This window comes from Neolamprologus brichardi, chromosome 18, assembly GCF_056152115.1.
Source record: "Neolamprologus brichardi isolate AB-2024 chromosome 18, ASM5615211v1, whole genome shotgun sequence".
Lineage (NCBI taxonomy): Eukaryota > Metazoa > Chordata > Actinopteri > Cichliformes > Cichlidae > Neolamprologus > Neolamprologus brichardi.
In genome coordinates, this window is record NC_142121.1 from 29,338,707 (window position 1) to 29,627,064 (window position 288,358).

At 41.2% G+C, this 288,358-nt stretch overlaps 12 protein-coding genes and 1 pseudogene across 21 annotated transcripts in view; 6 read left to right on the top strand and 7 right to left on the bottom strand.

Annotated features, from left to right (window-relative positions):
* LOC102776852 (acyl-CoA-binding domain-containing protein 5-B-like) overlaps positions 1–2,609 on the bottom strand; it is a 9,534-nt gene extending 6,925 nt beyond the window's left edge. For both annotated transcript variants that reach the window (XM_087832337.1, XM_087832336.1), the window contains exons 1-5: positions 2,510–2,609; positions 2,129–2,250; positions 1,690–1,813; positions 1,381–1,453; positions 963–1,107 (exon numbers count right to left, since the gene is read on the bottom strand). In XM_087832337.1, coding sequence (XP_087688463.1) covers positions 963–1,107; positions 1,381–1,453; positions 1,690–1,813; positions 2,129–2,234 — 448 coding nt within the window. In that variant the 5' untranslated portion in view covers positions 2,235–2,250; positions 2,510–2,609. The remainder of the gene's footprint in view (positions 1–962; positions 1,108–1,380; positions 1,454–1,689; positions 1,814–2,128; positions 2,251–2,509) is intronic.
* An 867-nt stretch (positions 2,610–3,476) lies between these two features.
* On the top strand, positions 3,477–24,858 carry LOC102776563 (abl interactor 1-like). Of its 3 annotated transcripts, XM_087831270.1 has the most exons (11): positions 3,477–3,700; positions 8,127–8,294; positions 12,710–12,886; positions 15,995–16,009; positions 16,488–16,591; positions 16,829–16,969; positions 17,592–17,692; positions 18,098–18,313; positions 19,891–19,980; positions 22,054–22,239; positions 22,321–24,858. In XM_087831270.1, the coding sequence occupies exons 1-11, from the start codon at positions 3,584–3,586 to the stop codon at positions 22,494–22,496; spliced, it is 1,491 nt and encodes a 496-aa protein (XP_087687396.1). In that variant the 5' UTR covers positions 3,477–3,583; the 3' UTR covers positions 22,497–24,858. The 3 variants fall into 3 exon arrangements, with proteins under 3 accessions (XP_087687396.1, XP_087687398.1, XP_087687397.1); XM_087831272.1 differs by lacking the exon at positions 19,891–19,980; XM_087831271.1 differs by lacking the exon at positions 15,995–16,009.
* On the bottom strand, positions 24,737–36,873 carry LOC102777157 (amyloid beta A4 precursor protein-binding family B member 1-interacting protein-like). The gene is made up of 12 exons (XM_087831273.1): positions 36,814–36,873; positions 35,349–35,436; positions 34,612–34,823; positions 34,449–34,520; positions 34,203–34,362; positions 32,890–33,011; positions 32,718–32,792; positions 32,489–32,632; positions 30,154–30,264; positions 28,751–28,849; positions 28,410–28,494; positions 24,737–25,251 (listed from the first exon to the last, which is right to left on the bottom strand). The coding sequence occupies exons 1-12, from the start codon at positions 36,871–36,873 to the stop codon at positions 25,121–25,123; spliced, it is 1,359 nt and encodes a 452-aa protein (XP_087687399.1). The 3' UTR covers positions 24,737–25,120.
* A 5,834-nt stretch (positions 36,874–42,707) lies between these two features.
* Positions 42,708–48,408, top strand: LOC118453922 (uncharacterized). Its single transcript, XM_035906079.2, has 6 exons — positions 42,708–43,597; positions 43,703–43,908; positions 44,165–44,335; positions 44,763–44,915; positions 45,595–45,661; positions 45,837–48,408. The coding sequence occupies exons 1-6, from the start codon at positions 42,901–42,903 to the stop codon at positions 47,390–47,392; spliced, it is 2,850 nt and encodes a 949-aa protein (XP_035761972.2). The 5' UTR covers positions 42,708–42,900; the 3' UTR covers positions 47,393–48,408.
* A 4,105-nt stretch (positions 48,409–52,513) lies between these two features.
* LOC102777442 (annexin A13-like) lies at positions 52,514–61,030 on the bottom strand. The gene is made up of 11 exons (XM_087831992.1): positions 60,891–61,030; positions 60,160–60,235; positions 58,256–58,350; positions 58,001–58,171; positions 57,746–57,779; positions 57,457–57,536; positions 56,971–57,039; positions 55,262–55,363; positions 55,058–55,133; positions 54,865–54,977; positions 52,514–53,717 (listed from the first exon to the last, which is right to left on the bottom strand). Exons 1-11 carry the CDS (start codon positions 60,903–60,905, stop codon positions 53,598–53,600), a joined length of 951 nt encoding a protein of 316 aa, XP_087688118.1. The 5' UTR covers positions 60,906–61,030; the 3' UTR covers positions 52,514–53,597.
* A 1,680-nt stretch (positions 61,031–62,710) lies between these two features.
* gpr158b (G protein-coupled receptor 158b) lies at positions 62,711–137,977 on the bottom strand. Its single transcript, XM_006786954.2, has 13 exons — positions 136,703–137,977; positions 130,110–130,215; positions 106,849–106,951; positions 97,881–98,092; positions 95,361–95,429; positions 87,072–87,181; positions 83,856–84,094; positions 79,462–79,600; positions 74,726–74,831; positions 70,822–70,968; positions 69,592–69,835; positions 68,560–69,116; positions 62,711–65,463 (listed from the first exon to the last, which is right to left on the bottom strand). Exons 1-13 carry the CDS (start codon positions 137,557–137,559, stop codon positions 64,504–64,506), a joined length of 3,849 nt encoding a protein of 1,282 aa, XP_006787017.2. The 5' UTR covers positions 137,560–137,977; the 3' UTR covers positions 62,711–64,503.
* Positions 137,978–143,466: 5,489 nt separating this feature from the next.
* On the top strand, positions 143,467–154,977 carry dis3l2 (DIS3 like 3'-5' exoribonuclease 2). Of its 2 annotated transcripts, none has more exons than XM_006786956.2 (21): positions 143,467–143,561; positions 144,106–144,844; positions 144,933–145,063; positions 145,279–145,332; positions 145,437–145,538; positions 145,946–146,108; positions 146,845–146,909; positions 147,242–147,471; positions 147,554–147,727; positions 147,878–147,957; positions 148,920–149,032; positions 149,151–149,258; positions 149,348–149,581; positions 149,765–149,844; positions 150,028–150,211; positions 150,309–150,395; positions 150,507–150,654; positions 150,994–151,124; positions 152,535–152,639; positions 152,920–153,024; positions 153,223–154,977. In XM_006786956.2, exons 2-21 carry the CDS (start codon positions 144,112–144,114, stop codon positions 153,322–153,324), a joined length of 3,129 nt encoding a protein of 1,042 aa, XP_006787019.2. In that variant the 5' UTR covers positions 143,467–143,561; positions 144,106–144,111; the 3' UTR covers positions 153,325–154,977. The 2 variants fall into 2 exon arrangements, with proteins under 2 accessions (XP_006787019.2, XP_006787018.2); XM_006786955.2 differs by lacking the exon at positions 143,467–143,561 and adding an exon at positions 143,692–143,729.
* A 3,830-nt stretch (positions 154,978–158,807) lies between these two features.
* On the top strand, positions 158,808–179,080 carry LOC102778006 (unconventional myosin-VIIa-like; annotated as a pseudogene). Its single transcript, XR_015716750.1, has 49 exons — positions 158,808–158,819; positions 158,977–159,078; positions 159,189–159,341; positions 160,600–160,668; positions 160,751–160,866; positions 160,953–161,080; positions 161,175–161,317; positions 161,491–161,604; positions 162,074–162,227; positions 163,401–163,477; positions 163,569–163,688; positions 164,110–164,252; positions 165,047–165,257; positions 165,338–165,473; positions 165,571–165,737; positions 165,892–166,032; positions 167,216–167,374; positions 167,482–167,574; positions 168,144–168,238; positions 168,352–168,424; positions 168,520–168,621; positions 168,871–168,987; positions 169,085–169,228; positions 169,328–169,600; positions 169,699–169,854; positions 169,944–170,003; positions 170,118–170,242; positions 170,687–170,813; positions 170,944–171,063; positions 171,202–171,375; positions 171,511–171,738; positions 172,875–173,042; positions 173,137–173,254; positions 173,422–173,548; positions 173,676–173,833; positions 173,930–174,108; positions 174,368–174,483; positions 174,614–174,759; positions 174,987–175,140; positions 175,241–175,396; positions 175,769–175,874; positions 177,085–177,198; positions 177,368–177,455; positions 177,542–177,648; positions 177,749–177,934; positions 178,047–178,163; positions 178,244–178,327; positions 178,429–178,548; positions 178,688–179,080. The product of XR_015716750.1 is annotated as an unconventional myosin-VIIa-like (transcript).
* Positions 179,081–182,083: 3,003 nt separating this feature from the next.
* Positions 182,084–195,048, top strand: LOC102778293 (serine/threonine-protein kinase tousled-like 1-B). Of its 2 annotated transcripts, XM_006786958.3 has the most exons (22): positions 182,084–182,574; positions 184,374–184,495; positions 185,129–185,197; positions 185,363–185,401; positions 185,519–185,594; positions 185,686–185,729; positions 185,810–185,899; positions 186,147–186,227; positions 186,362–186,454; positions 186,857–186,967; positions 187,564–187,700; positions 187,888–188,079; positions 188,285–188,351; positions 188,481–188,578; positions 188,945–189,026; positions 189,127–189,218; positions 189,314–189,403; positions 190,200–190,369; positions 190,496–190,631; positions 191,796–191,907; positions 191,997–192,104; positions 193,343–195,048. In XM_006786958.3, exons 1-22 carry the CDS (start codon positions 182,448–182,450, stop codon positions 193,490–193,492), a joined length of 2,286 nt encoding a protein of 761 aa, XP_006787021.1. In that variant the 5' UTR covers positions 182,084–182,447; the 3' UTR covers positions 193,493–195,048. The 2 variants fall into 2 exon arrangements, with proteins under 2 accessions (XP_006787021.1, XP_006787023.1); XM_006786960.3 differs by lacking the exon at positions 185,363–185,401.
* Positions 195,049–199,113: 4,065 nt separating this feature from the next.
* Positions 199,114–204,085, bottom strand: LOC102778955 (Golgi reassembly-stacking protein 2-like). Its single transcript, XM_006786961.3, has 10 exons — positions 203,914–204,085; positions 203,115–203,195; positions 202,803–203,006; positions 202,640–202,726; positions 202,417–202,547; positions 201,977–202,109; positions 201,594–201,714; positions 201,375–201,482; positions 200,882–201,004; positions 199,114–200,485 (listed from the first exon to the last, which is right to left on the bottom strand). Exons 1-10 carry the CDS (start codon positions 203,974–203,976, stop codon positions 200,211–200,213), a joined length of 1,326 nt encoding a protein of 441 aa, XP_006787024.1. The 5' UTR covers positions 203,977–204,085; the 3' UTR covers positions 199,114–200,210.
* A 3,745-nt stretch (positions 204,086–207,830) lies between these two features.
* On the bottom strand, positions 207,831–225,825 carry LOC102778007 (glutamate decarboxylase 1-like). 4 transcript variants are annotated; one of them, XM_087832516.1, is made up of 18 exons: positions 225,752–225,825; positions 224,159–224,292; positions 222,282–222,400; positions 220,311–220,367; positions 218,683–218,820; positions 217,544–217,786; positions 216,421–216,511; positions 212,548–212,660; positions 212,287–212,402; positions 211,919–211,998; positions 211,774–211,828; positions 211,551–211,667; positions 211,405–211,469; positions 211,235–211,313; positions 210,433–210,582; positions 210,165–210,272; positions 209,915–210,004; positions 207,831–209,785 (listed from the first exon to the last, which is right to left on the bottom strand). In XM_087832516.1, exons 3-18 carry the CDS (start codon positions 222,355–222,357, stop codon positions 209,612–209,614), a joined length of 1,752 nt encoding a protein of 583 aa, XP_087688642.1. In that variant the 5' UTR covers positions 222,358–222,400; positions 224,159–224,292; positions 225,752–225,825; the 3' UTR covers positions 207,831–209,611. The 4 variants fall into 4 exon arrangements, with proteins under 4 accessions (XP_087688642.1, XP_087688643.1, XP_087688641.1 ...); XM_087832517.1 differs by lacking the exon at positions 224,159–224,292 and having other exon boundaries at positions 225,752–225,817; XM_087832515.1 differs by lacking the exons at positions 224,159–224,292; positions 225,752–225,825 and adding an exon at positions 223,422–223,767.
* erich2 (glutamate-rich 2) lies at positions 224,926–227,613 on the bottom strand. Its single transcript, XM_006786965.3, has 6 exons — positions 227,448–227,613; positions 226,530–226,608; positions 226,329–226,453; positions 226,151–226,208; positions 225,968–226,039; positions 224,926–225,886 (listed from the first exon to the last, which is right to left on the bottom strand). Exons 2-6 carry the CDS (start codon positions 226,573–226,575, stop codon positions 225,681–225,683), a joined length of 507 nt encoding a protein of 168 aa, XP_006787028.2. The 5' UTR covers positions 226,576–226,608; positions 227,448–227,613; the 3' UTR covers positions 224,926–225,680.
* Positions 227,614–267,126: 39,513 nt separating this feature from the next.
* LOC102780096 (kidney mitochondrial carrier protein 1) lies at positions 267,127–272,808 on the top strand. Its single transcript, XM_006786966.3, has 9 exons — positions 267,127–267,402; positions 267,499–267,646; positions 267,933–268,027; positions 268,313–268,398; positions 269,168–269,263; positions 269,353–269,477; positions 269,994–270,117; positions 271,027–271,107; positions 271,582–272,808. Exons 1-9 carry the CDS (start codon positions 267,339–267,341, stop codon positions 271,621–271,623), a joined length of 861 nt encoding a protein of 286 aa, XP_006787029.1. The 5' UTR covers positions 267,127–267,338; the 3' UTR covers positions 271,624–272,808.
* Positions 272,809–288,358: the final 15,550 nt, after the last annotated feature.

Consider the following 288,358-nt stretch of genomic DNA (forward strand, 5'->3'; position numbering starts at 1 on the left):
CAGGCTACTGTGTTTTCATTTCCTTTGACGTGCCTTCACATGTGGACCAAAAGCCACACGAAACCCCTCAAAACATTTACAGTCGCTTAGCAACAGGGTCATTACAATGTTTAGCAGATAGATGAGTGTTTCAAAATCGATACTGGGAAAATGAGAGAGAGCACCATCACAAACTTTCGATATGACATTAACAGAATCTTGTTCGTTATTTGGCTTTCAGTACATATCGCATTGAAGTTGGATGAAAATGTATTTAGATTTAATCTCTGTGAAAGCTCTTGTTTTAAAGAAAATCAAGTGTGTGTATGAGAAGCTGTAAACGAAATATATGCAAAACGGTGGTTTCTACAGGCCTCCAAATCTGCTGTCAAATGTCAATCATTTTAGGGACTGCAAGCATCCATCACTCTATATCATAGGTGTCAAACTCTGGCCCGCGGGCCAAATTTGGCCCGCAGCCTAATTACATTTGGCCCGCGAAGCCATACCAAATTACTATTAGAGCTGGCCTACTGGTATTATACAGCTAATATATATATTGTTTAGTATTAAGCTTTGCTTGTTCCATATTCAGTTTTTCAGCAAAACTTATTTGAGTCCATAAGAAAAGATTCATTCTTATATCTGGAGGAAGATTTTTTTTTCAATAAATATTAATGTTAGCCTGCGACTTTGTTCCAGTTTTGAATTTTGGCCCACTGTGTATTTGAGTTTGACACCCCTGCTCTATATGAACTTTAATTGATAGTCCACAGTCACAGAGCCGCCAAACCAGACATTTACCTTAAAGATGTGAAGGATCCAGCTCGACTAGTTTTCGAGATAATGGAATTTGACTGAATTTATTTATTTTGCAAAATTTGATGAATTGAGATGGAATGCCGTCATGTCATGACACTATACTGATCAGAAACACGACAACTTGAGAATACTCAATAGGCGTGTTTCCAGGCTTGCTTTACCCGCATGTTGTGCAAAGGGCCTGGTGAAGGGTCTCCTGTCCACCTCATTTTCTTCGGCCTCCTCTCCCTCTACCTCTGTGTAGAAATTTCCCAGCATCTGTATCAGGTCAGACACATCTTCTGAAATTGGCACAGTCTCCAGAATCTGAAAACACACATACAAATTTGATAAATCGACAGAAAGGCTCTTTTGATTCGGGAGCATTATGGTACAAATGCATGCAAGTTGAGGCAAACAACAGTGCCAATAAGATACTTTATAGATTTTGCAAGAGGAGAGTTGTTTAAGATATCCCTCGACTAAATGCCCGCGCTTTTCTGAGCACGCCAAGTCATTTATTCAAAGCATGATGCCACGAGTGTTTATTATTCTGCGTGCCGCTTCTATTCAGCCCCAGTTTTGCCTGAAAGGACTTACCAGCTGGATGTTCTCAATATAACTCTTCATGGCTTCCTCCTTTGTCATATTTCCTAAAGAGCTCCATGCATCCCTGAGAACACAAAGTCATAGTTCAAAATCAACTGAGGCTGGGAAGTTGAAGTCTTTTCTGTATTTGTGCAACAGTATATGAGGGAGAACTAAGTGCATTTGGCTCCATAGTAAAATAGCTATGCAGTGGTCATACGTGCCACAGGGGAGGGACCCCAATAGTAAAATTTCATGGCTCTTGTGCATTTTTTAAAAGCTAGTTGGGGTATTATGGGTCCATATTAGAAATGCATATACCATTTAGCTTTTCCATGGGTGTCCCAGAAGCCGGTTGGTCTGGAAATGTTGCACGGCCCCATAGTGGCCTGCTTATAGTAACTGTAGAACATCAGCATCATGTCATCGGATGGCTGAAAAGTACCTAAAAAATAAGGAAACAACAGAAAGGCAAGCTCAGGCTTTGTGTGCAGTAAACCAGTAACACACAATGTGGCAAAGATGCATGAAGCCTCTGATTCGGTTAATCAGCTCTCATCCCTGTAGCAGCTTTGGGGTCAGCCAAGTGTGAGTGACAGCTCTTAAGTGCAACACATGTAGGTCAGTCACACAGAGTGAACAAACAAGCCCAGTGAGGACAGATTTTACACTCCACAGCTGATCATTGAGCACTCGAGTTCAACCATTTTCTACTTATTTTCCCACACGGGCTCTAAAGCAGATTTTAATAAGTCATCACCTTCTTCGGGCAAACTCCGGACCACTTTAACTGCCGCAGCAAATTTCGCCTCCAGGCTGTGCTTGTCCTCCTCCTGCGCCATGCCGAGTCCACTGAAGGATGACATGAAGGAGTCCTCACATCTTGAGCAAGAAATTGAAGCAATTAATGAAAAAAAAAAAAATCAGAAAGAGCTGAAGGGAGGGGGTGACACAGTTTGTTCACCTTGCTGGCACCTGTCCTGTATTTGTAAAAGGCCAGCTGCTTTCTCTCTAATCTGGGATTTTGAGATGAAATTGTTCTATATAATTACCCTCGTCGTTTTTTTTTTTTTCGTTCAGCGATATCAGACTATATTCTCCGAGTGAAATGCATTTTTCTGTGGTTCATTTGCTCACTCACCATCAAGTTCACATTGGCCGGTAAGATAATTATTTCATTAGCCCGGTGTCTGTCTGCAATATGCAGCAAAAAAGCCAATCTGCTCCGGTCAAGGATGAGCCAAACACGCAACGTTTGAGCCTTAAACACGTCTGGGTGATGTAGTTTTATTCAGTAAAAAAACTGCAGATAGTAGTGTACATCTCAACGCTTAAGCATTCAAATCCCACAAACCTCTCTGAGCGGAGCTTTAAACCGAAGTGGTGAGTGGGAAATGTAGGAATCTGCGTCGAGGTCTCTTTTTTGTCCAGGCAGCAAAAGAAATATTTCTCTTTCTCTTTTCTTAAAATTAAACTAAACCTGTAAAGGATATTGTCAATGCTGATGATTCAATAAGACACGTTCTGTTATTTTGTAAACACATCAGATTAGAGTTTTATAGCGCTTATCCCCAGACTGTCTTGTAGAATTTAAGCTATATATTTTTATTTTTATGTGCTCCAGATAAAATATTTCTATATTTTTCATAGGCCTGTTTTTAAATTAGTGTTTGATGGATGTTAATGTTGCAAAATGGGTTGATAATGGTGATGTAAAAACAAAATATATTAATTTCAAGCTAACGCTGTTTCTTTTTGACTGTGTGTGTGTGTGAGGAAAGAAGAATTTAAAGATGTGACACGTGTCTACATGAGACCTTATAACCTTATTAATAATATATAATAATATGTTAATATATTTTAGTTAAATACAAGCTAAAATCAACTATTCGCAATCATTGTGTTATTAGCTATACCATGTAAAATACCGCTAAATAAAATAATGTATTATTTTATCAGCGTTTATAAGCGACATTACTAATGCCATCGCAGTAAAATGCCATTGGGCAACGGCTCCTCTCCCTCGGCCTCTCAGCCAATCAGCTCTCACCGCTTATAACGTAACTCTGATTAGTCACGGGCTGTTGTGAATCGCAGGCCAGCGGCCCCACAATGCCAGGCGGGGGAGCCCCTTTCTCAGCAACACAGCACAGCATCACCGCCTCGCCTCGCTGAGAAAAAGGACAGGCAGGAGAGAAATGCAAAGGGATGTAAGATGGCAGAGCTACAAATGCTATTAGAGGAGGAAATCCCTGCCGGTAAAAGAGCGCTTGTGGAAAGCTACCAGAACCTGTCCCGGGTAGCGGAATACTGTGAAAACAATTATGTTCAGGTAAGAAACGCCTAAAAACCGCCCTTGCATATGGTGAATTTACTGGTTTATCACCGTCGTGTCTGCGGTGTTGTAGTGGGAGTGAGTGAAACCACAGGGGCAGGAAATGCTGGTCGGAACGAAAGCGACTATCAAATCGCTAGCTACACCGAGTGGTCTTTTCTCCCGGTACGCTGGTTTAAGCGGCCGCTCGGTGCCATGTCGGGCATGGCTGTGTTTCGTTATCCCTCTGGTTTCTGTTTTTTAAAGGGTTTCCTCGGTGAGCTGAGAGCTGCTGGGGGCTTTTAGAGGGTGTGTCGTTGTTATGACTAAGTAGGTTGTCACTGACTGCATTCTGTGGTAGGTACCTGTGAAGGAGGCTAATCTCAAAACCGATTTTTTTTCTTCTTTTTTCCTCCCTATGTGACTAAAACCGCACGCTCACCGCACGTGAAAACGACATAACAGTATTATAAAACGAAAAAAAAAAGGCTCGAGCCTTCCCTTTAGTCGTTTAAAATACAAAAGCTAACAATTGTATGTATATTTTTGAAAATGTAATACTGTCACAGAGCGATTATTATAACACATTTATTCACTAGAAACTCACTAAAACTGTGGCTTATTCACGATTTAGCCCTTCCCTTTAGCTATTAAGCACTGGATTTAAAGGCATTTCTCATCTGTGAGCTTTCTTGCCAGTTTATACATCACAAAGTAAACCAAGTGCTAAAGACTTTACATGCAATTCGTCCAAGTCTATAAATGTGTAATGATCCTGATATAACCGTCTACTGCAAAACGTGGCTCCAGAGAATGTGTGTGTGGATCTTATAATGCCTGTGATTGCATGCATGGTGCAGGTTAATGAAAGGTGTGCCTGCTTGTTTTTTTGTGCTTATATTCACTAAATATTAAGTCAAAAAAATCAGTAAAGCATTGGGGCATCTGGCTAAATGAGGTATTAACAATAAACCTCAGTTGTTAGTCTCCCACAGAGTGCATTGAGTAAATGTGAGGAATACTGGGAGCTGACATCAAAGCCCATCAGTGGCTTCAATGGTCTGGTGTGAACAGAAGACCACTTTGAATCAGAAACTGCGCTCAGCTTGGCAATTTCTTCATCACTGTGCTGCCGAGAGAGCCCACAGTAAAAGCACATCAGATCACTTTACCCCGGTTGTCATCAAAAATGCAATGTAGGTTAGACTGCTTGAATGCACGTTTCCTACTGATGGGCTTACACGGTGTTGTGAGGCAACACTTTCAGAGCTAGATCATGCAGGAAGCTATTATTCTGCAGATCAGTTGGACGGTTTGAGAGGAAATGGCATGCACCTGGTGGCAAACTTAGCTGCTTTAAGAAGCAGGAGCTTAGAGGCTTTAGTTTACAGACCAGGTGTCATATGTTGTGAAACAGGAATTTGGAGCACTCAATAAATAATAATAGCAAAAAGACTGTCACGTCAGATTGATTCTTTTGATATTGATAAACTAAAGGAAATGAAAAACCAATTGTCATGGTGTCGCTGCAAATTTATTTAGGTCGTGGAATATAAAGGTACTTCACATATGAGCTCATCAAAAATACAAATCCCTGTTCATCCATCCATCTAAAAACAAATCAAAAAAGGAATCCCTTTTTATTTATTTTTGATTAATGAAACATATGTATTTTCTAGTGGACAGTTTTGTGGCACACCTGTTTTTAATGCAATGTCCGTTCTTAGCACTACTGAATGTTGCTCCTGTCAAAATCCCAGCACCACATGAAGCCAACAATAAACCATGTAATCACATTTTGTGAGTCATCTGCAGAAAACACAGGGATGTTTTTTTGGAGCCAGCTGGTGTCACCCAGATAAGATTTACTATCTCCATGAATCATTTATGTGTAGGTGAATGAGACAAAGGCACTAAGGAATAACTCTGTGCATCAAGAGATTCGAAGTGTCATATAAGTTCCACATTTTTATCAGGCCTTAATTTCAGAAAAATATCATAAGCATATATCTATATATATTTGAAAATGTTTGATTGTGTGCTAGTTTGATTCCCTTTCACTGCTGAGTTTGAAAGCCCTGGGCTGCTGCTTGGTTTATTTCCGACATCATGGCTGGAATATGAAAATGCACGCATGTGTGTGTGGCTTTTCCCGGATAATGATTTCTTCAGGGACGTTAAAAACATTAGCTCAGATTCTGCGTGCATGTAAACACACTTGACAAACACAACAGGGAATGAAGGGGATTGAGAGTATTATGTGGGCCAGCGTAGCTTATCCTTATATTGTTCTGGGTAAAAATCAAACACGGAAAATGCTAATGTCTTCTGCCTTTTGCTCCCAAGTTGTCAAACCACGTTATCAGCTTGGATACAGTAGCTCTGCGTAATCCCATGTGGACAGTTTTTAAAACTGCGTTCACAAACTCACACAGTCACCTGAAATGATGACGCTATGTAAAAAAAACAAACTGCATGCCATGATATGTAAATCTACCCCGGCAGGCTGCAGGAAAAAGACACAAGTTTTATTCTTAGATCAGAAGCTGTTTGAAAAAGTGTCACACACCAAACTGAAGACAAGAGAGCAGGACTCAGTTTTTTTTAGTAACTTTCTAAGGTCTTTGTGTATTAAAATAGCATCTCTCGCAGTGAAATTGTTCTGCTTTTTACAAACCCACTGGTGTGTAAATTGTTCTGAACATTTATGTTCTTAGTTTTGCTTCAGTGTATCGTTTGTGTATGCGTAACCACACATATTACTCATTTCACCCTTCTGTAATATAAGAATGTTAGCCCTGCCAACCCCCCCAAACTACAACTCACTCGATACCCCTCTGACTCATAGTGTTTTTTGTTCATAACTCCTGAGGATATTCTTGTCTCAGTATTGTATTTCACTGAATTTGCTTTATTTTACCGCATTGTTTAGATAGGAGTCTTCCACATACCAAAAAAGGAATTCCAATTAGAGCCTCTACAAAAAGCCTTTGTAAACTTAAAACGAAATCTCAAAGAGAGTGGACAATGTGTATAAGGGAGATGTGTGTGTTTCCGTGCGGTATTAGTTTTAAACCTCTTTGTGCTCGCTTTAAGCTCATGCAAGAATCACCACGTATCCAAGCACTGTCCTAGCATTGCTTCACATGTTGTGTGTTAATAGCTCTGCGAGGTCTTTCAGTAGTCATCCAGTGAGTTATGTAAGTCAGCCTTTCCCAACCTAAGGTATGAAAACCAGTTTCTGTGCTAAACTCGCAGTGGGTCACAGAGCAGGTGGTTTGGTGGTCATGTTCAAAAGTGCTGTCATGGTGTAGGTGTTTAACCTCTTGCTACCAAACACACGTCAACACGTGGTGGTTTGGAAACAGCTTGCATGTGATATAGATGTATATAGTAGCTGTACAGCATACAACACAGCAGTGAATTGGCCTGAATGCTTATGAACTCTTTATTTAAAAAACTATAAGGTGAGACTTCAACATTTGAAAAACATTTGCTTACCATGATGAGTTTAGCCAATCAGCAGTCCGGAAACAGGTGCAGGCACCCTGATCTAAAACACAGCTTTTGGTAAAACTGTAGCATGGTGGCAGGACATTAGGTCATCACAGTGGCATCAGTGAATGTGTGACTCTGTAGGCACAGTTTGTAAATAGGGGTTGGACAGAATATCAATGTCAGCAAATCAAAATATTGATTATCATGATCTAATAATTAATGATAATTGATTAAAACATTCGTTGGCATTCTTGTAGTCTGCTAGGACAGGTGGAGCTTAATCATGGAGCTCATGACCCGAGGCAATCTTAAGTGTCACATTCCTGTTTTTCGTACACATTACAGAAGCAGATTGTTAATAAGTCAGGTGTAGATTGTGTAGTAGTTGTAAGTTGCAGTCTTTCTGTGGTAGTTCGCTGTTGGAGTGCTTCAATGTGTGGCTGCATTCTCCCGTTTTGTTTCCAAACTATAAATATGTCCGTTCAGTCACATTGCTATTTAAAGGCATCCAGAAGCAGATGGTTTGCACAGCCGGGTGGAGATTTGGGAAATGTCCTGGCATTCCTGTTTTCTGGGCTCGAATCCCACTGTGCACCTGTCCCATGTTGCCCGTTGGAGCTGTTCGGACATTGTCCCAATTTCAAAGCCTTTGCTTCACAGAATCACAAACTTTTCTCCTTCACTTCCCTTCAGATCTTAACATGGCTTTGCAGTTTAAAAACAGCAAAGAGAGGATGTCAAATACTATTCCCTGTAGAAAACTGCCCTCTCACTCTGCAGCTCACACAACTGATAGGAGAGGAACAATTACAGTACAGCATTTTGTCTTGCTTTTATGGACCTTACACCTTACTTTCTTCTGCCAAATTCTCCATTTTTTCCACCCACACACATTTCCACCGACTCGTTTTTTACATCAGTTTGTTCTTCTCCCTCTCCCTGCCAGGCTCAAGACAAGAAGAAGGCCCTGGAGGAGACCAAAGCCTACACCACTCAGTCTCTGGCCAGCGTGGCCTACCAGATCAATGCCTTAGCAAACAATGTGCTGCAGCTGCTGGATATTCAAGCCTCGCAACTACGACGCATGGAATCGTCCATCAACCACATCTCCCAGGTACGCACCACAACAGATTCTGTATTTGTGCATGGGATTTGAATCGTCAGCCAAGAAGGTCAACTCTGATTTTATCAGTCTAATCGCTGCTTTATCCATCAAATGAACAAAGATAGGTTTTTCCTCTCTAGATAAAAGTTATTCAAGTACAGTAAAATGCCACAGTCTGCTTTTATTCAGTGTCATAATACCAAACTGCACAATGGCACATTCATGCATTATAAAGACTGACAGATATGGCGGGGGCATGGATCATGCTGGAGCTGCCAATCCTCCACAGTCCCTCATCAGTCCCGCTTGCTTCATCAGCAGTCCTCTCTCTCTCCGTCTCTGCTCCTCTGTGTGCGCTTCATGCGGCCACCCTGCCTGTCAGCCATTGAATGTCCCGTCCCCTCCCTGTGCGCTTCATTAAGCCTGTCAGAATGAAGTGAAACCCTGACGCCAGCACTCTAGCTTGCATTTTCAGCTCCCACTTTACTCTGCAAACTGCGGAGTGGTAGCAGTCAGGTGCAGTCTCACAGCGGACAACCAAACACTATTCTCAATCCTTTAAAGGTGCTCAGTAGAGCTTTACTTCCCCAACTTGATGTTTCTGCTTCACACCCAATGGCACCCTCGACGTGCAGCAGCACAGAAGAGAAATTGTTGAGTCAGTACGTTCACCTGATCGTAACTGAGAAGCGACTTCTATCAGCTTTAGTCTGGCCACAATGTTTCACTGCAGCCTTTTTTGTCTTTTCATAGCTGGAAAAACATTCGTTTCACCACTAGATTGATTCTAGTAGTCACATATTTTTTTTCTGTACTGCTGAAGCTGTAAAAGCAAAGTGAGGCCATGTTTTTTATTCTGTTACATGGCATTCTGTGAACATATCTGCCCTTTTTCACAACACCATCAAAGCAAGCTTGTGCTATACATTTCAGAGAATTAGGTTTTAATTTAAATTCTGTAATTTGATTTACAGGCAATCAAGACAGCTTCAAAAAGATTCTTAGACAGGAAACCACAACAGCATCTTATGAACAAGCTAACCGGTTATGTCTTTTTTTAGTTCATGCAAGCTGCCTCGCGTGCGTGAAAATGTAATAGCAGCCCATAATACTGCATGCCTTCTCCATGGCTGCATTTATTTGACACCGTGCATGAACTGAGTCAGTGGATCCAGAAGAACATCTGGATCTAGGTCAGTTTGGAATACTTTCACAACAGTGTTTCCCAATTTTTATTCCTTCGGTTTGACATATATTCATGAAGATATGGCACAATGTTTTTTTGCAACGATAAAGAATCCTTCCAAAAATGTCTTGATTCAGATCAGTGTATGAATCGGCTCCAAAGGTTAATTTCCTCCAGGGTGGGGCGTGCCACACCTCTGATAATCTTTTCATGCAAAATGGAAATGCATAATTTAACCACAAGTAAAGAAGCAAACAAAACCAGTCCCATAAACTCAATGATGGGATGAAAGATCATTAACTTTACATATACCCCATAATGGCTTTTCTCTCTACACAAAATGAATATTTAACTGTGCTTTGCTGTGCCAGTTTATCAATTTGTCATTCTAGAAAGAAAGGTAGGCAAACGCTGCTGCCAAACCCATGTCTGATTTAAAAGGCCTCAGCTGAAAAGTCTTTGGCAGAAACATACAGTACAGGCTAATCCCTAAAATGCAAAGCAGCAGCATGTCTAATCAAAGGAGAAATCTGAATTAGAACCTAAATTAAATGGTTATGGCTAAAAATGGACATGCTTCCATTTGATTTTGTTGGAGATCTGAAACTCTACACTTTGGTTTCTTTTCCATTTTCACTCTGTCTTTTCTTTCTGATTTATCTCTCAGTTCATTCCCCGAAATTGTCATCCATCAGCTCAATGACCCACTTGTGCCTTTTTCAGCTCCATTTCAGTTGGTCCAATCCTCTTAAGCGCAGGATCAACTTCGCATTACTCTATATTGCAGTATAAATTTAAAAGACACATTTATGGACACCTCCTTACCGTAAAATATAGCATCAACAGTATTAGTTGTTTGGATTTAGTTAATATCAAACTATACATGAAGTCATCGACATATAAATTCATCGTTTACATGTCTTAAAACCATACTTGGTACAGACATTTCAGCTCGCTCAGTTGCTCTGCAGAGAATGATCATCTGCTTAAGAACAGATTTAATAGAATGACACACTGTATAGCTCTGGCAGTGAGAGTTACCATCTGTACCATCTGTTGTCAAAAAACACACTCCACAGGGTTGAGCAGACAGGCAGATGTTTATTAAAGAGATTACAAAAGAAAATGAGATCGCAAAAGATCATGAAGGGCAGACATCGCTGTTATCACTCATTAGGTAACAACTACGTCTCGATGCATTTAGCAATGTACACACAGAGGAAATGCATACAGAGGAAAGTAGCTCTAAAGTGAAGTTTCCTTTTCTATTTCACCATTTTCTTCTCTTCTCAATCTCTTTTTAATTACTGTAAACCCCCCAGAATCAGCTTCTAGTGTCTAGTGCCTCTGTCTTGTGTGCCTCTCTGTCCTTCTGTTTTTTTCACTCTCTCTAATCTACACTGCACCTCAGCTCGCCTGTTACTGGCAGGAAATGGGCAGGTCTTTTTTGTAACTTCCCAGCTGAAGCTGGGCGTGTCACTTCAGTTTCCTCTCCTAAAGAAAGAGCCTACAATATCACACACACACACACACACACACACACACACACACACACACACACACACACACACACACACACACACACACACATTCAGATAAATAGATGATAGAGCTCAGAGACTTCATGTCAGGCACAGTGAGAGAGTAGCACAACATGACAGTTCTTCTCAGATTTTGAGTCTCTTGGTTGGAAAAATGATTAAAGATAATTAAATGAAGCTCTAAAACACATGTTATTCTTAAAGTATATTTCTTTGTGTCCATTTGCAATGTATACATATATATATATATATGTATATATAATATATAAATTCCCCTCTCACCCCGGTCTATCCTTCAAGCTCGGGTCCTTTACCAGAGGCCTGGGAGCTTGAGGGTCCTGCGCAGTATCTTAGCTGTTCCTAGGACTGCGCTCTTTTGGACAGAGATCTGTTGTTGTTCCCGAGATCTGCTGGAGCCACTTGCCTAGCTTGGGAGCCACTGCACCTAGTGCTCTCTCTCTCTTTATATATATAAATAACAATTGTTGCAACATTGTTGTTACTGAATTGCTGTAAACAGATGCTGACATTTTTTTGTACAACTACATGTCCACTTTGCAGCTTTTGGATGCTGGTTGAAACTGTTTTAAGCAACAGAAGCTGGTGATGGTATAACAGTTTTAAATATAGATTACTCTGTGCACAGTAGCCAAAAAATTGGTTGTGAACAGCGCACACAACAGAGCTAGAAGCTGTCAAATAACAGTAGTTCTCGCGTATTTCATTTACACATATTCTCTTTGAAAATCTGCTTCAAATTAAGTGTAACTGTCTTCAATTAAAATGTTGTCAACACATCTTGATGCATTCTCAATCATCCAGGAAAATAAATCTCCAAAAGTTGATTCTGTTCATCTGGACGTGGCGTTTTCTGGGAGAAACGTTTTGTCACTCATCCAAGTGACTTCTTCAGTCTCAGCTGACTGCAGGTTTCCCCAATCTTATAAACAGTACGTTTGCATAATGACTGAAACTGGCCCACTGAAGGAACAATGGGCTGGGAGGTCAGTTCCTTAATCATAATTATGCAAATTCTCATGACCTTTGATCAACAACCACTGACCAAAACCCACTGATCAAAGACCACTGATCAATGGCCATGAGTACCATTCACAGAGAGTTGGAATGGCTGCAATCATAGCATTGTACGATGGCGAAAGATGTACCCTTAGGCCCACATGCACACATCCTGGACAGGGAAGAACGCTGGTTTGAGCGTGGAGTCAAGGAGGCCATTTACGTGAAAAGGGAAAGACCATCTCTGAATCGAGGAGGGGGCCTAAGGGTACATCTTTTGCCATCTTACAATGCTGTGATTGCAGCCATTCCCCAATTCTCTGTGAATGGTACTCATGACGAGTGACGAAACGTTTCTCCCAGAAAACGCTACGTCCAGATGAACAGAATCAACTTTTGGAGATGTTGTCAACACAGTTTTCACTGCAGTGCACTATGATGGCTCAGAAGTTAAAACGAGCCTTCGCTTTGGGCGAAGGTTGGTGGTTCGATCGCCAGCTCATCCACTTGTTGATGTGTACTTGGGCACATCAACATAATTTCATCATAGTATAAATAAATATGAAAGAATAAAAGCACATGGTTTTAGCGTTCAGTTACATGCCGTATCACCTCCCTACATTAAAAGCAAATTTACATTAGAAAACAGTAAGTGACCATATTATGTTTTCCTCAAACAGACAGTGGACATCCATAAGGAGAAGGTGGCCCGCCGAGAAATCGGCATCCTGACCACAAACAAAAACACCTCTCGTACCCACAAGATCATAGCTCCGGGCAACATGGAGCGGCCGGTGCGCTACATTCGAAAGCCTATCGACTACACGCTGCTGGATGATGTAGGACACGGCGTCAAGGTAAGGAAAATATTCTTCATTGTGTTAAAATAAAAGCCTTATAACAAGGAGTAGGAGTAAAGTCGTCTCTGCACTATTCCACCATAATTACTACCAAACTGTTGCATCTGTCCATTACTTTGATAAATTGCCGTGTTTTCCCCCAGTAATCAATTATCCCAGAGAGGAATACACATACTTAGTCAAGTTTACACCTGGTACTTGCATGTGAGCATCCTCACTGTCTGCATTCATAATTCATTCACACACTCCCACCCAGGCTGCGAGCTGATCAATACGCTGGCCTTTTAGTTGATTAAGCACAGAAACACTTCAGCCCATCCAAGAATAGCTGCACAGGCAAGAGTTTTTCATGCCCGGTAACAATTACCCAAGCTGCTAGTTATTAATCGTCTGTGTGTGTTTTTGAGGGAACTATCATGGCCAAGTGTTACTCACACCATCACACTCTCTTCAAATTGTAAAAAAAAAATCTTTCAGTCTTTCTTCCGCCTCATTCTTCAGTTTTTTTATTCTCTCTCCCCATGATCCATCCTCTCCTCGCCCCTCTCTTCCTCTATTTCACAAGACTGTGTGTCTGTGCTTGTGTCAGCGTGCACACACACTTATACGCACTGATTGCCTGTGTCATAAATTTCCATAGTGCGTGTGTGTCAGTTGGCCTCTGTATCCCTTTCCCCTGGTCTGTCTCTGTTGAGATAGTGGCTGTCCGCTGATTTTCAAACATCCGCTGATTCAAATTCAAAAGCTAGTGTTTCCTCCTTTGAGAGCTGGCTCACACTGAGACGGATTTGGCATGGCCCACTATGCAAATTGAGCATCATTCAGGAATGATAGAAATGACAGATCTCTGCAGAAATCAGCACATTGTAGATGCAAGAAAATCTGCAATCTTTTCTTTTTTTGTCCATCTGGAAATCTGCAAAAGGAAACAGCAGTTCGTGCTTATAAGACGCGAGTCTACATTTGGATGAGCATTATGAATGTAATGAAGTTGACTTATTTTAACAAGGTTTAGATAATCAGTTTGGGCTTGTGAAATGCATTTTTGGATTCAAAGCTCTCTGGCTGCTGGCTCCTTTTTAATTCTCTTCCTGGCTACTTGTGTATGTATGTAAAGGCGCTTATGGATGTGCATTTGTGCAAACGAGAATGTATACAGTTTGTTTCTCATGCACACATATATAAATCTGTGAACTGCTCAAAAAGCTCAACCTAAGAGACAGCATCCCAGACATTTTTCAATATGTGTGGCCCGACTAAATATCTGCACACCTGAATGTGCCATAGGTGTGCCAGAGAAAGACTTTCACAGTATCCCCTGCACGTCATTTTGCTATACGTGTATTAAATTACAATCAGGTGTTTGTGAGATATAACAGTAAGCAAGTCAGTGTGCGAGAGTTAGATTAAATTTTTTTGTGGGATTTTATTTGGTGACTGCTGAAGTTTCAAAGTTAATTGACTTTTTCTTAACGTGTTAAGCAGGGAAACATTATCCAGGTTAGTTTTCTTCTTATATTTGACTTATGCTTAGTCACTGTGTCACTATTATTGTACTATAAGGATGAATGTCATTGGATATCAAGAAAGGATATCAAGATTTTAATGGTACCACTGCTCCTAGCAGTATGCTGTTGCTCATGGCACCTTGTCGCTATATTTAGATTTAGACTTTAAATTAAAGTAGTTATTCAGTGACAGTAGCTCATTAGAAAAGAAGGAAAATGGCCTTGATTTTGTTTGTATCTCCAACTCTAATCACTGATAAAAGACACAGCTCAGTAATTTTTTTTCTATGAAGTCAGAAAAATCATTATTGCAGATTTCTTTGAGATATTGTGATATCATTTCGACCCCTATTCACTACTGTTACAGCCGCCACATAGAAATAAACTATATTGAGAGGTTTATTAATGCAGGTGTGCGGGTATGTTTGTAATTTTGCTTCCCTGCATTTATGAGTCTGGGCTGTGTTCCTGCCGTGCTGGGAAATATTAGCAGCTTATTAGCGCTCTATCCTCACAGCCCATTTCCTCTTGGCTGAGGTGGATTCCCTCAAGCTTTTAAGGAGCACTCATCCACCCCCATCCCTTTTCTCCCCCACGTCCAGGGGAATTTATCCACAGATAGATGGGAAATCAGTCTCAAACTTGGAAAGACCCATTCATGCATGTGTGGACCACTGTGTTCAACCCCTCACCGTAATGGCTTTTTTTTTGGCATTTTCTGGCAGTTACCATGGTGATAGGTTTAGCCACATTGCAGCCACTCAGAGACTCTGCTGTTATTTATGACCTCACACCAGTTTACTACCCAATTTTTTATTTTCCTGGTACGACACTTAAAACATGTAGCTCAGCCGCTCCTCGTTATTCACAGTGACTAGACACTAAAGTGACTCTTATCCTGATTACAGTCTGCAACACAGATCCAGATACAGACATAGAGGGAACAAAACAAAACATAAACAGTGTTTCCATGTCCTTTTTTTTTTTTTCAAATGTTTGTGTACAAAGTGGAACAAAAGGAAGCGAGCTCTTCCTCTGTGTTGGTTAAAACCTAAATTGGGTTATTTGGTGTGACTTCTACTGCAGGCAGGTGTTCAAGTGAACATAGGAGTAACTGACATTAAAGGCTAGCATTAATAATATATAATAATCAGATAAACATTAAATGTATTAATGTTTAAAGTTGCCTTTCTTCAGTTTTATATTATTGTAAATTGAACCTCCTTTATGCTGCTAGAATTTGGCTTATAATGAAGTATAGTTTGAACAGTATTAAAATTGTAATTATAGATTCAGTGTGATGAGCAGTCTGTGACCTGGAAAATTAGCAGCACACACACGGTAGTGGTTCACAGTCTTTCCCACATAAAAATATTTGTGGATTGTGAAATGGTCTAAATACACTCAACTGTATTCATGTGAGAAAAAGGAGGCAAAGCCTTACTTTACACTTGCTCTGAACACACCAATACACTCCCTTCCTTTTTTCTTCTTGATTCTCTGTCAGCATCGTGTAGTGTGGGTACAAAGTTACTGTTACCAGTCTTTAACCAATGAGCTTGTTTTTTGTCTTCTCTTTCTGCCTGCTTGCACTCAGTGGCTTAAGGCCAAGGTAAGAGATGCTTGTGTTTCTCCTGTTATTGTCCATAAATTGATGTTCAGAGCCACATTATCAAGGTGCACATGAAGCCATTAAACATGTATTTCTACCTTTGAGATGCATAGAAGGATGTACACTTTTAATCAGTTACACATTGTTTTTACAGTAAGAAACTAATCGGATTTGGTGCAAAGGCAGTCCAATAAAGCAGGATTAGTGTATATAATAAGATATTTAATGTGTATGTTGTATAATTAGATTTACAATCTCTTCACCCATCTATTACTATTAATCATACACTCTTTATGTAAGATAATAGACACCTTCATACTGGTGCTTCGTGTTTTCTCCATTCATACAGTACAGGTGAACCTCATCCGAATTTGCTTGTTCATCATCGTTGAAATGACTCCTGAGAGTCAGGTTCATTGGTAGGAAAATCGCTACATTACAGAAAACCAGGCTTTTAACTTGCTTTTTTTTTGTCTAGCAACATGGGAACAATGCGGCGGGACGAGGGGGGACCCTTTCAAGGACCAACCCACCTTCACAGAAGCCTCCAAGCCCTCCCATGGCTGGTCGTGGTACCCTTGGGTAAGAACCTACAGTTTAACTTGCGTGGTGTAAGAGGTCGTGGTCCCATCTGGTCTCTGTTAAACTGGGGGCTTCCTGCCAAACCAGTGAAACACACAGTAGGTTATGAATGCAGAGATATATTTTAGCAAGCAGTTAAAATGTTTAAAGTTTCCCTATTCTTTATTTTATTCTCTTACTTTCATGAAACTGAAAACGAACTCTACTTTCCTCTTTCCTGTGTTCACCTGACTCCAGACGTAACACTCCCTACAAAACACTGGAGCCTGTGAAGCCCCCAGTGGTGCCAAATGACTACATGACGAGCCCGGCCCGACTCGGGAGCCAGCACAGCCCCGCGCGCACAGCGTCTCTCAATCAGAGACCCAGGACACACAGGTAGCACAGATCCATTTAAACTTTGTTTACAGGCAAATGGGGCACAAATGTTAAGTAGATGCATTTAAACCACTTGAGAGGAGTGAAATAAGCCGATGTAAGCAAATATGTAAAGAAATGACCTTGTAACTTTTTTGAGTGAGACTGACGAGGCCCTCTAACCTGGTGCAGATATGAAGACAACGTGAAACGGCTGATTAGTGTTTTCTTATTTAAAAATGCTGCTTTTTACATCAGATAACCTTCCTGACACTAGGGAAACACCAGTGTTTTTTCGAATTGAAATGTTTGGTTTAAAAAAAATGTAAAAAATTATTAGTAAAATTGGAATCAGCAGATAAGACTTTTAAAAAATGAGATATTTACATTTCTTTATTAATTCCTTCAGTCTGTGCTTTTGACCTTTGGATCTCTTCCTTTTTGTCTACATAAACGTCTCTTCTACGTGCGCCGCAGCTTCTTCGCAGAAATCGATATTGGTTGCCATAGTGATGGGCACATTGTTGCAGACAGAGTGACATATGAGAGACTAATGATAGGATGTCAAACTTTGTTATGTAATTACGTTTGTCTCACACATTTCTACTGATTGCCACGAACTCTCCCCTGGCTCTCCGTGCAGTGGCAGCAGTGGTGGCAGTGGTGGGAGGGAGAACAGTGGAGGCAGTGGAGTCGGTGTCCCTCTAGCAGTTCCCACACCCTCTCCTCCCAGTATGGGGCAAGGTGAGTTCCCAGCGCTGCTGTGTCTCCTCGTCTCCTGCATGTGACTCTAAACTGAGCAAAGTTTTGCTTTAAATCTGGAATAGAAGTTGGGATAGATTTTTTTTTCTTTTTTTAGAAAACTGACAGGATGTAGATTTACTCTTGTGTATTCTGTCACATTATAATAATGGAAAAAGTGCCGCAGGCATATAGCCTTACTGAAAATGTATATTTCATAACCATGTTTTTGACCTTTTGCTCCAACCAGTATTAAATATACAGTAAAGAAACTGCTTTGCAGGAAAATTCCGACCAAGGCAAGAAGGAAAACTGGGACACTGAGCACAGAGAGAGCAAGTGTAGTGGTGTGTTCAATAAAGTAAACTGAATATAAATGCTGCTCACATTGGCTCTCCTCTCTTGTAGTGGCCCCATCGTCGGCCTCTGTGCCCCAGGGCCCCGGCTTGGGTCCCATCCCCATGTCCCAGTTTGGCACCATCTCCCGCCAGATCTCCCGTCACAACTCTTCCACCACCTCCTCAGCCTCCATGGTGTCGGCCACTGGCACGTATCGCCGCGCACCCTCCGTCTCCTCCCAGCAGCCCCATCTTAACGGAGGCCCAACATACCCTCAGAACCCAGGTAATGTAGTTTTAACCCAGCTATTAGTCAAAGGACTCCTGAAGCACTTGGTGTTTAGAGATAATCTGCACAAATAGGTTTGGGAGCAAGAAGTTCACATCCTGTCCTAATATAATGAAATACGCATTTAGAATTTGGCCACTCATTCTTCTGCGTTTGGTCCTCTTCGTCTAACAGCTATGCGGGCTAGCCTTTTCAGGGGCTAATGAAAATGAATGATGAACTGTAATAACAGAAGTCGGGGTTGTTGAATCCTCCCCACCTCTGCCCTGCTACGCGGAGTGTTACATTAGCTTTTCTAATTGAGTTATGACATTATTATTTTAGTCAGCTGGAGGAAGGTTCTTGTTCAGGGAGACCGGTGAGCAGGCAGAAGGCATTTCAGGGTAGAAAATGCTCGCAGCTGCAAGACGAGGGAAAACCCGGGACATAATGCATATTTTCTGTCAAATGAGGAGAATTTATTTTGGCAGGCTTCACTCTGAGCCATTCTCCTCTAATGGCTCCTCTCAAAGGACAAACTGTCTTTCTTGGCACAGAATACAGAAGGAGGAGGCTGTCTGTCTTGTCGAGAAGCGAGAGAGAGACAATGACACTGAGCCTGGTTAGCCACAGGCTTTAACTGAGACATTGCATAATCTTGATGATGTCTGCTGTGTAGTTGTTAGAATTTTATGAAGCTAAAAGGTACGTTTGGACACGTGGTGGATGTTACAGAGGTTTAACAGCACAAAAAGCTGTTTCATTACGCGACGGAGCTCATTGATCTCATTGATCTCACAGGGTGTAGCTGTGGATAGATGTGAAAGCGCGATGCAATATTAGGACATTACTTCAGCGAGGTTACAGACGCCCTCCCGATACATGTGATTTATGAGTCAGACCTGGCATGCCTGTGTGTGACATCATGTCTTTGAGTGAGGACAGCTGTGTTTTTCTGTTTGTCTGTAGGGTTAATCTTACGATGAGACAGTGCAGCAAAAAGATGGATTTTTAAGGGAAATGTATGCAGGTTATATTGGCACAGGTTTTTTAAGTGAAGGGTGTGGGTGAGCCAAAAGGCTGAACTGCATCCAAAGATACTGCTCTAGTGAGCATTCCTGCAAATTCCTTGAGAAGCCGTATCTGTCTTCCTGAAGCCTTATCTTGCAGCTGTAGCTGTCATGTTTCTGGGTCTGCGTCGTGCTTTGCAGTTCTTTCACCACGTTGAAAGCCGATTGCTAGCTGCAGCTTTTGCGTTTGATTTTTAAAACAGATGCTGATGAGGTAGATTCTCAGGCTGAGATTAGATGAAGGCCTGTTCGGCCCAGCTTGAAAAACGCAGCACAAAAGAACACTGATTGGAAGTTTTCAAACGAGTTGCTCAGCAATGCTTTCTGTGCTATTTTTGCTTGCTCACAAGCTTTTTGTTGTCTCCCCTCCCCTCTTTCTTTTGCAACATGCTCAATTTGGATTTTCTCTTCTCTGTGATGCCCTTTTGCTCTTTTTTCTGTGTCTTCTGTCTTTCTTCCTGTCCAAACACCTCCGTTGCTCTCTGTCTCTCGGCCGCTCCTTCTGCCTGATTGTTGTGGCTCCAGTGTCTGTGGCTCCTCCGCCTCCTCCTCCTGTGGTCCAGCTGACCCCACAGATCCCCCTGACCGGCTTCGTGGCCAGAATGCAGGAGAGCAGTAAGTAGTAGAAAGCAGACAGAAACATACACTTATGTGGTATACCTGCATGTACCATTAAAGTTAGAAATGTAGACTGTACAAATACAGCCATGTGCAAAGTCACAGGTATGAACCTCAGCATGCACAAAATTTACACAACGTCACCAGTGCACTAGACAGGGCTCTGAGCACATTTCAGGACCCACACACCGCTACACTCACTCTACCTTATCGCGCTGGATGCATGGCTGAGGGTGGAGCACCACTCAGATGTCTGTCTGTTGCCATGGTGATAGATCACTGAAAGCTCTCAGTCCACTGAGGAGAGAAAATGTGACCCGCTGCTGCGTCCTGATTCACCAGCCTCTTGTCTGCAAAGACGCAGAGATCAAACTATCTGTGTCTCCTTAGTTCAATGAACCGAAGAACAGTTCTGCATGAGTCATGGAACGACATGAACAATGGAGTTAGTGTGTGTAGTTTGCACTTTTTAAACTGGCCTTAAATGAATAATTATTACTAAATCAGCTGGTGGCTTTTCTCTTGTTTTTCTGGTGCACAGGAAGTGGCACGTTTTATATTTCCACCACCAGCAACAGGGATTAATGTGCATGTGGAAGAAGAGCTGATTGGTTAGTCTGAACACTAATCACTTTGACTAAACAAAGAAAAGGTCTGCTGCTGCTAAAAAGAGGTCACCTCTCAGAAAATACTGATGTTTAACGAGTGAGTTAAGAGAAAATGCCACAAAGAGAAGCACTTTAATACTAGGGAAAAAAACAAAGTAACGGGGACCAGTACAAGTGCCTTTTAATGTTTTTTTAATGGGAATGGTCTTGCTCTGTCTTTGCCTGAAGTATATTGCGTTACTAAAAGCCTAATGTATGTGGTGTTTATACAAGGGGAAATAAAACCAAAGTCAGCTATTGTTTTATAGCGAAGCGTTTTCAGCTGTTAACAGCTCCAAAGTGAGTTGTTGGACCTGTTGTAAAAAAGGTTATGCAGGCAGATTGGAGAGTTGCATTAATTTCAGTCCCCTGTGCTAGTTCTTTAATTCAAGAGCAAGCTTATGAATTAGATCAGATGTGCAGTTTCTCTTTAATCACTGGGCTCGAGACTACAAAGCTGCAGGGAGACCTGCTCCAAGAGGACTCTCGTAGCACGAGAACTTATTTGGTTAAAAGACTGAAAAATGTCGGGGCTTTCAAAATCACACCAGTCCACCCATTTTATCACGCCGTATTCTTGTGAAGTATGCGCTTGAGAAGTGCCGCTGTTCACTTCTCACGGGACGAATTTAAAAATGCAAATCATACAGTGTTACAGTACGTGTGCATACGATTGCATAACATAGCTACTAAATGAATTCTGTCATTTAAAAAAAGAAGAAAACACATTCAGGTGTGATTAAGCGCCACCGTTACTTAGACAACTACAGGATAAACTGAAGAACATGGCTGGTAGTTGTAGTACTAGAAGCATTAATAAATAGAAAGACTGCAACGGCTACTGAGGACAACTGTTCATGTCTTTGGTAATGTGTCCAGGAAAGTTTAGCATCCTCTGAGAGATTTCACATTTACAGAAGTGATACAGAGTGACTGTTTTATAATGTTAACTGAATATTTCGGAAACTTAAAACAGCCACTTGTAGTGCAGTAGATGTATTGATGTTTCATTAATAGGAAGTTTATAATAATAATAAATGATTAGTAAGTACATGAGTGAATGAGGGACTTGGATCAGTGCTAGTATTAACTGATGCTGCAGGATCAGTGTCCAATTAAAAACTAAAGGGACCCACAGCTGCCCTCTAGTGAGCAGTTAAATCACTGAACATTTAATGTGTACACAGTTAGAAGACTTGGAATGATTTAGATCATAGTTGCTTGATAATTATATATGTTAAAATAAATATAAGACCAGGCCATAACAGTAACATGTTGAAAAGATATATAGGATTTTGAAAGGTGAACACTATCACGGTGCAAGAGAACATTTTGAAATATCCCCAGACTGAGAGATCTGAACACACTCCTTCCTCCTTATTTCTTTAATGCCTTATCACCTCTGCTTCCTGCCGTGCTTTAGTAACAGACAGCCCAGCCCCACCTCCTCCACCTCCCCCAGAGGACATTGGTGTCTTTGAAGAGCCAGCTCCCCCTCCTCCACCTCCACCTGTAGACTATGAGGAAGAGGAGGCCGCAGTGGTTCACTACAACGATCCCTACGCTGACGGAGACCCCCAGTGGGCTCCCAAGAATTACTTAGAGAAAGGTTAGTACCCCGAGTTAATCATTGTATTTAGACTTTCACCAGTGCAATGAGCCATTTTACTGTTTTTTTCATTTTCCACAGTTGTGGCCATTTACGACTACTCCAAGGACAAGGAGGACGAGCTGTCCTTCATGGAAGGGGCCATCATCTACATAATCAAGAAGAACGACGATGGCTGGTTCGAAGGCGTCTGCAACGGCGTCACTGGACTCTTCCCTGGAAACTATGTTGAGTCGATCATGCACTATGCCGACTAAAGAAAACAAACAAAAAAAACCCACACGTGATGGCGCTGCAGAGGTAATCCGTGAAGATGTACAGACGTATGCGGCGCAGCGATAGCAGTTCATACAGTTTTGAATGAAGTGCCATGGTGAATTAATAAGTAGTTTTCTTCTTTTGTGGGGAGAGGAAAGGGTTTGATCTGCCCTATTAAAAAAATAAATACGTAAATAAGATGCCGCACAAAGTAGGAGGGCGTTGAAGGTTTGCAAGACCTGTGTCTGGAAGTAAAGGCCTTTTTTTTCCACCACTGTCACATGGTAGGGCTCATCAAACAGCAACATTTTGCCTCACGACAAAATAACGTACATCAGTAACAACTTCAGTGGATACAGAGTAAATCTAGATGTAGTGTTGCTTTTTCCCGAGTATGCAGTAGATCCAGAAAGTGACGCACTGCTACAGTTTTACCGAGACAGTGTAACCGCTTTACGGTAAAGTGCTGCACACTTTTTCCTTCTCGTTTATTTGTACTGTAGACCATCAGACCAGCTCTTTCCTTCCTTTTGAAAAACAACGATCTTACATTATCAGAGACCTAAAAAGGACAAACGAACGTCATCAAGTGCATTAGGACACAGCTGAATGTGCCGTTGACGTCCAAATCACACAAGGTGTTTAAAAATATATATTAAGGAGGATAATGGCCAGATGGAGCTGTGTATTCAGTATGCTCTCTACTGTTACAAAAAGGGGGTGGGGGTTGAAGTGAGTGTACAGATTGATCGCAAAAAAAAGAAAAGAGTTTCTTCTTTCTGATGGAGTCTCTTTCTGTTCTCTAACTTGTATATAAACTGTAATGTGAGAAGCTGCCAGTACAGTACATTTGTCAGTGTGTTTCACCAGTGTTTCCATCAGCGTCAGTGGGTGGGGGGAAGGGTGTGGTGCCAAGAGTGGATGTTTTGAGAATTTTTTACTTTACTTTTTACTTTATTTTTACTTGAAAATTAATTTTATTCATCACCCACAGTGCCATTTTAACGTGATTCAGGCAAAGTGGTTGTGTACAGGCATTTATTTTTCTACGTTAGGTCACAACTATATCGTCTTGATCGCCATCACTGTATTTGTCGATGCTGTCCAGCTACTGTAGCAGAGCGCTCACGTGCTTGCTGCTTCGTGACGCGAAGCAGAGGAAGGACTAAAGTCGTGTGGCTTTTTTGTTTTTTTCATGTTGTTTCCATTGTGCACTGATTAGTTAGCGGTAACTGTGATGACTTTTATTTCCATCATGGCTTTTATCACAAACACAAGCGTTGCCATCTCCAAAGTATCAACTAACCTTTAGTTTGTTCTTTCAGTGGTTGCTGGTGCGGTGCTTTACATTGGTGCTTAATAACCATAATCACCAACCCAAACAACCTCAAGTCCAAGACTCCTCCCACACAGAAATGTAACAAAGGACTTTTAGTGTCGTTATCGATCGTTTTGATTGTAATCCTCGGCCACTTTTGTGTTTGTAGTGAATGTAGGTGACTCGGCGATGGTGATGTGCTTTAGCCGGAGTCGCTTTATATCTTTTTGTCCGTTCTGTGCTACACACGAATGACACCTGCCACCTGCAGTGAAGGAAGAAATCTCAATCGTTAGGTCTTAAAAGTTCCGATTTGTCCTACGAAATAAGATGCCTGTTCTGGCGGAGTGATTGTTGGTGCAAACTCGCTCTCAAATATCATTCAATATAATGCCTGTCTCAGAATATATGTTTGTAACAAGTCATATGAACATAATCACGTGTACTTTAGAATAATAGGGGCATTGAACTTTTATTTTGAAAGGGAACATTTTCAAGGTTTTTAGGCAGAATATGACTCATTCATATCGACAGTATTCATAAAGCATGGAAGTATCTAAACGTCATTACAGTGAATGATTCGCCACTACATCCCTTTCTTGATTGTAATTATTCCATCATGAGGTCATTTTGTTTTGTGAGGACTTTTTCTACCTGATGTATTTCTAGCTCTGCATTCAGCTTCTTTTTATGTGTGAGACTGCTGAGGAAGGATTCGCTAGCAGTTTTATGTAAATGATTTATTTATACTTACTTTTTTCATAGAGTAATCATGAGACAACCACCGATGTGCAAAACTTTGTAATGTTTACCACTTAACGTCTCTAGCATTTCAGGGCATCACAGGTCAAGGCGCCTTTCTTTGATGTGCGTTTTCTTATGATCATTTGTGGAAATGAAAAGAAAAACAAAAAAAACATCCGAAACTTCTGTTCATTGGAGCAGAATGCGATATTTGTCTTCTCCTCTCAGTTTGTACATAGGATGTGTTCATTGAAATTTATGTACAGCCTTTTTTGTAATAAACAGCTCGATGAAACAAATGACAGCACTGTGAGTTTTGTGCCAATGAGCTGTCTCAAAAGATGGAAACAATCTGCAGCATACTGTAAACATGCTGTCTACTGTATGTTTGTGCCCCCAAATAAAAACCACAAATAAATATAGATTTGTGAATAAATAACTTTCAAAACATGTGCTTATATCTTACCACTGCTATGTGTTTATGTGTAACCGCAGCCTTATTTTAGGAGAAACTGGCTAAATCGAGGCTATCTGAGATTCATTCGCGATGTACACAAAGTCTCAAAGGGATGTACGTTCTGGAGGGGGAGGAGGGATGAAGTCGGGTGGTGGCTCATATTCGTAGTCTTCAGTATGGTTTGCGGTTTTGGGTGCTGATAGACCCGACTCAGAGGTGTGACCACTGGATTTTTCTGTAAAGACACATAAGAATGAAATTAAGAAGTCTTGAGTTTCAGATTCAAATATTCAGGACTTTATGCCGAAAATAACATAATACAAAGATGATACAAAGAAACTGTTCAAAAAAATGAATAAAAAAGGTAACACACACATCGAGTCTTGAAGAATGAAATATTCAGGGTGAAAATATTTGCTGATTTAGATTGTTTAATTCATCGAGAACAAACTAAAGAAACACAAACACATTAAAAAACAAAGTTCAAAACTGAAATCACAGTCTGATCCAACTAGTGCCCCTGTGTAGCTGAATCTAATCCCAACAGCCTCTGGGCTTCTGGTCAGAAATCGGATCGTGTCCTGCTGGATCTCATCACAGACATGGATCAGGATATCACTGAGCTCCTGGACAAGTCGCTGTTTGGCAGTGTTGGATTCACCAATGTTGGATTCAAGTCTGGTGAAGGTGAGGGCCAGTCAATGGGCAATCGGCGCCTTCGACATCCAGGCACTGCTTACACACTTGGGCTGCATGAGGCTGGCTACTGCCCGGAAACAGGAGGAACCCAGTCCTCACAGCATGAACATAATGTCTAATGATAGGCTGGAAGAATTCATCCCAGTTCACAACAGTCAGGGTGGTATTCATCATTCAACATGACACTGCCAAACTGGCACACTGAACAATGTTGAAGGCAGCATAAAATCTGACTATTTGATGCCTGTGACATGAACCTGCTTTCATTTGTAAAGACAGCAGAGTGCCAGTGGTGGACCTGCCAGTTCTGGTGTTTTCTGGCAGTCAAGCTGCACAGTCCTGGGCTGTGAGTACAGGTCCTACTAAATGATGTGGGGTCCTCATGACACCATCACAAAGTGGGATTCTAACAATTTGGTCAGAAACACAAACAGTAGGCTGTTGGACGTCATTTTATGTTCCTCTATGCACAGAGGAGCAGATACTGATCGTGCTGGCCTTCTATGGCCCTGTCCAACTCTTTTTATGTAATAGGCTGTCTCCTAGTATCTCATCAACACTCTTGAGACTGTACTGACAGACATAACAAACCTTCTAGTGATGCCAAACATGGATGTGCCGTCCTGGAGGAGCTGTTCCACCAGTGCAACATGAATGGGCTGCAAACACCAACTCGCTGCATCAGTAGTGACAAGAATATTTCCAAAAAAGGAAACTTAGAGATAAATCAGTCGGGAGGGATACGAAGAGATTAATGATCTGTGGCCACATAAGAGTAAAGCAAAAGTAACTATGGGAATGGGTTCATAACTGTACATGGAGAAATAGTTTAAGCTAAACAATTTTAATTTAAAATTTCATCACTCAATGTAAAATAGCAAATATTTGGGGTTTTGGGCAGCACGGTGGTTAGCACTGTTGCCTCACAGCAAGAAGGTTCGTGTTACGTGTTAACCGTGTTAAGGTTCGGCTACGTGTTAGCCCTGCAAAAGACTGGCGACCAGGGTGTACCCTGCGACCAGGGTGTACCCTGCCTCTTCCCCTAAGACAGTTGGGATAGGCTCCAGCCCCCCCCCCCCCAACGACCCTGAAAAGATTCGGATAAGTGGAAGCGAATGGCCTTCAGGCAGCACTGGGGGCTTGAGCTTTAAAAGCAGATGTGATTGCATGTTGCAGTTCACAGGAACACCTCTGAAAACCATTCACTGTATGCTGGCCATGCATGCAGGCCACTGGTGTACCACTGACTAAACAATCAGGAACAGACTTCACGAGTGTGGCCTGAGGCCCCGATGTCGTCTCATGGACCCTGTGCTCACCGCCCAGCACCATGGAGCCTGATTCACATTTCCTATAGAATACAGAGGTGGTGGCTTACAACGGCACCTACAATGAAATCTTGAGATCCTTTCCCAGGTGCTTCAACCAACATTAACACATTGCCTCAGTTGACCTCAGTTGGTCACTGATAGGGTGGGGCAAAGTCTCACCGTGGTTTCAGTCTTAACCTGATGTGATAGTAATGACCCATTTTACACACCATGGCTCATGTGATGATGTACATGATGATTAGAAGGTTAGCGACCACCACCAAAGAGGACGACGCCCACTAGGGTTCAAACACCTATCCATGTTTTGTTTTTAAAATTGAAGAAGCCTCTTGGATGTGAGGATGAATGTCTTCACAAGCTTAAAGATTTCCAGTTGCCTTATTTTAGCACACAAAGAACCGTTTTCACTCACAGTACACAGATTGTTATAATACTTCTGGAAACTTGTCAATATCTGCATGCAATTCTAAGGGCAAGTAACATTAAGGAGAATCAGCATGTCCATTATTCTTGTCACGGTACTGGGTCATGTGACCCAGTGTTTGAGTTTTTACGTATTTTTTGTATTCATTTTTAATCTAGTTAAATTCTAGGTTGCTGTTCAGACCTTATTTCTTAGTTATTTCTGTCATCTCCGCCTGTACTCAGTCTCCCTGGTTCCTGCGTCTACGTTTCATGTCTATGTGGTTATGTTAAGTTCATGTCATGTTTTATCTCCATGTCTATGTCTATGTGTTTCCTGTTTTATTTTGTAAGAGTCTGGTGTTCTTTGTTCATTGTAGTTAGTGTTACTCTCCCCTGTATTGTCATTGTGTTTCATTTGAGTCAGCTGTGTTCTCATGTGTCTCCACTTCCCCTGATCACCTCATGTGTGTATTTAAGTCCTCAGTCTTCCTTTGTTCGTTGTCGCGTCGTCTGTGTACTTCCCCTCTAGTCAAGTTAAGTGGTTTTCAGGCTTCTGTGCAGTTCATGTTTGCCATTTGGTTTATGTTGTTTTTCATGCAGCCGCACGATGAGGTTCCGTGCAGGTCATGTTCATGTCTGTTTCGTCACGCCATTTGGTTCACAGTTTCCATGCATCTGCACAGCATTCTGTTCACAGCGGTCACAGTTATTCCTTTCAGTCAGGTTAGTGTTTTTCCAGTTTAGGTTTTTGGTTAGTTGCAGTCTCTGTCCCTGTTATGTTTTGTCTACTCCCTTCTGCATCAGCCCAAATAAAGGCTCGCTTTCAGTTTAAGTTCACTCCCGTCTCCTCGCCTGTGTTCGCGCCTGGGTCCACCACACACACTCTCCACACGGTCTGCCCCCGCTGGCCGTGACAATTCTAACATAGTTATATCTTAGTACAGACACTGAAACTTACCTTTATGTGCAGCAGACTGAAGGGTTTTCGTAGGAGAAGCTCTCTTCATCGCTGCCTGGTAGTTTTTATACAGGGCAGTTCCATACTGAACACACAGAGGACACAGTGACATATATATACATATATCTTCTATATGTATAAAAGAGGGCTGTGTTTGCACTGTCCATTCATTCACGCCGTGGCAGACGTCACATAATTACATGACACACCAAAAAGTAATTTCTAAAAGGTGTACACTCCATCCATCAACCTGAATGAGTGGACCGTTTGAACACGAGCCGGGTTTTTAATTTCACTGTTTATGGCAAAGCGAGCTGTGCTACAGTTGGATTGAATCTGACCTTGGCTATTCTGATGGAGTTGACCCAAAGCACCAGTGTTTTTTCATCATCACAGCAAAGTAATTTGATGTAGGGAGAGTCTTTCTGGATGCATGGGTGCTGGGAAAAGAGTGACAACAAAGAAAGCTTTTATGCCAAAGAGGACGGCCAGTCATTTAGTATCACAGTCCACTTCATTGATGGGGAGAAAAGAGAAAGAAATGGTCAACAGGTATGCTTTCTGGTATCAGAAGCCTCTAAAACGCTGCATCCTACGTTACCCATAAGTCTAATTCTTTTAGCAACCTGGGAAAAGCCAACATCTTTCCAAACCTGCACATTTAAGCTCACAGTTACAAATCCTGTGACATCACGCTGACATCATTTACTCAAGATGTCTTTCAGCGTTACACACAGAAAATGTCCCACTGTTTTCCACAGGTAGGGAAGTGGGTCTCATTTATATTAAATTAAATGCTAGATGTTGGTGCTTCTGTAAAAATATATATTTGTAATCCACAAAAGCATCCAGCAGAGGGCAGGCCATGCCAAACTGTAACTACAGAGTGGGCCGTGAATAAGCACTGAAGGGTTAAATCATTGCTCTGCCACTGTCATTGTGGAAGTCTTTCACGTGACTAACACTACATCTCCAGAGTGCACGTGATTGTCTGGTCAAATACTGAGAAACGACCCAAAAAAACAGGAAACTAGGTTGCACCCACTGGTCAGTATGGGCGAAACCAATTGAGGTTTTGTTTTTCTAGTACCACTTCCTCACTTAACTGCATCATCTGAAAAAAGCCATCTTGATCTGTTGTGCTGGAGTGCAGCTGTATGCTGAGTGCATCCGGTATCATTTAACTGTGGTCACTTTGGTTGGAGTGATATTTGAAACACATGTTAATGGAGAACAATATGAATCAGTATGAGTCTCAAGCGTACAGCTGAGTAGCCCTCAGATATAAACTTACATGACCTTTAAATAGTACTACGTCAGGTCTGCACTTTGCACCACTCCATGTTTAGGCCTGCACCCGAACTGAATTAAAATAAGTGATAAAAACCAAACCACAATCTTCTTGTTGTACTCTGCACTTCTGGTCACTGCTCTGTTTTATTTATGCATGTTCAGGAAGCCTTCAGAGTGCTTAAAACAGATCAGACTACTTGAACTAATGAGAATGGATGCATCTCAGACTTAAAAATGGTAACTCAGGTAATTTTTCTTATAAGTATGCAAGTGTCCTTACACTGTGACTTTACAAAGAAGGGTCCCAAGTAAACAGCTGATCTTGTTTGTTTTGTTGTCGTGTGATTGCAACATCAGCCTGTGATTAGAAAGAAGCGTGAAGAAATAGGAAAGTTGCATAAAGGGCTTCTTGATGCCATCGCCACTTTAAGATTCAAGCTGCTGAGCTGACCTTTAGCATGAAGCAGAAGTTGGTGGGAGCTCTGTACTTCTGTTTGTAGTTCTTGGTCATATAGATGTTGATCTTTTCAAAATGGACAAAGCAGGCGAGATCAGTGGACGACTGGAATATAGAAAATAACAGGATATTATGACACTATGGCAGATAGATACATAGAACAAAAGCTCAGACGTTGGCTTCCTTATAAAAGAACAAAATGTTTGTGATTTTGTCACATTGTTTAGCAGCGCTTGTGGTAGGTATTAAAATCAAGGCAGATGGCCTTTGATGCAAATCCACGAGTTCATACTCACGCTCAGTACCATGGAAATTATACTGTTAATTTCCCTTTTTTTAATTTCAGTGTTCAACACATCATGTTCACACATGTCAAAAGATGTTAATCTTCAGCTGAAACTTCAAAGTCTCACTTCTTGGCACTGTAGATGACCAACGGATGACGGCGCCGTACTTTACTTCTTCTTTTTGCTTTTATTCTCATGTAGACACATAAGACACACACGTCTGCTCCATCCATGTCTCCTTAAACGATTCCTTTTATGTCTGTGATTTGCACATCTGCCTCGCACAGTGTTGCGAATTCTTTCACTCGGATGATTTTTAGTTGTCAAGCCGGGACGGGCGGTGTTTGTCTGCTCCGTTTTAGTGACAAAGACGACATGTTTCCCTTTAGCGTCGGCGAGGCAGCAATTCAAATTGTCCATCTTCATTTCTCCAGCTCTTCCTCGTGTCTTTCGAGCTCTGTGATGCTTGACTGCTCAGATGGATGCCATTATGCACTTCACACGCAGGCGAAACATTCTTGGATTGTTGTTTATTGGCTGCTCTCATACTTGTTTTAACAATTCGATTTAGTTCAAGTTTAGTTATATAGCACAAAATCTCAACTACAGTTGCCTCAAGGTGCTTTCTATCGTAAGGTAAAGACCCCACAGTAATACAGGGAAAAATGAGCAAGCACTTGGTGACAGTGGGAAGGAAAAACTCAGTTTTGACCAACATGTTCAGCTTTACACATTTACGATCAGCAGTCCTTCTGTAAAGCTGAATAAATGGGAAGTGAACTGCCTGGCACTAAATCAGGTGAAAAACATTTTACTAAAGCTGTACATGAGCAAGATTCTGATGATGTTTGTTAGTCAACTCAACTGCTGTATGTGTGTAGAAGTAATCTAAATAAGACTTTGCTACATCGTACATGACATGCAGTAGCAGTGAACTGAAATATGCACCTGAACTGTTGCTAAAAAAAAAAAAGAAGGCAGGGCTGCGTCATCACTAAGATGGTTTTGTTTTTAGTAAATTCACATGAGATAAAATCAGACGATAGGTGTGCACTGCAGCAACTCTTATTTCCAGTTAGAAAGACACTCCTTTATCTGCCTGCTTTACCAGGTGTTTGGCTGCTTTTCTGTTCTTTACCTCACGACCGCTTTCCCACGCTGTTGATGTCAATACTGACATCATTACTCTAGTCCAATCATCTTCTTGCCCGCCTTCTTTGAGCCAATAAGCCCCCAAGTGATCTCTCCTCATTGAACTGGCTTTTACATTTAAGTAATAAACAGTAAAACGTCTCTGACTAAGGCTCTTGTGCTTACAACATGATGTGCCTAAAAAGCTGCATTCTATCTGAAGGCCACCAGATGGCGACAGACGTGTTTGCAAAAAGTCTGTGGAAACAGCTTTCTGAATTAACCTCTATAAACACTCCTGCTGAGTTCGTGGTTCATCATTTTGGGTCATGCTGAATAAAAAATTAAGTCTATTTTGTAAATCTTGATCATATTATATTTCATAATGAAGGACTTACTGGAATGAAACCACTTGCAAACTGGTTAACGACTTGTTGTTAGCAAGCAATGGAGGCGTGGTGGTTGCCTCATAGCAACAGTGCTGGGTTCAAATCCAGCATCTGTGTGGATGTGTGTCTTTGAGCTGTGGGGTTAGGTTAACTGGTGCCTGTCTCTCTGTGCTGGCCCTGTCACAGACTGGCCTATCCTATCGCAGGATACTGATGGTAGCTGGGGATAGGCTACAGCTCTGGTGACTGTGAATTGGAAGATATATACACAACATACATACAACAAAAAGTTATATGTTCTGGAATTCAGTGCAGCTATCACAGTATCTACATGTAGTTTAAATATTTACAGCAGTTTAGGTTTGAGATGAGACAGGCCTCATTGAGATCAGCTTCGCCTAAAGCCGAGCAGCAGAAAACAGCTAGCCTGGTGTAAGCTAGAGAAATGATTTTGCTCACTCAGGTTGCTAAACCTGTTTTCTTTTAAGCAGCAATACAAATAGAAACTTTGATTTGCTATACCTTTGTTTTTCCTTTGGGCACAAAGTAGATGCCCGAAGCCCTGAGCACAAAGTAGCGTGGTTTCCAAACCTTCTTCCCATCTTCTTTGAGGTAAAGTGTGCCCTCTAAGTCGGGAACGATCAAAGTCGAACCCCCGAAATTCTCCTGCAGCGTCAGAGGAATGGCATGAAATGCAAAACTGAAACGTGACACCATCAATGAGATGCAAAAATGTGGCACTGCGACTGACCTTGACAAGGAGATCTTTAGCCTGCTGGTTAATCGCACTCAATGCTGCCTTATCCTTTTTCCACATGTAAAATATCTTCACGAGATGAGAAAAGCACAGTTTACTGACTGAGCATTATAACATATAATCACACTTCACCAAGAAGCAGGTGCTCTGTTACCATATTGCTCACCTGAGGGTCTGTGAACATCACATACTTTTGTGGTCTTGGCAAAAAGTAGATTTTGTTTTCACTGTACCGAGTCCAAGCAGACAGTGGTTCCACCAAATGTTCATGATCCTCAAAGGTTCTTTCTGAAATAATGGACAAATAAAGCAATTTAGGGATGAACACTCCACAAAAAACCTTTGGAAAGTGTGAAATGTGTGCTCAATTCAAGTGAATTCAGTCTTATTTCTATCCGGTCGTTAAGTGATGACGTGACAAATCCTACTTACGGGCCTAAAGTAGTCTGCGTTTAATATGGCTTTTGTGTTGTTAACATGTTTAATGTTTTGTATTTTCTTCTATTTAATCTCAAAAAGCTCCTAAAACAGTCAGTGATCACTGTTGACCTCCCTCGGCTTTTATTACTGCTAATCATTTATTTAAGCTCAGTTTTTAAAACCTTAGGATGTAACTACAGCCCAGCCCATGCAGCAGTATATGAATGACTACTGTCTATTGTGGATGGATTATCTCAGTTGTTCTCCTGGCTGAAGTTTGGTCCTTTTACAGCATCCTGCCATGCGATTACATTTGTTCCTGACCACCGAGAACACTCACGTTAACTTTTATCGAGTGGAAAAAAAGTTAGCTTGTTTATATTATGCTAACATAGCTGTGTCGCTAGCGGTCACGTAGCACATCATTATATACCAGCTAGCCAAACTTCAGTAACCCTACAAACGTCACTGCTGTTTAGTTTTCTGTCTTCATTTATGTTGGAAGTGATAACAGAGCTGTACATTTGTTTCCAAAACCCCGCAGTCAGGACATGCTATATTGTATTTAGATAGAAGCTAGCCGAGCTAACTTCCTGCTAACTTCTAACTCTGTTAAATGTCATAAATTCTGTTTTCATGGATGCCTGCATGTTAAACTCAATTGTTACACCTGGTAGAGCAGAACGCTGATCATTTTATTAAAGATGAAAGACTTTAGACAGTTTTTCAACTCTCAGTAATGCCATAGTGATCGTTTGATATATGGACCTGCAGCGGAGTTTAGGCCCAGACACGGCTAGTGACGTCAGACTTAACGACCGGATAGCACCAAATTAGAGACTCTAGAATAATACAGACAAAACCTCAACAATTACACAATACCCCTGTGAGCAAGCACTTGGCAACAGTGGGAAGGAAAAACTCCCTTTTAACAGGAACAAACCTCCAGCAGAACCAGGCTTATCAGCCACCTGCTGCAACCAGTTGGGAGTGAGGGGAGGAAGACTCCTCTGTTATTTTTACTGCCTTTTATCATGTTTACGTGTGTCTTTATCTCACCAATCAGCAATTCGGGGTTGGTCTCACACAGACTCCAGACAGTGCTGCAGTCACAGTGCGTCTTCTCAAACAGTTTGTCCAAGACCTCTCGCACCGATTGCCTCTCGTCCACCATCAGCGTCTTGGAGCTGCCGTCACTCATGAGCACCTTCACAATCAACTGAGAGAGGCACAGTTACTTTAACTCAAGATTAAATGCAAGCTTTGATGAGACACACACACACAAAAAAAATCTGCTGATCTTACCTTCCTCATTTTTGCTTCTTTCAGCTTCTCTAGAGCTAGTTTTATTTTCTCTGCTTTTGTTTGGGGTTCTCTCTGGAAACATAGAAGAACGTTATCTCTTTTGCCACCCATGTCCAGGAAATTCTGACTTTATATTTTCTCTCAGTGCAAAACTTTGGTTTACCGTTTGCATGTCCCTGCAGGATACATCTGTGCCTGGCGGGGGAGGAAGGGCAGTGGCTGGCTCATGTTTCTGAGTCGTTGCGGGTGGTGCAGTTTGATCGTTTGTACCGCCGATGTTTGGTTCAGAAGTAAGGGGTTCCTGCGCGGCTGACTTTGATTCCAGGTCAGCCATTAGAGCATCCAGATCATTGTCTTCCAGTTCATTAAGAGACTCTGTAAGGAGATGTGTGGGTTTAACTATGACCTCAAGAGGGTAAGTTGGAGAATCATGGACGTAAAGCTGATTAATTCAAAACTTGAACTGGCAAGACACATCTATTGAGAAAAAATTAACGAGCAGCATATTCCAGTGGGAATACCAGGGAATCCTGGGAAACTAGGAGCGTACAGTGTCCTGTATCCCCCTCCCACTAAAACAAAGTTTGCTTTTGGTTGTTTCAAATTGCTGATATGCCTTTTTTGCACCTCAGCCATAAAAAGCACATCAGGTACGACAGATGAATCTATTAAAATTCTCCACAATGTCAAGTCTCAGTCACCTTGCCCTCAAGGTCAAAATGGGACCCCCCCCCCCCCCCCCCCCCCCCAATAGGTCAAGTTTTCTGAAAAGCTTGGTTAATGTGATAACTCAAGAAGGAAGTCACCTTGGATTTTCAAATTAATGCCATAGCATCTACTCGGAGGCTGAGGGGGAGCGCTTTTCTTCTGTTAAACAGTTTCATCTGCATGACTACTCACCATTCAGGTCGTTGAAGCCAATGGAAAAGGCTTTTTCTGTCTGGGCGGCAGAATCTGCTTCTGGTGAGTCACCTTCAGCCTTCAGACTCTGCAGGGACATCATCAGAGCCCCCCCGCCATCCCCACAGCCATGAATTACAGTTGCATGTCGTGAAAAACACATGTATGATCACAGAGGTCGTGTTCTTGGAGGGAAGCAACAGTTCATAGTTTGAGGTGGCGCTTTAAATCGAAACCCTGTGTCCTCAAAGTACTCTGAACTGCCGTCTCTTGGTAACTTGTTTCCCTGTACTTCATCACGCTCTGTCTCCGAGCTAAATCGGTAACACGAAACACATTGCGCTCAGTGTTTGCAGGGGACAATAAATCACAAGTGTGTTTGTTAAGAAAGAACGATTCATCACAACGTTACAGATAATCACTGATTTATAATTGGGCCTTCCGAACTAAGGAAATGGCTCTGATATTCCAGGGTCCCCACCATTAAAAAACTTGCTATCAAGAAACAGACTCAAACTGTATGATTTTAATTGTTAACATGCTCTGTCTCTGCAGGCTCACTCATAAACAACCTGGGCAGAAAACCTGCAAACAAAATGATGCCTCCGAGCGGGCTGTTCCACCCTGCTGACTTTGCCTAATAACACATTTGGTCATACTGGAGCTGCTCTGTAAATGACACCTCCAAGCCTCTTTAGACCAGACCTTTTTATACTTTCCTTTTAAAAAAAATTTCTACCTCCAAGGCAGTAAAGCATAGAGAACCAACCCAATCAAGGCAATAAATGGAATCATTTAAATCCTTTTGTTTCCAAGAGTCTCTGGGGGTCGACGCTTAACTCTAAATGCTTCTCTCGCGAATTCTCCTAATAGTCTTTGGAATGGTGTTTATCACTGATGGCTTTCCAAAGAGGATGCAAGTCAGTGACAAATGGAGCCTTTCTGGTAAGCATGATGTAATACTGAACATAGATTGATTCCATTCTCAGGGCCGTGCTCGTTTGCAGCTCACATGCAGGGGTTGGAAATTGACACTAACACGCCAAGTCTCAGACCCAGGCTTCAATCAGTTATGAGTGTATAATGTGTTTCTTGGCGAGCTGCAGTTTTATGATGAGCAGCTTATGTGTGCTTAAGGAAATCTGCAGCCATCGCCCACAGTCCAATCCACAGATGATGACTTCACATGTCAGCATTACGGTCGTCTTTAGGATGCCCGTTGCAAAAACAAAAAGGCTGTAATCAGACAATGCCCAGATTATGACTAAAACACTAAGTGGATTATTCACTTTCATTAACCTGTTCCTGCCTCAAAAGAATGGCATCTTGCACAATATCAACATGAAACATTATTCACACATTTTCCAATCTTTTACAGGGATTACCATGTACCTTAAATGTTCATCAGCTTACGGCATCACAATCAAATCAAATTGAAAACAAAAAAAAAGAAAAGAAAACTCACCTGAGAGAGATGATCCATCTCTCCGAGCAGGTGAGTGAACATGGCGTCTATGTCGTCCATCTGCAAACGGTAGAACGAGGAATTCAGATTTTTTTAGGAGCGGTTTAGGGGGACAGAATAATGCAAGATGCAGAAAATAAAGTAGATAATGGTGAACCACCCTGTAGGAGGCACTAGGAAGTGAAAACTTTGAGCGATTTCAGTTCGTTTTGCGATCAGTTTCGTGTTTGTTTTGTGTCAGTTCTGTTTGTGGAAAAACTGTGGGGGGGGGGCAGTCCGGCATAACAACTGACATTTTTGTGGCAGGGCCCACGCAACCAGTGAGCGTATGCGCACACATGCACAGTTCTGGATGTGACAATCCCCACGGCAACAGGGGATAAACAAAATGCAAAGTGCAGCATCTATTTAGACAGAGCAATCAAGATAGGATTGCTATTTCTAAATAAGGTCAGAAGCAATGATCCGTTTCTGTGCTGCTCTGGCTGCAAAGTCGCTTGGTCCTTGGACAGCATTTTCTAAGTGTTCTCTTTAGTATGAGTGCACAGCATAGATACATTTCTTAAATAAGCTAAATAGTTTTCCCCTCCTGTAGATGCCATCTGTGTAACTCTTTGTACAGTCTGTGATGGAAAAGCGATAGCTAAAACTCAAATGCTTTGTTTTCTTCGCACTAAATTGATCAGCCCTGCAAAAAGGCTTCATTGAGATCAAAGGTTTTCACCAGACCAAATTTTCTGTGGAATTCAGTGTCTGGGTTTTTCCATATGGGGGCGGCATCTTGCCAGCTTTAGGTCTTGTGTGTGGATTGGCTTGAAAAGCAAACTGAAGAATGAGCCCTCTGCTTCTTGCCAACTCTGCGAGACTGTTGCAATATGTGGCTGTCAATACCAGTAGATGCACTTATTTTGAAAAGTCCCAGCAGCTTACCTTGACTCTGAAAGCTGCACGTACAGCAAATATAGACGCGGGGATGGTGGTAAGATTTAATATAGTCGTTTTATTTGAAGCGACTTGCCTCTTTTGTATGTGCTTATTTATGAGCTCAGCAGGTCATAAGCACGATACCATTTCCTGATCTTCACACACATCATGTTTTTCTGCACTTTTCTATGACACATAAGCAAGTAACTCTGCAGTCATACAATGGCTCTGCAAGTTTGCATCTATTATTAGCTTTTCTTTTCTTTTTTGATCTAATTTCAAAATGTGTGAGGTGGAAACTGTTTCCATTCTTTTTTGTACGTCGTTAGGTTTTGCTCTTGCTTGTGCAACTGACTGTCTTTACCATTAGAAATGCAATCTGATCTACCCATCTTAACATGCTAACGTATAGTTTTGCACCCTGTCCTGTTCTGTGGATTTTATCTTTTGGGTCTTTTTTCTCTTTCATCTAAGAACCCTACACTGATGAACACCTGGGCTATTCAGAAACAACATATTTAAGTTAAGGGCTTATGGGCAAACTTTACTATTTAGATTATTAGTATTAATTTGTCATTTCTAGTAATTTGAGGATTTCAAGTTCTGTATTTTTTCTCATTTTTGCTGTGATTTGACTCAATGAGTCATTATTAATCCTATTAGCTGTATAAAGTTTTTTACATTTACATTAAAAAAAACCCACCTTATTTTTCCTGAGGTAATCTACCTGCTCTGGCTGAAAATATTTGCATGGACCAAAGAAGTGTTGTTACAGGCTGTAAAAATGAAAACTGTTTTCTAAAGGATGCTTAAGTGCCCCATAGATCTAAAGAGTGCTGTCATTTTAAGTGAAACATTTCTTCACGTTTGTAATTAAAAGCAAGACTTTGTCCCCACTTTTCCTAATACTGGCTCCAGGTTCTATGATTTGTATATTTTTTGAAGTATTAAGCTTGAAGAATGAAGTACCTTCAGGGCTATTTCAAATCTAAATCACTTCCATCCAGCCTAAAAGACCTATTTCAACAATGAGATGCAAATGTATTCCCTGTATTCGCAATTCAGTTCACTTCAGTTTTATTTATATAGCACCAGATTACAACAAGAGTCGCCTTAAGGCATTTTAGATTGTAAGTTAAAAACGTTACAAAAATACAGAGAAAACGGCAACAATCAGACCTCCTATGAGCAAGCGCTTGGCGAGAGTGGGAAGGAAAAACTCCCCTTTAACAGGAACAAACCTCCAGCAGAACCAGGCTCAGGGAGGGGCAGCCATCTGCCTCGACTGGTTGGGGGTGAGGGGAGGGAGACAGGACAAAAGACACACCAGTGGAAGACTGCCAGAGATTAATAATAAGTAATTATTACATGCACAGTGTTATATAAAGACACAAGGTGAGTGAATTGCATCATGGGAAGCCCCCAGCAGCGTAGGTCTGATGCAGGGTAACTAAGGGAGGACGTATTAAGCCTAATCGTGATTATGGACATTGAATAATAAAGTCGAGGTCAGTAATATAGATAAACGATGACCACAGCAGACATCGGTTGGGCTGTTTAGCTTGGTCCTAATATATTGCAAACATTAAAGCTGCAGCTTAAAGTATAGAACATGCAGATTCTGTCCTGTGTGCACTGAGTCATACATGTTGTTTGAAACATGTATAAACTGTCTGCTTGTATTTATTAGTCTCTGCATAACTTGCGCATTCTCATGCGACAGATGCGCGTCCGCTGTGCCATCTCTGTTGCTCAGTCTCATTCTGTGTTTACGCCGAGCAGTAAACAGACCATTAAAGTGAAACGGGGTAAAAGGGGAAGAGTGGAGCGAGATGTAGCTCACTAGGTATTGCTTCCACATGAAAGTGAAATTTTTGGATCGCTACAGAACTTTACCTCTGGACTTCTGCGTCACACATGTGAAACTCATTCCAATCCTCCGTCTCCTTTGTCTCGTGTAACCTTTTCGTTTAATTTTTTTCCCCCATTAATTTCAACAAATGTGCATTTGCAGACTGCGCTCATGAAAGCAAGCATCGCAAACACCACATTTGTTTATGAATTCCACGCTCTCATCAGGCATGTCAGAGTGTTGCCTCTGCCTCCCGATGTGGTCTCACACATCAACAAAAACGAGGCAACGCCAAGAGACACGCAGGCGGCCGTGCCAAAGCCTGAGCACAAAAGGCGATTTATTGAGATGTACGTGCATGAAAGGAATCACAGTGCATTGCCTGCTAACAGTAAGCCAACATGTTTTCTCTCTTCTTGCGGTCGAGAGCTTCTTGCTGTTTTCTAATTAATTGCACAACCGTCCACTGGCTGCTGTGAGAGGGCATGTGTTTGTCTTCAGCAAAGCTGATGTGGCCATTCAAGTATTTAACTCTTAAAAGAACCAACAGAAGGCAGAAATGTGTGCATGCACAGTAAGCCAAAAGCTTTACATACTTCAGATGATTAGATTCTTATCCATCGCTCACCATGAAAGTGTGATCACTCTTAACATCAGGCTGCAGTGTGACAACCAGCCCCAAAATACAGCGAGAGCCAGAGCAACAAGAGCATCACTGAGCTGATCTGGACTTACAGCTACATGAAACAACCAAAACTCACAAAAGCAAGACTGCAGCTCTTAAATGCTGATTTAATCGTGCTGATTTTATTTAAGGCTATCCTGCAGCACAGCACTGAACTGTTAACACAGTAGTTCTGAATTCAGTAGTAGCATATTTTTTATTGTATTGATTTACTATGAAGTTCCAACCAACTTAAATACAAACTCTATCTTTCATTAACACATTTTAGCATTCTTACCTTTTCTCTGTCTTTGACACATGGAAGCATCACAGAGTGAGTGTCATTGCTGCAACCCTGACAGGTCAGTCTATATGTGAGCACTTGCACATGTGACTTTGTCTGCACTGCCTGATATGCTACAGATATTCGCTCAGCTTCCTCTGAAATCAGGAAGTAGATCTAAGTTTTTCTGGTAAAGCAGATAGGGCTTAAGTAGTGTTCTGGGCTCTACTTCTGGCCTGGCAGGGCCACACAGTTGTTTTCACTACTTTCTTCTGGTAAGAGCTATCAATAGTTCCTTAACTGATAGATGTTTCTTTTATATTTGGTCTACATAATATTTACGAGGTTGATTACACCTCTATAGGCTTTACTTGTCATACATCATCATTAAAAACGAACATACATGAACACATTATTAAAATTATTAATATTTTATAATATGTCACTATAATGTGTTATTATAAAAAGATGCCGTGGTGGGAAATCATTTGCAAACGTTGTACAACAAAAGGTCTTTTAGAAAACGTACACAAAGGATTAGAACATTTTGAAATATGAATGAAAACAGATCCTATATTTATTATATTTAGTGCAATAGACTACACAGAACCCCTGCAGATTACAATAAAACAAAATGCTGTTTTGAGTTTAGGAGAGCGGTGCGCATGTTTCAGCTTTTCCCTGATGCGAAGTGGTTTTGATAAGATGAAACTGTTTCTTGTCATTAAATGTTAAATGTATTGACTCCCTGCCGCACGGCCATATGTTAATGTTTACTTAAGGGAACAACAGCACGATGTTGAAAAAAGTTCTACCAAAGATTGTTTATGGACAGTGGTGGAGTGGAGTGGAGTGGGGTGGAGTGGGGTGGTGCAAACAGCTTTAAGCCCTCAAACAAAATCGTATTTGACAACTTTGAAATGTGAGCGAGCAAAGCGCAGAGCAAAGCGAAAGAGCTGCTGGAATAGTGCATAGAATAAACATGATTCATCAGGATGACATCTCTTCTTTATCTGTCTGTTATTTTAAGATGTGGTGTACTTTTTTTTCTCTTTTGGTGCTTTGTTTTTGCATGATCACAAATAAAATGCACACGAACTTAGTGCAGAGGTGCGATTGTAGACAATACAGTGTAGTGTATTTAATATTTAAAGCACTGCTGTGCAGATAGAATGTGTAAAATCTAATAATGTAAAAACTGCAACAAATATTTTTGCACTGAGGCTTTTCAGATAATAGACGACCCTCCCCCCCCCAATCTGGCTTTTAATCACTGTGAACCTTTGTTCAGCGTTATTGAGACTTGTCGCCATATTCAGAGTCCTATGTGGTCTCACACTTGCTAATTTATGTGTTGCACCTCCAACATTAGCTGGCAACTGTGCATATGTGTGTGCACATTGCATTTTAAGCCCTCTATACAGCCTTTTGAGAATGTCTGCATTGCCAGCTCAGGACATCTATCGTGGCTGTTTGTAAGCTCTTCTTCTGGTTGATTTACAAGAAAGTAATGTGCAGCTACACACAGGCTTCCTTGGTGTGTGATGAGAGGGTGAATGCCATTTTGCTGTGAAAATAAGAAGAGAGGGGAGCATTTAAGTGCTTCTAATGTGGGTTAAAGCTTTAATCAAAGCCATGTGGGGTCAGAGAAGGGAAATGAGAGTGGCAATAAAATGTAATAGAGTTTACATTTTACAGGAGAGGCAGTTTTGACTCCAGCTTTGTAATACACCAGAGTTGTGTTTAGAAGTCAGCACTCTACCCAGAACCAAAGAGGAGATCAAAGCTTTGATGTCATTTAAAGTTTTTCATTCTGACGGGGCTTGTTAAAAAACCACAGGATTAATCCTGTCATCCAAATCAGTCGTAAAGGGCGAAGAAAGAAAGAGTTACATGTGAAAGATTCTGTAAACAAAGTCCTTGAAATTCCTTTTAGAGGCTCCACGTCACTGCTGTATGTGTGTAAAAGTGCTTATGACTGACCATCCAAAGTGTGAGAATAAAAATAACCTAAGGATAGTCCAAATATGCGGTGCTTGAGTAGGAATGGAGTGACTCGGCAGAGTGGTATGTCCGGGAAAGCTACGGGTTAATTTAAGACTAGGAGCAAAACCTGGTGCCAATTAGAAGCATTGAGCGCCACATGTGGACTAGACCGAACTATCCACAGAAGGGGCAAAGGGGTCTGAATTCGTGCGCAATGGAGGCTAGTTGCATGAGTGCGCAGTTGCTTACGGTTTTTACTGGCAATTGCTGATCCTGCAGTTACTGATATGATGGATATTTTCTTAAAGAGATGATCAAACAGTATCCACAAGTCTGAAGGACGCTCTGATGCTCTGAGAGGCCCCCATTAAAACGTGGATGTTTTACATTTTTACCTTTAAGGATTGCAACATGGCAGGAATCTCTCTCATATTTTCACTTTTTGTCACAACTCTGTTCTTCACGGGGAGTGTATCGGACATCTGCCGAGGACCGCGCTGCTTTTCTGGTCACGACTGGAGCAGACCGTGCGTGGGAGCGCAGTGCCAAGGGCGCACGGACACATCCGCGTCCCGACGGCAGTTTGACCACTCTGCACAATCCAGGCAAGGACAAACCTATCCGACTTACCAACACGACGCTCATTTCCGTCAGCACAAAGCACAGAGCGCGCCCTTAGCACCCTACACCGTCATCCAGCCTCAGCACGGAGGCTTTACGCAGGCGGCAGGTACGGATGGCACCAGGAGGACGAACCCGAGGACCATCACGGCGGAGGTGTTCCACCCTGGCTGCGCCGGGGGCACCTGTCCGACGACTGTCTCTCATCGCCCCACGAGTGATGACAGCGCAACGCGGGAGTGCAAAGGGATTGGATGTAAACTGCCCTCCCGGATGCGCCAGAGGAACGGTAAGCTTTGCGTTGGAGACGGCTGCAGCACGCAAGGAGACGACGGGAGAGGAAGCTCGTCACCTGTTCATGTGACGGACAGAGCGGCACAATTTCTGGACGAGTTCCCAGACCTTGGGTCGCAACGTGGAGCATGGATTCAGCTGACATGTGACATGAAACCAGGTGGGTATCAGTTTGCAAGCGATTGGTCAGAAAATTCAAAGAGAAATAAACTAAAAATGATAATCACTTCAGTTGCTATGTAACAGGTTTCTTTGTTTACTACAGGGAACAATGACGTTCCCTCAGAGGATGCTCTAGTCCTGCAGTTGCAGCTGTCTAAGAGTCAGGAAAGGTTCGTCGAGGCCCTCAAAGGCCAACAAAACGAGGTCAAGGAGCTACAGAGGCTGCTCAGTGAGCAGCAAGGAACGTTGGTCAACCAGCAGAGAGAAATACTTGACCAGCAGAGGAGGATGTATGAGCAGATGGAGCAAGTAAGGCTGCTGTGACTGATAATGAGGGAGATATCAGTAGTCCCATAGTAGTAGATAGCCCCATAGTCTTGGGGCAGTATTTAAGTGTTTTTTTAAGTGCATAGAAAGCACCTAATCCACTGAAATTATATTCTTTTTCTCAACTCCCTGAAACAGATCAGTTTCATTATGAATCAGATAAGGACAACATTTCCTAGCAAAGTGAAGAAATAAGACAATTCCAAAGTGTTATACAAGTAGTTCTCTCTTCCTCCAGGTAAAAGCTCAGTACAACATACTGATGGACAGCATCAAACAAACATCTTTCCAGAACCTCCAGGGGGAGCTGGACAGTCGCATGGAAACCTTGAGTGGGCAGGTTAGAGCTCACCAAGCACAGCAGGCTCTCTCTTTGCACAAAGTGGACATGGAGGCCACTGTGATGGAGGTGAGCCTTAAGCTAAATTATAAATATGTTTACAGTAGTGATGAGATGTAAGAGATCTAACTGTCATATAAAGCATAAATTGCACTATAGCAGAATCTTAAATAAGCAAATCTGAGTGTACTTCTATTCATACCTGACAATTTTGGGCTTGTTAAGCTGCTGTAGCCTGCATAAACTTGTGGCTGCCTTTGCAAGCCACTTTGCAACCCATATCAATCTCACCTTCCTGTTTTTATGCTTAAAATATCACTTGTTGTCACTGAATATAAAAAAATAAAATAAAATATTACAGTTTTTTTTGTCAATTTTTAACTTTAACATCAACATATTTCTTTAACTGGAGTGCATTATGTGAACATTATGTCAAGTATTCTAATATCAAAATATTATATTTGATTCTAAGTATCATTGTGTTCAATGCCATTAGGTGGGTCGGCCCCTTTTGACCTGTGGCAGTTGTGGGCCTGATGAGTACTGTGGCTACAGCAGTGGCCGTCCTCGCTGTGAGAAGTGCACCGTCTGTCCTGCTGGATTCTTCCTGGTCGCCCAGTGTTCAGTACACGCAGACAGGATCTGCCAGGTTAGCATGTGTTAGCGTGTCTTTTAACCACATACAGCAAAGCGGTGACAAATCAGCTTGACAAAAATGTAACATAAGATCAGATCAGTTAGGCCACCAAGCGAAGCTTAGTCTGGAATCCCTGTGCAACAGCTGCTGAAAGTTTATCTAAATCAGACAAAATCAACTGATGGCTATGCTGATGTTTTTTTTGTGCATCCACATTGGCAAATTTCATACAGAGTGGGCTAGTTAAGCTGCTTTAGCCTGGCTAAAGTTGCTGCTGCCACTAAAAGCCACTTTGCAAACCATATCAACCCCAGGTCCTTTTTATACTTAAAATGTCCTATCTTATCATGCCATATCTGTTGTCACTTGTATCTGAATATAAACGATGGCAGCTGGAAATGCAAGTCTTCTTTTGACTGAAGTTTAGTTTATTCATTTAGAACTTTATGCACTTGCGGAAACAAGTGTTATATTGTAGGGTTTATGAGCCTTAAAATAAAAGGTTTATCACAAGGTTTGTCAAAGCAAAGGAAAACATTTTTTACCAGTGGACCATATTAGAAGCAGTAGGCCTTTTGGTTCAGTACTTTTTCAGTGCTCGCCTGGAGTTGTTGCAGTATCTGCATGCTACTTTGCAACCCATCTCTTGATCCTACCTTCCAAACTGAAAGTTTCCATTTGTTTGTTACAGGACAGAGATGAATGTCTTGAAATAGCTGATCTGTGCGGAGGTCAACAGAAGTGTCTCAACACTCCAGGTGCTTTGAATTGTTTTAAACATTTGAATATTTTTGTTATGTCAGTGCTTCTTGATTTGCTGCACAACTTATGTATTATTTATTTTTCATAAATAGTGCGTTCAATAGTTTGGTCAAACATTATATCCATGTCTGAGAAGAATTGTTTGTTCTTTTCTTAATTTGTGCTTACCAGGTGGATTCAGATGCCAGGACATGAGAGAGGGAGAAGCACACACAGGAATGTGTGGCCGCGGCTACTTCTTCAACTCTGAGATGGATGAGTGTCAAGCCTGCAATGAGTGTGATGGAGACACGGTGGTCTCTCCTTGCACTTTTACCACAGACACTGTCTGCTCTGGCCATACTGCCGGCCACAGTGCCCTCTCTCAGTCCTGGTCTGGAGATGTGACTCTGCAGGGGGAAAAAGGACACATGCTGGCTCAAGCCTTCCTCGGTGTGCAGCTTCACATACAGGGAAGAGGCGATGATCTGGTGTCCACTGAGAGTGGGCAGCTGGGTCTGAGACAGCATGGTCTCATATGGCTGGATGAGAATCTCTCAGTGACCCATGGTTGCCGCAGCTTCATCCAAGTGTGTCTGCGCATGAACAACACAGCCGGCTCTGAAGGTCGTGACCTCAGTGGGGTTCGTGTGGAGCAGCAGGAGGGTAGATCGCTCCAAGGTGTTAGCATCAGTGGGGTAGCAGAGGTCGCCCCAGGTCACATCATATCTCTCTTCCTCCGGAGTGCCACCCACCACTGTAACCAAAGCGCTGAAGGTCTGCAGCTGTTCGAATCCTCCGTTGCCCCACTCAGCCTCCTCTGGCTCTCTCATGACACCGGTGCGGTTGCCATGACAGCACAGGCAATGGTCTCTGCACATTACCACACAAACTATCGCCCAGTCTTCCGTACCACCTCCACCTCTGACCCTTATGTAGTAGGACTTACTCACGATGGTCGCGGGATCCGGTTTGCAGAGAGTGGCACTGTGCGCTTTGTATTCCAGCAGGCATTGTACTCGATGGGCCAGGCATGCGTGAGTGAGGGCTTCCAAATTTTGGCATACCTCAACCATAATGGAACCGGCATGGAGCTGCTCCGTGCCTTTAAACCAGGTGTCCATTACCGAGACACATCAATAGCATTGTCTGGAGCAGCTCAAGTTGTCCCGGGAGACACACTGGGTTTTGAGATTCTCTCTCCTGCGCAGTGCAACGTTCGCTTCTTTGGTGACGAAACGGGTATCAGTATTCTCAGTTTGGTTTGGGTTCCCGCTGCCATTTCTTCATCTCTTTCTGCCTCTGTGGCTAACACCGGCCTTCTCTCTGGAGCAGTTCGTAACAAGCCATTGTTCTTCCACCAGACCAGTCCTCAAGTGACCCAAATGGAGCTGCTGGCGAAGGGATCCGCAGATCAGAGACGAGATTTTGTATTCAGAGAGAGTGGTACAGTTAGTGTTGCTCTGGATCTCAAACTCATTCACTCCTGCAGTTTGGTCAAGGTGACTCTGCTCAGACGAAGTGATTTAGAGGGTTCAGGAGAAGGATCGAGGCCTATCCCTGTTGCCCAGCAGGTATCTGGCCAGATGTCTGAGGGCAGCCAGTGGGCCAGTGTGAGTCTGCGAGCATCCTTCCAGGTTCACAACGGCACTGCGGTTTTCTTTTTACTAGACTGTGTCCGTGGACGAGTAAACCAGATCAGCCATCAAACAGGAAGTGGGGTATCTGCCCTCTGGGTGGCATCATAATGAAAGACAGATACTATGACGTTTCTTCTTATGGTCAAAAATCAAACCGTGAAAGAAACGATTTGACTTTTTGGAGACTTATTCACTTTCCAGAGAGTTACAAAGAAAGATTGACACCAGTTTCATCTGTTTTAACAGAGAAGCATTAACCAGTAGCTTGTTAGCTTAGCCTGACATTGTAAACTAGTGGAAATAGCTTCTAAGATTGTCCACAAGTAATCTGTGAGCACCTTTAAACCTAATACATTTGTTTAATGTAAAAAATAACCAATTAAAAAAATCAACACTTTGTGATTCTTATGCAGTGTTGTGTAGCTAGACTCCCAGTCTTTGTGCTAAGCTAAGCTAACTGACCTTTACTTAACTCGCAGATGTCAGAGCAGTGCCAGTCTTTTTGTTTATTATTATTTTAGGTCAGAGTTAACCGTGCTTTCCAAACCTGAATTTATCTCTTGATTTTTGTTTGAGTTTAAAAGAAAATGTCTTTTAAAAAGTACTAAATGTGGACTGTAGTGTATTTAAATGTAACATTATTCATTAGCTATATTTATATAATATAACTATTAATGTGTCATGATTTCTACATATGATAGCACAAAACAACTGTATTCACGTAATCATTTCTCATCCTCCAGTTAGTTCTTCTTTTTTTAGTTCCAGTTTTTCACATTTCACATTTGTCTGTTTTTTATTTATATAATTCAGTTTACTCTGTTGACGCCAAAGGAGTTTTAGATCCTGCCAGTGACTACAGCATTTTCTGCTGGCACTGATTCTCATTCAGGAGTTTTTCTCAAGAGCATGTGTTTCATGTTAGCTGCCATTTTCTAAATGGCTGAATATCTACTGCATGCTTTGTTTAATGACCACTTTGTGCATATTATGGACTTAAAGTCACTAAGCCTTGTTGAAACTAAATATTTTAAATAATGTAGTGGCTTTTAATCTTAACTGAACTGTAATGAAGTGTATATTTGATGTTTTCTTGTTAATCCAATAAAATCACCTTTGTTGTACTGGATTTTTCTTTATTGCAAACTTTGTTTGGCATGAAGTAAAGTCATTTAAAGTGAGATAAAGTTTGAAAGAAGAACGTTTGGTACCTTTAAAGTAAAACTTTTGATTCTTAATAACAAAGCTTTTTTTTTTAGCACACTTTGGGATTTACTTTTACAACATCACATGCTAATAGCAATAGCTAATGGTAGCTAATTTTAGCCAGCAAAAACTGACACAACACAAACACTGGGACATCGGATTGTTACCTAATTGTTATCTAATCAGCCACTCACATGGCACTAACTCATACATTTAGACCCCTAGACATCCTAGAGATCACAGGAGTGGACCACCACCTCACAACATGGATACTGGACTACCTCACCGACCAACCACAGTATGTGAGTACTCAGGGCTGTGTGTCGGACAGGGTCGTCTGCAGTACGGGGGCCCCACAGGGAACGGTTCTGGCTCCGTTCCTCTTCACCATCTACACTGCAGACTTCTCCCACAACTCCACCCAGTGCTTCTTGCAGAAGTTCTCTGATGACTCTACAATATTTGGCCTCATCACTGATGGGGACAACAGGGAGCACTGACTGGTGGAGCTGGAGCTGGTGGTAGACGTCCGCAGAAACAAACATCCTCCACTCCAACCACTAAACATCCAATGTATTTACATTGATAGCGGATAGCTACAGGTATCTGTAGCTGATTGTGTCTTATTTTAAGTGTGATGAGATATTTTGACTAGAAATTAGACAAATATACTTGGTAAAATTTTGAGTTTTTGCAGTGTATGACTCTGTGGTGGCCTCAGCCATCTTTTATGGTGTGGTCTGCTGGGGTGACAACATCTCTGCTGGGGACAGGAAGAGACTGAACAGGCTGATCCGGAGGGCCAGCTCTGTTCTAGGATCTCCTCCGGACCCAGTGGAGGTGGTGAGTGACAGGAGAAAGATGGCTAAGCTGTCATCCCTGTTGGACAACATCTCTCACCTCATGCAGGAGACTCTGACAGCACTGAGCAGCTCCTTCAGTGGCTGCCTGCGGCACCCACAGTGTGGGACGGAGAGATTTCGCAGGTCTTTCCTTCCAACTGCTGTCAGACTCCACGACATGCTCACTGCAGATGACCACACATGTGCAGACAGACACACACACATCCCATACACAATTGTAACTGTCTCCCTGATGTGCAATACTACCAAGTGCAATTTTTCCTACTATAACAAAGCATCTTATTCTATTTTGTATAGTGCTTTATTCTATTGTATATAGTATTTTATTCTTGTTGTATAGTATGTTATTCTATTTGATCTTATCCTGTTCTATTGTGTTTTTCTTAACGTTTACTGCTCTTAAAGTTTCTGCTGTGACCAAAAAATTTCCCACATGTGGGACTAATAAGGGTTTATCTTATCTTATCTTATCTTATCTTATCTTATCTTATCTTATCTTATCTTATCTTATCTTATCTTATCTTATCCTGAGGGTGTCCTGCATCAGAGTAAGAATGGTTGGTGGTAAGGGGTAACCCCTAACCCTAACCCTAATCCCCCCCCCTAACAAAACATGTCTAGGGTTTACAGAAATAGTTTCAATACAGAGAAAATATCAAGGAAGTTGTAAATCACTGGTGGATATATATTGAACCTTGAAGGAGGTGAGCTAAAGCAGCAAAGGGCCACGCTGGATGACAGTCCTATCAGGTCAAAACAGGAAACTGAGGCTACAGTTTTCCACAGGTCACCAACACTGGACAATGGAAAACTGGAAAACCATTGCCTGGTCTGATGAGTTTCAATTTCTGCTGAAGTATTCAGATGGCAGGGTCAGAATTTTGCGTACACAACATGATAGCAGGGATCCATCCTGCCTTGTATCTATGATGTCTGTGAGTCAGGCTGGTGGTGGTGGAATAGTGTGGGGGATACCACAGTGACCACAGTGTAACTATAGTCAGGTGTTTACAGCATGATAACACATCATGGCACAAAACTCAAAAAAAATCTCAAACTTGTTGTCAGTGACAGTGTATCAAAAACTCAATGCACGTGAGCACCTTTGGAATACGGTGGAATCATCAGTGTGCAGTTGACAGTGTGCAGCAACTGTGTGACGCTATCACGCGAATATGGACAAAACTTTTCAGGAATGTTTCCAGCAACTTGTGGAAATTATGCCACAAAGAAATTCGAGGCACTTCTGCAGGCAAGAAACGGTCCAACCTTTGAACAAAGTGTAACTAATAAACTGTCTTGTGAGTGCATATAGGGCTCTTTATATCCTTGCATGCACTAGTCTTATCAAGAGCTTTACATGCTTCAGTCTGAGATGTGGAGACTGAATGCAAAACATGTTTGCTCTGAGTGGAAGTTGCCAGGTGTTTCCTATTACACATCTAAGAACAGAGGATCTTTATCATGAATTTAGACAGCTGAAATTATATTAGCCGGGTAGTTAACCTCCTAATGGATTTCCTATTCACTTCCACCAATGACCCTCAGTCCCAGAGTGCTGCACTTCTTTGGCGCAACATCAAAAAAGTGCATAACGATCCTGGGCATATGCTCTATAAAATCCGATAGACCGCTTGATGTTATTATTTCGCTCTTTGAAGTCATGACCCTCAGGTTATGTGTGCTATAGATTATTCTTTAAATCAAGACTCACAGGGGATCGGTGTTTTCTTCACCAGAAACGAATAAACCTGAAAAATGAAAAGTTCCTGCACAGCTTCTCTCAAAATCCTAGCTGGGAGGCCAAAGAGAAGACGCAGGCAACCGTAGGCTAACATAACAGAAGGAGAGTATGTCTTGGGACAAATTGAAACCACCCGCAGGTCGATGGGTGACTGACTGGATGAGTTACGGTGGGCTGAAGAAGATAAAGGTCAGGGCACTGCAGTAGACACTGGAGCTGCGTCTAGCTTGGCTACGAACATTAGCACTGTGGATAATAGATTACAGATGGATGATAGAGCAAGCAGGAGTGTGGCAGCTAGGTATGGATGTGTCATTGGCCAGTACATGATTTTGCATGGAGACTTTATTATATAACCATAATTTGTTTTGATATTATCAATTTTCTGGGCTTTCAGAATATGAAAGGACAGGAAATAAATGCCATAACACTAACTAACAACACATTTATTTAGGGACTGCACAAATATGAGCAGAGACAGAAGAGAGTGAGAAAATAAAAACTATAAAGGTTTAATTTTATGGCTAAACTATCAGAAACTTTTAATGTTTTATTTCACTTATAAATGTGACTTTCAGTCTACATCCCACCCACCATCACACTTCCCCTACCACAACAACCAGCACCAGTAATTTCCCAACAGTCCCTCACTGAGAAATGTTGCAATAGGATCGCTTTCCCTTAAAAAAAATACAGTATTTCAAAATGTTTTGCACGTCAAGTTTGTGTCTATACATGCATGCATGGAAAACAAACCTTTGTGCTTTTCTGTGGCGAGTACACAAACCTCAGGCAGACAGATAAATGGCCTGCCAGACGCCGAGCGTAGCACGAGGTGGAAGGTAAAGTGGTCGACATATGGTGCGCAGACTGCAGACGAAGAGGTAGCAAAAATGTGCAGAAAAAGCAGGTGCACTCTAAACTTTACTCTGATACTGAAACAAACTTCACATCAAGAGAGGAAAAAGGAGAGCGATACAGAAAGAAAGAAAGTAAAGTTAGGGGAAGACAAGTGAATAATCGTCCCCTCGCTGTGTCCCTGCATCTGGAAGCACTTCTCACTTGTTTTGAACTTTTTATCCCCACAATCCACTCGCAGTTTCTGTGCTCGGAAGAAGGTCCCGCTGTTTAAAAGGTGTATGCTGTAAAATCCAACTTTTGTGTGATTTTTTACACACCACACACACATAAACTCTTAAATGACCTCCAAATCAGGATAAACGTTAAAGCGCAAATATGGAAAGTGGATCATTAAAGAACTATTTATTAGATTTGTTATAGAAAGCACATTATAATCGGGGGCTAAACATTACCATTAATTTCACTATGATTTCCTCTGATGCCAGTTTCCTGAAAGGAAGCGAATACAAGTGATGCAACACTGCTCTCTGCAGGAAATGAAGAAAATGTCAAACATTTTTGGTGTTACAGTTAAAATTTATTATCACTTCATATTCTGTGTATGCATACCACGTTTAAACTTACATTGCAATAAAGTAATGATTACTTACTCCATGTAATGAACTGTTTGCTAGTTAATTTGCTATATGACAACACAACAACAGTATATTCTGTCACTATTTAATCAGTCAGGTTAAATTATATACCTCAATACAGACACTGTGACAACTATCAAGGGGACTGCACTTCAGGGCTTACAAAACAACATCTCGTTCAATAATACCTGTCCTTCTGTGCGGTGAGTTTAGTTTACTGAATGAAAACAGAAAGAAGTCCAATGTGTGTAAATGTGAGACCAAGGCAACTTGTGACTTGTGACTGAAAAGAAAAACTGTGAAAAGTTAAAAGTCCCATTTAACATTTAGGGACGTGACTACAAAAAACTAGTACTGTATACTTTGAAACATTCAGGCCTTTGGCAATACTGTAACACATGATTAACAGTGCATTCAGATACAAGAGTTCAGATGTGAAGAATCGGCACTTAAGTGGAGGGTGTTGCAGCAGAAAGTAAATTGCATCGCTTTAATATTAAGAAAGGCATCTTTTAGTCAAATAAATAAAGTGACATATCACAGGAAGCTGTATGCTATACATAGCAGCAGCAGCAGCAGCAGCAGCTCCTTAAAGTTTGCAGCTTTCAAATATGCTTGAAATTAAGATGCTGCTTGATGATATTATGATATGGATAAAGACATGAGCTTCACTATGTTCCAGTGCACTTGCTGTATGTAAGTTCTATAATGCAGCTATAATTCAGTCAAATGAATATTCAATGCATCTTAACTATATTGGGCTATAATGGTAAGGAAATTCTACGGTTTTAATGATCTTTGCGACAAAGTGTGTATTTAGAGATTATAATATTGTAATGATTGAGTTGTTTTTGGTCCATGCTGTAAAGAGAACTGACAGAGTGAGAAAGAGAGAAAACGGGATGGATTTAGAGAGTGGATGAGAGACACTGGTAAAGAAGGGAAAGTGTGAGTGTGTTACATTTCACTGTGGTTAACTAAGGAAGGAGCGGGAGAAGAGTGTTTTAGTGCAGGATCTCAATGAGGAGGCGCTTGAAGTCTCCACCGCACTCAGTATCCAGTGCATCTTTCAGGGTTACGTCGTACTTCTCAAGGTACATGTCCTTCACCGTGTCCAGGTCAATCTGTGGGTTGGCGAAATAAAGAGGATGTCACACACTTTTAGGCTACGTTCACACTGCAGGTCTTAATGCTCAATTCCGATTTTTTGATCAAATCTGATTTTTTTGTCTGCTCGTTCACACTACAAATAAAATGCGACAGCAAACGCGCTCTAGTGTGAACGCTCAAAGCGGCCCGCATGCGCAAAAGAAGACTTCACACACAACGCGCTCTGTTTAGACCCAGAGCAAACAGTATTGTTTGACTGATGGCCCTTAATATAAAGACTTCGGACTTCACGTTTCCTAATTTTTGCTTTAAGTTATTTTGTTATTTACATAATAATGTAGATAACCTAATAATTATCCTTATTGCTGTTTTAGAGGAGCGGTGCTTCAAAGGATAGTAGCAGATTTCTGTCAGAATCTGCAGATTATACAGTACAAATAAAATGTTCACGTTTCTCCAACATTGTCTTCCCAACAGTTTCACCGGATGGCCAGGAAGCGTTCGCGATGTCTTATCGGGCGCTTCTCCGGGGCTGATAATTGGCGTCTGTCTAGTGTCAGTGACGTAAAAGACGGATTTAATGCGACTTGACCGTTCAAACAGCAGTCGCTTTCTAAAACATCGGATATGTATCAGATTCAGTACCACATATGAAAGTGACCCAGATCGGATTTGAAAATATCGGATTTGTGCCGTTCACACTGTCATAGCATGATCGGATATGGGTCGCATAGGGTCAAAAAAATCGGATTTGATGCGCTTTCGCCTGCAGTGTGAACGTAGCCTTAGACCATAGGTGTCAAACTCTGGCCCTAATTACATTTGGCCCGCGAAGCCATACCAAATTACTATTAGAGCCGGCCTACTGGTATTATACAGCTAATATATATATTGTTTAGTATTAAGCTTTGCTTGTTCCATATTCAGTTTTTCAGCAAAACTTGTTTGAGTCCATAAGAAGAGATTCATTCTTAAATGTGGAGGAAGATTTTTTTTTCAATAAATATTAATGTTAGCCCGCGACCTTGTTCCAGTTTTGAATTTTGGCCCACTGTGTATTTGAGTTTGACACCCCTGCCTTAGACTCTCAGACCTTATCGAGGCTATACTTACACTTGCACACTAGGCCATACACTCACACACACTGAGACACACACTTGCCTCAGAGCGGCCTACGATGATACGAATCAGTATGTCCTCATCGGTGCCCAGTCCCTTCATGGCAGCGTTAAGGCGCCGAGCAAAATACAGCTGTGGGTTCTTAGCGCACCTTACTAAAAATAACACACAAACACAGAGTTACTGAAAAGCAAAGATATTTCATTGACTTCTGAATGCTTGTGGTCTTGCGTACCGAGAGTAATGTAGCAGTCCTTAAGTGTCCCCGTGGCCTCCGAGTCAATGGTGTCCAAAATGTCTGTTCCTGAAAGCTGCAAGACAGCTGGTTAACATGAGACCTGATAACAACAGTAAGGAGTGACTGAAATGACAAAAGAAGGAATAAATGAGTTAGAACAGCAAAAAAAGAAAACGTGCAACGATTGAATATAGTACATACCGCCTCATAGGCTTTGAACATGGCCTGAAGCTGCAGGTAGTTCCTGTGTGTCAGGATGTAGGTGAAGGTGGACTCGTCTGTGCCAAACCTGCCTTCTCCTGCCTGATGAAAACAAAGAGAAGAAAAAATACAACATTTCTAAGAATATGGATCATCCCTCAAGGTTTTTTAACAACATAAATTGATCTATTTTCTTCCGCGTATCCAATTCTGGATGCAGGGTATCCCGGCTGTCACAGGGCGAGAGGCGTGGTGCACACTGGACAGGTCGCCAGTCTGTCGCAGGGCTAACACATAGAGACAGACAACCATTCGCACTCACATTCACACTTATGGGTAATTTAGAATCACCAGTTAGCCTAACCCCACTAACTGCATGTCTTTGGTTCATGTGAGGAAGCGCTGGATTCAAACACAGGGCTGTCTTGCTGTGAGGAAACAGTGCTAACCACCATGCTAGCATCAACATAAATCCTCGACACTTTCAGTCATCAGTTACGTAAAAGAAATTATGAGACCATGTGTTAATTCGCTCAGATGGGGGACAAGAGTAAGTTGACAGTGTGTATATTAGAATGACTATAAAAGCTATTTATATTATTAGACTCTGTAGAGCCATGTTAGTAGCTGTGTGTAACCCAGTATCACGGCAACGCTTGCATGTAATAAACACAGCGGTCCACCGTGCGTATGTAAGTTGCCGTACGAGCAGAAGGAGAAATTTTAATTCAAGCCAACAAGAAAACAATCGAGGAAAAGTGTTTAAAGAGACATTATTAACACATTTACATGTAAATATATATTAGCCATATAGCTTAATCATTTCTGGTATAGAAGGAGGCTGGAATGTCTTCATACTTTCCTTTTATTACGACTTTTTGGCTTTAAATATATTACCTGCTCGTACTGCAACTTAAGCGTGTAGCTTAACTTATGCTTGTCCATTTCGTGCTTTGGAGAGGCAAAGCAAGACATGCACTGTATTCCTATTGGGAAGATAATTTTAAATATCAATACTATCTAAACCAACGCAGGTATTGGTATTGGATCAATACTAGCGCGATAGGATTGATATTTGTTTCCATAGCCTATAAAACATATAATATTACTGTACACTACTATTCTTATTGTATATATTGTATATCGTATATCTTATTCATCTGTTCCTCTGTCTCTCCTGCTGCTTTGAGCATGTACGTGACAAAATAATTTCCCTTGGGATAAATAAAGCTGTTCTTATTCTCTTATTCTTATTCTTATAACCACATAAGCCTCAAACCATAAAGGGAGGGTGAAAAAGGTCAAGTCTTGATAATGTGACTAACCACTGGTTTTATACTGTCCATGGCTAAATCATGCAGCCTAATGCATTAGCATTGTAAAATTTATTAAGGACATTAGGTTTCCTATTTAATAAGTTATTTAGTCACATTTTTGAAGCATTCCTCTAGAATCTTTACTAAAAAAAGATGCTTCCGTCTGTGGTGGTGGACTGCTCAACCGACAGCTGTAGTCAGCGTCTATTCTTTAAAACACTGCATAAACTCTAACTGAATAATATGTGTGATTCTGTGATGTACATGTGATTCCAGGATTACATGCTTATGCATCTAAATCAGGCATCCGCTTACCGACGTCAAACTACATCAGTGTGATTAAAAGGGCAACCTGTGTTATAGGCTTTGATATGAAAAAAATTCAACACGCACTTCAAACAGAGATGCAGCATCTTGTGCAGCTAAATCCTCGTCCACCTCGTAGCCCTCGTCTCTGCTTGCCTGTAGACAAAGAGATTGGAGGATAGGACAAGAAATTAGGAGGGGTTTAAAATGAAAGATGAGGGACAAGAAATTAATGAGATAACAATGATGTGCTCCAGATTAAGTGGATAAATTGAAAGCCACCGAGCTCTTTGGATTGGCATTGCTGTAGAACTTGAGTCACTTCATGTTTGTCATTTTTTCTGGGGGAAAAGGAAAAGAGAGGGGAAGCAGGAGAGGGCGGGGGGCCTGAAAAAGTTGGAGAGGGAAGCATGCCTAACAATCTAGTGAATGTCTCAGTGGGTGAGTCACAGCATAGAGAACAATTCTTCGAGCTATAACCAAGGACAAAAGCTTCCATTTGTCTGTGAAGCTCAGAGATTCAAGAAACAGTGCAAAAGACAATGCATTTCCTGGTTGGAACCTTTTTTGTACCTGCAGCAGTGAAATTAGGAGGTTCCTCACATCTCCACTGGTATCATCCTCGATATCTGCCTCCAGGTCACGCTCGTTCACTGTAAGGGAAGTGTGCAATGTGAACTTCTATGTCAACAACAGATTTTGTAATGTGATCTAAATGTGGATAAAGTCAGACAGCAGAAAACGTGGAAAACACAAGTCACTACACCCAGATGAAATTATAACATTGGTATTCCGTGCGTTAGCCACACTTTCCAGTATGAAAGGAAAGGAACACCCTGAGATGACTCAGAGGAAACGTTACCCTGGGCATATGCCTCCTTGTAGCTCGAGATGTCCTGTTGGGTGAAAAAAGACAGCATTAAGATGATGTTTCTGTTTTTCTCCCATCTTACAGCATCTGTTTGATCTTCCTCGTGTCACATCTTCTTATGTATTCTGAAGACAGAACGCAGCACTGTTGCCTTTACTTTGTCACCATTGTGATTTAACTGTCAGCTCTAATAAAAACACACTGCGCCAGAACACCGTTTATCCACAGCACCGTCGATCCACGGACCTGATTCGTCGCCGTGCACAAGATCTCGACGAGCACGGCCTCATCCGTGCCCGCCCCCTTCATGGCCTTCCTCAGCTCCTTGGCGAAGTAAAGGTGAGGAGGGTCCAACATAGCCATGACGGCTTTCTCAAAACTTCCTGTTAGTTCCTTCTTCAGGACCTCCTCTAACTCCTGAGGAAACACATAGGTCACATGATTTGCAGTTATTCTGTGTGTGTGTGTGTGTGTAACATCCAGAAAGAGACAGGTACGTACATCATCATATTTTTCAAAGTAGGCCTGTTTGATCTCCACACGCTGAGCTGCAGAGCGATTGGCCAGAATCTGGATAATGGCCTCTTCATCTGTGCCTGGAGAAAATACAGCAGAACAGACCTGAAGGATTGACTTAGCAATTCAAATGACTTTATTATCACAGCAACGTTAGACTATTACTGGGCTGATAACGTCTCACTGACTGAAGTCACCAGGACAGACCTTTTGGTTTCTGTTAAAGGACTTTCAGATGAACATCCTTCTCTTAAACATTGGGATAAAGAGCAGACATAGAAGTGCAGATATACACACACAGCAAAGACGCTGTTCTAAGCACTTGCATCAACTCCTGGGGTGGCTGTAGCTCAGGAGGTCAAGCAGGTCATCTACTGATTAGTGGTTCGATCCCTGGCTCCTCCAGTCGGCGTGCCAAGTATCCTTGGACAAGATACTAACCCCAAGTTGCTCTCTGATGCATCCATTGGAGTAGGAATGTTAGTTAGGAAGCCATAAAAAGCTTAGAAGAAAGTGAATGTGACATGTTGTATAGAGTGCTTTGTGCACTCTGAGAGAGTAGAAAAGTGCTAAATAAGAATCAGACCATTTAACTCTCAACCAGGAAGTCTGGTTTGCTGCGAGACAACAGTGCTAAGCATCGCGTCACTGTGCTGGCTGCTAACACTTAGTACTGAACTCTCCAAGTAGATATTTTATTATCCCTAAATCCGCTTCTGCCACACTTATTAAAATCTGTATTTTCTAGAGAGGGTTTGCTTATTTCAGTTTTAATTAGTCTATCTAGTGTTTTACACATTTGCCTCACACGTAAAGGTTTCCCTGTTTAATCCCAGCAAGAGGCATCTGCTGTTAATATCCAACATGCAGAGCGACCTGCTGGGATGAGCACTTGTGAATAACGGAGCTGCTGAAAACAGCTTTCAGTTTCTTTATTTTCTGTCATATAAATCCTAGTGTTAATGTCATAACAAGTATGGCCAATGTTTCAAATAATGACATGAGAAAATGTGTAAGTAACCCCAGTGAGCCACAAGATCAGCTTTCAGACTGCTTCAAACAATCTTACTTTGGGTCACTGTGATGCCACTGAGAGCAGTTACCTGATGTGGTCATGTGAGGCACACAGCACTGGCTGTCAGCACAGAAGCCCCGCCCACCTGATGTTCAAACCTTCTGCTTTACAAGAGCAAGCCAATCACTAGAGTTGGATTATAAGGAGGGTGGTCATAAAGGATGAGGCTGCACCAATGCTCAATACGAATAGTAATCAATAAAAATTGAATTGTGAATCATCTGAAGCTACTCTACTAGAGTCCTAGAAAAAAGAATAAAAAAAATAGGGATCTGGAAATGACCAAAAGAGGTCGAGTTAAAAAAAGACAACAGTTTGAAGATGTACTCAATCAATGTACCTGAGATATAGTAACACAACCGACTGAAGCTTATGTCCACGCTGTGTGAGAGGCAGGCTTTGAAACCTACACCCACCTATCTTGTGAAAGTACCACTGCATAAAGATCTTTGCAGACTATGACATTTGCCTCTCTGTACCAACACCAGTTCTCAGAGGAGTACGCCTCATACTGTAGTTACATCAAACTTAGCAAGTGTTGAAATTAACTCTCTGCAACACATAAAATGTAATATTGATTTTTCTGAGTGTTTCTCTGTTATTAGTCTGAAAACTTTTAGGCATAAAAAAAACAAATCCCCACTTTTTACAAATGCTTTAATATCAGTTAAGTTAGAGGCTCTATTATGACCTTACTAAACTGCAATAATCATAATCATGATCACACACACAAAGAGAGTCTTCACATGACTACAGCATAACCTAATATACTTCCTGACACAGAAGTTAAAACAATAAACTCGTATGTACTTACCTAAACCTTTACAGGCTTTTCGAATAGCTTTTATATCTGCTGTAACATCAAAGTCCTCACATGGGACTATAGTGGGCTGGAGAACACACAATCGCAGAAAATATTGAATATTCTTAGTAATACATTCAAACAGTTCATTCAAAGCAGCCACAACAGGTAAAGCAAATCAATCAATCAATAAGACTGACTCATAATGTTACATTAGAAAAGTGCCGGCATTTAACTACAACTGTAACCTTGTCCACGTAGATGAAAGGGTGAGGTCGTTGAAAGGGTGAGGTCGTTGAAAGGAGTTAATATGGTGTTACATTCAGGCTCCTGCGGAGAAAAGGGTGCTGCCTGTGTGTGATCGCTGAGTCATGGGGCAGCAGCAGCAGCAGCCTCCTCTCCTCGCCCACCCTTGGTCTAATACAATGCGGCCTTATTGATCTGATCTTACAGAAATGCCTTTTTCCCTGGGCCTGGCATGGCACACTCCCTTGCTCAAGTTAACTGCGCCAGCTCTGTCTGTCTTTACACACCGCAGGCCACACAAACACAACAAAACTGAAGAAAATAATAAAAGTGACGCGGAGGCTGTCTGCGGTACTCAGTGATGCTGTAGCTCAGCGTCTCTGCTGTCAGAGTTTGGATCTTCAATATTCATCCTAACACCAAACTTTTAGGCACTCTTATAATACATTTAAATAACTCAGCTGAGCTTTAGTCATTAGTTATAGATGACCTCTTACCTGCACGTTGCCCATGTCCTCCACGCGCACGACTTCTGGCTATGATCGAGCTGAAGCTGGATGTGGAGCGTCCTGATGTTGTGCTGCTGTGGAGCTGATGCGTCGCGTGTCAAAGAGGACTTGCTGTTCCTGCAGGGACTCAGCCCTGTCCGGTGCTGCAGCGATGACGTCACCGCGGCTCATTGAATTAGCAGGATGAAACAGGGTGCTGCTGCTGGAGGTAACCTCCCGGTTAACCTTCAACTTACCGCAACGGTTCTTTTCCTTTAATTCTTATCATGTATTTAATCTGTAACCTGTAACTCTTTCAGAGTCTGCATTTAACAGTACATCAAGATATTTTAAAAACTTACTAGCTTATAAAGTGTGATACAATATTAAATACTGTCCCGGTACCATTAACATGCTCACACCTCAATGGAAATACAGCTCTTATGATACCAAGTGTATTTTTCTACTCAGGTAAATTTGTTAAATCTTTGATTTTTATGTTTTTTACTTTGATGCCACCTTGTGCGAGTTAATCCATAGAATATAACCCCAGTCCATTTAATAAGCGGACACTGGATTAAATTAAATTCTGTTTTATTTACATAGCACCAAATCACAACAATCGACTCATGGAGCTTTATTTTGTGAGACCCTACAGTTTTAACATTCCTTAAACTGTTTTTTAAGAAGAAGAAACTTCCTGCAGAACCAGGCTCAGGGAGGGGCAGGCACCTGCTGCGACTGGCTGAGAGTGATGGAAAGAAGAGAGGACATCGAAACTCTGTAGAAGAGAGTCAGAGATTAATAATAACTAATTATTAAATGTAGAGTGGCGTGTAAACTCATAGTGAGTAAAAAGAGGTGAGAGAAGGAGAAACACTCATGGGAAGCCACCAGTCAAGGAATATTGCTGCATAACTAAGGGAGGATTCAGGGTCCCCTGATCCGGCCCTGACTATAAGCTTTGTGAAAAAGCAAAGTTTTAAGCCTGATCTTAAAAGTAGAGTGAGTGTCTGTCTCCTGAATCCAAACTGGTGGCTGGTTCCACAGAAGAGGCGCCTGAAAGCTGAAGGCTCTGCCTCCCATTCTACTTTTAAATACTCTGGGAACAACAAGTAAACCTGCAGTTTAGAAACAAACTGCTCTATTGGTCTAAGAGGTGTTTAAGATAAGATAGGACCTGATTATTACAGACCTTTTATTTCAGGAGAAAGATTTAAAATTAGATTCTGGATTTAACAGCGAGCCATTGAAAAAAGCTAATATGTGAGAAACATGCTCTCTCTTTCTAGTCCCTGCCAGTACTCTCACTCCAGCATTTTGGATCAGCTGAAGGCTTTTCAGGGAGCTTTCACAGGGAGCAGGGATTGTCACAGCATAACAGAAAGTCACATAAATCAGAGAGAACAAGGAGAGCTCAGCGGTCTGTGGCCACTGCCTGCTAAGCCATTCTCTCTTTGTGTGTTAAACTTTGTGTCTTATTTGGCAGTTTTATACATGATTGCTACATGCATTCTTATTTTAACTCTCATCAACAACTGATGGGCAAAATAAATATTATATCTCTCCACAGGGTGGCAGTGTTGAATGGGATTAGGATAGGATTACAGGAGGCTAAATTTAGAACTAAAAAGTGGCAAACACAAGGTGTTTTGAAAAGAAAGGAATGCTGATTTTTTTTCAAATTTAAATTGAAAACACTACTTTTAATGAGTAAAGATTAGCAATTATGTGTGATTTTGTTTGGTTTTTGTTTACATTTTGAATAGTAAAAAATCTTCAAACATTCAAATCAGAGTAAAAACAAAGTAGTCAGGGAGAGCCTGGATTTCATAGAAACATTTAATTCAGAGCTGATAACAGAATATTTACTGTATGTACATGCAACACAATATGAAATGTACAATATAAATAATCCCAGGTGGATGCTACGACAGCTTGCAACTTCATGGAGCAACACTAGACAGTATAACGAGCATAAAATACACGTAGGTAACGTTCTGTTTCAAGCTGCCTCAAAACATCTGACAGAAATGTGAAAGTCGGAGTGGTGGGTCATGTTTGTTCATCAAGCTTCTTTTTTTTAAAATATTTTTATTTTATAGAGCCAGACCTCACACAGGCAATTCTTCCCTACGATGCTAGATAAATACAGATTTCAAACAAATCCCACATGCTTTCATAAGAAATGCAAAGGTGAATTCTGGTGCATCACGTTCCCTAAATTTTCACAGTCATGCACACACAACCCTCATGAAGCTGAACTGACTATTTTGTGTGACCGTACTGCTTCTAGGTGCCAGTGGTGGGTGGCTGATTACAGGACAGAAAGGCTGGCTGTTGTTGTTGTTATTGTCATCTCTGGACACGATGCTGTGATGGTAAATGACTCATATTCTGTCAGTGAGAAAGTGGCAAAGAAAAAAAACGTTCTGGTCATGCATCGTTGTAGCTTTAGAAATAGAAAATGTGCAAAGAATTAAGGGAAGGTGCATTCAAGCAGATGGTAAATGGGCAACTAAGTGATGGGGTGGTGAGTGGAATGCATTATTCACATCATCCACTCTGGTCTTGGTCCTGGTTCTCGTCACAGTTTCAGTGGATGTGTAGATACTACAGCCTCTGATCCAAGAGTCTTTTTTTTTATTGGTTTAAAAAAGGGGGGGGAGGGGCATCCTGGGAAAGAATACAACAGTAAACAAATATCAGCAGACAGGAGAGCCTGATGGATATTTTAGTACTCCTCAACTGTAACTGCGACCATTTGAAACACAGTGCACGTCACTTCGAAAGCATCATGTAAGGAGACGGATACCATAGGCACGACATCGAAGGTTCCACTGTCTTATTTGACCCATAAACAATTAGCTACTGGATGCTCGACAGTATGCCACATGCGACGGCTTTTTTAGAAAAAAAACATATACTGTATATGGAAAGCTTTTACTAAAACACACAGCTTGTCTCATTTGGCTGCGGTACAATCCTCTGTTATTCCCACGTTTCTCTAATCTAACAGATCATCCTGGCGACATGAATTATGCATTTGGCCTAAAGATAAGGCATCGCAGCTGTGTCTGGGGCTTTGGTCTTGCTTCTCAGATCTCATTTTCTGTTTATTTTTTCCTTAGGTCTTTTCTCCCTGCTGCTGATCTGATATAAGTAAGTCTCCACTGGCTCGGTGCGTAACGTAGAACATCGTCGGCATAACACGTGAGACCGACAGCGAGCCCAGGTTAAGAGTCGACGGTGCTTTGTGGTGAACGATTGTCTGCTCGTAAATATGGGTATTCTTTTTCTTTTTTTTTTCCCCAAAATGGACTCAGTGTGAAAAAACATACAGAATATGTAACTTTGACAAATGTGCAAGCAAAAGTGTAAAAAAACAAACCAACAAAATCATTTAAAGTGTTTTTAAGGTTGCATTACTGCATATAAGAACAAGATGGTTGCTGTGCAGCAATTAATTATGTCTGGATTGCATCAATAGGCAGCAGAGTAGATGTTCCTTTCCTCACAACATACTTCTCATTAAGGTGACCCACAGGAAACCCTTGTCATGAAATGCAATATCTGTCATCTGGATATGAAAAAAGTACGTTCATTCGTCCCCCGGCCGTCATCACGCCCTCTCCTCAGAGTCCTGAAAGTCCCAGGGGCAAACGTCAACCATTTTCGCCCCGGGTTTATAACTAGTGCTCAAAGAGCCGTCTTTCTTCTTCTCTGGTGATTTTCTAGTCTGAGCCAAGCTGCCGTGCGTGAGCTCGGTCTCCCGGGAGAAAACCTCCGCCCTCCTGACCTCCATCACCTCTGGGTCTCTTGTTGAGCTCCTCCGCCGCTCAGAAACCGGCCCGCCGCATTCCGAAGACTGGCTGACCCTTCTCCTCTCCGACGGAGGCTTGCTGGAGGAGCTGCGCCTTTCTCTACTCTTCTCCCTCCCTTTCTCCTTCTCAGCTTTGTGGTTGGATGAGCTGGAGCCTTTCCGTTTCTTCTTGTGTGAAGTGGGGCTGTTGCAGGTCTTCTCCTGCTTAGGTGACGGTGGGCTGGTGTAGTCCCATGGGCAGATTTCGACCATCAGAGACGGGGGCTGTAAAAGGCTGCCTGTGGACTTGGAGTGGTCTGAGTGAAGCCCTTTGGGTTTCCCATCAGTAGGCGTGACACTCTTCTTACGCCTGATTCTGTCTGGAGAAATGGAATCCGAATCTCCTTTCAGCATGGGTTGATCATCGAATTCCCAGGGACACACATCCGGCTTGAGAGGAAGAGGTGACCTGGGTGCCCGAGATTTCCGTGTTTCCCTTCCTTCCTCCTTTTCTCCTCCTTTATCTTTGGCGCGGCGTCTGTTGGAAGGAGACTGGCCCGTCTTCGGCCTCTGCTGGGACCGACCACCTTTGGTGACTCCAGAGCTGCTGCTGCTGCCTCTCCGGCCCGAGGTGGTTTCTCCAGGAGCGATGGAAACGTGCTTCTGGGTTTTTGCTTCTGAGGGAGTCTGTGGTTCTTCCAGTTCCCAGGAACAAACCTCGGACACATCGTAAAGGTTCCTCCCCGTCTCAGAACAAATTGATGGCTGGCTCCCACTCACCTGTTGGATAAAGGAATAAAAATCAAAATTAATGCCAAATCAGTTAATACTACAAGGGGCTCGAAGAAAACACTTTCTTAATGTAAGAATTTTGGGGTTAACTGGTTGATTGTCCCTACCAATGATCAGAGAAATCGCTTTATGTCTGTCTGGCTGTTCTGTACCAACATCATCTCATCTACTTTAAACCCTGTGGGTGTATTGCCTGGCCCTCCAGTGAGTGCAGGGCTGAGTTCAAGACTGTTTTGTTGAGTGGTTCTCATATTTTGGTCAAAAGCTGCTCTCTGTTACCAGTGTTTCCTCTTGAGCAACTTCTGCCTGCTCCACTCTGTGTGGGTGGAGGTGCACACATACACATACATGCATGTTTGTTTGAATATCTGTCAGGACATTCATTCAGATTAATGCATTTTCAAACCTCCCACTGCAAACCTAATTTGAACTTCAACCATAAAAACCAAGTTTTAAACGAAGACAGATGGACATTTATATTTGGTTCCTATATCACATGACTGCAATCCCTTATTTTTGTTGTTTGGGCATAAGTAAAAATGTAGACTGTATAAAAAGATGAATTTGTCAACATTACATCAGTCCTGCTGTGAAGCCTTTCAGTGTTTTCAGTGTTGCCCACTGGTGTTTTGCATTGGATCAGACAGGTTAGAGGTGTGTCTGCACCCACATATGCTTGTTACTTGTCAAACAAAGGCTGATTTAATAATTTGAAAGAGAACATCAAGCAGTAACTGTACCTTGACACTGAATTTAAAAATGTAATTGGGAGAGTGTTTACTAAAGTCACAGTGAAAGAGAGATGAAGGCCATTTTCCCTTAGACTTCCTGTCTGCTTGTTAACTCAGAAATCATTAGCTATTTCCAGGCCCAAAGAGCCTTCTGTTCCCAAATTTAAACAAACACTGAGACACAACTGAGAGTTAAAAACTGTCCAAATTCTTTTGTTTGTGTATGTCTAGGCATCCATGAAAAAGAAGATTTAGAAGATTTAGCAGCATTAGAAGTTAGCAGAAAGCTAGCTAGCTAGTTTCCATTATAAAGCTGATATATTAGCTATTTCTGAAAAACTAAAATGTTCAAATTTGCTAAAACTTTGGAAGCAAACCATGACAGAAAAAATAAATATCTGCAACATTTGAGCGTTGCCATAAAGATATGCTACCTGTTGGCCTGCTACAGAGCTATTGTTAGGCTAAAACAGGGGTAGGGAACGTTAGTCCTCGAGAGCCGGTGTCCTGCAGGTTTTAGATCTCACCCTGGGTCGCCACACCTGAATCAAATGATTAGTTCATTACCAGACCTCTGGAGAACTTCAAGACATGTTGAGGAGCTAATTTAGCCATTTAAATCAGCTTAACAAGCTTTTACAACAAGATGTCTTCTTGCAAACAGATGAGTTTTTGCCTCTTGGCCATTAGAAAGAATGCAGTTTATGGCATTTTTGCACTGGCTTCACTTTTCAGACCCAGCAGCTATATCCACCCTTTATATCCACTCTATGGCAGCAACCTGCAACGAGCCTGTTCTGCACAGCCAGGTTCTGAGCAGGTACAATCAATGACTGTTACCTCATAGCCATCCTCAGGGATACAATCTTCCAGAATGGAAACTGCACTGCTCTATTAAATGCAACAAAATGATAATAATAACGATAAATGCTCAAATGTCCAAGGTGCTTCATTTGCTTGTCCAGCCAAAAGCAATATAGGAAAAATGTAATGCAAGTTCTAATCACTTTATGGGGAGCATGGAAGCTGTTTCATAATGCTCATGTGCTCCCCACATGTTGTATTTGTAATATTATACACCACTCCAGCTTCCCTCTTGGGGGGCAGGGTGGGCGGGGGGGCTTCCTGTGTTCAGCGTGGACCACCAGACATCCTAATTTGTTAAATGGTTTGTGGTAAATGCTGGCTTCCTGTAACTTGGTGCTGATATAATCAATATTTTATAGGATCGAGTTCCTAACACTTACATAACAGACTCTGCAGATATACGTACCACCTGAGTCTGTAGTGTTTCTCAACCCGGTTGAAGTTCTTTAGGAGAAGTCTTTTGGTTTTGTGATGTGGGGTGGCAGCCCCAGGGACAGACACTTCCCTTCACGCACTTCTTACTGGCGTCCCTGACGTTTGAATTCGACACAATTTAAAAGATGTAAAAAGAAAAATACACTTTTGACACACACTATAAGAATGTCCTGAATTTTTTGACAGCTCTCTGCCCTGAATGTGGAAGTGTGCAAAACAACCAGCAGTCTCTGACCTACTTCTTTCCCTACCTTGCCATTCATCTATGTGTGCCATCTGTGCCGTCTGATTGACCCAAGAGGGTGCATGGTGTTTTTTTAAGGGGGGGACTGTACAAAAGGAAACCCCATGACCAGCAAACATTTTTATAAACTCTGACCCAGCACTACTGGACTTGATCTTGCAAGGAAAAACGTTTTTAGGTATTGTTTGAGATCATTTTAAGCCCTGGACTATTTTACAGGAATCCTCAAAACATGACTTCAAATGACTGCTAGTGTAGTCCGTGTCTGCTGCGTGCCATTCACTCCTCTCTGTCCTCCAGTCTTTGCTTATCTCTACTGCTACTGCACAATAAAAAAGGACATCTGACCAGGTGCGTAAAGAATCCAGCAGTGTCAATCAATTTACCAAAGTCCTGGTCTCCAGGCACAGTCCGATTCCAGTAATCCACTCTTTGCATCTCGTGCCCCGAGTAGCCTGCTTCATAAATGTCCCACCTCATTAACAATCATGAGGAAAACCACTGAGATATACTGTAGCTTTAGTCTTAGCAAAGGGTCCCCAAGGCAGACATGGTATTTTCATTTATGTATGCAACTGATAATAATGTTATTCTTATTGTTATTATTAAAAAACATAAAATCTTTATATTCAAGGACGCATAGAAATGTTAGGTACTTTTCTTGATAAATGACTTAAACAATTAATCTGTTAATAAAATTAAACCTGAATAAGTTTCTGTCAGTGGGCTAATCGACATTTAAGCACAAGCGCTACACATTAAAGCTGAATCAATTTCTATTAAGAATGTAATTATGTAGAAAAGCACCTGTTGCTTCATTATGCCCATCTTCAAAGGTGTCTTGGAGTACTCCACCGATTGGCTGACTGGCATCTTGGGGTAATGCTCAGGTGTCTCGTCCACCTCTGACAGCGTCCTCCCTTCCAGTCCCTTCACGCACTTCTTGCTGGCATCCTCGACGCTCTGAGTCTTGTTAGTGAGTCCCGGCACCTTCTCCTTGGCACTCGCAATCACGCTCAAGGATTTCTGCATAATGGAAGTGCGCAGGTGCACAGGCTTCTTCTCGTGTGTCAGGTTGTGAGCGCTGGCTGATTTCCAGAAGAGCGGCACGGATTCGGTGGACACGGCTGGTTCCAGCCTCGGTGGAGTCGAAGCTGGTTCCAGCTGCTTCTTGGCATGTTTACGGCCAATGAGAGAGCCCAGAAGAGATCCTTCCCCTACAGTCCCAACAGGAGTCGTTTTGTCTCCCGCAGCTGAGCCGCTCTGGCTTGCGCCTTCTTCGTCCTGGTCGCAGACGTGGTCATAGCTGAGTGACTTTTTCAAGCCCATGACTTTGTTCTTCAGGGAGTCGTCTCGAGGTTTTCCTGATGGGGGACATATCAATAGACCAGTGTTTTGTAATGTAACTTCTCATCTTTTGACCTGTAAACTCTGGTCACAGCAGAAGATGAGTTTTGATATTTTTTAATTAAGCCTTCAAAGAGAAAGATGATAAAAATAGACCATTTATATTTAAATAAAATATAGTCAAATCTGATCTTTTGCCAGTTTAAGAATTCATACTTAATTTACATTGAGGACGTGAATATGACTTTTTAATCCAGTGTTAGTAAACCTTTCTGAAACAATCTTTTATATCAACTATAAAGTGCCATTTAAGCCCCATTTATAGAGCTTCTTAAGCAGGACCCAACCAGACATTGTAATATTATATATAATACACGTTACAATAAGTTTAGGAAAGCATAGTTGGAAAAAAAAGCATGCAGGCTCTCACAATATTTTCCTTTGAAATGACTAATTGGCTCTCTTCGTTTTCATGCTACAGCCGGGGCTTACCGTGGTGGCTCGGCTCAAATGGATTTCTCCTCAAGGTGCTGCGGTTGCTGCCGTGTTCGCTACCATCATCACGACTGCACTGCCGGTGTAGGTGCATAGTCTCTGGGATCTCTGTTATCCGTTTCATCAGCGAGCGACCCAGACCCTTCTTGGAGTTGCGCTTCTTTTGAAGGTGAGGGTTGTTGGCAAGCATCTTCTTACATTTGTAGACTTCCAGCTGGGCATAGAGCTTCTTCAACTCGTCCTAAAATTAAAAAAAAAAGTCTTAAATCATATTTTATTACAACACTCACTTACTTCTCAGTTCAGGTAATAGTTGTGTGGTTGCCAAAAATGAACTTGTGGGCCTGAGCAGGTGTACAATGACAGAAAACTCCTTCTTTTTTAACAAAAATATTGAAACGTTACTGAAAGAGAAACCAGGGCCACCTGTTAATGGCTTCCAACCATATGTTGCCTGTTTCACTCTTCACTGGCAATATCTTAAGGGAATCACTTAAGGGAAAGTGTACATGTTTGGAAGAAACTGTGCTTATAAAAGATGGACAAAGTGTTCAGACCTAAACAAAATGAAGCTATTGCTGAAGTTCTGTAAACCCACATTATTTCAAACAGTCAAAACTGTGGTCCGACTGCTTTGATGTTGAGAAAAATTTTGTTAAGTTAATCAGTTGAACATCACTAAACATTTTATTGATACACTTACAGTCTCAGCAGCTCATTTTAAGTCTTCTTCAATACATCATAGTCTCATTTTGTAAGTTATGGACCCATTTAATGTCACCCTGATCCAATTAAAGTATGTATTTAGGCGGCCCCTACCCTTTAACTGACAGCTCTTTCCAGTATGTGTATACAGTTTCCTCAAATTTGTGTTTAGTCGTACTAAAAGGGGTACAAGTAGGCTGTTTAGGTTTTCTGTTAAGTACCCTTTAGTATGTTTTCTTCCAAGTTTCTCAGTTATTGTTGCAGAGAATGATGGTTGCAGTTGTTAACCAGTTTAATCAGGTTGAGCTTACGTTAGCTCAACTTGACCTTTTTGTCCAAATGTGGTCTCACCCAGTTTCACAGTCACGCGTGTCGTGCCACACAAATGCCCTGCACCAGGCTTAAGATTGGACATTTACAAACCAAAAGGTAATGTGAGAATGGTCTAACACATGTGCTGTGATTTCTGACTAAACCGTGGTACACCAGACATGAAGAGTAAGACAGAAGGTGCCGCTTTACCCGTATATCCTCTGGGTCCAAACTGTGCTCGCTCCAGGCCGAGGTGATGCTGTTGTTGAGGTAGGAGCCAGATCTTCCTATGTCTAGCTCCTCCTCGTAAGCTTCGGTGGCTATATCGTCTCTCGCCTGCGTCCCTTTGTACAGGAACTGAGACAGATCAAGAACAAGGTTATAAAACGAAATCAGTGAAACTACAGGAAGACTGACAAAAAGTTATCATGTGACATGCTGGCTATAGAGGCTGTCCACAATAGTGAGCATTATATTGCACTAATTTAGTGACGTAGTCAAGACACACTCTATTATCTGTTTAATATATTGCTGATTGCAGAAGTCAATATTTGCTAGAAAATGATCTTTTACTCTAATTTTAACTTTAATTTTGTTACTGAAGTCAGTTATTTTATAATTGAAATTTCTATTTGTCGACAGCAAAACTATCAAAAGTTTAGATGAAAAACCCCAATAAAGAAAACAACTATAAAAAAACGATAAATAGCTCCAAAAGTACTGCAGTATATTTTATCTTGCTATTGATTATTATTTTAATCTAATGCAACTGTGCAAATTGTGCCTAACCAGTTCAAATGTATACAGTTCAGTGTATGCAGGCAGTAATCTCCTCCTCATATGTGATTCTTTCCTGCAGAAAGCACGTTAGGGCTGCAATATTCCAATGATTCAGGAAATAAATGATAGATTGCACCTTGATTTTCATGCTCAAATTGTTTAACTTTGTTTGAATAACAAATTTAGGGATGGCAAAAGGCCAAATATTTAGCCCAGTTTGAAGAACAGATGCAGTTTGAGATTAACATCCTCCCATTGTGCTTAATTATCCCAGTGTACTCGACTCACTTGCACTTCTGAGGTGCCTAATTAAGAAAGAACAGAGAGTGTTGATGGTGTATTTCATTTCTCACACTGCAGGAGAATTAAATGTTTTCCATCAGACTTGAGAGATCGCACATAAAGACACCCGCGAGAGCGCTGAGCCAAATTACAATAACCGCTAACGCAGTTTGATTGAGTTTAAGGAAATGGTAGCAAACGTGCCTGTGTACATCTGTGTGTTTGCCCATTGCTAATAACAAAGGAACTTAAGATGATTAATGAAGTGTTTTTTGTACAAGCTACAATGCAGCAGTAGCCACAGTGGAAATCACTCTGTAACGCTGGAATGCTTTCCCAGTAAATAAGTCGCACTTACACCCAAGCTAAGAAACGACACATTCTGCACACAGCTAATGTTTCAGCTGTACACTGCACAAGTTCATTTGGGAGCATCAAAATCTATTCTGTGCTCACTGAATATATTAGAGTCTTTACGCTTACCCATTTAAGTGCACTAGCTCTCAGCATAATGAGAAAAATGTACAGACCACTGAAGAGATTTTTGTTTTCCCAATTGAAGCTACTCTTGTGTGTCCCACAATACATGCGGTATACAAAACAAAACTTGGACTTTACTGGATGAATGGTCTGGCTTTGTCCAAAAAATGTGCTGAAATGAGGATCGTTAAAAGTCTATTCATCTCCTGTATTTCTTGATCTCTTTGGTTTGCAGAACAACAAACAAGGAAGATAAATCTTGCTCGTGGATCCTCCAAAATGCCCTTTACACATTTACTGTTACAGCTGAGGAGCTCAGACCTAAAATCAGTCAAGCAGTCTGTAATTTTTAGTATTACCAGTGCTAGCATCATGTCATGTATGTGAACACTGCGTTAATTGGAAAATTTCATGTGCATGACAGTGAGCATGGACGGGAGAAAGAAAAGACATTTCTAAAGAGATAAGTGTTAGGTTTCGTAATGTTGATTGTCATTTATGCTTAGAAATATCTACTTATATATGCTTAGAGTTTTATAATTAGTTTTAGATTGGTAGAGGTGTATAATCGATTGTGTAGTGATAGGATGTGTGATCCTTAATAGTCTGCAAAGGCTTTGTGCGCATTCCAGAGTGTTCTGGCATCCACACCCACACTCTGGGAGCATGGGAAGAGGTCGTACCTTCTCTTATTGTTTTATGGTAGGATAAACGTAGCTGTTTTAGGCTAAGTTAATGTTATATGTTAATGACCCTATGCATATTCATGTTACCACAATAAAGTGCTATGGGGAACCTGGCTGAGAGTCTGACGGAGGTCAAGTGGTGGAACGACACTTGGCTCCAGGCAGGTCTCCCTCATGCATGAGTAACACGAAGAACTTGGCGTTGTGTGCTTGTGTTTTTAAATTGTCTCGTTCCAGCGGTGGGCCTGTGCTAGACAGACCCAACAATAAGGAAGGAATTTACTGCCAGGCGTTCATGACTGAGGTAAAGGTTACAGAACTATCTAAAAGCAGCCTGATATTGTTGTGACCCCAACTGCTAATATTATTAAGAAGTTTAAGTGTTGCTGGTGGAGGAAAAAAAGAGAGGAATAAAAAATGTCAAAGCATAAAGCAGCTGACCTCTGGGGTAGAGCCCCGCCAGAGCAGGCATGATAGAAGCTTGCTAAAAAATATGATGGGAAGTAAAACTGCTTCACATCACACAAAATCTAGTGTGGAAACGCCACAAAGAAACTAGGGGTCATCTGTTGCCATGTCGACAGGCTTATGGCTCGGCTCACAACCACCACAACCTGCCACTAAGTTGTACACTGTAATTAAATGGAATTTTTATTTGTCTTTTATTTGAAATTACAATGTAATAATTAGGGATGGGTATCGTTTAGGTTTTATCCGATGCCAGTACCAAACCGGTACTTTTGAAACGGTGCCGGTGCTTAAAGAATGGAGAACACACACTTTCTCCAAAAACCTCTCATGTTCAGCTGTTTTTTTGTAAAAAGATAACAATGTTAGCCTTTTCTGCAGCTATAGGGGATTTATGGTATCACTCTTGGCTGGAAGCAGTGCTTAAACAATGGAAAAAACACAAACTTTGTCCAAAAACCTCTCATTTTTAGCTGTTTTCCACTTTTTCTTTGGTCATTTTAGCCTTTTTGGCCAGGGCGAAGGGAGTATCTGCCATCAAACAAGTACCCATCCCTACACCCCCATCCCTAGTAATAATGTTCACCTACACATATGTAAAGGTAGACTTGCTAGAATAAGAAGGGTCCACTTAATTAGAGGGGAACTACTCCCTTAGTCAAGCTCCATATTACAAAAGTGTTAGTCTATCTTCAGACTCACCCTGTATTTCTATTTCAGGTACACCTTCATTAAGTTTCTTGACTGCATATTGCACATTTTGGACATTTGCAAACGGACATCTACCCGACTGCCTTAAATCACCTCTGTGGTAGGTTTTCCTGCAGTAGGGGTCTCCAAGACCATGTTTCACCATGACCAGGGTTTGTGGTTTATCAAGGGAAGCAATATGAGCTGTGCTGTCAAATCAAGCTTGGAGATAAAACAACATCAGCCCCACTTTAAAATATCGAGGAGGCTCATCTGTGTTATGGGGCTGTCTTGAATCTGTGCTGGGCCCAGTGAAATGACAAGATTATGAAAGCTCCTGAGGCCAAACATACTGTCCAGCGTCAGGCAGCTCTTTCTCTTTCTCTCTCACGCTGTCATAGAATCATTTGGATAATAGATTTAATTGAAAAGAGTAGTGGAAAATGTACCTCGAATTAATCCTGTGATCAGCACATAAGTTAAAAAAGTGCTAATTTTAATTTATGTGCTGACTCCTTCTTCTGTCAGTAAAAATCCCACTGCATATTTAATATGTGAAATACACTTTTTATATGTTTTTAATGAGGAGCTTGGTGCTAAAGCCCTAGATTATTTTTAATATTTTTTTAATTTGTATTTATTTGCTGAATGTTTTGTTGATCATTAACACAAAGCCCATGAAACTCATAACTGGCGAGATCTGCAAGTAACAACAATGAAGTATTCACCTTAGGTATCAGCAGCAGGGCCAGAGTCACAGACACAGTGAGGTGAGTGTGAGCAAAGAACAACATGAGCATCCAGTCTGGGTGCAGTCCCGGCACCAGAGAGAACCTGCAGAATAGAAAAAACATCAACGGGAGAAATTCTGCAGACTCACCAGCAGCCAGAGTGCTCGGCGCATCTGTAAAATACGCTCAGACACACGTAAAAAAGCAGCATTTAGTCACTCTCTGGACAGCGAGAACAGAATTAAATGTTCCACAACCCGAGGCATTCCCCGCACTGTAAACAGGGATAAAGCGTCTGTTTGCTGGAAAGAAGCTGGCTCTTTTTAAAAGGCGACTTGTGCAGATATGAAAGATCTCTTCAGCCAATACTGCTTTTGAAGGCTTTGGATGCTTCATGCTGTAGATCTACAGGCGACAGGCAATTATAGCCAGCGGGAAAAATTGTCAACTTTGTCTTGGTTGTTAATTAACATTAATGAGTTAACATAAACCAGTGTAACATAACGGCGACGCTTGTGTGCGTGCGTGTTTTTTAATCATTCATTACTGTTTCCAAGTTTTCCCACGCTGCTTTGAAAAGTTTCTCTAAAAGTTCACAGCACAGAGGAGAAACATTGTTTTCTGTCGCCGTCAACAGAACACCAAATCATTTCATTTTGCATGAAAGTGCCAAGTCCCATTTTTGTCACCAGTGACAGCACACAGAAACTATGTCAAAGCACACAGAAGCAATTCTGGTAGCTTGTGGTTCCTTTTAAAAGCTTCATGTCATCATTCCCGTTTATTAAGGCCGTTTTAAATCATAGTCGGCATTTTATTCACAAGAACCAGCATGGCTGATTGCTCCCATTATTGTTGGAGAACGTGAATAGTGCACAAAAGCCTAAAAAGAGGATCTAAGTAGCAGCATTTTGGCACCAATTTTCCGCAAGCAATCAAAGCTAGACATCATGACAGATAAATCAATGAAATTATTTAAGCGGTATCAAGCTGAGTCAAGTGCATTGTGAGTAAAAAAAAGTGTGAAAGGCATTAAATACTTGAACGTGTGTGTTTGACATTGTTTAGAAATCCACCAAGGTGGTTCAGAATTCATTGGCTCATTATCTTTTGTCATAATAATCCCAATCATGATTCACATTAGAATTAGTCCAAAAGAATAGCACACACACACACACACACACACACACACACACACACACACACACTATATCGAACAACTCCAGCCTTATCTCTGGACTGCAGCAGCATATAGACTCAAAAAAAAGGGAAAAGAAAAAGGGGGAAAAAACACTCACAAAAGCTCACAATGTTTTATTCTCCAGCAAATGAGAACAGCTTGATTCATAAGTTTCCCAGAGCTGATGAAGGTGTACCCAGTGGACTTTTCAGTTTCTCAACAGATTAAAAGGATGTGATCTTTTCCTCCTTGTACCACAGAGCACAATAGACTGCCGCCCAAATGAAAGAATATTCAATCAGAAACAGTTTTATCGGAGAATGTGTGACAAATGGAATGTTTTGCCCGAGGCTCCTGCGGGCTCTCTGTAAAAGCAGTTTTATTTCTGCTGCAGCAGGACTGACGAAAATGTTCTTCGCTTTGGAGCCTTGTGAGGTCAAAGCTCCAGCAGCGCCTACAGTGTACACAACAGCTTTATTCCTTGACCAACTTGGCCTTCGCCGGGTGTCAATGTGATGACCCTGATGGAGGCCACAAGCCAAAACTGGTTGTTAAAGCAACAAAGCGTTAGCTAAAAACTGACTAAATGCTCCAGAAGTAACACAGGAACATGTTCACCGGTGCTTGTTCTGCTGCTTTACAGTTCATCACTTATATTTGAGAAACCAATGAACACAGCCTGAACTCTCTTAGTCAAGTGTTCCTATCGTTCAGTAGACTTAGGTTTAGAGCTTTTTATCGTCATTGTGCAGTTTCTCGCACAGCGAAATTGGGTAGCTGGACTACAAAGGTGCAAAAGTAAAGAAGAGAAAACAATATTCAACGAGGTGAAAAAAACAAACAGTATATATGTGTACATATATGTGAGTGAACTATATACATGGTGTAGGCGTAAGAAACATTGAAACAGAAACCTTGTGGGGCTGTATACAAGGGCAGTTATATAATAAATAAATAAATAAGGCTGGAGGGGCTATGGTAATTCCACTGAGACCAAAATATCGCACAAGACCAAAAATATTGCACAGAACATGGAAAGAGTGAGATTTTGCACATAGTTGATCAATAGCATTGTCAGAGTGGATGTGTTGGAGAAGTCTGTTCACACTTTTATTTTGCATTAAGAGTTCTGACAGCCCACGGGAAGAAGCTGTTCTTTAGTCTGTTGGTTTTGCACCTGATGGATCTGAACCTTTTTCCAGAGGGCAGGATGTTGAAGAGGTGGTGGTTAGGATGGAGGTAGTCCTTTATGATTGCCCTGGCTCTGGGGAGACTTCTTGAGCTGGCAATTAAGTCCAGGGAGGAGAGTGGACAGCCAATCACCTTCTCTGCAGTTCTTTGGATGTTCGCTGCCTTTTGTTCTGTTCTCTATCGTCCCACACTGCTTCAGTAATGTTGAGCTCTGGGCTCTATTGAGGCCACTGCTGTTCCAGTCTGTCTTCCTCCATCCAGTTGTGCTTTTACTGCATTGCAGTGAAAAATGAAGCTCTTGCTATTTTTCTGTGTTCATAATTCTATCAATTTTGATTAAGTGGAGATATCATCTGAATGTCAGGAGCGGTACCACACCTCATTCATGCCCCTTCCGGTTTCAGTCTATATATGCCCCCTTCGCCAAAACCTGCTGTCCTCATTTTCATGCCCCTCTTTTCCTCCTTTCCATTCTTCTTCCTTTCATTCACGTCTCGTTAGTACATGGGGATCTGCCCGGCCCGGGAGCCGCTGCCAGTCCCCTTCAAGGCCTTCCCCAAACCGCAGCACCAGTACACGATCCCTCATCCATCATCGCTCATCATAACTGAGGATGTGGTCCCAGCTAGTGAAATTATTGACAAGAAGCCCAACACCACTGGCTGAAATGCAGTCAAAAACCATGACAGATGTTGGAATAGACGTCAGCGCGAACTTTCACATGTCCACATGACCTGCCCGAAACCGGAAGTGACGTCATTTTCGCGGAAATGGAGTTTTTTTTACCATCAGGGCCTCATGAGCCTGTACTAGTGTTTTTAAAAGTTATGTTTGACTTTATGACTTTCTGTGTCATTTCTGGGATGCTTAGGATTCATATTGCACTGCTGGAAATAGTTTATTTTGATGCATATGCTGCTTTTTTGCAAATTTGCACTATAATATTTATTTTCGTTTTTCCTGCAGTATATGAAAATTGGTGTATATCAAAAATAAAACTATGAAGACACTCAAAATAAATTTCCTGTGGTGGGAAACTATTTTGTGCAACTTTTTTGTATTTACAGTTTTGAGAGATAAGCCTCTTAAATTTCTCTAACTAGAAATATATGTTAAAAAAACAAAAACGATTTTAAATTTTTTTTGTAGTTTATTGCACTTTATTGCAGTTTATGTAATTACTATAAACTTAATGCATACATATTATTAAAATCTGGGTTATAATGGTTGTATTGATGTATAGCAACTTGAAATGCTCCCAAAAATGGCACTACAGCATGTAAAAATATAATATAAGCTCTGGCGGACTTGGTTCTATGGTAGGTCTTAAAGGGTTTTAAGCCCAGTTCTCGCCAAATTTGGCATATCTCCATCTTTACTCCCCGTTTCCCTTCCTTAGGAATGGCTTCTTGACAGCCACCCTTCCACTGAGACTATTTCTGATGAGGCTTCAGTGCCTCTCTCGGGTCCTGTGTCAGGGTTTGCTGTATTGTTTCTGAAGGCCATGACCTTAAGAAAGCTTTTTAGGCCTGCTGCTTCTTCTGACCTAGCTGCCTGGTAAATCTGTCATATGAAAGTGGTGAAAATGACACCAATGAATCTGGAACGCCAAAACAATAAATGCTATAAAACATGCTAAAGGCTCCATGGAGAGATGGAAAACTTCCACCAGGACAGCCTATTGCAGAATGCATTAAACCTTAGGCTGAGTAACTTCAAGGTATTTTTAAGAAATTATAAGACAACTGCTAAATGAAAAGGAACATCTAAAATATTCAGAAAATTGAGCCACATCCCCCCTCTGTAAGACACAGAAAGAGCGGCAGGCACAGTCAGCGGCGGGGCACAGAGTTTATTTTAGGCACTGGAACAGTACATGTATGCTGTGTCTCTGCTTGGGGAAGACATTTTTTATTCACCTCCTTTCAACTGGCTTACTCTGCCGTGACACTGTTCATTTCCCTGATGAAGGGGGCGGCTGAACTCTCATCTGACATGCTCTGCAGTTGTGAAAGGCGCTCGAACAGACAAATATCTCTGTGATTATGATTAAACAGGTTGTGATGTACAAAGGGGTAAATCCATTAAGCTCTGTGCCACTGTTTGTGCCATCTCCTTATTACTCTCAGTGAGATTTTCATCAAGTCAGGGTAAGATGCTCGATTGTTCCGCATTCTTAGCTCTGTTTCATGTGTCTCTTGTACCTTCTGTTCCCACATTTTCCTCTTCTCCTTTCTCTCTTTCATTCAGTATACAAGAGAGCATAATTGAGCCATTCACATCAGCATATCTCTTTCTCTCACCCCCCACCCCCTTGATCATGCCCACCCATGCTGGTTCCATCAAATTTTTCTCCACCCACCTGATAATGTGGAAGATGGCCGATATGAGGAGCTCATTGTAGATGGCTACAGCCATGTAACGTGGCTCGTGAAAAGCCGAGGGTACGGTGCGGACAGCGTAGCACAGGTACACGCCCCACAGCAGGAACAGGAACTCAGCTGAGCAACAAAAGACACAAAAATGTTTGCATTTTAGTTTCTATTTGCCACCTAAAACAGGACAGGTCATCTTTTGTATGAAAGTCATCTGCTGTAGCTGACAGTTGTCTTTTGACAGCACAATATACTAAACTTACCCTAAACCTTTAATTTAATCGTCCAATATTTTGGGAAATGATCTAATTTGCTTTGTTTCTATGAGCGAGGTTAGAGGGTCGATACCTTCCTCACGAAGCTGGAACCAGGAGGCAATTAGCCAACCCAAGCATAAAGACAAAAAGTAGGAAAAGAAAACAACTAAAGTGCCTTCCAGCGCACCCTAAGCTCACCAATCAAACATGAATATTTCAGTTGTGAAATTTATACAAAAAACCCCCCCAAAAAAACTGAAATTTGTGTTGTTTACGTGTGGGTGGGTTGTTTTTGTGATTTGCTCGGCTACACTGAAAAAGTAAGCCCTGATGTTAGACTGTGAGAAAAAGGCTGAACACCCACTGAAACCAAAATCAATTGTTATTTTTGGTTTAAGCAAAATAAGAAACAACACATTAAACAAACACCGAGCTGTAAAGGTTGGTTGGACACCACCAGGCTAACCTTTCTACACTTACAGAATTGTACAAGAAAGATTCAACTTCCAAAACCTTAATCTTTTTGTCACAGACTCTAAAATATTAGTGAAAAAAAAGAGAGAGAGAGAGAATTTAAAGCTCCTTTCAAACTCCTTTCCATTAATCTGACACCATCTGAATGTGTCAGCTTAATGTCTGAATGAGAACCCTGTGGAGGCTTTGGGCTGACATGCAGAGACTGTAATAAAAGATAAGAGGGCCGTATGAGAGAATGTGAAAATGCCACGCAGAAGGGAAAGGTGCACAGAAATGCATGGGAGCTTTTTAAGAGTTTCGACCCAGACGTCTCTTTTTACTTCACCACCTCCAACAGCAGCATCTCCCACCATGGGTGACAGCAACACAGAGAGCAGCTTATAGCGGGGCTTGTTTTCTGAAATTTTTCAAAAAACTTTTTCTTTTTTTTCTTTTTTTACTAAAACTGGCTTTAAAAAAGAAAAATCCAGGAATGAGCTCAAAAGAGTAAGTCAGCCCTGAAAAGCTTGCATATATGAGTTTTCACTTTGTTTATTTTTATTTTTTTTGGTCTCACCTCTTCCTCAAAAAGAGAATGAACCACATCATGAGGTACTCCTTGCTAGTAGCAGTGTTGGATCCCATCTTGCCTAAATTTGTTCTGGTATAGATTCAGAAATGCATTGGAAACGTTACTGTTACTCAGAAATTTTAATGGTAAAATTTTTTTTAATGCATGATAGCATCACACAGTAGCTGCAGAATTCTCAGCTGCAATTCCATCACATCCCAAAGATGTTTGGATGCTCTGCTGGAGTGGATCTGTTGACTTAGCAACATGTTCCAGTCTTCCACTGTCCTATTTCACTCTTACCTGAGATGAGGGCCTGAGATGTGCCTGGTGTGGTCTTCTGCTGCTGTACTGTGAGATGCTCTTCTGCATACCTTGGTTGTAATAAGTGCTTATTTGAATTACTGTTATCTGATTTACCTTTGCTGTCTAATCAGCATAAAGCAGTCTGGCCATTCTCGTCTCACCCCCTTCATCAGAAAGGCATTTTCACCCAGAGAACTCTGTTTTTTATCATTCTCTGTAAAACCTGCAGATGGTTGAGTGGGAAAATCCCAGCAGATCAGCAGCCATACCAAATTCAAAGTCATTTAAATCACCTTTCTTCCCCATTGAACTTTAGCAAGTCATCTTAGTCATGTTCTCATGCCTAAATGCACTGTTGCTATGTGATTGGCTGATTGAGTATTCGTATTAGTGAAAAGCTGAACAGGTGTTCCTGATAAAGTTTGAACTATTCTTCTGGGTGTTGATTTAGTTACTATTTTACAGCATGTGTATTGCAAAAACGAAATCATTTTTCTAGAAAGGTAAATTAGGAGAAGATGATTCTGAACCGTGGTTGGCTCTTGTGTTACTATGGCAGTAATGACATTTAAAATGTACAAGTTTCAAATTTTGCATGACTTCCTCATGTTTGCGCTGATTTCCCCCCTCTGTAAAGCAGCTGCTCCTCCGACATCACGGTGACACATTCCTGCTATCACTGAATCTCATCTCATCTCTGATCTCGGGTCGACAGCAGTTTATGGGAAAGATGTATTTAAAACGCCAGCTGTCTCCACCGTCACAGTATCAACACTTTACAGAATATACAGTGCAGTACCTGTGCACGGCTACAGTAGCTCGTTATCATCAAAAGTGTCAGTGTAATTATGTTTTAAAGAACATCAGTTACAAAAATCAATAGTAATTATTTTGAAATGTGAAGGATGGGGATTTCTACAGGGTTGCTGCATTACGGAGGTATGAAATTATGACTGGGAGCAATCTAATATATCTCTGTCTGCAGTAGAACAAAACATTATGCATCTTTTACTGCCAGTAAAAAACAAACAAACAAAAAAAAAAACAAGCCAATTTTTCCAAATAAAAAACACTTTTAGTTTTTTATGAGAACTCTAACTGAAAGTCTGTCACAGACAAACAAACACTGTTTGTTTGAAAGAGCACCGACACCCATGCCAAGGATCACACTGGGATATGACTCCCTAAAGTCTTTACAGTGATAACAGACCATTAATATTTATGAATAGGTCGGTCTATAAACTGCGTAGTGCTTAGCCTCTGAATCAGGATGCATGGAGATCTGCTTCCAAGACAGAAACGATAACAACTCCAACTATAATACAGATTAATTGAGGATTTACAATAAGCGCGTCTCGGTGACATAATCGATAATGTTTCGCATCAGCTCTGCTTTGCTTCACAATTTAGCGCAAAATATTATGTTATGTTAATTTTTGCACTGACATGCATTCTCATGTCGAAATTATGACAGGACGAGGGGGAAAAAACACAGAAAAGCAATTAGGCTCATTTTCACGAGCGTGAACCGCACTGTTGTTAAAATCCTCCAAAGCAGCTTTGCAGGATGCGTCCTGTCCTTCAGTGGAGCCTCGGCACACCGCAGCATGTTTATGCCTGCTGTCAGAGCAGACAGCGGGGCTCCCTCATTTCCCTTCTCATCAAGAACGCTCCCCCTAAATACACACCGACACACGCGTGGATGCAAATCATTCCCGCAGTCGGTGCTTGTTCAGAGCGGGGTGTTTGTTAGAGGCTGTCACCGCTAACATACAAACACAGCAGTTCCACCGTCCTGTCTCTGGAGTATCCTTAACTGTCCTTCCTTCACAGGCTCCCTCCTGTTTCCGTCTCTCAAATTCTCCCCTCCTGTGATGGTGCAAAACTCTCTGTGCATCGATGCCCACATCCCTACAAGTTTCATACTTCACAGGCTCCTTTCTTCTTCTCTCCTGCCACTTCCACTCTCCCTGCCTGCCTGTCTATCAGTCTTCACACACAGGCCGAGCATCTCTCAGGGATCCATCCATTCCCTTCTTTCCAAACAAGATTAGTCTCCCCTGCTGTCAGGCCGGCTTCAGTGAGGTGCACATCACTGCCTCCTGCTTTAAGAATCTGTCTTTAAGAGATTTACTGTAACATACATTCAAGGGCATTTGGGCCTTCACTAACCCTGGCTTCCTTCCAATTCATCTACTCAAATATTTTTTATTATCACAAAGGTATACAATCTGGTCATTAACAGACATTAACAGACAAGAGGACTGTCTAAATTCAACTAATGAAGATGTGGAAATGCACTGTTGCATATTTAAAAAATAAACTCATCATTCAAATGTATATTTCTTCATGAATTTAGGTTGTGTACAAGGTTACAGTGAATAATTAGGATGAACTTTATGTTGCATTGAATACCAAAAAACAGATTTCAGAAACATTCTTGAGTTGAAAATGTTTGAGATCTTTTGCTTTAAGTTACTCTTTAATGTCTAAAAGTCAAACTTAAATTTAGCAAAACATCAGTTCTCCTCTGGACTACTGTTGCCGGGCAAGTTTTATCATCAACATACATGCTGCTTTTTTTTTTTCTTTCTAAAAATAAAGTTTCTAAACTGAACTTAATCTTAAGGCTTATCCAAGCAGCCTGAACTTAAACTGTGAGCTCTAAAGCCCCTTCCAGTTAAGTGGTAAGTAGCACTTTCTTTCTATCTGGAAAACGATGCTGTTTCTTATTTGGATTTACTTAAAGTCATTGTGTGTAATTACAGGAAAGCCGTACAAACGTACTCACCGACTGCCATCATGTAGTCCCATCGGTCCAGCAGACACATGCTGAACTGCAGCCCCTCGGGAGTGAGACCCGCAGCGATGAGAGCCTGACTCAGCTCCGGATTCTGGCACACGGAGGACGTCCAGGCCACCAGGAACCACAGCACCAGCAGCAGAATGACTAGCAGCAGCCGCAGGACCCGCCAGCTGGTCATGTAAGGTGTCCTCTGGGCCGTGCGGGACAGGAACACCTTTAACACCCTGTGTGGAGCAGGGAGAGAGCGTGAGGCACAAGCCTGAATATCAGAGACGACTGAGAGAAATTGTATGTAAGCGCTGCTCACGCCCCTGGCTGCTGATCACGTTAGCATGCTCATTTGAAATAAAACGAGCAGGGAGAAACTGCTAAATCAGTTCAATTCATTCATGCTTGGTAAATATGTTTGGTTTTGATTCATGCTGTAATTTCCTTTGAGTTTCCAGGAGAAGAGCAGACAGCACAGGAAGTGGGGAGGAAGGATCTGTTAAAGGAGGCCCCTGTCATTTTTGAGTTGTGCTTACATGTCCAACAGAAATCATGCATACATAGTTTATTGTGAATTACTTCCTGATGTTACTGCATCTGTAAAAGGAGCTAAAAATGCAGCATATTAGGCTCATCAGTTGCAGCAGTGTAGGGAACAATATACAACAGCAAGTTCTTATATCACCATATATCACCATCTGGACATAGAAAAAAAGTCTGTTTCAATTTTTTACCCTGCTCATTTGCTATCTTTGGACCAGACTGTGACAAATCTATCTCATCTCTAATATATTCTGTGGGACTGGACTGGAAGATCTTGCCCCCGGGGCACACTTCCCACTCAGCGAGCTCGGAAAAAAATCAAATTGGTAATTTTGCCAAGGGAACACTCTGGCCGGCCTTTGACCTCCTTCTCCCATCTCGGTAACACAGCCCGGAGCCGAAGAGCAGGAAGCTAAAGCACACGTGTGCCAAGATGGCACACGTGTGTGCATACTAAGGGATGGCTGAATTATTGAAATTAAGACTAACTCATGGGCAAGTTAATAGAAGGAGAGTAGACAGGATGTAAGGGAGAGGAGGGGGCCAGGAGAGGCTCGAAGAAGAGAAGGGACGGGAGAAGAAAACGTATGAGGCGAGTTAACAACACAGGCAGAGGCTTTTTAACTTTTATTTTTGGCTTTCAGTTTAGTGTTTTAAAGTAAAATCATACTATAATGATCCAAGAGTATTTGTATGTTCCCTATCTCCTCCTACATAAGAACCAATCATAATAAAACTCTGCATAAACATTGCATAGAGCACTGTGAGTTCCAGCATCTATAAGGCACGTGCAAATATTTTATACAAATCCCACAATTTTATATATTTGCTTCTTTGACAGTTCAACTGAGCACTGAATTGAATTTGAGATTAGAATTGTGTGTCATAATATAATGTATCATAGTGTGATTGTAGCAAAAGTGTATTTGTATGTTCCATATCGCCCATGTGTGGCGCAGGGGTTTGCTATTTAATCATAATCCTTCATAGAACAGTCACAAAGCAAACAGGAAATGTCATCTCAAAATTTAATTAAAATTTAAAGGACACAGTTAAGTGTAAAGCAACTGTTGTTGTGATTTGGCACTGCATAAATAAAACTGAATTGAATTGAACAATGCTGTTATTAAATGTGTGATGTTTATAAAATGACATGGAAAATGTCAGGGACATATGGACACAGTTCCCATTTGATGTAAATAAAAATAAGATGTTTCGTAAATCATTTCGTGATAACATGACAAACGTTTATGTTATAACCTCATGATGCTTGGAAATTCAGAGCCTTTATCAGGATGTCACGGTCCTGAGTCTGTTGACTCAGTGGTTTTTATTCTTATTACTATTATTTTATGTTTCAGGTTGATTCTTAAGATTTTCTTGTTATTAGGGTTTGGTTTCTGTTCTGTGTCTCTGTTTCGCCCTGGTCCCTAGTCTATGTTTCCTCCTTGTTGCCATGTCTGATGTCTGTGTTAAGCTTACGTGTCTTGAGTTTAGTCTGTGTTGCTTCCTGTGTGTCGTTAGCTCTGATTTGTTCCTGTTGTGTTATCATGTGTTCCCCATCCTTTCGTTGTCAGTTTGTGTATTTAAGCCTTGTGGTTCTCTCTGTCTGTGTCGCGTCGTCAACGTCATCCACACCCTCACGCTTTGTGTGTTTCCCTCCGTGCTCCTCGTCCCTAGTCTCTTGTCTCCAGGTTTCCTAGTATTTTGTATTAGTTTCTAGTTTTGGTTTATTGTTTATTGTTAAGTTTATTGTTTGTGGAGTTTTTTCTGCAGCCTCTTTGAGTGTTCTGCATTTGGGTCCTGCGTCCTGCCTGCCACAGACTTATCATGACAAGGACATTTAATGACCACTTTCTGAGACGCTAACAGTTAGCCACATCACAGGAACCTGTTTCCAACATAACATTCAGACGGGATAACATTGTTAAGAACACATTAACACTAACACTCTCCAACAGTTTACACTACAGATAACTGAATCAAGCTTAGCTTTGGTCTATGACAATTATTATGATATTTAGTCAACTAAAACTAAAATAATTTAGATAGCTATATTATGGCCAAAGCTAAAAAAAAAAACTAAAGCAAAATTTGCTGTCAAAATTAACACTGATTGTGGGACAATCACTAATTGTGGTTAAGCACTAGCGGGGTGGACAGCCTATCCATCCGGTGAGGCTTAGGCATAGGGAGATCGTGGTTCAGGGGGTTGGGAAGCTCATCTTGTAACCAGAAGGTTGCCTGTTCGATCCCCAGCTCTGTCTGTCTTGGTCGTTGTGTCAGCCTCGCTTCTGTCAGTCTGCCCCAGGGCAGCTGTGGCTACAACTGTAGCTGCTTCCACCAGTGTGTGAACGTGAGAGTGAATGAATAGTGGCATTGTAATGTAAAGCGCTTTGAGGGTCTCGAAAAGTGCTATAAATGCAATCCAATATTATTATGTACAACTGAGTGTCATCGGCATAGAAATGATAAGAAATTCCAGAAAGGGTTGACTAATACTTGTGTTGTTCGTGCTTTTTGGACTGATAAGTGGTGTCTGTGGTTGTGCTTTACATGTGCACCTTATTGAAAAAGCAGCTTCAAATTGTGGCGTCTAGAAACTAATGGGCTGCTATGTCCACTGTTTTGTTTTTGTTTTGTTTTTTTATGGCCTGTTATTTACGGTACCTGTAGAGCTTCAGGATGACGGTCCCGTACATGATGGCAAAGCCCAGCAGGCGAACCCACCTCAGGAGGATACATCGAAACACACTGGGATTGAAGTACAGGATCATCACCTACAAAAATGCACAGCAGAGTTAACATTCACACATCTCATAAACACATCTTAAGACTCTGATTATTTTTCGTTTTTACAGGAAGGAAGTCAGAGACACAAATGTGGTAAGCACACGAGAAGCAGAGTTGGAGGTGGATTTGACCTCACGAATATCTAACGCCTCCACAGTTCCCTCATCTGTTAGCTTTATGCGGCTCATATGTCAACTTCCAGAGCACGTTTGATGTGAGGAATTTGAGAGTTTATTCCTTTATAGGTCTAGGAGCGCGTTTAGTGATGTTTATCTGCACATGGATTTGCATGTATAGACAGACTTGTGTTTCTAAATGTGCACGGTCCAACCTGTCACGATTTGTCTCTCTGAGCGGTTTCGACAAAGCAATAAAGAATTTGCAGATGGCTGATAAAATGTCAGCCTATCATTTTCTGCATGATGTGAAGTTAATTCACACCTATTACCGCTGCAGAAGAGGTTGTAACAGCAGAAGCTGCAGAGACAAGGCTCATGCTGTAAGGATCCAAGCTTCCATTTGCACTTCTCTTTCTACAGTTGCATTTCATTTCATTAGTGTGCAACACAGCGGGAAGCCACATGTTACATTTTCGGTGACCTGAATCCCAGCTTCTGCTCTGAAGATTCAGTGCTGTGACTCTGGCAACGTTCCCACTGAAGCAAAGAAAATACTATCGAAGCGTGACACCTTTCCAACTTGGGGTAATCTCTCCATTCAGTGTGGTCTGAATGAATACACAAACTTTTTTTGTAACAGAAGGAAGTTTGTGTGATCTTTTGTGAGATCGTGCTACGATTGCCAAACTGTTTTGTGACTTTGTGTTGAGGTAAACGCCGACCTTAACCCCGCCTATCCGCTAAAACGATATAGATACATGAACAGTAATTAATCAGTAACTACCACTTCTCACAGAGCATCTTTTTGATTACAGGTCTAGAACGGGTTTCTTTTCAGTCTAGCATACGGACTAAAAATGTTAAATGTGGTTTGAAAAGCAAACGCAAGTGAGAGTGAAAGACCTGCATCACACTTAGTATCTGTTTCAACAAAATTTCAATGTCTTTTTTTATGTTTTGCATCTGTTGCATATGTTTACATTGCACATGTAAAGTACTTCTAATGTTATATGTTATAGCTTAAAACTGGGTAATATGTAGATTTATATACATATTGTGCTGTATATAGTAACCATTTATACATAGTATAGTATTTGGAAATATAGTAATATAATATAGCATATTATATTGTAATATAGTAATAAGTGAATTTCACCATTGAGGGATTAAATAAATAGTACGTCTGTGTCTTTATCATAGCCATGCCATGTTTCTATCTCCCCAGCTGTGTCACACTGAGTAATCTATCCTCTGTTTATATCCAATCCTAGTTCTTCCCCTTTATTCCTTTGTCAGATCCTCCTGTTGAACTCACCCCCTCGTTCTGTTTTCTTTCCCTTTTCTGAATTTGGTATTTGCTGAACTTTTGCTTTAGCTAACAAACGCTCATCCTACTTTTATTTTCAACCTGCATGCGTGTCTTGCAGTTGGTTTCTCTCCACTACACACCTTGACAATAACTGCTCGAGCAGAAAGAAGACTATATTTACAATTACTCCTTTTTATAAGATGATGCTTTTTTTTAAAACATATATGTGAGCCCTATGCTAGACTGCTGGTCCAGGTCTTTAGGTACTTTGTATGCTGTGGCTGGATTGAACTCAGTGTAACCAGAACAGGATAGGGAGCTGAAGTGACAGTTTTTCAGTCTGTGATATAGCGCAGCAGAGTAAACAGTGTACAGGTCGGGGAGCTTGTTTGGGGATAACAATGTTATAGCACAAAAATACTTTCTGAATTATATGTTTGGGTTTTTTTATATATGTAAGTTGTTTTACAATAACCAAAAACAGAAGGTTATAGCTTTCCAGCTTTTTGTAATCACCACATAATCTCAGACTTATTGTGGTACAACATAAAAAGCAGCATAAATGCATCTCTGAGGCATAAGGCGAGTGATTTATTCCAGCTCTTACAATGCTTTGGCATTCAAAAGACAACAGCCATTTGCTTTAATTAAGCTTAAGTAACAACAACACCTGTAACCTCTTTTCCTTTTTAGAAAAGAAGCAGAACATCTGCAAACCCAGCTGAGCAACCAGCCAACCCCGAGGCTGTAGCCGCCTGGCTGTGAGATGCGTTAACAGAGAAGAGAAGCTAAAGTGTAGTGGGGAATATGAATCACAGTGTACATTATTTTACCCATGGAAATGAAGAACAAAGACTATGGTGCAAAGACAGAAAGATGAAAGGACAGAAATATTCAATCTCACAGCATCTTATGCAGGTATTCAGGAATTTGAAAGCAGAGCCAAGTCTCAACGTGACTCATAACAAATGTCACAGGAAGTAATCTGCAGCTTATTACCTCCTCATCACTGATAATGTTGCTGTGATTGTTTCATAATCAAATACAGTCTTAAAAGTGGCAAGATGAATTTCAGAAATGTGGTTCAGCGAGCGGTTAAACTGTCATAACATCCCTATTTTCAGCCTTCGCTCTGTTCACACTCACTTCGGCTCCGGTATATAGACATTTCTCTCACCTCTTGATTAAAAATGTGACACACTGAGTCAAAGCATGGAGCACGGCACTCACAGGCGTTTCCTTCAATCCGCAATCATCATCACAACCTCGCGGAGTCTGTTATTGGTATGCTGGTCATGAGACACTGGGGAGCAGAGTCCATCTCAGACCCAAGAAAAGGAATTATTGCTTTTCCTCTTTAATACTGCAGCTGATAAATTAATTGATATTGGAAGGCAGGCGTGTGTCAGAATTGGGCCAATTTAAGAGAACAGCCTGAACATGACTCACTTATCGATAAGAGGCTTAAAGGAAATTTGTTATTTAATAGCTAAAAGTTGCTAACTGCATGTGCTAAAGTAAATTTGAATTTTAATTGAAATTAATAACAGGTAACATTACAGCATAGACACAACACATGTATAAATAATCTATATATTAAATAAATACATAAATATACTTGAATGGTACTATTCCTGAAAATAAACATTAATTAATCCCCAGAGAGGAATCCAAAAGCAAGCCAGCAGTACATGTGATGTTGATGTTAATGTATTATTAAATAGAAAAATTAAAACATTTTCTGACAATGTATCAAGTGAATAATGATTGCTTTTTATCAGCATACTGTTAAAATGGGAATCTGACGTCTATCAGTTGCCAGATTTATATATTTGTATTAATACAGACTTGGTGTCCATGGTTACATTTGCAGAAATGGTCCTGCATGGGTTTGCATTAACCTCACCGTGGAAGCATTTAGCTGGCGAACCACAAGTTCCCAGTGAGCTTAGCACAAACCAGCCACAGCTCATTAAAATGTTCCTGCAAAAGAAGACATTGGTCATTTTTTCTTCTTTTTTTTTGAGTTTGAAATATTGTATGGAGCAATTTATCTTGAAGACACAGTGAGCTGTTATGAAGAACAGCAGCTTCCCCAGCTTCTCAGCAAGGTAACCAACTCCTTTTGCTCCTTTAACTGCACCCTACTGTTAGCAGACTAATGCCACATGGAGCATAAACTCAAATCACTCACAGCTGCTCAATGATGGAAAAAGGCCAGTTGCCTGACTTCCTATAGCAGTGTGTTTTTGCCATCCCAAGATTTCTGACACATAAAGTATGAAACTGCAGTTACGGTTACCAGCGTTAACTAAACTTAACCAAATTAACCAGGACTGAAATCTTCAGTTCCACTTTAAGTATACTGTATGCAGTCCTGTAAAAACTAAGTATGCCCATAAGAATGGACGTAGCAGCCAGAATCTGCTAATCAAAGGCACTCGCTTAACTGAACACCTAAAAGCAGAAATCTTGGCAGTTTTCTGATCTGACACGTTCAGATGTGTGTTAGCAAAATGACACGATCTTCCCAGCAAATTCTTGGGAGACGAAAGTGCAGATGTGTGACGATGAAGTGCACGTCGCATTTGGAGAGAACCAAACAGCATATCACCACAAACACCTCATTCCAACAGTTAAGCACGGCGGTGGAGGGATTATGATCTGGATCATCTTGCAGTGATATCCTCTGTACACCAAAGTATTATTCACTCAAATGCGAGGCCATCTTTGTGACAACAAAAGCTTGGCTAAAACTGATGTACGAAAGCAAATCTGCAACCGAATGGCTGAAAAAGAAAAGAATCATTGTGTCAAAGTTCAGACCTCAGTCTAATTGAAATTCTGTGGTGGGATCTTGGAAGAGCTGTGGATAAACAAATGCCTGCAAACCTCAATGAACTGAAACAACGTTGTAAAGAAGAAGAGATGAGAAGAAGATGATTACTTTAAGTTATTACTGCTAAAGGTGGTTCGAAAGGCTACACAATAATGGGGTGCACTTAGTTTTTCATGAGTGTACCGTGAAAATGTTCCTTTTCATGCTTCACAGTATTTTGATGGTGATATTAACAATTTGAAAGCATGACTTCTAAATGTAGCATAACATATCAAATCTGAGCACGTTCTCCAGCGCTGACGTTAGTAAAATAGTTTTGAGTGCTTGAGAATCAAAGTTTAAGAGTATAAGAATGCTGGAGCCAGTAACACAGCAGAAAAATACACAAAGAAAAACTAGTTTTTGGAAGGGATTGAAACAGACAGAAGTAAAGACGGAGCAAACGTGAACAACATCTTAACTACTCAACAGGTTGTTATTTTTCCCTCCTGTTTCAGTGTCTCTCCTCCTTATGTTCATCTGTCTCTCCTGCCTCGGTCTCAGTATAGTCTGTTTTCAGGATGTGCATCCTACTTGGCATCTTCACCTCATCACTTCTTCCAGCTTTCTGCTTCACATGACAGCAAAACAATAAATCTGAACGGCACATAAGAGCTAAAAGTAGCTCTTATGTGCTGCTCCTTCCACCTACATACCGTGCAAAACAAAAACACGCAAATGGCAAATCCATGCACATGACCACAGGAAAATATGAAGCTTTGAAGCTACCTAAACACACTCATGATTAGGGATGGGTATCGGTATCCGGTGCCATGATGGCACCGGTTCTGACATAAACGGTAGTAACCAGACCGAAATGCAGCGCACATTTCGGTGCTTTATTTCGGTGCTTTTTTTTTCCCTGAGCTGTGATACACTTTAGATTCTAGCCAATCATTTTACGTTTCCGAGGATAGTAGGCGGGGCCAGGTACATACGTTCTTTTAGAGCAGAGCTACAGATTCAAAATTCCCAAGGCGAAGCGGTCAAAAGTCTGGCTGTACTTCACAGCAAAATATGCAAACTAAGCAGCCTGCAACAAGTGCTTTAAGCTGATACTGTGATACTGTCAAAGGAGGTAACACCTCAAATCCGATGAAACACCTGGCAACGCATAGCGTTTTTTTTTTAAAAGCCGAGAAATGCGCCGTATTTGGTAGCTTGCTGCGAGACCTCACACCATGCACATCTACTGCGGGTGTAGCCGTAGCCCTGCCAGTGTAGCAGAAATGATGAGGATGATGATGCAGCAGCAGCCGTTCTTCTCTGCGTGAATAGCTTAATGTTGTTCGTGTGTAATTTACGTTGAGTAGGCTAACCACGTTATTAAATTAATGCATGTAAGGTGAACTAGCAAACATCATCATAGCTACATGCGGCTGTCTTCTTGTTTGATGGCAGATACTCCCTTCACCCTGGCCAAAAAGGCTAAAATGTGGAAAACAGCTAAACATGAGAGGTTTTTGGACAAAGTTTGTGTTTTTTCCATTGTTTAAGCACTGCTTCCAGCCAAGAGTGATACCATATATGCCCCATAGCTGCAGAAAAGGCTAACATTGTTATCTTTTTACAAAAAAACAGCTGAATATGAGAGGTTTTTGGACCAATTTTGTGTTCTCCATTCTTTAAGCACCGGTTTGAGCACCGTTTAAGCACCGGCACCGTTTCAAAAGTACCGGTTTGGCACCGGTATCGGATAAAACCTAAACGATACCCATCCCTACTCATGATCCATCCATCACTCTGCCTACACACACACACACACACACACACACACAATACAGTCAGACAGACAGCGTCACAACCTTCTGCAGTACCACTCATGTGGACTACAAAATCACTGGGGACTGCGATAAAAAGCCATATTTTTATATTGCCTAGAAGAGAAGGTGGCCCTCCTGGTTTGCGTCCAACCTCCCAAGCGTCCTCCATCAATTAATCAGTAGAAGTATTTTTAAAACAACTTGTGCTAGAACTTGATGGACTGTTTAAAAATGCATTGAGCACCAGAGCAGAGCAGCTGCAGCTGAAGAGGTTTGCGGTGGCAGCAAAAAAAAAAAAAAATAGGCAACAGCAACAAACGTTAAGGCTGGGAGAGGGAGGCAGACACAGAGGTGAGAGAGAGAGAGAACATGCAGAGGAGGTAATCAAAGGAAAACATGAAGGGAGGAGGGGGTGGGGGACAAGGAGGTAAGGTGGGGGAAAAGAGACCTTCATGTGTGCGAGGATGACAGAGCGGCAGAGTGTTTTGTGGGTGGGGGCTATTTTTGGAACTGGATTATCCTCGGGGTAAACTGGAGTGGATGGATGAATGCAAAAGCAAGAAAGGTGTGGTCACATAAGGATGCAATACCTGCAGCTCTTTGTCTGCTGCAACAAAAAACAGCTTCAGGTTTTTGTTTTTTTCATCCTGGGGAAAATGTCGTGCATACGGTTACACTCCAGTAACTTTAGAATAAGAACAAAATCTTTATCCCCGGACTTAGCCGAGCGATTGGAACTTCTTTCTTTCTGGCTGATTTTTTTCGGCCATCAGGCTTTGTGTCTGAGAAGAGCAGCGGCTCGACTGTTGGCAGTCTGTGCGAGGATTTGAAAGGAGTGAATTCCCTGGCTACATCAGATCTCTGTGTTACACGGCGCGCAGGTTTCTTCCATCTGCCTCCCTTCTAAAGATGGGCTCCTGACGCAGCACTCCAGGTGCAATGTGGGCTGAGTCCAAAAGTGTAAATACACACATATATAACGCACGCTGTCACCCGAGCACACGGACTGGCTGGCACATACAGCCGACGCAGACAGGCAAAGGCACACGTGGAAGAGAACGCACTTATTCTATAAGTACGCACCAACTGTGATGTCCAGCTCTCTGTTGTTGTAATGATCCTAACTATAGTACTACAACATCTAGCTACAACTGAGGAAATGGGCTTTTTTTTAATGGGATATTTTCACATTACTCCAGTATTCCAGTCCTGGGTTGTTGACCCACCGCCTTGTTTATGAACTTTCCAGTTTTGTTCTGTTTTTGATATTTTCTGGTGATTCTTAGTTTCCCTTGCTATTTGCCTCGTCACATCTTCCCTGTACCTTTTTGCACTTACCTTCTTTTGAATTATTTCCATGGCCTATCAATAAAACTGAGCTTTGAGTGCCTAAGCCTGCGTGTGGGATCCACATCCACACACTACATGACAAATATTGGACGCTGAAAAATGATTTTCTTTCTTGAAAAGGTTTTTTTTTTTCTCAGCCAAAGCAGACCTTGACCACTCCTTCCCTCTTTTTAAACCTGTAACGCTTAGGATTTGACCATCACACCTCTCTTTTGATATTTACTTTATGGCCAATAACTGCATTAGAAGAGCTTCATAGATGGTGAAATCACATCTCAAACCTATTTCCATCTGTTTGGATATATGTGCGGTTTGTGTTTGTTCTCTAGTTTTCTTTTATAGCACTATGAATGTCGTCCAGGAGAGACTTTTACCGATGCCCATCACTATTTCTTCTCCATCTCAGTGACAAGGGGGTGTTCATGGTGCTCTAAAGAGTGCCCTTTAAGCTCAAGTGCAAAATTGTGCCTGCAATGTGCGGACAAAAGCATGCATGCCTCATGGTAATTCATGCAAACCCTGTTCCATCAGTTATTTATCAAATAAAACCTTCAAACTAGTCATCATAACAAGCACATGCTTTTGTTTGCAAGTTTGTTTGGGAGCACTCTGTCTCTCTCCTGACAAAGCATACCCAGACGTACCCAGCTGCTTGTTTCTCTGAGACTTCTGAGAACTTTTATATTAAAAAAAAATGAAGTAGCAGTAAACTGGTGGGTGGCATGCAAGATCAATATGGACACTTACTGGGAAGTAGAGAAGTAGCGCACCAAACAAGATGGCTTCCAGCAGAATGAGACCAGATGTACGAATGCTCTGTTAACAAGGAGAGAGAGAGACAAAAACTCGTGAATCAATGACAGGGAGAGCTTGGTTATTTATGGATTGCTGAAGGATACTGAAAAAGAATGATTGGCCTGATGGTATCAGACGCTGAGGCTGCTGACGGGCATGCAAAAGTATCTATAATGTTGCTGCTGCTTGTATTGATATTTGTTCTGGATTTGCAGTGAACCTTTCTTCACATTCATTTTCTCTCTTGTATCTGCTTTGTCCTTTGGGGCCACCATAGTTTACCTTTCAGATTCTGCTGCTGCAAGTCAGACATAACAGCCACGACTTGCATGCTACCGCACGAAAATGCAAATGATACATCGCACAAATATATAAAATATATGTCTCTGAGTGATGACAGAACTTTTCTGGGTTGTATTTAATTACCACATTATTTTTTTTATGTCTTTTATGTTCATCCAAAGGCCTCCAGGGACATCTCTTGTGAAGTGAAGAAATATGGGAGGTTCTGAGGCAACAACACGATTGTCTATAAATAGATCACCAGGAAAGATTTAAATGCCAGAGGAGTGATTGTAAATCGTAATTATTATCCTACACTGCAAGAATGTCACACTGAAATGAAGGAGGGCTGGGTAAGGTTGACGGTAATGATGTCAGTGTAATAAGACAATAAAAATTACATTAGATTAAAATAAAATAAGATAAAATCAACTGGTCTGTCTTTATTTGGCTTTATACTTGATGGTATACGATGGAGATTTGTGTGAATTTGCAGTGCTTTAAGAAGCAGCTGTATGTCGTAAATATAGCAATATTTTTTTGTTGCATACTGAAATTATTTGAGGACAAAATCTCAAATGTCCTCTTTTAATCTGGGCATGTAATTCGCTGAACTGCATGCTGCCAGTGAGGCCAGGGAGGATCTTTCGCTACTCTGATGGCTTAGTACTGTGAAGGCATGATCAGCTGTAACGCAGCGGTTCCTATTTTCAAAACATTCGTGAGTTTGTCATAATCACTCAGTTTGAATTTAATCCCTGAAACCTTCGTCTTTATTTAATTTAAAATAATTTTCCATGACATTTCACTGACATTTCCAGTTAATCTTCACTATGAAGGAGGTTTCAAATCAGGCCATTTGGCTTTGCAAAGCCACAAAAATACCAAAATTGAAGAGTAGGGGAGACTGTCAGTGTGCAGTTTGGGATAAGCTCTAAAGCTGTTATGCCGTACAATTTCAGCATCCATCCACTTATTACCATATGCAGCATAGCGTCATTGTGGACCAAATATCCAGGTACACTCCGGACAGGTCGCCATTCCATGACGGGGACAGTTTAATGACACAGTTCAGTATCTTCCTTGTGCGAGTGTGGTCGCTTTAGTCTTTAGGTGAAAAAAAAGTATAATGTAATCTTGCAATCTTCAGGTATTCTTTGCCAAGGAGGTTATGCTTTTAGTAGTGTTTGCGTATGTGCGTGCCATTTTTAATGTTTGTACTACAGCTTGAAAGTTTTTGAATGAATTCTGATGAAACTTATACGGGTGTAGAGTCAGGTCATGAAAATGTGCCTTATTTTCAAAAGCTGACAAAAATTGTATAGCTTCCACATTATGATTCTTATAAGTGTGGTGTGTCTTGTTAACATAAAGAAAGTACCTTATAGAGTAACATAGCATGTCACATGTGACCTCTGACCTCTCCTTCAAGGTCAATAGACTGATCTATAGGTCAAAGTGATTTATGGAGCTATTTTTAAAAAAAGTAAAAACTATGTGTATTACTGCCGTTGTTTTTATTGACAACACATAGGATTATAGGGAATATATATGTGGATTCTGTTACTTTAACCTCTTTTTTAAGATCAAATAAGCTCAAACCTTCATAAAATGTATCTTATCTTTAAATTGTTGCTTGAAATTTTGCTGCCTTTCTTTGTAATTTCAGCATTTAGGAAATGATTCTGGTATATGGGGATTCTAAATATCACTTTTTTTAGTTTGCATCCAAATAGCATGTCTTATTTGACCTCTGACCTCACTTTTACACTTAAAATCTGCCAATTATGTCAAGTATATATTAAAATGGGTTTCAACAAAGCCTTTGCACTTGTTTTTACTGCACTACAAACGTCTTAAAGTACATTTAAAAAGAACAAAGAAAGCAAAATGAATGTATACAAAACACAAAATGATTCCCTCAAATGTAAATCCTGCCCACAGAGCTGCCTTGGTGGAGGTTTCCTCTCTCAGAGTGCTTCTAGGTTTTTGACTATTTCAAATTCTCTCTAAACTTTGCACTGAAAAAAATTGAGATTCTGAGTGCAGGCCGGCGTAAGCTCTACTGACATCACCACACATGACTCCCTAACTCCCTCCAAAGTCTAAACTAAGTAGTAGAATAAGCTGTTAAGCATGTCCCTATCCACATTAGAAAAGCATGCAACCGATAATTTGCATTCTCCTTACCTTGTTTCTCCTAAAGTGGTAGACCACCACCATACTGGCCAAGTCCAGCATCATGCAGAGACCCTGGAAGGAGGCCACAGAGAGCCTCAGAGCACCGTCCTCCTGCACCAGGCAGGGCGTGTCATCCCGGCAGTAGGGACAGCCCTCGCGGCACGGCAGGCACTTGCTGGACACGTCGGAGGATTCGTCTCTGTGAGAGCCCTGCTCCTTACCTGAAGATGTGAACACACTTTAGATTTGTTTCATTATCACTTATCTTATGTTGTTCAAGTTCAAAGAAAGAAAGCCTTTGCAAATTAAAATCTAATCACATCTCGGGACACAGGTCTGATTAGCACTGCAATTAATTTGCATTTAGCTGTCACAGGCTGACTCCTTATTAAATGCTCAGTTAATCAATTTCAAGGCAAAGAAAGCATCAAGCCAATGAATCAAAAAGCCTTGGGGAGATAATTACAAGAATGCAGCCTGTAATTAAGCAAATGATGGATAATGAAGGCAAGGAAGATACAATATTGTGTCACTGCTCTCTTCCTCAGTCTTGTTTGCCTAATTGTAGTAATATCAGCATGTGACACACATGGATTTGGAAGGGGTTTATCAATTCTATCCATGATTTCTTTTATGTTTTTCCCTTTGAGAACGTTCATTTTTAGCATGAACTGGTTCCTTTGAAACCTGAATTTAATCAATTACGTGTAAAGACACGACAGATGATGCAAGAAATATAATTCTTAATTCCAGGATATGTCAGCTGCAGTGGGATTTGCAGTCAATCTGTAGCTGAAATCCACAGACATGCAGCTCCTCGAGCAAATGATGTTTGATAAGCATGTAATTCCTCCGTAGGTCCCAGAGCTCATACGGTATGCGAATGCCGCGCAGTTGCACAATGCTTCAGCAGAGCGTGATTGTTAGAGAATGTGCTGAAATTTCTTTGATAGTGGTTAAAAAAAATTTTAAGCAAGAAGTGAATTTAAGTAGCCACTGAAGTGGTTTCATTCGGCTGAGAAAAGAATGCATGGTGGTGACTGTGATCTGAGACTCTGTATTTTTGCTGTGAATCACAGAGAAGCTGAATTTCAGCTAATATATGTTTAGATACGCATAATAAGTGTTCACAAAGACAGGATGTTATTTTCTGTGTTTGCGTCCTTATGCAAATTCATAATGAATGTGAGCGTGATTCATGCTGCAACTGGCACAGACTGTCTCATCAATGTCTGCCCTTTAAACTCCTCATACATAGATACGCTCTATTATGTACATTTGTTCAACTGGCCATTAATGCAGATACCTAATCAGCCACTCACATGGCAAAAACTCAACAACAATTTATGCCTGCAGATGTGGTCAAAATGAGCTACATCAAACTGAAGCAGAATGGGGAAGAAAGATGATTTAAATGACTTTGAATGTGGTTGTAGGGCTGGACTGAGGATCACAGAAGCTGCTGATTTACTGGGATTTTCCCATATAACAATCTCTAGAGTTTACAGAGCCACCAAGATATGCAGAAGAGCATCACTGCACAACACTTGGAACCTTGAAGCAGATGGGCTAAAGCAGCAGAAGACCACACGTGCTGTCAGCTGAGAACAGGAAACTGAGGTTCACCAAAGCTGGACAATTAAAGACTGGAAAAACATTGCCTGGTCTGAGAAATCCCCAATTCTGCTGCAGCATTCAGATGGAAGGATCAGAGTAAAGAACGGATCCATTCTGCCCTTTCTCAGTATTTCAGGCTGGCGTTGGTGTAGTAATGGTGCGGGGGATTTATTTCTTTGCATACTTTGTGTTATTTGAATACCAGCACCTACCTGACAATTGTTACTGACCATGTCCAGCCCTTTATGAACACGGTATACCCATGTTCTGATGGCTGCTTCCAGCAGAATAGCGCACCATGGCTCAATGACCTCAAACTGGTTTCTTGAACATGACAATCAGTTCATTGTACTCAAATGGCCTCCACAGTCACCAGATCTCAGTTCAATAGAGTGTGACTGTTAATAAAGGTCTGGGTGGAAATCAATAGTGTTAAAAAAACAAGCAAGAAATGTCTAAAAGTGTTTAAATCGAGTATTGTGTTTACAAAGAGACTAAGTCCAGATAGGAAAAATGTTTTAATATTTTAAAAAAGATGAGAAGATGTCTAAAAAACACTCCGGAGGCCCATGCTGCGTGTACTTTTGACAGTCCCTAACCTCAGCTTGTCAATTTCCATCTACTTTCAAATGCCAGATGTCAATAAATAAGCACCAACTGTGGCGCATGAGTCAAGCTGAGTCAAACAGGACCTTGTTTTAGCCCACAGCACATTTGTTGAGTTGTTGTTGTCAAACTACTGAGCTTACTCCATTACTGAAGAAAAATGTCCTCGACCGACTTGCTGTAAAGACTGAATTTCTCCGAGTGTTATAAGGTGTGTGTGGCAGGTTTACATTTGACAACCAGAGCACGTTGAGGATTTTTGGCGGTGTTGGTTTAAACAAATAGCAAATAACTTCTGGCCCAGCTGTGGCTCACACCGTACACATTATTCTGGTCTACATACTGAACCAAATGGCACAACTGTGACATCTCAACCTGAGGATCACATGCACAACCAATTTAGTCTAAAGTATTCACATTACTTTATTACTGCTTTGTTAGAAAGATGAGAATATAAACAGCTCAAAGATAAAGTATGTAGTTAGATGCTTCAACAAAGCCCTAATAACCAAAATCAGATGAATGCTGAAATTAATACAATACAGCCACCAGCCTCTCTCCTCTGTATCCCAGGGGCTATACAGAGAAACAGCATATTACCTTGTGCTGGCACAAGTGCAGTCTTTGTTCCATTTCTGTAATACCCATTCTGCCTCAATTGTAATAATGGACAAAATGTTAAGTACAAATTAGTTTTGAAAAATCCAATTAAAAATAATACATAAGTAGAACAAATGCAAAGGTTTTAAAGTGGGTACTTAATGCAAGCTATTACTCAGATTATGGTGAACTATTTTTTCTTCTTTCAGATGCTCAAGTTAGAGGTTAGCCAAATAGATCATGTGTTTCCATCTCCTTCCGTCCCATGCATCCTTCTCTGCCACACCACATTTTGTGTGCATGTCCTCCTTCACCACATCCTATTTCCTCTCTCCCAGCAGCATCATTTTCCCGACACACCGGGCATCTTTCCTCCGCACAGCTCAGTCTCAGTCTTTTCCCTTGAACCCTCCAATCTAAGCTGTTCTTACATTCATTCCTGAGTAACAACGGGAATTAGCATCATCTACATCTGTGTTTGCGTGTGTGTTACGGCTGCCATGATTAGACGACTAGTCACGATCACAGCGACTATCAAAATCATCAACGACTAATTTAATAGTCAAACGCGTTGTTTGAAGCTGTGTAAGATCCTGAAAGACGCAGGAATAAGTAGCAGAATTTAAGAGTGTAATAATGGACTGAAACAGAAGATGGCAGCAATGCATCTACAAGGATGCCAGCTGCCGTTAAATGCTGAAGAAGAAGAAGCAATCTCTGGTATAGTAGCTGTGTCCAAATTCGGAGGCAGCATTTGTAGGCTGATTACGTTACAGCGACGCGACGAAGGCTGTCCAAATTTGAAGGCTCCTCCAAATGCGGCCGACAAATGTGTCCTCCTTTTCCCCAGATTTAAAGGATGGGTCGGGTGTATCCTTCGTGGCCCAATCTATCCCAGAATTCAGAGCGCGGCTCAGCCAATTCCAGTTTCCAACAATTGCGGCAGCTACTTAGTTTTAATATTACTCTTTCTGGGTCACAAAATAAACTTTTAAGATATTTTAAGGCGAGAATAGAGCTGTGTAAACTTCAAATAGCTGCTCGGTTTATCAAGACATCACATATTTACAAAAGTGCTCTGATGTTTTCAGAGACGTCTGTTACCCCGCCAGCTCGATAGCTGACCAAGAGGTCAAGGCTCACTGGAGCTGGCGAGAACAGCGAACTCCCGGCACATCGTTTTCAAACCTCCCGCGATCTTTCGCTACTCAGGTTAAACATGATATACAAGTCACTTGTATAACTTATATAGTTAGAGTTTTTACGCAGCTGAATAAACGTCAAACAGAAAACTGATTAAACACAAGTGTGATGGTAGAGAATTTACTCCAGTGTCCTGTTATATTTTAGGAGCAAAGAGCAGACGGCTAATTTTATTAAACTCCACCGAGACAATCTGCAATCAGTTAGCACATATCTTAAACACTTCAAGCTGTAAGCTAATGATAGTTATATAAGAGCAGATGCATGCTGGTGCAATATGCTGTAGGTTTTACGTCCAATGGGTGCATGATCTGATTAGTCGACTAATTGCAAAAATAATCGGTGTAGTCGACTATCAAAATAATCGTTTGTGGCAGCACTAGTGTGTGTGTGTTATCTAAAATTTTTGTATCATAAATTTGTGTTTGCATTGTCTTTTGTTTGATTTGAAGATCGAATCATTCTCACAGTGGCTTGAAGGCAGACAGAAGAAAGCTTGGTTCATTTTTCACACATCTGTCACAGGGGCCAGATGTTCACAGTGATACCACGGCTCTCAGTTTGAGCACAGGCGGTCCTTCCAAACCACTTAAACTACTGCAAGTAAAAAGTGCTTTTCAGTTTGTACATTCTTCACAACTGTTGGTTTTTCTCCCTAATGTTGTTTGTTTTTTGTAATTTTATTTATTTATTTATTAATTTTGCAAAACTGTACTTGCACAGCTTCTTCAGTTCATTGAGGCTGCTGCAAAGCTCACTGCACGCTTTAGGCATTTGCATTTGTAGTGCATAAATTGTATGCTCAAATATCTTGCTTTGGGTCTCTTTGTGTGTAGCTGCACGAAGACTAAGACTGATGTTCCACGAGTGGAAATCAGGGTTGCAACTGCAATGCAATCTGAGCCACAGCGATTTTTAAAGAGGTGATCTGCATGGGGTTTGGAAGATGAGTTTCTTCACAGACTGAGCGTTTTGACTACATCCTTCATCACACTGCATTATAATAAAGCTCCAGCTTAGCATATCAACCCCCCTGGGGTGCTGCATTGTTGGAGTCGGGGATGAGAACCACCGCAGTTGAATGATTATATTGCTCATCGGGGCCAGGCTTTCTGTCCGAGGACACTGCAGCGCTTTCAGTCAAGAAAACCGACATTCAAACCCAAAGCACGATCGGGGGGGGGGGCTAAAGTTAACGATATAGTTGAAAAGTGCAAGTTTGAAAAGCAGAACATCAGCAGAGAAATGATCCAAGGCCAAGAGGTTGTGCAAATTTAGTTTTTCTTTTCTTGTTTCTCGCACCTGAATGAAAAATAAGGAATATTGGGAAAATAAGATCGATTGCCAGAGCTGTAGGACAGGCAATAACAGCTTACTGTTCTCTAAACTGCTCTCCTGAACATCAGTTGTCCATATGCAGCGTAGCAAACGCCCCATAAAGCTTAAGATTTCCTCATATATCTCAGAAATGTGCATAGTGTTCTGTTAGGAGATATACTTTAGTGTGCAAGGAGTGCAGAAGGTTGTGTCCTGTGTCCTGATTAGTTGGAAAACCAGACACTAGACTTAAAAGGAATGAAGTAAATGAAACAGTGTGTTTATGTGCTCTGCGGCTGGAAAGTTACCTGGCTAATTAGTGCTTCTTGCTGTCTTTCGCTGTGTAATGCTTCCATTACGAGTTGATCTTTATGATGACATTTTTGGTGCTCCTTATTTTTGTTCTTATTGCATCCACATTGTTACAGTCCTAATATGTATGTGTGTTAATCTTTGTGATTGCATTAGAATAAAATAAAATAATTCATCTATCAAATCTTCCCCTTTCTTTCCCCCTTTTTCTGTGTTTTTATTCACTTGCTTCGTCTTTTACTTTGAGAAACTCGTCTCTCTTGTTTTTCAGTCTTCCTGCCTTTGTGTGTTTTACCTACAATATGTTGTTCCCTGAACTGTGTTACCTGGACCTTGTTTTCACCTTTTAGTATTTGCTCCGTATCTTACTTTTCCTCTATGCCAGTTTTCCTTTGTAGATTGTTGCAGGGGATTTATTCTCTGCCTTTTGCTCATTCTCTCTGTAAAACCTAAAATTTGCTGGTTTTCTAGGTTGACCCTTGCTTGGCTGCTCCTAACATACTCTGACGTCTGATTGCTCGGACTGGGAATTTGTGCAGTGAAACTTGTAAAGACTGATTTTTGCTCATAAGTTGTGCTTTTGAGTCCTCATTTGCCTTCATCAGGTGTTACATAATTTTTTTAATTTTTCTCAGATTTTGGGGCTTATTGAATTATCGCAGCTCTCTCCTCCTGTTTATTGAACCTAGCACATTACAAATTCCACCCAAAGCAGAGCTGGACAGTGTTACATTAACAAAACTCCTTTCTCATTCTATCTCAACTCTTATTTGCAAACATCCTTTTAAATGCATCTTTTGTTTGTTAAATGTTGAATGTTTTCAACAAGAAGCAATCAAACCACACAGGGTGCATAGGAATTGAAAAATTAAATTATATTATTGTTATATATTATATTATAATTATTGTAATTGTTTGCCTGGAACAAATGAAGGACAGAGCACACGAAAAAAGAAGAAATATTGGCATCGCTATCAGGTAACTGTTAGCTATGTGCTTTCAGCTACATAAAACAGTCGTGCTTTTCCTTATTTTCTGTCATTCTGTAACAATGATGGATGCACGTATTAAACATGACCAAAATGCCAAATAATGTGATCGGAGCCAGAAGCTCAGACTTCAGACTGTTCTAAGCGCTCTAATCTTGGCTCTGTATCATGTCAGTGAGATTGGATATCTTTAAAGTGATCATCTCAGGCACACAACACAGTAGCCCACCCCTCCTGCTGTTCAAACCTTTTGTTTTAAAAAGGGCAGCTGATTCAAAGAAAGCGTGATTGAAGCGAGCTGAAACAAATAGTTTCAGACACAGGATAAACTAAGGCTCAGTATATGATTATTTTGAGCTCAGAATCAATAGAAACCAAAATAAATATGTTCCCTGTAATATGCTTATACAGCTTTCTTATTTCATTTATGGCCATCTGAGGTCAAAGATGCTGTTTCAGAGGAGCTAAACTGTCAAACTGGCCCCAGGGTTTGCTCTGAATTTGAGTTTCTGTCTCAAGCTTGGGTTTCTGTTTAGCTGTTAGAGTCTAAAGTTTGATTTGTGTTTTCGTTGGATTTCCCTTCTCTGTTTCTGCCTTGTCTTGTTTCTGTGTTGATGCCTTCTGTTTGTTCCCTAGTTTGACGTCTCATTAAGAGTTAGTATTTACATCTGTATTAGTTCTCTTATTTGCTGTTTTACTATGAAGGTTTTTTTCTCCTGTCTAGGTTAGATGTTTCCTGTCTGTCTGATTGCCTTGATTACTTTCACCTGTGGTGATTATGCACACCTGTGGCTTTCCCATTTTATGTCTATTGCCTAATCAGACCTCTGTGTATACCCACTTGTCACTTTATTAGGTCAAACCTGCTAGCACCTGATTGGATCCCTTTTGACTTCAGAACTTTCCTAATTCTTTGTGGCACAGATTCAACAAGGAGCTGAAAACATCACTCAAAGATCTGGGTCCATATTGACATGATAGCGTCACACAGTTGCTGCAGATTTACGTCAGATTGACACCACATCCCAGAGGTGCTCTACTAGATTAAGATCTGTCATTTGAGTGCAGTGAACTCACTGCCCTGTTCAAAAAGTCTGTTTAAGATCATCTGAGCTTTGCGATTGGTGCAGATGGGGACACTGTGTTCATAAAGGGATCTATGTGGTCAGCAACAATGCTCAGGTGGTGTTTAAATAATGCTCAGTTGCTATTAAGGGGCCAAAAGCGTGCTGAGAAACATCCCTGCACACAATTACACCACCAGCAGCAGCTTGAACCATGGATAGATACAGGGCAAAATGGATCACTGGTTTCACGTCGTTTACTCAAAATTCCAACCAAGTTGCACCAGTAACTGAGAATCATGAAACCAGACAATAATTTTGGCGATCCTGTTTGAATTCCTGTTTGTGGCATCTGGTGTGGTCTTCTTCTGCATGTGCTTCAAGGTTTGAATGTGCTGTGCATTTAGAGATGCTCTTCTGCATACGCTGGTTGTAAGAGGTGGTTATTTAAGGTACTGTTCCTAGAGACAACTACGCAGGAAAATTCCAGTAGATCAGCAGTTTGTGAAATACTACTTTAACCAGCTCGTCTTGATTGTGTCTACATGCCTAAATGCATTGAGTTGCTCTGGTCGGTTGATTAAATATTTGTGAAGGAGCAGTTGAACTTAATAAAGTTTTGTTCTTTGTGAAGACATCTGTTAGGTTTCCTCCTATTTTTGCACCTTGGTTTCTGGTTTTGGTTGCGTGTTCATGTTTCATATGGCTCTTTTCATCGGCCACAAAGGCTTGCCTCAGTGTGCAGAGTCTTGCATTAGGTCCTCTCTACTCCACACTGTGACACTGCCACCGTACGCCCTTTGAGAACAAAAAACCTGACAGGCATAGCAACAGTAACCGTGGAGGGGTACGCAGTCTGGCAAATGGTCAAATAAAATGTAACTAAACAATTATTCTAATTTATTCCACCTTGTGTTCTACGTCTACGTAGCCATCAAACAATCCAACAGGTCTGTGATTCAAATGCCACCTGTGGCTCCCACTGGAGCTCAGAATAGAAACGTAGTAGACATTTCAACATAAGAACAGTCAAACTCCCTTGACTGGAGCTTGAGGTTTCATAACCTCACAAAGCCCAGGATACCCCTTCAAAGCTGTAACAAGAATTTCAAACAAAATGTGTGACTGTCAGCTCAAAGAAGGTGGTTGTTTTCCTCTTTTTTCCATAATTCCCAGAAGCTTGCTTTTGCAAGACTCAAAGTTTTGATCTGACAGCTCACTGCAATATGCATTTTTTTTATTATTATTACAGAGAGCTTTGTAACCTACTTTTAAAGCCATTGAGCGCCACTCGGCTCGGATGGTAAAATCCTCTCCTGCACTGGCACTTGTACTTGTCCAACACAAATCCATGGCCAACAATGGGAGTGCACTGGAGGAAAAAGAACAGACAGAGACAGGTGGAGATTAGTTCAGAACAAAAAAGAAAAATCACTTTCCTCTGGTTGTAATCAACAGGATTATCACAGGAAGGAGTTGCATGACTAAGAGCGAGGAGCTGGTGGAGGAAATTACGTGAACGTGAAACAATAGGATGGAGGAGGATGAAGATGATCGCTCAGCCGACTCAGCTCTGTTTGCTTCTTGAATCCAAAAGCAAGTGGGCGTAAAATCATAAATTCTCTCTGGTATTTTCGATGTCAGAACCAGAACAAAACACACACACTGCAATAATAAAAACAGATGCAAATATGAATCTATTTTTTCCCTGAAGCTGAAATGATTAGTTAGAGAATAGATTATCTGATCAGCAAACATCAGCAACGCTTTTAAGCAATAAAAGATCCAAATTCACTAGTTCCAGCTAAAGTTATACAATAAGATTGTTTATTAACTTCTAGGAAAATAATCTGCAAAGTTATCAAGTCAGTGGTGAAGCAAGGAGGTCCTGGGTTCAAATGTGCCAGCTGGGGCCTTTCTGTGTGGAGCTGGCACGTTCTTCCTGTGCCTGCATCCGGCCTTTAAGTCTGATGTCCCTAAGTCACACGATCACTGCGGCATCACTGAGAGTTAAAAACTGTCTAAATTCTTTCATCTGTAATAAAATGATTGGCGTTGCTGTTTTACCAGGTGTAACAATTAAGTTTAACATCCAGGCATCCATGAAAACTAAATTTATGAAATTTAACAGTGTTAGAAGTTAGCAGGGAGTTAGCTCGCTAGCTTCATCTATATATAATATTGTAAGTTGTATGTTCTGTATGTATGTTCTGACTGTGGGATTTCCAAAACAAATTAAGACGTACAGCTCTGCTATCACTTCTGACATAAATGAAGACAGGAAAATAAACAGCAGTGTCGTTTGTAGGGTAACTGAAGTTTGGCTAGCTGGTATATAACGATGTGCTACGTGATCACTAGCGACACAGCTATGTTAGCATAACATAAACACAGTGAAACTGGAGGATGAACGCTAACTTTTTTCCACTCGATAAAAGTTAATGTGAGGGTTCCCGATGGTTAGGGACAAATGCAATCGCGTGGCAGGATGCTGTAAACCATAGGTGTCAAACTCTGGCCCGCGGGCCAAATTTGGCCCGCAGCCTAATTACATTTGGCCAGTGAAGCCATACCAAATTATTATTAGAGCTGGCCTACTGGTATTATACAGCTAATATATATATTGTTTAGTATTAAGCTTTGCTTGTTCCATATTCAGTTTTTCAGCAAAACTTGTTTGAGTCCATAAGAAAAGATTCATTCTTAAATCTGGAGGAAGATTTTTTTTTCAATATATATTAATGTTAGCCCGCGACCTTGTTCCAGTTTTGAATTTTGGCCCACTGTGTATTTGAGTTTGACACCCCTGCTGTAAACGGACCGATCTTCAGTCAGGAGAACAACTGAGATAATCCATCCACAATACGAGGTTAGTCATTAATAAAGTGCTGCATGGGCTGAGCAGTACTTACATCTTAAGGTTTTAAAAACTGAGCTTTAAAATGAATAGAGGTAATAAAACCTGAGAGAGGCCGACAGTGATCACTGACTGTTTTTAGGGGCTTGTTGGATTAAATAGAACAAGATACAATGCATTAAAACATGTTAAATACACAACAGCCTTATTAAATGCTGAGTACTTTTCATCACGTCATCACTTAAAGACTGGATTGGTTCTCTCCTGGTACTTGAGCTTCCTCCCACAATCCAAAGACATGCACATTAAATTAACTAGTGATTCTAAATTGGCCGTAGGTGGTTGTCCTGTCCATCACAGGCTTGGATTGGTGTATCCACCTTTTACGCTAAAACAGGTGGGATAGGCTCCACTTGCCCTGCCAACCTGAACTGGACCAGCGGAAGAAGTGAATGGGGGATAGTTAGTAATTACATGCCATCTCTTTCTGATAATAAAGCACTTAACTTTGATAACTAATCGAAAATCATGTATCTGTTGCCGTCTACATGGGCAGAAAATTTAATTATTACATTTATACTTGGGAACCTTACTGTTGTATAGGAATATAACCAGAATACAACTGGCAGCCAGCTGTGTTCAGTGACAAAGACTCATTCAGACTGAAGGAAAAATGTTGGCAGTCATCTGCATTTATAAGTTAGACAGCAATTATTTGCAAGCTGTCAACAAGCAAGTCAAATTGTAACTATTTTGGTTGCCTCTCATTAGGCGACCTGTGCAATCGCCTTGTGATCAAAAGTGGTTGTGAGCATGCAACATCCTCGAGCTCTGGGCAACCACTAAATCACCACAAGTTGCAATCAGAATGTGAAATAAATTCAGTGCAATCACCAACCAGTTAAGCCGATGTTATCTAAAAAGGGCGATGCATGAAATCGGCCCTCTTCTTCATGTATTCCCAGACTGTTTTAGTTTATTTAATAAAAAGTTATTTGGTGTCCCTGTATCAACACGACATCGTACAACATTGTCACAAAAAATATATGTGACCCATCCCCATTATTTACATAGTCAGTCTTTTGATTTATTAAACACAAGAATTTACACTAAGTAACAAACACCCCCAGGGGACAATTATAACATATTAGAATAAAAACATGCTTTAAAGTAAACATGTAATCATGTGTTTTCTCTTAATGTATATACTGTAGTTTAGATGTCTGGCATCAAGTTGTGGGCTTTTTTAAATTTTGTTTTTATAGAAGCTTTTGAGTTCAGATGAGTCTTATGCAATCACCTACAGGTATTAGACTTTCTATCAAAGTTGTTTCAACTCAAAGAGATTTTATACTATAAAGTATTCGGTGATCAGCTGCTTTATTTTAATGGATGCATTTGAGATAACACAGCCTTCTTTCTAAAATGTTAGTAGAGTACAAGGTGCTTACATTGTGCCCATGTGGCTCAGGGGTAATTGCAGCCCTGTGTTACCACAGCAGATCTACCATCCCAGATCAAATCTTGTATGCTACCTAGCAACAGACTATATTTGGATAAGTTGCTCAAGTTAATTTTTCACCAAGAACCTAAAGATTAACTTGCTGCAGTCACCTTTAACTTTCGACAGCAGAAGAAAAATACTGTGTATTCAAAAATTAGATTTTATACCTCAGTGTAGTTTGTTTGTCTTTCTTTCTTTTTTGTTCAAAACTTCTGCCATAGTAAAATGAGCCTGCGGCAGAGGCACACAGACAGAGAATCCTGCTGAGCATGTGCAGGTTCAATTTCATTTTATTTCTGCTTGGAGAGGGAATTGCTCCAGGTCTTTCCTAATATGAAATCAAAATTAGAGGCACTTTTATTGTGTTGAAAGTATTCTTCAAACATTAACGCTTTTAGCAATTCTGGCTTCAAAATAAGCATTAGCTTCCCATTGTAGTAAAGCTATATAGAGCTTCCGAAATATTTGCACTTATAGCAAAATATATTTAAGATCTGGCTCAGTTCTAGCATGAGAAAAGGGTGCACAATTTATAATGCTGAAGACTGCACATGGGTTTCAGCGCTTCACTGAGTTTTCATCCATCACTGAAACGAAAAATCAAAGAATCTGAATCATATAATGGGTCCCAGGAGTCAACACAGATGGCACTATCCTCCACTATCACTCTAATAAAGTAGTTTACTGTTCCTACTGTATGTGTTTCTTCTCATGGCCGCTGCGTTTGGTCTCAGTTAATAAAGTTGTTTCATTGGTGTTATTGAGTCTCCTACATGTTTCTCTGTGGCACGAAGCAGCAGACGTCCCAGTTACAAACATGCCCGGTGTCAGGGGAAATCACAGGCCCTTTCCAAGTAACAGGGAAACTAATTAATATCTAAATTAAGAATTAAGGGTTGTTTGCAGAATTTAAGTGCGCCTGAATAATTCCAGCTTGCATTTATGACTGTGGGAGCAACATGGGCTTAGAGACCTTCTGGAGCTTAAACACACTTAACAACACACATACACACAGGTACCAGTGTGGACACTGTACACTCATGTGAACGCACATACTTATACAAAATAAAGCTGCAATAAATTTCACATGAACATTCATAAATAGTGTATTATGTTGCATGCCTGGTAAAAAACAGCATCCCCCCGTGGGACTGCTGCTGTGGAGAACAGTCAGATTGTATTCACAGCCCATGAATCAGCCACTGACAAATTCATTTTATATTCATATTATTCAAAACTCAACTCCTGCTTTAAGTGTGTTTTTGAGAACAATACTTATTTGTCTTTTGGTTGTGAGTTCCTGTTTTCACTTTATTTAGTGGAACCAGGAGAAGAAAAAACTAGCATAGCTATCTAAAGTTCACTTTTTTAACATCACTGGTTAACTGTGCAAGTTATAGGTAAAATAAAACACAATGTGTCTTTGATATTATCTGTTTTAAATGATGATTGTAGGTATATCTTTTAAAAACAAGGACACAGTAGCTCTTTTTAGCCCTCTTTTACTATTTATGCTAAGCTACGCTAAGCTAAGCTAACTGCACCCTGAATGTAGCCATACTCTGGTTTGAGCTTTCTAATACGTGCTTAACAATTCAAAAATAATTATATTTTTTCAAACTAATTTTGACTACAAAATGCATCATTAGATTTGCAACCTTGCTACTTCAACATTCAACCTGATCAAGGTAACGGACGATTTGGTAATTCGTTTGCACAAAGCCACGCTTCAGAGAAATGTATTTCTGATTAAAGGTTATATAAATCTAGTATAAAAATATTAAAATGTGGCAGTTTAGCTGAACTCTACTTTAACAACATGTCCTTTTGGATAATGTTTTGTTTACTTTTTTTTCTAAAGTAAGCGTAGTAACTGCATGCCAAGGCTTTCTTCTCAACTAACCTACTGATCAGTTTTTATAAAGCTGACAAATAGCCCCAAATGGGGAGCAGCAAGCACCAGGGATGATCTGCAGAGGATATAAATGTCTGAACTGAAGTTCAGTGGTTGAGAGAATAAACAGGTACAGTAAATCATTGCTTCCACGGTGCATCGGTGTAGACAAACAGACCTGGGAGTTACGATGCTTCCATGTTTTCTGTTTTTGGAAAACAGTATGTGAGCTTTACACCTCAGAGACTTCACCTCTTTCTGGCATTTCTCCTATGAGCTACAGACTGAGTGACTGATAGAACGTAGCAGGTACTGCTTCAAAATGTGAACTGTGCCAGATGGGTATACTTACAAGTTATTTTGGGTTTAGTGATGGAAACCAAGGACATTTGTGCCATGTACAAATGTTGTGGTAGCATGTTATGTGTTTTCAGTCCTTTTTCTTTTCCCTCTCAAACTTTTCTACCATCTTTATTTTTATTTCATCACAACTTGTATCATATACATGTTACTTTTTTTTTTTTTACATATATAACGCTAGTTAACAACAGTCATCTCATTTCATATAGTTAAGTAAAGATCCTGCAGTGGAGAATCTGATGATTCGTTACAAGCAGGTGCTTGTGAGAAGAACTCTCTTTTAACAGGAACCAGCCATCTGCTTGGTGAGTGAGAGAAAAGGATCATAGAGAGACAACTAAACAACAAACAGAGACAAAAGTTAACAAAATAAAATGTGGCATATAAACGCATGGGGAAGGAAAAGAGATGAGTGCAAAAGAAATGTTCATGGCATCAGAATCCTTCGACAGTTTTAGACCATAGTATGGTGCAGTAATTCATGACACTGTTTCCATGTTTATCATGTATATTTGTCAGTCTGTTTATGTCATGAAATTCAAGGTTACAGGATCCAAATGCAGATTCAGGACTCAAAGGGACAAATATAATCAGGCCCCATCTTATCTTAAAGATGTCTTAATCCCATATCATTCCAAGTGAGCCCTTCGCTCTCAGAATCCTGGTTTACTTGTGGTTCCTGAAATATTTAAAAGTAGAATGAGAGGCAGAGCCTTCAGCTTTCAGGCTGCTCGTCTGTAGAAGAGCCGGACCCTGAATCCTCCCTTTGTAACACCGCAATAGGCCTTGACTGCTGGGAGTTTCCCAAGATGCTGTGTTTCTTGTTCACTCCCCTTTTTCACTCACTATGTGTTTATACACCACTCTGCATCTTATCATCAGTTATTAATTTCCATTTCTCTTGTACAGAGTTTCTTTTGTCCTGTCGTCTTACCATCATCCCCAACCAGTCGCAGCAGATGGCTGCCAGTCCCTGAGCCTGGTTCTTCGTTTTTTTTCCTTAAAAGTTGTTAAAAAGTTTAAAGTTCGAGTTTTTCCTTATGTTGCTAAGTGCTTGTTCAAAGGTGGTCATTTGATTGTTGCTCTTGTCTTCACCTTACAATATAAACGCACCTTGTGGTCATAAACTGGTAGTTCCTGTCCAAAGAAGGCAGCAAACAAAAGGTAGTCCAAGAATATAATGTTGATTTCCACAAGGCAAAAGCAGACGATCTGACAAAAACTGAAATGCAGACAAGGCTGTTTGTACACATGAAGGCAACAGATGCAGATGTAGACAATAAATAAATAAAACTAAACACATCCCACCAAAGACACATCTCATTTTGATAGAAATCATCTTCAGATATTTCAGCAATCTAAAGATTTTAAGTGTTTATGCTCCAAATATTTTCAGTATTACAGCTCAACAAGCAAGATGCACAAAGTATCAAGTAAAATATTCGTAGCATAGTGTAATACATATTACACATTTTACTTGCGTTACTGTTTTGTAAGACGTAACAGTGCTATTGTTGACTAAATGAATGTGATTTCAGTTGCACAATTTATGTTTGTCAAATCCTTTTATGGTCATGCTGAAATGATTCATTCTGTGTGGATCATGAGTGCCTGTTAAAATGTTCATGGCAATGCATCCGGTGCTGCTGAGACATTTCAGTTTGGACCAACGTGGTGGAGCAAACAACCAACTGGCCAGCGCTGTCGCCCCTCGTGCCATACTGCTCGAGCTAAAAATAGGTTTGCAATAGAGGATAGTGTCTCATTCTCTCTCTAAAAGTGGCAAAGCTGATTCACTATATCTATGCAAATAAAGTAAATTTAGTGGCAAACACATGGTGCAAAGAAAGTGCGCGCACACACACACACACACGTAGCATTAAAGGTGTTTGACTTCTCTACATCCCCGTGGGTAGATGAATCATCTTTCATGGTCTGGGGGTTTCTAACTTCAAATGTCCCAGCAATTGTGTTGTTGCTGCTTGAGTGACTAAATCCTTCAACAGTATTAGGGTGCTTTCTCAAAATATGCCATTTGCATGCAAACCCCTTCCTTTGTTTTATCAGGTTTTCCATACACAACAGCAATGGGAGCCCAGCACGTATTAAAACTGCAAACTGAGGCAGAGCAAGCTACAGTTCATCTACTGCTGGAGTAAATCTGTGAGCGTTTATTTGCCCGTCTTCTCTCTCAGGAGATAAGCATACCTGTGGAATTAAAGTCTACAAAACACAGGAAGAGGCACTTTTTTTATTCCTCCAAAAAGGAATTAATCTGGATTATGGCCAAAATGTTTGGATGGATGGATATCAGCCACAGAAGCAGACTAGGCATGTATTATGAACTTTTTTTTTTTTTTGCTTACTCCAAAGGAAGTGAAGACTCATTAAGATAACATATACCCCGGGACACTGAGGTAGGCAAGGATGAAATATGATGCTTTTTTTTAGATCTTTATTAGGCTCCCAGCATCCAAATCATTGCATTTATTAAATTCGACTGTGCTTTCACAGCAGAAGCCGTCTCTGGTTCCCCAGTGGATTGTAAGACACAGCAAACAAGCCTGTAAAATATCTTAATTGCACATGTTTTAGGCCTTGTATGAAAGATATAGCATTGCTGTTTTGTGAGAAGAAAAAGCAACGTTTGAAATGTTCGATGGGTGAATTTAAAATTTCACAAGTGGAACAACCTGCCGCAGTTATTATCCCGTGCACAGAAGATTGGACGAAATCACTCTACGGGACTTCAGGGGTTCTGTGCATTTGCCCATAAATCTCTCAGAACTAGTTCCCAGGAATATAATACAGAGAACACGCATGTCGTGCAGAAGATTGACATGGACCATCAAAACTAGATTAATGTCACCAAGGACTTCTAAACTGCCTCACAAGCACACAGCTCCATATGTCTCCCATCACCAGAGCTGCTCCTGCAAAATTATATACCCCCATGCACACACACACACACACACAGCTAAAGCCAGAGAATTTAATGGGGCCAAGGCCAGCCTGCCTTTTTTTTTTCCGCAGCCACTATTAAAGGGCTGTGAAATGGTCGCTTGACGTGTCTCACTTTGATGGATTACCTTGATCAGACTGCGTGCTCAAAGTGAGAAAGTATTTTATAATTGCATCTTACTTTCGGCAAAATGTGTGTGTGTGTGTGTGTGTGTGTGTGTGTGTGTGTGTGTGTGTGTGTGTGTGTGTGTGTGTGTGTGTCGAAAGTGGGGGGGTCAATTTCACCTTAATATTTTCCTGGAAAACTTGGCTTAAATTCAAGGTTACATTGCCAATCACAGAAAGCCCAAAAGCTTTATTTATCACGTGGAAACACCTGATCTTTGGATTTTCTCAGATCAATGTGAGCTGCTCAAATATAAATTACGACAAACCATTTTACACTACAAATGAACTATTGCTAACATAGGCTTTGGAAAAAGAACCCTTTGAATATTTGAGCTCGGTCTGTTTTTCAAGAAATATTCTTCTCATGCCACCGCTCTAATAAGACCGCATCCATTCGTCTTTTGATGATCAATACAGGTTTACAGGGTGAGGGTGACATCCAGGGCACTGAGCAGGCTGGTAGTCTAACACATAGAGAATGACAACCGTTCACACATACAGGCAATGTAGAATCACCAAGTAGCCTCATAACCCCATCCATGTCTTTGGACTGTGTGAAGAAACAAGAGTACCCAGAGACAAATGACGAAGACACTGGGACTAGATTCAAACCCAGGACCTTCTAACTGGGAGATGACGGTGCTAACCATTAGCCACATCTAACATCCTAACATTCAGTACATCAACCCTGCTTGCAGATGTTCTTCATTTTTCGTGCGTGCAACATAATGACATCTGTTTGCATTCCTGAGCGAGCTGCCAAACATCTGAGTTCAATGTGGTTATCACAATGTTGGCATGCTCCAAAAAAAATAACAGAAAAGTCTGTATAACTGATTTACTGTGAAAATTCTATACTTTATTTTCACACGACACGTAGTTCAACTACAGTGATGCATCATTTTCACTTTAGTGGATTTATGTGATTATTTGCAATTTTCTGCTGGTACAAAATAATAATAATAAATAAAAAACCAACAACAACTGATGGGATGCAATGAGAAGGTCTGAGGGTCGTATCTGTGTGGAGTTCGCATGTTCTCTCTCTGCCTGTGTGAGCTCTCCACAGGTGCTCTTCCTCCCACAGTTAAAGACATGCAGGTTAGGTTAAACAGTAATTCTAAATTAGCCAGAGCTGTGAATGTGACTGTCAGTGTCTCTATGTGTAGAGTTTATACCCCACCTCTCGCCCCATGACACCTGTGACAGGCTGCAGCCCGACCACGACCCAGAATTTAATAAGCGGAGAAAAATGAATCGATGGATGGGAAAATAACAATGTTTTTATTCTTTGTTTTTGTGTGCTAATCTGTAAACATGTTGATTTTATCATGAATTTGGACGTTTATAAATCTATGGGGACTAATTCCCTTTCGTCCTGTTTCCTTACCCTCACCCGAAAGCCCGTCGCAGCAGATGGTCGCCCCTCCCTGAGCCTGGTTCTACTGAAGGTTTCTTCCTGTTAAAAGGGAGTTTTTCCTTCCCACGGTCACCAAATGCTTGCTCGTAGGTGGTCGTCTGGCTGTTGGGATTTTCTCTGTGTTATTGTAGAGTCTTTATCTTACAATACAAAGTGCCTTGAAGTGTCTGCTGTTGTGATTTAGTGTTATATAAATAAAACTGAATTCAATTGAACTTTCTGAACCAGTTTTTGGCAAGCTCCAATCACTAGAATCAAACATTCTCATTAGAATCAAAACAGCATTTTCTTTGATCAGTTAATGTATTTTTCCCAGTAACTACCAAAAAATGCTAATGTGGCGATCTTCACCAGCTGTACAGTAACATCTCTCCCATCCAGCCTTCTTCTTGTTTTTGCAGATATTGCAACACTTAACAGCTAGATAGATAGCTAAAGATGATGTCCTCTACCTGTCCCAAACATATAAATCCTCATACAAATTGTTAACATAGAGGGGTGATTCAAAGGTATGGGTAGAAAAAAGTCAGATGAGAATTAATTGCATAATGCTGGCCTTACATGAGGACAAAAACAGGGCCCTAGGAAGGGAAACTGTGCCTGCAGCTGTCATTCGATAACAGCGAATCTGTCGTCTTTAATTCCAGAAAACTAACTAATGTTTAAATCTTAGTCTTCTAAGTCATGGTGTACCACAAAAATACACGTTAAGGTTGCTTTTGCTTTAAAAATGTTTGTGAGACAAATGTCCAAACTCAGAAAATACTGTTACATTCATAACAACCCACTATCACCTGGTGAGTGCAGTGCAATCTTTCCAACAAACAAAACCACAAGTCGTAGTGCCAACCTGAGAAAAATACCACACGACGTTATCACACGATAGACTATAGGTATCAAATGCAAAACATGCAACATGGAGGTGAATACAGGTTTTTTTTCCTTGCTGAAGTACTGAAACCTGAGAATAAGTTATCTGTCACTTTCACATACAGGCCCCCCATGTTTGGACTGCAGCCTGTGGTACCTGTTTCACATTTCTCACTGTGCAATTTGATAAAAAGCTGTGAACACGACACCAAGATGGGAGTTGGCAAGAGAGGAAAAGAGGCAGAGAGAAAGAGACAGAGAGAGAGCACTCAGCGTCCCTCAGAGATCTATAAATACCCTGAAAGCATTAAACCCTAAAAGCATTACAATCACTCTGTCCCCTGGGCAGAGAAGCTGCCTGCTGTTGTTTCACAAGACTACCAGCTACTGAAATACTGGATGTCTGAGGAGAGGAGACCTTGGACTTAAGCCTGTCTGGAATTTCTCCACCAATTTAAGAGGCAAAAACTGAGATATAGAGCCAGTTATTGATTGGTGGCTTGTTGCTGTTACAGACAGTGCTATGACTGTGGAGAGAGTCACCGGGAGGGCTGAGCTCAGTGACACTTAAAGAACATTAAGAGGGACAGAAACGATAGGTCTGTAAGTTCAGAATTTAAGGGCCGTGATCTATATTGAGAGCAAGAAATTCACAATGTCACCACAGATTTTCTGAGCAGCCTTAGGAAATGTATCAGGAATGGAATGAAAGTCTCGCTTGGCATTTTAAGACTTATGAGATGAACCCTCATGTTTTCCTGCACAGACATCTGGGTGGGTGGTCTCCAGCTCCCCACATGGACTCGTCTGGGAGGCCTCACTCAATTAAGATCCAACTGCTGTTGCCGACTTGACAGGCTCTTGAGTTCTGCCGTGGCAGCCGCCGAGCTGCGGGCAGCAGATTAGAGAGTGAATGGTGTTTCTCTGTGGAGGATGAATCCTCCCTGACGACTGTCCCTCTCTGCTGTCATTCTTAATTCCTCTCTCCCCTTCTCATCCTCTTCTTATTCCTAAGCATTTGTGTCTTCGCCATCCCTACTCACATCAAACCACGCATCATCAACCTAATTAAGGATTAAAGAAAATTATTTAAGATGATTTTGTAATAATAATATGGAGGGGAAAAGCTACAAAGATCTGCTACAGAGTTTATTTCAAGTTTCAAACACACTACAAAACAAGCCTTGAAAATTCTAAATATAAGAGAACAACATCAAGCCCACTAAAATCTATCAGAATAGGACTGATACACTGCAAAATGTATGCGGAAATCTTAGAATAAGGCAAAAAACACAAAGTTACAGTATGTAAATTTTCCCCACTAGATGTCAGCATCCTTCCCAATTCAAGTGCAAATTCCTAGCTACGGTGGCTGCTGGAGGACAAACACTTTTTGCCCCTGTAGTGAGTGTAGGTTGAAAGGTCACTGTTTACCTCAGCTGTCAATATGTATCCACGGTGTTAGTGAAACTTTCTCTAAAGTGGTTCTGAACTCTGTGCACTGACGCTTAGTGAATAAACTCTCATACAGCATGATTAAGTATTAAAACTGTTTATCAGAGGGAAAGTGTCATTTTTAACACACTCGAGCTGACACTAGCTGTCATAACATTAACTTATAACCAGTTGTTGTAGTTGTTTAGCTGGCTTGTCGCCAGCTGTCGGGAGACGGGAGGGTGGTATGTCTACTCTGCTGATAACAAGTAACTGCAACAATATTGGGAATCTTCTTTGATGACGGGGATCATTTCTGAGATGACAAAACATAGGTATGATCCTTCATATCTTGAGTCTGAGGGTGCAGACATGAATTGTCTCTACGGCAGGAAAACGTCTCCGAGTTCTCGTCTCCTGCACTTTTGGTGTAGTACGTATATAGCCACAGACAACATCTCAACCACTGTATTCAAGGTGGCATGGTGGCTTACACAAACTGGCGAAACAAACAATTTTCATTTTTTCTGTTAAATAAACTCACAAAACAACTGATTGCAATTGATAGACCCTGGGTCCTGAACTCACATGGCTCCCACTTGCATGGCTGTCAAGCAAAAATAATATGACAGTAAATGTTTGTTTGTTTGTTTCACAGAATTGGAAAATGTAAAAAATAACCAGTTATAGAACGCTGACGGATGACGTCTGCAAAGCAGCTCATTATGACTTCCTGGATTCAGTGCTAAAGTCCAGAAACACTGGATTCTCACTTCTCAGTCCAACTTCATAAAACCTTTTCCATCCATCCATCCATTCGCTTATCCTTTTCAGGGTCGCGGGGGGCGCTGGAGCCTATCCCAGCTGTCATAGGGCGAGAGGCGGGGTACACCCTGGACAGGTCGCCAGTCTGTCACAGGGCCAACACACAGGGACAGACAACCATTCGCACTCACATTCACTCACACATTCACACCTAGTGGCAATTTGGATTAATCAATTAACCTATCCCCACTAGCTGCATGTCTTTGGACGGTGGGAGGAAGCCGGAGTACCCGGAGGGAACCCACGCAAACACGGGGAGAACATGCAAACTCCACACAGAAAGACCCCGGCCTGATGTTGGAATTGAACTCAGGACCTTCTTGCTGTGCGGCAACAGTGCTAACCACCGTGCCACCGTGCTGCCAGTAAAACCTTTTCCTTTTTTAAAAAAAACTTCTGGTCCCACATTTGTAATTTTTAGTCTCTTCATTTACTTCAATTAACATGAAATGAGCTGAGCACAACGTCTTGTAGTGAATATTGAACAGCTGTTACATTTACTGAAATTAAAATAAAGAGAGAAGACTGATACTCACACTGGCATCTATGGCATCTATAAAAACACAGCAGTTTGTTATTAACTAATAATTAGCTACTGCGTTAGCGTTACGAGGAAGCTACATAGAATTACATATCACATTTTTTATGTTCTCTATTTATGAAGTTGATTTCTGTTCAGATCAGTAACATGTCTCCTGGGACACACGATTACAGAAAAGAATAATTTTACTGTTAAGCTTTTGTGAAGTCAAATACTGTAAATCCTGTTAACTGCACAGAGCAGCGACAGCTACTTATTAAAACTTTGCATTGAGCTGGCATGCCTGTTACTTTCTGACATCTGTAAAATGACCTACTTGAATGTCTCTGTGCTCCATACTATTTTCACTGAAATGTTAAATTGTAAAGCTTTTTATTGGTGACCTTGAATCTTCCCTTAGTTATGTTGCTATAGGCTCAGGCTGCTGGAGAACTTCCCATAATGCAATAAGCACTTCTCTTTCACAACCCTCTTTTAACTCTGCAGTGGATTAACTTTCATCTATTCTCTCCTGTAGTTTAGATTTTGTCCTGTTTGTTGCTTGTGGAATCACTATTTTCCTTTTCAATCTTTTTTTTTTACATTCGCCCACTAATAAGTTGAAGTTGGGGTTAATTTAAAGATGGCTGCCCCTCCCTGAGCCAGCTGCTGGAGCTCTCTTCCTGTTAGAAGAGGGTTTTTCCTCCCTGCCATCTCATCATCAGATTTATGGGGTTCTCTGTAATATTCCAGGGTCTTTGCCTTACACTATAAACCATTTTGTGATTGTAATATAAATAAAACTGAATTGAAATCTGTTATTTAAAATAACTGAAATACGTAACATTTCAAGCCCTGTGATACCGTGGCAACATGCACTCGAGCTGGAAGACGAACTAACTCCCATACCAATGTGAACTGGATAAACAGTTAGCAAAAAATGGATGATTGGCTTTACATTTTCATGTGAAGTGGGTTACTAATAAGCATAACTTCCAATTCAGAGCCCATAACAAATAAATGTTGTCCTCTTTTTTTTTAAGTATTTCCACATTATTATCTTAAAAGTCTCAGCAAGCTAGTTCTGTTGAATTTAATAAAAGCTGCTGATCATTTTTCATCAAAGCTTCTTCTAAAGTTTGTTTCCCGCTGTAATATTTTCTTCAAATCATGCATTTGGTAATCTGGACTGTGTCAGTCAGACACAGTCCAGATTACCTATTCAATAAGATGCGTCTCTACTGTATGAGAGGGCTCATTTGGAAAGAAACGGTTAACTTTACACAGTCATGAATGTTTATAGGATCACCCAAAGTGGCAATACTCTGTGATGATATGGTACAGTCCATTAATGTGAAGTTATGCTTATTACATTGCCTTCAGGGCTCTGCAGGAGGAAAAAAGATTTTCTACTATAAAGCAAAATTTAGCTCAGCTCCACAGCAAAGCTTGCTTCATTAAATTGAGGAATTATTTAACTTAGCTTGAACTTCCTTAATGCAGCTTTGAATTTTACTCCTTATGGTCTCTTTGATGATGAAAAAAGCAAAAAGAAATAAATGTAAACACATGCGTGGATTGCCGAATGGTGTACAGATGCACTAAGTCTTCAAACACTTCATCACAGCTTAGGCTGTGGAGCTTCACACTTCCCTGAGGAGAGATGAAGAGCCTCTGGCTGAACAAAACAGAAAAAGGACTGCGAAACAGGAAAAAACTGAGCAGAGCAGGTTACATTTTGTCTTCTCTGCTCCCAGAATCACCCTTTTTTTTTTCAACTACTGCTGTTAAAGCAGGTAAAAGGCAGTCAGACGTCTTCTTTTTCTGACAAATAAAGTACTTCGTATTGTAGAAAAATTTGCATAATCTTTACACCTGAACATCCTTCAGTGGTAACATCTGCACAGGCTGTTGCCGTTTCCCATTTAGCTGGGTATCCTTTTCCTTACATACAGTATTTATACTGAGTTTAAGACTTGTGAAGCTTAAATCCTCTTCTTCCGCGGCAATGTGCCGGGGTTGATAAGGACATCAAATTCCACACAGTGAGGCAAAAGCAAACATTTATGTTCATGTCCCTTTTTTCTCACCCCATACGGTCTGACTGTATTGCAGAATGGCCACATGTGTACAGGTAATTAATTTTTTTAAGAACAGAAGGACTCAAACATCATTATAAAAGGTAGCTGAGCTGCAGCCAGAAATAATGGTGCTCCTCTGTCCAGCAAGGTTGCTGAGAATGGTGATTTCCATGTCGCTCCCTGGAGGTAAACCCACAAATTAGGGTCTGCAGAGAGTAAGTGTGAGTACTAGAAGAAGTTTCAACAACTGCCACAGCATTTAAAGCAGTGGATGAAGAGTGGTGAATTCAGTTGGCCACTTCATACAGTTATTTCATGTGCAGGGCTAACAAAAGCAAGCGAATCACATGTTTTTTTTGCAGGTTTTTTTTTTTAGCCTGTCTTTTTGCCCTCCTCTGAGAAATTGGCAAGAAAAGGGAAACATGGATAAGCGGTGCGGCTGTTAGAGTTAGCAAAATGGAAACAAGAGTGGGCTACACGGCAGATGAGTGGGGCGTAATAGAGAAATTTGGGAGAAAGTGTAAAGCCACGGTAGGAGAGAGTGTGGAAAAGAGGAAGAAAGGGAAAGGAGGAAGCATGGCTGATTGAGGAGAGGAAGCCAGAAGAGAGACAGAGGGGGTAACCCTCTTTGGCTGTCACAGCAGTTTACACTCATTAGTAGAGCTCTGCCTTTGAAGCGCCTTATCTCCAGTGGCACAATTCACAGGATGGGCAGAGAAAACGCACACACCGACAGGCAGAAATGCAAACATCCCGCGCACACATTAACATCGACTTAGATTGAAAAATAGTACACACAAAACAAAATACATAAACCTACTTATCTGCATCCAGTCACAAATCACCCACACCAATCATCCTCTAGTCTTCATCTAATTATATAAGCAGTGGCTCCTTATGTAAGATGCTTCCCCTACGACTGACTATCCATAATGCATGAAGTCTTGTATTTGGTTCATGGTGACACATCCTACCTTCCTCCTCAGCTGCTGTATCTGGGCAGACCGGGAAAGAGACCAAGGAGAAGGAGGGGAAGAACAAAGCTTAACTATATAAAGGAAAGAAAATTATGACTGCCAGCAAAAAGTTGCCATAAGGATAAATAATTCATTGGTGAGTTAATGTACACTTACAATCTTGTTTTGAGTATTTTGTTTGGCATTTTTACATATTTTGATCATTGGAAATATAATAATAATGACTTAAAAATACAATATAAATACGTTTAAAGTGCAAAATATGATGCTGCTATTATAAACAACAGCAATAGAATTATTACGACATGCACTTTGTTTTTTAAGACATACTTAAATTAAAGGTCATGTTACTGTTTTAGAATCACTGGTTAAATGCGTCTCTTACTATAAGTATCGTAGCATATGTAAGTATATCTGTTCCTTTACTCCTCCTCAATCTGGCTAAACTTTAAATTTAAACAGCCAACGGCACCAGGATAGTCAACACCTATAAATTTTGTGTTTGCTTTTTAAAAAAATAATTATAACACTCAAATCCTTACGAATCATAGATGCTGTGTGTAGTAGCTGATCTGAAAATGAACACCAGCATTACGTATACGGTACATGTGTATTTTGTTGATATCACATGTACCTTATGTGTAGCTTGCTTGTAAATATTTTTCAGTTAAGTAGTTTTAGTGCAGGGACAATTTAGGATAACTGTACCTATATACATATGTATTTATCATGTAATTAAGCAGTTAATAAGCCTTCTTTAAACGGTAATGCTAATAGTGCCTGCAATTTATTACTTCGTCTTATACATTGAGTATGCAGCTTGCAAAGAAGAAGAACAATAATTTTGTTTTTATTATAAATTTGATGTTTATTAACAGTCATTTTTGCCATCTAACTATATCCAGCTATCTAATGAACATCAGAAGAATAAGATGATAAATTAACATAAATATGTCTGTCTTTTAACGCAGGTTTTTGGTAGTGGAAATAATACAAAACTGTATATGATTAAAATTTTAGTCATATAGAGCTTTTCACTCCAAGTGAAATTTTTTAACAGGTAGCACGGAACAGGGAGGTTTTTAGTGCAACACCATACACTGCTTTACAGTCAGTTTCACCCAGGAGCTTCTAGCAACCACACACGAAATATACATTTTTGCTGAGTGACCTGCCATTACTGACTGGTCAGTAATGGCCAATTAATCACGTGTTCGTTTTTATATTTTATATGTAACATAAAAAATCTCCACACAGAAAGAGTGGGGTTCAAACCAGGAACCTTCTTGCAGTGAGGTGACACAGTTTACCACTGCACCAATTGCAACTCGTAGGCTAACATGAATACTTTTTACAGCTTGGCTGGTGATAATTACAGTCCAAATGATGCATCATGACATAACATTTTACAATTTGCAACTCAGATGAAGTTCAAAGCTGCAGTAGCAAAGGTCAGATAATCCAACTGATAACCACATCCTAATTCTAGGGGATATTCAAAGTTAATTCTATTGTTGGAAGATACAGCAGTGCTACGGCAAGCAAAAAGGGGAAAAAAACTTTAAAAGTGCCAAAATGGTTCTCAGAATTGCAATTTGGCGATAGAGTTCATAAAAAAGCAATCAAGCTTAGTTTATTAGATATATCATTTGGATACATTACAGACAATAAACCTGCCCAAATCTGTTTTGCAAAACTGCCTCTAAACAAGAAAAAGGCATTCCACTGAAAAGGCTTTTTCTCCAGTATGCAAAACAAAGAGAGGAAAAGCTGCAGTGTCAACATAAAAGTTGATCATCTACAAACTGACTGAACCATTACATCACAGCAACAGTGAGAAAGTGGGTGTTGTGCTATTACTTTCCAAACATTCTGGAGGAGACACGACGCTCCATCACATTACAAGAGACTGTTTCATTATTATGGTTTCACTGTGAGACAAAGCCTCGGGGTATGTTTGCACTGGATGGGAGAAAGCAATGAGCCTCACATCAACTTTCCACAGCCCATTTCCCACAAAAATGTATTTAGCAGGATTTAGAAATGAACTGTTGTTTAATAGGGACACTGGGACAAAGAAGCACTTTCCCCTTGCTTGGTCCTTATTGTGACTGTGGTATAGCTGCTCAGACACTATATTAGCAGCCAGATCGTTTTCGTTAAGGCTTAAGCCTGCACTCTTTTTGGGCTTTGATTTGAGCAAGAAAATTGAGGTAAAGTCTCCAAAGAACTATACCCAAATAGGAGTAATGGGCTGGCTGAATTGTGCTCGGCAATAAGCAATTAATTACATCAGGCAGGAGAAAAGAATGAAATGAAGAAATGAAATGAAGGAGACACTGAGAAAGAAAAAAAAGGGCAGGGGTGAGAGTGAAACAAGAAACTGGACACGTCGCGTTGGAAATTGAAAACCGTAAGAAATCGCTATGAGATAGACACAGATGCACTGTTTGTAGGTCATGTGCTGCCTCGCAGAGTATTAAGTCAAAGACAAGCAACTTATATTCCCTAAGTGCTCAGTAGCATTTAAAGACCAGCTAACAGCTGGGTTATATTTACTGCAGAGTCTCTTTCCTTTGCTACCATGACAGCTCTATATCACAGTTTCACATGGTTCTCACGTCTCTTTACTTATCCTCAGCTATCTTTATTTATCTGACAGTCTGTGCATCGAACACCTTCAGGGGAATTCAAAATGCCACTGAGCATTTCTACATTAAAGATACATTCAGAAATATCTACAAAATGCTGTAGAGGCATGCTAAAATGCTAAGCTTATAGCGTGCAAATTAAATATTAGTTTCTCTCTGAATATGCAGATAAAAGTGTGCAAGAGTCAAGATTTGTTGTACCAGATACACTATATTGCCAAAAGTATTCACATGCCTGCCTTCACACGCATATGAGTGACATCCCATTCTTAATCCATAGCGTGTGTGGTTATAACACCTGAAACTGTTCTGGGAAGGCACGAGGTTTAGGAGTGTGTTTATGGAAATGTTTGACTATTCTTCCAGACGTACATTTGAGGTCAGACACTGATCAGGACTCTGTGCAGGCCAGTCATGATCTTCTAGACAAAACCTGCTCATCCATGTCTTTATGGACCTTGCAATGTGCACTGGTGCGCAGCAATGTTGGAAGAGGAAGGGGCCATCCCCAAACTGTTCCCACAAAGCTGGGAACATGAAATTGTCCAAAATGTCTTAGTTTGAAGCATTAAGAGTTCCTTTGACTAAAACTAAGGGGTGAGCCCAGCTCCTAAAAATCAACCCCACACCATAAGCCCCATTCCACCAAGCTTTATACTTGGCACAACGCAGTCAGACCGTACCTTTCTCCTGGCAACCGCCACACTGCACTTGTCCATCAGATTGCCAGAAAAGCATAACCACTGCTCTAGGATCCAGTGGTAGAGTGCTTTACATCACTGCATCCAACATTTGCATTGTGCTTGATGATGTAAAACTTGGATGTGGCTGCTTGGCCATGGAAACCTAATCCATGACGCTCTCTACACACTGTTTTTGAGCTAAACTGAAGGCCGCGTGAAGTCTGGAGGTCTGTCGCGATTGACTCTGCAGAAAGTTGGCAACCTCTATGTGTGTTAGCATTCCTAGCCACCGCTCTGTGATTTTTCCATGGGCTGCCACTTCACAGCTGAGTTGCTGTTGTTTCCAATCAGCTTTACTTTGTTATAACAACACTAACAGTTGACTGTGGAATATTTAGTAGTGAGGATATTTCACGACTGGACTTGGTGCACAGGTTGCGTGCTATCACTGTACCAAGCTGGAATTCACTGAGCTCCTGAGAGCGACCCATTCTTTCACAAATGTTTGTAGAAGCAGTCTGCATGTCTAGGTGCTGGATTTTATACACCTGGAAGTGATCGAATGCATGAATTCAGTGATTTGGATGGGTGAGTGAATACTTGTGACAATATAGTGTAATTTATGCTAGACTCATTGGCTCCACACTGCCCTCCTTTTTAAAGTTCTCAGAGAGCAATCAGCTGTAGCGTGTCTAAATAAATCCTGTAAGAAAAGTCTGTTCCAATTGTGGATTTCATTACTCTACGAAATCATCCGTGGACAAGATTGATGATATTGTTTCTTGGTCAATATTTGCTCTCTCTATGAAAACATTTGTAACATAAAGCTTTAACTCTGTGCTGTTTGCCAGTGTCTTAATTTCTGCTCTCTAAGCTCCTCATTACATTTCAAACAACAAGAGAAAAACAGCACTGCGGATTCAAGATGGCACTAAATCACTGGCTGCCGCTTGGCCAAAAATACAGTGTGTGAAGGAAATTAATCATAGAAGCTGTGAGCTCTTCGATGGCCGTCTCAAACTGTCCCTCCATGACGTTTTAAGTCCAGCTGTATTGACAGCATTTTGAAAGCAAATAGAGTAAAAGTTTACAAGCGCGCGATGGCACTGTGACTTAAAAACAGGGCACACACCTAGCGTAATTCAAAGCATTTTGATGACAGTGATCAGACTCGGACAGCTTAGCCTTGCTATCCTTGGCAATTAAAAGGCTGCCAAACCTAAAGTCACAGCCACAAAACATATAGAAAATATATAAAATTGTAGAAGAATGCAAACATAGAGATCTGTCTCATCTGTATATCCCCCCCCACCCCCCCCCACCCCCCCCACCTACCCGCTCTAATGCTCCATGACAGACTGGTGATGAGTTGGGGGAGAAGCGCACGCAAACAAAGAGCATGGTCAATAATTCATCTCATCTTGCTGCAATCCATTACACTGCATTTATTATACATCATATGGGCAGCAACATGCCATGCACGCCCGAGCAGTCACTCTCCCATGTTGGAGTCAGACAGGCTCCCTGCAAAACATCACACGTTGGCACCGACACAAGCGAGATGGCAATTACAGAGGCGGGCCGCTCACGCGCACGCCGCACCCGGACGCTCAGACAGACACAAAAACAGAACTACCTCATCGTTCTCTGTCTTTCTGACGCTTCAGAAAGAGACAAATGTGATGAATGTCTGCCGCCGGTTCCGTCACACCGGTCACACAGATGAGAATGCTTTAGTGTGGAGAAGGCGCACACATCGCAGACAGTCCTGCAGGACTCTTAAGTCAGTAGGCGACAAGCTACTTTAAATTAATGAGTTTTGTTCCACTTATCCCCTTATCTTGCTTCTACCATGAGGTTCATTTATGTTTGTTTGTTTATTGCTTCATGGCTACTAGAAAAAGTACTGGCCAGTGGTACCCCTCAGCCTCCTAGTACAGCGGTCCCCAACCCCTCGCACCGGTCCGTGAGTTGTTTGGTACCGGGCTGCGAGAGTTGAGGCTCAGGTGTGAAATGTATGGTTTTCAGGGTTTTTATCAGTTTTCAGCGTTATTTTGTTATCGTTTTTATCGTTAACTTGGTTTTCCTTGGTCTTTTCACGTGTGTTATGAATAAATCTTCTTTTGTCGGTACCGGTACTAGTTTTATTTTGTTGTATTTATCCGCGACACCTTAAAGGCCGGTCCGTGAAAATATTGTCGGGCATAAACCGGTCCGTGGCGCAAAAAAGGTTGGGAACCGCTGTCCTAGTAGATACACCTATGGTATCAATTTCAAAATCCTAGATGACTTCCTTGTCAAGTTATCCCATTCAAGGTTTTAAGAAAACATGACCTCTGACCCATGACCTTGATGCTGAGGTCACTCAGTTTTGGACTTGTCTGAGATTTTTAGCAGATGCACCTGTGGTAACAATGTGAAAGTCCTGCATCCCTTTGTTGTCAAGTTCTTACACTGACAACTTGGGTGTCCATATTGCCCGCCTGCCAACTATCTACCCACCTGACAGGGTGACAACAATACCCCATCAGCCTGTTACTGCAGAAAGGTGAAAAGGCATCAAAGACAGTGTTTTTGCAAGTGCTGTACTCAAAATGTTTGAGATCAATTATGAACATGGTAGTGTGTAAAATCAGCCTTTTACTTATTGCTGTACGACAGCCATGACGGTTGTGAGCAAATTTCTGCAAAACCAAGTATCATTCCCTTCAGCCTTATCTGCACCTTTTGGGTGGTGCAAACCTTCCTCTGCATCACTCTGATGTTGTTTGTTTGCACCTCATGGTGAATAATCGAATGATGTCAGTACTTATACTTATGGAGAGGTATTAAACTGCAGTTAAAAACCTTTTTTAAAATATATAAATAGAAATATAGTATGCATGTCGCCTTGTTCATATTTCTCGTGTCTGAGAAGTTTCAAAGGAGGGCCAGCACAGAGCAGCATAAAACATCCATTCTGTACCACTCCTCACAGACAGTTTCACACATTTACAGTAACTGTGGCTGAGTGAATGGAGAACATTACTCTTTGTGTTTTGGTCAGTTATCTGACGCTCATACTGAGGACACATGATCAAAGGCAACCTGCGATGAGAGGAAAGGCAGCGAAGGCTCTGTGAAACAGCTCATTCAGGTCTGTTATTAAATGGAACAGTTGAGTTATAAATAAATAAATAACTCAACTGTTGCATTCAAATTCAATGCAAGTACTTAGAGAAACAAATAGATTAACAAATAGGTGAATGTAACTCCAAAATTAATTGCTTTCTTTGGTAATACACCAGAATGACAAAATGCACAAGAGAAGTAGCAGCAGACTCACCTCCATGCTGGTAAGATTACAGCGGTGGGTCCCGCCGAACCAGCCACTGTTGGAGCACTGGTCAATGTCCACATCCTGCAGGTTCACGTCCACGCGGACAACCCCCCTGTCAGAGAGAAGGACGGGGAAAGAGTCAGGACAAGAGTGCAGAAGAAAAGAGGGAAAGAGGGAGGTAGAAATATTGAGAAGAGTAAATAAAAGAAACAAATGAAATTGAAGAATCAAATGTGTTCAGCAGGAATGGAAGAAAAGTGAAACAGAACAGGAGGGAAACAAGGAGAAAGGAGGCACGTGGAGTACACAGATGCAGGTGAGGTCAGAATGAAAGGGAAGAAAATTAAAAACAGGAAGGAAGAGCAATGCTCCGGGGAAGTGAGGTTAAAGGTTCAACAAGCAGGAGAAGGGAGGTGTAGCCGAACGGGAGGAATATGAATAAATTGAAAGGGAGAAGAATTAAGAGTGATGGAGGTAAGTAATGAAAAAGTAGAGAGAGACAGAGGTAAGGAAAAAGAAGCAGGTCAGATTCATAATGTGCCACTTTTCTTTCCAGACACTGAGAAATTAAAAAGTAACGCTTTTAGTGTCAAGACTGCATTGCCTGTTGCCTCCAATTTGAGAACGCTAGCTTTCATATTTTCTGATTTCGGTTTCTTTGTTCTGGTTGCGCGTTGAACACTTTCACAGATTTGTGTGGACCTTTTGGGTTGCTGGGAATCCTGTGCAGGATGCTGACTGTGAAGGTTGCCCCGATATGCCTCGCTGCAGTTTAGCTAGAATCTGGTTGTCAGGCCATTTCACCTTGACTGATGGGCCTCATCATGTGCCTCATCAGCTCGGCTCACTACAAATACTGTATCCTGTCGCTTTATTTTCTGCTTGTTGAGCCGCAGACAAGTCAAAGACAAACAACTTTTGTTCCAGAAGATCATGGCTTCTCTTTTCTGTCAACAAATGCAACACGATGACTAATGCGATGAGTCGGCTGAAGCACGTTTGTGCCTAATAAGCGCATAAATCTGATGCCATGACAACACACTGATGTTTAGGAAGTTAACTAAGACTCATTAACACTAAACGCAGTAGTTTAGGCTAATGGAAATATCAGCAGTTTTCTCATTTTGAGAACATTTTTCACCTGATGGTAACTCGAAATTAAAAATTAGAGGTCACCCAAGCTGCTATAAACAGCTTCTAGTTCCACGACAGCTGAGTGCTATAGTTTTTAAGCACATTTGTTGGACGGCTTTCAGCGGTGGATTATTGCACATTTGGTGCTGTAGTGAGCTTTGAGGAAGCAGGCTGGTATGTTATGAATAAAAGCCTGATCCCATGCTTCCCTGTGCAAATGCCAGTGTAAAGTTTTTAAAGGCAGTATTTATGTGGGGTGTGTTCTCTGCTCCCGGCCGTGTTCACTATCAGATTCTGAGGATTTTCACACCAAAGGTGAGAAATACTCTTGTTTTCTTGCTGCGCCTGAGACCCGAACAAGTTCAATACACGGAGACTGCTGGCCTGTGCAGCAGTGAGCCACTACAGATTCAGACTGTGGAGTGAAGAAGGTTAAATAAACTGGTGAGGGATGTGACTGAAATACAGCACAGCCCGAGACTTCAGCTGGTTCACTTCAGCTAAGTCAGTGTAGCCCACAGTGAATAGATATCTTTGTTTATGACTCTCTATCTCCCTTTTTATCATGCACACTTATAAATAATTCCTGGTTTTCTTTTATTAAACCTTTTATTAAACCTCGCTGTCAATTCCTCCACTCCTTTGTGGTGAAGTGGTGCCTGACACCTGTTACCCCCCTCCCCCATCTGCCTGGTGGGAAGCGGAACAAACAACCGCAGAGAGAGGCTTTGGCTACCACCTCTACTCGAGTACACAAGAAAGAAAAAGAAGCAAACGTGTTTACGCCTGTATGTATTTGTGCGCACTCGAGTCCTTTACGCAGGTCAAGGCTTGGTGGAACGCAGAAGTAAAAACTGAGAGATGTGAAAGAGCTCGGATCTGTGTTAACATGAGGCACAAATTTCTTAGAGTGAAGGAAACATCAGGACAAGCTCTGCATGGGGGTACAATTTGATCATTTCTGCTACAACATAACAAATGATTGTGAAGACAAATGTACGCCTCTGCCTGAGTACCACTAAAAGAGTGATTCTTTACATTTACACAGCATAGACGTTCCTTTATTTCTCTGGGATGATTTATTCTTCCTCCTCTCACTAGCAATCCATCAAAACCATTTAGCCACCCATTAAGGCTTTGTGATAACCATCAGTCACTTCCAAGCTATTTACAAAGTGCTGCTCTATACTGCTTAAATTCTGATTTCATAAATCCAGCTTCACAGCGACCCTTCCAATGAAATTATTTCAGATTAGGCTTAGGTGAGCAATAGATGGATACGCTCCACATCTTCTTTTCTCCTCCACTTGTCCGGTTTCCTCGATTTCTTTTTTTTTTAAAACACACCGCACACAATGTGGAGATATACCAATTTTCCAGCTATTAGTGCTGCAGGAATCATCGTTTTGGTGCCAAAGGTATGATTTTATGTCCATCAAAATGTGTTATCGTTGCCATTTTCTGTAGATTCAGGTAAAGAAGCTGGAAAATGTATGTGTTTGTCATAGTCAGTGGAAGCAGACTGTGTGGAGTGTGAATAGTGGACCCAAACGCAGACAATGGAACATGGAACGTAACTTGATTTAACAAAAGGCGAGCTGTTTAATAAGGCTGATGAAAAGGTACAAACGAAGGGCAAGGCAAACTGATGCAAAACTAAACATTAACCTAAACTGAGTAAACTGAAATAGAACATGAAAAACCCTGACATGAACATGAATACATGAAACCTGGAAGCATGGTGTCAAACAACAGACGACCTGACAATGAAACATGACAGCAGACCACGAAACACAGGGGAACACAGCGTATACAAATGAACATGACACCACAGGGGAAGCAAAACTAAACACACTGAACATGGACCACATGACTTTCAAAATAAAACAGGAAACATAATGGGATGCAGACATGAAACACACAAAGGGTGAGGGAGACATAAACACAAGGGGCAAAGACACGAGGGGAATCTGATAAACACTGAACTATAACAGGGCAACCTAAGCAAAACAGAAAGAGCTTAAGATAACTAAATTAACTTAAACATAAACCATAAACCATCAAAATACACTGAAACTCAAAGCAACGAGTTAAAAGACCCAGGATCGTGACAGTGTTGCAACAGGCTACAGGTAAGAAAGTGCCTAAAGACTAAATTTAAAATAGGTGCTTTGCTAAGTTGTCTGCTGTGTGTGGTTCATGCCTTGAGTTAGGTGCCTTTTCTATGCCTGAATGAATTTTTGCTTGAAAAAGTGATCAGGTACAAGGGCTGAAAAAGCAGCTGATGTCCAGAGAAAAACAAAAAGACCTTCAAAAGCATGAAGAGCTACACTCAAGACCACTTTAGAAAATTACAAGAAAATCTGTCTCATTGGAAGCAAAATATAAAGAAAGGAATTGCGTCACAAGACTTTTGCACAGTACTGCAAGATAGAGACGGTGGTTATGCAATGTGCTGTTGTGTTGATGACAAATAGTGAAAGTGAAAACTGAGAGAAAGTCTTTATTTTTGTTTTTCTGACAGATTTGCACATGATCATGTATATCTATGTGAGCTACAATTCAGTGCCGCTCTTTTCTGAAGCGAAACAACTTTGATTATGGTTTCTATAAAAGAAAGAAAAACATGAAATGCTTCCAGAGGTATAGTATCTTATAGTATTTCCTTATAATGACACAATATCTTTTTTACCATCCTATATAAAAGTGCTGGAGGTGAGGCTGCTGGATTCTTGTCGGGATTGAATTATTTTATTCTGGTTTTCATTTACACATGTCAAACTTTTGCTTCTTCCACTCCTTGTGAAAGGCAGAGCTGGAGCCTAGTCTGAAAGACAGACAAAAATCATTGGACAGAGCCTCTCTCCTCCCCTCATTACCTCACAAATTTACATCAGACTCAAATAATAAGAAGAAGAAAGAGCAACAAGGTTTCTTTGACACAGAAAGTAGAAGACATGGAGGCTCTGGCTTATCATCTCCCCTACCTTATGCGTTTCTGTCCAGAGCCAACAAACTTTCTATTTTAAGAAATGTCATCGCAGGAGTGAGATGAGTCGAAGAAACTGCATAGCACAACTCGCATTACAGAAAGTAGAGGGAGGAGAAAAACATCATGAATCTGGTTGTGTACTTGCAGCCAATATTTATCCTCAGTTACAGACTGTATTTCTCTGAGATACACACTCAGGTTTTAAACACCCACTTTATTATTTTCCCTCTTAACTTGACATTTCCCTTGGCTCCCTTTGCTGACTCCACAGTCAATTTTGACAAATGCCAAACTATATTACTAAAAGTACGGCAGTTATTTCTTGATCTTGGAAATTGGAAAGCTCTGGGGGTAACGATACTAAGTGGACCCTGAGTTTTGATTTTTTCAAAATCGCTATTTTTGAGGTCTTGACTAATTTTAATCCTTACCTTTACATCAACAGGTCAAACCCCCCCTAACAGTGCATACCTCATAGTTTCCATCTCTATTCATTACAGAGTTTCTCTATAATCCAGCATCCCCTCTATATTCATATGAAACATCACAAATGGGATTCAGTATCTGACTTGCCTTCTTCTAAATGTCACAAATCACAGTGACTTGTAAAATGTCACAATCATTTAAACTCACTCAAAACCCTCTTGGCTGGGCTGGAATAGGCAATTGATTTAATTATGAATTCATTCACTGAACTGATTTAATCACACTTAACATTTTCCAGACGCCTTAGGCCACTGACACAAGCACATCTCCCATCTTTCTCAACTAGTTAAACATCCTCATCATGACAAGTTGATGGTTTAAAACGGGCAATATCCCAGACATGACTCGAATCCTTTTTTGGAGATGAACAAGCCAACGCAGGCAGACTGAGTCATTACAGCAAGCTGAAGCTACCCTATAAGACAGATGCTTAACTTTCAAGCAGCTCTAACAAACTGGACATTTGAGGTAATCTGAAAGTGTGGACCATGCTGATGCTGATAGAAATTCATTGTGTAATAAGAATCAGCCATCTTCAGATCCTGCACAGAGATGATTGCTGTACAATTCTCGAAGAAGCCAGAAGAAGCCCTCATCACATCGTAACACTCTAAGCATTACTGTCCCTGGAGCAGGTAGTGATGCAGCATTTTGCTCAGGGACACATCACCGGGGTGGATGCATGGCAGGGTGAGGGCCGAATCACAAACACAACACTGCTGCCTATAAACCACGAGCACTGCGCATCACAGTGTCATTCCAATTTAATTAGTCTTGCTTATTATGTAGTGACAGTGTAGGGGTGTTTTACATGTGTAGGTGAATCTGTGCATATACACTTGTGGATCTTTATATTGAAGATGGCAGAAGTTTTGTGTGATGATGTCAGCGGATATAACACTAATGCCTGTGAGCCAAAAGCTCAGGCTTCAGGTCGACTGAACACATTTTCAGGGAGTTTTTCTCCCTACTCTTCACCTTGCATGACATCAGTCCAAGACGATGTCCTTAACACGGGCATCTCAGGGACAAAGATCTTGCTAAGTTACAGCAAACATCCACCTGGTTTTCAAACCTTCTGTTCATGAGGAAAAACCTATCAGAAGAAAGGAAGCAGACGAACTAAAGGGCTTCACCAAAGCCCAGAACAGCATAAATAAGGATTATTTTGAACTGTGAATCATGGAAAGCTAGAGTCCAAGAATAAAAATGCAAAACTAGAGTTAGTACAAAAGCTAAGTAAGTAAGTAAGAGTAAGAGTTGGATGTGTGCGTGTTTACCCCAAGTTTACCCTTGTTGTAAACTTTCTTTTTTTCCTCTCTTAAAAAAATATTTATCATCTTTATTTGTATTTTTTTCTCCCATGTTATCTCACATTAGCGACACTGAGTGTGTGAGTGATACACTGACTTATGCACTGCAACAGACTGATGTAAGGGTGAAGTGCACCTGGACCTCTGAGTGGTTTCATCTTGTAGTAGAGATTTCATTGTTTATTCATGGCTTCATTGATCTTCTCAGGACACTCTTGGACCGCAGCCTTGAAATACGAGAGCTTTAGGTGTTTTGATGCACCTAAATGTTACCCACAAACACGCACGCGTGCACACTTCTATAGATATCCTCACTTACGAGCACTAGCACGAGCAAGCCTGCAGAATTCATTAGAGTGCTGGCTGCAGCAGGGCTGCATGTCTGTGCCTTGACAGGTGAGTGAAATGTCTAGATAGATCTGTCAAGGTTCTTTTTAACTGTCTGCTTCTATTACAGCAGTAGGTGGATCCATCTTTACATGAAGTCTCACAGAGGTTATTGTCAATTAAATGCTGTTAAAGCATTTCCATAGCTGACGCTGATTATCTGATTAACTTCAATTATTTCTAAGATATAAAGAAATAGATACTTTAACATGTGTGAGCTGTAATAGAACATTAAAACATATTTTTCTACATTTTAAGGACAAAAAAGTGACACTTTTCAGTCTCACCTGAACTCTGGCGCTGACTTGCTCTTAAGTCCATAGAAGCCTGCAGACAGGGTGAGCAGCCAATAGGGCACAAACGTTCCGTGTTCACACTCCAGGTATGGCGCAGACCACTTAATTTGGTTTTTGTCCAGGAGATAAGTGCCACTCTTGGAGCCCGATGCCTCCGTGATTCTTCTGTGCATGTGTGGTCTCCTGCCGTCCCTGAACTCATTAAACCAGTCAGTCTCCGGACTCCTGCCCTTGAGGTGACGGTGCGCAGAGCCGGACAGGTCCTGTAGTACCACTTCATTCTCGGTTCTCGTCGCCTGGAGGAAAACGTGGGGCCCTGGCGTCAGCGCATCCGTCTGCAAGGTCACCACTGCCCTGTGGATTTTAGGATCCCCTTCGAGGATGCTTTGAACCAGCGCGTGGTACCAGTGGATGTCCCTCCGCAGGGTTTGCTCCCGGGACCTGTTGGCTTGCAGGATCATATTCAGGAAGTTTGTGGCGTGCGCTACAGTGTCCAGAATGCTGTGGAGGGAATAGTGGGAGGCGACGTGGAGGCCGCCTCGCAGGCTGCTCAGCTCGTACCTCCGCGAACAGTTGACCTGTCTAAGCGCCGATGAGTCCCCGGTGTGCAAGAAAGCGGTCACCACCCTGGGCAGGTCCTCCTCGATTTTGTGCGCCACCACCGTGCGCTCGGTGGCTGGTACTGGGTAATAGGTCGGATGGTGGGGTGGCTCCCTGTTGATGTTTTGGGTGCTGAAGACTGGTGGGCTCTTTTCGTCGCGGTCATTGTCAGACCACTCCACATAACCGTAGTTTGAACCCCAAACGAGCCCTGTTTGCAGGAGCAGCGGGACGACTAGGAGAGCCATGGTTCGTTGTCACAGGCACAGAGCAGACACCGCGTGGACTTGGCAAAGTGTGGCGAGCATCACCAAAGCCACTCTATATCTTCTGCCGCTTCAGGAGATCAGAAACACTTTCAAACACACGCTCGAGAATGTCCTGGATTTCATACCTACGACCAAGCATAAAACGGCAAACGATTTCCTCTTGTCATCTTTGCATCTTTCAGAGAGAGCACACTTTTCCTCTCTTCTGTTAAAAAACACACAGTGTGATCTAAACAGCTGCACAGACACGAACCAGCCTCCTAACTCATGAGAAAACCACACGGACTCCTCACCAGCCCGCAATCCAGGGGAGTGCTCGGGTTCTCTTTCTGTTTTTACTCCCGCTCGGAGAAATCCAGGAGAAGAATGACAAGGGAGAGAGCAAATTGTACTCGAAGTTCCGTCCCTCCCAATAAAACCCTAATAGGCCACCTCGAGAGTCGCCCACAGGCGTGTGTGCTGGTTTCTCATTGCCGGTCTGTCTGAGGTGGGCGGAGCGTGGGAACGACGAGAGCTGTCCGGTGCTGAAAGTAGCGCCCGTAGGAAGAAAAGCGAGGGAGGCTGTGGTGATGAAGAGGAGCCCTGAGTAATGAAGACGGAGGAGCAACCTGGCAACTAGATTTACTTTGCAAATGAAAAAAAAAGAAAGAAAAACGACTGCGTGAGTGAGTGAGTGAGTGAGAGAAAGGGGGGGGGGGGGGGCTCACATATAGTTTAAACTGTGATTAATTATATATAGACAAAATGTCCAAAACTGTGTATAAAGTAGAACATCACACACATTACAGCCACACTTTTTTCTCAAGGGTTACATTTCTAATCATCAACCCAAGCAGCACCGTGTATATTAGCCGGGTGTGTTCTAATATACTGTGTGTGCGGCTGGGAATCGCAGATCCACGCTTTCTTGGGTTCGAGTCACGTAAATTTCGTCAAGAGAGGGCAAACGACACGGTGTGTCTGCAGATGTCCAGATGCCTGTCAAATTTTTTACTTTTTTTCGAGCCTTAGAGGCACTGAGACATTACAGTATAGCCTAATGCACTAATTTCAAATCCTTCAGGGGGACTTGAAAGAACTATAATAGGACCGAGTGCGTATCTGTGCGCGTCCAAGCGCGCATAATCCGGGCCTCACTCACGATTCTGTCACGGTACATTACCCACAATGACAGTGGTACCACCACACAGTGATTCTGCCATGTGATACATTGCAAGACAATTTGTAACTGAAGGAGACTTTATGGCTACCCGTTAAAACAGAGGGGGAAGTCTGGGATGATCTGCTTATCCTCTGGATTGTTGTGTCGGTTTTTGTGTGTTACTGTTTTTGTTATTACGGATAAATAATGTAACCGTGCAATCATTTACCCCTATGGCTTGGTCCCTCCCTTACGAGTTCCCCTTCATCAACTTATTTAACTCCCACACGTTTTAAATCAAGGGTTTATATTTGGAACCAGTGCTGATAACATATTGTAAGAGGAAGCCGGTGTGATACATCACTGCATCACATTTTGTCCCACGCAGCAGTGAGTAAATAAGAGAGTGGGCATTCCTCTTTGTGCCACTTTCCTGTGTTTAGACACTTTATGAGTCCATCTGGGGACTCGTTTATGTTCACGAGTGCGTGCGCACGTGTCCATAGGGCTGATCGGGAGTCATCCCCGGACTGTAAATGGGTGGTGCAGAGTGCACCTCGCCCGGGGTGACTCGCAGGCCGTTGCCATGGCAGTGGAAGGTGACGAGGCAGAGATCTCCCCCATGCTGTCCGCTGCAGCGAGAGATGTGGACTGCGGCCTGTCTGGTTTTACACAATCTACAGCTACAACTACTGTACGAACTCACCACCACCTCACCGCTCACCGCCAATCAGCCAGATGAAAACATGAAAAACAGACGTTCACGGGCAGACGTATAACCGGTGGTGCTCACAAGAGAGTGTGTAAATCAAAAAGAAAAGGTGTGTTTGTGGCAGGCATGGCGAATGAACGGCGAAGTCACAGAGAGAGAGAGACAGAGAGAGAGAGAGAGAGAGAGAGAGTATCTGGGCGAAAGAGACCGTACAGAGTGACTGCTCCTGCCCCCACTATTTCATCTTCTCTTACAAGCTGCACTGGCTCCCCTGCTCTGATAAATATTTGATAGGCATTTGCTGCTTCATCTGCATGCTTTACAACTTAGGGTCCATACAACCGCAACACGGTAGCGGCTGCTGTACCAGCCGTGCGCTCTCACCCACGCTTCCTCTGTTCTCCCAGAAGTTCCTTTAGATTTTCTCAAAAGAGAGCAAAGGAGGATAAAAGGCTCAGGAACAAAATAAATAAATAAATAAATAAAAATTGGGGGGTGCTTCCTATGCTGCTTGTTTTTCTTCCTGCACTCAGGAGTCTGTTTCTTTCTGCCACACCCATGCAGCCAGCTGCATTTGAACTCAAACTACTGAGGTTGCAAGGTGCTGGCCGGGATTTGGCAGAAGCTGTGACCTTTTAAAGGAGAGTTTAAGTGTAAGCCTGTGATGAAAGGCTGGAGAGGGCACTGAAAGAAAAGACATGATAGGCGTTACTCACACAGTGTGTGGATTTATCCCATGAATCACAGAGGAGTTTATCGACAAGGAGCGAGTTTTCTGAGATTTGTTCTGAAATGATATCAAGTCATCTGTTCTGATCTGCCTCAGGCATGTTTACATATAAATCTAATCTGTATGCGTGAATGATGTACTTTCACTGATGCAGCTAGCTATCACACCAGCATCACCTGCTATTCAAGGCTCCACCTTCAGTCACATCTTTCCATCTGTGCTGATGTATCTGTAGAAGCTGTCGAGAACGTCACGAGCTCTATAAATTGGAAACGGTTTTAGACCTCAGCCCGTGTGGAGGTATAGTGAAAGCACAGGGTGATGAGGATGAACTTGTGTCGAGAAGAAAACAAACTGCCACTGCTTTCAGTGTTTGGTTTTATGTGAAGCGGGTCGAGCTCTGCTGCCCATCGGAAAGAAAATTCTGCCAAAATCAAGTGGCTCTGTGTAAAAAACAAAAAAATTGGCCATTAAACTGAAATTAGGCAAATAGAGGTCCACTTTTAAAATAATACATGTACAGAATCCCCTTCCAGCTCAGTGCAATCAGTCACAGTTAAATGCCACCACTCTGGCTGCCAAATCAACTGCGGTTCCCTGATAAAGATGAAAAAGGCTGCCCAAAAGTGCTACTGTATTAATTTCCCATGGTACAAGCTGCCATTTCTCAAGTGATGCTGATGGTGGTGGGGGGGAGAGAAAGAAGTCATTTTCATCTGCAAACATCAGTGCAAAGTTCCAGATGAATGGCCCGATCTTGTAGTGAAACTGTGTCTTACAAAATGTAAAATAATGTCTGTGTTTGTTTTTCCATTTTTTTTTATCAGACACACAAGTAATGCACGTTACAAGAAAGAGTCTGCCAACAGTTCATCTCTGTTGATGTTGGTAAATGCAGCATGTCTTCCGTTCCTCAAGGCTCATTACTTTGCCTCTCTTCTTGAGCATGTGTGTATGCATCTGAGGTGCTTTGCTCATATCGGTGCAGTGTTGTGTTATTATCACTACTATTATGTATTATTGTTTTATGTGTTGTGCAGATTAAATCCAGCACTAAAGTTCCTGTTCAAACCCCCCGACTGTGTCTATCATTGCAGCAGAAGGTGAAACCTAATTAATTCATATCACACCATCAACACAATAGTGCACAGATTTCGGGCCAGATGTTTCCAGAAGCGTGTGTGAGAAATTGTGTGCATTGTGATGTTGTCAATAAAGCCTGCTACGGGTGAGGTTAAAAGCAACCAAGCTGTGCACAAATATCATTTTTGATGTAACCCCTGCTCTGCTAACGTCATTTAAATATGTCAGAGATACTCTGATCTCACGCATCGCTCCAAAGTGATTCAACTGCATCCAGGACTGAGGATGAAGCGTTTATAGGTGCTGCAAAAATCAAGCTGAGAAATGACAGCCTCATTTACTTGTTACCCACAGACGTCTGAAAGCCTCGTCCAACTGCACACACACACACACACACCAGCTTGTGTTTTCTCAAAAAGACGCAGCCACATGCTCTCCTAGAGGAATTGTGCCGAGGGACATTGTATGTGCGTGCACTCGGAAAAAGCATTCATAAGTTGTCTTGTACTATGGAAGCAAAGCGAGTGCGAACAGACAAGTGTGAAAATCAGTTTGTCGGGAGAAAGAAGAGACTCTCCAGCCTTTAGTTTAGCTTACTTGGATCTGTGATCCAGTAAAATTACACACACTCACGTGCACATAAACGTGCCTGACTATTTGGTTTACTTTTTGTTTTTTTTCCTTGTCATCTTCATTACACAATCTAACTTGTTTACACAACTGTCACACAGATCCTGTGTGGTTGGGCAGTAAAGTTTTGTCTTTGCTGCCATCTGGAGGTGCAGCTTCATCCACGTTTTCTATTGAGAGAGCTGAACTCTCCCGCTTAGATTACTTCTCGCAGAATTAACTGTTTAGCATTTCAGCCTGTTCATATGACTGCAAATATCTAATCAGCCAATCACACAAGAGCAGCTCAGTGCATGACAGACACGCAGACATGGTCAAGACAACCGGCTGAAGTTCAAATGTATCTCTCTGATCATTGAGTAAAAAAGAATTAGGAAGAAAACGCACATGTATTTTCATGTAAAGTACCAGATATGTAATCATATATGTGTTAGTGTGTGTGTGTAAAGAAAGAGGATGAGGAGCAGGTCAGCAATAAGTAAGACTTAAGGAGCTGGACAGCCCCAGGAACAAAGGTTGCCCTCCTACAGCGTGAGTAGTGAAGACAGCATCCATAAGGGAGCCACTTAAATACAGGCCACAGGGTACATGAGGGGTCTGCCATATAATCTGCTGCTCACACTGACTGGAGAGTCCAGTGGTTTTAGAGCAGGCCTTGACAGTGTTCTACAACTGATGCATGTAATAAAGACTGATGGGTGTGCAACCAACACATAAAGGAGAACCTTCTAATGCTCTCTATGAAGGAGGAGCAGAATATAGCGAGGGTGATTTGTTAAAAAATAATTGAGCTTTCCCAGGAGATTCAGCCACTGCTGACTGCTTTGCTGTTGGATTTCAGTTATTTACCAAAGGCTGAGCCCTAATACTGGTACTCATCTACCAGCAGGTTCCCCCGTGAATCTAAATGACCACCTCAGCCAGTTAGGAAGAAAACGCACATGTATTTTCATGTAAAGTACCAGATATGTAATCATATATGTAATCACACAAGGTCCAGACCGTCTGCCCGGTCTTTTTCACATTCAGCTCCAGGCCTGACTTATCCCACCAATTCAAAACACAAATTAAAAAATAAAACTGGGCCTAAAGTTACAAGTTTTTATTCTTGGACTGTACCTTTGACTCATGGGGATTACTTCTACACATGCTGAGCTTATTACTTAGCACATAAATGGGACATTTTGTACACACCTTTTCCTCAGTATCATTCCATTTGTAGCAGACTCCTATAACTTAGTCTCAGTACTTGACAGCCATTTTATTGAACTTGGTCAGTTATTATATTAATACATTAGCCTGTCTGAATTAGCATTAATTTCAGTGGACATAAACTGAGGTGCCTACATACAATCATTGATCACTGCTTTAAAATGAACTAATAAACAAATAATGTAACAGTTTACCTACTCTGCCCAAAAACAACGCTTTAAAAAAGCTTTCCCCTGAAGGTTATATTGCTACCACCATTTTTTTCTTTTTTCTTTCTTTTTTTTTTTGCTGTTGTAAATTCCCCCGTAGACTCGCTAACAATGTCAGTCTGTAGTTCTGACCCAAATCGCAAAATTTCCCACAGCCCTCAAAGGCAGCGTGAGAATAACCATTGATAACGAGCGCGGACGTGAACGTATCAATTAGCCTTTTGCTTTGGGAGACGTTACATCGATTTCGTTGTGGTGAAAGAGGTAATGTTTAAGATTTCCAGTTTGACACTCATTATGTCCATGTCCCACTCGTTTGTCGTGATAACTGTCGCGGTCGGTCCCACTAAAAAGCCCTTAAACCGACACCTGCCGTTGGAAGTCGCGAGCTAGCTGATGCTAACCAGGCGGCGTCAACAACTGTTAGCTAGCGTGAGTCAACTGTTATGGGCTTGTTCAGGTTTGCTTAGGGCAGAGATTATTAACACGTAAATACCGAAGACAGTGGCAGAATACAGATGTTTCTAGCTAATTATGGTTAACTAACATTATTTGGTTAACTTCCAGCCGTGTCTCTGTTTGTAACACTGTTTATAGCGTATTAATATTAACGATAAAGTAACTGTATAAAGTTAATTCATTATATATGGACTCCAAAACAACTACCGAGTTGGGGAGTCTGTCGTTGTATAACAACCTCCTCTTTTAGTCACACTGTGAATTATACCGATGGTTGTTCTCTAATAAAAGTTGCGTTGTGAGCAATTGAAGTGTGTTGGCTTCAGTGTGTACTTTTCTCTATTTACAGGGACTGATGGATTCCCCTCGGAAGGCTAAGAAGGCTAACGTGAATCGAGAGCCAAAGCACAGCCAGAATCAGTCAAGCAGGCCTCCTCAGAAAGATGCCTATGCCAGGCTTCTTAGTCAGCACCGCAGCAGCAAGTTCAGTTTGTATCTAGAACAATATGCAAAGGATTCGTCCTCTCAGAGAGAAGACAACGGGCCAAGCCCACAGCTCAAAGCCCAAAGTGACAGGGTCAGCATACCAGCACGACAAAGGGACCAAGTGTTTAATGATTTCTCTGACTCAAGTGACTTCTCCCCCTCCTCTGTGAAAAGTAAAGGAGGAGAGAGTTCATTGTCTTTGTACATGGAGAAACTAAACACTCGCAATGTTCAGCAAGACTGCGAGAGGAGGCAAGGTGTGTTTGATGGGCAGCGGAGGGGGCAGAGAAGGGATACCGCCACAAGCCACGACGGAGACGTCGAGTCTGGGGAGGAGCTGGGTTCTTTAAAACCAAATGATGCAAAGAAACACCAGAAGCAACAGCGAAAAAACAAGGATTTGAACAGAGATGTCGGCTCAAAAGAGACCGATCAGCCTGGTGGACGTCTTCAGTCTCCTAAGAAGTCAAAGAAAAAAAATCTGCCAAAGCACCCAGAAGATGAGAAGATTAGAGAAGGAACATCAAAGTGTGGAGTTGATGTTCAGATGTTAAGTCCCAAGCCTCCTCATGGTCGTGATAAAAACGTAAAGCAGCCCAGAGGTGAGTTGTGGCTTACCATTGTAGGGATTGTACTTTATGATCATTTAAATTAATAGTGGCTTTAATTACGGAACTGTTTGTTTTTCAGCTTCAAATGCCAATTCTCCTGCTGACAAGGGTAAGAACAAAGGAGGCAGAGGATCAAAGAAGCAAGTGTTTGATGCTTACATGACCTCTGAGGAGGTTTCCCATGGTCTTAAAAGAGGAGAACTTATTCAGGTATAAGCATGAGTTGGAAGTTAATTTCTTTCAGTATTGCTGATCTTACTCAGTAATAGTGAATTGATACAGACAGAAGTTTCATCATTTTATTTTCAATTTTATAAATGCATTTTGATCAGGTTCCTAAATCAAACGCTCAGTGCATCAATGACATTGTTGAAGCAGTGGTTATCTGAAAAAAATGGTTTGGTTATTTTTTTCTTTGTCTTTAGGGTCAGCTCAGAATAAACCCCAAGAAGTACAATGAAGCTTTTGTTCCGTCTCCTGTAAGTTGGCGTGGCCTCCCATCAAACAGAATGAATTTGACACATCATGTTTTGCTGCCTCAGTGACCTTGTTTAATTCAAAATATTTCTTTTTGTGTTCAAAGGATGATACACGGGATATATTCTTAGATGGAGTTGTTGCTCGCAACCGAGCACTGAATGGAGACATAGTAGTTTTGCAAGTACTACCTCGGGAGCAGTGGAAGGTAAACAAATAATATTTCTGGTGACATATATGTGCAGAATTAAAGTTTTTTTTTTTCTTATGAAACACTCAGATTTTAGGAGGTACATAAAAACTTTTGTTGATGCTTTTCAGCAAAAGTTTTTTGGTGGCAGACATAATTGAGAGAGAAGCACCTTTGAACAAAATGAAGTCAAGCATTGAATTGTTGTTCTACTGGTGTGGGTGGGGTCTGAATATGTACTGTCTTTATACTTTATATGTTTGCATTAACTCAGTTTTTAAAGGTATCCAATAACAGACTTTGTTTTATACACACTTGTACTAAGTTTTAATATTTTTTTTGCATGTTTTTATTTATGTGTTCGGGGTTTGTTTGTTTTTTTTGTCTGTTTGTTTGAGGGGTTTTTTTTGTTTGTTTTTTGGAAGGTTGTGAGGTCAGATACTGACTGTGAGGGTGCCAGCGAGTCAGACACACCCACCGTGCAAACAGCTACAAAGAAGGCAAAGAGCACTCCCAGTTCTGCTGTTAGTGTGGGAGAGCAGTGCAGCGACCGGGATGAACAAAACAACAAATATCAGAATATATCAGGTAGTATAAATACACTGGTCACTGCAAATAATTATAATTAATAGCTGCCGTATCACACATTGCACTTATTCTGTTGCAAAGCAATTCAACTGTACACGTCATAAGTTCCACCTTATTTATACCAGGTTTGACTCCCTGTTGCCTTCAAACCTTAATTAATTATTTCTGGCATAGATTCAACAAAGTCCAAGAAAAAAACAGTTTGAGCTTTGTTACATAGAAGATGGGTAAACTGAGGTTATAAAGAGATGGACATGGTCAGCAACAATACTCATGTAGGCTGAGTTAATTAAACCATGCTCGGGTTTCACTACAGTCTCCAAAAAAATGCTCCCCCTGCCGTTACACCACCACCAGTAGCCTGAAGTGAGGGAAGGATGGAGCCATGCTTTCATGTTGACATGATTGCTAACATATCAGTAGATTTCCAGCAGCTTGCTGCATTCATGAGCCAATCCTTCTCATTTGTCTGTATTTACATTCATGCATGGAGTGGTTGCACATAACTTCTACAACACGCTAACGCTTAACCTACATGACATTAGTAAGATTATTTATTACTTCAAAGGCAGGATTAAATGGAGAGTAGCATTCCAAAAGCAGAAAGACAAGACCTCGACGTGAAACCAAAGTCAGACCATTATTTATTAGTCTAAATTGAGTTTGTGTATAACAACAAAAGTCTGTAAAGTACAGCTAATACCTGTTAATGTTTCTCTTGATGTGATGGAATTAGGAGAACATCTGGGAGAACCATCAACACCACGTTCCAATGGAGAGATACTCCAAAAGACAGCTAAAGTGAGTTTCCATCTCATCTGTTGCGTTGAATTTTTAAACTAACAAATTTCTCTTCCTTTTCACAAACAAAACATTTAAAATCTCCTGCTTGAGATAAAGCAATTACAGGGCTCTACAGGACTACATTGTATGAGTTACAAGTTTCCACCAGAATTGTATCATTTGCCTAACTCGTGTAAATCTTTTCTAAAGCTACTGCAATCCTATGCTAAGTTACTGCAGTAACAATATTCTAAATGGGCCATAAGTTCTTGTTTTTCTTTAGCAGTGATTTGTCACTTAGTAAAGGAGAGTTTTCAAAGCGATCGCTTCCCTTGCAATCTCTCTACTAGGTGGTTTACATTGTTGAAAAGAAACACTCAAGAGCTGCCACTGGCTTCCTGAAGCACTTGCCAGACAAGCCCTTTGCCTTGTTCTCCCCTGTGGACCACCGGGTGCCACGGATTAATGTTCCCCTTGCTGATTGCCCTGAAGATTTTAGTTCCCGTCCGGGTGACTACAACAACACCTTGTTCATCTGTCGGATCACAGACTGGGCAGCGGACAGCAATTTTGCAGAGGGGTAAGTGCTATAGTCGAATAACCCGGGGAACTGTTAACTCTGGTTTGAGAACTCTGCTGACACACTAAATCTTTTCCTACAGTCGACTAGCCAAGTCACTGGGACAGGCTGGAGAAATTGAGCCAGAGACAGAAGGCATCTTGATAGAGTATGAGGTTGATTTTTCTGAGTTCTCAGACGAGGTGTTGGACTGTCTTCCCAAGAATCTGCCCTGGACCATCCCACCTGAAGAGATGAGAAAGAGAAGAGACCTGAGGTAAAACTTTGAAGCCCAAATACATTTGTCGTTTTTCCTTTTTTTTTTTTTTTTTTTTTTTTTTTTTCTTTCTGTATTTTATGCATCTGCATCTGTTTTTCCGTCAGCCTTTTGCTGATTATTTCGTAATTCAATGTTTGTGATGTTTAGGAATGAGTGCATCTTCACAATCGACCCAGCGACTGCCAGAGATCTGGATGATGCCCTGTCCTGTAAACAGCTGCCAGATGGTAAATTGCTAATGCTCAGTGAGAGTGATGATGTCTGACAGGGGTGGATATAGCTCAGAAGGTAGAGCAGGTCATCTACTAATTGGAAGGTTGGTGGCTGCTCCAGTCTGCATGCCAAATATCTTTGGGCAAGATACTAAAACAGTTGCTCTGTGATGCATTCATTGGAGTATGAATGTTAAATAGAAAGCACTTGTGTAGGAAAACCATAGAAAAAAAGTGCTTGTGTGAATGAGGCAAGTTGTATAAATCGCTTCGAGTCCTCTAAGTAGAAAAGTGCTAAATAAGAATTAAACCGATGGTCAGTGACTATTATGAAAATTTTTTAATTGGGGTGGGGTGCATTGGTCATAAGTATCCTATTCTGTCCATAGCCTGTACATAAAAGATGGATGTAGCTTCTGCCTCTGAAAAGGGAAGCCAATCCAGAAATGCCTTAAACCTGCATTCTTGCTAATGGCCACTAGGCGGCGGTTCCTTTGCTTCCAAGCAGATTATTATTATTTTTTATTTTTTAATAAATAATTAAAAAAAAAAAACTTTAATAGAAACTATTATTTTAGTAAATATGGTCCCCATTTAAATAAAGAAGGTGGATAAAGCAAGGTTTTATGGTGGGCCAAACTTCTGACTGAAGTTTGTCACAGGTATACAATGGGACTGTATTTCTGTGACCTTCCTTCTCACCTCCAACCAGTTACAGCAGATGACTTACACACCTTCAGCCTGGTACTTTAGGAGGTCTTCTCCTGTTAGAAGGGAGTTTTTCCAACTGTCAAGTGCGTGCTCATTGGAAATCTCTTTGATATTGTAAGGTCTTTATTTTTACAGTATAGTACAACTTGACATAGGTGTTCTTTTGTGAACAAGCATTGTAATAATATATTGAATTGAAACCGTACAATAACTACGTGCACCTTCCATAATACAGTCTGTTGTCCTAATTTTTCTGTCTGTGGCAGGCAACTTTGAGGTGGGAGTTCACATTGCTGATGTGAGTTATTTTGTGGAGGAAGGAAACTCTTTGGATGTCATTGCCAGCCAGAGAGCAACTAGTGTCTACCTGGTTCAGAAGGTAAGTGCTCCCCGAGGCTTTTTTTTTAACGTATCATTAATTCTCAGTTGACAGGGGTTCATTTAAACTGTAACCTTTTAAGTTCTCAGCCCTCAGTGTCTGTCTCATCACTCTCCAGGTGATCCCCATGTTGCCTCGGTTGCTGTGTGAGGAGTTGTGCAGCTTGAACCCTCTCGTCGACCGACTCACTTTCTCCGTTATTTGGACGCTCACACCCGAGGGAAAGGTATATAAATGCATCTGATGTTGTGTTGTTTTTTTGTTATGTTTTTTTTTTCCATTGACCCATCTGTTTGTTTCCGCCTTACTTGTCAGATTTTGAATGAGTGGTTTGGCCGCTCAATCATCCGCTCCTGTGTGAAGCTGAGTTACGACCATGCTCAGAGCATGATCAAGGCCCCGGAGAAGATGTTCTCTGCTGAGGAGCTGCCACCCGTGGACCCCATGCACCCTATTGATGAGGTCCACCAAGCAGTGCTCAACCTGCACGCTATTGCCAAGAACCTCAGAGCTCAACGCTTCTTAGGAGGAGCGCTCAGACTCGATCAAGTTAGTGTTGGTTTGTTCTTTGGATTATGAGAGGAAATACTGTTGTCTTTACTGTTACGCTTAGTGGACGTTTGGAAAATATGTTTGTATATACAATGTTTTATTCTGGGCCAAAGGAACTGGCTTCAATCTTAAATTACTGCAGTTTCTTGTACTGAAGTGTATTTTGTTTAATGGTTTCAGCTGAAGCTTTCTTTCACTCTGGACAAAGAGACAATGATGCCTCAAGGTTGTTATATTTACCAATACAGAGACAGTAACAAGTGAGTAAAAAGGACTTTTGTTTTTAATCAGCGCCTGAATAATCTGTCAGTAAATTTAATGACAGATGGGTTTTCTTGGGGGTTTTTTTTTTTTTGTCTCTGTGCTGTTTAAAATCTCAGTCCTATCACATCTTTTCTCCTCCTTTGACTGTTAATCTTTCATTAATAAAACCTGTTGTCCAGGTTGGTGGAGGAGTTCATGCTGCTTGCTAACATTGCCACAGCCAACCACATTTACCGCAAATTCCCCGAGTTGGCCTTGCTCAGGCGCCACCCTCCACCCAAAGCCAAGATGATGGATGAGCTGCAAGAGTTGTGTGACCAGCTGGGAATCAAAATCGACCTGTCTTCTGCCGGATTATTACACGTCAGTACCCATAATGCATTGGTATCCAATTGCATTCAGGGTTTGAAGTTCGGTTCGAGTAAATTGAAAACCTTCTTTCTTCTTGTTTAACATGCAGAAGAGTCTCAATACTGCTTTTGGTGATGACGAGTACACAAGTGCCAGAAAAGAAGTCCTCACCCACATGTGCTCCAGACCAATGCAGGTAAGTACTCATAGTTAGTGCTAGTATGATTTAGAGCAGTAAAAAAAACAAACCCTGTTTGTATTAGTTTTGTAGTGTTCATCTTTAACCTGGTTCATTTGTCTTTCCCAGATGGCGTTGTACTTTTGTACAGGAGTCGTGAAGGAGGAGCAGAATTTTAAGCACTACGCCCTCAACGTTCCTCTCTACACACACTTCACATCACCCATCAGGCGCTATGCTGACATCATCGTGCACCGGCTGCTGGCTTCTTCACTAAGTCTGTCTCTTTTCCACAAAAGGCTCTTTCAGACAAATGACAGAATTTCTATTGTGTGACATTTCTGGTTGACAGTGAGGAGAAAGGCACAAAAGAGCCACCAACATCGCTCTCAGTCGATGTATTGTTTGTTCTTTCCTTTTGGATTTTTACTAAATAAGTAAAATGTATTTATAAAGCACATTTAAACACATCTTTCATTGATCAAAGTGCTGTAACAAAGCATGTAGATCTCTATACACACAAGCATGTAACTGCACTGAGCGAGAAAATCAGTGTCACTTAAATTTGTGTCCATTAATTCTGATACTCATGTCTCCGTTGAATATTTGTATACAGAATGTGGGCCTCGAATCAGCCTGTCAACAGCGGAGGTAGAGAAACAAGCGTCACACTGTAACGACAAGAAGGCTTTGTCCAAGAAAGTCCAGGAGCTCAGCTCTGAGTTGTTCTTTGGAGTCTTTGTGAAGGTGAGTAACCAGATCACAACTCGCTAACAGCTGATGACTACCAAACCCATTTATTGGTGTTTTTTCCAACTCTAATAAACACAGTATCAAGATTATAAGCATATATGTCAGTTATGAAAAAAAGAAATTCACAAAAGTGTTCAACAGTATACAACGGTCCCTCGGTATAATGGGGTTCACCTTTCGCGGCCTCGCAGTTTGTCCGATTTTTATTTTTGGTGTCCAATTTTGCATGTTTTTTTGGTAAAAACAGCGCATTGTGTTCTGCGTCCTGACTGGCTATCAGCTTGTCAAATTTACATAAATCTTCAATCGCTAGCAGTGTGACTCTGAAGTCCTGTTCTCTATGTTTGTAAGTTTTCTCCCCAACAAACACAACAATGTAGATAAAATGTTTTGCACCGTCAAAGGCAGAGGAAGATGCTAACCATCACACAAAAAGTTGAACTTCTGGAAATGCTAAAGGAAGGTAGAAATTACTGTATTTTTTTTGGATTATAAGACACATTAAGTGAAACAAAACAGTCAGATAAGTCAAACTTTACTCAACTCATTCTTCTTGCTTCCTCCACTTCTGTACCATTGATTCATTAATGTTGAATTCTCTCGCAGCTGCTCTATCCTCATGTTCTGGACCTGAAAACAGGGTTTGATCTTTGGTTTCATTCTATAATACTGGACTTATTTTTAGGCTTGAACTACGAGAGTGTTTAAAAAAAGAGAGAAACGTGTGAAAATGTTCATGCCTGTCTAAGAAAAATGTATAAAGTGTGTCGTGACGGGTTTTACAGCCTTAAAACTTATAAAAACTAAAGCTGGCTACTTCGCAGATTTCACCTATCACGGGTTATTTTTAGAACGCAACTCCCGCGATAAACGAGGGACCGCTGTAAAATGAAATGATAAAGGGGCTTGCTTTGCTCAGGAAGTAGAGCTGGGTTGGTGGTTTGGTTCCTTGGACAAGATGCTGAATTCTGAGTTGTTCCCAGTGTGTTTATTGGAAAGTGAAGGTGTGTGAATATTGGCAAGCACTCAGAATAGAAAACAAGTGCTTGTATAAATGAGGCATGATGTATGAAGGCTAGGAACCAGCTCATTCACCATTACTGCTCAAATCAAAAAAGGTCAAAGATAAGAACATCACAACACAGGAACAGATTTAGAGCAGAGTTCATTACATATCTTTATATATCTGTCCTGGTGGAGGCAAGAAGTGTTGTAGATTTTTAACATTTTAACAGAAAAAAAAGGTAGTAAACCATAACCCAAACCAGCGTTTATTTCAAAATGTTTGGGTTTTTTTTAAATTACCTGTCTTCAGCTAGATTCCTAAAATGTGAAACGAGTTGAGACTTAGTTTCTTAAGCTAAAGATTCTTTGTATTTGCATCCACCACACACGTTTTTGCAGGAGTCTGGCCCACTGGACTCTGAGGCCATGGTGATGGGGGTGCTGGATCAGTCCTTCGATGTGCTGGTGCTCCGATACGGAGTTCAGAAACGCATCTATTGCAAGGTCAGCTCCAACAATGTGTTTTACAATGTGATTTATTTTTTTTTCATCAAAGATACCAATTTATTCCTAAATCTTAATTTTTACTTTTTAGTAATTAAGAGATTGTTTTTGACTGTATATAACTTTCAGTTCTTTGCAGTACTTAGCATGCCTTTGCTCAACACTCATATCTCACTCGGGAGAAAGAAATGAGACTGTCGTATGAGAGACAGAGCAAAACAGAACTGTCACTTTATTACTTTATTAGAAACAGCTGAAAACTGTTTGTTTCCACCTTTAGTCTATCACGGGCTTGGACACATTCCGCCATCGTAAGGTGGGGAAGAAATCAGAGCTGACACTGCTGTGGACTGCTGAGGCCCCGGAGGATCCGCCTGTAGAGCAGGTGAGCGCCACAAACATGAGCCTGTGACTTTGTGTACTCAGGAGAATAAATGCCAAAGCACTGTTAAGCACCCCACATTTATTTGTTTTTGTAGACTAGTAGAGTTGAGTAACAAATTTTGGTTTGCATGATTACAAAACGTCTTTGAAGCCAGTTGACGGAGTGGAATGAATAAATCAGAATTTCTTGTCTATTCAGGTCATTTCAGTCTTCACTTTAGTGGAGGTGCAGCTCAAGTCGGATGATGCGCCTCTGAAATACAGCGCAGTGCTCAAGAGACCCGAGGACAGCGCATCATAAACGTACAAACACTTGAATGGAAGTCAGGAACATTTTCTTCTGTTGGTTGCTAGGAATAGAGTGTAACGTGGAAGCAATAATTCAGTCAGATCTGAGTCCGATTTTAATTTCAGTCTTCTCCAGTTGTTGTTTTTTTTTTCATACTTTTAACTTAATGCAAATACCTTGAATGTATGCATGTGGGCTATGTTATAGGATGTAATATTTTTAACCTGTTGTCATGCGGGACTTTGCTTACAGCTGTCCTGTGGCTCCGTTCCTTTGTGGAATCAATGGAAGAAGTTCAAAATCTATGGTAGACAGACTACATGGCTTTAAATCTGAATTAATTCAATATTATTTTTTGCAATTTAAGATTCCAAATTGAGCTCTGACTCAGGTCTGACGCTGAAAGAATCAAGGCAGCAGTGAGTTCTATGTTGCTGTTGATGGTTTGGTGTGACTATAACTGCTATACACATTCTAATATGAGAAATCAGATTTTTAACCATTTTTATTTGAATGTTGATGAGCGGCTTCCTGATGTTTGAGAAGAGACGATGGTTTGTGTTTTGCTAGGCATTAGATTTACCACACCAGTGACTTGTGACCTGCTCTGGTTGTTTTAACTTGTTGCCACAGTGAAGCTTCACAGGTCAAATGCAGCTGTGACAGCAAGGTGTGACACCTTGATTAATTCATATTATCAGAACATGTACACTTAATATACTAACTAATATTCACATGTAACAAAAAAAAAGAAAGAAAAGCTGAGAAGTTTTCTTTGGATTCTTCTGATGTTGTGTAATGGTCTCAGTCATTAAGTAAAGCTCACAGGACTTTTCTTTGCTGTACTTTGTGAAATAGGAACAAACGTATTGCTCCAATCCAAAGAAAGTTCTTGTTGTTTTTGGTTTGTGGACTGGAGCGATATGATTAGACTTAGCTTTTCTTTAGTCAGGCCAAAGCTTACCAACTCTTTGTTTTTACTGCAAAACACAGGGATGACCCACGTGTGAATTGCTGCTAAAGATATTGACTGCCTCGAGGTCTTAATGAATTATATGTTTGCTCATGTGTGGTTGTGTTTTTATGCTGACATTTGATTTGGTCAGCACAAATGATTAATGCACCTCATTGATATTTAAGAATGTCAGCCTTCCTTTTATCCGCTCAATTTAATTTGATCGAACAGGGACTGAACTCTGGAGCAGCTGCACATTTTAAATTGAGTGTGGCCCCACTTTTTCTTTGACTCAGTCGCTGTGCCTCAATTTAGTTCTCACACCTGATTTTGATTGAACTGTGTGATTAGCTGCTGTATCTGCACACTTTCTCGTCTGTGTCAAATCTTTTTTTTTTTTTTTGACAGATCTAACAGCTGTCTTTTTAAATAGAAGTGTTTAGTTTTACATGTACAGACAGTACTTTAATTTTAAATCCATGGGTACAAGGCCAGTACAAGCCACTGTTGAAGGAGTAAGATGTCTGACAAAGTTTCTCGTCACATTTAAATGAGGCAAACATTAAAAAATCCAGTTTATTTGGGTCTCTGGTTATATTGTCACATGTAACGTCTGGTCAGTATTCACTGTGCAGTGATGATATGCTCTGTACTTCCTCCAGTGCAATATATTTGATTGTGTTTAGGAAAATACAGACATGAAGTCTAAACTGTGTGTTTTGTTGTCTGTAAATTACTTTTGTCATGCCTGCTTTTTTTTTTTTTTTTTTTTTCTTTCTTTTTTTAAATTAATAGTTGTGATGATCGTAACTAAGGAAAGGAACTTCTAGTCAGACATTAATCAGCTGCTATTTTGGGGTCCATTAATATATCACCATTAGCACACAGGCACTGCCTGCTTCTGTTTAGTTTATACAGCAAACGACATAGATTTTTTATTTTATTTTATTTTTTAATTGCCAAGGAGTGTCTTAATTTGTGATAAACGTACTGCAACAGCTCAAAGATAAGATTTTGTCCACCGTAGTTCACCACCATGCAACAATTGATTACCCTGCCTTCATAAACTACTGATAGTGTATATCCCACACCCTTTCCTTGGGTTGAATATGGCCTTTATCAAACTGAGGGGGGTTGTGGGGGTTTTTTGTTTTGTTTTTTTTGTTTGTTTGTTTTAACGTTTAAATGTGTTGCATGAGGCAAAATAGACAACATGCTCGTGGTAAGTGTAACGTTTGTTCAAATTTGCGTATTTCCCTGAAACACTGGGAAGAAAATGAAAGCTTGACTATCGGAGTGAGTTTCCGAGAGAAAAATCCTGTATTCGTGATGATAATTAGAGTAATAATAAATAAAAAATATAAAAACACTAAATGTGTCAAAGGGTGACAGCGGGACAGTGCAGGATCTGTGAATAACTTGAAGGGGATCTAGGCAGGTAGGGCAGGATGACATCTATATGATTTATTTTTATTTTACTCAGAAGGAACTTGGCTTGAAGGAGGGGGGCAGAGAACAAACATGAGAGAGAGAATGACCTGAGAGGGCCCAATAAAAAGTCAAGGATTATTTTGAACTATAGATCATGCAAAGCCGCTTTAGTGGAATCCGCTTCTATGTAAATATAGTCTGAAATCTTTATGATCGTTCCCCGTTAACCTTTGTGTCCTGTTTGGATCAAATTTGAGTTGTTTTGACACACAAGGTTTCCTCACTACTGCTTCGAAAGTGCTAGTAGTTTGTAGACTAGCTGCTAATGTTGATAATAAATGTGGGCTTTCTATCATTTAACAATGAAGACAGTGGCTAATGAGAGGGTTATACATGGGTGTCTAATAAATCCCAACACTTTTTCCTTTTGATAGAATTTATTTTAAATCATTTCTTGTATATTTTTATGTTTTAAACGGGGCATGAAATTGTGTGAAAATGGATGTTATTCACAGAAAAATGAGTGTTATAAATCCTAGAAAATCCACTCTGTATTCTCTGAAACTTAAATTAATCATCCATTCATTTATGTCAGACTATTTATACATTCTAAGAAATCTGTTGGTCAGATTTACGTGTCAGCACTGAGAGAGTGTCTGTGAAGGAGTTCTTGGCCAATACTGTGAAAGCATGAAGCATGAACAGTATGTAAAGGTTAAACACCTTCCTAACTCGTCACCACGAGGACAGAAAGAAAAACAAATATCAGGCTTAAATAGGTCTGAAAAATGTATTTCTCTTGATATTGTTGCTGGGCTCTTTTTCACGCATGCACACTGCCATCTTTGACCTACAGCACCTCTACCTTTTGCCCCATAGCCTCAGGACCTTAATGTCATTGCAATAAATGCAAATAGTCTGCAAACAAAGTCAAAGTCACCACAAACCAGTGCAAATACCGAACCACAGCAGCAGTAAAAACCTAGACTCAAGGCATTTTATAGCTAAAAACCCCACCTTTATTTTATATGTATGACGAACAGATTTTCATTTAAAATGAAACCTTCCTGATATGATCGTCTCAGTGCGTCAGTTCCATCGTGTCATTAGGAAAATAGTCAAAGATCAGGCTGATGACTAGAGACCAGAAGTTCACCTTTCTTTCTGACGTCATAAGCAGCCAGGTTTGAAGACAATTAAACCACACCCCATTAAATTACATAAGCATTGCTGCACTGCCCATCTGTGGGAGGTTACCCAGAGCCATGCAGCACTGTCGTGATGAAGCTTTTACAAGGCTTTCCATTCTTAACTGTGACTGGTTAGCAGGGAATTCCTTATCAGAGCTGAACGGGCTGACGCCTGTGAGCAATCAGCCAAGTATACTGTCATGACTTTAAACCCATGAAACTTTAATAGCGATTTCCTGATGATTTAACCTCCTAAGACCTGAACTCTTCCACGGCATGCATTTTTAATTTCTCTTTCTATATTTGGGCTGATTGGGGCCCGATGAATGTAAAAACAAAGAATTACCAGATTTTTTTTTTTTTTACCTTATTTTTGTCCATCCATTCGCTTCCACTTATCCTTTTCAGGGTCGCGGGGGGCGCTGGAGCCTATCCCAGCTGTCATAGGGTGAGAGGCAGGGTACACCCTGGACAGGTCGCCAGTCTGTCGCAGGGCCAACACACAGGGACAGACAACCATTCGCGCTCACATTGACTCGCACATTCACACCTAGAGGCAATTTGGATTATCCAATTAACCTATCCCCACAAGCTGCATGTCTTTGGACAGTGGGAGGAAGCCGGAGTACCCGGAGGGAACCCACGCAAACACGGGGAGAACATGCAAACTCCAGAAAGACAGAAAGACCCCGGCCTGATGGTGGAATTGAACTCAGGACCTTCTTGCTGTGCGGCAACAGTGCTAACCACCGTGCCACCGTGCTGCTGTCTTACCTTATTTTTGTTTTTATGAAAAATCAGAGCCACATATGAGGATATTCGTTTAAAACTTTGATAGAACAGTAGCAGTATAATGTCCTCGTAAGTGGATATCAGGCCCTTGTAGAGCAAAATTGAGTATTTTGGCCTAAATAACCCAAAATGTGATGTCCACATATGTGGATGCCAGGTCCTAGGAGGTTAAGGAACAACTTCTGACTGTCAGGAAAGATTAGCCTCTTGAAGACCCAGCACAGCCACAACGGTGGACTCCCCACACCCTGTTGCGTACAATAGGGTTTAATCGATAACAAGAATGCTGATAATAACACTGTTGTGGCAGAAATCTGATCCCTCTCTAGTCTAATCTCATATTTACATCTTTATTGCAGCAGCAGGGAGATGCTCAGCTGTGTCTCCTACAATTGACACAGGCAGGGTCCAAAGTCTGAATAAACATCCATCCAATATGACACTGCAGTGATCCTGGTAAATCCACCACCAAGGACATTTATGTAAAATCTCCTTTATTAAACTTATTATCTTCTTATTTAACTTCTTATTTAAACAACATGACCTGCACGATTTGTTGATTTCAGCAGGTTGTGCATTTTAAGATTTGGTCCTGTACAGTAGTAGTAGTGGATGTAACCTGATATAAGCTTCAGTAGGAATACTGCAAGTTCAAGGTGAAAAACATTTGGATAGGCTCCCCTAAATTGCCCAGAAAGATACACATCACTCCACTGTGACAAGTTCCTTATTCACTTCTGAGTAAGCGATCCATTTCTCTTCCTCCTCTTACAATCAGTCCAAAGTCGAAGCGTCATAAAACCTGTGTCACTCATAGGCACGCTGAGTTTTATCCTTCCTCATACGGAGACGGATTTTATAAGACGCAAAGACGAGGAACGAGACGGGAATTAATGAAGATCCCACACCAAAGGATCATCGGTTAGACCGTTTTCATTTTAACAGTGACATTAACAGTGCTCTGTGATTTTTTTTTTTACCGCTGCAAACCTTGAGCGCTGACATTGAACACAACAGTTCAGATTAAAAAAGCCAAAAGAAACCCTTTAAATCGTCAGTACTTTGGTAATTGCAACTCATTGTATGGATTTCTTTTTCTTTTTCTCTCCAGGGACGAGAAATAAAAGATGTTGAGAAAGGTAAGGCTGAAACAAACTCGAGATAATAACTTTGGAGATGTGAGTTTTATTGAGAGAACTGCTGCCCCACCGAGTGTCACTTTGTGTTCCCGTAAACTGAAACCTAGTCCCGCGTCCCTGAAGGACAACGTGAAATCGTTCTGTCTTTTGCTTTCAGGGGGAATGGGTTTGGGTGGACTCGAGCATAGGGGTGCCCATCGGAGCAAGGGTCAAAGTAACACCGTCGGGTCAGCGGTTGCTGGTGGACGATGAGGGAAAGGTAAACAGTGTTTTTTTACACTCTCACAGGCCAAAAATCAAACATCCCAAAACAGCAACAGTTGTTGTTGTTTTGTCGCTGAGTGTATTCCCGTTTTCACCCTTCCTCAGGAGCGCAGGTTGTCACCGGAGCAGGAAGCCTCCCTCAAGATCATGCACCCTACATCGGTGGAGGGGGTGGACGACATGATCAAACTCGGGGACATGACGGAGGCCGGTCTCCTCAGGAACCTCCTGCTCAGACACAGACAAGGCATCATCTATGTGAGCAACACACTGAAGGAAAAAAGGATTTTTGTCACCAGTGTTTTTACACGCTTTGGACGCTTGTACCTTGACGTCAAGTATCTTTATCTTTGCTGTCATTGTATAAACGTGACACAGCAAAGCGTCTCCCAGAGCCAAATATAGAAAGAAATATATTACAAGACAGAGAAGACAGTTGCTGAGGATAAAAAGCAGATTAAAAGTAAAATGGATTTGGTTCATTCAACTCAATTTTCAAAATACACATCATGAGGCCAGCGCGCTGTGAATGACCTGATATAGACACTATGCTGTTAACGCTTTTGCCCAAAGACAGCAGGGATCTGCAAACCTGATTTGGATAAGTGGTTAAGAACAATTGGATGGCCTGATGATGGATTATAGGAAATATTCCTTTAATTTGTAACGTTCGTTTCTCCCAGATCACCTTAAAACATCTTCCCTTGATGTTTGATTCCAGCCTCACATGAATTGTCCAGATTTCTCTCGCTGGGATTTCTTTCTTTTAATCAACTTTGATTCAATTGTTGCAAATCCGAACAATAGAACATTTTAAATGTCCAGGCAGACTCCAAATTTGCACAAACTTCACTGTCGAACATTTATTTTCACTGTTTTTTACTAGTGACAGTACATTTTTTATTCAAGAGTTTAAAAAAAACATTTACTGAGTCGCAAATAAAAACACAGACGCTGTAACATTTATCATTTTACAGGTCCGGTGGACAAACTTTCTAAATGTTCATACCTTTTTATTTAGTGTCTGACATAATGAGATGGATATGAATAGACATAAGTAACAGATATAAGTACGCATTCTAATAACTTTAATAACTGCTCTGTTTTTAGCCGTGATTGAAAATAGCGTTGGATCATTTGTCTGACAAGAGCAACATTAAGTATCTTTTCACTCCACACACAGGATGTACCCTTAACATCATTTTGTTTAAATTTTCAATTCAGTTTAATTCAGTTTATTCACATTGCACCAAATCACAACAACAGTTGCCTCAAGACACTTTATTTTGAAAGGTAAAGACCCTACAATAATACACAGAAAACAGAGAAAGCCCCCAACAATCAGATGACCCCCATAAACAAGCACTTTGAAAGTGGGAAGGAAAAACTCTCAGATTCAGGGAGATGTTGCGGAATAGAGCCAGAGATTAATAATATTGACTGTGTATAAACACGTAGTAAGTGGAGAAAGTTGAAGGAGATTCATTTCTAATGCAACATTTCTCTGATTGTGTAGTCCTTCACGGGCTCGGTGCTGGTGGCCGTGAATCCATACAAAGATTTTCCATTATACACAGAAGAGCAGGTAAGGATATGCACAGCTGATGACTTCACTGTAATATCGCAGTGATCTACTTCACACGCGTACCCTCCTTTTTTGTCTCCAGGTGAGGTTATACCATAAGCGAAAACTGGGAGAGCTCCCGCCTCACATCTTTTCCATCGCTGAGGCCTGTTACTTTAACATGACTCGCCATCAAACAAACCAGTGCTGCATCATCAGGTCAGCGTCTGTTCTATCACTGAGGATCTTTAATATCTGAATTTGATTCTTTACAACTGCTCATTGATTTGATCCATCTCTGTAAGTGGGGAGTCTGGAGCAGGGAAGACCGAGAGCACTAAACTGATCCTGCAGTACCTGGCAGCCGTCAGCGGTGAGCTCTCTGAGCAGCGGATTGAGAAGCAGATCCTGGAGTCCAACCCGATTCTAGAAGGTAGGGAACACCAGCCAAAGAGTGCACAGTCATTATGAAAGTTGTTGTTGCACGGATGAACAACAACAACTTTTTTTTTCTTTTTGCATTTCAGCTTTTGGAAACGCTAAAACGATCCGCAATGACAACTCCAGCCGCTTTGGGAAATATTTGGAAATCTTCTTCAACAAGGATGGAGTGATTGAGGGTGCACGCGTGGAGCAGTATCTTCTGGAAAAGTCTCGTGTCTGTCATCAGGTGAGTCCGCTCTGGCTTAATCTCGTGTGCTGCTGTTGCCACTGTCACTATCAGTACCATCAACAAGAGGAGTGAAGCTAAAGTAAACATGTTCCCACCCAGCCCGCATAAAAACTTGCGTGAGCTTATCATTTTGTAACACTAATGATTAATTTTTTCCTCTGCAACCTCAGGCTCTGGAGGAGCGAAATTACCACATATTTTACTGCCTGCTGGCAGGAATCTCAGCAGAGGAGAAAAAACGCCTGAGCCTTGGGAATGCCAAGGAATACAAATTCCTTACCAAGGTATTGCAATAAGGAAGGCTGTGACTGCCCGCATTGCTGGTGAAGTTATTGTGATGTCGTGTAATTTATGCAATAAATTCTGCTAGTTCATTGCTCAGACTGTCCTGTAGTTTTAAAGGTTTTATTAATTCACAGCTAGTTTTCTTTTTCTTTTTTGTAAAAAACAAAACAAAACAGACATTTCTACACTAGATAGTAGAAAAATAAGAAATTTTATGTCATGTAATCTATTAGTCATTTACTTTAGTGTGTAGTATAAATTACAGTATTGTTAATTATTAATTGGCAAAGCTGTAAAACTTATGAAAATACAATTAAAAGTTTTAAATCTATGCACCCCTTCACATTTTCCAAAGCTGTCCTGTGGGCCAGATTGGAGTCTTTGCAAGGCCTATTCTGGCCCCCGGGCCTTATGTTTGACACCCCTGCTTTCCCCTAGCTGTTCTATATCTTGTCTCTCACTCTTCAGGGCAACTGCATTGCTTGTGGAGGACGAGACGATGCCAAAGACTACAGTCGTATTAATTCCGCCCTAAAAACGCTGAATTTCTCAGAAAAAGACTGTCACGAAATCTTCAAGCTCCTGGCGGCCGTACTACACCTGGGAAACGTCTGCTTTGAGGGTGAGGATACAGAGTTAGAAACTATGTAAAGATTTTAGCCTGCACACAATGGAGCTTAGTTTATCTTTAAAATCATTTCCCTATCAGATTTCAGCAGAACAGCTATTCAAGTGTTGCCTAACGTTTAATCAAACATATCTCCATTCCTGATTTTATCGAATGCTAGATTGTGATTCAGTGTCAAAAAACAAGCATATAATAAATAAGAGCATCAGTAGGCCTGATGATACCTATGGCAGATCGCAGTCTGCTCAGATCTATTATTAAATGAGTGAACGAATTTATTGTTCCATAAACAGGCAGCTAGTTATACAACAGTCAAACTGAATAGCAGTGAGCACCTGATAAGACTAAATCATTTCTACACTTTGAATTTGTCAATGAAATTATTATTATTTTTTAAATGGAGAAGTTGACCGCTGATTTATTGGTTTATAGGTTTGGCTCATGTCACCGTTTCCCAAACAAAGTTGAGAGATGGGGTCATGATTTTTTACATATAACTTTGGCAGCACGGTGGTTAGCACTGTTGCCGCACAGCAAGAAGGTCCTAAGTTCAATTCCACCATCAGGCCGGGGTCTTTCTGTGTGGAGTTTGCATGTTCTCCCCGTGTTTGCGTTGATTCTCCCCGGGTACTCTGGCTTCCTCCCACCGTCCAAAGACATGCACTTAGGGGGGAAGGTAAATTGATCAATATAAATTCCCCATAGGTGTAAATATGAGTGCAAATGGTTGTCTGTCCCTGTGTGTTAGCCCTGCGACAGACTGGCGACCTGTCCGGGGTGTACCCCGCCTCTCGCCCTATGACAGCTGGGATAGGCTCCAGCGACCCTGAAAAGGATAAGCGGAAGCAAATGGATGGTTAGAACTTTGGAACAGCTGTTTTGGAATGAATGAAAGTTTCTTTGTTTTACTGACACCAGAGAACCAAAAGAATAATAATTTCACCATCAACTTTTGGTCCCTAGATGCATCTGTTGGATTTGTGCATCAGCATTATTTTATGTTCCAAGCTAGATACATTTGTGACTTGTAGTTGTGTATAGGAAGTGGTTTGGTTAAATCTCCTGACTGGTCTTTTAAAACTCACACTGACCTCATTTCACAGGATTACTCCTTACAGCTGTTATTGTGCTGTTTGTGTCTTATGTATGAATTTGTGTTTCCATCAGCCAACACTCAAAATAACCTGGAAACCAGTGAAGTCAGAAAATCGGAACATTTCAATGTGGCGGCATCACTACTGGAGGTGGGTCTCCTTCTCTATTAGCAGGTAAGATCTACTTTGCTATTAAATAGCACTAGTAAAGGGTTTTTTTCTATGTTTCTCGTGCTTAAAGGTGGAGAAGCCCACCCTGGCGACCAATCTGACTCATCGATCCTTTAAGACCAACCGAGAAATGGTGACTAAACCTCTGAGCTGTGAACAGGCAGCTGACTGCAGAGACGCCTTTGTGAAGGTAATGAGGGAGAGCCAGCAATTTTAAATCACTGCTTCCTTATTGGTTCCTGGCATAGGATGAAAGAAACCTGGGCCCTGTAAATGCTGCACGCTGTACTTTATGAGGAAGCGTTCCAGTTTCACTGTGATAGAGCAGGAGATGGTTTCCAACCTTTGACTGGTGCTTACAGCGTTGCTACAGTTACTCGGCATGTTTTAGAAAACTCTCGTCTTACTTTTCCTTGATGAGCTTCAGTGTAGATTGACTGATTTCTTATGTTTGTAAGGTACAAGACATGTAAAAATCCACACGCATCGTCACCAACATGTGGGTCAGGTGCAGAGCTCAAAAGAAACAATTAAATATAGAAAAGAATAAACAGTTTGCGTGTTTCAGAACTCCACCAAAATGTAACTCTGCTTGGTTTCTGTTCTCTCAGGCGATCTACAATAAGCTGTTCATATGGATTGTTAAGAAAATCAACAGTGTCATCTACAAGAAGCTGACCAGCAACTCCAAATCAGCCTACCTGTCCGTCGGCCTGCTTGACATCTTTGGCTTCGAGAACTTCAACACTAACAGGTCAGGAGGTTTTTTTCTGTACTTCCTGTTTTGTACTTCATCAGATATTTTTTTCATTTTGACTTTTTATTTTGAATTCAGTTCAGTTTATATTAGTTTAGTTTTTATTATTGTTATAATTTTTTATTAGTTTCAGTGTTGGTTTTAGTCTTTATAACTATTATTGTAGTTAGGGCGTACGCCAAAAGCAAGGTTTTACAGAATCAGTACTGACATTACAATTTAAGAAACAAAAAATATTGATAGCAGGTGACTCACAGGTTCATAAACTTCCAAAGTCTCAACAAACATTTTTGTCAAAGCCTTAATAGACAAGTTGTGATAACAAATTTTACACAATTATCAAATAATAAAAGTAAGAATATATTTTTTATTTTCACAAAATCATTTCGGTTTAATTTTTTTCTAAACTCTAGTTTTTCTTTGTAATTTAGTTAACTAAAAGTCTAGTACTCTTTTTCACTTTGGTATTGTTCAGCTACAATAACCTTAGCCTGAACTGTTGATGCAAAGCAGCATAGATTAGATATTTAAGTAAACAAGCAGCTGAACCTAATAAAGTACATAATAAAGTGGCCTGTGAGTGTACATTACCAGTATCCTCATTTTTACCCATTCGATTAGTTGAGTCAAACGTATTTTTCAGATATCTTTAAGCTTTCACAGCCACAGCACCGCCGCCCTGACATATTTATGAAGCATTAGACGATCAGACAGAGCTGGCATTTCGTGGTATACTAAGGCATCTAATTTTCACAGTTATCACTATTTACAAGCCATTGTTTATTTTACAGTTTTGAGCAGCTTTGCATTAACTTTGCCAACGAGAAGCTGCAGCAGTTCTTCGTGGCCCACATCTTCAAACTCGAGCAAAAGGAGTACCTGAAGCAGGGCGTCGTGTGGGATAACATCAACTTTAGCGACAATCAGAAGATTCTCGACCTTCTAGCTGGAATACAATGTAATGTGCTGGCTCTCGTTGATGAAGAGAGCCACTTTCCAAAGGTATGCTTCTGCTGAGGTTTCTTATTTAAGGTTCTGCCCTGCTGCTTTTTAATTCAAAATAATCACTTGGTTGGCCTTAGGGTACAGACGCTACGATGCTAGAGAAGTTGAACCAGCACCACAAAGGAAACAAGAACTACATCGCCTCCAGGAGTGAACGTGACACAAACTTTGGGATATTCCACTTCGCTGGCCTGGTTCAGTACGACTCCAATGGTAGGCAAGCAAACAGCAAATATTAAAACCTCAGCCAACGCAAGGTGCTCATGAGCGCAGTAATAATTTGTTGTTGCCTTTTTTCCTCCTTCCTCAGGTTTCTTGGAAAAGAACAGGGATGCTGTCAGTTCTGACATCATTAAGATGCTTGACATGTCTGCCAATAAGCTACTGCGTGACATATTTGAGTCTGAACTGTCAACCAATGGGATTAAGGCTGTTAAAAATAAGAAGTTCATCATGACCCCAAGCAACTCTCTGCGGGTATGAAAGGATAAAGTCATGTCCGATCCTTGGGCAAACTGCAATAAATGTTCCTGTGTCATTTAGTTTCATAACGCTGCCAATGTTTATTTGATCAGGTGTATCAACGACTTCATTTTTGAGTTTTTCCTTCTGTCACGTGTCATCCTCACAGGGACCGGCTGACACTCGCAAACAAGTGCCAACGCTTAGTGGCCAATTCCGGCAGTCTCTGGACTCCCTAATGAAGGCTCTGTCTGCCTGCCAGCCTTTCTTCATCCGCTGTTTCAAACCCAACAACGACAAGCAATCTGAGGTGAATGAGCAACTGCTTCCGCCGCCATGGCAACATCATACAGTTGCTGTGTAAACTGAGCAATCATGTATGCTAAGAAAGGGAAATGAGGGGGAAGCTTGTGATAAACTAGTGTAAACTAGTGTATTTCAGCAAACTAATGTTTGAAAGGATGTCGCTGTGTTTTTTGTTTTGTTTTGTTTTTATGTTTACTGCCACCATTTGCAATAGAGCTCATTCTGTTTTGTGCCATAAACCAACGGAGCCAATTTCCTGTTAGATATCACCTGATATCACAGAGAGTAAAGTACAATGCTGCGCTAGTATCTGGTGAGCTTTTCTCACCCTTTGGATTTAGACTAGAAGTCATGAAAAGTTCACACATTCTGAACTCCCTGACCAATAATGTGGCAAAGCTTTGTCAGTCCACAGTGCCACGTGTCACAGTTCTGTGAAATCCAAGCACCTGCTGGCAGGACTGGCACTTACTTGGTGATCGTGGTCCACACAGGACAACTTCAAATTCAAACGGGTCATTAAGTCTCAAATCAGCAAATGCTTTGTACATTTTCTGCTTGACCTTCCCTAATTTACCTAAAAATCTAATAAGCCAAAGTTTGAGCATATGTAAGGATTGCTATTAAAAAGAGCACTGAATTTTCCAGGGTTTTATCTTCAATAGATTTTTAGATATTCATGTTCAAAAATTACCACATATTTCAAAGTGTGAAAAAATATCCGGTGGGTTGACGAGCCATTTTTCAAAAAAATTGATCTTGAAAAGTATTTGAGCAAAAATTTTCACAGCAATCATTATATATGTTTAAACTCGGGACCATAAAAAATGTTAAAATAAAATTTGAAGACATTTTTGAGATGGAATACCTCAGAGGTATTTGACTTTTCTTCCAGCCTCTCTGAGGTTAATAGCTGTTGTAAAAAATAAAAAAGTGAGAATAAACATTGGGTAGATTTGAAATTTGATAGAATCAAATCTGGCACACGGATATATTCACATGTGCCAGATTCGGCTTGGATGATCATTTGATTGGGTATACACTCAAAACAAGCTTAGAGTAATGAACTGCTGACATTTTACTGTAGATGTGGAATTTACCCCATAGTCCAGCCTGAAAAATAAAAAGGTTGGATAGTTGTTGTGTTAAGAGAATATTCATCACCACTTTAATTTGTTCTCTTCTAGGTGTTTGACAGAGAGCTGTGTATGCGTCAGCTGAGATACTCCGGCATGATCGACACCATCCGTATTCGGAAGCTGGGATTTCCCATTCGACACACATTCGACGACTTCTTAAAGCGCTACAGGGTGCTTCTGAAGACGACCGTCTGCAACCCCAATACCGTTAAGTCATGATGCATCCTGTTTTTGGAACCCAAGATGTGAAAATGAGTCTTTTATTGGGCTCTCTCGTCAGCTCTTAACTGATACATGCTTTACTGTCTCTCCAGGAGTCTGCTGTGGCCTGTTGTAAAGCCATCTGTGAGGCGGTGATCGAAAGGGAGGGCGAATGGAAAATAGGCAGTACCAAAGTTTTCCTAAAGGTGCCGAAAACTTGTAACTGCAAAGCATGTTGTATTGTAGCTTTTACTCAAGGCACAAGATGGTAAATGTATTTGTATAGCACTTTACTAGTCCCTAAGGACCCCAAAGTGCTTTACACATTCAGTCATCCACCCATTCACACACTGGTGATGGCAAGCTACATTGTAGCCACAGCTGCCCTGGGGCGCACTGACAGAGGCGAGGCACTGGCGCCACCGGGCCCTCTGACCACCACCAGTAGGCAACGTGTGAAGTGTCTTACCCAAGGACACAACGACCGAGACTGTCCAAGCCGGGGCTCGAACCGGCAACCTTCCGATTACAAGACGAACTGCAAACTCTTGAGCCACGATCGCCCCTTAGATGATCGTGGCCATGACATAGCGAAACACTAAATCAAAGAGACATTACATCTCTCTTGAATGATTGCAGAAAATGAATCCACATTAATGTGAATCCACATTAATGTGAATCCACATTAATGTGGATTCATTTTTGGAATATGATTAAAGATTGAAGTTTTCTTTAATATCAGAAAGTCTTTTTTTTAAAATTCTCTTTATTTCAGGATGCCCACGATTCTATTCTTGAAAAGCGGCGGGAACAAGAGCTCAGCAGGGTAGCTGTGGTGATCCAGAGAGTCATGCTTGGACAGAGAGACAGGTGCAGGACATCATACACATTCATATCCAGTGCAGAGGGAAGGACTGCACATATGAAGGCTTAAAAATACACCTTTTTAATAGCTTAAGTTCTTTGCTTCAAATCTCTTTTAGAAAGTCTTTTCTGAGGAAGCGTTCGGCAGCCGTGGTGCTACAGCGGTCCTGGAGAGCCTACATGAAAACAAAGGTTCAATAACCTTTTATAGAAGTCAGAGCTTGTAACTGCCTTGGTGTTTAGGGAGGACTCACCTCAGGTTTGCTTCCCTCTTTCGGTCTGACCAGGTTCAGCGCGGCTTTGAGCGGCTGGCAGCACTAATCCGTAGCCGGAAACTCCAGGCAAAGTACCAAAAGCAGCGAGAAGCAGCAGTCGTCATACAAGCACAGGCATGTACTCTCATGCAGTAACTGTTTAGTGCAATATGTTACAAGTAGTTGTTTTTTATTGTTTGGAATATTGGAAAATATCGCTGTATTTGATCACATTTTAAGCATTTTATAGTGAAATTAGGATATTTTATCAAATCTTATCGAAATCTACGTTACATATCGGTTGTTGTGTATTTTATTAATTACTGATATTTTTGTTATTTCTTAAATAATTTACTTTAAATTGCACTGATTGATCGGGTTTAGGTACGAGGCTATGTGGCGAGGAAGGACTTGAAGAAAAAGAGAGAGGCAGTCACACGGCTGCAGGCGCAAAGGCGAGGAGTGCTGGCCAGAAGGAAAGTTGAGTCCATGATCAACACGGTGAGTGCTCAGCATCTTGGAAGGTAAAGTTGCACAAGTTGCACTCTGAAAAGGAGCCTACTTTCAAACCTTTTTTTGTCTCTTTTGTGTCTCCAAGGCTTTCGTTTTAAAACAGCTGGAGGAGGTCTCACAGATACTGGACAATGAAACCAAGTCAGAGTCAGAGCGCGATTCAGACGACGAAGATCTTCCCGTCACGCCTTCAGTCAATGTAGCAGACGAAGAAAGCTCAGAATCTGAGGTTAGCTGATTCTAATTCTGTCATGTTAACATGTCCTAGTTTTACTTCATTGAGTGTGTGCGTCTAAGATCTGGTATAAATTCTCTTTTCCCTCCAAAGACGAGTCACAGCAGTCCAGAGCCTGTAAAGATAATCTCTGAGCTCTTGGAGCCAGAGTTGATAGTCACCCCACCATCAAACTCGATAACCCCGACCCCTTCGGTGGATGAAGATGAGGAGGAGGAGGAGACCGATGACTTTGAGGACGACAGTGAAGAGTTTTCATTCTACAGGTTCAGCCGGCGTTACTTCCAGGACAACGCCAGCCACACGCACATACCCTACCGACTCAAGAAGTCTCTTCTGCATCTCGACGATGAGGGTGACACACTGGTGAGAAGTCAGATGGGAACGTGTCACAGCCGTATCACTATTAACCCAAGAGATTTCTCTCCTCACAAACAGTTTCTCATTCCTCTGCTCACCTCCAGGCATGTCTGACTATATGGTGGATCATTTTGCGCTTCATGGGGGATATACCAGAACCCAAATCCTCAGATGCCATATCAGTGGCATCAAGCAACACGCCCCAGGCTCCACCCAGCAGGCAGGGCAGGAGGCTGAGCAACTTGGTGGGACTGGACCAGGTAAACTATTACATATATCTTATTATTACACTGAAAAAAAAAAACAATCAAACTATTTAACCTCTAGTAATGATGTCATTTCCGGACAGAAAATACTGAGGAAGAACAAGAAAAAGTTTGACAGAAGAGCCTCTTCTATCGCCGAGGAGGTGACTATAATACTCTTCATTCTGTCTTTTTTTTCTGTCACTGATTCATAACACACACTCTGTGGCAATTGTTATTATTATTACTATTATTTGTATTATTGTCATCGTAACCAGCCAGAAAACTTGACAGAAGAAGAGGATGTTATGATTGGAGAGGGTACCACGCTGCAAAGGCCACTTTCAGACTTGGAAAAAATTCACATCATCATCGGCTATGCTCTGTCAAAACACGGCATATGGTAAATGCTGCCTTACAAGTATTTTGAAGAATGAACAATATGATATATCTGTAAATAACTGTGGGTAAATGTGTGTAAGTATTTTTAAGTAGTGTGCAATTTTATGCTAATTTTGCAGAAAAACAATAATTTTCTCATCTTACTAGACGGGCTACAGTTTTTGGGCTGTGGGCCGTGTTTACTTGGATGTGTGATGAAAGGTTTCTCCCACTAATCCGAGTCAACTGTCTGAGATTTACATAGGCTGCCTAAAATTACTTACACGTCAATTAAAATTACATATGCAGTACTTAGATTTAAGCATTTGTAGATAAATATGATTACATTGTCATTTCAATTATAATAACTACAATTCCATTTAATTACAGGGAACTATGGTTATGGGCTGTATTTTAAGATGTTACCTACTTTTTTCATATTTTTTTTGGTTCTCTCTCTGTGCAGGGATGAGATCTATTGTCAGATCTGTAAACAGCTGTTGAAAAACAATGACAGGAGGAGTCGTATGCAAGGGTGGATTCTCCTCTCCATCTGTCTGGGGATTTTCCCTCCAACAGACCTCTTTAGGAAGGTCAGTCTACATGAAGTCATTTTATTAATCCTGCCTCAAACTTCATGTTTAATCCTTGTCATGCCACTTTACTTGAATTTAGCGGAGGTATTATCATGTTGCTTACTGTGTCCTGTTCTGTGCTTCACAGTATTTAGAGAACTTTCTCCGCAGAGGGCCAAATGATTACAGGGGGTATTGCATTGAGCGCCTGAAACGTATCGTAGCCAATGGACCAAGAAAAGAGTTGCCCTGCTGGATAGAGCTACAGGTAAAAAGCGGAAGGTGCTCCAATATGGTGCTGAGGTCACTGTTTATTTAGTTTTAACTTTTGGCCAGCAGCAGCAAAATTTGAATTGTGGTTGGAAACAACTGATTTTTTTTCTTCTTTCTTACCCTGCACTGAAAGGCTGCCAGGACCAGGAAACCCATTGATACGACTGTGGCAATACAGGATGGTCGAAATATTGAAATACAACTGAACTCGTCCTCCACATCTGAGGAAGTCTGCCAAGATGTGGCCAATGACATCGGTCTCAAAGACACCTACGGATTCTCCCTGTACATTAGGCTCTATGACAAGGTCAGCGAAAGCTTCTGATTCTACATCAAGTCTTGGGTACTCTGTATCTTCTGACTGTAGGTTCAGACTAGTCCAGTGCAGAAAGATTTGCAGTTTGCCACACTCATTCATACTCTGCTGACTTCTCGTCACTAGATGTGGTCTCTGGGGAACTCTGGGGAACACGTGCTAGATGCAATATCTCAGTGTGAGGAAGAGATGAGGAGGCAAGGCAGACTGGAGAAGGATACCCCATGGTCGCTGTCCCTCCGCAAGGAACTGTTCACACCCTGGCACGAAAGTAAACTAGATGAAGTCAGCACAGATCTTATCTACAGGCAGATCATCAAAGGAATCAAGGCAGGAGAGTACGTTGCTGATAAGGTAAGGCTTTTTCTTTTTTCCTGAAATATTACGGAAAACAGTGTGTAATAATAATAATAATAAATTTGATTTACAGTCGGCTCTCAGGACACTCCAAAATCGCAGTATGCACATCTACTTTTCTGGTGTATTTTCATCTTATGTACAAAATAAAGCACAAAAGGGGCACTAATTGTTGCTGGGCCAACGCTTAAGAGACCTTAAATATAAAAAAGCCTCCAAGGCACTCCCCTTTCAAAATAAAATAAAAATGCTTTCATTTTCATGGCAAGGTTTTGTAAAGGACTGCAGTCTCTTCCAGTGATAAGCTAGCTGCCTTATCACGTAAAACAGTTAAAGCCAGTAAAACCGCTGCAGTCTGAGAAGTAACTCATGAATGATTATTTTTAATGTCCTTCTATAATCAGGATTTATATTGTAACAGTAGAACAAGTGACAAACCCACAGAAACCTCTCATTCAATCTTGCAGCTCCTGTAAGCCTTACAACACATCTTAGCTTGGCTTTAGCTTAGCTAACGTTTAAGCAAATGGCAGACAGAAGAAGAAGGTGAACAACTAGCTTGGATACATGGTGATATGTATGTAACGGCCAAAGAGTTGGAAAAATATAACGACTAGGAAAGTGAAAGCTGATGTTAATTTAAATGGAATAGCTGACTGCTTACATTGCTTTGTGGCTGTCGGACGCATAGACGGGCAACCATTTCCTACTAGCTTAGCCTAAAAGTTGTAGATGTTTGTTCACGGCTAGTTTCTATTGCCTGTGTCTCACTAAAGAACAAGGAAAGATTTGGAAAACAAGAAAATCTATCAGTAAAGTTTTATTTTTTTTTTTCATCCATTGTGTTTTTAGAGTAAATGCAATAATTGTGATTCTTAAATGAACAAATTAAGAGTAAGAAACTAGATGACTGTAAATGTAAAATTTACTATACTGTGGTGCTAAACAGTATATCAGCAGGCATTTTGTAGTTTTCAAATATTTTGCAGCTCAAATAAGTTACTTAGTGAGGTCAACTATTTCTTATTTGTAGTAGCTATTGGTCCACTTTTTATTCTACAGTAAATTGTATCATGATGTTCTCCAAACATTTTGTCAACTGTATCTAATAAAGTTGTACTTTATCTACTCAGGATGATGATTATATCCAGCTGGCAATAATGCACTATTACATCAAGTTTGGCTCCGAGTATAGCGTTGAGAACGTCACCAAAGTGGTTAATGAGTGCATCACCACCCAGCTTATTGAAAGCAAGTCTAGAACAACATGGACCCAGTTCATCAGCTCGGCACACAAAGAGGTAAATCAGTCTATTTTATGTATGGTCAGCATGTATTGTTTTAAAACATAACGCCTCATAAAGGCAACCTCACAATCGTCGTTACCTCATGTAGGGTCCTTATGTCAGTGGGAGGCAAAACTCGGATGAGGTAAAAGGAGAACTGGTGGACATCGCACGCAAGAAGTGGGCAATCCACTTTTCAAAGTTTTTTGAAGTCACAATGATGTCAGGTGAGTCTGCGCACAGCTTATTTCACACAGAGGCTGGGATATACAATCCTTTTACAAGTGAATGTTGCCCGTGTTACACATTTGTATTGCAAACTTTACTTTTGCTAACTAGCATTTATGAATTCCAATTCACTACTTAAAATCTGCAACACCATATCTGTCCACAGGACCACCTTTGCCCAAAAGCAGATTTATTGTGGCTGTAAACTGGACTGGCATCTTCTTCATGGACGATAGAAATAGGCAACTTCATGAAATTCCTTACATAGCAGTTAAGAAAGTCCAGGAGAAGAGGTACGGTCTCACATTTTTATGTCTGTGTGTATGTAAATTTGCTCTATTTACTTTCTTAAAAAGCTTTTTAAATTGTGCCTTTAAAAGAATCTAATAAAACTGACACTGATGATTATGACCCATTTAGTGACAGTGCCCAGACCATTAGCTTGAGCACGATCACAGGAGAGTATGTCCTGAAGTCTCCTGAAGCTGACAAAATTGTAACACTGATAGAGAACAATGTGGAAGGGCTGAGACAGCGCTCAGTGTTTGCAACCGCTCAGCAGGACTCTAGCAAATCAGGTAAGAGTCTACAGGATGTTCAGTATCCATAAATACAGTCACGCACACCAAAACACTCACGTCTGTCTGTCTGTCTGTCTCTGTACGCTTCTGCAGATGACCCGCTGTTTCTAGTTTGTAAGCGAGGTGACCTCCTGCAAGTAGACAAAGAAAAAAGTGCCCCTAATGAGAGCTGTTTCATCGCCACCAACAAGCGCACTGGCAGCTCTGGTGCAGTCCATAAGAAAATATTGCTGTTCCTGCCAACTGTTACCGAGCCCACTAGTGAAATGCTGGTAAAGTTGACTTTACCTTACATGTTGAGTAGTTACGACTAGTTTATCAGAGCTCAGGTCTAGGCAAATCACTGATTTCATTTTTTAATGGTGTTTTAATGGTAAAGACTTTACTAAAGAACAGAAAATCTTTACAGACATGAAGATTTTTCATTGTGCGCTTCTAAGTCTATGCAGTGAGAGATGCACAAGTTCTGTTAGTTCACATCATATAACACCCTCTTGTAGTTTAACTGGCAAATTGCTTCTGACCCTTCAGGAACAACTCAATCCAAAGCAGGATAAGAGGAAAGTTTCACTAGCTCTTAACCCCGTTCAAGGAGAAGAAACAGTGGCCCCTGTCTCTTTGAAAGAGTTTGCCCTTGAGAATTTCAGGTAATACTGAGGCTCTTGTATTTTTAGCTAAACGCCGCTTCTCAAAAATGTGGCATTCATGTTTGACTCTTCATTTGGCAAATCGAACAGCACTCGTGCAGACGATATTTAAGCTCTTTGTCCCTCGCAGATCTGTGAGTGGCGGTCGGCAAGGACACAAAGGAGGCAGCAGGGAGAAACTGTGGATCGTTTCCAGAGAGCCTCTCAAGCAACCACTCCTCAAGGTGCTGGTCAACAACTCTGAGCTCAGCAACCTGGCCTGCAGTGCCTTCACTGATATCCTTTAAAAAAAACACATGAACTGGTACCTGCATTTAAGGATTGCTGAGATGTTTTCTTATGACTAAACCACAGTTAAACTAGCATCCATACTGTTGGTTCACATAGGCAGATATTTGAAAGTATGGTACCGAATTCTTCAGCAGTTTGTCTGTAATCTGAAGAGGAAGGAGCCATGTCTAATTTTAATGTCGTTTGAGTGAGTCCTTAACGTTAGCCTCTACCCATCCTGAAGTACATGGGCGACTACCCCATCAAACATGTCCGCAGTCCCGTAGAGTTGACCGACCAGATCTTTGGTCCAGCCACAAAGCATGAAGAACTGCGCGATGAAATTTACTGCCAGATCATGAGACAGATGACCACCAACAGCAACAGGTTCTCCAGTGTTCTTCACTGTGTCAGAAAGACACCAAAACAATAATCACAAAAAATCCATTTCCATCATATCGTTTTCTCTTTCTTCCCCTCACTTCAGTTTGAGTATAGAGCGTGGGTGGCAGCTGATGTGGCTGTGTTCAGGCTTGTTCCCGCCCAGCTGGGATTTATTGAAACACACACGGTGCTTCCTGGAGTCGCGGCCCAGATACCCACTGGCTGCTCTTTGCCTGGAGAGGCTGCAGGAGATCTGCAGGTCAGCCTGGCGATACGAACACTATTTAGAAGCAAAGGTCCTGAGAAGATTAGAAATACTGACTATTTTGATACTTCAAAATGTGGTTGTCCGTATTTTAGAAATAACATTGCTTTAAAACTGGTATTAAATTGTGATGAAAATCTAACTGACAGAATCTACTCTCTGGTAAATGCTGGCCCCCAAAATTACCACAATGCACTGATTTGTCAGACGCACACTTTAGAAACCACAAAAAAGTTTATCAGCTGAGTTTAATTTTTTTTTTTAAACATGTCCACAAGATAACACCGGTATTGTAACTTAGTGATCTGAAATTCCACATAAGTTTTTTTTTTTTTGTGTGTAACTTCATTTGTTTTGTATACTCAGTAAGAAGCCCAGGAATCTTCCTCCCCATTTTATAGAAGTGGACGCTATCCAACAGAACAGCCCTAAGATCTTCCAGAAAGTCCACTTCCCAGATGAATCAACTGATGTAAGAACCTGCATTCAATCAATTTTTGGATTTAATGTTAATTTTAAAAAATGCAATCATTTGCACAACTCATAAATCCCAATTTTATTCACAATAGAACATGAAATCATGTTGAATGTTTAAACTTGAATGTTTACCCCTTTGACGCATAGTGGTCACTACAGTGGACAGCTATCCAAATGCTGTTTTCTTGAGTTTGTGTCAGTGTTGACGTTATACTTGCACATAAACCACTACATTGGACACTGATGTGTCCATACCCTGCCACCCACTGGTCGTTTAATATTACTATAGATGTATGACGTGTTTCATTGTAATTATTGTTATTTAACCCTTTCATGCATGAATTATGACAACCTTGAGCAGGATTTTTTTCTTAAGTATTGTTATTCATCTTTTCAAGCCTAAAGATGAATAAAAAATCCTGATCGAGGTTGTCATAATTCTGCATGAAAGGGTTAAATTTTGCTATTTGATGAAATATATTCACTCATTTTAATTTGGATTGAAGCAACATAGCTCAAAAAAAGGCTGGAAAACCTAAAAAGAAACCTTTGTGGGAATATTATTGCACTGTTTAGGTTATGTGGCAACAGATCAATAACATGACTGGGTATAACAAGAACATCTTAGAGGGGCGGAGCTTCTCAAAAGTAAAGCTGAGAGGTTCACCATCTGCAAAAAATTGCATTTACAAATTGTGGGAAATTTTCAGAATATTATTCCTGAATGTAAAACTGGGAAGACCAAATATCCCATGTTCCAGATATGCTGCATTCTTTTCTTTGGGCTAAAGTTCTCTTAAAATGGACTAAGACAAAAAAAAAAAGCCTGGATCTCTGATGGTAGCTTGCATATCTGAAAAGAAATGACCAATGCAGGTTTTAGAGCAACATATGCTCCCATCCAGATGACGTGTCGTCCAAGGAAGTCTGTGCATATTTCGGCAAAACAATTTAAAATTGCATACTGAAGCTTTTACAACAGGATTGCTTAGTAGTAGAGGAGTCCAGGTGCTGAACTACCTGAAGTCCAGACCTTTTACAAATTAAAAACATTTGGCTCATCAATGCTGTGACACATTTAACATAGTGTCACAGGTTTCTTGGCATTGGAGTTGTATTAACCGTAAGAGAGAGATTAAGAATCAGTTTTGCCATTAAATGTCGATTTAATGTTATCATGATTTCTTGTCCTTGCTGTGGCGCAGATAGTCGAGGTGACATCAACAACCACAATTGGAGACATGCGCATCAGCATCGCCTCTCAGCTCATTCTGAACTCACCTGAAGGATACGGCCTGTACCTGAAAACGCTAACCAAGGTGGTGTTGCCTAACACTGTCAGTTCAGTGTTTTCGATCAGACATCAGCTTGTACAGTGATCTGACAGAAAAGACAAAAATGCTATGCACAATATCACAATACAGTCCATACGTAACGAATACATCTTTTTCCTTTATGTGACGAAGCGTTTTTGGTTTCAATTCTTAGACGGTGAGCATGGAAGAGGATAAATATTTCTTTGACAGTCTAAAGATAACCTCAGACGTCCCCAAAAAAAAGAAAAAGGGGAAAGAAGGTAATGGAGTAAACCAACTGCCGTCACTTTTTTATGCATGTCTTTGCCTTGACAGATCTAATCAAAATAAATCTCACTTTTTTTAGTCACTCAGACCAATTTACCTTCCTTGGTACTCTTTAAGAGGAAGCTCTGGTTCAATGTGAACCCGGGGAAAGATGTGAAAGCAGATCTCACTTTCCATTTTCCACAGGTATCTATATTACAACCACTCTCTTTATTCACTGAGATTCTTTTCATGTTTAAGATGAATAATTGCCACGATATCTTACCTCGAATTTGCTTCTTTGCAGGAACGATCGAGGTACCTGCGGGGATACCACGACTGCACCAAAGAAGACATGATTACCCTGGGTGGGCTCCTATTCAGAGTTAAAGTAGAGTCAGACATGTCACAGTTCGTCATGATCCCCAAAATGCTGAAGGACCTGGTTCCTGCTGACCAGCAAAAAATCATGTCCCCGGATGAATGGAAGAAGGTAAAGAACAAATTGTACAGAAGCACCCCCCAAATGGTCTACTTCGTGTCTCAGAAGATGGGATTGGAGCTCCGGTGTACGGCTATTTTATGCTTTATCGTTTTTCTTGCAGCACATCATCTCCTCATACAAGCAGCAGAGTGGCATCACAGTGGACGAAGCCAAAATCGACTTCCTAAAAATCATTTCAAGTTGGCCAACCTTTGGCTGTACCTTCTTTGAAGTTAAAGTGAGTTAGCTGGAGTAAGTGACAGACACACTGGCCCGCAAGAATTTGAGGAAACTGATGTTACGTTGTTTCATTTGCAGCAAACATGTGAATCTAGCTACCCAGCCATACTTCTGATCGGCATCAATAAGCAAGGGGTTTGCTTAATAGACCCAGAAACAAAGGTATGTTCAATAAAAAGCACAATATATTTCTATTTTTACAGTAGCCTAAGGTCATTTGTGCTTATTTGCAAATAACATTGCATTACTTGAAACTCTTTTAGGACACACTGATAATGCACGAGTTCAGCCGCATCACAGAATATTTCAGCAAAGGCAACTCCTTCCAGATGACCATCGGCACCATGTTCAGGGGCGTCACCTTTGTCTGTGAAACCCCACATGTGAGTGACAGGCTTTGAATGTATTTTGATGCATGACAAAACACAGAATTTCCTTTAGAACGAATGCCAATAAATGTTAAGGAGAATAAAATATGACGTGAAAGATTTGCACAAAAAGAATCATTCTTTTCTTTTTCAGGCCCACACGATCGAAGACCTCCTCAGATCCTACGTCAGCATGTATGAAAAGGCAAGGCAGGCCCCCCTTAATCACAGGAAGAGCATATTTTCTTAAGGTTTCACTGGCGCAAGTATAGACTTAACCTTTGTGGATTATATGTACGCCTGCCAAATGTCTCTATAGGAATGTATTTGTATCCTTAAAAATACAAACTCATCAATTTGTACATTTAGATTTTAGCATTTACAATTCTTTCTAATGAACAAGCATTCAAACTGTAATATTTCCGTTGTTATCGCCTTAAATGCAGTAAAATTCTGTTTTCTGAAGAAACGGTTGCATGTCCACGACTTCCTCTGACCTTCATGTAACTGTCACGGCATTAAACTATTACGTCCAACTGTGTCCTTATTCCTACAATGATTAACATTTAACACAATTCACAAAACACTCATTACATTTCCCTGCTGCTTCTTATGTCTTGCATTTTAAAACCCAGCTTCTTTTTTTTTTTAGCGCACATTCCCATCAGTTTCAAAATGAAACATTTTTAAAAACCCACTTTTCACCAAGAAATATGTGCACTTAGATTAAAACGCAGCTCCCTTTTCACAAACAGGAACCCTTGTGCATGGAAGTATTTTCCATTTTCATTAACACGTTTAGAATATGTGAAATTCATGTTAACAAACTGTTAATCTTCACATGCTTTGTAGTGTTTTATGCAACAAATCAGAACATTATAATAAGCTTGTGGCCTAAAATAGACCAGATTGTTGTTAAGGGAGTAAAAACTAACTGATTAACTATTCTTTACTGATCAAGACATTCAGTCCTTGCTAGGTCTTAAAGTTAGGTCAGTATGGTTAGGTAATAATGACATATTATACTGTGTCATTATTATTACTATTATTATTTAACAAAAAGCTAAATTTCAGTAACTTGTAGAACAACACTACCTATAACTTAATAACCCAAAGTAATCGTATTCCATATTATTTTATCAGTTTTTCACATCACTGTAGAGGAACTTTGCTTCACTCTTTTTTAAAGCATTACTTCAGCTCAGTAAAGTTTTCAAGCAGTCATTTATGCACACCTCAGAGTCCCGCCACAACATTTCAATCAGGCTGAGGTCTGCACTTGGACTGGGCCATTGCTACACCTTAATTCTTTTCTTCGGTGGTTCTGTGGTAGATTTGCTGCTATACTTGGGATCATTGTCCTGCTGCGTGACCCAGTTTTGGCTAAGCTTTCGATGTCGGACATAAGGCCACACATCTGACTCTAGAATACTTTGGTATACAGATGAGCTCATGATGTAAAGCCCAAATCATCACCCCTCCTCCACCGTGCATCACAGTTGGTATGAGGTGTTTTCTACAGAGGTGCCAGCACTTTCTGAGGAATCAAGTACATTTGATTAGCAGCACTTAGCTGCTACTTACCCTCTTAATTCCTATAAAAGCAGTAAGGGTGTGCTTAGTTTTTCCACACACTGCGTTTTGGCTTATTTAATGTTAAATAATAACTCGTTATAATAATGTTGTGTTTTGTTGTTCATTTGAGATTGTATTATAGAGTAAACTTTATTCATATGATTCTACTATTTCTTTTTTACTATTTCTAATGTCTCTTGAATCTGTAGTTAAACTACTCATTTTAGTGATGCGAGATTTGAAAGTTTTACCCTTTTCAGAAGGATTCTTGATTGTCTTGTAAATATTCTGATGAGCATATTTGTTACTACTTTTAGCCTTATTGAGTAATCGCCTATACAGTATGCTACATAACTGCAGATGCATATATTTACTAATACTATATTTCAATATTTTTTAAAGTACACAGGCACATTCATTTTTATTCCAAGTCTACCTGCTTTTTTATTACTGGATTGATTCATATATCATAAAATGATATAAGGAAAGAAGGATGTTGGCATGGACTGCATCCTAAATGGTCTTACTTTTATCTGGACTTTGAACGTGTATCAAGGTATTTTAAATGTTTCTTTATTTTCTTATAATTGATTTCAATGCTTGAAAATAATTGAAATACTTTAAACAGAAAATTGTTTGTTTTATATTTTTTTATTTTTAACAGTTGGACTGTTGGATGCGAGAGCTGTTATAAAAAGTCATACCTCTGCAACTGTGCAGCTACTTCTTTTCCGCTTCACTTCCTCTGCTTTGTCAAACTTTTATTATTTTCTGAAAGGCCATTATTGTTGCAGGCCTTAGCTGTGTGCAGTATAGGCAAGCCGGAGGCAGTTTGTAAAATGTCAGCCAACACTCCCGGTTTTCCATCAGGCATTTGATGCTCCTGGAATGTCGTGGCTGCTTCTTGAATATCAGCTTGCCGTCAGCCCTGTCCTCATAACACAACTCCAGTTTCATACCTGGAATTACATCATAACGGCTGAGTGACTGTGTGTGTGTGTGTGTGTGTGTGTGTGTGTGTGTGTGTGTGTGTGTGTACATACATGGTGTATCGTAATGTAGTACACTGCTTATACAACGTCCTGATTGCCTGTCAAGACGATTGCTCTGTTACCATGGAAACCATGTGACAAAAAAAAAAAATCAGGTTACCATGGGCAGGTGCATATGAGGTGCAGTATGATCATTTGTGGCTCCGTCTGTTGCCTGATGCAATATGACTGCAAGGGGAAGCTGGGTTTGACAGACACAAAATCCGTTTTGCGGTGTGTTTACTATCACTTTGAATGTTTATCTGAACCCGTAAGATTAAAAACACTGAAAATATTAGGGATTAGGAAGCTTCCCCGCACAGTCGTTGACTCCCAGCTGCACATGTCGAGGTTACATAAATGTATTAGACAGGAATGCGAGGGAGATGTAGGCCAGACAGTTAAATGTTAGAGAGTTTTGTGTGTGTGTGCTGCCTTACAACACAGCAAAGGCATTTTGATGCACTGCACCAATTTTGGAACAAAAGACCTTATAGCCCAGACCACATCACTATCCTCCCACCACCTGCACCCCCCCATACCTTCCTTCCCTCCTCCTCCTCCCCGCAACTTGTAGTTCAAGACTGAAACAACAGTATATCAAGACCACAGCCCTGCCTACTGTAACACATTTACTCAGTCATCACACAGACCCACACGCTCACTCCCTGCTGCCAAATTAAACTGGCACACTGTACGTACTACTTACAGTAGTGCGCATATCTACGAACATAAAGTCAGTTTGTATGACTATGTGTGTGTACATAAATCCTACTGCGCGTTTATCTTTCCCTTCCTTCTATCTAAGCAGACACGAACTTTCGGCCATTTTTTTTGGGTGCTTGTTGTTTTCACCAAAACAAGGAGCTGTTCTCAGGTCGACGCTGAGCAGCGCCTTCTGGTGAACCTCGGGCTACTTTGGAGGAGGGTAAAATGATCCCAGATCAGTGTCTGTTTCGGTGTCACGCCATCCCCCCACCGCGCAGCTAGGCGCGCGCGAGCCTCGCGATAGCCTCGCCTACCAGAATCAAAGCTCCGCTCGCGAACTGGATGCTGACAGGCGCGCGTGCGGTCATCATGCAAAGGTTACGTTGGATCGGTTTCAACGAGTCTCGAAAGAAGCCGCTCCTCCGCAGGACCCGCACGGAGCACAAAATGCGAGACGTCTAGCGACTCCGACAGCCACGGAGTTACTCACGTTTACCGGCCCGTTTGGCGACGGCAGGTGTCAAGAACCATGAACGCGAGTTCGGGATTTCCGCGAACGGCAGTGTGTACGCTGGCTCCTCACGGCGGTAAAGTGGCTTCATGAGTGTCCAAAGTAACAGTGGAAGTGGTGGTGGAAGTTTGGAGGCGACGCCATCTTGGTCGCAGCTCTCCTCGTCCCCAACGATTTCTCAACCACAAATAACGGCGACCGCAAAGAGCAAGGAAGGTACACCAGCTCACCCAAGTGCACGACCCGCTCGCATTCTCCCCAAAGTGCGTTCTTTCCCCCCCGAGAAGTGGATTATTTTGGCCGTGTCGAGCTAGCGTTTGTTCAAGTAAAAAAAATGGATGTCAAGTTCAGTGATGCCGTGAATTGGAAGCCAAATGTCAGCTGTCAGTTCAGTTGATGGCCAGTCTAAGTAGCAACGGGCTATCGTGTTTGCACAAAGGCAGTGCTAGCTTGTTGTTTCGTTTTGTTTCGCTGTCATGTTTCGTGATCTCTTGTCACTCGATCGCCGTCGATCCGAAAACAGTGTTTTTGTAGCAGTTTGTAACATCCTGTCAACAGCTTCTAGTGGAATATTAAACAACGCAGCTATGCATGCATCCATTAATGCGCTGTAATGCATGACCCCGCTACTTTGAACTGCCAAACAGGCCGTGGGTTGCACTTTTTTAACCAGTTTGGGCGCATTTGTTGTTCCACGTCTTTTGCTTTGTTGTTGACGTGATGTTATTTACTTGTGACTCGGAGTTGCTGGATGTAATGTGACAAAACTGGGTAAATATCAGCAGTCGTTTAGACTCTTCCAGCTAAGACCATTAGTTATAGGGCAGAGGAAAATTACTGAGACAGCGACGGTGTTACGAAGTTAGTCCGAATATGCGTATCAAAATATGCGTAATAGGTACCATACCGATATAGGATACGTGCTCAAGACTATTTTTTTTTTATTAAAATATTTTTTTACGCAAGACCCATAACAATAATGTCCAAATAGACAAAATAATTCTCCCAACACGAAGGTCTAGCTTTATAGATCACTTAACCCAAATGTTGCCTGTCCTAAAATAACCCCACATACTATTGGTATTTTGTTGTGCTCCCAGTTTGACTGCACAAAGGTTTCATAATGTCCATTATGCCTTTTAAGGCTTGCCCCTGTGCCAGAAGCTGTGTAAAGATGACAGCCAGGAAATGTCCAATAAGGAAACAAACACTTGCAGCATACAGCAGGGAGTATGAAGACCTGCCTTCCTCTCACTTGGGAAACTGGTTGTTCTAGGCCCAGTCTGACTGTGCGTGTGTGTGAGATATATTTATATATGTGTATATATATGTGTGTGTATATATATATATATATATATATATGTGTATATGTGTGTGTGTGTGTGTGTGTGTATATACTCAACAGGGTGAGGAGAACTGATGCACACGTGTAGCATTTCAATTAGACACACTGCTGCCGTCTGCTTCTTTTTTGAGTGATGTAGCAACTTGTTATTTTTCCTCCATCTGCAAATGTTCAGAAGTACTGAAATCCTGAAATGTTAAACTGCTTGAGGACAGTGCAGTGAGGATGTGTGACAGGCTAACTTTTAAAGAAACAATACTGTAGATGGGCCAGCTGACAATTTTTGTGTTGGCAGACTCAAGCCAGCGCTGTCTGTTCTCGTCCCATTTCTCTAGGTGTAAAATGACCTCCATGCTTTCTGTTTGTACTTACAGTGTCACTCAGCTGCTGTAATTTCCAGCATATATATTGCAAACACGTCTTTTGAAGGGCTGCCTCCTTCCCAGTCGAATGAAATGTTTTTTTCTATTTTTATTCTCATTCTTATTTTTCCTCATCCCATCCCTGATACTGTTGGCTTATGTATTTTCCTGCGCTCGTTTTTATTCCTTTTGGGTATTTTTATTCTTTTTTTTTTTCACAGCAGTGTGTTCTGCTCTAATTCTTTATAGCACGATTATGGGTGATAATATAAGCGTCTCACTGTATTGTGCTTTTGTCGTCCTTCCAGGCCCAATGGAGGAGCTGCACAGCCTGGACCCCAGGAGACAGGAGCTGCTGGAGGCCAGGTTTACAGGAGCTGTCAGCGGCAACACGGGAGGCAGCACTGGGAGCACGAGCGGCGGTGCTAAGGTAACACAGCACAGAAGAAGAGATAAATAAATAAAGCCTCCATTTTCATATGTCTCGCTCAAAAACAGTTAGCTAGTGCACAAAAACTTCTTCAGAAAATTTCCCTTTGTGCGTCTTTGTTTCTTGACTCATTACAGAGCTGTAAATGCCTTTGTTTTTCCCTACTGTAGGAGCTACATGAGAAATTAGCTTGAGTGTGAAAGGGGAAAAAAACTGCCAATCCAATCTAGTTGACAATTGGTACTTGCTAGCTGTAGAAAACATGCTTTACGGAAGTTAAAGCAGCAATGGCTAACTCCCACCATGATCAGAAGTTGCCAAAAAGCGCTATGTCACAATCCCGGAAGTAAAAACCAAACACGTGTTCCTGCTTGTGGAAAAGCAGGCAAAAAAGTTCCTGTTTTCCTAAAAAGGACATCATAGTTCCTGGAAATGTTCATGATTTGGAAGAGATCCAAGTGACACACCTTAGAACTGCAGAGACTAGATTCCTGTCAGATGAGCCAGCCGCGTCGCCTGCCTTCAGCGTTTGTTTTACTGCTGTTTACGTTTAGTGATCATTATAGAACTTGAATAGCTGACTTGTGCTGATTGTTCTCTTGTTCTCTGTGTTTGAATTCTTGCTCTGAATAGGGTCTGGCTAATGAATCCTCTAATCACAGCTATGGAAGTCTGGGATCATCTAGTGACAAAGAGTCAGAGGTGAAACTCACATACAGTCAGAGCATATTACACCACTTATTAAAGAGATGCACAGCAATATGTGCTCATAAGCACAGCCATATTGTCAGTGTTTTCCTTGCACTGCCCACTCTTTCTTTTCTGCCTCTCCTGCTACCTCCACCTCTCCCTCTTTTCTCTTCCTAGAACTCTGATTTGAAAAGAGGGAGCTCTCCTGCCTACTCAGTATGTACTCTTCCTTCCTGCTGCTCTTTCCTGCTGAACACCACCACAAGATCCTGCCTTGTTAGATAAAACACAGGGGATTCATGCTTTTCTTTTTTGTTTCATATCTATTTACAGACTCCGGAGAAGAAGCACTCTGAGTCGTCCAGAGGGAGAAAAAGGAAAGCCGATACCTATTCAGAGAGTAGTCAAGGTATGGTGGATGTCTGCGTTAAAGCTGCATGATTCGGGGGGGTTATTGATGGCTGACATTGAATTTGAACTGTTTTGTTCTGTTTTTGCAGGAAAGACCTCGACACGTGGGCCCAAGATCAGTGACTATTTTGATGTGAGTATTACAAAAACTGCTCTTTCTTCTTATCATTTCGAACCTCTTTCTTAAGTCTTAAGTTTATCCTCTGTGCAAAGTTCCAGGGTGGAAATGGTTCCAGTCCAGTCAGAGGTCTCCCATCAGTTCGCCGCTCTCCGCAGAACTCACACTCTGCCCCAGGCTCCATCGTGAGTATTTGAGGGATGAACTGGGGCTTCACCAAAGCCGAGTGTCAGCCAAATAAGGATTATTTAGCACTGTGAATTCTCCAAAGCTCCTCTAGTACACGTTAAGAAAACAATATGATGCTGCAAATAAGCATGTGTCCTCTAAAAGTCTTGCTCAGGGATCAGACTTACTCGATCGATTATTGGCATTTTGTACTAGTAAATGTCTGTAAATTTAAGATATATAACAAAACCTTTGTGTGCGTAGATCCGGCAGAATAGCTCCTCACCTACTAGTCTGTGCTTTGGAGAGCACAATCTCAAAGCTTCCTCAAGCAAATGTGTCCAGGTGAGAATCACACACTGACATGATGAGGCTTTTTTCCTTCTTCTTCTTCTTCTTCTTCTTCTTCTGCTTCTTTTTACATTTTTATTCAGGCAGTTGTCGTCTCTTACTGGTGCCTGTTTATTTGGCTTTTTTAGACTGAACTGACGGGCCTAAAACTCGCTGCCCTGGAGAGCAACAAAAGTTTGGACCTGGAAAAGAAAGAAGGGCGAATAGATGACCTGCTCAGGGTGAGTTAGATCTCCGTGTTGATCAGCAGTTGATGAAGGATGGACGGCTGTTCAGATCGCATGGGGCTGTAGTCTCCCTATCAGTCAGTCGGCCAATATGCTTTAATCTTCATGGTTACTTTCAAAGGAGAGGAAGTGCCTTTAGTGCCTGGCTCTGACTTGTAAAACATTTATGTTGACTGAGTGTTTACATGAAGATGGATCCAAACTAAACTTGTTGGTCTGGCTGGCTAGCATTTTAAATAATCTAGACCATATGTCAAGGTTTTTGTTGCCATGTCCAGTTGATTGATTGGCAAGTAGGCATGATTGTAGTGGACCAAGATTTTCAAAATCACACTAGGTTTATATTACACGTAAACAGTCTTTCATCGTGTTCCTCTTTGTTTTGTTTTTTAACAGGCTAACTGTGACCTGCGACGGCAGATTGATGAACAGCAAAAACTCCTGGAGAAATACAAGGAGAGACTCAACAAGTGCATCACCATGAGCAAGAAGCTGCTCATAGAAAAGGTGTGTTTTCATACACATACATACATTTGGCTAAAAAAAAACAAAAACATATTACATTTAAAGCTGATCGTTTCTCTTTAACGTGTGAAAGAGGAGATGATGCAAGAGTGTGTTACCATGTATTAGCTAATTTACTAAGTAAACTTGAAACTTATTGTTCGCAAAGGTGACGACATTAAAGAAAAATACATTTCTTAGTCCAGTGTTCTCTGGTGTTTTAGCTTTGCTGTGGTGCACAGCTGCTGAGAGAAAGAAAAGCGTGTTTCGGTTGGTAGGTTTTTGAACATCTTCATCAGCCACTTGTTCTCATTCGGATTCCACTGAGATAAATGTAGTATCACAGTGGTGGAAGGACTTGGTGTTTAAACAACCTCTCTTAGTTCAGAGTTGTTTTGTTTCATAATATTTAAACGTTGCTTAATGCACTTTTAGTCTGCATGGTAATTGATCAGGGTTCATCACTGGAATATTTTGCTGGAGTCCTTGGCTTGAATTGAAAACAGTATCGAGCCTCAGCTAAGATACTTCAACAACAGAGCCATTGTTCTAACTGTGTGCCTGCCTGTTTTTGTTCTGTTTTTTGTTTTTCCCCACAGAGCACTCAGGAGAAGCAGTCATGTCGCGAGAAGAGCATGCAGGATCGCCTCCGTCTCGGCCACTTCACCACCGTCAGACACGGAGCGTCCTACACGGAGCAGTGGACTGACGGATACGCATTCCAGAACCTGATCAAGTGATGTGTTGTTTTTTGTTTTGTTTTTAAATCAAACACAGTCAACTATTATTTATAGTTTGTGTTTGGATTTTCTGTGCAAGCTTCACTTCACAGCCAAGAATATAAACAGCGATGAGTTGTCTATATCCAGCCTTAGTGTTTACCTTATGATCCATTTCTTGCTTGTGCCTTTCTTTCTACACAGGCAGCAGGAGGGCATCAACCAGCAGAGAGAGGACATAGAGCGCCAAAGGAAGCTGCTGGCAAAGAGGAAGCCTCCAAACCCTGCAGCTCCCTCCCTCTCTGTGGCCTCCGCATCTGAGCCCAAGCAGCGCAAAACGAAGGTGGTTAACGGCAACGATTCTGACCCCTTCCTGAAACCCTCATTGCCCCAGCTGTGAGTACAATGAAATAAGTATAAGCTGTCTGTGAGAATGATACTAAACCATAAAAGAATGAATAGTTGTCCTCTCTTCATTGCTTTCTATGGGTAGTTTTAACTTTTACTTTTGAATATTTATTTTTTTAAAGTTACTGAAAGCCGTGGTTAGCAGTGGTGTCATTTGGAATTAGGAAAATTCGATTTCTCTGTGTTTTGGCAGACTGACCCTCGCTGAGTACCACGAGCAGGAAGAAATCTTTAAGCTCCGCCTTGGACATCTGAAGAAGGTGAGTGTTTAAAAAAAAAAAGCATCAGCTAATAAACCAACTGTTTGTGAAAACATTGTTAAAATTCTGCTGAAAGCAATTGTTTGACGCTTTTAAACTGTAAAATGTTTGAATTTCATGGTTGTCCAGGAGGAGGCAGAGATCCAAGCAGAGCTGGAGCGGTTGGAGAGGGTGAGGAACCTTCATATCAGAGAGCTGAAGAGGATAAACAACGAGGACAGCTCAGCGTAAGTGTACTCGGCAACCCCGCTGAAAGATCTTGCTTACTGACAGTTAAGACGTGACTGTGGATAAGCGTTAGTATTATTTTCCACAGTGGTTATTTAGTAGAGCCGATGAATGAAAACAAAATTAATGTGGAATAAAATCATCAAGTGGTCACATGATGAATATAAATCACAAAGAAGTTGCTGATTGCGTTGAGCAGCTGTGTACTCATTAGGTTAATTCCTCATTTCATTGGTTACCGAAACTTGCTGTATCACAAGGCAGATGATATAATAGAAACTTCACACATCCTGAATGCATGACTGGTTAGTATTTTTTTATGCTGTGTTAATTTTTTTTGCTCACTAAGCATCCTTCTCACTCAGATTTAAAGACCATCCCACCCTGAATGAGAGGTACCTTCTGTTGCACCTGCTGGGCAGGGGCGGCTTCAGTGAAGTCTATAAGGTATTGTCTTTGTGGAAGGACCGCGCTTTTCCTGTTTTCTCTTTGGGCATATGTATGTTTACAGACAAAACGTCTGAGTGTGCTTTCCTTTCACGTGCAGGCCTTTGACCTGTTTGAGCAGCGCTATGCTGCTGTTAAAATCCACCAGCTCAACAAGAACTGGAGAGAGGAGAAAAAGGAGAACTACCACAAGTAGGTCTCATCCACAGACACAACATAATTGAGGTCCACAAAGACAACATGTTTCCCTATTTACCCATGCTGTTTTGACACATTTTTCCTTCTAGGCATGCATGCAGGGAGTACCGGATACACAAGCAGCTGGACCATCCCAGAATAGTCAAACTGTATGACTATTTTTCACTGGATACTGACACGTGAGTGACCTGTGACATCTGCCAGCTGCTGCCCTGCTGGGTTCACATATCCTCAGGATGCGCCTCTCTTAGCACTGTGTTAAAAACCTTTTTTTCTAATGGCTGTAAACCAGCGTGGTGCACACTAGTTAGTGTTGAAGCTTTTCAAAGACCAAACCCAGTAAATATTCAAATAATGCATGAATTGTTGGTGTTGTGCCTCGAGGCTCCAGTTCAGGGTGGTATCAGATTAGAAAATCACAGTGGAATGTATGATTCAGTGTTAACGTGCTCTGACAATGGATGTTATTTTTTGAAGGTTTTACTTCTGTCTGTGGGTGTTAACTCAGCACATGAGCTGTAGTCACCCAGACTCGGAGGGTGCTTAAAGGAAGTGGCAGCCAGTCTCACATACCTAAATGAGGGCATTATATGTTTGTCCAGAAAGACAGTTTAAATATTTCTGAGGTTACTCTTGCTCATATTGTACCAACTTCGCAAAGTGTTCCTTGGATAACTAAGCAGCTCACTTACATGGCTGGAAACTGAGATCGGTCTCATTAAATAGCACAAAGTCCTGACCCTGACCTCTGACCTACATATGGGGGAAGGAAATGTCTCTTCTTAGCCTCTAGGCTTTCCATCTCCTGAGAGAAAGGTATACTGGTTAATCAGTGTATCTAGCTACTTAAGGATTACTAAACTGATGACAAGCTGAAGTTGCAAATACTGTTCTTGTCTTGTTTGTTCATCGTTTTTTGTTGGGTTTTTTGTTTGTTTTCCTCGGTATGTAACCATGTGCATGTGTCTTTGTTAGGTTCTGCACGGTGTTGGAGTTCTGTGAAGGAAACGACCTGGACTTCTACCTGAAACAAAACAAGCTAATGTCAGAGAAAGAGGCACGCTCCATTGTCATGCAAATTGTCAGCGCGTTGCGCTACCTCAATGAAATCAAACCCCCCATCATCCACTACGACCTGAAACCTGGTTAGTCTCCTGTTTGACATGAAATCAAAGTCTGTTGTTCCTCTAATGATTTTTAGTGTTTCACTGTTAAAGCAGGATATCTGATTTTTAGACACTTACTGAATCTCCTGCGTTTGTGGCAATTAGGTAACATCTTGCTGGTGGATGGTACAGCATGTGGAGAAATCAAAATCACAGACTTTGGCCTGTCCAAGATAATGGACGATGACAACTATGGTGTTGACGGCATGGATCTCACATCACAGGGAGCGGGCACCTACTGGTAACACATATGCCCACACAGACACACACACACACTAATGCCCTTCCCAGACTGACAGACAGGTTAAACCCATGATTGCAGATTACCTGAAAGAGACAGCGCACTAAATCTGTGGGCCTATGTCGCGTATAAATTGTGTCTCTGTGCTACTAATAAGATGTACAGTGAATTGTGACTATCATTTTTTAAATATGGTAGGTATAGAGTCAAGTATGGATCTGCACAGGTTACAGTCCTGAACTTACCCACATGAGAAGAACAATAACAAAGATGTCACATGCAGCATGCTATCGCATAGAAGGAAACAGTGGAGGGCTAAAAGTGCCGAAATGAAATAAATAAATACATCTGTGAATAATTATGTAAATGTGTCAGAAATGAATTTCAATTGAAAGTAAGGAAATAAATATATCATAAATAAATATATCAATAATTATTGAAAATATTTGTTTATTATCTAAAAACATTGAAGTATTTCACTGTAATTATTTCATGACTCGTGTACTGCAGTGCATCATGAAATCGTTTAAACTGTCGCTACAGCTCGTCAACGTCTGATTGGTTACCTTGCATATGTCTCAAATAATGGACTGATGGGAGTGGTGAAGTGGACCATCAGGTACCCCAGAATGCATTGCAAAAGCCAGCTATTAACTGACCGAGTGATCAGAATGCATCGTATCCACTAAGAAAAGCCTGCTGCAGGCACACAATTTTCAAAACCCCTGTTGACCCTCATCACTCAGTGACTGGTTATATAATTATCCTGTTATATGTTATAACTGACTAGTGATTTCTTATTGATTTTACTGTTTTGTCTTCCTGAGCAAACTGGTTTGGTCGAGATTAATGAGACAAATTGAAAATTCATTATAGCGCTTTTAGTCCTCTGTAAGTCAGAGCGTATAGTTTTATTTATAAATAAATTTGCAGCACAAAAAAAATGCACAAAGCCCCAAATTTTGACCTCTTGTCGAACAGCTGGTGCTCTGTATGCAAGTGTGTAGTTGTGGTATGTCTGAGTGTGTAGATTGTGCCAGGAGAAATCACACCTCTACCGACCTGCCCGCGTATGGAAGCAGCTCAGTTCAGTTTTTTAAAGATAATGTCATGTATTTCTGATCTGATAGCCGATTAAATCTGTTTGCTTAATCTTGTATTTAGGTACCTTCCTCCAGAGTGCTTTGTGGTGGGGAAGGAACCACCTAAGATCTCCAACAAGGTGGATGTCTGGTCTGTGGGAGTGATCTTCTTCCAGTGCCTCTATGGACGCAAGGTGCCGCACCGTAACACCATCACAACATCCAATGTCAGATGAAGTGACATGAACATTTTGAATTTGAATCTTGTGTTTTGTTTTTACAGCCGTTTGGTCACAATCAGTCACAGCAGGACATCCTCCAGGAAAACACCATCCTCAAAGCCACAGAAGTCCAGTTCCCAGCGAAACCACAGGCCAGCACGGAGGCAAAGGTAACGCACACACAGACACGTTTACAGACACACGAGGGCATTTACGTCACCTTTATTGATACAGCTGCTATAAAATGGATGCTGCTTGCGCTTAGTTTTATTCCTGTTGCTCGATATCTCAAATTGCACGAACATTATGTTCACAGTGATGCAATATTTCAACATTAATGCAATAAAGCTGAAACTCGGGACTGAAAAGTAGCCTGTTAATGGCATCTCCTAATGACGTTTAACTGCATAGCATCTTAATGGTGAGTTGATAGTGGGCGCTGTGGATAAAATCTTCTATATTTTACACCCAACTAAAAGGAATATCCATAGATTTAATAACCATGCTGGGACGTCTGTTTTGGGCCCAGGTAATTCAATACCTGACAAATGGATCTGCTGCTTGACAGTAATGCAAAATCCTGTAAAACCCAAAGTGACATGAAACAGTCCATCAGTAAATAATCACATCTGGCGAAATTTAGAGATATTAAATCGAGGCAAACCTTGTGTACTTGAAGAGATAAACTTTTATATTATTTTAAAACAAATGTAATGACCTATTTGTCTGTAGTGTGAAAGAAATCAGAAAAGTTCACTGGTTTTAGTTTCTCACATTTCAAGATGATTTTTTCTGTTTTTAAGCGTGAGCAGGGTGAGACTTGTGTTGCAGTTTTGGCTACAGCTGCACACTAATGTGTTAATAGTTAAGAGATTTAGTTTGGCAGTCCAGCGACACGTTGACACATGTTCGTTCATCTGAGTCAGCTGCAACCAGTAGTTTCCTATTCCTCGACTTTAGTTGGGTGGGACAGCCAGACATACATGATTCATTATAGTATTTCTTTAGCTAGCTGCTAGCTACGCCCCTTCCTTTATTACGTCTTGTTTCCTACCCTGATATCATTCAGCTGTTTCTCCAGAGAGGATCTCGTCCTACATTAAACTCCGACTACACCTTTCAGAGCTGAAGTAGCTGACAGTAGTCTGTGTTCTGGCCTGAAAGTTTGCTGCAAGCTGGAGTGACATTCAAATGAGAGCCCATAGCTGGTGGAGAAATGTTAAATGTCAGGAACAGCAGAATAAGAATACCCAGCCACCCGCAGTTCACCTGTGAGATACTTACCGGAGAAGCAGCTGATAATATTGCCTTGCCATAAATAGAATCTAAATTAGTGGCAAACAGTAACAAAAGGTAGCGTAGCATACGTCTCCTATCATTTTAATTTGTGCTCTTTTGTGCTCTGCAGGCGTTTATCCGCCGCTGTCTGGCCTATCGCAAGGAGGATAGGTACGACGTTCACCAGCTGTGCTCGGACACCTACCTCCTCCCTCACATGAGACGCTCAAACTCCTCTGGCTCTCTGCAGCCCTCCGCCTCATCTCTTCCCACCTACTGACTAACATTCTGATGGGACCGTCTGGCCAGTCTTGAGGCAGGAATGTTCATCGATTAGTAGATGTGGATCTTTGTTTTTTCTTTTTCTCCACCTGAGCTGTTGCTAAAACGGATACATTAGCAACAGAACAGGAGAAAAGATGGAAAAATGAGAGGAAGTAAAGGCTGATCAGGCCCTTGAACTCAATTGCGTGAGAGAGGAGACGGAGTATAAAGCGAAGGAATAGATGGGGAGAAGAGCGGAAAGCAGACGATGACGACGACGACGATGAATCTAGAGGATTTGTTTAAGGAATGAACTCCTTAAAAGACATTAAATGACCTGCTCCCTTCTCGTAGCTCTATATACATCTACATGTAGACACACGCACGTCATAAAACACCTCATGAGGTGGCTAAAACTCACGTCAACTTAACGCTGCAGTTACAGTCTCGATGCTAATGAGGGCGCTGACCAGCAGGGGTCAGAAGATGGGGGTTAACGGACACGCAGAGGAGGCACCGGTGTTTGAGGCGACCTGCAGTTCATTTTAATGAGACGCCCTAATGACTTTACCTGTAGCCTCCTATCTGCACCCCACAGGGATTAACTTAAAAAGTGATCTGAGGACTTGGAAGTGACCACGTAACCTTTATCAGACTTGATGTTTAAAAAAAAAAAAAGGAAAAAATGACATTTTATTTCTGGATTCAGTTTGCGTTTCCAATCCAGATTACCTTCATCTGGTCTCCTAGCTGGCTTTTAGCACTGCAATGTGGGCTTTATTCCCGCTTCATCAAATTTCACTTCCATTCACTTTTTTTTTTATCCTCCTTTTTGTTGCATTACAACATAATTGAGGTCTACAGGAAGTGGATCTGTGAATCTGTCTTAATCGTTTTTTGTTCAGGTAAAAAATCCGTCATGTTGTCCCCCCTGCCCGCCCGCCAGCTCTCCTGAAGAAGAGGCGGTGGGGGGCGGGGGGCTGGATCAGCTGTTACAGCTGTTGCCGTCATCAGGACGCAGAATTGGTTGTAGATTTCACGTGCAGGAGACGTCAATCATTAGCAGATCAATAATATTGAGGCTTTTCCTTGCTACCACTTTGCTCCGTTTAATTTGTATCTCCTCCTGAAAGCTGTTCTCAGTTTGCTGCTATAAGTGTCGCTTTTAGTTTGTAACACGTCTGTGAATGATTTTCACCTCGCATATGTGCATACTTGAACTGTGTTAAGAGGATTTTTTTGTTTTGTTCTTATAAAATAAGACGCCCGCTGTGCTGTTCAAGGGAATGCGACACATTCTTCTGCCACCAACATTCAGCCTCTGTGTTTTTTTTGTTTTGTTTTTTTTTTTGGTCTATTTCCCACCCACAAAACTTTTTTTGATTATTTTGATGTAAAAGTCCGACAGACCTATAGAGCAAAGGCCCAGTGCGCTGTGTAGTGAGAAATGTTCATGCCAGCAGAAGTGTGCACGCTCCAGGTTGGCTGTGGTTGCAGCGAGATTTACTGCGGCTAGAGTTTGAGTGGATATATCCAAATGTTGTCATTGTCTAAATAAAACACTTACCTGTATGGTTTTGTGCCTTTTAAGCCCTCTCAAATGTAGGCAACGTGGATCCCGGATTGGTAAGAATTTTATGTGCCGCAAGTGATAAGGGGATTGATAAAAATAATGCTTTAATTTAAACATTTATCCTGAATTGATTGTTGAAATGTTAGCTGTCATATGGGTAAAAAAACAAACAAACAGAGAAACTCAACATCAATTCAGAAACATTACAAGAGCATTAAACTGCAGGGGAGGAGCTCCCATGGCTTGTGTGAAAGTGAAAGCAAGTGAGGAAGTGGAATAACAAGTTTCAAGTTTAATAAAAGAAACAAGCACACCGCCCTCTGTTTTCATCTGCTGAACAGAACGGTGTGAAATATCAGGTACACACAGCAAAACGTGTTTTAATAGAAATACATCCATTAGTAAAGTAAAAGCCATATCATGTTTGGAATCTGATGCTAGGCTTCGTCGTTAAAAGATTGCCTGACAAGTACTAGTTCCTGCTGTGCGACCCATATTTCCTGTGGAGGGTTATGTAACTTTGGTGGAAGTGCAACAAGATGGAGACTGGAGGAAGGCGATAACACCCATGTGGTAATTGCCAAAGAAAGTCTGCGATATTTATATTTATGTATGCGTAGCTATACATATATAGATATATAGATATAAAAAACTTGGTAGTCACTTCATTAGTTACACTAATGGAGACAGTTTTTCCTTAAGAACTTCCCTGAGTCTTTGTGGCATGGATTCGACAAGGTGCTGGAAACATTCCTCAGAGATTTTGGTCCATATTAACATGATGACATCACAGCTGCAGCCGATTTATTGGCTGAAATCGAAGATGACGACGTCCTGTTCCACCACATCCCAAACAGATTGAGATCTGCTGACAGCGAGCTTATTGTCATGTTCAAGAAACCAGTTTGAGATGATTGAGTTTTGCGACGTGTGTTATACAGGCACGATGGATACGCTGGTAATGAAAGGGATAAACATGCTCTGCCTTGTACCAGTCCAAACTGCTGGTACAAGGCAGGCTGGACCCATGCGTTCATGTTTTTTATGCCCAATTGAGAGCCTGTCATCCAAACGTTGCAACAGAAATCAAGGCTCTTCTGACTGGGCAGTGTGTTTGCAGTTTTCTGCTTCGCAGTTTTGGTAAGCCACGTGTGAAGTTTTAGTTTCCTGTTCTTAGCTGACAGGAGTGACACCTGGTGTGGTCTTCTGCTGCTGTAGCTCATCTGCCTCCGGGCTCTGTGTTTTGTGTGCTTAAAGATGCTCTTCTGCATCCCTGTGGTTATCTGACTTCCTCATCGGCACAAAGCAGCCTGTCCATTATCCTCTGACCTCTGACAATTCAGTTTTGTTTCAAAATTTCAACCCTAGAGTTCAATTGGAGGACAATACAAGATTTTGGAGTTATCAAATATGATTCTCCCCCCGGTAAAATGCAGAAAACCGATAAAGAAGCAGGTGACATGGTGTACCTGAGTGTATTTTAATGCTGTAGCAGCCTTGTGTTACAGTCTGCAATTTCAATCTCACCTGAATGTGGTTAAAAGGTATGAAGGGAAGAAAGGATTGTAGTAATATGGATATTTTATTCATACAATTTATTTTGAAGGCCATCAGTTTGTATTTAACAAGGTTAATTAGAGAATTTCTTAGGTTAATCTTGGCGTCCAGCATCAGTGGGGGAGGTGCATAAAACTGAACATACAGAACTAAAAAGTGTGTGTATCCACAAAGACAGAAACTGCTGTCCTTCATCAGATTTATTAGCTCTGTTTTTGTATCGTTGCCTTTTATAAACCTCCAGCTCGGTAAGTTTCAAGCATGTGCAGGATCTCTTTTCCACTCCACAATCACTGTCACTTCTAATTACAGTCGCTTTTAAATGCCAAAAATAGGTTTTTAGTAATCACTACACATAAAATTAGGGTATGTGATTGCTTATATATATTAAAAATATAAGTATTTTAGGTATAACTATTATGACTTGTGTACCATTATTATACATCTGCAGCGTCTATAACCACTGATGTCATTTCCCCCTAATTAAGGACCTGGAGGAAGTTCAATTCACTTTTTTTTTTGCCATTATTTCACACGTTTGGAGTTTTTGTTCACTTACAGAAATAGCCTGAGCCTATTTATTCAGTCAGTCTCTCTTTTAGCAAAGCCTTTAATAATTATCCTCGGTTACTTACAATTCCCTAAGCTCATGTGCTTCTTTTGCAAAACTAACCACATTCTTACTCACTGCAACACATTTTGTACTTGTGATGCACAACAGAAACCACAGGTGGCAGAATCAAAATATTTTTACAGTACAGATGTTTTTTTCTTCCCTTCACATGAATCGAGGTTGCTCACACTTGTGGCTCATGGTGTGACGGTATTATATGAGCTGGATCAGAACGCACAGACTGAAAGGCGAATTGAAGATCAACATCAAGAACTTAAGAGGAGGGACGATGACAACAGGCTACAACAGAAAACAGATGTTTTTATAAAATTTCAGTAGAAATGTAACTTGTTGATGTATCTATGTTTTTCACAGACGTTTTTTCATTTAGAAGAATTTTCCATTTCCCTTCCCAATACCAAGTGTTTGCAAGTCTTATAAGACACATGCATTGCTCTAGTAAAGATGACTTGTTTTAAATGTAATTCTTATAATTAAGTTGCACAAGACTGTAAAATGTGTAAACTCGGACAGTCTCGGTCGTTGTGTCCTTGGGCAAGACACTTCACCCACCGCCTACTGGTAATGGCTACAGGGGCCGATGGCGCGATATGGCAGCCTCGCTTCTGTCAGTCTGCCCCAGGGCAGCTGTGGCTACAACTGTAGCTTGCCTATAGTGGAATTGTACAGCGCTTTGAGGGCCCCGAAAAGCACTATATAAATGCAATCCATTTTTATTTATGTATATTAAGAAGGAGAGGTGCTATTTGAAGAATTTACAGGAAAATTCCAAAATTTTTCCCAAAATTTTCCAAACAAGTAGATGTTTAGAAAAGGTGGAAAGGGTTTTTAAAACTTCATTTTGATGCAATTAGCAAGTTTTGTGTGTGTTTTGTTTTTAAGCATTTTGATTGGGAATTATTTACTAGAGCCCAACTTATACAGTTTTAACACTGATACCAGTTGCACTGAACAAACTGTGCAACATCAACACCTTTCTTTTTAACTTTTCACTTTTAAATGCTTATAAACAGCGATACAGATAGATCAGCAAGCAGGTGGTATAGCCTGATGATGTTGGTCTGCCGATGAATTGGTCGAGCTCTGTTAAAAATGTTCTGTTTTTATGTCTCCATAACTGAATTAAAGCTAATTTAAGTCATGCTTCAACATAACTGTCCAGAGGTGTTTCAGAACAGTTGCTGAGTGGTAAGACTTGCTTCTGGAAGGACCCAATCACATCAGATTCCCAGCGGTCACCATAACGCTTTCTGCTATTAAAGAGTACAGTATTAATAGGAGAATCTTTAATGTTTACTGTATACAGATGTTTCACTATATCATTTTTGAAATATGAAAAAGACTGTTTGATCACTGTGACACGACCACACAAGGCTGAGCAGACTTCACATTTTTGATTTTCTGATGAGGTGTGTGACGAACTAGAAGTAGTGTTTTTTTGTTTGTTTTTTTACAGGTTGTGCGTATGATGTGAAAACTGTTTCGATGATCAGGTGTTGTCTAAAAATTATGAAAAAGTGTATCAAATTTTGAAAGACATGTTTTCTGGTGCATTTTACTGCAATCTTTAGCACCTCTTATATGTTTGCTTTACAACTGAATTATTAGGCAGATGTAAATTTCTTTTGTTCCCCAAATATTTATTCTGTGGGTTTCTGAAATGCTGCTTAGATGCAGAATATTGAACCTTCTAGCTTCCCATACACAAGCCCTGCTGCACCAATTTTCCATTATACCTTGTTTGTTTTTGTATTTTCTTTTTGGCCATCTTCATCATGTTGTTTTTGTCTATCTGGGACATTGAAAGTGCAAAGTAGCTTTCACTAGTAGCAACAAACATTGCACAACATAAATTGACACACAAAGGCAGCTGTTAAAATTAATTTGGCTTTATTGCGTGCCCTGTACATACTGCAGATATTCTCAAAAGTTCTGTTACAGTGACACCTTGTGGCCATGCTGCAGCTCTGCCACTCCACTCAGACCATGCCAGGAGATATGCTCTGCATTAAAAACCTCTCCCAAGTTTAATGTATCCAGCAGCAAGTGCACACTCTACTCAGTAGCTCGTGTTTCTGTAAACCTCTGTATCCTCTGGCACGGCCTTCGGGCTCTCACTGTTCTCGGTGTTGTTGAGATGGTATGAAGTACAGATTTTGGATATACAAGGAGACACACAAGGGGAATAAATTTTAAAACACAAAGGTGGTGCAAAATAATGCAGATTCATTCATTGGGTGGAGACATACAGCAACAAAAAATGAATACATATGACTCAAATTAATCTACTGACTGGTGGTTCTATTAACTAATAAGAAAAAAAAGATACAGGAAATTGTTGGTTGATCACACTCAGGATTTGTTTACTTGTTTATTCAGCAGCACAAACATTTCTTTTCTTGGGTTTATGGTCTGATTTCTTCCAGTATGGTGAGTTCAATTCTGGACTGGACTAATTCATTTAACATCTTACTTCCAGCTGTAATCCCGGTTTTTATCTTTATTATGTTGGCAATTCAATAAACTGTGTTTATCATCCAGATCCATTAACATAAATTGTTATATAAAACTTAAACAGAGAGGTTTCCATACAAGAAAGGCAAAAATCTCAGAGGTCTTTGCCTTGTCTAACTGCGGAAGTGAAAAGTAAACTACAAATGAATGAGTCGACTTCATCTTCCTCAAGCAGTAGCTTAGGCAAGCTGCAGTGCTAACAGTTCCTCTGCGTTATGGCCATCAGGGAATACAGACACAGCAGTCAGACCAGTCTACAGGCGCTTTCCGTTCTCTGCATCCTCCTTCGCTCCACACAAGCTTCCTTGCCCGTGAGCATGCTGACCTCTGTGTCTGAATTGATGCGTCTGTTCACTCTTAGCGAAATAAATAGAAAACACGGAGAACGACAGATGGAAGGATAAGCCAAACCAGGTGTGTTTGAGTTTGACGAGAAGTGGAGTCATATTTCCCACGTTATGACGACGTTAGTGTTGCTTCCGTAGGTGCTGGAGATTCCGTGGTGCTCGTGGATCCTGCCTCTGTGGGGGCTGTGGCTTCGGTGGCTGGATTAATCATGTGTGCTGCTGTGACAGTAACTGAAGCTGGAGGGGCGGCAGTGGAAGTTGGCAACATGGGAGTCAAACCCTGAGAGAGGACAGGAGGCAGCTGGGAGGGCAGCATGGTGGGCAGAGGAGGCAACGTGGCCAGATTTGAAAGGTTCAGGGGTGGGAGTGGAGCCAGAGATGGGACTGTTGAAGACAGATAAGAGAGGATAAATGAGGTGCCTCCTTCATGTTAGTTTTTTTTTTTAAACTCAAGTTAACTTTTCAAACACAGAGCATTTTCACACTTCACCTTCTTTTTAGCTGCTCTGTAGAGATTTGGAGAAATAAAGGGTCACAACACACGCTGGCATGAACATGTTTTTACCATCAAGATCTGACTACAAACCATCTCCTGATCACACTCAGCTGCCTAAACGCAACAGTGCATTTTGCTCACTGAACAGACTTGAAGCAGTTTACCCACAAGACTTCTTCCCTGGTTTGGTAGCAATTAAATAATATTTCATTTTCAAAAACTAAACGGATCCTTTATTCCATAAGCTTAAAAGCAAAGACTGAAGTAAAGTCTTCATTACCCACCTGTCATCCCTGCTGGTGGCTGTAAGGTGCTGCCGCCTGCTAGTGACACACTGCTGAGATCTAGGACTGGCAGGTTGGGAAGGTTAGGGAGCGCTGTTAAGCTACCTGGGAGGGGCATCAGACCTAGAAATGCAAACACATCCACACAACCACCATAATCATTCATGTTCTTAGACTTCCTCAGTCTTATGTACACTGCTCTCCAGAATGAGTGCAGCTTTAATGCAGTAAACCACTCTAGAAGGTAAAACTAGGCACAAATCACAACTAAAAAAACAAAAGAAAAAACAGAGCACCATTGCCACTGATGTGAGCAAAAAAAGAAAAGGCTCAGGGGAGAAGAAAGGACAGGGGGTAGTTGATGAAGTTTTGTAAAGGAAAGCCATTCTGAGTGTGGGAAACGTCAACATGAATATATTCACTGAATGTGTGTAATGTGTACACAAAGACTTGTGTCTTTATTGAGGAAGGGTGTGGACCTTGCTGAAATCACCTGGTAGCGTGGTGGCTGGGTTCAAGCCAGCAGTGGCAGGATTCAGCGGAGGCAGAGGGGTGAGTGAGGGGTTAGTGGAGGTGGGCAGAAGAGGGACTGTAGGCAAACCTGAATCGGAAGAAGAGAGACATTAAACATTAGATGAGAATATTCCTGCCGTGTATCAAACTTAAAACTGGTGGATTTAACAAACGTCTGTGAGTGAAAGTGCAGACATACCTGTCTGCAGCTCGCTGGGCATGGTGGGCGGGGCTGAGGAGCTGATTGACAGGGCAGACAAGTCAAGGCCAGAGGGAACTGCAGGTGCAGCAGGAGGAGGGGTGACTGCTGAAAGTTGCACCTGCAGAAGGTAAACATTTTCATTGAATCTATTGAAAAACAAATGTTCTCTCCAACAGGCTGTGTGCATGCTAAATGAAAACAAACACTCAAACCCTTCCAATGCCGTACCTGCACATACACCAAGTAATTTAAGCGAGTGATAGTGGGTATCGATTTATAGCCCCACAAACTCTAAGACACAGGTACAAAAAGTTTCAACAGAGTCATACTGAAGCAGCTTTAAACTGCCCTGTTTTTTAAATAAATGTGTACATTCTGACCTCAGTAAATCCGTCTTTCAGTGGACTGACAGGCTCACTGGAAGAAGTTCCAGGGAAACTGATCTTCTTCCCCTCCTCAAACGGCCGGGTGGGAATCCTGTGGAGGTATCCATAGCCGATTCCACAGCCAAGGCTAGAGAAGGGGAAAAGAACACTGTGAATATAAACAGTGTTCTCCAGTGAAAATCATTTGACATCCACCTGGTCTGAGACCTTTAATTTACTACCTTTATCCTCATGTTTTAAAAAGAGATTTAAATCGGCCTTTTTATTTATTCTCATTTTGGCTCATTTGTTCAAGGACATCATCATTAATAAAAATAGCTGACCTTACTTGGCTGATAATATTTATGCATTTCCGTTTTTAATCATGTCAGATGCAAATAAATAGGACGCTTATTTTGAAAATACACAAATTCCAACAGGAGTCTGTATATTACCTGCCCTCTCCTCCCCAGGCAGTGTTAGGTGTAATAACCACCTCTCTGCAGTTGTCAGTGTCTGTGTTGTACACATACAGTTTCAGGCCCTTCCCCTCGTGGCTCTCTATTAGAGAAAAGAGGTCCTCGGACTGCAGAAACAGGAGGACAAGAAGGTAAATCTTGAGGAACTAGTAACATTGAGTGACAGCAGCAAGAACCAAGATAAGTATGGGTAACCAACCTCATTCATAACAGTATCGGCTCCAATTATATAGTCAGTGTGTGGCCGCAAGCCAGCAAGGGCTGCTGGGGAATTAGGCTCCACTTCCTATTAGACATAGAAAAATTACTGCTGTATCACACAGACAGAGATGATGCAACACACAACCTTTGCGGCTACCTACCAGGACATGCCACACGTTCTCATTGGCTCCCTCAAAGCTGCAGAAGCGAATGGAGACACCGAGCAAGCCCTGACCCCCCCACAGGTTGCTGGGGGTCACCGTGGCCTCCCGCAGCTCCAGAGTCTTTGAAGAGTAAACTAGCATCTTCACTGGTTTCTCGACATGGGCTTTCAACAAGTCCTTCAACGTGTCGTTGTCCTTGTTCTGCAGAAAATGAAACAAACATAAGTAGAGAAAGGGGCAACTGTGAACTGTAGCCTTCCATAAGGCTCTTATTTCATCCTGCAAGCTGCAAGTGCTGCATTTTCTTACCAGTCTGGTGTTGTTGATGGAGACGATGAAGTCAAAGAAAGGCTCCAGCCCTGCCCGGTGCCCAGGCGAGTTCTCTTGAACCTGTATGAAAATGAGGGATATCCTCAGCTGCTAGGCTGTGATGCTTTATTGAAATTCAAGCCAGTTTCCTCTAAATAAATCGCGCTGACCAACATGCAAACTAGTCATGACTCAACTGGCTTACAAATGAGCAACTTCTAGGATACAAAGACGTCAAATCAGCCTTTGATCTGAGTTACCCTGTATAAAAATACCACTGTGTGAAACCCATAATCAGGATGGGGGTCAATCCTACTCATCCTACACTCATGCTATCAAGTGTTTGCTATTTTGATATCACTGTTACCACTACTGGACGACAAATACTAAATGCTCATTTTAGCTCACTAGTCGATTAATCAAAGGCTAAGCATATGTAAACATGGTAAAAAGCCCTGTGTACAACATAAGTGTCTGATAATGGGTCTATTACTAAAACTAGCTTGGCAGCTGTCATTCAAATTAGCGACGTAGCATCAACTAGCCCTACGGTTTCTTTGCTTTCAGCAAGCATATTTAACTAGCTGAGCAGCAGGCATACACAGACACCGTGATTAAAGATGCGTGTTGGGTTGACACAGCTTTAAACTACACATTTCCCAGACGTGGTGGTTTGCTGGACTGGAGGCCCCGGCAGTCATCCCCGGCCTCAAGTCAACACATACAACCGGGAATTCTTCGCCTCAGACCGGAGGCTAAGCTAAGAGCTAAGAGCAGGCTACAGAAGCTACAAACTCACCCGGAGGACGTGGTATCCCTCGGAGCCTCCTCCCGGTATCTCCACACTCTGCGAACCACCCATACTTTTGCTCTTTTAAGGCCTTTTTAGTTTGGTTTATGGCCGCTTGTTACCCAGCGAGTTAAGAATCCTTAGCACTTCCACTCACCGGGTACACGTCGCCAAACGACAAGCGAACTGATGCGCATGCGTCATTACGTGGCAGGAAACAACGCCTTTTCAAAACTTTGAAATTCCTGTTGGTAATAGCTAATTAATATTAACAAGCCTCTTTAATGACAGACAGCAGCACATAAAATCCTGAACGAATATTCGTTCACATTTAAAAGAAAGATAAAACTGCAAAATGACTGTCACATATATCTTGCCTTTTTAATCTTACTATTTTATTTTATTTTAATCAAATTACATACATTTAGAGTTATTCAGCACTCTTAGTTGCCTTTGTATGAAGTTGTGTGACTAGGTTAAGAAACCGGTCCTCATTTAAAACTTCTTCCTATAATCTATCTCTGTTACAAGTCTCTTATTAAATGCAGGCAGCGTTCATGCTCTGCTAGTTCACTACACCTAACCTGCAAAAATCATTAAAATGTACCTGTAAAAATCTTTGTGTGCAAACTGGTTCAGTGAAAGCTGCGAAATTCATTATCTTAAAAAACACAAACAAACAGAAAACAGAAAAAAAAGCAATCAACCAAGAAACTCACACCACTGATTCATTTAGAATTATTTAAAATAAGTTCCTCTTACTTGTGTATAGCCTGCTCACACATAATAAATATTTAAATAAAATAGACTGAGTTTTGCTGTTTGTTGCTATATCTATCAAGGCATATTTTGTAATACTTTGTAAAGTTCTTAATTATGGTTCATATTGGCTCTGTCACTAATCTTCCATATCCCCAAGATGTGTACTTACACAATTTGAATTAATACACAGTTGCTGCTTCTTGAGAGCAAACTTGACTAGAATATCTTCAAACACAGATCCCACAAATGTAAACAATCCTCAGCTCTAATCATTCACATGTTCTTCACACGTCCATCATTCCGTCCACTTATGGTTCTGTACACCACGGGTGTCAAACATAGCGCCCGGGGGGCCAGTCATCCAATCCAATGGATGTTACTGATTAAGACCTCCTCCACCGCCATTCATACTGCACCAAAGTAATTAATCAATAGGTGAATAAAGATGATCAAAACACAGAGAAGTTCCTGTTTCTGTTTTTTGTGAATGAATGTGAATTACTCACCTGGGCAATGAGCTAACAGAATTTTTTCTGTAATTTTACACATTTATTTATTTATTTCTTCATCGTGCAGAAAATCTGAGATGCACTGTTGAAATTGCACTTTCTAATATTAAATATGACTAAATATGTAGTTAAACTTCTTTACAGTGGCAGACAGGTTGGTTTTTTTTGCTTGTTCAGCCCGCTTAAGATCAAAGGAGGCTGTATGCATGCCACAAGCTTGGCCATAACATTTCCTTCCATCACCCTCAATCGCCATTATTGGTAGAGCTGTAAATAGCTTCATGCTCCCCGCCCATGCAAAGAAGGTTATTCCCTTTTTGTCTCTTATAGAAAGACATGTAATCTTATTGCAAGGCTCTTCTGTCTCATACACATTAAATCTGACATGCACTCAAAAAAAAAGTCATAATTAGAACAGAGCTAGATGTTTTCTAAATGGCTCTGCTAGTAAATTTCATATAAACTGGGAGCCTCCTCTAAATTACATCAAGACTTCTTATAATTCTTACTTTGCGCATGCAGTGACACTCTGTGGATAAACACACTGGTAATGCACCGTTCTGTAATAATCTTTTTATGTTATATTGTTGTTGTTTTGTTCATTGGTTATTTCACTTTATATGCAGGTTTACATATTCATGCATGTGTGGCTTCTTTTGGTTTATGTTATCGTGCAAAACTGTTAATAAACACATTTTAATTACATCATGAATTTACTTCTAATGTAGTTTTGCATTTCTGCATTAACGTGAATACATGGGCTGAAACGGGAGGTCAGTCTTTACCCCTGAAGCTACTTTTCTATTGTTACACTGAGCTGCTTTGAATTGCAGTGTATAATGAAGCTTTTTATTTCCCAGCCTTTACAGGGCAGAGGGCAGTGCTTTTGCTTTGGAAGGGGGAGTGCTGTATTGACTTCAGCATACATTATTGGCTTACTACAGGCTAGTGGTGAGATCCACATAACTGACACTTGCTTTTATCTTTTACTGTCAGTATTTTTTATAGCTTAAAGTTGATCGTGGCAGTGATGCTTGCTCATCTGAGCTTATTTTAGCACTTGCCACCTAATAATTTATGGTGGCTCAGTAGTCAAAAATATTGACATAATGTTTCTCCCTGAAAGACTCTGTTAAAAGTCTCCTTTTAACACTGCACATTGTTGCTTTTAAATCATAACAGATAATGCTGTTTCCTGTTCAAACCACTCTGTCTGTTGTGTCATTCTTCCTGCTGAAAGATGTGAGACTTAAAAAGTGACACTTCCATTCACAACAGCCGCCTCGCAGTGAGAAACTCTTAAAGCTTTAATTTGAACAGAATGCTGATGCCTTGCCTGTTAGATGCTATCTGTCTTTCTCCTGTAATACATGCCAGCACATTTAGTGAAACCAGTTGAACTGGCATGAGCCAGAGTCATGCAAATGCTAATGTAAAACCTAGTAAAAGCTTCGTTCTATATAAGTAGGGTTATGAGTTAGTCTAACTCTAGGGCCTAAGCATTCTCATACTTATGTTTTTATTTGTATATATTGAAATTCCTTCAATTAGAAGGAGCACTATTAGAAGCCCTTTTCATAAGGTATCATTATCATGTGCTGTGTGTTGAGGCAAAAAGTGATTTCCAATGTTTCTGTGTATTTTTTATATGTATTATCTTTACGTATGTTGGTAAATAGACTTCGGTGAACAGGGTTTACAAAGGGGTTATATATAGAATTTAAAAAGTATCTGTTTTTCAAGTATCTTTATAACTCTGTTATTGTACTTACATTATAACCAATCCGGTCATTTATCCCCACTTAAAATACTTTTACTGAACTATTGTAATATTTGCTGCCATTTCTGCTGTTGTCTTGGCCAACTTACTCTTACAAAAGACATTTTTAATGTTAATGAGATTTTTTTTTTTAACTGCATAAATAAAGGTTATATAAAAGTCACTGCCAAAAACTGATTGCGGCTTCTACCTTGCTACACGAATGTTGTTCGTGGCTCAAGATGACTTTATGTCATCCATAAGGGATGCATTTGACATATATTTCACATATTATAGCCCAACAAGTTACTTATAGCAGTTTAAATACGAGCAATCAGTTTTTGGCAGACAAGCACTTTTTGGCACAACACCGGCACAGAGTCACCACCAGAGGGCGCCGGGAGCACATCTCGATGAATAAGTGCAGCTTCACTCCAGAGTTTCTCTGTTTTTTTACGTGCTCTATTCAGAGGTTATGAAACACCGGAAGAATTGCATTTGTTTCTTCATGAAATGGGGCCTTAAATAGACTGAATCAGACTAAACCGTAGCTTAATAAAAGGCATAGAAAGTAGAAAGGTGGAAGGATTTTCTTTTAAAGCAAAATGAGTATAAGAGAGGAGGGAAAAGTGATGCAAAGAGCAAGAAAAGAATAAAGACGCTGGAGCTGGAGAGAAGGGTTTCACAGCCAATCCGACACACAGCTGGAGGCCAAACAAAGCTTCTGGAGGATGATTAGGCAGAGAGGCAATAATATATACTCTAAGTGTGTGTGTGTGTGTAGCTGCTGATAAAGGCAGTTTGTTGGGAGAATGGGATACTTTGGAGTAGGGACACAAATGAAATGTCATTTTTTCAGGGTGTTCTTTATTTTACTTTTCCAATAAGCCACACAGTTTCATGTTCTCTTTATATCGACTTTATTAAATATCTTGTTAAAGATGTTATGATTCTGTTAAAGTGCCTACTGAAAATTTGCCAGGGAAACATTCCCTTAGAGAGCTTCACATACAAGAGTTACTTGTCACATACACAGATTACTTTAAATATGATTTATGCAATTGTGCCATTCACATATGGTCCCTAATAAATACTCTGTTAACATAACTCTTATACTAAAACGCATCCACTTACAATGGAGGAAAGTAAGGTGAACATGTGCAAAGACACTAACAGGTACCTTTGTACAAGATATTCCATTGAGCTCCCATCACACTGAGAATACAAGTAATATGTGTAACAATTAATATACTATATTATAGTAATGCATTAGGATTCAGACAGACGCAATTCTTCGTTCTTCCCAGTCTCAACGAGAGAGTACATTCTCACATCCTTGTGCTTCTCACTAAAATAAAAGACCGGCGCCGCGGCCAGAGGATTATAGAAGTTTCATTCTTAATCTCATCAGAAGGCCAGTCAATCATCTCAAAACATTCGGTCAAAAAGACTGACAATCACAAAAAGAAACACACTTATAGAGATTGCATCGCAGTAAAAGGTCAACAGGTAAGGTTTTACAAACACCTAGTCTATAAGAAGTTATACATGAAGGACGATGGATTGCTGCGTTCCCGATTCTCTCTTTGGCTGACGATATCACTTTAAATAAACTTTACTCGGTTTACTGTGTTACAGCGTAATACGCATAAAGATACATGTACAATAAAATACCTGAATCTGCAATCACCTGCGGAAATGCAATAAATATTTTGTCTCATTCCCATATCATCAAATATGAATATATTAACATTGGTTTAAACACAAATGGGCATGATGTGACTGCAGGGAACGGACAACGAGCCAGAGTTTTACAACTTAAAGGTTGTCACAGACCTACGATAGCTTTAAATGGGGATCTTCTACGAGGGAAACTATTGCAGACTGTAGCTCTGTCGGATGGTCCGAAGTCGTGTAACAGCTTGACACTTAACACAGCCTGTAACTATGCTGAGCACGTTAGCTTATTTTTAACACAGTGCGAGCCTAAAATACGCCGCTGCGGGACTTTGGACACAGGGTTCAGGGGAAACAGGTCAGAGTGCTGAGATCAAACATATGTACAGCTGAAAGCACCACCACATTGTGCAGCACATGTATGATACAGCAGAATAACTTGATGATACTTGTAACACTTCGATCTGTTCTTTTCCCCCCTATTTTTCATTAATTTACCACACTTACTCACACACACATTTGCTGTGGCACACACACAAGACATTAAAAGACAAACATTAAACGACTGCACACACACACACACTCTTTCACACACTTGCGCATTACAAGGCTCAATTGCACACACAGACATTAGAGCACATTTGCTTTTAAAGGAAACTTTTGATAGTAATTATATATATATATATATATATATATATATATATATATATATATATATATATATATATATATATATATATATATATATATTTCTATAGAAGTACCTATGTGGGCCAGAGCTAGTAAGAAACTCCAGAGGCTCTCTCATTGCTCGTTTCTTTCCAGCGGTGAAAACATTTAGAGTGCTGCAGGCAAAGGCAGACCGGAAAGAAAGAACCTAAAACGTGTCCTATTATTTCTCGGACTGCAGCACTGTGAATGTTTCAGTCTGGCGTTCGCTTTTGCAGTAAAATCGATCACAGACTCCGGGATGGCCCTGGAGCAGCGATGGCTGTGAGGTCTACAGGTCGTGGGCGAGCCTCTCGATCTCATCGATGAGGAAGTCGATGTCAGACTGGGTGACCGAAGGATTGGAGACGACCATTCTGAAGAAGTTTACTTTATTGCCCTGAGGCTGGTAGCCCACCATGGTGGTCCCCGACTCCATCATCATGGCCTTGATCTTTGGCGCCACCTGTTGGAGTGAAAAAGACGACAAAACAGAGCCTTGTATTCCTGAAAGCGATCTAATAATGGGAACATCTTTTATTGGCTGTTTGAAGCTGATCGTGGTGGAAGTGTTATAGTGTGATTATAGTTGTACCCTGTGGAGTTTTTCTCGCCTCTCATCTCCGTCTGGCATGCCTCTCAGGCTGGGTGGAATGTACCAGAAGCAAACGTTGGTGTGCTGCGGCTGCAGGCAGAAATGAACACGTCAGATACAGATCACGGTGGGTTTTTATTTATTTATTTGCATTTACATACAACAACATTCTGTTAAATACAGCAGTGAATTAACCCTGGTGATTAAAACTGGACATCGGTAAAGGAAAAATAAAATGAGGGAAGCTCACCACTCCGTCAAACACCATCTCATATCCCTCCCTGTTCTTGATCTTGTTGTATAGGTACTGAGACAGATCCAAACACTTGTCAATGTGCTGCTCAAACCCAGTGGTGCCCTGCAGGGGAAAAGAGAAGCCAATAATTACAGTTAAGAACACTCAGTATAGCACTAAATAGCATTGCACTAACAATGCCATGAAGGTTCTTATCGGCTTGGAGATGCTTTTCTGTCTTTTTTAGCCAGCATGTATGCACCCGTCTGTCCACCCGGCTCACCTTGGCTTTCCACATGAGCCAGAATTTAAAGATGTCCACATGCCGGCCACACTGGATGGCCTTGTCCCCTGTGTCATATGTAACGTCGTATTGTTTGTCTGGTTGGAAGAGGTAGCCAGCGCACATGGAGTTGCAGCCTGCTAGGATTCCCTACAGACAAAGTGCACAAACTGTTAACATTTCCTTTCACAGGTCTCCTGCCCAGGCTGTCATCATTTAGACATGTCAGACTACATGTACCAAGAAAAGCTGATGAGTCTGAATGTGCAATATGGATATTCATAGAACTGTATTTTTCATAGGTTAAAGTGAAGAAAAAACTCCCAAAGTGTAATGGAAATGTTTACGCTTTTGCTACATGTCTGTGTCAAACTAACCTCACTGAACGAAAGCCTCCATATTGTCTTATTCTGTCTCTGTGTTATCTTTCAGATATACAGCATGTTGATGTACAAGTTATCTTTTATTACACAGTGTTCTAACCGCAGATCGATAACTTGTCTTCATAAATGATTCGATTCTTTTAACTCAAAGAAAAGCATGAAACATGTTTGCTGTTGTGCTGCCTGTACTACTACCCCTTTACAAACATAAACAGAAGTAATTAAGAACATCAATAGCTTTAAAGCTCAATAGCTTTACATATGTATATATATATATATATGTGGACTTCATAATGACACGTAGCGACCTGCTCCAACGTTTGGATTAAAAAAGTCCCTAAAACTTGTCATCATAAAATTTTAAGGGGAAGTAATAGAAACAAGATACTGTGTGTGTGTACGTGTGTGTGTTCCTGTACCTTTTCTCTGACCAGGATTGCTGAACACTGCAGAGGCACACCCATCATCTTGTGTGGGTTCCATGTGACAGAGTTGGCCCTGCAAAACGGGTTGTCAGTGCTATCGTTAGCACGCTGAGGTTTCTTTTAAATAGCAACACACAGCAGCTTATCAGTTCCCATGTGCTCACCTCTCAACTCCATTAAGCTTATGGCGATGCTTCCTAGACATCAGCAGTCCACCACCCCACGCACCCTAACGAGATAAAACAGTACTGTTAAAGGAGTGGAGGATGCACTGAAGCTACTGCTATCATCACTACTACAAACTACTCACATCAACATGGAGCCACAAGTTATACTTCTCACAAATGTCAGCAATCTCATTGATGGGGTCAAATGCTCCATACACGGTTGAACCAGCTGTTGCATTCACAAACAATGGCACATAACCCTGCAGATGTAGTACCCAGGATAGATGAAAGAAATGTGGTTAGAGATAAAAGTACATGGAGATGCAATTATATTAAAAAAATAAAAGGGGAAAAAAAACCCCTGACCTTCTGTTTAGCGTCGAGGATTTTGGCTTCCAAATCCGCAGGAATGACTCTCCCTCTGAAAACGAGCAGAGCAGCATGGAATCGCTGTGGATCTACATGTTGCACATGCAGTATTCATCAGATGATTTCTGCAACGATTACAAACCTCTCATCCGTGCTGAGCAGGATCACGTTCTCAGTGCCGAAGCCCAGCGCAGCTCCAGCCTTCTTTATGGAGTAGTGGCTCTGTGGGGACACATAGCAATGAAATACCTCTGAATTCAAAAAAGGGGGGATATTTTGAGAGCTCATTGTTGCTTGACATTTTTCCTGCTCTCTGTCAAGTTGTCAAATTCAAAATACAAAAATACTAAAATAATGAATAAATTGAAACAGCCAGTGCCCTGATTTAAACAGACCTACTGCTTATTCCCTGACTTTGATTAATCTACAGTCAATGAAGCAGCTTATCTGCATTGTTAGATTACCTGAGATGTACAGTGTGTGTGTGTGTGTGTGTGTGTGGTCACTTACATGCTCAGATGTGAAAAGGACAAGGCGGGGAGCAGCAGACATGCCCTTGGTCTTCACCTCTGGGAAATACTTGTACCGTGCGATCATCACACTGTACATGTTGGAGATAGCACCCCCTGTTAAGCACACCGCACACACATCAGTACCCTGGACAGCAGCACACAGTCTGTGCAGCGTACATGCACGTGGAATATTTGGACCAAAAGTCATACAGTAATATGAATATTGGCCATACATGGGTAGTGTGATTTACAGACCGACCTGGGGAAAAGAGGCCGTCACCCTCTCCGTTTGGCCAACCGATCATCTCTCTCATTTTCTTCAGAGTCAGCTGTTCCATCAACACAAACACCGGGGCGATCTCATAGGTGAACCTGCCAATCATAACACCGAGTAATGAATGCAGCACATCATTCAGAGACACTGCGCATTCTTGTGCACTCGTAAGGCAGAGAGTCCACACACTCCCCCAAAACACACACAGTGATATTCATTGTGCGTCTATATTATTCATTAGTCCTTCTATAATTCCATCTGCAGAGCACAAAAGTGGAGCTTGTGCTGACTGGGCTAATTAAAAAGTGGCCGATATGAGTCAACCAGCAAACATTCATATTCAAATGCCTCCTAAAATCACTCAGTGGTTTAATTAAAGCACACAAAGCTCTGATGGATATCTGTCAATGGTGCCGATCTCAGCGGCGACTCTGAATGGGGCTGACGTGATGGCTGAGAGAACTCGAGTTTGTGTGTGTGTGTGTGTGTGTGTGTGTGTGTGTGTGTGTGTGTGTGTGTGTGTGTGACAGAAGGACAGGGAGAGGGAGTGCTTTAAAGAGATAACAGCCTCTGTTGGCCCCAGAATATAGAAAAAATGAGGGAGAGCCTATGCCTATGAATTTCATTATTTCATTAAAACGATGAAAGAGAAAAGATTCAAAAACAACAAAAAAAAAGAAGTAATCTTCACACTCTTGAAATGAGCCAACGCTTTTAAAGCTTGATATGTGCCTGACCTCTCTGTCAGTTAATAAAAGATAAAACGATATCACGTTATCTCCACGAACAGCCACCAACAAAACTCCTGGAGAAGCTAAAGTGGGTCAAATGTGTCACAGAACGGAGGCCTGAGCTTTTGCTCTCTTTGCTAAGTGACATTTCACTGCTTCCCACACGCACCCTTAACGCTGATCCCTGTTTACCCCGCTTCTAATGAGGCCAGTTACACAACGCTCCTCCACCTCCATCGCTGTAGCTTCACCCATCACCCAAATTAGAAGCAGCGTTATCTCCACGTTTCTTCGATTCCTCCCTGTTTTTTCCCCCTCCCCTCAAATAGCTATCTGCAGGGCTGAGGCTGTTTTTTTATAGTTTGGTAGAAAGGGGGAGGTATAAAGGCCGCGAGCAGAGTGAGATTTAGGGAAACAATGCAATGAAGAGAAGTGTGACAGAGGACAACAAAGGAAGATGAGGGGATGATGCAGGGTGCGCACAGAAAAGCACGCAGCAAAGCAACATCATAAAGCACGCACATCGAAGAGGCTGAGTGACAGAGAACAAAAACAGAGAGACAAAGAGAAATTGAAAAAAAATATATATGAAAGATGAAGAAAAATAACCAAGGAGGCATTTTTCTTGTGTAAATATTTCTGCTGAAGATTTTTAGCTTTTGTAAATGCGCTGGACTAATCTATGACTTCTGGGCTGTGACTATGATCTGCTACACCCAAGGATAACATTTCACTTTTCAGTCCCTCACTGGCCTCATCTCACCAATTTAGTGTCCTTTGATATAGTGGAATTATGGTTTATATAAAGCAGACTTAATAACCTGGATGTCTCATATTCCTTTCTTCTCAAAACTCATCCCAGCCACAGGACAAAAAAAAGGCACAAAAAACCCCAGTGAACCTTTTTAAAATTCTCCTTCTCTCTGAGTCATTTCACGCTGTAATGACAATAATGGTGATCATTATCACAATCAGAGCCAATCATTGGTCTTTTCAGGGTGAAAATTACCCCTCAGTCACCTGCCTGTCCCCAGGGACAGCCCCTAAATGCCCTTATTATCATCATCAAGGGCACTCAATGTGTGTGTGTAAGTGTGTTTATGGACGCGTTTGTGTGTGTGTGTCTGTATGTGACTAACCCTCTGACCCCCCACCACCACCACACACATTCCTCTCAGCCCCTCAAAGGACCACTGAGTCCGTCTGTACCCACGGGGACAATAGAGCCGGAATGAGCACTCCGTGGGGAGCTGCGGCAGCCAGTTTCCACAATGTAACAGGGTTTTCTGTGCAGCCGGAGGACATTGTGTTTCAGTGTGGGGCCCAGCTGGCCTATCTGCTAACACCAGCTCACAATGAGCCTGTAGTCAATGGACTGGAAACCCTAGCTGCTGTATCTGGGACAGCCAGAGCTGGTGTGTGTGCATGTGTGCGTGTGTCATTATGGAAGCGTGCACAAGCGTGTGTGGGAAGTCAATGGCCCCGTCTCTTGGGGCATTCTTCCAACCAGGAAATGAGATGGGAAAGTTTTTCTAAGAAGGTAGTTTCCTATGCTAATGTTTTAATAGAAATTGGACAAATTAGGTGTCACAGTTTTCTTCTAGCCTTTGCTTTACTGTCCTCAGATTTCATCTTTTCTTCAGCAGCAATTTTGGAAAATATTCTTTTAGGTCTAAAGTGCATTGTCTTGTAATTACTGTTTATTCTGGTTGACCTTTTGTGCTGCACTCATTATGTTATTTTCACCAAGTCAGACTTATTTCACCAAGTCAGACTTATGCAGGTGTGATTTTTGCACTTCACTGGAAGTTCAGTTCAGTTTTCTCCTATCTATGAATGCGGCAAGTCTGAACTGAGACTGAAGTCACGATACAAACGTCTGTATTATCATATCATAGTTTCATTGTGATTGCCATATGAAGCTGTTAATGACTAGTTAAAGGAACCCAGTCTGTAAGAAGCTGTAATGTTTAAAGATTGTTTGGGTAATGGGTGAACTGTAAATATATACAGAAACCATGCAGTTTATATTTTCTTCATGATCTAATAATGACTACATGATCGAGCCTTAGCTTAAAACAATCCTCATTCTTTTGTTATTCATCTCCTCTAAAGAAATAAAAAAAAAACCCTACGTAAATAAAGCACTCCTACTAAAGCTCAGCTGTTTTTGACAGACCTTAACTGATTTGTGTCTCTCACTAATAAAGCAGCCTGCAGAATAAGTTGATTAGCTGATTGCCTCTTATTGACTTCTGTAACATTTCCCATTTCCAGCCTCCATTGTGGCATTTTGCAGCTTTTCTTTGTGTTATGTAACAATAGAATTTATTAGCCTTTGACTACTGACTGCTGGACAGACTAAACAGGTTATTTGATAGTGACTGCTTTTGTTGTGGATAACTGGGGAATTTTTTTTCACACACTTCTGATATTTCATACGAAAAAAATTGAATCATTTCACTACGAAAATTTTTGGAAGGTGAAATTATTAATATTTTAAACGTTGCTATTGATACACATCAAAATCTAAGAAAATCACATGAAAGTGACATTGCTATAAATATTAGGCTGATTATTGCTCAGTAAAAAAATGTGGATGAACTGACTGTGGACGTCTGTATGAACCTCTGTGAGTGTGCTTGTGTTTTGCTATAATTTGTCACCTCACTCCAGTAATCGTGTCACAGAGTTGTGGCTTTTCGTTCACAGCATGTCTGCGTCAGGATCTGTGTGCAGCTGATGTGGGGTTCAGGCCTTCTCCACTCAAGCTGGGTGAACATGTAACTGTGACCTGAGATCAATATGCAATCTAACCACCCCCTGGGGCTTGGTGGTGTGTGATATACACACAGTATCGCACTGTGCCAGACTACCATCTGTCAATACAGGGGGAAAAAACACAAACACTTTATATAATCGGCCTCCTTTGACCAGTGGTGGAGTGAGCCCAGGGGTACATCATAAGCACTTCCGCAATGCTAATATATGATGATGACTAGAAGCTATTTCCACTGGCCTACTAACAGGAAATATCAGTTGTCCCCATGTGAATTGTATAGGTGTTTCCCTTCTATATAAAAACTGTGTCAGGCACTCGGTACAGAGAGCGTACTGTGTGACTTACATGTTGGTGTTGGCGGTGGAGGTGAGCCACTCTCCAGCCAGACCAATAATGTCTAGGCCAGAAGATAACTGGTTAAAGAAGCGTGGGTGACCTAAAGGGAGAAAAAAAATACAACATAAATATTAAAAAGTTCAATAATGGGTTTAAGTTCAGTCATCATTCAGGTTTCATTTTGTATTTCCATGGCCAACCGTAATACCAAAGGGATCTGACAAAGCGCTGCTCAGTGGGCCATAACAGCTGTATGACAAGCATTTAGACTCACACACACATATACACACACAGTGACTGTGTGTAGACCTGGAGCCTGTATGCAGTCATGGATACATGTACACTGTGGTTATGGAGGTGCCTGCCTCACATAATAAACAGAGTAATAAAAAGAATTAACAATAAAAATGAAATAACAGGTGTGACAAAAGAAATGAAAGGTGTGTGGTTTCAGCACCGCCGACAGCTCCTCCAGCCCACAAACTACAAAAAACAGCCACAAAATGTTTTGAGAAGAAAGAGAGGGAGAGAAAAAAGTGCTACTGAGTTGTAGACACAGTCAGTGACTGCCTGATATATAAAACCCGGGGGACAGTTTGAGCGTTGTCGTTTTTAACAGCTTGAATCAGCCCGTGTTAGGATCCCCTCAGGCGACACATGCTTTAATAAGTCGGGGGGTGGAAGAAAGGGAGGATGTAAAGTGAATTACCAGGGGTACAATACATATGGCAGTCATCTAAATAGGCTGTGTACTGAGCGAGAAATGGCCCATTCTCTAATAGTTTGTGTCACATTCAAAATCCACACACTGAACATGTGTGGATATTAACAGAGACGTAATGTCCTGCTTTATTACTATAATGTGTGTGGCAGTAATAAGGCGCAGGACTACATCTCTTACTGCTGTTTCCTTTGAATGCAAAAAGTTAAAAGCTAATTGCATCTTCGCCCACATCACACATACCAATCTCCTCTGCCATCAAAAATAACACACACCTCCATGTGAGTTACCCAAGCACATATACAGTTGAATTTGTATTTCAAAAAAAAAAAAAAATAAAAAATACAAATCTTTCCCTGTTGGGGTAGGTTAATGTTTCCTCCACGATGAAGGTCGTCCCAAAGCCCTTACCTGTGCGGACGCCATATTTGAGCGTGTCTCTGCAGTCCACCAGGATCTGCTCCAGGGACTCGGGCTGGTCTGACAGCTCCAGGTTGAAGCCTTCGATCCCCTCCAGAAGCTGGTGAGGGTGGTGGAAATCCAAAACCTTTGTAGAACGGTCGAAAGTCTTCTTGACATAGTTGGTAAGGATGTCAACCACCTCCAGCAAAAACTGCATGGTGGGCTCTTCTCCATTTTTAGCCGGCAGGAGGTCTAAAAGAGGCGTGGGGCGGGGGAAAAGTAGGGGAAATGAAGCCATTTGTGATTCTGGGAGCTAATATCCGAGCACGTCAATCAATTAGCTTGTCTTTTGTAAAGCTTATGCACTTAGTTTGTTTTTGAGTAAAATTCTAAAATTTTCTCCATTTTCCCCTCAGTTTCTCGGGCTACATTTCTCTGCTAGATCGAATAAAGACGGCTCCATAATTGGTCTTAGGTTTTGGCTAGCAGGCTTTAAGTTGTGAAATATCCATCAAAACACACAAAATACATTTCTCAGCAGACATTTTAACAGGAAAGAGTAAGCAAACACTTATGTTTATAATGACATCTAAATAAATTCTGTTCTTTGAAAGGAAAGTATTTCCTCCCATTTAATCTAAGAAAAAATAGTGCTTTGTGATCTATTTATTCCGTCGCGTTGTCTTAATTTACTTTTTAAAAAAACTGATGCGGACATGAAAATAGCACAAAATCACGCTTGCGCTAAATTAAGGTGTTAAAATCAGCTTTTCCCCCTCACTTTGTAAGGCACATTTCTGCCACCGGAATATCCAAGTATTTTAGTTCTGCGAGGCTTTTTTAAAGCCTCGCGTTTAGCCTCCGAAAGCACGGTTTACATCACAATACATACATGAATAACCCAACCCGGCACAGTTTGGCCTCTCGTTCGTTCTGTTGATATTGGCCTAATAATTAATTTTCCTGTAAAGCTCACTGTTATTATCGAGCAAAAAGAGGACAAAAGCAGAGGTGGCAGACAGACAAGTGAAGACGCTCTTCTCTGTTTTATGTCACGATGTTTAAAACGCCCGAGTTATAATAATAACAATAATAATGTTGGTGTTTTTTAAAGAAGATCTGGGATAGCGGAAGTGTGGTTTTCTCACCTCTCGCGAACAGGTTGGAGAAGTCGGTCTCGGTACGGCGGAAGCGCGCGTCCCTGTCGCTGTTATCGCACGAGAGCAAGTTCTTCTGGCCCGCGAGCCTCCCCTTCTCCTCCAGGCTGTTGTTCTTCTGCAGGAACCCTAAGGTGTTGCACGGCGAAGAGAAGGAGTTATCACCAAACATCTCCATCCCACTCATAAAAAAACAAAACAAAAAGAAAAGAAAAAGGAAAACGGCGAAAAGCGAAACCAACAATTAAAATATAACAAAATAAATTTCTAAAAAAAAAAGCAAGAAAGAAAATTGAGATTTTTGTGAAATTTTTTAATCAGCTCATAAACAGCCGGAATACTTTAATCTGAAAAGCTTCTCTGTTGGAGGCCAAATTTATATAAGCTAAGTAGGAAAAGGAAGCACCCGTGGGTGCCCGCCTTACCCTGTGACATCACAGCCTCACCCCGTCAGGAAGCACCCAGCCAGCTTGCCCCTCCCCTATAGGCGCAGACTGATTGCCTCGGTGCTCAGGACAGGCTGCGACACACAGCCAATAAATACACACCCTCCGAAGAGGGGTTAATGAAGGATGCAAAATGCCCTGAAGCAGCGTGTCTCTACAGGGCCACCGTCAGATTTTATAAGCTTTTCGCATATATGTGCAGAATAATGCGTGGGCCTAATTGCGCGTCAAAAACACGGGGAAGCCATACGCTCTTTGTTGTCGCTTAAATTAAAAATATATTTTCAGTAAAAATGTTCATTGCTCATTAATAAACCGTATGAATAATTAGTGGCCACTGCACGGGGTTAAAACGTCATTTAACTAATTAAAATCCGATGATCACTTACTAAAAAACAAACAAACAAAACAATGTCAGACTTTCTCAGACTTGTGCTGCAGTAAAGCGGTCAATAATGCGCCTTTTGAATGGGTAGAGCTTTACGTGACACTGAATTCAACTTGCGTGACTGCAAATAAATAAACATCCACACTTTCCATCGTGTGAGCCTCTGAAAGAAGCAGATTCCTTTAAGTGATGGAGAAAATAAACGTCACATCCACCCCCTCCACTGTAACAAAAAAGAAAAAAAGAAAAAAAGGGGGGCTATTAGAGACACTGACAGTAAGCCTGAGAAAAGTGACTCAAGAAATAACCGGATGTGATAGGAAAAGCAAATCGTTACGAGTTATTTTAAGGCACGTTCTGCTTTCTGTTTCCAGGCTTGTCCCGGAGATTTTTCTATTGGTGCTGAAATGGGAAAGACAGGGGAGGGTGCAAGGAGGGGCGGGGGGCCTGATCCGGGGCTCTCCTCAGCAGACCTACAGGCTAATGTCCAGTGACCTTTGGAAGATGGAAACGCACAGTGACAGTGTGGAGGACGGCCCCGCTCTATCAACCTGTAATGTGGCCTATATTTCTGAGGGCCTCAAAATGAGTAAGATCATAATAAATCGTAAAAGAAAATGTGAGCCGGTCAGAAGAAAAAAAGGAAGGAAAGCAGTCACAACGGAATTCAATATCGAGAGCCATGGTATGTCAAAAAATCTTTAAAAAATGTATTTCTTTATTTCATTTTCTTAAATAACATCTTCAAGATTAAACCATTTTTTTCGTGGCGAAACAAAACTTACCGCAAATCTTCATCCCCAGTTTCCTTGTGCATCCGTGCATCCACGCGTATTCGTTGGCTAAAACAAAATGAACGTTTGAGTTTCTGAGCGTGGAGACCGCGAGCAAATGTGGTGAGGCGGGTGATGGAGCACAGCGTGCACATGGAACAAAAAATAAATAAATGGAAGCGTGAAGGAGCGACTCTTGGCCAGGTGTGCGACTGTGGGGTGTTTGGGTATATTCATATTTTCTGTAAAGAATTACACGGACTGTTTTGCTTTGTTGAACACGGATTTAGCCCCCTTACACCCCCTCTGATCACAAGGGGGGGATGAGTCTGCTAACACTTCCGATTTGAGTTCAATCAATAGGGACCGACAGTGACCCGCACGGCAAATCCACGCCGGCTCACACACCCAGCCAAAGGGCGGACTGGAATTAACACCCGTGAAATGAGCTCACGGAGGAGGGCAGAAATTAATTGAGTGGATCGCAGTATGTGAGTGGAGCGAGCTGGTAATGTCTCTGGTCTGGAAGTATACAATAGGTGCTTGAAGCACAAACTTGGAGCGTAGTGCGTTGACGTACACACACACACACACACACACACACACACACACACACACACACACACGCCCACGCATATACACTTAGTGCCACACACATGCACACACAAACCGGAGCGTGGACACGCGTGAGCTGAGATGGAGCAGAAAGCCTGAGGGAACAAGATGCAGAGCGCACGGCGCAAAAAGTGAGAAGCGACGAGGCGAATGTACCTGATGTAGAACTTGCGAAAACAAAAAAACAAGCATTTAAATTTACTGAAGCAATCTCATTCCGACAAAAAACAGCCCTAGGTGCGGAGGCCGAGGCATAAAAACACACATACACGGACACACACACAGACGCGCGCGCACGCAAAGCCGCCAGGCGTGAGATGGAGCGTGGCAGAGAGATAATGGCAACATCCAGCAGCAGCAGCAGCAGCAGTACACGAGCAAACAGACAAAACAAACATCCTAGTTATAAAGGACATTTTCTTGGTTTGAATTTCCATGAAAGAAAAAGTCTGAATATTTTTTATATGTTTATTGGCACTCAAGGGCCACAAATAAAAGATTTCGAAATTTTGTATCCGGTAACGAGGAAGGGAAAATAAAGCATGTATTTGCACACTGGACAAAAGGAGCTGCAGGCTATCCCTGTAACGTTTTTTCTGAAAAAACAAAACAAATCAAAAACTGCAATTATTTCCCTGCTTTGGACTGCAGATGGCTGCTCAAGTGTGCTCTAATGGAGTCAATTTTGTGTATGCGACAAAGGCTCGACGTGATTAATTGACCCACAGGTTAATGCACAGGTTTAGATTTTTCTTTTTTAAAAAGGAAGCGAATAAAAAGCATGCCTAAACTATGAGAATTATTACAGACAATTCTTATATCAATTTTTTTTTTTTGCTTTATCAAGACGAAAGGTGCACAGGATCAAATCTTCAAATCCTCATCCTTTTATTTTGGGTTGAAACTCATATTTTGAATAGAACACGTTCAGGAAAAACGTTCCGAGATCGTTAGAAACCCCAGCGCTTTAATGGCGCATTATTCCTGCCAGGTCCGCCGCTCGGCGCGCACCGCTGGTCCGCCAGACAGCGACAGGCAGCTGTGATGGCTCTGTTTTTAACCGGAATGATTAACGACGGAGCCCACACAGCAAATGGCCCGGGCTACACTCTCCTTTATCAGACAGGGAAGGAGGGGAGAGAGACAGAGAGGGAGAGAGAGAAGCAGACAGAGGCGCGTGGAGGGTGAACCTGGGTTTAAACCGCTGTGCTGGCGATAGATCGCGCTGCAGAAGTGTCTTTGAGCAAGGCACCGAGTGGCTTTCACCACAGACCGAGCGCTCTGAAGACTGAAAACCATAAACACAATTTAGCCTCGGGGAGCCGAAGCCAAAGTGTTGTTAACAGGGAGAGGAGTGTGGGGACCTACTTGTGGTCGGAGGTCTTAAATTAGCTGAGTTGGGGTCTTGTTCCCCGCCGGCGGCTCTCGGCTCAGACGTAGCCATCAGTCCTGTGTTACTTTGGTTTCCGGGTGCGGGAATTATTCAGCTGCAAACAAAACGAGTCAGTGTTAGGAGAGACTGCGTGTCGGATTTCCGATAACTGCGTGCAGTTTAAATGGCAGGCCGAGATTTTGATCAGAAAACGCACGGATTTTGCTCCGTGCGTCACCAGGAGCGCTTCATTCTCCCTTTAAACGGCTGAAGCCGCGCAATTTGGAGTGAGTTGCGCACAACGCGCAACCAAGACGCACATCGCAATACTTTGGGGGATAAAATGGCTGCATTGGTATAGGTTTTATTTAGAGACACTCTTCGGATTGTGTTGCTTTCAGTCAGCTGTTAACTAACCCAGCGCTTCTGCATGACACAGGTTTACAGATGGGCCACAGATTTACAGATTTGTTTTTTGTTTTTAAGTTGGGAACTAGCAAAAGAAACATGGCTCGTTCTTGCAGTAAGTTCTTGTGGATCGTTAAAACCAAATCCTCGTTTAATTTAAAAAGAAAAAAAATGTTTTGTTATATAACAGATGACATTTTAAACGACCAAAACCAAAATATTAAAGAAAGAACACGTAAGGCCCGCGTTTCCCATCGTATAAAATCACCGAGATGATCAGAAAATCAGAATAAAACGAATGCATTAAAAATGATGCTTCACAGGCAGCAAATATTGATAAAATGAGGTGACAGTGTCCACATAAATAACCGTTAACCCATTCATGTGTTGACTCAGTAATCGACATTTCAATTAAGATATGCTTTGAACACCACCCTTACTACAATGTCATCACGAGACAGAGAGGCAGCGAGAGAGGGAGAGAGAGGGAGAGAGGCTGAACAACTAATAAATTCGTTTTGTCTCCCGTCTGAGAATGATTTATGTGAGAATTCTATTATTATTATTATTATTGTTTAATTTTTGCTCTGATATATTGTCCTCCAAAGCTGATCTCACGATATCAGCGGCTGAAAAGTGGAGTGGTTTAAGCATCTTCCCCCCCAACCTCTGTCTCTGAAGAAACAGACACGAAGGGTGCAGCCGGAGAAGAAAAGAAGGGATCTTACCGGCTCACGAGGCGCACAGGTTGTCGAGTCCAGACAAAGTACAACTTAAATGTTACAACTGCCACCCGAAGGCGCGACAAGAAACAGTCCAGTGGTGGCGATGGCGGAATATCAACAGAGCGCACTGATAAAATCCCATCCGGCGGCGCGCAAGTGACCCTTTCTCACTCAAGAATATTTTTATTCGTTATTTATATCTGAGGATCCGGCTGCCCATTGGTCTCTTCACGCAGGCATGAGTCACAGCCTTGCCTCCCACCCTGACGGCTAATGAAGCTTCCCTGAGTGCTACTGACAGCTACAATCCACTTTAAGGAACCAAACAAGCAAAAGGAAAAATACCGATGACGTTTACCCGCCCCTGTGTGCGTATATGTGTGTGTGGGCGAGCTCTTGTGTCTCCAGGTGTGGGTGGGTGTCACAGGGATGAGGGTGGAGACTTGAATGTAAATTTGGTTACATAGAAATTGACCTTGGAATGAAACTGCACAGCTGGGCTTTTAAATACCAACAGATACATGTTCAGAACATCCGGTCCATCTCCTCATATCTGTTGATTGATTGGGTTTTGGGGACCTGTGGAAGCTGTTAGGTCATTTATTCCAGAATGGACACACGTATTATAAAGCGAGCAGGACAAGCCATCCAGGAGCCATCCATCCATGCAAGCACTGTCTGTAATATTCACCTTCATGAGATGAAAACATTGCCTACATCATAATTTCTGACCTACTCACTGCTTTAACTGCGGACAATAACGTCGAGACTTCAAAGCATGGCGGGCGCTGGCTTAGTGTCCTTTCTGTCATCCTCACGCCTGCCTCTGGATCCAGTGCACAGGCAGGGATCAGCCATTATGTTCATTCAGCCGCTGCAATTTATTCAGCCTTTATCAGGAGCCAATCATATCTTTCTACACTCACAAGTGACATGTGGAGATGCATAAAGATAAACTCAGACTGATGGCATTCAACAAGGAGGCTTAGCTGCTGGGATTTACATCTGCACTAAAACAGGGCACATAAAAGGTCTTCAGTGCTTATGAGTTTACATAGGCTAACATTTTATTTGTGCTAATTTAATTGCCACCATAACAAAAGACTGGATAGTGGACCAGATGGACTCCAGAATCAGTTTTTTTGTTTGGGTCACGTTACAGCTCTCATCCACAGTGAAAACTGAAAAACAAAACAAGTAAGAAATCATGACTTTGGTCTCTCTTGTTTCATGCACAAATTTGTGAAATTTACATACTCCTTATATATTATTATTATTATTATTATTATTATTATTATTATTATTATTATTATACCACATCTTTTCCCTGTCACGCAGCATCACTTATCATCTTCACAGAGAGAGAGCTGATGTTTAAAGAATCTTGAAATCAAAGCCATGGGAGGATTCAGCAAACATGGTGGTAGACGTGTAAACTTCCAGGGGAAAATGTTTTTTTGTTGAATTTCATGCAATCTGAATGAAGATACATAAACATGTTTTTGTATGTCCCGGTGACAATTTAAATTAAAGTCAGTTTAGATAATGTTTCACCATAACTGCTAGAGTTAGCATCAAAGGGGTTACCAAGTTGGCTGCAGAGTGTCCAGATTGCTGCTAGGAGACCAATAGTTGGAGACTGCTGATGACACTTTAAGTGATGCTCAAACATAACCGCTTAGAAGATTTTTGACTGTTAAATATCTGTTATTATAACAAGAATGAGGAACACCACTGCAGCATTTACATATAATCAGATCTATAGGCCGAAACTCCTCAGCTGCTTCTTTGTGTTGAGCGGTCAGCTGCTAACTGTATGTGCTGTGTGTTCCTAGTGTTCAGTTTTGGCATGTCTGGTCATAAAACTGCAGGGTTGTATTTTCCAATGCATTTTTAGCATCAGTTCAAACATGCTAAGATATTTTACATTTAATCACATAATGATTCTCAAAATGGATATGACGCTGATCGAGTGGATTCATTTACAGTCTCTTTTGCAGGTCAACGCGCAAACGTTTATCGGATATATCAGGAAGCGTGTGTGTGGTTTGTCCGTATATTTTCACGGCTGATCTATCAGCGATTTATCAGTTCACATTTTCAGGAAATGAGGGCATCCGCTCAGTCCACATGAGCTCCTTTAATTCCAGGTGAAAATATGAGAGAATATGTAACTGTCACTGTGTCTACACTGAAAAGACTGCAACTGTGGGCAGCAGCAGTGTGCCTTAAAATAAACACAATATATGTAACTATATGTATTTAAGGGTAAATATGAGCAGGAGGGCATGGCTTGTGTCTGTAAACATGGTTTTCCTTTTCATAATCATCACCGTGATCATCATCATCTGAGGCTGATGAAGAGGAGCAAGATGAGCTATGAGAGGGGTCCTCATCACTTCCAGAATCAATGTCATCATCATCATCCTCATCACTTTCTTCCTCGTTGCTTTTCTCTGCGTGTTGCTCTGATGGAAAAATCAAACAACACCTTCGATGTTTAGTCTGTAACATGCAGCCTAAAGTGTTTGTACAAAGACAACTGTCACCTTCCCGCAGCTTCTTCTGGATCAATGGGAGGAACTCTGAGGCCTCAGGATTGTCTGGCTCGTAGAGGAGAACTGGAGCGAGGAGAGAAGAAGGCAGGAGGCAGCATTGACTAACTTGACGGCTCGCTAACATATTCATTGACCGACAGATAGACGTATAGCAGACAGGCGCAGGATACGTACTCATGTGACAGAGTTTAACAGCCAGCTGGTAGTATTTGTCCTTCAGAGCTCTGAGGAACTGAAAGTTAACATTTTAACTTTAAAGTTGAGCAAAAACATTTCAGACATGCAAATAAAAAAAACACTCTGTCGACAAAGCATGAAGTGTGGACAAGCTGGACCAGTTGTATTACTATACCTTCATTAAAAGCTCCACTGGAGCCTTAAGGTCTTCACACTTCACATTCTCAGTCTGTTCTTTGTCCTCTTTAGCTTTATAGATGAGGAGCGGTTCAGCTGGTGCGTGAGCATTTGTTGGTCCCCCTGACAATCATCACCATAATCACTTTTTAATGTTATTTCTTTTGCCTTCGTGCTTTGCATTTAATCCTGTACCCACCTGTTCCTTTTGAGCCTGAGGTCTTTAACGTCTCAGTGCCTTTCATTTCCAGCTGCTCCACAGGTGATCTGTGTCAGAACTGTATCAGAGGCATATATCATTGATCTGATCACTGGCTGGAAGAATTTCGATACTGTGTGGCTCTAGAGGTGGGCCACGCACAAACTCAAAGAGCAGCTCAACATTATAAAACAATATGAATGCAGAGAACAAGTCTAAATAAAAACCAAATGCTGTCCAGAATAAAGGGCAACATTTACATATAGATGCTCATTTTCCAGGGGTCTGTGTTGGTACTCGTTCGTCTACTGTAGGACAGACTTCGAAAGCAACAGCAATGAAAGAATTCATTTCCTGTCATCTTCACCGGGTGTAAATTCCCTTCACCACGTCCCATAGTTGCAGTCTAATTACTTATTTTATGTGTACTCTAACTGAGAGCAGAAACACCTCTTATCCTGTACAACTCTACATAAATGAATAATAATGTTTGTTTTTTGTTGCCCAAAACAAGACATATATAGCAGCCTTTGAGTCTTGCTGCTTATGGTCTTCTTATAATAACTACCAGATGAGCGTTTTAATGTGATTACTCAGGAACTACCGTTTTTGTCATCTCACAAAATCAAAAAATGAAATACTGATGACAAGCAGAGGAACACATGAAGCTAACGTTGTCATTAAAATCTTTTCACCATCCGGTTTGCAAGTTGCTTTAGCAGAAAGCAACATCCAGGTGAAGACACAATAAAAATACTAATTATAATTATTATACAGCTTCTTAATTGGATGTGTAGGGCAGTGAAAAGACAAACTTGAAAAATGTGTGACCCACTTAGAGCAACGAGTGTCCTGCCCAACAACTGCATAGAATGAGCAGCCTGTGAACAACAGGCGCAATTCGAAGAAACAGCATACCTGTAGCTAGTAGAAGCAGACCGTCACGGACACCTGCTGTTGCACAAGATAATTATCTGCTTTAAGTCTGCGGTCCTGTTCTCTGAATTTCTGACAGTTTCTTGCAGTGGAAGTTGACGGTTGTAACTTTAGCTGTCGGAGAAGGAGGTAAACAGCCGTTACTAAGCAACGGCGTAACGCACACTCGCTATGGCCTTCATTGTTGCCGGAAATTTGGCCATTATATCAGAGACATGTCAAGCAGTTAATGATAATTTGAAATCTATGGAATGAATGAATGAATGAATGAATGAATGGCACTCCAGCAAAGGTCTATTAAAAATTTTCTAACATTTAGATGCGTGTTATTTATTCTATTTTGTATAGTACTTTATTCTAATGTATATAGTATTTTATTCTATCTTTCTATCTTTCTATCTTTCTATCTTTTATCTTATCTTATCTTATCTTATCTTATCTTATCTTATCTTATCTGATCTTATCTTATGGAAGCAATGGTCCTGGGAATTTAGATATAAAGTTGTTAGATATAAAGTTTTTTGTTTTTTAAAAAAGAAATGAGTGCCCATAGGTGTTTCATGATGACTGCTGTCTTGCGAGACTGCTTTTGGGGGAGATGCAGTAACAAAATGAAAATAAATAAGTTGAACAATAATATTAATATTACAAAATTACTTAGTGTCTCTTTTTTCTCAGTGAATATAATTTTTAAATATGGGTTTGTAACACTACCAAATCATTTCATGTAAACATTCTTAGCTCACAGACTGCACACACAAATAGTTACATTCCCGAGTGCCTCATTTTTTAGTTGTTACACGTTGTTGTTACCCTTCTGTCTTTTCCCTTACATTAATAAAAAGATTTACGCAGTAAATGAAGTTCTACAAATTCAACAGGATTAAAAAAAATAAAACACTTGATACTCCGAACAGGTGATTACACACCCTTATGTGTCAACCCCAGTACTCAGCTCATGTCCACAGTGGACAATCTGGTGCATCCCATTATTTTTAAGGGAGCCCAGAGTATGAAGACCGAGCCAACTTATGACTATTATAATAGTTGTTTTGCATATCAGAGAATTTGCTCAATTTCAGTGTATGGAGTCATTAATTCAGTTTAATGTTTTATACTGATTCATCCACAGTGTTGGGGAGTAACGGAATACATGTACGTATTTAAAATACAAAATATGAGTAACTGTATTCCGTTACAGTTACCGTTTAAAAAGGTAGTATTTAGAATACAGTTACTTTGTTTAAATAAATGGATTACACGGCGGTACTTCCGTGTTTCATGTTGTCGCGGGTCAGGCCTGTTTGGGTTTTGTTTGACAGCTACGTTCTGTTGTTCCAGGTGGCAGCGTTACGGTTGCCATGGTTACAGGGTGACGCTCTCTCTGTGTGTTTCCTGGGTGAGAGAGGCATTTTTGTTGTTGTTGTGCTAAGCTAATAGGCAGAATGCTACAGGTATAGCTCTAAAGAATGTAGCATCATAGGCAGTGTAGTCCGTGCTGCAGGGAGAATGGACTGCCATACACGTTATGTGTCTGTGAGCGAGGGAGGGAGAAAAAGGAAAAGTACGAGCTGTCATGAGCAAAAACGGGAGCTGGAAGCATGTAAATATAATAATAACCACTGCAGCCAAGAAGAGTGCCTGACGAGCCCAGTTGTAAGTAAGCTATTAAGACTCGACTGTACACCGTGTTCGTGTTTTCCTCCAAAAACAATAAGTTCTGTTGGAGCAGCCTTTCAACACCTCTCTCTGTCTCTCGCTAGCAAAGTTGACCCAGACAACAAAGTAAAGCTAGTTTTCGGCTACAAGCCCGACACAGAACCCGCCGTGTTAGCCAGAGGTCCCTTTACTACGGTTCGGAGCCGCGGACCTTCAGTAACAGTAATAAATCACAGCAATAGTACATTCATGTAGTTGTAAACAGCATGATAATATATTAAGTAATCCAAAGTATTCAGAATACGTTACTCTCATTGAGTAACGTAACGGAATACGTTACAGAATACATTTTGGGGCATGTATTCTGTATTCTGTAATGGAATACATTTTAAAAGTAACCTTCCCAACACTGTTCATCCAATGCTTGCATGCTATATTCCTATAAAGATTTTCTGCTATTATACCCTCAACTTTACAATTTTGCAAACATGTAAAATAAAGCAGAGACTAAGAATGCATTTGCATTTGCATGTTTACAGTTTCTGAGCTCATATATTCAAGGGTTTGAAGGGTTCTCTCACAGCCCTTGAGAGACTGCCTCAGTCCACCCTCCATGTCAGCCATATTTCATTCAATAAGTAGCTGTAACCGCCACATTAACTGTGCCCACATCGAAAGAGCTGCCCTCTGTCATGAATGTGTGCGTCGGTGAGTGTGTGAGAAAATGTGAAGATGCAACAAGGTATTGTGTGTGTGCGTGTTTAATAGATTGAGGTCTCCTCTGCTCTTGGCTCCATTGTTTCACGGTTGTCTTAAAATCTCAGCGAGATATGGACTGTCACACTGACAGGCTCCAGACTCAGACATCCCAGAGAGCCTAAATTAGCACATGATTGGCAGGACTGTTCATTTTCTCCTAGAGTCTGAAGTGCTGTTTAGAGAAAGGTGAGGTTAGCTTGGAGTGTTAAATGTGTATTTTGCTCTTCATCTCCTACACACACTCACTTGGTCTCATACACACACGTAAAACCACATATCAATTAGGCAGGGTCATGAAGTTTCTTACACTGAGCACTCCCTTGGGGCCGTCTCGTGCACGCTGACATGCCATTGAAGCGTGTGCATATGTGCTTTCAGTGTAGACTTTGTGGGCTTTTATTAACCCTCTCAGGCTCAAATTAAGTTTTTGTTGCTAATGCACAAAAGAATACGTGCAGTGGTACTTCTAAGTAAAAAAATGGGGTTATCAGGTTGTTAGCTTTTAACTGTTGCAAATCTGCAACGCCTGCCTTGAGAGGGTTAAAGTGGAGAGTAGGAATCCAGGAATCTTGCAGGCAGGATTCCGTGTTAGGACCAGTTCTTATGGTATTATAGTATCCTTCCCTTAGGCAGTATCATTAGAAAGCACAGTATACATTTTCACTGCTATGCAGAAGATACTTTATCTATCCATGCAGCCAGATAACACACAGTTAGTTAAATGCAGGAATGTCTTAAAGACACAAAGACCTGGATGACCTCTAATTTTCTGCTTTACAATTCAAATCTTGGAGACATCGTCTGTAACCCGAGACTTACTCTGAATAGCATGACTGTGGAGCCTTTTCAACCAGGATATGACTTTAAAGAAACATGTAGGATTCTTTCTTGCATTTGCACAATATCTCTAAAATGACAAACATCCAGTGTCAGAGTGATGCTGAAAAATAGTATATAGAGTTTATACATGTATTATCTCTTGGCTGGGCTATTAAATATGATTACATAATTAGATTTATTTAATTAGAAATTATTTTATAATTATATAGAAACTCTCTGAAAAGACTTTGGTTGATCCAAAATGCTGCAGTGAGAGCACTGACAAGGACCATGAGGAGAAAGCATTTTTCTGCCATGTTGGCTTTTCTTCATTACATAGATTCAAGGGTTTGAAGGGTTAAATCCAAAATCAAATTTAAACTCCTTCTCCTCACATACAAGGTCCTGAATAATCAGGCCCCATCTTATCTTAAATATCTCACAGTATTTAATCACCCACATGAAACACTTCGCTCTCAGACAAAGGCCTACTGGGATGTTTACAAGTAGAATGGGAGGCAATGCCTTCCGATTTCTGGCTCCTCTTTGTGGAACCAGCTCCCGGTTTGGAGTCGGGATGCAGACACCCTCTCTACTTTTAAGGATTAGGCTCAAAGCTTTTTTCCTTGATAACTCTTATAGTTATAGTGGATCAGGTGAATCCTCCTTTAGTTATGCTGTAATAGACTCAGACTGCTGGGAGCTTCCCATTATGCACCGAGTGTTTTTTCTTCACTCACCTCTTTTTCACTCACTTATGTTCATAAACCAATCTTCAATTAATCATTTGTAATTTTGACTTTATACTCTGACTCTCTCCCACATGTGTTTTTTGCCCTGTCTCCCTCCCCTCACCCCCAACCGGTTGTAGCCAATGGCTACCTGAGTCTGGTTCTTCTGCACATGTCTTGGTGGTGTTTACCTTCCCACTGTTGCAAAGTCTTTACTCAAAGGGGTTGTGCAGTTGTTGGGATTTTTAACAATTGCACAACCTGTAGGGTTTGTACCTTACAATATAAAAGTTGACTTGGCACTATAACTGAATTGAATTGCACTGAACTGAATTCAACAGTGGAAGAAACAAACCTCTGTAGAGCCTACAACGTAACTTTTGTAAGTCGTCGACATCATTGCTGGCTTTTTTGTGCTGGTGCATGATGTGTTAATTACCGTGTTGTCGCGTCCCAATGTTTTACATGTGATGACAGGACTTTTTCCCCTCCTGGGTTCCCACACTTGTTGTTTTCAGTTTTTTTTTCAAAGACAAAGAGGTTCGTCATTCCAGTTTTTAGTTCCATAAACCTCCCTAGAGGAATTTCCTAAGATTTGTGAGCCCTTTTTTAGGTGCTATGATTATTATTCTTGATGACTGTTATTTTCTCACTGATGAATTCAAAAACTGCAGCGAATAGTAGCTGGACATGCACAGGAAGACTTGAGAGTACTGAACAGGCCAAACACAATAGTTGCAGACTGCACTGACATGACATTTCGAGGAAGGTGTCCACCAGGTTACATCTGAGGATTTTGCAATAGTATCATAAATCCTGAGTTATGGGTAAGTCCAAAATCGCCCGTAGACATAAAGATCACAGGAGCATGTTCAAAGACTACAGGCCCCAAGAACTCCCGTTTATTTAGCAGTGTTACTTTAAATGTGTGTCTGTACAGTTTTGGGCTCTATGCATTCCCCCTCCCCCACACCTCAGCTCTGAGTGGGGAAAACAATTTTTTTTTATAACTCATCCATATTGAAAATTTGTTTTGTGGCCATGGTGATTGAGAGACATCATCTGCTAAGCCTCATTCACTTTAGTAGTCATTAAACTGGACCTCTTCACAGTGTTTGTAGGAGTTTGTTGTGTTTTCCAACTCTGCTGGAGTTGTTTTAATGGATTGTGTGACCAATATTACAAATTGCTGTGGGCTACAGCCCATCCAAGAGACTTGTGCTTCCGTTTTGGTGAGTGACATTCTGTTTATTTATCACTCGGTTACTTTGCACTAATTGCCTTAAATGCGGGCCTGTGCATTGTACTTTTACTGTTTATGAACATGGCTTGCTAACAAAGCTAGCTAGCTGATCAATTAGCATGTCACCCTTTCATCCATACAAGCTAACTTCTGGCTTCAAAAAAAACAAAAACAAAAAAAAACATGGTGGCTACCAAAATGCTAATGCTGAGCCAGTGGCTGAGGGTTTACACAGTCTGTGGTAAAAACAAAATCATTCCCTACACATATTGTCGACCCGAACAGTACAGAAATGCTTACTGCACCCATCGACAAGGGTCAAGGCTTTGGGATTTTCCTGTTATTTGTCATTAGCAGATAGACACATACTCAATTTGGGCTGAAATGTGTGCAAAATGCTATATATTTTAAGCCTGATGATTTTCCCATTTAATATGGGACAGCCTCTGTTATTCCAAAGTAAAGTAAAGATCCAATAGAATCCAAAGACTCCACATACATTGAGCTCAGAAGAAATATTTGGAGTATTTTGGAGTTTCTCGGTGTCAAATGACAAAGGCTGAACTCGAGCTGCTAATGCTCGTTTGAACGTGCACCGCTTCAACTCTTCTCGCCCAATAACAGATGGAGACAGAAACTAAATGCACACCCCAAAACACACCAGCACCACAAACCCATCAGGCACACCTGCCATGGAAGCTTGATGGGAAAATATATTCCACACAGACGACATGATAACAGAATCATTTCACACTTCACTGATCACCTGCACATTCTCATTGCGCGCATGAGTATGAGTGTGTGTGTGTGAAAGAGAGCGCAGGCGAGGGTTTTCAGTAGGGTCCAGCCTGGTTGTATTCGGTGCATGCGCCTTGATAGACTCCCTGCTCCTCCCAAATTTCCATATGATGAGGTTGTCGTGACAGTGAAAGAATACACAGCTCGATTCCTCCAGGACATCGCGATGTGTAATGTGGAGCATGTATTTGTGTGATGGAACACGCAGTACCCGCTGTAGCTTTATTAACAGAGATTAGCATTAACAAAACAAAGCAACATCATGCCGTCATAAACATTCTCTCTGCGGTGTGGGTTTGCATGTATATGTGCCACACTCACGCGCATGTCCTCGTGTTTATGAAGCATCTGCGCAGGTCTGTCAGTGTGATGTGGCGTGTGACGATCCACCATCACGTCTCACGGCCTCGAGCAGACTGAAGGCTAATAATAAATGCAAATTACAATCACAGGAGCAGCTCGGAGCTGGAGAGGATAATTGCTCCATTATGGCGCTGTGCGTCTGAGGATGTCTGTGTGTCAAAGGGACAGAGGGGGAGCCACCAAATACCAGTTGTGACATCACAACATAACTACATAACAGGACAAGTGAGGTGATACAAGTATTGATTTATTTGCTGGGAAAAAAAAACATCCACTTTTCCAGTGAGAGTGCCAAGTCAGGCTAATTAAAGTGTGATATAATCAGAAATCAACATAAAGAAAGAAAGATCTAGATCACACGCAAGTCCTGTTTAGCACATGAAGCTAAAAATAGTTTGTTACTGCATGGGCCTTTCTCGGTTACAATAGATGCAATGATCAGGAACAACATTATGACCACTGACAAGTTAAGTGAATGACACTCATTATCTCCTCATCGTGGCAGCTGTTAGTGGGTGGGATATATTAAGAAGCAAGTGAATATTTTGTCTTTTGAAAGCTGATGTGTTAGAAGCGTAAGGAGTCAGTGTCTATGAAAAGCCAGTCAGAGGAAGGAACACTGTCAAACAGGGTCATTGTTGGCCAAGACTCATTGATGCATGTGGGGACCGAACGCTGGCCTGTGTTGTCCAATCTAACAGTCGAGCTACTGTATCACTGCATACTGATTTAATTTTGCTTGTACATCATGTGCAAGGTGTGTGTGTCCCTTACCTGGAGAACACCTGGCACCAGGATGCACTATAGGAAGAAGGCAAGCCAGCAGACACAGTATGATGGTTTGGGCAATGTTCTGCTGGGAAACCTTGAGTCCTGCCATCCATGTGGATGTTTCTTTGACATGTACCACCTACCTAAGCACTGTTGGAGACCATGTGCACCCTTTCATGGAAACAGTATTCCCTGATGGCTGTGGCTAAAAGCAAAAAAGGTTCAGGAATGGTTTGAGGAGCACAACAAGTTTGTGGTGTTGACTTGGCCTCTGATCCATGGAGGCTACACCTCACAACTTACAGGACTTAAAGGATCTGTTGCTAACGTAACGTCTTCGTACCAGATACGATAGCACAGTTTTAAGGTTCTGGTGGAGTCTATGTCTCAATAGCTCAGGGCTGTTTTGGCAGCAGAAGGGGGGCCAACACAATAAAAGGCAGGTGGTCATAAAGTTGTGCCTGATTGCTCTGACCTCTTTTCTTTCTTTCTTTCTTTCTCTTTCTTTCTTTCTTTCTTTCTTTCTTTCTTAGGTTACCCACCTGAAACATAAAGATGATTTTAGATGGAAACTGAGATGTTCACACCTTTTTGAAGACTTTATACTGAGCTATGGCAATCCCCTACTAGATTAGGCTTTGAGTTTACTGAGAACACATAAGAGTGACAACAAACTTCCATATACCTCATTTTTCCCCCTGCTTATCCAATTATGAGTGTGGTGGAGCCTATCTAGGCTGTCACAGGGCGAAACGCAGGTTGCAGGACTAACACAACCATTCCCACTCATATTCACACCTACAGCTAATTTAGAATAACCAATTAACCTAACATGTGTCTTTGGAGTCATAGTGCCTGGAAAATAACATAGTAACAATCTTCTCCCTGAAATAAAGGCAAGAGAGAAAATAAGGACAAAAACAACATAAAACATGTTGATCAGCTAATTCTGTTCAATATGTGTGTTTCCTAGAACGTCCTACAATATCATTAAAGGGCAGAAAATAAGGAAAAACACAATAGGTCTAAATTAAGCAATTAGATACCATTTGATAACTAAAACTGCATTAGAAGCGTACATAAGGGATCAAAACTAGAAGTACATTATCTAAGATTTGTGACCGTTTTGAAAATGGAGCATCTAATTTTTATTTAATTTCAGGTTCATTTCCTTCTCCAACTTCCAGGAAAGTGTCCTTGTGGCATTTGCGAACAGTCATAAGTGACACACTTTATTTCGCTATTAAATCGCTCTCTTGTTTGTGCGTTTGTGGTAAGATGTGACAAGGGGAGGCGGGGGTTACAGCTAATATTATTATTATTATTACACGTGTTTTACATTTAATGTGAAATCTCTTTAAAAGGATGGCTACAGCCTCCGGGTGCCTCACTGTGTCTGTACATCATCATCGTAATCATCATCTTTGACTTCCTAAGCGGATCTTTTACTTACTCTTTCCATTTTTCTGCCCCACATCTCACTGATGGACCGGGCCCATCTGTCTCTCTTTCAGCCCATTCATCATTTCCTCTCTCGTCAACTCTGTAGTTCTTCATTTTCTTTTCTTTTTCCATCTTTGTCTCTCACTCACTCATCCCCGTTTCAAGGGTTGTTTTTTTTACTCCCCCCTCCTCTTCCTTCCGTTCCATCCATCTGCCTCCCACTTTTGCCTATGCAGTCGTTTTCTTGCTTCATTTTCAACCTCTTGTCCATCCGCTTGTGCAGCACTGAGCCTTCAGTGTGGGCTCATTTGATAAAAGAATTAACTCATTAAATAGAAATAAAAACTTAAAAAAAAACACACACAAAACTGATGAATTTATTTGTGTTAAGATGACTATGCAAAATGTGAAGACACAGACAGTCAGATCCGGGGAAATCTTTAATGTAAATGCTATAGCAGCTTTAGTAATGATCATATTAAAAAGCTATTAACCATAAAGTCACACATATTCACCCCATCTGAGAATGTGGATGCTTCATAAACCAGGTCTAATGTTACGTAAATGCCCGGTTTATGAAGCATCCTCCATTGCTTGATCGTGTAGCCTCCCAGTAACACAGACTAAACCTTTATTGCCTTTGATTAAAAATAGAAAAATAATAATATTAGGCCAACTGGACAGCCTGTCTATCTGTGGCTAACCTGTCCCCAGTGTTGGGGAGTAACGGAATACATGTACCAGTGTTACGTATTTAAAATACAAAATATGAGTAACTGTATTCCGTTACAGTTACCGTTTAAAAAGGTGGTATTTAGAATACAGTTACTTTGTTGAAATAAATGGATTACACGGCGGTACTTTCCTGTTTCATATTGTCGCGGGTCAGGCCTTTTTGGGTTTTGTTTGACAGCTACGTTCTGTTGTTCCAGGCGGCAGCGTTGCGGTTGCCATGGTTACAGGGTGCCACTCTCGCTCTGCGTGTTTCCTGGGTGAGAGAGCGCCTATTTGTTGTTGTTTTTGTGCTAAGCTAATAGGCAGAATGCTACAGGCTCTAAAGAATGTAGCCTCATGGGCAGTGTAGTCCGTGCTGCAGGGAGAATAGACTGCCATACCCGTTATGTGTCTGTGAACGTGAGGTGGGAGAAAAAGGAGAGTGGAAAAGTACAAGTTGTCATCGAGCAAAAACGGGAGCTGGAAGCATGTAAATATAATAATAACCACTGCAGCCAAGAAGAGTGCTTGACGAGCCCAGTTGTAAGTACGCTATTAAAACTTGACTGTACGCTTTGTTCGCGTTTTCCTCCGAAACAATAAGTTCCGTTGGAGCAGCCTTTCAACACCTCTCTCTGTCTCTCGCAAGCAGAGTTGACCCACAGAACAAAGTATTTTTCGGCTACGAGCCCGACACGGAACCCACCGTATTAGTCAGAGGTCCCTTTACTACGGTTCGGAGCCGCGGACCTTCAGTAACAGTAATAAATCACAGCAATAGTACATTCATGTAGTTGTAAACAGCATGATAATATATTAAGTAATCCAAAGTATTCAGAATACGTTACTCTCATTGAGTAACGTAACGGAATACGTTACAGAATACATTTTGGGGCATGTAATCTGTATTCTGTAATGGAATACATTTTAAAAGTAACCTTCCCAACACTGCCTGTCCCTCTATGTCGCTCTCTTCAAGGCTTTATATAAACACCTGTAAAAATCATAATTGTGTTGAATGTTTTACAGAAACTTCAGTATTTGTGTGTTTGTGTGGCAACTTTAACCACACTGAGTGTCACAGTGTGCTGACACGCTGTTTGTGCAAACAGTATTAAAGCAAAGTGATAAAAATGAAGCAGTGGGGATTCATAGAAAGAACATTTCAGGCAGTATAAGGTATTAAGATACTCCCTATACTCTAAGATGTGTCTGATTCTGAATCTGATGACAGGTGTTAAGTTTTTGTTGCTATTTGCTGTTGTCGAGTATACTCAGCTCTGCTCAGATTCAGCCAAATGCTGGAAACCTGATCACAGTGTAATTGGATACTAACCCAAAGCTAACCATGCAGCAACATGCAAGAGTTTTTCAAAAGCAAAGAAATGGGATATTTTTCAGTGGCCAAGTCAGTCACCTGATCTGACTGACCGAAAGCAGAGAGGCCCACAAAACAAGCAGCGAGTGAGGCTGCAGCAAAGGCCTCGCAGAGCATCTCAGGGGAAACACAGGATTTGTGATGTCCATGAAAAACAGACCTTTTATTTTTACCTGATTTTGAGTCTCTGAAAACAGGAGAACTATGTATAAAAATATGCACTTCAGTAACATCTTGATTGTTAAAATTCACTTCAGTAGTATACAGTGGCGACATTAAAAACAAACAAGAATGAAAAATTTATAAAGAGGCTCTTTTTCCAGGAACTGTGTAGCCCTGTGAATGATCCTGTGCTCACCCGACTTGACGCTGGGATAGGCTCCAGCACCATTAAAACCCCGAACTGGATAAGCGGTGAGGAAGATGGAACAAACTAATGACATTATCTTTGTTTCTCAGTTGTGTTTTGACCACCTGATGGATATTCAGCCGTGCAATATTAACTGTATTTGTATCTGTGTTTTGGTCCCCACCAGGTTGTTGCAAACTTTGTCAGGGAGCAACGATTTGATTGAGCTGAAAATATGTGCCGGCACCGGAAAATCAAACGAGTCCCTCTAAAAAGAAGTTAAAAGGCTTCTTCAAGCTAAGAGGAAAAGCAGAGTGGTGCGATACTTTACTGAGGCTTAGTTGCTATGACTGACCGTTATTTCATTCCAACTTTTATGTAAAATCTACTGACTAATATTTATAAAGTGATCACATCTTCCAACGCTTTAAAACGTGTACATTTGTTTTTAGCCTGCATGTTTTTAGGTTTTTCTTTTAGCCTGCCTGTCTCGACAGGCTGACGTGAGAGATGGTGAAGTTTCACCTGAGGGCTAACACACCCTCCTTCATCCCCCTCCTCCCCCTTTTCCTCCCTGTCTGTGGTGCAGCTGAACGATGAGGTAATCTGACCGACGGGCGAGGTGGCCATTTCAAACGGCACGGAGGAGACAGACGGGCCCGAACAGCTCTGCTGCATCTCCTCGTGTGGTGGTGGGGATTATAAAGATTTATTTCTGGGGTGCTCCAGCAGCTCTGGCATGATTATGATACCATAACACAAGGTGCCATAAAGAAAATGCTGTCAGCTAAATGAAGAGCAGAGTGCCGAAATGTGCTTGCCATTATGCAATCAATCACACCTGTCAAGCACGCGGCCCTCCATCAAGAAAGCTGTCACTGTCAGCTGTTGGCTGTTTCTCTCTTCGTTCCCTGCCTTTCTTTCACTCCTGTGTGTCTCCCGGCCGTCTGGATGTGTGTGACTGTGTTTCTGGGTCACTTTGCCTCTTTTCCCAGGCGACCACAAGTCTCCCACCTACAATACCTCATGTGAGCGCTGATAAGAGGTGAGGAATTACCAAACACGCCGGCCGCATGCTGGCGGAGATCACACGCACAGGGCTCCCCGCTAATATTTCACAGGAAGGAAGAAAGGGAGGCATACATCATTCTGACAGAGCCAGAATGGAGAGAGACATCCCTCCGTTATCTCCACACACATGCACTGTCAGAGATTTATAGTACAAGGCTCTAATGGTGCCCTCACACACCTCTTTCTCTCTGTGTTCACCTCCCTTCTTTCTCTCTCTCGCTCTCATGCGGACACACAAATACACATCCATCAATCATTCGCCTTTTCCTCTTCTTCTCCATCTTCCCTTTATCTGCTGTCCATCTCACATCGTCTCTCTCCCCCATTTTCCCTTTTCTTTCTCCTCCCCCTCGTCCTCTCTTCCCCTAGACGGTGCCTAATTTTTCTTCCTCTGCCCACATTAATTGAAAATAAAGATGTCAAACTCTTAATCTTAAGGGTGACGACGTGTGTACACGCTGACAGGTGAGAAGAGAGGATGGCTATTTGACTTAAACTGTACGGGTCTTTATAGATGTTTCCAATAAACAGCAGGCTGACAGCCATATGACTCTGTAATGGGAAGTGGTTAAACCTGAAACACAGACCATTTACCCATGTGATTTATAGAGAAGTGCTGCAGTCACACAAGCCAAGGCTGGCCTCCTGTGAGCAGTGCTCGTTTTGTTTTTTTCCTGATAGGAAAACATGTAACAAGTAGGGAAAAAAATGCAGAGGTATAATATCATCGTGGGGCGATCGTGGCTCAAAGAGTTGGCAGTTCGTCTTGTAACCTAAGATTGCCGGTTCGAGCCCCGGCTCGGACAGTCTCGGTCGTTGTGTCCTTGGGCGAGACACTTCACCTACCGCCTACTGGTGTGGGGCCGATGGCGCGATATGGCAGCCTCGCTTCTGTCAGTCTGCCCCAGGGCAGCTGTGGCTACAACTGTAGCTGCCTCCACCAGTGTGTGAATGAATAGTGGAATTGTACAGCGCTTTGAGGTTCTTGAAAAGCGCTATATAAATGCAATCCATTATTATTATCATAACCCCAAAACCTGGGTCAATTTACTACTTAAACAGCATCCATCCATTCACTTCCCCTTATCCTTTTCAGGGTCGCGGGGGGCGCTGGAGCCTATCCCAACTATCATAGGGCGAGAGGCGGGGTACACCCTGGACAGTCTGTCGCAGGGCTAACACACAGAGACAGACAACCATTTGCACTAAATCCACTCCTGCATTCACACGTATGGGCAATTTAGATTCATCAATTAACCTATCCTCACTAATTGCATGTCTTTGGACGGTGGGAGGAAGCCGGAGTACCCGGAGGGAACCCACGCAAACACGGGGAGAGCATGCAAACTCCACACAGAAAGACCCCGGCCTGACATACAAGTTACATAAAAGTTATAAATTGATTTGCATGTCAGCAAGTACTTGGTAGAGAAACTCTCGTTGGTAAGCAAAGCAGTAAAAGGTTTCTTGTAGATAGTCACCAGGCATTCATTACAAACATATCAAGAGGGATTGTGGACAACTTATCTTTACAGAAACTCTGTAAATCCTTTGGGATTCTTGGTTCGGCAACACAGAGCTTCAGCTCCGTCCAATGTTTCTTATAAGACTGAGGTCTGGGCCACTCCACAACCTTAATGTGCTTCTCCTTCAGCCCTTCCTTTGTTGACTTGGTGGTATGTTTTGGATCATTGTTATACTGAAAGACACATCCTTTTTTTTTTCTTTTTCTTTTTTGCCTGTCCCATTTGGTTCTTTAGCCGTCAGAATTGTTGTCTGAAGACCAACAAGGATACCCAATGGATTTATTTTGCCAAATGGATCATCATGGCATTGCCGTATTGGTCCATTTGATCGACCTTTGTTTTTCTTATTTATTTTATTTTATTTTCAGTTGTTACAGACGGGACAGACATGAGTGAGGGATAGGAAAGGGAGAAAGGAAGAGGAAGGAAAAGAAAAACAGAAGGGGAGAGGGACAGTGAGAAAGGGGGAAAAAAAATCTCCTGGATCACCTGTTGAGAGAGAAAGAATAGAAAACAAGCAAAACAAAACAAAGCAACATACTAAACACAACACCATCGCATTAATCTAGCTAAGTGTAAACAGCAGTAAATACTAAATATTGAATGTTGTTGTGCAGCACGCAGGACAGACAGCGCACAATGTGCTTTGAAGTAGCAGCCAAGAAAGGTGTGATTTAAGTCTACGAACAGTGAACACCCGTGTGTACACCTGTGTGTATCAGCGCGCTTGTATTCAAATGGTTTCCCCATGTAATGGTCTGCAAGAGGATGTAGAGAGCCATAGCCCTGTCCCCCAGGGCATGAAGCCGGCATGGAGGAGATCCAGGCCCCAGACATCCAGAGGCCCCAGAGTGCAAGAGCCCAAGGAGGACCACCGGAGGGGCATCCGTGCCACCCTCATGGGAAGGGCTGAGGATCCCCAGACGAGGGGTCACCCAGTAGCCACCGAGCAGAAGCTAGAGGGGGCTGCACCGGCGTGCCCGTGAAAGACACATCCACAACCTGTCTTTAGCATTCAGACTAAGGGAAGGAGGTCCTTGTTCATGATTTTACAGTTCATGGTCCCTTCCATTTTGTTACCTCGTCAGATCCACGGCCCTGAACCGTAGTAAGGAAACCTCTGGCGTTACTTCAGGTTCCATGACTGGCTCGTAGCCGGTAACTAGCTTACTGTACAGGTCACATCCGCTAGTAAAAAGATAGAAGGAAGGAAAACTGCTTCACCGAACTTTATTTCTTCTCCAAAACGGGAACACCATGTACAGTGGGCTGTAACAGTTTACTCACAGCGAGCATCGCCGGCACAACTCTGGCTGCCGTGGGAGTTATTATATTCCTTTTAATACTTTTCTTTCCATCTCTTCCGTGGCTACTCATTATTTTTCCCCTTTTTCCTCTCTCCCTCGCTCCACACACACAACAATGGGGCAGTCCCACACGTCCCTTCACCACCCGGAATACATTTCCCATCAGGCTTCACCCTTAAATGGCCATGCCTGTAACTATTTGCTGCTCAGTGTAGTGAAGTTGTTCTGTACCCTTAGCAGAAAAACAGCCCCAAAGCATAAGATTTCCACCTCCATGCTTGAATGTGGTGATGGTGTTCTTTGCATCACGCTAAGCATTTCACTTTCTCCAAACACGGCGAGTCAAGTTGAAGCCAGAAAGCTTCAGTTTGGTTTCATCTGACCACAGCACTTTCTCCCAAGCCTTCTTTGAATTATTGACATGTTCACTGGCGAACTTAAGGCAAGCCTGCACATGTGTTTCTTGAGCAGGAAGGCCTTGTGGGCATTACAGCACAGTGTCTTACCAGTGATGTTCTTAGTGGCTGTGGTCCTAGCTGCCTTTAGATCACCAACAAGACCCCCTGTGTAGTTTTGGGACGATCCATCACCTTTCTCAGCTTCACCCCACAAGCCAAGATGGTGCATTGAGTTTCAGACTTATTTTATATTTCTTTCATTTCCAAAAAACTAAATCACACCAACAGTTGTCACCTTCTCACCAAGCTTCCTCCTGATGGTCTTGTAGTCCATTCCAGCCTTGTACAGGTCTACAACCTTGTCCCTTTGACAACTTTGGTCATACCTGTGGTGGTGTGATTTATACGCACAACTGCAGGGGATCAAATAATTATGTAAAAATTATTTTATAGCAAATTAGAGTTTGTATATATGAATTTCAGACAGACAAATAAAGGGTAAATGAGGTGAGCGTTGGCCTGGTTTAGCTATTCATATCCCAGCAGAGGAACACATCACCACTAAGTTGCTGTGAGTGATCATCTTTAACCTGTCCTTAATGGAGCAGTGTCTTCCTGGATGACAGTGCAGCCATTTAGACAGAGCTGTCCACCACCACAAGACATCAAATGAAAGGAATGTTGTTGTGTGTGTTTGTTGGAAGAGATCTTTAATTTATCATTTATCTGTAAAGCATCAAATCACTTTTCACCTTTGGTGAAATATTAGCCTGCAGCTGTGTTTACTTTCACTTTACTAACTTATGCTTTCACATTCTAGCTCACATACATAAAGCAATACAGAATTGTGTTTTTGGAAGCACTATATAAATTACCTTACCCACATACTCGCCATCAAGCAGCAGACACAAACTAACAGCTAACTAGTTAGCACTGCAGAACAATTAACAGCTAAATAATGAGGACCCTCAGGAGTCAGTGAGAAGCAATGGAGATAAAAGGAGAGTTGATGCTGAACTTACATTAATTGAGATGACACAATCACTATTTTCAATGACTTCCAAGCTTAATCTGTGCTCACTGGATGTTTATGTTGTTGTTCTACCTTTTTCTGTACCCTAATACTGACTTTTTGTTCTTGTGATATTATCAAGTTTTGGTTCCTGTTTTTATACTTTTTCTTATCTCCCCACTACTTCCTTGCCCTTGCCTCCTCTGTCTTTCTCTGTCTATATGATGATTTGTATATGTGCCCTGTGTTAGTCTTCCTGTTCTTGCATTTGCATTTCCTTGATTCAGTTTCAGTTAAATTTTATTTTTATAGTGCCAAATCACAATAACTGATGCCTGAAGGCGCTTAACATTGTACAACATATAATCGACAATATTAGAGAGAAAATTCCAATAATCACTCAACCCCCTGTGAGCAAGCACTTGGTGAGAGTGGGAAGGACAAACTTCCTTTTAACAGGAAAAGACCTCCTGCAGAACCAGGCTTAAAGAGAGGCAACCATTTGGTACTGGGGTGAGGAGAGGGCGCTAGAACAAAAGACACTGCGGAAGAGAGCCAGAGTGCAAAAACAGTTACTAAGAGTGGAGATTGAAGAAGAAACACTCAGTGCATCATGGGAATCTCCCAGCAGTCTGAACCTATTGCAACATAACTAAGGGAGGATTCAGGGTCACCTGATCCACCCCTAACTACAAGCTTTATCAAAAAGGAAAGTTTAAAGCCTAATCTTTAAAGTAGAGATGGTGTCTATCTCCGAAATCCAAAACAGGAGCTTTAGCCACAGAGCAGAAGCCTGAAAGCTGAAGCCTCTGCCTCCTATTCTACTGTTAAATATCCTTTAACCTCCTAGGACCTGGCGTCCACATATGTGGACATCACATTTTGGGCTATTTAGACCAAAATACTCAGTTTTGCTCTACAAGGGCCTGATATCCACTAACCAGGACATTATACTGCTGCTGTTCTATTGAAATTTCAAATGAATAGCCTCATATGTGGCTCTCATTTTTCTCAGAAACAAAAATTAGGTAAAAAAAAAAAATTGGTAATTCTTTGTTTTTATATTTATCAGGTCCCAATCAGCACTAATATCAAATAGAAATTAAAAATGCATGCCGTGGAAGAGTTCAGGTCTTAGGAGGTTAAATATCCTATCCTTCTTTCTCTTTGTACTCCCTGATCCGCTGAAGGCTTTTAAAGGAGCGTTTGAGCAAAACTGAACTTGTTTTTCAGATGCTGGACTATACAGTTACTTGTGAGTTCAATTAGTACAATTAGTGAGAAAAATGTCCTTTCAAGCAACAAGAATATAATAATATATTACAAATACAGAAACACTGATAAAGTTCTGCGATACAAATAAGGTAAGGTTAATTAGGAGGAGACAAGGGGCTATTGTAACAATTGTTTTTTACATTTTCTTTCATAACTCACAGATTACTCAGAGAAATATACTAGTTTGTTTTTGATAATAGAGGTATGTATGCGTGCACTGCCTGATATAGTTTTACTAATACAGAAAAAAAATGGAAATATTCATTTTTAATGCAAGAAATCAGACTTTGATACAGCAGATTCAATACATTATTTTCACCCACTGCTAGTATGTCACTTATAAATTATTAGCATATGTACTTTTGAGGGGTTTTTATAGCTGTTGGGTACTGTGATCTATGCATTCAAGGAAAAATAGTATTTATTCATTTTTCTAGAACATGTGGCAACTATTCCAGAGGTAGACTTTAATTCTTTGAGTGGAGCTAAAAGCATGTTTTACTGTGTTACGCAGAGAGGTGTAGTACAGAAAACAGCAGACATCACTCTGACTGAGCGGAGAACAGCATTAGTTTATTGTCTCATCTCACACAAGCAGCAACTTCCAAAAAGGCAACTCATCCATCTGTCTCCCTTACATCCAGCAGTCCACCTTTATATACTCTCAGACCACGCCTTCTCAATTCAAACTGACCAATCGCATAATCCATCCAGAAAAGAAAAGCAAAGAAGATTAATTTTCACAAATAATCCCAACATTATCAATCACTTGTCAATAATGGAAGCAGACATGTCATATGTGCACATACACGATTTATAGGTCATTTCACACTTATATTTAAATTTCAATGCATCACAAGCAGACTAAAATTCTTTTTATACACATAAAACACTATTTCATACAAAAAATATGTATTTCAATTTTTAAATGTCATTTGAAATTGAAATTTTCATTTGTATGTCATCAACACAGACACACTTATAATCGCCCCCGATGTGAAACCCATATTTTAATATTCCAGTTGGCATCATCTATGTCAGCATGATTTATTCATGTTGATTCTTAAGAAAATAAGAATAAAATTGATGTAAATTTAAATCTGCTCTAAACTAAGGTGTAAGCAACAGAAGAAAAATAATGTAAACATGCAAAGTAAGTATGTTTTTTCACTGCGGATTTTTTCTAATTCAACAAAAAAATTTTTTTACAGTTGATACTTTTAAATCTTTCATATATTTTACTAAAAATTGAAATCACAAAACAATCAATTTGACAAAATAAAATACACTGACATGCTGGAAGAGTGAAGTAGGTTTGAACAGATCACACATGTTAGAAATGCAAAATAAGATAGAATTGCAAAGAGGAATATTAAATGATGCACACCTATGATCTGAAGACCTCGTTAGCCAATAAGTAAAAACACTCATGGGATGTTGTAAAGTTTCAAAAATCAGCCTGTTCATATTGTACATATTTATATGAGTGTATTGATGTAACCTGATGTGTTACAATTATGATGGAGTCCGCTGTCCAGCACTGTGTGCTGCAAAAATAACTGGAAGAGAACAGTTGTTTCCTCTTGACCTTCTTTCAGTGGGTTTATATAAGTGAGTGGAGGTGGGTGTTTGTCTCTATCTCCACAGGGGAATTTGTATCAGCTGAACCTCTTTCTTTTCATACCTGAACACCTTTCATCGATGATGGAGAAGGTCACTGGAGACACCTTCATCCTCTATGTGTCTATTCTTCTACAGCTAGGTTATTTCACTGCACAAAGCTGCCCTGCAGGAGGACAAAATCTCAACACATCATGAGTTTTAGAGCCTAATAACTGGCATCGGTGACCCAGATTGTGTCTGTGTGTCTGTGTGTGTGTGCGTGTGTCTGTGTGTGTGTGTAAGAGCTGTGTTACCTGTTATCGATCACCTGAAAACATAATCGATCATCCAATTTTTCTTTTTCATATTCACCTGCACATCAGTTTTTTGTATGCAGGACAGGTTCAAACTCTCCTACAAACACACACTCACACACACACACTTTACACTCTCACGTACGCGCACTCTCTCGCCCTTCAATACAGCCCTATAATTTGCCAGATGCGGTGATTCACTGGTTACTATGGCAACTACAAGGGGGGAGAGATTTTTTCGTTTTTCTCAATTTTTGGCAATTGGACTGCACAACGAGACACACACACACACGCACGCACACATATAGAGGCAGAGATCATCACGTGCTCGTGTCTGAGGCGCTGAATGGAGAAATGAACCAGTACATCTGCAGCCAATGGATGCTGACTTTCCATGTCGTGACATGCTTATCATCCATAGTTAAGTGAAGGGTTTATTATTTGTAGTTGGCTTTTTCTGGGGGGGACCACACCCACTGACACCCACTGACACCTACACACAAGAATTAGAGGTGAGGCAAGCAAATTTCTTTAAAGGAGCAGAATGAGGTGAAATGTCACTGATGTTCTTAGACAAGCTCAGTGAGTCAGTGATTACTAGTTCAACACACACACACACATACACAGTCATACACACACCCCCGCACACAGACATACTCACACACACACATCCACACACACACTTATACAGACACACATACCCACACACACTCATACACACACACACACATAGAGGTTTGCAGATGTGCATGGAATGGAAACACAATGAGATTAAGCAGGAGTTAACAGTTTATAATGGATTTTCTGAAATGCCTTTTCTAAGATGCTTCACATTGTAATTGCTGTTTAAAAGACACAACCTTTAAAAAGCTCAATGAAACTTGCCATTTCTAGAAGACCCCCCCCCCCCCCGGCCCCCTCCAAAGTCATCAGCTACACCAAAAACGGGTTAGTGCAGAGCCAATCAAAGGCAAGGGATTATCCTCACACACACACGCACACACATTGCTGCATCTGGTTGGAGCTGATAAGAGGAATTTTCCTCCCCTCAGGGAATCGAAACACGACGGAAGGAGATGGTGGGGGAAAGCGGTGGGTGGGTGACGTGTTAAAGTTGAAGCTTGTACACGAGCAGCCCCCCACCCCCTCCACCCCGCCCTGCCTACAGTAATAGTAGGTCAAACATTGTTCCTTTTTTTTGTTTTTAATTTTTTTTAATTTTTTCTCCAACGCTTGTAACCGCGTGTCCATGTATATATATGTGTGTGATGCTGCTTCAAGGTCCTCTGTGTTTTACAGAGTAGGTCAGATTAGTGGCATTTAATCGATAAACATGACCTCTGTACTAAAAAAAACCTTCTTCCAAAACTGTGGATCTTATTTTGAAACACATGAGTGGAATCCAAAATAGAAAAATGTATATAGACTCATAATATGTCTATGAATTTAGCAACATTACCCACAGCTTTATTCAAAATTCAAACTTTACATATAAAGTTACAGCATGGCCAGTGTTTCAAACACTGATTTAATCCCTATGTGGCAGATGCTTCAAACTGCTTTAAACTAACCTGCTGCTCACACCCTTTGTTTGCAGTCAGAAGAAAGCTGGCTGGCAGACAAAAAAGAACAATTTTTGAACTATGAATCATGCTAAGTTGCTTTTAAAGGGTCAAAGAATACAAGTATGGAGCTGGAAATGAGCAGAACACGTCATTTTAAAGATACCAAACCAGTTTTTTCATCTAAAATTCAAATGCATTATTCTTTTTATTTATTTTTTGTGGAAATAAAACAGGAAAAAAACCATCTGGAATACTTTGGGTTGCCCTTGATTTATCCTTCAGCGTTCCACGGCATTGCCTCACAGCTTGTGCTGCCTATACGTCTTCTCATCAGAGCGCGTGGACATCTTACGTATTTCTGACGAATGTCAGCTCCACGACGTCAGCTGACACAAAGCCGTTCCCCTCTTCCTACGCCTCTCCTCTTCCTGTCAAACCATGTAAATTCAGATTTGAACTCTGAGGGTGCTTTGCAGCGAGCTCTGGCCAATCAGAAGCCAAACACTGTGGCAGGAATTTACATAAATCTGCATGGCTAATTTACTGAGCAAATGGAAGGAGTGACAGGGTGACTTCACCTTTCCTCGGTGATAACACAATGCAACAGCTGACCTTCAGCTAAAAATGTAACGACCTGATAAATCCATTCATTTGCCTTCCAGTCAGACTGAGTGGAAAACAAACTGCATTTGTTTGTGTAATTGCCCATGAGCACAGAAGACAGAGGGAGAGAAGAAGTGTGCGCGAGAGAGAGAGAGAGAGAGAAAGAGAAAACTAGTGAATAAACAGAGGAGATGGATGGGTCTATTAAAGCAGAAGCTAATCCAGGCTATTAGGAAACAGAGTGAGGGAGTGAGGGAGAAGGGGATACATACGGTGGGTTAATGGCTCTAAATACAGACCTAAACGGAGTGAAGGTCTGCTGTAGATTATTATAAATGCACCCAGGGGCGTCACTGGGAATTATGGGCCTGCTGCGCTGGAGATAATTCCAGACCAGTCCCTCTTTATTAAAGTATTCCAGGTGTGGCAAACTTCTGTATAAGTCAAGCACACAGTGCACACTGACAAATGTAATGAAATGAAATAAAAATACAGCAACTCCATGTACTAGCTGTAGGAATAAGAACTGACCAATAACCACTTTCTCTAAACACTGTAGTGGAAATGTCCAAAACTCACACAGTAAAGTTGGTAGAAGGATCAGTCAACTCAAAACTAGGACCACACTAGTCAAAATATGCCTGTTATTCTATCTGCAGTAATTATATATGCAGTATAGTTTGGTTGTGGTAGGCCACACGACCCAATCCTTCCATGATAATACAGCCTGAAGGCAGGAAGAACAAGCATCAGTGGGATTGGCCATAACACTGATTATGTAAGCAAGAAACAGCATTGCCTAAAAAGGAAGGAAGTGGGTTGCAAAGCAGCTTGAGGTGGCAGCAACAACAGTGTGCAGGCTGAAATGGGCAAATCTCGTAAATAGCACGGCTCATATGGATGCACAGACGTATCAGCTGAGACGTCAGCTCATGTGAGCTAGCACTGAGATTGGCTGATCTGGAGTGATTTATAGTTTAGCTTGACTCTGTGGCCTGCCAGGACATTGTGCTTCATTTATTATACGCTGCATGTACTGCAGAGTCATATTTCATTAACCGTAGCCTTAACAGTGTTTAGCTTGTGTGCCCACTCTCATTGATTAGGGGAAAAATCAATTAAGATGACATGAATAAGAAAAAATACAAAAAAGTATCAGAATACGGTTTTCCTTCCTTAAACACAGACACCTGAACACTACCTATTTTTATTTCCACAGCTGAAACACACATTTAGGATACTGCTTAGAAGGAAACTTAAAGATATTTAAGAAATCAGAGGAATTCTGAATTAATGGATTTTCACTTTTTTGCAGGTTGATTGCAAAACCTAAAAACCTACTTGGAATATTAGTCGCTAATTTATATCGTAATAATTCAAGTTAATGTATTTGTGTAATTCATGGCTTGAAAGACATGAAAGACAGTGGGAAGTGACACCATAGCTCAAACAAAATAACAAAATCTTTTATTTGAAATTACTGAATCTAACTAAAGTTATCAGAGAAATGTCAGTGAGCAAGTCAGAAGTGTTGGCATGTGTGTTAGCGCTGCGAGTGGGATGTAGCTTGATTGAAAGCTAAAACTGATATACAGGACATGCAGTGCACGCAGAGTTTTCTTCTGAGGGAGCACATGGAGTGTGTTTTTATACTGGGAACACTGGGCTCCAGAGTGTTCCCGATCCCTGATGATCCAACATCATCTACTGCAGCACCTGCAACACAAAACATAGACAATCTGCTGACCCAGCAGACAAAATTGGCGGGGCCGTCACATCCCCTCCCGCAAAGTTGGGGACAACAAAACGCAGACGAAGTAAGTAAACTCCCAGCGTAAAACAAAACTACCTCAACCTTAGCACCACCCTGCTTACACACAACAGCTGCAGGATGAGAAGACATGGGGTGACCAGGCCAGGCATAACAATCGCATCAGCTCCTTTTTGTTCTTGGCACAGGAAACCATTCTACAACAAACAGCTCAGTTTGTTGTGGCCACACCTCACCCTGATTGTATTAAGAGTAACATACCTGGAGGCGTGCATACAAATGATTACACCTGTCAGCCGACACCCAGTGAAGGCACTATTTGATTGTTTGATTTGGCCTTCCGACCTCTATTGTGTTGAAAAATGCGAGTTTGTGAAGGTGTGTCACCAAACAAACTTGGAAAGCTGTTTATTAGCAGCAACACGTTACTTGCAGGTGGCTGAACAAAGTGCCTGACTATCAAAGAGTTTCAGTGTTTTTTAACTGTACATAAAGTGCTGCCTGATTCCCCCAATCAGAACCCACCATGCAAGCCTGCAACAACGACAGGCTGAACACTCTGACACAGAAACGCTAGGCTGGCAGTCCACCACAAGGAAAACTGAACTTCCCAAACCTTAGGGAATACCAGTAGACCATTGTAAGGAAGTAGACGTACTCACAAACACAGAAGAGGAAGTTGGTTCTCCCTTCACACTTGCTTCATCTGGATTCTCAAATTGCACATGCCCTAGCTTGCATCACAGCACAAACTGCAAACATTTCTAGGAAGGTCTCTTCACACTCAACTCGTGCAATTTTTTTTTCTAAGGGACGGGATTTATAACTGTCGCTGAAGGAGCATCCAGCTAAATGTTCACCCTAGCTTACCAACTTTCCTTCGTAGCTCAACTCTTTAACGGTCAACGCAGGACGCGCTGTTACACACTTTCCCCTGAACCAGATGCACCCCATTCAATGGAACAGACAATCCCAACCCCATACCCTGAATCACCAGTATTGGACTTCTCTCTGACAAAAGGGATTACTAACATGTGAATAAACATCCTTACAGCACCAGAGTCCCTCAAGATTCCAGTAGGCGTCATCTCAAAGAAGATTTTCTGTCAAAGAAATAAAACATCTTATACAGAAAGTGAGTCAGCAGCATCAGAGGGGAGTTCTGCACAGGCTTCAGAAACAAAAAATAAGCCAGAAACCACACTTGTAAGTGAAACCACTAATGCAGCAGATTTCACATTGACTTATTTTGTTTTTCTATGAAACAATTTGCTTTCACATGCCCTTTTTTAACAGAAGTGGCACACTTGAAATCACGCAAGTCTGAGACCTCACCCTCAAATCTTCTAGAACACGAAGACAAATAATCCCTGATCAAAAGCACTGTCCTTAGAGCCGAGGACACCACACCCATTGTCCCTGATCCTGTGATGTGACAGAGCATAGCCACCTGTTAATGCAGCCGCCTCACCGTTTTCATCAGCTGCTCTATTACATATGATGCATTACGGCAGGGAATGGCATTTTTAAAGTGTTTCACAACAAGATCACTCAATGGTTGAAATCGTTATGCAGCTAACGTGACTACTGGTAGTACTGCTGCTACTGTTCCTAAACTGTTGGTAATGGACCTCGAAAATGGCTCCTTACAATGGCTTATCTGTGGTTTTCAGTCATGTGACAGGAAATAACATGACAGGAAAAACATTACTCCATTGCAACGTCCAATAGTGGACAACACTATAGGACAACAGTTTTTTTTCACCTGTCTTAAGCCAAGACTACTTGAATCCTATATGCACTGAGGAAAAGCAAAGATATGAAAAGAAACCACACGTTTTGGTGACTTGTGACCCATATTCTAACCCAGCAGCTTTATTTAAATCCCTGAAAGTGGCGACGTCTCTCCCAGAGCTTGTCTGACCAATTCAGTCAGACAAGGCAGGAGACCAGTGAGCAACCATATGACAACCACTAGTTGCAAAGCAAAAAATGTGTATTTCTTAGCCAGCTGTGAGTTATTGCTCGTGGTCCCTATGAAACTGATGCAGTTAGCCAGATCCTCGTTAATGCAAGACTAGAGACTCAGTGACTCCTGATAACCACAGCCACAAGAGAAAAGTGTATATTCTGTACATAAGGTATATACGGTGCTGCGCTGAAAACCACCACGCACTTGCTGTAGGTTCTAAGCGGGTTGTCGTTGTTGGCATTTTTTTGCATGGAAGATGGCAACTTGTCCACAAACTACGCGCCTGTAGCAATGTGCCAGCAATCAGAGCAACCACATGGAGATTTTGCTGCTGCTGCAGCACCTTCTTTATGACCCACTTCACTTGGTAACATCCACCTCCAGGAACAACTTGGCAACAGATCCTAAAAAAGCATTTTTCCTTAGCAACCACTGACTAGGCCACTGAGACCTTATCACCACCAAAGCAGCTCAGCCCTTGTTCTTTGTGTTTGTTATGCACTAATGACTGATGAAATTAGGGAGTGTCCAACACCTGGCCAACAACCTCACAACCACAGAAATTCCAGCCCGTTCTCACTCCCGAGGCGTAACATGGCGACGTTTTGTCACGTCCCGCGGCGTTCCTGAGGAACGCAAAAGGAGACTTTCGCCGTTCTTTTGGTACGCGGCAGGTTATGGCTGAAATCCAGTGCAATGACGCTCCCGCGGTAATAGACGTTCCAGCCCTGTATTCCAGCCCTAAACCTAACCTTTTTCCTCACCTTAAAGAGGACTTAAATGATGTTAAATAGCGTGTTTCTAAGCGATTTGAAGAAAAAGAGCGAACATGTGTAGATTGAGTCCATACGGTTCTCATATTTCCTCATTTTTTTTTTCGAGGTCGTCATTTAGGAACGTGGTGGGTAGCCGAAAACGTAATATGTTGACGATTTGTCACCTAGCGTAAAATGTTACGCTTTGGGAGTGAGAACGTGTTGGAAATTCTGTGGGAACAAAATCTGTGTACCGTGTCCACCCCACCACCACAAAAGCAACCCAGCAAAGCTCAAAAGAGCAACGCTACTATACATAGCAGGAGGAGAGAACTTCAGATAACAGGAGATTAAATCATAGAAAAACAATGAAATATTTAATTTGAAATGAACTGAATTAACCAAATTAAACAACACTGACTTTTTAACCAGGTAGTCTGACTGAACTATGAGATTTACTGATGAAGAGTTACAACAGACAGTCTGGGGGGAGTTATTCTTCAAAGGAAGCAAGGAGAGTGCCTTTACACTGGGAAAACTGGGCCAAGGCATTTCCCAATAACTGGCAACCCAACCATACATACTGAGCACTCCCAGTACAAAACAAACAAACATACAGAGACAACCTGCCAGCCCAGCAACCAGAAGGCATAGGTCACACACTCTTCTCTTTCATTAAAAAGTTCAAACAAGGTTTTTGTTTAAGACCTGAAGTGAATCACAAAGTAATCTAGCACACAAGTGTTGTGGACGAAAAACAGTGCAACCAGAAAAGCTCAAACAGGTACAGACATGCATCCTCCACACCAAAAGCAGGTCAAACATGCACTAATATACCCAGGTTCAACCTGTCAATTTCATCTGACAGCTGATCATTGACCATCCTATTGGTAATTCTACACGCTGTCAGTCACATTTACCTCTTATTGTTTCAGATATCAAAACATTTATAAAGTAAAGCTCAGCTGGATTAAAGCCGTCACAGTTTTTGATCAGATTCTAACAAAATAACTTTGTGGTATTTGCCCATTTAGACCTGTAGTCCCTTCCATGCACATCATTCACATCCACTTCACTAAATGCTGAGCCCACTTTCTCTGTACACCTTCTTCTTTGAAGAAGAAGAAACTCTTTTACCACGACCAGATCAAGTTAGATTAAATAGTCTTACTGAGGTTAGACCTTGGCAAAGTTGAGCTTCATTTGTCTGTTTCTAATATTTCTGGAGTGTTTTCTGTCAGTGAGAAAATCTCCACCTTCAGCTCTTTTCAGACCTTGACAAGAAAATGGTGCTGACAGGGCAGTGACCATGAAACACAACACAACAACACTTAGAGACACACGTGAAAAAACTGCCCACACAAGCGACAGGAGGACACAGTTGAACCCGCATAAATAGTACGACAGCAGGATGAATAACAGTGATTCACAGGGATTTGCCATTATGTCAAATTCCATATTTGGTGTGTGAATACAAATTCAAAGAATAGATTTGTGGAAATAAAAATACAGGTCTAGAGGGAAAAAAATAAAAAGTTTTTGCATCACTATAACCTCACCACTGAATTGGAGAAAGGGCCAGGCTACAGCTCGCATTCAGCCAATCACAGTGCAGCATGTCGCTGCGATGAGTCCACGCTGTCAGAGCTGCAGGGAATGAGGAGCACAGTGAGAGGGAGCATGCAGAACAAGTAGGACACACACACACACACACACACACACACACTAAACATAGTGGACAAGCCTTCGCTTTCCATTAAGTTCAATGCTGCCCTGAGGTTGGCATAAAAATACACCACAAAGAAGGGGACACAAACAGCACCAGTGTGTTTGTGGGTAAGGCACTGATCGTGTCTCCTCACCTTGTACTGATTATCTCTGCAAATATCATTTTAGCAGCGAAACCTAATAACTGTCATGTTAGTGGGTTCAGTTTAATGCTGTACTAAAAAATTACATACTAATTGCTACGAGAAATTAACAATTTGTGCAAAGCAATCTCCTAGACGCGATTAGTCCTAGAGATTGCTTTCCCAACCCCCCTCTCAAAGTCATTCCAGTTCCTCGGAAACTGGAAAATGAAATCCAGTAGAAATGTCTGACATTTCATCGGAGGAACATTTTCATGAGAACAAGGATGACGCTGAGCTGATTCTATTGAAATGTGAAACATGCATGTCCACACAAGACAGCATTCATCTAAGCAGGACATGTGATTATGTGATTCCTTCAAAAACAAAAGGCACCCTCTGCCTTAACATGCCCCTCAGGACTTACACCTGTTTCACACCAGCAGTGTTCTCCCACTAACCCAGAGCAGCTGAGCTCATTCATCTTAGAATGAAACAGAAAACTCCTAAACCTTAAAATGTAAACGTCACTTCTAAAGCTCCTTGATGAACATGTTATATCCCACGACTGACCCGTGGTTCCAGGTTTAATTACTGGCTTCATTTTTCCAACCTGGACTCTACGGCCATGTATATGTATTTGAGTACTTGCAAGCTTGGTTACCAAGGTGTGTCTGAAGACTTTATAGGTGAAACTGATAACTGTTAATTAGTCATACAAAAAAACCCCAAACAAACTAGAATTTCCCACACCAAAAGTAGAGCACAGATTTCAGATTCACTGCTGAATAAATCAGTATATTTGTCAGATAACTGTATTAAAATGCTCCAAAAGGTATTAAAACCACAAAGTCTTAATGAAGGTCCATTTCAGTGCAGTAAACTTAAGTTTCAGTAAATTTTATATAAAAAATTGTGTGTTATGTGGTTGTAAATGCTGACATAGAATAGAATAGAATTCAACTTTATTGTCATTACACATGTCACAAGTACAAGGCAACGAAATCCAGTTTGCATCCATCCAGAAGTGCTTTAGCCATGATATAGATATATTACAATATATATTAGCAATAATATAGATATGTAAGTATATTACAGAAATGGGTCTATTATGGTATGTTATAATGTACACGGTATGTTATGAATATTCTATAACTATAAGTATGTACAGGCTGTAGTGAGTACAAGCTATGAACAGGATATAAATATGAAATAAAAAACTATACAGAAATCTGAGATATACAGTTATACAGATATGTGAACTATGCAAGTTATAAACAGTTGTAGGATTAAAAATTATTGTATGTACAGAATGATTATTTACACAGAACTATACAGTAGTTTATTTATTTGTTTATTTGTTTGTTTATTTATAAGGAACCCCATTAGCTTCCACAACAGTGGTTGCTAGTCTTCCTGGGGCCCAAAGTGGGGCCCAAAGTAGTGCAGTTAAGATAAGTGAGACATGTGGATAATTTCTACAGAGGCTATATAAAGTGCTGGTGGTTGTGAGTGGTGGTTCAGTCCATGTTATTATTGTGTGTTTGAGGGTACAGTTGTCCATTGTGTGTGTGTGTAGGTGGTTGTGGGTGTGTGTATGTTCAGTCCATGAGTTTAATGTGGGTCAGATGTCAGGAGGCAGAGATTAACTATGAAAAATGTATGAAAAATGTAAACAGTTGTAAACACTCTTTGAAAACCTGTAAATGTCTCTGTGTTTAAAGGAATATGGGAGTCTTTGGGGGCTGACTTGATTTTAATGCCAGTTTGGTGAACCTGGCACTAACGTACAGCTGATAAAGCATATAATTAGGGCTGGATCAGGTGACCCTGAACCATAGGCTGTTGGGGGCTTCCCATGATGCAATGAGTTTTTCTTCTTATTTAGTCACCTTTCTCACTCACAATGTGTTAATAGACATCTCTGCACTGAATCATACTTGTTATTAATCTCTGTCTCTCTTCCACAGCATGTCTTTTATCCTGTCTTCCTTTTCTGACCCCAACCTGAGCCTGGTTCTGCCGGAGATTTCTTCCTGTTAAAATGGAGTTTTTCCTTCCCACTGTCACCGAGTGCTTGCTCATAGAGGGTCGTCTGATTTCTGGGGTTTTCTCTGTATTATTGAAGGGTCTTTAACTTACAATATAAAGCACCTTGAAGAGACTATTGTTGTGATTTTTGGTACTATATGAATAAATGTGGATTAAATTAAATGTTTAAAGCAGCATCAGTCCTCTAATCATTGACAACAAATCAACAGTGAATAAGTTAAAATCTGAAAAAATAGAGTGCTGCTCCCTTAGGGCAGCACATATAGTTCACATTCTTTCACTGGGCTCTGCATGCATCCTTGATCACACACTGTACTGTACTGTCTTGTAACCACAAGTCACATTAGCTCACTGTCACATTAAAGTAATATACATGCACATTCTTCTGCAGAGATTACCAGTCATCAGTCGAGTGATACACAGTAACATTAGTTTGATGTTTTTGCAGTCACTCACAGCAAGTAGAAAACAAGAGCTTCCTATTAAACTGACACAATAACATTACAATGCACTTTGTGCCAGAGGATAAACCGGCTCCTGTACGGATGTGTATTTACAATGTGATGAGTTTGCATCAGTAATACATATATAATACATGCACTTTCATGTTCATTCTTACACAAGTAAAGCTAATTTGTCAGAGTAATTTAGGACTATTTTTACTACCTTGTGCTAAATAACACAAGTCCATGTTGCTAAACACAGATATATCTCACTCTCTTCTATTGCAGGCCCGTTTTCATGCCGCTTTTGACAAATCACCACATTAAATGTGGTCATTTTTACCCGCGCCACACTTCCCACTGCTTATTGGTTTAAGATAAAAGTGCAATATTTTTCCATTCATCTATTTCCGTTCATCGATGAGGCGCACAGCCTTCGACCGCACGCACGTTGAACACACACTCAACTGGGCATTCGGAGCTGTGCACTCGCCTCCTCTTTCTCCTTGGTCGTTAATAATGTACTGGTGGCAATACTGAGGTTACTGACCCATAGCCAGCCCATTAATCAAACAATACAACTAGCATATGATCATAATAAATATGCTCCGGATAAATTTTTTTGCAGTCGGGAGAATGATCCCACTGTTTTCCAAAGGAGGCTAAGACCAGAAGGACAAATATGACAGATCATCAATCAAAGTGCATTCACATCCAGACAAACACATCATCCATACAAAGCTCTATATAGGCAGGTTCCCTGTGTGGTTGGTTGCTACATTAATAATATAATTTAAACACATACATGTTTAATTGGCTTTACAGATATATAATCTTACAGCTGTCTGTGTTCACTCATTAAACAAGGATTAATTGCCACATATGAAATGTGTAAGTGATTGGGTCACATCTCAGGAGACTGAACTGCTCTGTGCTTTCAATAATCTGTGCAATAGGCCGTGGGTTTGCTGAAATGTTACGATGTGGTGTTTTGCTGACCTCTACAGGTGGTGGGATGAAATTGCACCAGGACGTGGTAAAAAAGGTGGTAGTTACTGTACTAATATACCCATGAAATTTTGAATTTTGGTGCTTTTTAAACTATAACCTTGTTCTGACATGTTTTGTCTCTAAAAGACACATGAAATTTTACTTGTTTTTCGTATTTGAATCTTTGTATTACGTTTGGTTTGTGGGATTTCTCTTTTATGCGGTTTATGTAACTGTTTCTCTGCATGTTTGAGGGTTCACTTGAAAAGATACTATTAATGTGATGTGTATGTTCTTTACCATAATGGAGTTCAATTGTTGTTCAATTTAGAAAGACGTGTTAGATTTCAAAAACATATTATTACACAGTGCTTAAAAAAGTCTAAAGCGCTTGGAAAGAAAAGCATCTGGACTTCTTTAAGTTGCTTGAAGATGTTTCACCTCTCATCCGAGAAGCTTGAGTCCCAGATTTAAGTCCTAGGGAAATGTCCCCCAGGAGGGATTTGTACCCCCTGTTGATCCTCTACCTAATCACACAAGTCAAAGGTGTGAAAACGAGTGTAGGCCACAATCAGCCAAGGTTTCGGGTGAACCCGCTGTGAAACCTAGCCCCACCCTACCCTTCCTGAGGTCAAAAGGCCCAGGATGTGAGTGGACTCTCCACCATTTGACCTTAGAACTGAAGAAACTTCTTAGATGAGAGGTTAAACATCTTCAAGCAACTTAAAGAAGTCCAGAGGAAAATGTAGTATTATTAAAAGAGATGAAAGCCCACCAGCTGTTTTAGCAATCATTATGACACCAGAGATATGTTTTCTGATTAAAAAGGACTTGAGTAAGGCACCGGTTTAGCTCAGTGCATTGACCTGGTGCCTTTATGCCATATGGTTAAAAGCGGCCGGCCCGGGTTCGAGTCCGACCCGCAGGCCTTTGCTGCATGTCTTCACTCTGCTCTCGCTTTCCTGTTGTTTCTTCACTAAATCTATAAAATAAAAAGCTGAAAAAGGCCCCAAAAAAGTGATTTGAGTGACCATTCGCATCGTGACATGTTAGAATGAGTACACGTTGACATAAAAACACATCAGCTATTTTATTTTAGCCACGTCTGCATTTATTGTTTGTAACTTTGCAACTGAATATGTCTGTGTAATCTAAGGAGCTTGGAAAGAAATGCATCTGGACTAATGAATGAAGGTTTCAGCCACCCTCTCCAGTGCAGAAGTTCCTCCGTCTAACCTCACAATACAAGAAAAGAAGGCCGTCACATCCCTGAGCAAAGACCAAAACATCACCATATTACCAGCCAACAAGAGGAGGTACACTGTTGTTCTAAGCACAACAGATTATCACACAAAGGTTACTGCACTCCTCAGTGACAACAACACCTATGAAACCTTATAATGTGACTTCACAAGCAACTACAAAAAGAAAGTCATCAGTTGCCTAGAACAACTTAAAAAGGATAAAGTCATTGACCGCCCTACATATTACCGTCTGTGCCCAGGGGATTCTTTACCAAGTATTTACGGGCTTCCAAAGGTCCACAAAGGAGTCTCACTCACACCCATTGTTACCAGTATAAACTGAGCTACCTACAACATTTCCAAAAACCTCCCAACATCCTAGTACCCCTTGTGGGAAACATCACTCATCACACCAAAAAGTCCACTGACTTCACCAACAAGACCCACAAACGTACACTTAATCCACAGAGTCCTTTGATGTGGTTGCTCTTTTCACACGCATACCTGCAACTGAGGCAGTGGAAACTGTCAGAAAACGACTACAACAAGACAGCTCCTTGGAAAACAGAATCAGCTTCACCCCGATCAGATTTTCTCACTGTTAGACCTCTGCCTTACCACTAGAGCAGGGCGATATGACCAAAAATATTTATCACGATATACATTTGAAAATTTGCGATAACGATATGACTGACGATATAATTGACACTAGACAAAATACTTTACAACTCCACAACTTTATTAGTGCAAAAAAACAAAGCATCAATGTATTTTCACTTAAACAAGCAGCTGTTTTATGTGCATTAAAGTTATATAAAAATTTAACAGTGCAAATGCAAATTACTTGCTGACAGTTTAACCCAGGGGTCAGCAACCGTTAACACCAAAAGAGCCATTTGGACTTATACAAATACTTTTTGACATCTAAAATGAAGATAACACTGTATATATTGTTTTTTTTACCTTTATGCTTTGTGTGAACAACTAAGGTGTGTTGCTTATGAAATCCTTGAAGTGCTGCAGAGAAAATTACATTTTATTTATGTAATTAACACATTTTGAACTCTTAAAGAAATATAACAAAAGGAAAGACATCCAGCTGAACTAAAATGATCCATGTAGCAAACACAAACTGTTATATCGCCTTTGGGCTTTTGGAGCTTTGACCTGACTTTTAAAAAATAACTGGAAAAAAAGCACTATACTGCTAAAAAATGAAAAAGTAGATATTTGCAAAATTCTGCCTAAATATGTATTGTACCTGGTTAATGTTTGTGGCGGGGCGTGGTCTGCAGCGCCGCTGCAAGAGAGGCGACGCACCTGAGCGGGACCCGCAATAAGCTCGCCGCGTTTACGTCTGTGCTATCTATGCTGTTGTTGGTATATGTCGGGCTGTGAGCTGAAAAGCTACAGCCGGCTGTATGCGTACAGCAACCGTGTGTGAAAAGTGGTCAATAAAGAGATGCTGAAAAGCATGCTCATGGAAACATCGTTGGGTCTACCGTGATATGTTTCTCTGCGCACAGCGTCTGCAAATCGGGCTTTTATCTTTACGCAGGACTGTAAGCTGTCATCTGTGAGCGGTGTTTGTTTGTAACATAGTTCACGGTGGAGAACAGCTGCTGACATAATGTGGATCCGAAGTCTCGATAAATGCACGGCGTTTTTGCAGGTATACTGGCTTCCGCGAGTGTGACTCTTATTTTGAGCGATGAAAAAATAATAGAATTTAATTTAATTTTTATATTTCTAAAACTACAAGTTAAAAAGGAACTAACATAAATAAAATACACTTCAGCTAAATACTTCTAATTTATTTTCCCAAACCACGCGGAGCCACACTTAAGGACTAAAGAGCCTCATGCGGTTCCGGAGCCGCAGGTTGCCGACCCCTGGTTTAACCAAAAGGCATTTCCAGAGGGAAGTGGCCGACATATCCTCAGCATAACCATGTATAATATCAACAAAACTTAAAAAGAAGTTATACACACACAATACCGTAATACTATGTTGAAGCACAGTACGTATCACTCCGCGAGGCTCCTGACTACGATAGCCATAATGCTCCGACAATCCATCAAGCGGGTTCGTAGCTTAGCAAAGTCGTACTAAAACATTTGACAGATTTTCGAGCGCCGTGTACATAAAATCGTTTCGAGGTCAGTAAACACAACCAGAATTCAAACATAAGGCACACGGGATTATAAGGGGCACTGTCGATTTTCAGAAAAAAAAGGATTGATTTTAAGTGTGCCGTATTTTCCAAAAAACACGGTAATAACGACGGCCCGCTAGCATGCTCTACCAAAAATAGTGCTTTGTTGAGTATCTGACGGATGAAAGCTAAACCAGTTCCACACCACTGAAGTTGCAGCATTTTTACAAACCAATTCTGGTTCATCCGTTTCATTCAACGATCCGCTTTGGCCCTTCTCATTCTGCGTCGCCGCCATGCTTTTTCCACCATGTGCGTATGAAAACAAAGGCACTGCGCATGCGCGTTTTACCCATATTCTATTGCGATATTTCATTTTCTTATCGTTGCCCAAAATTATACCGGTATTACCGTGAACGGTATGATATGGCCCAGCCCTACTTACCACCACATATTTTAAATACAAGGAGGGTTTCTACAGACAAAACATGGATGTGGAGAGATCACTCTATCGAGGATGCCAATGTTCACATTTTGGACAGAGAAGACAGATGGTTTGAAAGAGGAGTGAAAGAAGTCATCTACGCCCACTTTGAATGACCATCCTTGAACAGAGGGGGTGGCTTACGACACCAGCTGTCTGCCATCGATGATCCAGTTTTGAGACGCCTTAACACCCACTCATATCTTGGGACTTCTGACCTCAGTAAGTCACATGATAGGGTGGGGCTATGTTTCACAATGGGTTCACCCGAAACCTTGGCTGATAGTAACCCACACCTGTTTTCACACCTTGGCTTGTGTGGCAGACGATCAATAGGGGGTCCATGACCCTCTTGGGGACACTCCCAAAAGGCCTAAAAAATCTGTGACTCTCCACCATTTTCTCTTAGAACTGAAGAAGTCTATTGGATTAGAGGTGAAACGTCTTCAAAAAACATAACAGAGACCCGATGCTTTTCTTTCCAAGCTGCTTAGATTGGTAACTGAAGAAAAAAGCATTCTCACTGTCTTCACTGAGGTTTTGGATGAATTAATAAATGAATGAAAATCTGGAATGTTTTTGTGTATACTGTGACGCTATGAGGGGAGTGTTGAAGATGTTTTTGAACATTTGAAAAATAATATTATTCTTATTTCTGAAGCATCAAGAAAAAATGTCTTGATGCATGCTTAATCATCAACCAAAAGATTGATTCTGTTCATCTGGATGTAACGCTTTCAGTGGGAGAAACATTTAGTCACTCATCCAAGTGACTTCTTCAGTCTCAGCTCACTGCAGGTTTCCCCAACCCTATAAACAGTACATATAACTGAAAACTGTCATGACCATTGATCAACAACCACTGATCAAAGCCCATAGATCATTGATCAAAGACTGTTGAGCAGACACCACTGATCAGTGGACATGAGTGCCATTCACAGAGAGTTGGGGGCTACAATCACAGCGTTGTAAGATAGTGAAAGATGTACCAAACACTGGTTTGAGCGGCGTAGTGGTGGTCTTTGATCAATGATTAATGCTCTTTGATCAGTGGTTGTTGATCGATGGCCATGACAGTTTGATCAAGGAACTGACCTCAGAACAATGTCAGTAATTTCTGTAATTCAGCTTAATTTGGGTTTATGACCATTAATATCTTTTAAATGTATTTATTTTTTTATTCCATCCTCTTTGTTTAATCCAATATCTTCTGTAACAACTAATAATTTTTAACTTATTTTTGCCTTTAGACACAGAATAAAACATTAGCTCCAGATGTTCTGAATGGGTAAAATAAATGTAATATTCTCTCAGTGAGATCAGATGTCACATTAACCTGTAGCAGCACAGAGTGCATGGAAGAGTTAGTTAGTTCACCTGTATGTCTGTGAAGGTTCTCAGTCATCCAGGTCATCGTAGTCAAAGGAGCTTGCAAAGAAAAGCGTCTGGACTTCTTTAAGTTACTTGAAGACGTTTCACCTCTCATCCGAGAAGCTTCTTCAGTTCTAAGGTCAAATGGTGGAGAGTCCCAGATATAAACCTAGTGGGAGTATCCCCCCACAGAGGGACAAAAGGACCCCCTGATGATCCTCTAATCGCCTGAGCCAAGGTGTGAAACTGGGTGTGGGTCCCAATCAGCCAGAGTTTCGGGTGAGCTCATTGTGAAACCTGGCCCCACCTTATCATGCGAATTCCTGAGGTCAGATGGCCCAGGATGTGAGTGGGCGTTAAGGCGTCTGGGGAGGGAACTCAAAACTGGATTATAGATGGCAGAGAGTTGGTGTCGTAAACCACCGCCTCTGTTCAAAGATGGTCGCTCACAGTGGACATAGATGGCTTCTTTCACTCCTCTTTCAAACCATCTGTCCTCTCTGTCCAAAATGTGAACATTGGCATCCTCGAAAGAGTGTCCTTTATCCTTAAGATGCAGATGGACAGCTGAGTCTTGTCCTGTGGAGGTGGCTCTTCTGTGTTGTGCCATGCGCTTGTGAAGTGGCTGTTTGGTCTCTCCAATGTAGAGGTCTGGGCATTCCTCGCTGCACTGTACAGCATACACCACATTGCTAAGTCTGTGTTTTGGCGTTTTGTCTTTCGGGTGAACCAGTTTTTGTCTGAGCGTGTTGCTGGGTCTGAAATGCACCGGGATGTCATGCTTGGAGAAAACCCTCCTGACACATATGTTTGAGTATGAATATGTTTGAGTATGAATATGTTTGTCCTTTCATCAAGAATATGTCAAAGCGTTTAGTCATCTTAAGCTCACTCAATATGTCAGGAAGTAGTCTTTGTTTCTGCATTGATACTAAAAAATTGTTAGGATGCCTGGGTCGTTGACCCAGGGTTTTGAGTTTATTGTATTATTTATCTTTTCTATTCTTTGGTTTCTTCGTTAGAGTTATGTCTTATGGTTTGTCTCTGTGTAATCCTTAGTTGCTGTCTCCCCGGTCTGCTATATCCCCGTGTTCAGTCAGTGTCTGTGTCTGCCCTGGTCCCACGTCTCTGTTCCCTCTGTTGCAGTGCGTGTGAGTCTGTGTCTTTAGTTCAGTCTGTGTCATATTTCCTGTTTTATTTTGAAGGTGCTTGTCTGATGTTAATGTATCTGGTTTCGCTTCCCCTTGTCTTGTTAGGCCTGATTTGCCCCAGCTGTGTTTCCCTCCTGTTACCCATTCCCCGATTGCTCCCTCTGTGTATTTAAGCCCTGTGTTTCTCTGTGTCCGTGTCGCGATCTACCGTTTAGCTGTGTGTTCTGTCAGTCTTCTGGTGTAAGTTTATTTTGATATTTCCAGTTATGTTATATTTGAGTTTAACATTAAAGCTGTTTTGAGTTCAAGTTTTGCCTCCGCGTGTCTGCACACAGCCGTTCCATAACAAAATTAAGTGTTGCAGATAAAGAACAACACAAATTTAGTGACCTTTGAGTTTGACAGTGAACATTTGTTATGTGGTGTGTATAGCAGCGTATATAACAGCCACTTGAAGCTTTTGCCAAAAGTGAATCAGTTCCTGTAGAGTCACATGTTAATATAACGAACTTCAGATATGAAATTAACGAGTTTCATGCCTGGTAAAAACAATTTTCCCACCAATTCATTTTTTTTTTTTGTACCAACTGCACAAAAGATGATTCATTACCTTACCTGTGTGCTATACACACTGGGTATTCACACTGAGTGTTGGACAGGTCCATGTTTCAGATAAAAACTCAGATGTTTACAGTAGATGAAAGCCCTGTGGTGTTTTCTAGGGTTTTCTCACTGCTGATTTTGTCTGTCCTGTGTTTCGGTGTTTACTATAAACATGAGTTTCCTTCTGCCCTCTGTACCCATGATGAATACATGCGGGACATGATGGACATTAACACTGGCACCAATACATACACACTACACACAACCAACTGCAAGCAACCATAACAACAACAACAAACAACCATTTACTTTTACCTAGTACTAAATTCTTTGTGCAAATCTCTAAAAGAAAAAAAGAATTGTATGTCAGTTTTTGTGTGTTAGCCTTGCATAAAGTCCCATCTCTACAGTGGCCCAGATGGACATCACTAATTACATTTTATGTATGTGGCAAGAGACCAACCACATAATTACTAAGCCAACGGTAAGGTAGAAAAGAAATCCTGCTTCATGTTCATGTTTCAGACAGATGACAATTAGCTGGCTAAACAATGACAACAGCAAACAGCAGCAAAAACAACAGAAAACTTCAGGATATTCTCAACAACTTAGCTAAGTATAGATGCATCAAACAGAAGTGAAATTCTGACTCATCAACTTGTATCTGACTCCTTTTAAAAGTGCATCTTAAACCTCTGTGCTGTTATATCTCTCTGGTATGGCTAGCATGTGTTCCTAGCTTGCAGGAACTCTTGCCAGGTTCCATGTTCTGCCATTGCTGTAAAACCAACCAAAAAAAAAACAAAACCCCAGTACAGTACAGTCTTCAATTTTTAACTATGGGTTTCATTAAAATAAAAATAAAAATAAAAATAAAAATAATAAATAAATCTCCTTGTACACAGAAACTAAATATAATCTAATTACAGTGTGAGAAATTAGAGACCAGTTTTATTATATTTAAAAATGATCTTTATACAGTCAAATAAAAAAATTTTCGAGTGTGAGTGACTGCAAAAGAAGCAACAGTGTCGTCTACTTTAAAGCCTCTGGGCATCTTTCTACGATTGGACACGGTTGCCTAGCAGCTGGCATTTAGGCGGGGACAGTGGAGGCAGTGAGCAGAGTAGGAAAGAGGGGGCGGGGTTCCCTTCCAACTCAGCAGGGGAGGAGGGCTGTTGGGCTGGGCTCCCCAGACTGAAACACGGCTTTCACGTTGGTGGTAGTAACCCGACTGTTAGCATTGCCGCCCCTTCCAACCCATCTGCCTTCCTCTCTAATCAGCTGGTAGTCGGTGGTTTTTAACAGTGCACTCGGTGCTAGCGTGAGAAGATGTCTAACGTCAACTGGAAGCCCTTTGTTTTCGGCGGGTTGGCTTCAGTAACGGCGGAATGTGGTGAGTGATGCGGCTAGGCCGAGCAGCGTGACTTCCTGTTGATTATTAATGATTTACAGTGTCGCGTGAGTGTTAATACAATGCTCTGTGTTGCAGGAACCTTTCCAATCGACCTAGCCAAGACGCGCCTTCAGGTACAAGGTCAGGTGGGCGATAGCAAGTACCGAGAGATCCGCTACCGAGGCATGCTGCACGCTATAATGAGGATCGGAAGAGAGGAGGGGCTCCGAGCTCTGTATTCAGGGTCAGTAGGACTCGCATGCTAGAGTTGTACGTGGGGTCTCCATAGCCTCGGCTCCCAAACGTAACTGCATTAAGATCTGACAAGTCTTTTCAACAAATTCCTTGTGTGTTTCTGTTTGTTCAGAAAATTTTACACTTCCTCTCTTTCGCTACACTTCCTTTTTTGCTGACAGCCACATCAAATCCTCTTCCTCTACTCGCGAAAGAGAAGCTCTGTTTTAGATTAGCCAAAAACCTTCAGAGATACTGCTGAACTGGGTAATGAAAGTAAACTTTCTTTGTTGCAGGATTGCCCCTGCCATGCTACGGCAAGCCTCCTACGGGACCATAAAAATTGGCACATACCAGAGCTTTAAGAGGCTACTGGTTGAAAGGCCAGAAGGTGAGTCTCTGTTTCTCTTTCTCTGTCTGAAACAAACGCACACACAACCACACACTCAGCCTGCTGTTTATGGCAACATGTGCACATTCCTCTTGAAGGTCACAGATGAGGCACAGATGTGCACGTGTGTGACCTACTTAAACATGTATCCTCACTTTTCCTCATCTGAGAGCTCTTTGTAACAGTCAGCGCCTGCAGTGAAACACTGAAAACTGACTGCTGCCCGATATCAAACGCAGCTTGTTCACAGTTACAGCCTGCCTCCCACTCGCTCTTCTCTTTCAGACGAGACGCTGTTGACTAATGTGTTGTGTGGCATTCTCTCCGGTGTCATCTCCTCCTCCATCGCCAACCCTACTGATGTGCTTAAGGTAACTATTTACACACATGAAGGTCGTTTCGGATCTTGTGTTCTCTTTATCAGATGGCAGTAGGACATGTCTGACAGGTTTTTGGAACTGTGGTGAAGCCTGGAGCCATTTTTTGCAGATACAGACTGCAACTTTTTCACTTTTGTTCTGTTGTATAAGGAGTTGTAGTCTTGAGGAAGCAATGTCTTCTTTTTTTCCCCAAGTCTTAACTTTTGTTAAGTGGAATGAAGGGCATCAAGGTGTCCCTGTGACCTCAATTATGTGTTATTTATAGAGTGAAACCTCACAGTTTTAGCATAGTGTTCTGTAAATGATATGCGTGCAGGACTGCCAGTGCTTGTCTGTGCTCAGACTGTGTCCTGGCTAGGCATGGCTTTTTTTAAACTCCTTGTAAGCCATATGACCTTCTGTCTGCAGTCTATTAAGGGTTAACAGGGTAATACACGGGCCTGCTGTTGGGGAACATTATGTTTTGATCACATTGTGTACTAGCTGCGCATGCCAAGCCTTTCACTGAGCCAAGAAATGAACCAGGCCTGATTTGCTAACAAGTCAAGGATGGGCTGGAGGGTTCTTGGAAACGGGGATTGGGAAAATACTTTTGAGTACTGAGCTTGCCAAAAACAATTCCAGCAAACTTTTAAATTCCGATAGAAGCCCAAGAAAAACACACTCCCCTAAGGTGGCTTTGCAGCGTTACACATCGTTTGTGCACTCTTGCCCTTTTCAAGTTCACCTTCGTAACATTCACCTCTTTCTGTCCTCCCAGATCCGCATGCAAGCTCAGGGAAATGTGATCCAGGGCAGTATGATGGGCAATTTCATTAATATCTACCAGGAGGAGGGGACCAGAGGACTGTGGAAGGTGCGGAGAAGCTTAAAAAATGACAGCAGTATATACAGCATTGAGATAGTACAGGCACTCAACTTTGACCTTTTCTCTCTCCGCATCAGGGTGTCTCTCTAACAGCTCAGAGGGCAGCTATCGTGGTCGGGGTGGAGCTTCCAGTCTACGACCTCACCAAGAAGCATCTCATCCTGTCGGGTTACATGGGGGACACCGTGTACACACACTTCTTGTGAGTTTGAACTGGCTCCTCTTTGGCTATCGTGTCATGTGGTGCAATAACGTTCAGGAAATTGCTTGCAAGTGAGGCGTATTCTAATACATTCAGGTGGACTCGAGCCAGAAAAACAGATCAAATACAGATTTTGGCTCATTGTTTGAAAGGAAGGGTTTGTTTTTTGTTTTTCATAAAAATCCTTAAAATAAAAATGTCTTCCTCAGAATATCTGTTATACAGACAGGTATTGTGCTGTATTGTAGAGATTACTCAGCACTCCCAGTGGAAACCATTTCACAGTATTCCTCTTAGTTATTTTAGGATGTCTGCTCAGAGCTGCAGCGACGCCAAGTTTGTACCTGCCAGAGACTTCAGTGATTGTTTTTATAGCAGCAAATGCCATGTGGGTACTTGGACGAGGCTGAGAATATTTTCTGTTTGTACTGGTGGTGTACACACCACCATAAAGACTGTTTTTAGTACCAGCAACATAGCTAAGGGACATAATGCATTTACCCTTATGGTCAACAGGTCCAGCTTTGTGTGCGGCTTGGCGGGGGCTCTGGCATCAAATCCAGTGGACGTGGTCCGGACACGCATGATGAACCAGAGAGGAGGAGCGCTGTACCAGGGAACATTAGACTGTCTGCTGCAGGTCAGTCAGAACCCCTGAAACGTGCTTAGATTCTGTTGCCCTCTAGGTAAAGAGTTACTCCATCGATTTTTGAATCAAGTCTTCTCATCATGTAAACACAGACACCGTGTTGAAAAAGAAGGCACTTGGACTGCTTTAAGCTTGTGAAGATATTTCAGCTCTCATCCAAGATGCTTCTTCAGCCCTAAAAACAAATGTGATCGATGTTTCAAAGGAAGATTGATATTTCCATCTGCAGTAATAATACGGTGCTGTGTGTCTGTTCTGGGACCTTCTCGCCCTTTCATTCATGCACATATATGGAAATTCAGACTCAGCATGAAGGCTGATTTGGAGTAGGGTACAAAGTGGCTTGCAGATGTGCAGCAACTGCGGATAAGGTGAAGCAGCTTAAATGCTGTACTTTTATATTTGATTTGTCATTGTGTAGGAGAGTATCGACGGGGCTGTCAGCTGGAGTGGATCGAGAATTAGGCTGAACGTCACTTTGTGACTGGCCTGAACTAATTTTGTGCTCTATTTGTATCACATGTAAAATGTGAGAAAATGATCCCTGATGAAAATTAGTGCAGGGGAGACGGTTAAGCAAAAAGAGAGGAGCATTCTGGGAAGTACAGGATCTAGTGGTTTGGTTTTTCATGCAAAAGCCCATCTTTATTGAGCTGTGGTAATTAAAACTTTTTAAAATGCAGACATCTTCATGACTTTCAGCAGCTGTGAAGTTTAGACGTTTCCATTAGTTGGTCATGTATGTTTTGGGTTTTTTTTCTTGATGGTACATAATTACTGTCATAGCAAAGTTGAATATCCAGATCAGACCTTAATTTCACTCATTCTTCAGTTCCTGTAAATAGATGCGCAGAGTGGGTGATCATCAGAGAGTAAAGAGAGTTTGTTTTCTTCTTTCAGACGTGGCGCTCTGAAGGCTTCATGGCCCTCTACAAGGGCTTCTTCCCCAACTGGCTGCGCCTAGGACCGTGGAACATCATCGTATCCTTTCCAACTCCACACAGATGTTGTGATCTGTATATATAGATTGATAGATAGATATCCTCTGTGGTGCGACACCTTCTAAGCTGTAGGAAATTCTCTTATGTATTCGTTGCCTTTGTTTCACTGAGGAAGGCTTTGTTTAAAGCTCGCTAACTCTTTTATGCAACTCTGTGAAACTACTGCCCGACTGGTACTGATTAGAGGCAAGTAGCTGCATGTGATGGAAATAGGGAAAGGTGTGGAGAGTGAACATTATCAAAGGCTAAGACTGGATTAAAGGTGATTGAACAGGGAAATAAAGGCTGGCAGATACTCACTGTGCTCCAACCAGGCCTGAAAGATCTAATGAGATTAGTTCCTTTTGCAGCAGAAATTGGAGTAACAAGAGAGACTCGGTGGTGCCACTCATTCTGACCAAAAAAACAAAGTCCACTCCTCTTTTTTCTTAAGTTCCTTTACTCCGATTTTCAGTTCTTCCTCACCTATGAACAGCTGAAGCAGATCAGCGTGTGATCAGCAGAACAACATGGCAGAGAGGAGTATGAGCGCATGCTCCAAGAGGAGCTGAGAGGACAAAGATTGGGAAAGTGAGCTTGATGGAACCAGCAGGGGGAAAGTGGAACGCACATGTAGACCTGCGTGAAGGGTCAGAATGTGAATTTGCCAGATTCTTGTCTGGAGTGTCTCCTGAAGCCTGTGGTGAATGTGGACACAACACACACACACAGATCCATGTATTTCATACTTTTTCTCATCTAAATGCTACGTCAGGCTAAGCAACTTTACATTTGCTATACAATTTCCTCAGATTCACGTGGCCTGATTTACTGACTGGGAACCAACAGTCCCAGGAACTTTGCTTAAAGGTGGCTCTAAAGTCACAGAGAAAACACGAGGCGTCTACACTTTTTAAGTGCTCTATAACCGAGTGCCTTAGTTTGCGATGCGGGGCTGTCTGAGCTCTACGCTGCATAAGGACAGCAGCTGACAATCGCCATGATCACTCCCTTTATGAATAGATCGAAAAGATGTTTAGTGTGCACGAGGTGACAAACTTGAATGTGAATATTGTATTTGGTTTTTTTTTATTTTTTTGTTTTGTTTTTATTAATTTATGTGTTTCTAAATTTAAAGAGACGGGTGTATGAAAAGGTAAAATTATTTCAAAGAGTTTTCCCTGAGGTGTTTAGCAAAGAGCCGGGAATAATCCTGGTGTGCTGTAATAAATGTGTTTCATAAACGGCTCCTTGTCCATATGTGGTGATTAGTGGTCTCTCATGCCAGCAAGTGGAGACGGTGAGTGTGACCTCAGGCAGCTGAGGGTTGACTGTGCTCCCCGTTATGTTATCATTTGGTCTGCTGGAGAAAAAAAAGTTACATAAACCTACGTATTATATCAGCCCCAGGTTCAGCCCGCTGAGCCGGCTGCCGTGCCGTTGTTTATGCTTTAAGGCACTCAAACTGCTGCACGCGAGTCACAATTAACGCCAAATGTATTTCCATATACTGTATTTGCTGTAAATGTGAGCTTTTATTGTGAGGAATGAATATGCCGCTGGCTGTTATGTGTGCACGCGTGTGTGTGAGCTATTGCTGCTGCCAAAGTATAAGCCAGTGTAACTTTTGTTATACCTTGTTGATGTAAATGCTCCATGTATATTTGAAATGATTAAAAATAAAGGACATGGATTTTTCACAGTATTGTCCTTCCCTGGTACCACAGTGTGGCACTGTGGAGCTACACACTCACCTCAGCATAACTGAATACACCAGTATCTGTTTATTATGAGGTTTTTTTTTTTTTTAATTCCCAAACCTCCGCTTTGAGGCCACGAATCTAGCACAGTCGTGTTTCTCGGGGATTGCCTGGTTCCTTTCAAACGTGTTCAAGCGGCATCCCGCGAACGTTATGAATTTTTCAGGGGGAATATAAGATGTAATTGTTTTATTTCTGTGGGTAAATTCCCCAGTTTTCCCTCATCAGAGCTGTTTGAGGAGCTCAGGGGAGTGGAAGGCGCCGCAGCGAACGCGCAGGTCTCTGCGTGGATCTGTGCCTCGCTGTGTTATTTAGGGAGCGCCACCGCGGGACTTATTACTTGTGTGAGAACTGATACTGTTGGGTCTGCTTCATCTCAGCCACTGAGTCTCAGCGCAGCGTTTGCTGCTGGCGTCCTGAGCGTGGCTGGGTGGAATAGCTCGATTCAAAAACAGTGCAGCAGAGTGTGGCAGGAGGACAGGTTTTAACACTTGGGTACGATCCACCCACAGCACAATTAGACCTCTAGGGCTCGAATCCGTGTCAAATTGAGGTAGAAGAAGAATCCATGAGGCGAGGTGTAAAACAGAAATGAGAATAACGTGTGGCTTGATGCCAGGATTCGGCATCTGTAAGTTGGCAATTTAGCCATCTCTGGCACAGTCCTCTACAAGCTGGACAAGTATGGCCACGGGGGATTCCAGCAGTCACAGACATGCTACATTATGGGTATTATTTGCTGCCTGGCCCAAATGTGCGGGGGGGTACCGGCTCTATTGTGTTCCAGGGATCAGAGTGAGCTTTTGTGTCTGAGGGATAAGGCTCTATGCTGCTCCAAAACACCCTGCCCTTTTTTTTTTCATTTATTTTTTTCTCTGCCTATTTTTTTGTTCTTTCAGCCGTTTCTCTAATGAAAATGCTGCAACCCACAGATGGACGAGAGGATGGAAATGCAGACAAGGAGACAAATCTATCGTAGTCTGAGGATCCATTCAGAGCAAGGACTCTGGCGCTCATAAGCCCCACTGTGCTGACAAAGACAGAAATCACAGGCCTATTGCCATTTCTTTTTTACTCACACTTCTTTTCAGATATGGGACAAATCTTTTTTTTTTTTCTTGTATTGTCTTGATGCTTATATTTGAGGGAAAAAAATAAATGACTTCCATCCTGAAAGCACATTGTTTTCAGGTCACGGATTTGGCATAACATCAAAATACTGTGCTTAGAGAGATGTCTGAAACATCTCCCCCCTGAAGGGGGGGGAAAAAGTGCAGCCTTCTGTAATTTGAAATCGTGGCTGTGGTAAATATTTTGATAAATTGCACAGCCATACCCTGCCCGCGAAGAACAAGCTGACAAAGTGAGGCTATGGAACCGAGGAACACAATAGATTGTGCAAAGATGTCAGCTTATTCTTCAGGAATTCTTCCCTGCAAAACCACAAAGATAATTTCGGAGTACATTTCAGAAAAGAAAAATTACAGCAAACCGCTGCAGGAAAAGAGAAGAAAAAAGAAAACAAAAACTGACATTTTGGGAAATACACTTATTTGCTTTCTTGCTGGAAATTAGATGACAAATATCACTCTGCTGTCTGTAAATATGGGGCTGGAGCCAGCATTTGGTTAGCGCAGTACAAAGCTTTCAAAGTATTTGTGCATAGTATTGTGCAAAACTCTTGAGTTACCCCTGATTGCTTTAGATCAGTGGTTCTTAACCTGGGTTCGATCGAACCCTAGGGGTTCGGCAGAGCCTCCACCGTGACATGCACGGCTCATTTTGTGCACCAATAAAAAACATATCTATGTCTTGAATTTGAAAAAAATCATATTTTATTTTTCACTAAAGAGGGGTTCAGTGAATGCGCATATGAAACTGGTGGGGTTCGGTACCTCCAACAAGGTTTAGAACCACTGCTTTAGATTTTGCTTCCAAGGAGATGGACTTGTGGTCTTTAGCAAAAGGTTGTTGAAAGTTTTCTTTGGACCTTGGCTGCTTTTTCACTCATTTTCAGTCCATTTACTGTACCTGACCATTTACAGAGGAATGTTAATGTGAGCCACATAACACTGACCTTATGAATCATTCAAGCAAGGAAAAGGCAATAACAAGCGATGAACCAGTCTACTGTGTACACATAGCAGAAAGCTTAGCAAAGAATTTATTTTAAATTGTATCTTTAAGCACTTCTCACAAAAACACACAATTTGTTCCCATTTCTTTGTTTGCATCTGTGGAAAAAATCTCAAAGATAACACACCGTGATGGTATTTAGCAGTCTCTGAAAAAGAACTACAACAGATGAACTGAAAGTATCTGAATGTCAAAAAGGAAGAAAAATCCAGCAAAGACCTGAGATCTGAGAGCTGGCTTTCTTCAGAAAGGAAAACGGGGAGAAAAGGCTGAACTGGACTGAAAACCAGTGGCAACAGGTCTTATGGAGTGACGAATCAGAATTTGGTCGGGATTATAAACACAGAAAAGTTCCATCAGATTTTAATCCAGCGTACAATATCATCTGTCAAGTGTTTTAATTTTTCATCATAACAATCATCTGCCAATGCAGTAAAAGTACATCTAGATAGAAGAACACACATTAAAACACTATCAGTCATGGATCGGCCTCCCCAGAGCCCGGATATCAACATTGCTGAAGCAGCGTGGGATCATCTAAAGGCAGCCAACAGCCAATGAAGAGCTTTGAATGTCCTTCAAGAAGCCTGGAGAACTATTCCTGAAGACTACCTATAATCATTAAGTATGAATGAAACATGGATGTTGTTTGTCTAGTTTAAACTTTGGTTGTACTAAAAGAAACTTTGTAAGGGGCAGTCGTTCACTACCTACTCGCCAGTGTTGTCATCCTTTTAAATACAGATTCTTACCTTCTTTGACTTGATCATCAAAAGGACACAATTCGAGAACGGCGCCTCCTTTTTCTGTTACTTTTATAAAAATCTTCAAGTGCCTGACTCAACCGTCCATATTGACTGAAACTCCTTTTCCAAACAAACAACAGGCTCGCTAGATCACAGCGCGGTCGACCTACATTCACACACCACTGGAAGGGGACTGGAACCCCAGGGAGACAGGATCACAAGGATGAGCCGCTGGTAATGCTGCTCCATTGTTCCATTAAGATGAGAACGGGCCAACAGAGTGAATGTTAAAGGAGATAAAGCGTGGGGAGATTTGTTCCGCATGCAGACTTCTTTCACTCTAAGGCTTCAAGAGTCAGGGGAAGTTAAGTCATGTCACTTGTGAAGCTTCTTGACGTCTTTATAAAAGTTAAATGACCTGTTAGTGTGTTCTGCTACTTTCAAAAGAACAGTTTGACATTTTGGGGACTATACAAATTCCCTTTCTTGCAGAGAGTTAGACAAGAAAATTCATCACACCTGAGCCCATGTGCAAATAGCCTGTTCAAAGCCTATTGATGTCATGGGGATGAATCGAGCTGAAAAGCTTTAAATGATTATTTACACCTTCTGTTTTTTATAGCATTATATGATTGATTATAAGCCAGAACTGAAATCAAACATGATATATCCTTTTTTAAAAACAAAAAAAACAAAAAAATAAAAAACACAGCATCAGATTCGGGATACAGATCATTAGTAGATGATTTTGTGGTGGTCTGGGAGGAATCTTTTGCTGCTGAATGTGAATAAGAGCAGAGATGGTGATCGTCTTCAGAAGGAGGATGACAACTGTGTTGCTACGTGTCTATCCTGGAACAGCATGCCAAGTACCCGGGCATCCACGTCCACAACAGGCTGAACCAGAAGACCAAAAAGAAAGACACAAGCAGGCTCGGGTTCTTAAGGAAGCCAAGTTCGTTCAGTGTATGACGGAGGTTTTCTGTGACTGAGTTGTGGTAAGCCCAATGTACTTTACTGTGGTGTGCTAGGGAAGCACTGCTTTGCAATTTTTCCACGTAAATAAAGCAATTTATTGCTTTCCTGCTATCTAAATTTAGGCAGTTTACAAAATATGACTGGATTGATGTGGCTCCGCCCCTCCGTGACCCCGATAAGGACAAATGGAGGAGAATGGATGGACGGACTGGACTGAACAGAGCTATCACAGCATCACAGAGCTCTTGTCAGACTTGTTCTGCTTTGTGTAATTCCCAAGCATAAACACTAGGCAGAGCTCATGCACTTTCTTCCCACTAAGACACAGGAGCTGAGGTGTAAACACACCATCTGCCTGTCCCCAACAGCTAGACTCTGTCTCCCCCTCCGTAACCCGCTCAGTCACAGCTCCCTCATTAATATCCCAGTTTCTGATAAGGAATAAATATTCAAATATGCAGCGGTATCAGTTTCCTTGGACGCCTGATTTAAAATTCCCTGCCCTCAGGCGCACAGGCACAGCATGCCCACAGAGCACACACAATCCATACAAAAAAACCCACTACACACACACACACACACAGGGGCCTCTGATGTATCCCAGTGGCCTTAGTGGGATTGCTAGCTGACACCAGAGCCCTCCCACATACTGTGTGAAGCTGCTGTTCTCCACTTCTGTTTATCTCTGGCATTTTTTTTAAGAGGCGGAGGCAATGGGGGGTAAAGTGAGAAGAGTTGGGAAAGACAGGTGAAAGACTTAGGTGGGGAATGGGAATAAAAATGAACTGATGGAATGAGATGTTAGATGGAGTCAACGGGGGAGATATGGGAGGGGGGAACTTTTTTGGAACTCAGCTGGCATGGAAGCCGGGGGTGAGCCTGCGTAGAAAGAGAATAGAAGATGACAAGAGGAGAAGGGATCGGTAGGAGAGAGGAGAGGATGCAACACATGTCCTGATTCTCTGCTGCGCTCCAATTAGCATCCATATGAAGCCGGCTTGTCAAGCCGCTGTGCCGAGTACTCGAGACACAAATGCGCCACAAGACGTAGGCTTATTGGTCCTGACATTATTTGACTTGAGAGTGGTGTGAGAAAATGGGTAAAACTGGAAAGATTTGGGTTTTCTGGTGGTGCCTGATGCCTGCAAATATCAGCAGGTGGAACATTTACTCTCAATCTGAATGTGAAAAGAAGGAAAATCAATGTAAGCAACAGGAAGAATACTGCCTTAGAAGGATGCCTTATTTTCAGTCATTAAGGTGCTTGTTAAATTGAGGAGACTAAAAGAAGAACCTGAATCACAAGTAGATCCAAACAGTACAGCCAAAGATTTTATCACTCATTAACTAATGATGTGTTATTTTGGAAAATCTAGAGAAAACGAGGTGGAAATTCAACGGAGATTTTCCCCAGTTTTGCTCAGAAAGGTGAGTTAATTTATTGGAAGACGAAGCACAGAATCAGTGTGTTTGTTTCCCCTGGGTGGGTGATTTCAGGAGACTCTACACCACTTTCCACTCCTGTACTGATGACACAGGTCTTATTGATGCTCTTTCCCCAAACTTTGAACAGCTCAGTCGGCATGAAACTACAATCTAATTTAGATGTTCAAAGGGTTGGAGAGCCACACGTTTTAATTCTCTGGAACTTACCCGGAGCCAGCAGGCACGTAGAAATCAGTGACGTTTGTGGATCTCCCCAAATCTGCTTTTAATCATTAAAAAAAAAGTAGTTAAAGCAGAGTCACATTTTGATCTTCACAGAGAGGACTAATTCATGCTTTTATATCCAACAGGCCAGACTATTGTAATGCTCTCCTATCTTGTCGACCCAAAGAAGTCATAAATCAGTTACAACTGATTTCAGCCTCCGACGCCTGAGGGCTGACAAAGAGGAGAACATATAACTCCTTTTTAAAGTCCTGACACTCGTTGCCTGTCAGACTCTGGATCTGTTTTAAAACTGCTTTAGTTTTCATGAACAGAGGTTTTTATTTCTTGTTTTTTAGTTATTGCAACATTGGATTTTGTTGATTGGTTTCATTATTACCTTTTTTAACACTTTTAGTGCCTCCTGTGTGAGTCTCAAACTGTTTTACTGCTTATATTTGATATTTGTTAGCAGCTTGTCAGTCATCTAAAATCCCAGACAATAGGTAACATATATGGATTTTCTCTGGGAAGTATTTCATTTGATGCAATATTATTGTGCTTTGTATATATTCATTTTGTTGTCTTTGTTCTTTGTAACTGTAGTTCATAGTAGAGTAAAAAAAAAAACAGTTTTTTTAGGTGCAGCAAATAATGGATAAGAAGTTTAAATTGTAAACAACTGTGCATGAATAACTTTACCGTATGTTTCAATTTTATACTACAATATATTTCTAACGAACTAGGCAGCTCATTATTTTTCTCATTTACAAGATACTTTCTTTATAGATGTAATGATTTGGGGTCAAGCTGAAAGAAAGGCAAGATTTTAAATGTATAAGTGAGGTCAGAGGTCAAATGTGACATGATATTTGGGTGCAAACTATAATGTGATATTTAGAATCCCCGTATACAGGATCATTTCCTAAATGTTGCCAGTACAAAGAAAGGCAGCAGTATTTTAAGCAAAGATTTAAAGATAATAGACATTTTTTGAATTTCATGACATCCATGAAAGTTTGACCTTATTTGACCTTAAGGAAGAGGTCAGAAGTCCAAAGTAACGTGCTATTTGGAACCCCCATAAATCATTCCCTATATGCCTCTAGCTTGTCAGTACAAACAATGGCAGTGAGAAACATAGTTCTATTTAGCATTTTTATCACTTTCACCTTCAAAGTTCAAAGGTCAAATGTGACATGATATTTGAAATCTTTTTATGGTACCTTCTTTATGTTAACAATGCACACCATACTTGTAAGAATCAAGTTAATTTTCGACCAATGAATTATTACGTTGTTCTTGAAGACTTTAGTGTATGTGAGTCAATTTGTAATGGATTGCTAACATGGCCCCAACTCTACACCCCTACAAAGTTTTGTGAAAAGTAAAAGTTTCTGATCTGTTGTGTTCACACACTGGCAAACCAAAACCAAATGGCCTCTTTGGCAGAGATAATAAAATAAGCAGTACTATGTGCTGTAGCTTTTCAGATGCTCTTGGCGTCACTTCCACAGAAATCCATCTATTGGAGATGGATTACTGCGATAACCTGACTTTGTTTGAGAGATCCCCCAAGTAATGATTCCAAAATGTAAAAAGTATGTTATCCATAGCAAAGTCACATCATGCATCAAACACCTAAGCTGAATTGTTACTGAAGTGAGAGCTCGGCTGCCTTGATCGCCATCGAGCTATGTTCACAGCTCCTGCAATAGCGTTGTGGGATATTTATGCTGCTGTAGTGTCCAGGGAACAAATACTACCCCGATATTCCCCCTTAAATAGTCTGTATCTAGCACACTGCGGTTTCATATTATTTAAGATTTAGTGAAGATAGTGAAGATTCTCATCAAGAGAGTTTTGGTTAGTTGGCACGAAACAGCATCTTTTGACATGCGAGCTGATCAAATGTTCTAGTTTTGGTGTATTAAACGATTTGAATCACGAGTGCTTCCCTTCATGGCTGCCAGATCTCAATCCAAGTCAGCAACGGAGATTTGGCAACAGAGTGCTGGCCACATCACCCAAAACACCAGATGAGGGAATAGTGTTTTTACCTCCAGCAGGCTTTTAGGATACTTAAATGAACTCAGGTAGCCCAGCATAGACGGATGAGCTGAAGTATCTTCTGACTCATATTTGTGGCTGATTGCAAAGAGCCAAAGGTAAAGTCTTCATCGGTGTGCTAATGCTTGTACAGCCTTAATACCTGAAGTGAGAGTCAAATCTTGCACTGCTTAATGCGCTTAAGGATTTCAGTCTAAATCTGTCTGATGCCATTTGGGAGCAAAAAGAGAGAAACAGAGAGAAAGCAAATGTGCAAACTCATCTCTGCCGTGTGGAGAAGCAGCCACCAAATGAATTAACATGGCTCTCAAGAAAAGATGCATAAAGCAGAGCATACTCTCAAGAAACCATTTACTCTAGTTTTATTGCAAAAGTGGGAATATTTGTGCCACTTTCACGCGTCTCCTTGCCTTCTCTGAGATATTTTTTAAAATGATTGACTTTGTATTGTGAGTTCCCCTCCCTGTGTCATATGAGTGAAGTAGGCCAGGCACTGTAGGGGATCACAGATCAATCATGGCACACACACACACACACACACACACACACACACACACACACACAGACACAGGCAGTGAAGAAAAAAAAGGAGGAGAATGAGCCATGTAACTCTTCTCCTATCTTAACCAAATAAGAGTCATAAGGCTTCGCATCACACAGTAATCTGCTGAGGGAACAATCACGCCACTGTTGCCGCTGCAACTGTTTGACTGTTTGAGGTGAGAGGCCCATCACGCCCTCTCTTCCTCTCTCTTTCAGCTCCACAGGTGCAGTCTGACACAATGTCTGGCAGGAAGCTTGCGTTTCAAAGAACATGCCACAGTGTGATCTCGGGGAAGGGTTTTCTGATCGCATCCCTGATAACCTACTTATTTGCGTTATGCATTACGTTGGTGTAAAAAGGCAGCAGTCATGTGGCACTTTAAAAAAAACCCCGCAAAAAACATGAACAATCATGTGATAATCGAAGAAAAGATCTCATTTGTGTTGATTAACAAGAGGCAATAAGAACCAGTCGTTCTTATTGCCTTCGTAAAACGGTGGACTATAGAAAGGCAGACAGAAGACAGAAGGACACAAACTCACATCTTCAAGTACTGCACAGCTCTAAAATCCTCCATTCACAGACACACAGACACACACACACCAAGTGGATTTATTGAAACTGTTTGCCAATAAGGTCACAACACCAATTAAAGTCACACAAGGAGCGCATCTCGTTTGCAAGCTTAGCCGTCTGACCTCCGCTCACACAGAGGGGCCAGTGTATTATAAAGAGGTTGCGTGCTTGTTCTCTCTCACACACACAAACACGTATAAAGTTCCATCTGTCATGAATGGTGTGTGTGATGTGTTAACATTTAAGGGATTGGGTGCCACATGAAGGACTGCTTCGGCTAGTTAGCGGGGTTTGTGAGTGTATTTCTGCACAAGATTTTTTTTTCTTTCTTTTGGTGCATAAACATCATCCATAGGCCCCCCTTCAATAAATCTCACTAAACTGACATTTCTATTTTAGCAACTTGACCACATGTTAGCAAGCAATTGTGTATTTCTGGCCGTCTCATAAATCTAAACCCAATACCGCTTCTTCTTGTAGCTTTAGTTTTTGGCGGTTAACAATTTGGAGGTGGTAGAGGGGTGTTTTGGGGGGCATCTGGATATTAAGCAGCTAATTGCTTTACTGTGTTTGCCAGCTTGGAGCGTCTATGCTATAATACATAAACAAGTCCTTAAAGCTGTCTGCTACTGCTGGTACGGATGCTATTAAGAACAGGGAGGTTAAAACAAGGCTGGGTGATTCACATTAATATTTCATCATTTAATCCTAAGCATGCTTGGAAATGATCTTGTACTTTTTCAATCTATATGAACCCCCTGGATTGATATAATGCGTCTCCACGTTCACATGCCCCAAAAACGTCATTAAGAAAAGAGACTTCATTAAAAAAACAAAAAAAACAACCACAACAACAACAACGGTGCTTTAAGACATGTAACTGTATGGTAATGGGTGGCTTTTATCCTATTTCCCCCCTTTCTACTATTGCTTTGTATTCAGCACACACAGCTAAAAACCCATCTATGTTTTTACAGTTGATGATCTTCTTGTTAATTTGCAGTAAAGCTCAACCCCCTTCCATCAGCACCACCACCACACGTACACACAAGTGTGTAACATAACTTTAGAGGACATTACGATACTCCCCATCCATAATCACTACTCGCTAAATGTCTTTACCTTAAAGTGAGGCTGTTTATAAAAGTAGAAATGCTTTTAACCCTCGTAAGGAAGATACAGTGTGTCCCCGTACTGTGACAGCATTAACAGAATTAGGTCCCAACAACATGAATCATACCTGTGGCACACACACACACACACACACACACACAGATTTTTTTCTCCTCACACAGACGAGCTGTAATAGGAGGCATGCATCACTAATCTCGGTATTAAGACGCCATTCCAGAGTTCAAAGTGGGTTTTTTTCTCTCCCACTTTCATTTCCAGTTCTCTTAACATGCAAAAGACAGAATCCACAGACATGCAGTCAAAGACACGCTAAAAATAAAAAAATAAAAAAATTGCCTGTGTTGGTATAACTTGGCAGTCTGCAATAATAATTCATAATTTATGTTATTTTCAGAAAAGCAGGATGTGCTTTGTGACCGTGTATCAAAAGATGGTGGTAACCTACAGACATAAATAAAAAGTACATAAAAACAAGTGAGCAGCTAATAAGACATAGATTCATATGTGGTTAAATGATATCCAGTGTGTAGCAAGATTTAAATCAAAACCAGTCATCACCTATGACTGTTCTCCAGTTACGAGTAACTTATCACACCATGGTCAGGTTTATGATGAACTCAGGAAGCCAGAAAGTAGCAGCCTGGAGGACGCTAGAGTGGATCGTCGAGTCAACAAAACACTGGACTGTAGCAATGGAGGCTATTTCCAGCATCAAACTGATAACCTCTCTTTTAACCATGACCGTTCCCAAGCTTTCACTGATGTTTACCTGCCTGCTCTAGTTGCTTTTTGAGGAAATGTAGTCAAAAACCAACTGACCAATTATGGGCATCTCACAAAGTTTTACCCTCCTTAAAACTCTTTCTCTCTCTCAGTCGGCAGAGTCCACATGGAGTAGTTTCCTGATACCTTTTTTTGTTGTTGTTTTTAGCTGTTGTGTACACGAGACTTAGTTTATCCAAATCTGTTTGAGTCAGGTTGGTAACATGTTGCAACCAACCCCACCCAGATCTGTAATCCAAGTTATAACTAAAAAAAGGTGAAATCTGGTAAAAGCAAATCCCATGAAAGATTCTTTTTTTTTTGGACCTATTTTATTTTTCTAGGTTAGAGAGCATGTTGTTTTAAACACAGTGAGCTAAATATAAATGTTAGTGTGCAGACAGTGAAGGTTTTGCATATCATGATTGATAAAATATCATCTGTATTATTTAAATACTGCAGAAGCAGTGTGTGAAAAACTAAGTACAACCTTCTGTTTCCATAGAAATTAAGACAGTAAATTACCAAGTCGCTGCAAATCACATACACTTGATTCATCGATCCTCTATAAAAGCATTCAGATGTGTGTTAACACAATGCCAAGGGGTGATATTAGCAAAGATCTTAGAGAAGCAGCTGTTGGGAAGCATTATAGAGCCATTTTCAAACAATTTGAAGTCCATCATTCTACAATGACAAAGATTATTCACAAATTGAAAACATTCAAGACAGTCGCAGGAGTCGATGTCACAGCAATCTTACCCCAGATCCAGACCAGAAAAGATCCAGAAAGAGATTTAACAGGTATAGCTTGTTTGTGATTGCTCCTTCTCACTAAAGTGAACATGTCAGCACAGTTTAGGCTTGGAAAGTTTCATCTAAGCTAAGCAAAAGACTTTTTAAACAATGCCCTGCGGACAGACAACACCAAAGTGGACATGTTTGACCATAATGCACAGTGCCAGGTTTAGAGAAAACCAAACACAGAATATCAGCACAAATGCCTCACACTAGTCGTCAAGCATGGAGGTAGAGGGGTTATAATTTGGACTTGTTTTGCAGCCACAGAAGCTGGATACCTTGCTTTTGCACAGCGTCAAATATGAGGCCTCCGGTCTGGCAGCTAAAACCAGGGTGAATGGGATATAATCCCAAGAACAGCAGCAAATATACAAAGAGAAAATAATCAAGGTCCTACAATTGCCTCTTCCAGTTTTAGGCTTTATAAGAGATGTGCGTAAATGTACCGCAAACCTCAATGAACTGAAGCAAAGTTGTAAAGAAATCTGGAATGACCAGATTATTTTTTTTACTCTGTCCTGCTATATTAAACCTTAGACCTTAGCATACTTATATCTTGTGATCACTACTAAACACAAAATAGAGCTAAGAGTGGAGGGAATACAATTAGTTTTAAAGTAATCTGGTCAGATTTGAAAGTTCTGGACAGATCCACGATTGATGTGATGATAGCAGTGAATGAATTGTTTAAGCATTGTTACAATATATCCTGAGGGGAATGTGTATGAAATTTAATGCAAATATACTAAGTTGTTCTTGCCATATGTCAGTTGGGTCCAAAACATTAGGAAAGTGTAACAATATAGGTCACAGCAAGCCAGCTAACACTGCACACCAAGAATGAAGGCTGGCCTGGCTTATGTACAACAGCCCCTGACCTTGCAAAGGTCTCCGCAGTGAGCAAAAGCCAGTCCAAGATCCACAAACGTGTAGCCTCCCCTTGGCCACTCTCCCCGCTCTCTGCCTCCAGCCTTCATCATAAATATCCTCCTGAATCTCTTTTTTTACTCGTTCCAAATCTCTCAGCTAGGTAACAAAAACATGACCCAATAATTAGCTATTAGAATTAGAATTAGCTAATTAGCTAATTCTCGGGAAAGCAGTTGCTGCTGAGTCCCCCTACATATCAGTGATTTTAACAAAATATTCAATATTATGAGATACACACGCTTGACTGATTAGATCAACCAAGTTCATCTTTTGTTCGAATTACTCTTTTTAAATCTAAACCTGCCCCAAAGGACGAGATGCTAAAATAAAGAGAACAACACTGGTCAAAAACAGATTTTTAAACCGCAGAGACTGCTGGTTTTGCACAGGAAAATCAATATCAGAAGGCTGTTCCTGATACTTTATGCATTCGGCATAATAAACTCTCCCAGAAGGAATGCAGAAAATGTACGAACATTTGGTTTGTATTTCTTTGGTCCCATAAGATTACCATCTGTGAGGCTGTCTCAGTCTCACCATCTCTCCTCTTCATCCAGGCGTGAAGTTGAATCCTGAGGAGTGTCAGGATAGCACCGACAGATATGTGGAGGAATACAGTATATATTTCTGCCTGCAGCGTATTCTTCTTCTTTTTTTGCCATGTCAGTGTCGCTCCATTGTTGAGAATTAACAGACTAAGAACTAGCTAGCTGAACGTGAACAATATTAAGGATGCAATGTGTAAGAATAACACTGACAAATGAAATAAAACTGAGAACAGACAGAGCTGGCACAGTGGTTGCAATGTTTAGCACCGTGGGTTCACAACAAGAAGGTTCAGGCTTTGAATCCTTGAGCCAGAGGGAGAGGCCCTTCTGTGTGGAATCGCACGTTCTCTCTGTACCTCTGCGACTGCTCTCCAGATGCTCATCCGCAGTCCAAAAACATGCTTGCTGATTTAACTGGTGAGTCTAAATTGGCTGTGGGTGTGAAAGGTTGTCTATCTCTCTGAGTTAGCCCTTCCTCCAAAAGCTCTTTGGGTCCCCCTCCCATTCTAAACTCCTCCTTGATAGCCGGTCAAGATAAGACTGATCAATTGGTAACGTGTGATCTTAAGAGCTCAAAAAAAGGAAGGTGAAAAAAAGGAACATGTAAAGACATTTTAGTTCTCATCCAAGTTCTTCTTCAGTTCTGCAAACAAAAAGTGATGAATCACAGGCAGTGTTGGTCAAGTTACTTGAAAAAAATAATCAGTAACTAATTACTGATTACTTCCCCAAAAAAGTAATCCCGTTACTTTACTGATTACTTATTTTCAAAAGTAATTACTTACTTAGTTACTTTTTAAAAACACGATTTATAACCTGAATAGGTGATAAAGCGATAGATCTTTCAGCCCAATTCTACTTTTTCTGCATAATCCTTCATACAAAATGTAATCAAATGAAAAAGTCTCTTTTTTTTTAACTTGTTTTATCAGTTTTAATATTTTAACTTTATGCATCAAGCAAAAATTTAATTATATGCACCATTCTCTGACTTGAAGAAATTAGTTTAACATTTAAACCTATTTTCTGCACATTCCAGCACATAAAATAAAATATTTTTTGTGTTTACACTCAGTCTTTCAAATAGATACAAGTAAAACACAGCAGAAAATAAATAAAGTCAAAGACCCGCGGTCCTGTTGCTCTATTTTCACCTGTAAAGCAGGTCCGGGGTAGGCGGATGTTTACCCTGGTGCAGGTGTGCCGCAGCGGTCAGTTGAAGAATCCGCGAGTTTCTCTGTGAATTTCCCATTATGTCGTTGGGCACTCGGAGCTTGTTTAGGGTTTTCTTCCCACGCACAGCGGACACTAATGTTTTTGTCACTTTTTATGGAATCAAACTCAAAGTAAGGTCAGTACTTCCACGCTTTAAACGCTGCACGCTCATACTCTCTCCCGCACTCTCTCCCGCACTCGATATATTATCCATTGTTGATCTGCACACAGCTGTTGTCACGAACGTCGCACTCGCTTACGTCACTGTCATGAGACATTCTCGCAAAAAAATTCACGGTTTTAGTAACGCGGTGTTCCTTCGGGAAAGTAACGGTAATCTAATTACCGTTTTTGCAATAGTAATCCCTTACTTTACTCGTTACTTGGAAAAAAGTAATCAGATTTCAGTAACGCGTTGCCCATCTCTGATCCCAGGTATCCCAGGTAAGTCTACCATGACCTGGATGAATGAGAAACTATGCAGGCATACTGTAACATATAAGGTAAGCCTACAGTTTAAGTTAAAGCTTACTCAAGCTCAATTAATCACTATAGCCTTGCTCAGTTATTAGCAAGACAAGGGGTCAGAGTGTGTTGTCAACAGTTATGCAAGATGGTTTTCTTTCTTCGAACCTAGCTAACTGATGTAGTCTAAAGGCTAAATCATTACAGTACTAGCATGTCGACAAACAACTAACTAGAACTGTAATAATTATTCTTAAACTGGTTTAACTGCTGTGAGCGCACGAGACAGAGTGAGATGGAGGATCTACTGAGTCACGTTCTCTCACAGTGAATCCTTTGTACCTAACCCGCTGTTAGGTCCACATGTGTTAATTCACTACTTTATCACTCTCTGACACACGATACGTTATTGTCTTTTGCAGGGCTCTGGCTGCAACTGTGTTTCTATCGAAGGTGAAAGTCCAAACAGACTGAAACACTCGAGCTGCTGCTGCTGTGTACAGATAAGTCTGATGCCACACGTCAAATAAACACAGCAGCTTTCCCAGGAGGTGAATGGGAAAGCTGAAAGAATGGAGAGCAGCAGAGATGGTGAAGATTAATCTTTTTTTTTACATAAAAAAGGGAATGGAAAACAAGATATACACCTAAGGAAGGCAGGTGGTGTGATGTCTTCATAGTGAAAATCCCCAGAGGGTGGCTCTAGAAACATATAAAGTGCCGGGAGTTCATGTGTGGAGGAGAGATGCAAGTGGGGAAAGAAGGAGCACCGCTGTGGAAAGAATAAGTCTTCCAGACAGCATAAATCAATGCAGACGTAGATATTTAACATCTGTTAAATGTTATCCAAAGCGCACGCAGCTACACACACGAGCACAATGCACATATGTGAAAGCGGAGGGCGTGTTTTCTATTGTAGACCATGTTCTGTTTTTAT

Bases quoted from the DNA above. Each gene is read 5' to 3' on its own strand.
- LOC102776563 (XM_087831270.1), top strand. From the start codon at position 3,584: ATGGCAGAGCTACAAATGCTATTAGAGGAGGAAATCCCTGCCGGTAAA. The intron at 16,970-17,591 runs GTAGCACAGATC...CTCTCCGTGCAG, and splicing joins CAGAGACCCAGGACACACAG to TGGCAGCAGTGGTGGCAGTG. The intron at 18,314-19,890 runs GTAATGTAGTTT...TTGTGGCTCCAG, and splicing joins AACATACCCTCAGAACCCAG to TGTCTGTGGCTCCTCCGCCT.
- LOC102777157 (XM_087831273.1), bottom strand. From the start codon at position 36,873: ATGGACGACATAGACGCCATGTTCACTCACCTGCTCGGAGAGATGGAT. The intron at 35,437-36,813 runs GTGAGTTTTCTT...ATGTCCCTGCAG, and splicing joins AGATGGATCATCTCTCTCAG to AGTCTGAAGGCTGAAGGTGA. The intron at 34,363-34,448 runs GTAAGATCAGCA...TGCCTCTCTCAG, and splicing joins AAGAAGCAAAAATGAGGAAG to TTGATTGTGAAGGTGCTCAT.
- LOC118453922 (XM_035906079.2), top strand. From the start codon at position 42,901: ATGTTTTACATTTTTACCTTTAAGGATTGCAACATGGCAGGAATCTCT. The intron at 43,598-43,702 runs GTGGGTATCAGT...TGTTTACTACAG, and splicing joins GACATGTGACATGAAACCAG to GGAACAATGACGTTCCCTCA. The intron at 43,909-44,164 runs GTAAGGCTGCTG...CTCTTCCTCCAG, and splicing joins TGTATGAGCAGATGGAGCAA to GTAAAAGCTCAGTACAACAT.
- LOC102777442 (XM_087831992.1), bottom strand. The intron at 58,172-58,255 runs GTACGTACCTGT...GTGTTTCCTCAG, and splicing joins ACTTTGAAAAATATGATGAT to GAGTTAGAGGAGGTCCTGAA. The intron at 55,134-55,261 runs GTATGTACTATA...GCTGTCTTGCAG, and splicing joins TGTTCAAAGCCTATGAGGCG to CTTTCAGGAACAGACATTTT.
- gpr158b (XM_006786954.2), bottom strand. From the start codon at position 137,559: ATGGCTCTCCTAGTCGTCCCGCTGCTCCTGCAAACAGGGCTCGTTTGG. The intron at 74,832-79,461 runs GTGGGTGGAGAA...TCTATTCTGCAG, and splicing joins GCCATCTTCCACATTATCAG to GTTCTCTCTGGTGCCGGGAC. The intron at 70,969-74,725 runs GTGAATACTTCA...GATCTGTCTCAG, and splicing joins CCCTGCTGCTGATACCTAAG to TTCCTGTACAAAGGGACGCA.
- dis3l2 (XM_006786955.2), top strand. From the start codon at position 143,694: ATGCTAACCAGGCGGCGTCAACAACTGTTAGCTAGC. The intron at 147,472-147,553 runs GTAAGTGCTATA...CTTTTCCTACAG, and splicing joins GACAGCAATTTTGCAGAGGG to TCGACTAGCCAAGTCACTGG. The intron at 149,033-149,150 runs GTAAGTGCTCCC...ATCACTCTCCAG, and splicing joins GTGTCTACCTGGTTCAGAAG to GTGATCCCCATGTTGCCTCG.
- LOC102778293 (XM_006786958.3), top strand. From the start codon at position 182,448: ATGAGTGTCCAAAGTAACAGTGGAAGTGGTGGTGGAAGTTTGGAGGCG. The intron at 189,027-189,126 runs GTATTGTCTTTG...TTTCACGTGCAG, and splicing joins GCTTCAGTGAAGTCTATAAG to GCCTTTGACCTGTTTGAGCA. The intron at 191,908-191,996 runs GTGCCGCACCGT...TTGTTTTTACAG, and splicing joins AGTGCCTCTATGGACGCAAG to CCGTTTGGTCACAATCAGTC.
- LOC102778955 (XM_006786961.3), bottom strand. From the start codon at position 203,976: ATGGGTGGTTCGCAGAGTGTGGAGATACCGGGAGGAGGCTCCGAGGGA. The intron at 203,196-203,913 runs GTGAGTTTGTAG...ATTTTCATACAG, and splicing joins AGGGATACCACGTCCTCCGG to GTTCAAGAGAACTCGCCTGG. The intron at 202,110-202,416 runs GTAATATACAGA...CCCCTTCTCTAG, and splicing joins GCCTGGGGAGGAGAGGGCAG to CCTTGGCTGTGGAATCGGCT.
- LOC102778007 (XM_087832516.1), bottom strand. From the start codon at position 222,357: ATGGCTACGTCTGAGCCGAGAGCCGCCGGCGGGGAACAAGACCCCAAC. The intron at 211,314-211,404 runs GTGAGCACATGG...CCCGTTTTGCAG, and splicing joins AAGCTTAATGGAGTTGAGAG to GGCCAACTCTGTCACATGGA. The intron at 210,583-211,234 runs GTACAGGAACAC...CTTTGTCTGTAG, and splicing joins CAATCCTGGTCAGAGAAAAG to GGAATCCTAGCAGGCTGCAA.
- erich2 (XM_006786965.3), bottom strand. From the start codon at position 226,575: ATGAAAGGCACTGAGACGTTAAAGACCTCAGGCTCAAAAGGAACAG. The intron at 226,454-226,529 runs GTGGGTACAGGA...GATGATTGTCAG, and splicing joins CTCAGGCTCAAAAGGAACAG to GGGGACCAACAAATGCTCAC. The intron at 226,209-226,328 runs GTATAGTAATAC...GTTAACTTTCAG, and splicing joins CAGTGGAGCTTTTAATGAAG to TTCCTCAGAGCTCTGAAGGA.
- LOC102780096 (XM_006786966.3), top strand. From the start codon at position 267,339: ATGTCTAACGTCAACTGGAAGCCCTTTGTTTTCGGCGGGTTGGCTTCA. The intron at 267,647-267,932 runs GTCAGTAGGACT...TCTTTGTTGCAG, and splicing joins CTCCGAGCTCTGTATTCAGG to GATTGCCCCTGCCATGCTAC. The intron at 270,118-271,026 runs GTCAGTCAGAAC...TTCTTCTTTCAG, and splicing joins CATTAGACTGTCTGCTGCAG to ACGTGGCGCTCTGAAGGCTT.